Below are 241,834 nucleotides of genomic sequence, written 5' to 3'. Positions count from 1 at the left end.
ATGCGAGTATTTGATGCCTAGCAGCAAGCAATTCGTTTTATAATTAAAAAAAAAAGGAAGCAAAATCGGACATACGTTTATTAGATAAGAAATGTTCTTTGCATCATCCTCTTCATCATATCTTACTTGATGAACACAACAGTCCACTGGAAATTCAGTTTCTGACAATTGGGTTCTCAAAGATTGCGTTTCTAATGCCTTTTGTTTCCTTTAAATGCACTTTTTTCAGACTGAACAAACCGAAAACGCTCGGAAAAGATACAAATGCGTGAAACCTGAATTTATTAACCTGGAATCCCTCATCAGACACGTACCAATCGTTCGATTCGAGTCACAATTAATAATTATGTATACGTAGCATAATATGTAGGTATAGGTATATATAACAACAGTCAATCATACAAAATTGCGGCAGTGTGCTTTCATGTATAATTATAATTAATGGTACGCGTATTTCTGGGCGCGTGATTTCATCGTTATTACTAAAAATTAGGAACGTCGAGGAACGCCGGCCGCCGAGAATATTCTGACAAGCTTTACATACTAAAAGTAAGGTTATCCTGGTTAATCTATAGACGGGCGATAATTCTTTTAAACATGGATGATTCAACTTTTATATGAGCCTAATTATACAGAATCTTCTTGAGAGATTGTATATATAGCAATATTTTTATAAGGTCCTTTTTCAATTTCTATACAATTTTATGTTTTTGAATAGACGAATATAACCAAAAAAGTAGAATATAAGTAGGCTCGGTTCACCGTCTAAATAACGAGTGCTTTACCTAACATAAATTCAGAAATTGAAGAATCTCTAGTCAATTGATAAAACAGTATTACAATGTTTAAGAATTACGAACGTCAGTTTTATTATTGGATATTGGCTTTTAAAAAGTAATTCTTATATACATTTTATAAAAAATAAGCAAATATCTTCGCGATAAAAATTTCTTCATGCAGCCCTGATCAAAGTTTCGGCTTATGTTTCTACAAATTCTTTACCTTGACAACTCAAATACATTTACTTTGCCTGATTTTACGCTCTCGCCATATTGTAGCTTATTATAATTTTAGGTTAGGAACACTAAGTAGACATCGCTACATATTCTTACAAAATGATGACAACGAGAGATCATACAGTACTTACACGATATAGCACTATTATATATAAATGGCACTAACATGGAACTAAAGAATGGAATTTTAAAATATACGGAGTGAAAAGGAGGAATATAAAAAAGAAGGGACCGGCGTTCCGTGGCGCTTGCACATCGAACGATAGTGAAACAGTCGGGGGCTCGATAAGATCGGAGATATGGCTACGCGAATTATGGTACACAGACAATGAGCTATACAATGACCCTCGAATCTCGGCTACTCAAAACAAACACCGCCCCTGGTGACATCCTCTAACGATATGCCACCAATTAAACTAACACTGTGCGGAAAAAAGAGAGCGCACTGGCGTATGCGATAGCATACGTGTAAATATATTATATGCATAGATATATTCTTGTATCGTAACAGCATTTTTCAAAAAGTCAACAGTGATATATACTTATGACTCCGCATTGGTTTGTATCTCGAGCTTAACATAACCTAGTAAGTCAAAGTTTCTTTATTATGAGACTCGAGAATATCCCTGGGATAAAATTTGTATATATCTGTTATGATACAATTACAATGCAGGCCCCTGACCTATTGGAATTTATGTGTGCATTAGTGTACTATTTGATCAAAAAGTAAAGTTCCATCTTCAGGAATAATTAAGATCAAAAAGCGGCGTCAGAGAGATTTATAGGATACCTTAAACTATAGCTTCAACTATTGCCAAATTGTAATATGGGTATTATAATTGTAATATCATCTTGATCTTGTACTTTCCTTTAGATGACTTTTGTTCATGTAACTTCAGCGAGCTCAAAAAATCACTTTTCCTTCCTTTTTCCCCTTTTTTCTCTTAAATTTCGGGTCATTGAATAGCAACAGAATTAAAAAGAAGAGAATTAAAGGAAATATTGTATCATTATTTTGATGTATCATCTAATAGTATGAACTTCCAAGAACTTGAATGTTTTGTTGAAGAACGCTGATACGATAAGTATATCGTATGCCATTTATACAGATTGCATTCACTCACGAGGACACGAGCTGAGAAAGCAATTTCGTAGCAGTCAACCCCTTCAAGTACTAAATATTTTTGAACAGGGTGCTTTCATCAACATTGTCTTTGATACAGGATTGTTCTTAACTATAGAAAATGATATTTTTGCCTTTTCTGACTAGATTAATAGTTTAAAATAAAATTTTGTTCACATAACCTCTCCAAAGAGCTAGTGAACATTCATACTAATGTTACCATTATTTATACACGATGTATTATTTATACATTATTTATATAGGGTTCAATAATAGCTTTATTCAATCGAAGGAAACACCTGTACTTAGTCTTCAACAGTATGAAAAAGTGGTGTTTATTAAAAACTACTGCTTGTAATGGAAATAGCTTCCTTGCAATTCTCTTGTAACTTCGAACAACTTATGTTTAAATTTACAAAAAGCTATTTCCATTATGTGACTGGACATTAAGTACTGTATTAAACGTTTGATCACCACTTTTCTATACCACCCGAAATGGTAAGAATATTTAAATTGAATAAAGTTACTATCTCGTGCTGAATGAGTCGCTGGAAATTGTCATGTGAAATAACTTTTTACTAATTTAAAAAAAAAATGTTTCCAACCGCTCAATCGCTGAAATTTTTATTATTGAAACATTGAAACATTGAAACATATTATTACTGAAACATTTTATTATTTAATTGAAATTCGCGTTTAAGTTAATAAGAATTAAATTATTCTCTTCCTAAATCGATCAACAGGAAAGTTAATTTAAATGACAACGTTTGAGGACTCATTCTGCATATACATATATACATATAAACGTTTATTTATACATATTGTTACGAACATACGGTAGATTTTTGTGAATTTAGTCCTGTTTGAGAAGATATCGTCAAATAACTGTATGGCGCTGAGCATTGCCAGTAGCGATACTAGCGCCACGGGTACTATAACTAGTTCAGTAAGGAAGTGCAACAGGATTCTAATGAACAAAGTTATAAATACAGAAATATAGATGCATAGTTTGCGCGAGAATAAATGAAAATAAAGATTAGAAGTTTGCAGTTCTATTTAATAATAAAAATTATAGCTATGGTGCTTATTGGGATAGATTGTGTGCTGAGTTTGTAGTGCAGAATACAGGAATTGGGAGTGTTTTGGGATGCGATGGAAGACATATAATAGTTATGATGCCATTTAACTAATTGGAATTTGTCGCAATAACCATACTAAAGTGAACATTGGGTTCATTAATTTGAGGGCTCAGAATACTTCATTGACATATAACAGCTTTAGTAATGCACTTCTTACTCGTTCCAGGTGAGGATAAAATAAGTGAAATCTCAAGGTAGATTAAGAACTTGTTTTCCATATTAAGAGCCAGATCAAAAGAATAATAAGCTTTAAATGGGACTAGTCATTAATTACCATGAAGTCTATTTAAATCTACTGTCTGTACGTAACAATATTATACTAACTAACCATAATGACAGTAACAATAGTCAAATAACGACTCGTGTCCCCGTTGACGAGATCGTAGAACAAACGAACCCCGGGGAATACCCTGACCGAAGGGTGGTCTCTCTCCCGGCTCGTCCTCTTCAAATGCTTACTTCTTCACGTACACAATTATAATACTGGCTATGTTTTTTTAATCGTTTAGAAGTTTACAATTAACCGTTTAATTATTATCGTTTCTCGGTGAGTTTCTATTCCTCTACCACTGGCTCTCCGCTTTTATTCTGATCCAATCTCTCCTTTATCTTTCTTCTCCGTTCGTCGGTTTGCTATTGTCAACATGTACAAGAAGTCATGGAGTCGGTTCCTCGACTCCTGTCGCGCTGAACATTATATATATTATGTATAACTTTATCGTCTGCGTGCACCTATACTTTGCATCCTGTCTCTCATCCTTTTTTCAATTATTTTTTTTTCAATTATTTTTTTTTCTCCTTTTACATATATGCATGTATATGTGCGACGCAGCTGTCGTGTACATCAGCAGTTCCTTTGTGTTTTGTATACGAGGGCTAGCTAACCTCTAAGTAATAGTTTTTTTATCAAAAGCACATGTATATCGTGACTAGCCTATGTGTGTATATATAATATGTATATATATAGTATATTGTATATAAATCGACCGTTGTGTCTGTGTGATTCATCATCTTCATATTTCCTTATATGTCTCTACGTGTGTGTATGTCTCTTATTCAACTTTTCCTTTTGTGTGTGTATGTTTTCTCTTTGGTTATTTATTTCTGTTTCATCTCCTGTCCTCCCTGTATATCGCTCTTTCTTTTCTTCTTCCATCGCCAGTCAGCGTGATCAGTTCTTGTCGCCTTTCTTCTTCTGCAGCTAGCTTCGCCGGTGAAGAAACTCTTCTGGAACTTTTTCGCGTGAGATCTCAGTCTCGACCGGCCGGGAAACACCATGAATTTTATTGAAAAATCGACTGGAGAAACGGTGGAGTCTCTCCTTCAGTTGAGGATGTGCGCGGTGAATCGCGAGATTTCCTTTTTGTATTCCATTCGTACCCCTTTCTTTGCTGTTCCAATGCATTGGACATTATCTTCTCAGTCGGTAAAATAGATTTGTGCATAATTTAGGACGCAGGGGATGTTTAGAGATGTTCACTGTCGTACAACTATTCACTCGTTGCCTCCTTTCCTCTATTAGTTTCTTGTCTACTGGCTCCATTTTTGCTTGATCAACCGTTGGGTTTTTGAAAGAAGCTTTGACTGATCTCAAGATAGAATAGAAAAAAAGTTCAACTGTTGATAATTTTTCTGGCATTTGTGCTCGAAGAAAAGTTCAAAAACTTTACAATATTGACTCTTCAGCTGCGGAAGAGAGAATTATTTCCTCTTGCATATGGCGACTTATTTTATTGGTTGAACGAGACCAAAATTATCTAGGAGTCAAATTTTGTGCAAGAAGTTTCAAACTAGGAACCTGTTACAGTCTTTGGTCATTGTGAAATCATAATATATATCGCAGCTAAAGAGTAAAATCTTCTTCTAAATATTAGCATAACTTTCGATTAGTTCTTTTTCTTTGGTTTAGGTTTTGTTTAGTCGTATTATAAAACTTGCAGAAGGCTTTCAGTCAGTCGTCAGATCGTCAATTTCAGCGCTGAATCTCGTTTTTTCGCGAAGATATTTTCTTTAACGAATATTCGCAGTGGTCCCATTATGCGCGTCATTTCGTCTCGGAAACAATGATCGCTTATATTGTGCGTCTGGCGACAAATATTCAGCCTCGTTCATTGTATAAATTATATGTTCTTCGAACATAATATTCTCAGAGGGATATATGTGCGATTTGACGCGCTGACTGCCGCAGAAAACATCTATAAATATTTCAAAACACAACGTTACACAACGAAGAGAACCATCTTCCTAACACAGCCAACAATAATAACATTCAAGGAGAAATTATTTCACTAGGTAATACAGCATCGATTAAGACTCAAGTCTTTGGTTTTCGCTTCTTTGCTGCTCTACGAGCAGCTGTGGTACCTATTAAAGATTGAAAAATCGTTTCACGATACAAGTGTTGTAGTTAGATTCTTAAATCAAAGCAGTCAACGCGTTAAATATCTTTGAGAAATCAGAAGTAGAAAGTATATCTTCTTTTTTTTCAGCTTTCATCAACACATCATGAGAATCTTTGATTAAAATGAAACAGAAACTCTTAACATGTTTGTTTATCATTTCATACAATTCTGAATGATAAGCTGTATTTTAAGAATATAACCTCTCTCTCTTTTTTTTAAACAATTTCAAACAAACACACTTGTGAGCAACAAAACCCTTTCAATCTTGTTCCAACAGACTTCAAAATCCATTATATTTCTATTACAAGTTTCATTGTCAGTCTCTTAATACGCATGCATCAGTATTGGGCAAGATTCAAAGCTAGCCAAACTTTCTTCAAATAATAAATAAATTTAGAGAAACTGTAGGCAGACTTTGAGCCTGTTTACAGTCTATTTCAACAATTAACAACTGACAACTAGATAATCCAGGTGATTTCCTAGTTGAACAAATTTTAATTTTCCAATGTATTCATTATTCCATGCCCAACACTGTTCCTTAGTAATCTCATCTTCTTAAAAAAAAAAAAAAAAAAAAAAGAAACGCAAGATTCTCCAAACTATCGGTAAAACGAAGACGTCGAAGCTATCCAGGGCGCACATCCCCGATTAAATCCTCATATTTCACGAGACTCTAATGCGTATTGGGTACGTGCTAATGTCGATCGTCATCGCTGGCCTCTGCATCACCCTCGACGCCCTTCTCACCCTCTTCAGGATGTGGTGTATTTCCTTCCTCGGTGTCGACACTGCTGGTCGGCGTAATCTGTTCTGTTCCAGGACCAGTCGAGTTCGCTGTAGCCCCTTCGTTGTTCTTTTCAAGTCCCAGGCCGCCCAGGAGGCTTTTGTTAATCGGTTCCGGCGAGGCTTCCGACTCCTCACTGCTAGGTGAACCGGGAGACGAGACTATCACCTATATGAACAAAGACGCCGTATCACCAGCGTCGTTTTCCATTAATCACGCAATCCTTGGACTCCTTTTGCGTGCTTGTGTTTGATAAATATTAACCCTTCGCACTCTATATATGGTGACTTTCTGAGGTTTCAGGTCTGATTTTCTAGGTTTGAATTTTGAATTGAATAGACATGTGTTTGTTCAAATTGTTGCACAAAGGGTTAAAGAATTTGTGGTGTGGCTGTGTGCAAAATGAATTCTGTATTTCTATTGTGAAGGTTCTGCTGAAGGATTGTTAAAGCATAAGTCACTCTCATAATAGAGGTGACTTCTAGTGACTTGTTTTTGATGAGTGAGATATGGTCCTGGGATGTATGGAAATAAATGTGTTCACCTATGTAGAATGAGACATCTATGATTTGAGTTGTGTGTGTAATATGTATAAAAAAATTGAAAGTATTGAAACCTAGATGCCTCATCTTGGTTACTATATTCTATGTATCTGATGTATACTTCACAATTGAAAGGATGTCCATTGGATAAGAATTTTTGGGAATTGAAAGGATATTTTGTTCCTGATTCTAGTTTGAAATATTTTAAATTAGAAAAGAGGTATTGAATTTAATCAAGTTTATGATTTACAATGTAATGTCAAACCAGATTCAAGAAGCAACACTCAAGGTGCAATTGATGCATGCTTGGAGCACTAATGATCCCTCAAACTATCACTTGCTAAATAGTTGTCAGAGATTGAGTGGTTGCTTAATTAAAATGATTCCCAAGAGGGATCATTTTTCCTATACTATTTCTCCACTTTGTCTCTTAATTAAGCATAAATATACATCATGAGAGATGGTACTATGTTGAAAGAGTACTAGACACTTTGTGAATGAACATTTTTACATTGATCAAAAACAGACGCACTGTCAAAGTGTTCTTTACATTAAGATCTTGATCAAGAATAGTCACTTCATAAACTGTATAAACATTTTGAATGTAATAGTTTTTAAGGGAGAACAATTCTATCTTTTATAAATATTCATATCAAATAGCTTTTGATTTGCCATGAGTTTTCAGACATTAGATATATTCCTGATGTTTGCAATCAACTAAAAGTATTTATATATTTTCATGTACATCAGAGTCTTTGATATACACACTGTAGTCATAGCTGTTGTTTGAAACGACTCTGTGAAACTGATGAAAGCTAATGGATGACAGATTACTTGGTTCTTTAATATATATATATATATATTTTTTTTTTTTTGATAATCTGGCCATGCATGTGATAGAACGATAACTAAAGGCTGATGTAAAAAACGCGAATGAAAACGATAATAACGATAATACCTGTGCAAGAAGCGGCGTCTCTGTGCTGTCAGCGGTTTGGTAGAGCCGGCAATTTGCGTTTGCTCTGAAGAATACGTGCCCAAACGAAAAAAGATAAAGAAGACAACGTAAATCGTCACTATAATGGAAAGACGTCGAGAGACTGGCGCAAAGAGAAACGGAAAAATCATAACCGACCCGCTCGACCAGTAGAACACCCAAGTAAATGTACAGAAGTGACATCGAGACATGCACGGAGGCGTTTTTGGTAATTGTGGTATCATATTTACACGGACGCATCGCGACGTGATTGTTTTGCAAACTGTTTGCCACCCATTATAACCTCTTTTCTTTATATTTTTTCGTCTATACACCTTCGTTTTGATCATGCTAAGAAAACATAGCCTTCAGGGCGAACAATTTGCAATGGCCGACGATCCTCGAGAGTTAACCTGAAACCGACACGATGTAAATGAATGAAAGAACGTATATGAATGAAAATATGTGAATAAATGAATGGAACGAACTTGTTTCATTGAGTAGCGAATACATGATTCGTGATCATAAAAGCGCGACAGGGCTTGTTTCTGCGAAGCGAAAATAAAGGGAGAGAACAGAGTCTTTACTTTGCCTACCATGCTGTTCACAACACGCTTCAGATAATGCACATATGTGGGACACGGATAGAAAAGCAGAGAGCGAGACGAGACTCTTGTTCAATTCTTTTCTTTTCTTTTTCCTTGAAGCGTTTCGTTCAACTTTCCTGGTCTTTCTTCCACTTTACGTGGTCACGATATTTTTAATTAATATGTATATAAGGAAATGGCGAAGAATCTTGGACCAGGAAAGCTCTGATTTATTATTTCTTTAACCTTCTTCCGTCCATCCTCTGTACTTTTACTTTGTTAATTACAAATTAAACGAAAATAAACACATTACAGTACTTACAGTAGTCTTCATCTAAAGTGATCACATTTGAAGAATATAAGGTGAAGCAGATGATAAGACATATTTCTTATCTTTTACACGAAAGTAATTAAAAAATTTAAGATACTGTCAATCAATCCCATTTAAACAAAATTCTCATTTTATTTGATCTTGGAATTAAATATAAGTTTCTCTCACCCCCTGAATATTTTAAAAATTCCAATTGTCATAACATTACTTAGGCTCTTGGTGTTTCACAACACTTCGTGGATTCATCACTTACTTTTATAAGACTTATAACTTTAATTTAGAAGATTGTTCCCTTTTTCAACTATCATATTAAAGAATCACTTCCATAAGTGATCCATAGCTGATCACTTATCTGGAGAATAACTTAATTGTAACATTCTCCAGATAATGCAATTTATTACAGTTTATTATAACAATGCATTAATTTATGCGACACAAAAATTTCAAACTGTTACTTAAGAAGTGGACCAAGAGGGTCTGTACTTTTAAGGTGCTTTCTGAGATATTTAGACATCGATAGCAGTGGAGCAAGTGCACAGACAGAGGAAGCGACGGTAAGAGAGGCAAAAGATTGCAATGAACATTGTTGAGATAAATCGAGAGCTCTAAATAGAACACTGACCTGGCGAGGCTTGACCGGTGGTGGAGGACGAGTGGAGGGCGCGAGGGCTGCGGGTGCTGCCGTAGTTGGGGGCTGTTGATGAAGTGAGTGTTGAGGCTGCCAGGGCAGCCCTGTGCGTCCCAATGTTCCCTGCAGTTGTTGTTGCACCTGTTGCTGAGCCTGCTGCTGGTGCTGCAGTTGCTGTTGACTGCTGTTGTGCTCGACTGTTGGCGTAACTCGAGGAAGCGCCGAAGCGACTGAAGAAATCTTCCGAACTGTCTGTGAAATGAGCGACTGATTATTCGGCTCTTATTTTTTCGGTTCAGTTAAATTAAACTACGGCTCTAATTTTCGTACGTGAATTCGATGATAAAGCTTTGGAAATGCCTAATAAGCTGCAGATATTATATAGACTGCAGATGGCTATAATGAACATAATGAACATTATTTTTATATTTGTAGTAGCTTTATAGTTTTTCAGTTATATTTTTGAGATTTCGTATTTTAAATTTCTCATAAATATATAAACATCTGCAGTCTAATTCTAATATTACAAGCTACTTTGAATCATATATTAATAGCGAATTGGGGTTACGAAAGTCAATTGTTAGGAATGACGACATTACCTGACTTAACAGGCCAAATTTCAAGAAGATACTTGAGAACTGCTATTGGTTGTTGGAAATCCAAAGGCGGTCCATTCTCTTCAGAATGTAGCATTAAAACTGGGCCGAAACAGACTGCCAAACTTGCTGGCGACATCTTATTACACTGTGATACTACCATTGCCAGATGGTCCAGCAAGTAGATTAACGTACACTGTTGAAGGAACAATTAATTATTATTTTCTCTAGGTATATGAATGGAAAGTTTGAGATTAGATACTTACTCTGTTCACCTTTGGTAAACAGTCAAGTATACTAAACATGAGTTTTGCGTTGCCTTGTGGATCATCCGGTAAACAGACGGCCAATGCATCGACCATCATCTGATAGAGGCACCTTGTGAAGAGTGGTTCTGGAAGTTCTCGCAAGTAGTCCTTCAGTACACCTAAACAATAATTATAAATCATCATTACAATTAAAGTGTATCTCCTATATTATTATTATTAATATTAGAAATAATTATTAAGGGAAACTTACCAGTAATCACGTTGATATCTGGTACATTGTCAGGCGACAGGTTCACTGAACGAGCATTCCTTTCAAAAGCCTCCCTAAGTATCCTTTTTTTCGTAGCTGATCCACAGAGCCTGTATAGACCTAATTCCCCAAGTTTTCATTGACAAACTGTCCAAACTCAGCAGTATAGAAATTGAACTTTATAAATGGTAAAACCATATCTCACCAATGATGTCAAGACCTCTTCTTTCAACTTCTTCGACACAACGCCATACAATTATGGGCACATTTGGAACACCCATGGCTAGGGCGGTAGAAACACCTCCAGGAACTCCACCAGTCTTGCTCTCTCGACTCACCTAATCCAAATCATCATCATTTTTCAAATTTATATATCGTAACTTCAAAATATTGAACTTACCACTGTGTCAAGGTCAACTCCAAAAAGTGGCGCCACTCTGGTAGCCAGAGATATGACTGGGAGTCCTCTCCTTCGGAATGTCTGCTGAGCATCCGTATATCTCAGTCTTAGATAAATTGTGCCACGTGGTTCGACTTTGACAGCTAGCTGGTGAACTGGTGATTCTTTCAAAAGGGTCGCCAGGTGCACAGATCCTTTGTAACAAAGCTTGTGCCTGTACTGTGGATCCCAGGAATAGACCAGCAAGTCTAACTGCCGGTTGCCAACGAGATCCAGCTCGAAGGTTTCGTCCCAGTCGAACATTAAATCGCCAGTTCGCATCACTGTCCTTGCCTTGTGCACCCTATCGCACTCCAGCACGCAGTAAAGGTCTCTCAAGCCGCAACTAGCTATTATGTTATCCAAACAATAAAGATATTTCGCCATTTTTCAAATTTATATATGGTAACTTTAACCCTCAAGCTTTGATCCTTAAAGGTTTCTGTAAAAGGAATAGCTCGAGACTTAAAGACAGTATATAGTACTATCGAACACTTTCTAACATTCGAGAGTGTCAGGTAGTAGGAATCACTACAGACTTAAATTAAAAATAATTGAATCTTAAATAAAGAAAATAGAATAAAATAAAAATAATTTAATTTTGTTAGATATTATGTTAATGCAAATAGTGATTGTGCAGTGGAGAAATAGTCTAGGGGATGTGCAGACTCCCGAACGTACCTAAATTAGGCTGACCTGATGGTGTGGAAGGAGTAGTGGCCGCTGAGGAGGATGTTGTTGAACGGAGGCCACGACCTGCCAGAAGATGCACCCAAAGTAGTCCACTAACACCACCCGCCAGGTCACCGCTGCTGGTTTCCCCGAGCGAGCTCAAAAGAGAGCTAGTCGAGCTCGGAGTTCCCACAGTCGGAGGTTTTTCTATCTTATACTTAAGGAACTCTGTACAAAAGACATTATAACCTTAATTAAACTTTTTACGATCAACATTGATTTTAATACTCACCTGCAGGATTAATATCTAGCAGTCTTTGATCCTGAGTTCTGGTAGGTGTGGGGGTAGGTATGCTTCGGGTGGACTCCAGGTCCAGCAGGTTCCTGATTCTTCTGACCGACGTTGCCCTCTGGGTGGTGGAGCTGCTCAGTGACGGTTTCTGACTCGTCAAGGACGTACGAGCACTAGATGCAACCGAGGCCGGTCTTGGGTTCGCTGTTCCACGATGACACGTCGAGCTGATCGCTGTCGATGCTCTTAAGTTGGCAAGATTCACTTGCTGAGCAGAGGCTGATCTTGTTGACAAACGATCCAGCGTGCTGGACAATGGTCTGTACGTCCCATAGCTTCCATATTCACCCTGAATTTTAAACAAATTAGTCAAAATTTAGAAACTGATCTATAAAGTTTATCAAAAAATGTAATTTTTAATGTATGTTATTTACTTGATTTACAGCTGCGTGGATGTTCTCTGCGCTGTAAGTGTAACGTGGTGGTCTAGTCGTAGTGGCTCTAATCTGCTCGTACAATGCACTGGTACTCGGCGTTCGACTCAGCCATGCTCGGTACTCATCTGATGTGAACACACTGGGTGATGACGGTATTCTTCCTGACATTCCAATCAATAGAATTCTCAATTTTATGTTCAAAATACTAGAATCGACTCGCTACTTGAATTTTAAACTAACCTCTATCGCGTCTAATGGAAGGTAGTTCGGGCGCTGATAGTGCTCCGTCACTATCTTCCTGATCTATTAGTCCAGATGCTACTGTGCTAAGTCCAGACCTGAGACCTGGTTGCTGGGGCAACGTTCTGCCACTACGAGGCAACGAATTCGATCTCAAGCCTAGAGAAAGCATAACTTCAATTTTAAAGTCTGTTCACGATCACACATGAGGAACTAACTTTGTTAAGATGCAGAAAAAATAACTAACCTGAGGAACTCTGACCAATTTGTGATCTCGATAGGGTGGCAAGATGCGAGACAGCGCTACTCTGAGGCGGATTGTTCATATTGTGCCTGTAGTAATAATACGCCGACTTGGGCGAACTCGAACAGGTTGCTTCAGTGTCTGAAGCATAATCCAACGACGGTCGGTGCCTCCTGGTTAGAGTACCAAATTGACCTTGTCTTTGAGTAGTCGATGTACTGTCTCCCTGAGTGCCATATCTGGTGTTGTATCTCAACGCAGATGTTCCTGTTAAAGAAACGTCACAAAATATGAGTCTAAAGTTAGGAAAACAGTTGTGTAAATGATTTTAGTGGAAAGTGGCGGACCTGACTTCAAGCTGGATCTAAGAAGAGTATGTCGAGCTGGAGTGGTGATACTAGTGTAATCAACGCGAGGTAAATGTTGATCTGAACCGCTTCTAGGCATAATTCTTCCACTTCCAGAATGTTGGCCATAACCATAATGCGATGGCTGAGTCTGACTAGACAATCTACTACCAACTGATTGCATCCCTGCGCCCGTGGACATTCGACGACCACCATTTGAGGGGATGACTGGCCCCGTGTAGAAGGAGTGTACCTAAATTCAATCGAATTAATTAATTTATGTTCCTTCTTTTGCAATTTTCTTTTATTTTCCTTTCATATCACAATCGATTACTCGTATCACACTTGATCTGTATTTTTTAATAGAAGATATTTACGTTATCTACACGGATAGATTAGGAAGTCGATTGTGATTAAAGGAAAATATAATTAGATATTGCCATCATGATTGATAGATCTCTCTATATAGATTATAATACACTTTACATAGAAATCCACATATCACTATGATGGACTATGACGACCACGGATCGCCACGAGAAGAGACAATACTCAGAAAGAAAGAAAAAGAAAGAACGAACATACAGAGCAAAGCTTACAAGGCAACAAAAAGTGGAATTACGTTATAAGTAGCGATAGTTGTTTTGTTCCACCTGGACATTGAAAAGCATTTATTGTTTTCGTTTAATTTTCTATTATTAAACCTTTTACATTACTTCTTCTTCCTAATATTATGGATATATAGAGTATAAATACTTATCCATTGTCCAGGTGATGCACGGTGCAGGGAATTGCTGCATACACAAGTCTAGATATCAAGAAAGAGTTAGTGGTTTCTTTACCTTTGTGAAATCCTGGTTAATATCAACGTAGCATTCATTCATAGAACCGATTAGTCATGTGAAACACGTGGTCGAAACACGAGCGAGCTGCGAACCGTCTACTCTCTAAGTCAATTTCATCTTTCAAGCAATTTAATAAAAGAAATTCGTGATATTTTGTTTTATTAGAAGGGTTTGAAATCGAGACGGTGCACAGCATTACTGATCACTATCAGGAGTGTCTCGAGTCATTGCCACGAATTCACCACTTTCTTATTCGAATCGCTATCGCAATTGAAGACAGAGAAGGGCAAACAAGTGTCAACTTGGTGCAGACAGGTATATGAAAGGGTGCTCGATCCACATCGTCTAGAACATCTATGTGATCTATATCCAAACGCAGGTGGAGATTTAATAACAAAACGCCAAATTGTAGATCAAGATCTTGCATTCTTCTCCAATATCGTAACTTTTACGGTGGTTAAACTCCCTTTCCTATATCTTCCTTGCAAAGTTTATTAATATCAATTTCTCTTGTTTTCTCAATCGTAATTCTTGCTTGAACTTTATGTAATCGAATGTTTTTCATTTAATAAAACCTCGACCTGCGTCAAAGTCCCGAAGAGCAAGTAAAACATTACACAGGCTTACTTTTTCAGCTAAACTCTCCAAAGTTTTTGGGTATCCACGCTCATAAGGCTGGAAGTGTTGCGTTGTAGAGGGTTTTGGCTGATGTGTGATAACAGGAGGTGGTGGTGGTTGATACGACCAGTGTCCCTCCGGTCTGGAGTTGTAGTATAGATCACCGTTGCTCGAACCTAGGTCTTGACTGGAGCCTAGACCCGACAGACCTAATCTAGACCGGGAAGGTAGCATCTCACGACCGTCGCCACGCCTACGATTGCCATCCCTGGAATCAAAATACAAAAACTGTATCAACTTATGATTACAATCAACAAGTGGAGTTTTAATTAGATTCTAATGGAACTTACAATAGATCAGTCCAAGCAATATGGGTAATAATTAAAGTTTTCAGGATGTGAATAGCAAAAGTTTGATAAGTATCTAAATAAGTCCTCCATTGTAAACTTTCTTTACATTTAATTATTTGAGAAATGACAAACTTGTAATTATCTTGAAAATCAAAGAAATATTATTGTTACTTTAAAAACTATAAGAACATGGCGAGATTAATATTGGGACTAAGAAAACATCTTCTCTGGGTAGTCATATTTAGTTCCTATCTAGAATTGTTTATTTTTTACAATTAGTATAGCATAAATGTACATGTATATGAAATTTCACAGAAGATGTACTTGTAAGTACCAGTAGAATTCTAAGTATATTTGATACTATAAAATATTTTTGAGATATAATTACCTGACGTGGTTACTCGTTGCATGGTCGCTCTCATCTTCATTTAGCTCCCGCTTGATCACCACAACCGGAGGCGCTTTGTGCTCGGTCTGACGACTATGTGAGACTGGCTGGTGCTGGCCATGCCTAGTCGCCAGGACGAGCCTCCTGGGTATCGACATAATGATCACGACATCGTCCAGGCTCATGTGCGTCACATCGACCAGATTCACTGCTAGGATTTCATCCCCAACCTAAATAAAGCATATTTTTATATAAATTATTTACATAAAATATTACTAAATTTAGAAATAATTATGATTAAAAAATAAGAATCTTTTCTTTGTACATAGAATATAAAATAAGAGGAACATGCTGAAAGAAAAGGATTCATAGATTTATGTTAAATATAAGCTATCAAATAGTAAATTAATTTTTCTGTCTACGAAATCAATTTATTCTATTCATTGTCTTGTGAATCTTCTTTTCATATAGCTGCTCATATATATTTTGGAGAAGAAATCAGTGAGTCTCATGATTTTCATTCCCACAAGAATGACTGCAGTAAGTGGCAAGCTCAAATTGGCTATACTAGAACTGCAATTAAGGATTCAAGGAAAAGGATGCTTTCTAACCTTCAGGCAGCCGCTGTTGTAGACTGCAGTCTCCAGGGCTATCCTCGAGATAAAGACACCGTCGTTTCTGTCGACGCCATTGCCCTCCCGTATGTACAACCCCAGCGTCTGGCCTGGCCTTTTGATTATCTCGACAAAGTGGATGGGGTGCTTTGGATCCTAGAACACCATAGAAATAATAAAATATTTCTTATAAATAGTACTTCAAGAGCATTATGGGAAAAAACGGGAAAATTTGTTGGTTAAATTTATTGCTTCATTATATGGTGGCAACTAAGTTATGAAGTAATAAATTACTGTCTTAATATTGGATTTTTTTTGTGTTCAGAAGGAGGTACGTAGGACGAAGGTCGATATTGTGCTTTTTTTAGATGACGAAATGGCGATAAGAAGAATATATGAAATAAAAATTCTCTTCCGGCTTCTTAGAAGATCATTTTTTAAGCCTGAACTTTTTTACAAAGATCTTTTATATTATTATAGCCTTTATGGAATATTTTTCAACTTTGAAGCTTTTTTCATTGTCATGTTATTAGTTAAGAAATTGAGGTTTCGTCTTCATAGATGAAGAAATAGGTTTAATATTTCTTATCCAATTGGGAATTTGGTATGATGTCGCACCTGCATAGCAATGAACTTCTTCGCCGCCTCGGACGCCTGTCTGCCCATCTGTCGTGGCTCGATGACTCGGACGACCATCTCACCCCTTCGTTCGACAGCTTCGAGGGCCGCTGCTGTCGAGGCGTCATGATCGTTCTCGACGGTCTCGATCTGTTTGAAGATCTCTGTGCTGATTCCACTCACCTGCAACGACAGGTCCTTCCACTTCAACCAGCATGTCATGAACAGGCACTCCAATAAAAAATATTCCATGAAACTGTTCCAATAAGCATTTCTAAAAAAATATTCTCCAATTCATGTTGTACTTCTACAATTTTTCATATTAATATTATAAATTTTAATATTCCAAGGAAAATATTTCTCAATTCCAATAATTATTCTTTTAAAATATTCGTCAACTAATGTATTTTTCATAAAATTGTAATTTCAACATATCTATAGACTAAGTATTTCTTAAATTCTCTCTGTTCCTTTTTATAATGGCTATAGATTGTTATATATATTGTTGTTAGAGTTATTGCTGAACAGCTTCATGAAAAAGGTAAATTGGCCTGATAGTTTCCTCTAATCTGATTCCCTGTTACTGTTGCTTTCCTCTGTCTACTCTCATTTTTGAAGTAATTGGGTTTATCAATTGCCTCCTTGGAGACCTAATCATCCCCTTGGATCAGGATATGTTTGGTCTGGAAAACAGCAGGATATCTAGCTTTTCCTATGGGACATTGTAAGGAACCAGGATTTTAATCTCTTTCACTGCCAAGAAGGTAGGATAACCAGGAGAAAAAAGATAAGATAGATTGCTGGAGAGCAAAAATGTCATGGAAGTCAGTACCTTTCTGAAATCTCCCTGAATCACCATGGGGGGTGGTTCCTTGGGGCGCAACTGGTTGGCAGGTGCTTGCCTCCCAGGACTTGCACTGATGTCTGTCACTTCCCCCCGGCCCTCCTGCATCAAAATTAATGTATAATTAGTTTCACTTTCGTAATCTATTTTGTATTAGTAATTGCTTGGGCAAGCTAATAGGTATTCATAAAATTTTATAAATTGGCAAAATAAAATTTGGTATTATAATCAGTATTACTTCTTTGCAATACTTTTCACCATGTATCTGTACTATTAATTTGGAATATAATGTAAGAGTAGCGCTATTGTAAGGATTTTTCATCATACAGGATTCCTGACTTCATTATGGAGACGCTGCAAAGGTATTCAAAGTATCTTAAATGAAAAACATAGAAAAGTACAAAGAAATTTATTGGAATAAACAGAAAGGAAATCTCTAATTCATGTCATAAACCTAGGATCATGCGTCTCCTTAATTGATCCTCAATAATATCACAAATAATCTTGGAAAGAAATCAAAGGAAGTTTCGAAATACTAAGAGAAAAATTACAGGGGGGCGCAAATAACAAATTGAATTTTTAAAGATAAACATAATAATGGAAAATGAAAATGTTTGGTGCACGAAAGGTATCAGGGGGATTTCCCTATCAGCTTAAAAGCTACAGCAAATCGGGCAAAATGGGAGGGGAATTTTCTTCGCGGCGGTTGCATGCGAGATTCAATCAGTGTGCTGATTAGAGGCTCGTAAAAATTGCAAGCGTTCTCTCTCCCAGCCGGCTTTTACCTGTGAAATTACGGACAATCAGAGATGCACGCGCTTCAGAGGATCCGCCGAAAATAGAAACCGCTTTGTCGGTCACCGATGCAAAGGCGCCTACTCACCACTACTCACTGCTGCCAACCCAGGGCCGGGAGAGATAATAATCAACCCCGTGCAAACATCGGTCTACCATCCTCAATTTTCCCTTTTCTCCTCGTTCAGACGAAATTAGACGGCTTATTATTAATTCGGTTTGCAGAACCACGGATTTAATTGGTTGCTAAATTTTGCATGACTAATTTGAAAATTCTATAGCAATTTGTAATGAGATTGTAAATTGATTCAGATTGGCCCCCTTCGCCCTATATTTTACAACATTATTGGTAAAAGTAGAGATTCTACAGTGGACTTCATACTTTTCTACTATAGCTAGTAATTAAGTCCTTGGTTATGATATTTTAGGAATTAAACACAGTTTTGATATATGAATATGTAGATTGTCTCTAGAGTTTCTATCCTATCTAGTCATTTCTAGGGGTAAAAACCTGCTTGTGTATCCAGTTGATAATTAGGAAACCCCATAGATTTGGTCATTCCACAAATGCACTTTCTATTTGGAAACTGGACCAATTTGGAAATCAAATTGAGCTAAGTATAAAAATCACTTAACCGGTGCTTAAATATTCCCCTAGTTGATCGTTTCTTCATTGGGAGATACTTCACAGTGTATAGTGAATTGTCTCAATTGTACACATCTTGAAACCAATAAACTACCTTGAGCTGATCAGGGTATGCAGAGGTTCCGTTTAATGCTAAGAAACTGTATGCACAAGTACCCTGATAGAACTCATTAAGAGTAATAAACAATGCTGGGGAATCAACCGCTTGTTACAAAAGCTGCTTCAATTAGAATTAGCCAGAAATGGCAACGTCTCCCTCTTGTTCTTTCATAGGACTTAAATCTCCATAAAGATCTCTATTCTGCTACTTTGTCATTAAGGAATAATCTAGCTGAGGATGTGATTATACGATCAATATGTCATGTATCTAACTTCTAACAAATTCATAGACAAATTTATACAATGATTTTTAGTTAATTGCTAAGTTTTGTTAATTCAATATTAAGAGCATTAATTCACGAACTTTGAACGACATTGTTAAAGAAGGAAAATTATTTTCTCAATGTTACTTCTAGGCCAAAAGTATATTGTATGATATACAGTATCCCATAGAGCATTCCATATAGGAATTCAGATGAGAATCTCAGAGAGTAATAAAGATACTAATCACAAGCTTTAAAATTTTCTCTTCCCATGAATGCTGTCATCCACCGATCAGAACCAAGTTAATCTCTTCTTCTTGTACCTCAGTTTCACCGTTGGTCGCTCTACATACCCATACTCCTATAAACCCCTAACACCATCACTACTACACCCGTATTCTCGCTTCACGCGTATCACATTTACTATCCTCTTTATAAGCATCCTACATCTAGTCTATATCCAGCACGCGAGTAGCCGGCACACGTTCCACATCGTAAGATCTTCTCTCTCTCTCTCTCTCCCTTCGTTCAAAGCAGATCACGCGATCCGGAAACGCACCCCGTGGAGGCATGTGAAGAGCACTAGCCACGCGGCGGAGCCGCACATCCGATCACAGAGGGACAATAAAGACATCCACACTTGCGCGGCCGATTTGCAGCCCCTTTTGTTAGACGTGTCCTCAGGAAGGCCGGCGGCAGCGGCTAGGAGCTCTTCAGCCTTGGTCGTGCAGCCCTCAGCACCCCTCTCCCTGGTCTCAACCGGTGTCCAGGCCCTCTGCTGCTCCTCTTTCCTCCTTCTCGAGGTGTCGAGGTCCGTCGTTCTTGGGATAGTACGTTTATCCATGCGTGCTACACGAACACAGTGGGGTCTACTACAGTGGGGTCGTTACAGACCTCCGACACAACTGGGCTACCGGTCCACCCTAGCACACTATCCGGCCAGTCCACACAGGGAGACCCAAATTAGGTTTCTCTCGTTCGATGATGGAAACCGCACACGACACCAGGGGGTCCGGACACGCGACGCAGGTACGCGAATTACCTTACGGGAGAAGAAACAGCCCGTATCACCCCTCGAGAACATCCTCGCCTACCCCATGCTGGCTAATATGGCGGGAAGGAGCGCTCAGGAGCGTACGAGGCCGCGCCTGCGCCCCCATGGTCACTACGACACCGGGAAATGGAGTGTGGGTGAGTATCGACCCGATGTGACGTCACCGTAGCCCACCACCATCCTCGACCAAACCTCCCACCCCTGTCTTAACTTACTCTGTCTCTCGCGGTGATTCTCGGTTACGCTGCCGCCCCTCGTTTGTTCCACTCGTTTTATCTCTGTCTATACGTTATAGTCGTCTCGCTCCACCGGCTGCCGGGTTTCTCTGGCTACGTCTACGCGTTCTGCCAGCTCTGTGCACCTCTCTGTGCCGTTTGATTTCTGCTATGCTCTCTCTCTCTCTCTCCTTCTGTGCAGGTTTTTCTTTGAATCGGGATGTGCTTCTTCTTACCGCGACTTTTTTGTTGTCGCTGATTGTTGAGTTTCTTCGATGTGGTGTATCTGGTTTTTAGGTTAGGTTCCACCTGGCGTCTTTGAGATTTTGTTAGGTTCGTTTGCTTTTTGATTCATTACAAGGCCATTGATAAGTGCATTGAAGAATTTGTGAAATCGAACAGGGATTAAGGAAGATTAAGATTTAATGTAATATATTAAGGGCTGATAATGTTTTTTGCAGAGCAAAGTGGGAACAATTATCGAACAGTCATCGAGGGATATCAAGAAACACATATTGGGATCGTTGAGAGACCCTAATCATCTTCGACTGCTGAGAACACGTATCTATTGTGACCAAAGACTAATTTTTTTTCATAATATTACGAAAGAATTCCTTGTACTATGTGATGCAAAATTGAACAGAGTCTTGGAGAATCTTGTGCAGAGCAGATTTCCTGCTAATCTGAGAACCTGTTTCTCACCAGTATCTCCTTTCGTCTTGCAGCTCGCCTGATCCAACCTAGACTCTATCAGCTCTTCTTCATCATCCAGAACTATCAATACTCCTTTGTGCTTGGTCCTTTCTCCTCCTCTTCATTTCTCACGATTTACAACCATGTTCCTTCTTCCATCTTTCATACTCGCCTCAGAGAACAGATCCTCGTCATCGATCTTCCCATTATTTTTACTTCGACCCATTTTACCCTGCTTCGAGGATATTCATTTATCCGGCTTTTATTTCGCGATGCAGCCCGTTCTTCTCTAATTGCATCCAACTCGCCGCGTCTCTTGACATCTTTCTACCATTCCCAACAATTCGTTTTATCCACCAGACACGCACACAGAACGGTTGTACGGTTCCCGATCCCCTGTGTGCTTCTTCCTTTATGTAAGCCATAAACGCTTTTCTCTGTCTGCATTGCTATTCTTTCCAACTTTCCCCACCGCAAATCCTGCCTCTTCTCTGGCTGTAAGTTGCTTATTCCTTCAACTGCTGATTAGTTGCAGCGCTGTTTGACTTTACACAGAAATGGTCCAATCCTAGTTTCTCTGTCTGCCAACTTAACGACACACAAACGTTATTATTTGAATGTTGCCGTGGATCCTTTGTCTCTGGTGTTATTTGTAATCTGCTTGTTTAATTAGGGGAATTTATAATGTCACAAGTTAGGCAGGTCGTTATTTTAGGATCTTAGTCCAAAGCCGAAAAATTTTATTATAGTGATATAATGGTTTTGATATAGTAATCTTTGCTATGGTAATCTGTAAAATGGAACACAATTAAGGTAATCCTGGTATCTTTATAGTTTTTAAAAATTTGGTTGATAAATTTGTAAGTCAGGTCCTTTCTTCATTTAATTTCTGTAACAGTTGGGAATAAAAGATGATTTATAAAAAACATATTGTCATATGTTCATTCATACCCTTTACTACAACTTCTTTTCGTTTCATCATCTTATCATGTGCAGAATCTTGGCTCTTTCTACCTTGGTTCCGCTCATAATTTTCCATCTCCTTCGTCCAGCCAGCTCTAATCTTCGATTTCTCCACCTAACCAACCCTAATTCTCACTGTCTTCATCCTGTTTCTCCACGTATTTATCTCTCACGTGGCTTCTTGTCCCTCTACCTGGCTTCTCTTTCGTTCTTTCTCCATCGAGCAACTCCTACAGGGTTCGACAACCCCCTCCACTATAAAATCTCGTCGTCTCTTGCCTCTGGCGAGGAGGTGCAATGGCTCGTACGCGTCTGCACGTAGTAATGTTAGCCGTGACGGAGGTGCTGATGGTGGTAACGGTGGTGTTAATGGTGGCTGCGCTTCCAAGCTGCAGGAAGAATGCCTGTAATGGCGCTAGCGGACCTCACGTTAATGTTTCGCTTCTCTGATTGCAACCGAGTCCCTTCCACGAATTCTGCATTCATTGGTAGGGTCCAGGTTAATCGTCTAAGGTCCCAGGTTCTTGCTTCTTGTGACAGATCTATTTTGTTTTCTGTGGAATTATTTTGGAGTGGAATTTGGAGGTTAGGTTTAGGAAATTCGAGAATACATTTATTTATGGTATTGATGATGTGTGCAGAAGCAAAGCCCTGTTGGAAGATTTTTCTTCTAGTAGTAAATTATTTTGAAAGCGCGACTACTGATGCATACTAAAATATAACCATTTGTTATCAGAGTATACAGTAGAAAATACTCGTTTATCGTTAGATATACAAGAGAATATACTCATAACGCTTACGTATGGGTCCATAGATGTACGGTGGAATATACTCGTACATCTTTAGAGCCATAGTGGAAAGTACTCGTTTGTTATCAGACACACAGTTGGATATATTCGTAAAGTATAAGCGTGAGCCTTGAAACACACAGTAGAAGACACTATACGTCGTCAGACGCACAGTGGAACATACGCGTGACGCATATGCGTGCGTCACTGGGTACAAACGTATTAATAAAGGGTATTACAACCTCGAACTTTGCTCTTTTTTTAATCAGTGAATATTAAACTATGAAGTTAAGAATAGAATGTTAATGAGGGAATTTTAAAAAATTCCTCTTCCATAGATTGCGAGTAGATACTAGTGAGTTTCAGGATAATTATTTGTATGGAAATATGAATATTCACATATTTCAACAAAGTGTTTTCGAAATCACGCGGAACTGGATTTTGGGTCAGATACAAATCGAGGTCGAGCGAACACTCTGGAAAGCAATTCTCTTCCATATACAAACTCTGGGAACCAATTATTTTCTCATTATCCTTGCTCCTGGCAGCCCGTGACGCAGCCAGAACAAAAATGTTGTCGTTTCCTAAAATAAAACGATGAAAATAAAACTTCTATTATACTTCATTCAGAAATTACTATATCTTCTCTTATATTTATGGGATCAGAGTCACCGAAGTTTATTTAGGAATTTGTGTCATTAAATTCGTAAAACAGAATCAATAAATACCAAAATTCATTTAGAAATCATTGTACCAAAAGTTTCATTCAGAAATCACTATATCTTCCATGAGATCGCGTTCAACAACCTGGTGAATTGTCTTAGAGGCAGCCATTAATTTTTTTTCAGTTTGTGCCGAACAAGCACCGTGTTTGGAAAATAAAATTTCCCCTTGTTTTCCAGCCGTCATAAAAACCAACGTCTTTTTTTTCTTTAAGAACGAAAATACAGGTCATCAAGATCTTTTATTCTCTCCGTATTAGGCAAATTATTTCACGAGGAATTAATTTGAATGGGAGGTGGAGAAGGGAGGTTGGGCACTTTTTCTTCGGCGTGGCTGGTATTAGAGCGTGGTGTTTCATTGAGTTTCGAACGAAATTGTTGGCGCAGGCGTGACGACCTTTGCACAGGAACGGCCGGATTTTACGTGTCCTGAGCTGTGTGTCCACGCCTCCGCCTCGTGGATCCTCGTTTTACCGTTGTTTCAGCGTTTTAACGCGATTAACCACGGTCCCGCTATCGAGAACCCTGTTGGATCGCTTCGCTGATCGCGACTGATTTTTTAATCTTTCATCGTCTCTTCATTCTATGTAACAAATCATGAAGCAACTAAGCTTAATACTGCTTTTCGACCTAACTTACACTGATTTCTCTTCATTTGGATTAGGTTAGGTTAGGTTAGGTTTCGCAAGGGGACTCGCTATAGAAGAAAATTTGAAACTAGTATCATATATTACTGACAAAAGTCGATGTGAGAGTTTAACAGACTCTTCATTTACTTTACGTCTGAGTTAGGTTAAGTTTCGGTTACATTTATCAAGGGGATTCACCTTAAAGAACAATTGAAAATAGTGCCATGGAAGAATAGTTTAATAGATGTTTCACTTACTTCAGATTTGGGATAGATCAAGTTCCGTAAAAGAAAATCTTTCAACACAGTGTCACTGTAATATTACTTACAAAATCATGCTTAAGAGTAGTCTACATCTCACTCTCTTTAAGTTAGGTTAGGTTTCGTCTAGAAAGAGGATCCTTTAATATTGTATCATATATCATTAGTAAAAGCATATTAAAATATTCAAAAATAATATGAAAAATTCTTCACCAAATATAATCAAAACATTAATAAATTTAATATGATCGAGAAAAGTAAAAGAGAGAAAGCTGAAAGAGAAGATTTATAAATCATTTCGGTTTCGCTAATCGTTTACAGGGCCAGCGCAGTTTTAACGCAGCGTGAAGCGTTAAATGAATTACTTTCAAAGCTTCAAGTGGCTATTTCGTGGCTGACGGAGTGTGGAGAAGTGGGCAGCTCTGGGGTAGAGAGAGAAAGAGATTCGATGAAGGGTCGAAAAACGTGGAAGGAGGGCAGGGGGTTAGTCTAACGTCGAAACGTGTCCCGCTGGGCTGGATTCAAGGCGGCCGATTTACCGCGGTTCTGTTTCAATTTGGCACTGCTCCATTGGCTCTCTCTCGTTCAAATCAACCCCAATGGAGAATAAAATGAAACCAGAACATCGATACCAAAAATTACTTGAAAACTCCTTGATATGAACGTAAGTACCTGTTCTGACTAATGCTATTGTTATCAATGCGAGGCTCAGCCCAATACAAAATTATCAATCTCGAATCTAAATTTGATATAAGCAAATTTTCTAATTATCGTTGATAGAACTGATATAGTGAAATTTTAAATCAAGATATCATGATAATTTTACCATCAGGTATCACAAATCATTTCTAAATTGATATTTTATTCTCTGTATGTAAGAACCAATCTTCAGTATTCCCTAAATCTAACCTCAAATATTAAGTACGGTTTTGTAACACAGGACAGCAGTGACGGTCAACTCTCTAACCTAAAAATGAAGAAACTCTAAAAATTTCACAAACCAAACCTCAAACGCTAAACAAACCTCAGTAATATCCAATTTCTAACCTAAAAAACGTACTCACATAAGCCTTCAAAAACCAAAATCAAAGAAATCGGGCCTTTTTGCTCGATTAGATCAAACGATGAAAAACGATGGTGCAGTATGAAGATAGGTTGACCACGACAAAATATAGAAAAAGTGGAAGGATGGTCGAAGGGTGCAGCGAGTAAGGGGAGGGAGGTAGCGTAAAGGTGGAACAGCGTAAAGCTACGCTGCTGCGCGTAGTAGCCCGGAAGTATCAGTAGTAAAACGTAGTAGTAAGTAGTAACGGCGGGTACGCAGGCGTACGCACGTTCGGCATCGTTCGGGGTCGAAAAAATGTACGGCAGTGGGAGAGATTCGAGGACGAAAGGGAACGAGAAGGAGGATCGTTTGTGGTCCACTGGAAGGAGATGCAGTGATAGTGGTGGGGATAGGTTGGAGTTATGGTGGGGAGAATGGTGCCTGGGTGGTGGGAGAAAGGGGAAGTAGGACGGACAAGGACACCGGAGGAGAGGAATGGGAAGGTTGTGGTGGGATGGCCAGTTGATGAGAAAAGATGTGTAAAAGAAGAAAAAGAGCTCGAAGCGTGCATGGAAGAAGAAAAGATGAAAGACGAGGGAGAAAACTGAGTAAGGATAAATGAAGTATGCTTTGCAAGAGAGCAAACTGTGGAAGCTTAACCCATTAAGGACTTGTGGAATAATGTGTAAATGCTACGTTATTGGAAAAAGGAGATAAAATATATATGTGTTTTATAGAATACTAGATAAATTGGAGGTATGAAAGATGTTTCCATGATTTGAGAATCTAGGTGATTACCGTGGTATAAATATCTTGACTTTTGTATATGGAATTATAGGATATAGATAGACGAAAATATAGCGAAGAAAGATATTACAAATATTTTTGAAATCATCTTCCATAATCTCAATGATGAAACAAAAGAATTCAATGAAACAATTTGTCTAATGAAAAAATAAGGATAAAATTTTGTATTAACGCGATCTGTATTCTTAATGGGTTAAAGAATGGCATATAAGGAGGAGTGGCAGGCGAGAGCATTCTTGGGAAAGAAGAATACCGAATGTTAGGCCAGACTGGGCAAGAACAACTGAAGTATACTCAAAAAGGGACGCGAAGTATATAGAGAAAGGGCGGATGGTACAAAAATTATTGATGTGTACTTTGAAGAAAGACAAAAGAGATAAAAGAGGATAGGCAAACACGGCAGGGACAAAGAATTGGAAACGGAAAAATGGAATCCAGATAAAACAATGAAGAAATAAGAAGAAACAAAGTCGGGGTTCAAAGAAGAAACAAGGAACAATCCTACATGTAGGGAAAGGTTTACATGCGCTCAATGTGATGTGCAGAACAATCAGAAGAACGTACGCTGGATGCCATCTAAAGAAAGACACATGGGTGGCTAAACTTTAGTTTGGAGTAGATTAGCATTAGGTTCACATTTTGCTCTTTCTTGGTAGTGAACAAAAGAATCTTAGAAATATATAAGGATACAATATTTGATCACCTACGTATCATTTAACATCCTATATAGACAAAAAAAGACTACAGAAAAAATTAGATAGTCCAACAACAGGGGATAAGAAAAAGGGATCCAATTTCACGAATATCCAACATAACGATACTATTTCTATACCTTCCGGAATAGAATCTTCCTAATCTATAACTATCTACAAAACCTTCTTCTGCTATTACAAATGTGCTCGAAATACCTACAAAAGTGTTTGACCCTATATCAAAATTTAGTCAGCTACATATTTTCGTAACACCTTATATATAGGAAAAGAAGTTAAAGAAGAAACTAGACAATCGAAAGACGGGGAAGGAGGGTAAGAAGAAGAAGAGACAGACAGAGCCACAGGAAAAATTCAGAAACAAAGGGCAGTCTGTACGAGGAGAGGGATGGATCCTGCAATACGATGCTCGGTCAACGCGCCTGCGTCTCACGATCCTGAAGTAGCTCGAACTGAACTGAATTCATCTACTGTGCACTCTCTCTCTCTCTCTCTCTGCCTCTACACATACGCGCGCACATAAACGCGCACGCGCCTGAACGAAGGTGTGTGGGTGGAGCCACACTCTTCTTTTTCACTCGGTCTCGAACCCTCTCTGTCCGGGTGTTTGACCACATTTCTACACTGGGTCTCTGTGTGCGCGCGCTATCCCCCTCTGGAGGTCGATGCACGCCAGTGTGCACTCACTATATGTCTACCCGGTCTATGTACATACGGGAGTACGGTGAGAAGTACGTACGCAGCTAAGTACAGGGGGGCGCCTGTAGCCCGTATGTACGCAGCCAAGTACGTACAATACGTGACATATATTGCACCAATGTACTAGCTTTTTACCAAGTTAATACGGCTTCTAAGCGAGCCGTTGATTGCAACAAAGCTGCGTGTCCAATTTTTTCCCTTTAACGGATTCATCGCGATTCTTCCACCTTTTTTAAGCTACTGGATAACTTGGTACTATTTACTGCCGGATAATTTGTGCTTAGAGTGGTTACAGACTCTTATTAGGTCCTAGTTTTTTTTTAGTCTTATTTAAAATTTTAATATTAGATGCTGGTTTTTGGAGATTCTAACGATAATATTAATAACCCCGATAGTAAATTATTCAGTTTCTTCGTTAAAAGATTTTTCTTTTAGTAGTACATTTCTTCAAAGCAAATAGACGTCGCATATATTTACGTTTCTAGATATGTTGAATCATGGTGTATAGGTTAGGATCTTACCGGTCTTTAGAACCTACAGTCTACGTGATTCTTAAAAATAGGAATCCCAATTGTAAAGGTAATGCGAGCTGGGATGTGGGAAATGGGCAGAGGAGTCACCATAATTCTTTACAACCAATCAAATTTATGAAATAAAAGAAGCGTTTGAGGTTTGTATTACTTAATGGTCCTCAGATTTTAATAAACTGGGAGATTGCTTTCTTTGAAGAGGTTATGTTTCAATGAAGCTTTATAAAACTTCTATATACGGTTACCGGTTTAAGTGGAATCTTTCAGCGAAGGACGAATGCAATAAAATTTTCGGCAACTCCTCTTCCACCATTACAATATACACATACACACACACACATACCATTCTATTTATCTTGTTCCACTTTCACCAAGCATCGTACAGTTCCTCTTCAACTAGGTCACTTTTATTGAATTCATAAAATGCTTTTGGGAATTTAATATCGATTCTAACCACTCTTACACGATGTCAGGGATGCAACACCAGAATTAATCCCTTGAACATGCCTGTTCCAATTGATATTCCTTCGATATAGATCAAATGCTTCTACAATACGAAAATCACAGGAATTCATTGTCTGGGAATTGCATTATTTCAGCAGCAAAACATGTGACTAGACGTCAATTTTTGCTAAGAGAAAAATGCAATATCTTAATTAATTTATTTTGCACTATTTCTACTAAATTTTGAAAGTTCATAATGATTTGCCCCAAATTGATCGTTCAATACTTTTAAATCTGGCGTTGCGACATATTTGACATAGCATTTTTATTATGAAAAGTGACTTATTTCCGTGCAAAATGTCAGGAAACATTAAAAATAGCATAAATGATCGAGAAAAATATTGTGTATTCACCGATCATCGTTCCAGACATGAAACTCTAAACGAATACGGTCTCCCTAATGACGCAGCATGTGCGTCATGCTTCTTTTCCAAAAAGAAAGAAATTTGGCTAACAAACTTTTTTACATTCGCATACAATGAAAAGTCATTTGCACGATTTCTGAGCTGCAGTATGTCTGACCTCGAAGAAAAAGAAGTATTATACGAGGCATGCGTTACCAGAGTGCGTAGAGAGTAGGCGACATTAATAACCAGGGTACAAGCCACGGAGCCGTCAAACTTTCGCAATTAACAACGTAAATTGCTGGTAACCTTCTCGAACTGGCGAAAGAGGAGCATTTCCATAAATTAATAACGTCAGTCTGACATCATCCTCGGCGATTGTAACCTTCGACTTCAGCAGTGAATCGCTGACCAAACTTTTCAGAATTTGTCTACCACTTCGAGGATGCGTTCTTCCTGCAAGTCGACTGGCAACTTTCGAGAAATTCTTTGGAACCAGCTAACTAATTATTACTAGCATAAACGAGCGATTTTGAAATTGAGTAGTAGATGAACTTCTCGCTGAAGATTCCTTAGGTGGAAACTATTAATTATTAGTTTCATAAATCATAATAGCCATAGTGGTGTTGCGGGATTTGAAGTTGAAGGCTCGAGTGACGGGACATTGACCGATCTAAATATCTTTCATCTACAAGGATATGGCAAGAACAGCAATTTATCGTTTCATATGTTTCCGTTACAGTTTCCACACGCAAAATTGTAAGAATATGCAGAAGTACTGTAATAGATAAGAGTAAGTTTAGCGAAGTAAATTGTAAAAATTTAATATTAAAAAAGACATAATATCAATTTAAAACAAGAGGCTATGTACTCAAACCTGTTTGCCGCTGTTTTACCATCAACCTAAAACATGGAATGCACAGATAGGAAGAGAACACCAAGTCATTCGAGATTTCTCAGTTCTTGTCATCTTCTTATTAGGATGAAGCAAAAGGTTATGATCTTTTGAATAGGAATCGAAAACAGAGACCAAACTGAACATGATAATTGGAATAACAAATGAAGGGAAAGCGAGTGAAAAATTTGTTATGAAATTTTCCAAGATCCAACGCGTATCGGAACAATATTTCTAAAGAAATACGATAATCACCTTCGTTCTATTTCCAACAATTCGCAAAAAAGGCTCTTCCTCGAAAGGAGAACTAGCGTTGTCCAATCCATATACCAAAGATGTCTCTAACACTCAAAAAGAGTCTCCTAGAATGCGATTCCGATAAAAGGAACATTCTGAAGTGGGCTTTGGACAAGCCTGAAGAGAACTTTCGACTCCGTAGCGGAGTCGGTCACTCGGAAGATATCGGCCCCGGAATCGGCCATGGGAAAAGAAAGAGCCGCTTATTGGGTAATCCTGCTCGTCCGTGCACAAGCTACGCCTATAATCCTATCGAAGAAAAATACAGGAATATCTCCGTCTCTCCTCGATTTGCTACGCTCGAGAAAATCTTGCCAGTTTCCAGGTTTCATGTAGCCACACATACCCATTATTTATATCCTATTCGTGATTCCATTGTTGGTATCACTGCAAGAAGAAGAACCACACGCAAGTTAACGCGTGTTTCGTATCCACTATTGTTTCTTAACACTTTACCGACAGATAGCCGATTAATCGGTTTTTTGTCGCCGACAATCTTTCTCATTATTTGAGCAGTAATTTGTTATTTAGTACCAAGGTACCTTGCTCAGTTGCGTCAGTTGCGTTGCTTTGTAAGCTGCCACAGTTTTATACCAATGAACGAAAAGAATAGTATTGGAGAGTCTGAGCTAGCGGTCGGTAAAGTGTTAATCTCAGATTACATCGCATCATAGTTGTCCTCCTGTACAATTTTCCTGTACTTTTCCAGCGTTGGTAATTTTTATTATTTTTTTTATTTTGAAGCGACAACTCATAGTCGTTTAAGCAGACAGATTTTCTCTTTCTCCGGTGTTCTTATGCAGAAGGATTTTTCTACTGTTAAACAGAGACCACGTATAGCATCGTCACGTAGTAGAGATTTAACAAACCTGTCTACGAAGTTGTTTACAGTTATCCGTAGAGATTAGGTGAGAATTGATTTACGTGGACGCGGAAGCCAAAAGTTGTGCAGGTCGTTTGCCCGTTGTTACGCGTGCTCTACGCGCGAGTGTCGCTTTCGGCAACTACGAGTGCACTCGTTCGTTTGTTCCGCGGCTGTTTCCGAAAATCGCCGCCTCGCAAATTGTCCAACTTCCGTCGGCGAGACAGACACTTCGAAAATTAATTGTCCGGCGAGAGTGCGCTCTCTCGACACTTCGCACCATATTTTTTTCTTTTTCATTTGATTTCGTCGAATAATTGGAGAATCCAGGTCCGAAGTGTATTCCAAATGGCCCTTAACTGACGATGTCCTTATCGATGTTACTGATATATCTTCTACCTCCCAGTTATCGTAATTTCCCTTTGGCTCTGTCCCGTCAGATTATAAAAGTATCTTTCGTCCTTCGATCTTTTACAAATTTCACTGGAATAATCCGATCGTCAGAATAGAGTAACATTAATAACCGTATCTTCAATAAAGAAACTAACAAACGAACAAGCTGCTCATCCAATATAAAAGTTTGTAAAATATAATGGCAAGGATGACGAGGTGGGAGAGACGTGCAAACATTCCAGCGAATTCACAGCGGCATAATGATATTTCCAGGGCTTTTCGTTCACAAAGGTTGTTGCACCGTCCCGCATAAAAATGCGCACAGTGTCCGCCCTCCAATAGGAACCCCCGTGCTCCAACTTTTCCAATAACTTGCGTGAAAGGACTGGCTAGGCAGGTGTACGTGTGTACCTGTGTGTACGTAGGAGAAAACTAGCGTCGTTCTAGGGGTCGACCGAGGATTAAGCATGGAATTTTCTGCGGCAATTAGGTGCTCTATCGGTTCCCCGTGTCTCTTCGACGCCATTTCAAATGGTTTTTCAATTTAATCCTCTACGTGTAACTGTCTTATCTGGGATTTGTCGCCTTCCTTAAGATCCGTTTGACGATCGTGCTTCCACTTGCACCCATTTGTCTGCCATAAATAACCAGATAAGAAGGTGTATGGTAAATATAAATGCTAAGTGTATTTTCTAGTTAAACGGATGATTTTCAATTATTATGAAATTTTTATTTCTATCGTAAACGTAAGAAGAACAAGGTACTTTGAAAGCCATTATAATTATTAATTTAAATTTGTTTAAAACTTCATAATGAATTTATTCAAAAGCTCGAGCTTACTTAATGTTTCACAAATGTATTGTATTTTATAGCAGGTGACAGTTGTGTTTGATAAAGTTACCATTCTCTTCACTATCACAAGTACCATTATTTATTTCTTGTAATGGATATATATATATAAATTAATGATTCACGAAAGGTAAGAGTTTAGATGGAAGTCTCATTAAACTTTGGAATGCTTTCCAATATTCTTCCGCTTTGCAGCCAGATTATACACGGTGGAATTTTTTAATAAGCACATTTTCCAATGGAATTCACCAATAAAATTTCACCTTGGGTAAGATTGCCTCTCAGATTTATTACAGTGATTTCACACGAATCGTGATATGGTATTTCCACGTACAGTCTAATACCGTGGAAAATAAAATATTTTCCAATATTTAAAATTTCATCGTGCAACCTTTAACTATAACTTCCCGTGTCTTCTGAACGTGTTGCACAGTTTTAGCCAAAATATGGCCAAATTTCGTCGATGTGAGAACCGAAAGCTGAAAAAATTAACAATCCTCCCACGATCCCTCGAATCTTCTTTCGTTTTAACTAAATTTATTGCAAAGATTCAGTCGAAATATCCATTCAATGAGAGCATTTTAACGAAAATTTCAGCATCGTGAACGACTAGAAGATAAGAAATAAGAAATTCTTCGATAATCCTCTTTAAATCTTCCTCTTCAAGAAACATCTTCTCTCGTTTTCCAAATTTGTTACAAACATTTATACACAACATGCTCTCGATTTTGCGCATTTTCACAGAAATTCTACCAACATAAAACGGTAATTAATGTTGATATTAATAAAAGAACTGACAGACAGTGAAAATAAAAAATAGTAATAATCGCAGCGACGTTTATACGAAATATTCTCAAGGAATCGCCTGACTCTAGCCTTTAGGTCAAACATCCTGATTGATCAGATAGGAGGAATAATGGAGATACGTAGCAAGTTCATGAAATTGGGTGTAATTGGACGAACGTGAGTAATTCAATCCGTCGAAGCATCTCGGTCAAAGGTTATAGAATGATGTCGAGGATCGATCGCCGGTTTCTAAAGTAGATAACCGAGTGCCTCCGCTAAATGTCAAACGTGTGGCAAACCCTTTGAAAAGTTCAAGATCAAAAACGGGTAACGTTCATCCCGTTGATCTTATTGTCTTCGCTACGGATCGTGCATTACTCCTTTCTCTCTGAAAGATCAAACTAAAAATCGAGGGGAGCCAATTTTTGGCTATAAAATTGCAGAACGAAGAACGGAAACTAAAATCTGTTGAAATTTATTTGTGATTAGATTTTTCGAGGTAATGGAACATTTTCAGAATAATTGGAGCTTCCTTATGGTTTTCCAAATTGTTACAATTAATACGTTTGATAGGGATTCATGGTTTTGTGAAATTTCATTTGGTCCTAGTCCTGGAAGCGATATAAAATTTAGTATTTTGTCAAAATTTGTTGATTGTTATAAGAATGTGTGATTTTGCGAAATCAAGTTTAAACCTAATTTTGTAAAACCCAGGAAATTCCTTAATGTGAAAAGTTGTTACTTTTTAAGAGATATGGAATGTAATTTGTTAGTCAGAGTAATTTTAAGATAATTTTTCGGTGACACTGTGGTTGCAAAATCTGTCATAGACCGTGGCCTAAATTATTGGACATTATCGTTCGCAACCGCAGCGCATATGTTCAATTCGACGCTGCACATTGGAGATAATTTGAACGTTCGCCGACGTCTCCCGTAATTACATTATCTTCCCGAATCAACCGGAATAAATTTAGTCGTATGCACATTGACGTGGTTTATTCCCGGGCAATCACTCTAATTGTCTTGATTTTCACCATATTCTTGAGAACACTCGCCAATTAACTCCTTGAGTTTGCAACTATGCAATTATAAACATAAACCAAGTTACTTACAATAAACAATGTATGAAAGAATTTTGTTACTTTTAAAATTACATGTAAATCAGATTCTGTCATTAATTGTACATATAAATCCATACTAACTGTAGCTAAGTTTACATTACACTTTATCATCAATTTTACAGGACCACAAACTTAAACTAAGCTAACAGGTACAGTAATTAGACAAGAGAGCGTCACAAAATATTTTATTATTCCTAAATTAGATTTAAATCAGAATTTGTCATTGATTATTATATTCATTTTTTACATTTTATTTGATTATAGTGTAGATTGCACTTCACCACCAATTTTATAGAACCACAGAATTAAACTAAATTAGTGTATACATATATTAGAAGATTTTGATAAGTGTATTCTATTTCTGAGAATTTTCTATTTCTTCCATAATTGGGTTTGAACAAACAGCATTTTATAAAGAAACAAATATACTTATGTATCAAGAGATTATATTTCACAAATTACCAATACGAAGATCAGACATTGGAAACATATTTTAAGAAGAAAAATTCAAAGTTGCTAAACCTTTCTTGACAAAAATTAATGATTGAAATCCTCCAAAGAAGCATAACATAAACAAATGTAGCTAATCGTCATACAGTATCAATTGAGGATCAAGGAATTACAGAGTGACTCAATAACAAGCAAGAAAATGTAACATTTAGTAAGAATGAAAGGAAAAGAGAAAAAGAATCCACGATAGAGTTCACGTCTGTTAAACTCTGTGTCTGCTGTATCAAAGCTAAAAATCCTCCGGATTTCGCAGATACCTTTTTCACTTATTTCTTCATTTAACATGCACATCGCACGATTGACCCATAGCATTTTTTTCGCGATGCATATCAAAGATATCGGACACACAGCATTCCAGCGGAATCAACAGCCAACACATGTATGGAGAAGCCGAGAGAGAGAGAGAGAGAGAGAGAGAGAGAGAGAGAGAGAGAGAGAGAGAGAGAGAGGAGACCAACGAGCCTGAAATGAAACGGAGTTCTCTTCAAAGCCGAATATACGCGGCCCATTTACAATAAGCAGAGAAATCCATGTGGCTCTGTGTCCATTCGTGCCCCAGTCAGGATTATTTTCCCTACTTCATGCTCGTTTCTTCGTTTTCACTTTGTACTCTCTGATGGAGGGATAATCAATATATCAGTTAGCTTTGAAATCCTTCTATTTTTAGGCAACTAGTTCCTCCTTTTTTTTATATATATATATATAGAGAGAGAGAAATGAGCAAAAATTGTACTAATTATAAATTGCAGCTTTATTTAGTAAATATTAGCATGAACAATTTTCCATCACAATAATCTTTCACTTATATTATGTACTCGTTTTTAAGAAGAAAGGTCACAATTTATGGATGTTATTTTTGGGAATTCTTCACTATTAGTTTACATTAAATTTCTCTTTTGTCCACTACAGGTTCTACCATCCATAAGATTCTATTTTTATTTTTTAAACAAACAAAATGGCTATGAATTCCACAAGTTGCTATATCTCTAATTTTAAATCTAATGTTTCCTCATTAATTGATTTATTTTCTTGAATATTTCATCGAATAAAATCCTAATTCATATTTAGCAAATATTATAGCAGATATAGGTGTGTGCTTGACCGAGTGTGCCAAGCAATGGAGTGTTTCAGAAAGAGGACCATAGAAATTAATCACACGGTTCCGAGTCTCTTTTCATAGACAACCAACAGGATTTATAGGCGAGAGTTAACATGGAATTGAGAGGGACACCCGGGACTCATCTTTCTCGCATGGATTGTTTCAGTGATCGCTGTCACCGATATTTTTCCGTCCGCCGCGTGGAGTGCGTCCTTTCCTTTCCGTTCGATTTTGTGGAAAAATTTTTATTCAAAAACAATAATCCTCACAGTCGCCTGTGCCAAATCCGTCTCGTGGAATCGCAATTCCTTTTATGGACAGATATGCGAAACGTTTCAAGCATTTTCTATTCGACAATATACGATTTCAATATCTGGCTTGGTATTTTTAAATGCATTCTTCGGGATGCGGACATCACAACATATGAGATGCAGTGGTGAGTATATGGGCTGAAATGGGTTGCTACAGGAGTGTTATATCTCCAAGTGCAATATTAACACGAAATAATCGGGAAGAACCGTGGAGAGTCGGGGAGAGCTAAGGAGAGATAGGGAGATTCGATTATGTGTTAATCCATTCATTAAGTCTTAGTGGTCTATGTATTGCTTTCTTAAGTTGAATTATTGACTTTAAGTACAAAATTAAAGCGAAATAATCGAGGAGAGCCGCGGAGAGCCAGGGAGAGACAGGGAGAGACAGGGAGAGACAGGGAGCTCTAAATGTGGATTAAGTTACTAATTTTATCTTAGTAACATGTGTTTCGCTTTTTTAACTGGAATTATTCACTCTAAGTGCAAAATTAAGGCTACATAATCAGGGTGAGCCAGGGAGACCAAAATATGTATCAAATATCTGAAACGAGGTTACGTATGCGTCGATTCTAATATTCAGCCAAAGAATTCAAAATAATCTGATGGTTTTACAAGAAACGAAATTACTCAAGAAGAAAATAATCCGGAAGAATTATGAATAAAAGCAGGAAGATTCAACTGCAGATTTCATGTCTCATACGCAGCAAATTTCGATCGTCAATCGATAAAATCACGTCTCTCAAATCCAATAGAAACTCAAACTGCAAATACCAAAAACTAATTTCGTCTAGAAAATTACTACGGTCTAAAACCCAAGTAAAAAACACTGACAATAAAGGCGGCTAGTGTCGAGGAACGGGCAATGGGAACGGAGGGGTAAAAAATGGGGCGAAAACGTCGGAGGGTGGAAATGTCGGACGAAACGGAAGTCCCTTTGATTTTCAGGCGAGCCGCAATTATCCCTCTCGCACGTTCCACATACCGGAACTGGAGCAGTCGGATCGTTACGATCCCTTCTCTCTCTTTTTTTCAGTCCCTCATTCTCCTACCCTTTCTTTCGTGCCACCCCCAGCGAGCCCTCGTGGCCGTGGCTCACCGCGAAAACGCATGAAAAGATTCACGGAAAAGACTCTTGGGGAAGGATGCAGCCAGCCTGAGGGCACAAGAACTTAAAGAGGGCGTTGCAAGGAGAATGGAGATAGGCAGGGAGGGTGAAAAGGGGATAGATCGGTGGTAGCAATCGTGGAGACAATACCAGCCGGTTGAATGAGAGTTTCTTGTTTGTCGACGTCGACACGGACGTTCGACCTCATTAAAAATCACTCGTTTTCAGAGCTGATTCGGAAGGCCACGGTTAATCACCCGGGGGGAGGCGGGGGAGGCGGGGGGCACTCGAAACGCCTTTTATCGGTCCACGTAACCCCCTTTGTCTTCGCACTCTGATCGCCTCTTCCGCGTTCCACGTTTTATCTTCAAACGAATCAGACCGGTTTTATTTGAGTAACGTGGAATTTTCGAGGTTTGGTGAGTTTCTTTTGAGAATTTCTGGTACTGCAAGTGGCTTTTGGATTATTGGCGTTTGCGTGTTCAGTGTTTGCAGGTTTAGGCATATTGGCAGTTTGAAAGATTGGAATTTGAAAAAATGTTATTTGATATCTTGAGATATGCTGGATGTTTTGAGAATTTAGACTTCTCAGTTTTGAGATACCTGGATGTTTGTATTCTAAGAAGTTTAGATTTTAAGAAGATATTGCCATTCGAAGCGTTTTATTTTATATTTAGGTCTTTCATTGCGATTGTATCAGTTTACAACTTGAAGAATTTTAATTTGTGTTTGCATCTGTGAATTTCAGGATTTGATTTCATTTTGGATCTCTGAAATTTGGTATCAAAAGTACCCATCTAAAAGTAACATCGCTTCGACATTTATCTTTGATATCGAATAATATTTCTCCTGATACACAATGGCTATTTAATATTCGCTAGTAGGATACGATAAAAATGAAGGCAGTTTAACGATAACATGATTGATTTTGCATATAGAATCGTGTGTAATAATGGCTAAAGGCCAGATAGTTTCGAGCTACCGGTTAGAAAACGGATAGTCCCCTATCGATAGCGACGACCCTTCATCGGTTTAGCATCGACACGAAAAGTACATGCACACGAAGCATTCGATCGGGTACACACAACCCCACACATATTCGAGAGGATAGTAACCGGGTGGTTGATCGTGTGCGAGGCGTCCTTTAGCGGCCTTCCGCCACCCTTCTTTTCCGGGTCACCCGTTACCCTGACGAGGGAGGTTTCATAATTGAGGACCAATTGTCGCGTCGCGGCTATGCTGTCGTTCAAACCGAATGAGAGGAGCGAAGTAAAGAGGCTGGAAAAAGAGGAGAGCCACGGAGGAACAAGGAAAGTGAGAAAGATTTAACTACGGCTGAAGTTGATCAAGCTTTGACGAATTGTGATTTACTTCTTTATATCGAACTCTAAGCAAAATGTAAAACAAAAACTTACCTATTAACTAAATTTCTATGACTTGTGATTTGCTTCCTTAAGTTAAATTCCTCATTCTAAGTACCAAATTAATGCGAAATGACCAGGGAGAGCCAGGGAGAGCCAGGGAGAGCCAGGGAGAGTCAGGGAGAGCTAGGAAGAGACAGGGAGATGCAAATATGGATTTACCTATTAATTGAGTTCCAGAGGCTTGTGATTTGCTTCCCTAAATTAAATTCTCCACTTTGAGTTAGTGTTTGAATATTGAATATCTTGTTGCAATAATTTTATTAACACCCTTCATTAATTTCAATGAATATTTGTTTGCCGCTTTGTTCATCTCTTGAAGTCATTTTGTTCAAAGTTAGTCGCGTCTGTTTGGTTAGCAGTAATGATTCCGGATAATTTTTAGCTCGGTAAGGGACATCAATTGTTGGGAACAACGGCGAGAGAACGGAAAGGGCAGAAAGGGCCACGGAGACCAGCGAAAGATAATTAGATATTGATTTCGCATTAGAGCCGCGTTAAGTTGGACGGCTATTCATTAACCTGTTATAACGGAGGGGTCCTCGTTCATTGGCCGATCTATTAAAATCAAAGGATGGTCGAGACCTTCTGCATATTACTCGCTCGTCCAACCTTCTTTCTCTTCACAACGTCTCCCTATTCTTTTACCATTCCCTTTGAAAAAGACTCTTCCCATTGTCTTGGAATGCGACTGCCTAACCACCAGGTCTTCTTGTCCCTGGTGATGAACTTTACTCGGAAATATACGCGTTCAGAGTTACAATTTTCTTTTTGGAAACTTTTGAAATTACGTATCAGGCATGGAAATTAATTGGACGCGTTCTTTTTAAATTTTAGCATTTTTCCATCCTTTAAGGATTTTACGGTATCTATTAATCTTAATGTTTGGAAAATACAGTATGTGACATAACCTCAAAGAGTATTGATAGACAAGATGGCGCCTGATAAGATTCATATTAGACATTGTATACTTTTCGCTTTCTTTCGAAATTAGAAATTTTGGAAAGCATATATTAGTGAAATGAATAAATAAGCAATGAATTTATCTGAAATATAACTTCGAATTAATTTCTCTATTTGATAGAAATTTTCTTCTTTCTTTGAATTTCTTCTGTTCATATATTTTATCTACACACGAAGAATTTTTTAGCGTTATGAAATAAAATATTTATCCAATATTCTATGGTATTTCAGGTCGAGTAAATTCCGTGGAAGTGGGACTAGAACGAAATAAGAATTCTCGACGAGAAAAAGCTTCATTGTAGCGAAGAAAATCGCCGGATTGCAATGTAAAGCAGTGGTACTTCTTTCCCGGAATGGCAATCTAATATTTAAATCTTCCTGGAAGTAAGGTAGCTCGAATCGAACGCCCCGGGTGTTTCACGAGAAGATTCGTGCGAAGTACATTGTCGTGAAGGCTAAACCACAATTCTACGTACGATATTTTTAACAGTTCCACGTTCTTCGCTTCACCGTTTCTTCCGTTAAGTAACCTAAGACGAAAAAAGGGAAAATACCATTTTTTGAAGCTTCTTTTAACATTTTTAAAACCTTTCTAAAAACAAATTTAAATTTCACACACTTTCTAAGCATCCATTAACGTGAAATTAATCATATCAAATTATGTGCCCACCTCAAAATCATTCAAATTTTATCACAGCTATGTTTCACTAAAAATGTTATTTTATTTTCATTATATATAAAATAATTGAAATGGATTTAGTATATTTTTCACCCTGTATATATGTGTCAGTATCTTTTTAAGGCTTAAAGAAAAATATAGGAATCAATTGTACCGTATTCATCAAAAGGAACAGGTCAAAAGCTTTTAAAATATTCAATGGGCCAATTATCCCCGAATATCGACCAATTAACGCAAGCAACTATTAAAAAACCATTATGCGCTGAAAGGACGACGTGTTCATTAAACACGAGCTACGTAGAAATTTGTTACTCATCGCGTGTCCCTGATCGATAGCGGCGCTATTGATGTCGATAGTAGATGAACGAGCCATAATAAGCCAGCGTTCTGGATAGGCGAAAAGTGGTAATTGTTTTTGACACGTATTCAATGATGTTTTTCAAATTTCTACCACCATGGAACTTAAAAATACTATTCTTCGCTATTTCTTCATATATCTCTAAATATTTCTGATATAAAAGAAGATAGACGTATTAATTAAAAACCAAAATAAAGTTCATAAAAAACTGAAGAGAAAATGTAGAATAAAATTTTTTCGTGGGACAAATTGTTTTTGAGAAAATTGAATTAAGAAAAACTGGGCGTATGCCAAACAGTTTACCCTCGAATCTTTTCAATGAAAAAATTCTTGCTACATTTTTTATATAGCTTTTGGCGTAAAACTGATTATTTAATTTAAACTAGATGCACGATATATCGTATTGCTTGAAATCTTTTTTTCTGCAATACGAATTCTTGTATTATAACGGGTTCCAAAAAGAAATTCGGGTCGTGACTGAATGATTTAGTCAAGAAGCAGTCGGATCAATCTAAATTTGTAGCACATCGGTTGTACAACCGATTTTGCAATGGGAATGCAATCCAAATATACGATTTGTCAATGAAGGTTTCTGTTACAGACGAAAATATACGTCGTGCTCTATATTCTTATTTCTAAGTCATTTTACACGTCATCGACGTTATTAAATTCTTAATAAATGTACTGACTAGTTTCTTTTATATAAGTTTTTTTTATAAAAAAATTTTACTGCAGATTACAGCATTTTTTTACAGATTACAACAAAATTTCAAATTAGAAAAGTTTTAAAAATGATAAGGTTTCGTATTATAAAAATTTAGAAATATATAAGAATAATAATAAACATCGTAAACGCTAAGATCGTGATTTCTTTCGAGACACCGGCTACGCCACGGCCATCCTTACGAAATATCCGTATCGCGTGCTCGATCACACGTAATGCACTCCAACTGCAACGACTACAACGTCGAGTTTTCGCGGAAGCATGCAAAATATTCGAGGCTGTCGACACGCGTGATACGCGGAAGGAACGTAAAGCCGGCTTCCGGAAATCTACACGCCGGCTTATGGAAATACATCAAGCCGGAACTGGCTTTTACAATGTCAGTTATCTACTTCTTGTCATCAAAACCAAATTTGTCCCTAGAATAATCCTAGGGATCCCTAGAAAGTTATAATAAAATTCTAACCAATTCTTAACTTTATTGCGTCATTCTCCTTTCAAATTTCAACAATTGAAAAGTCTGCCATATTTTACAAGTAAAATTGATTTAATAAAATTTATGCCAAAAGACTTTGTGTCCAAATTTTTAAAAATTACCGTGCCAACAAAATAATATTGGACTTAATATTTCACATCATGAAATTTGATAATTTGAAACTTTTTAATTTCTGGCTTTTATTACTTCTTTTTCATCGAGAAAGTAAAATCGAATTTTGACGAAAGTTTTCGACAGAAAATGGCGTCTATACAGGGAGAGAAAGTTTTCCTACGGAGTTTCTGATCGTGGAAGAGCAGAAGCGCCTAAATGACATCGTTTATTATTTTAATGACGTCATTAGTGGAATTTAAATAAACTTGTTCGCGAGCCACTTCGTCCCGTGACAGTTTTATTCGTCGTTGCCACGACATTTGGCTATTCTCGCTACATTCGCACCGCCATTAGTGTCTTATTTTTCCTCTAGCATCCTCCCACAACTATTTTATCGCATTCACACTCAGTCACAAAAGTCCACGTACAACCATCAATCTTTCTCTATCTGATTTATCAAACGAACCTGAAAAAGCATTTTATCACTAAATTGTATATATAATATTTTATATCGGGGATTGCTTAATTTAAAAGCGATGTGTTCAAATTTTGAATTTTCATAATTAGAAATTTTTTTTATTCCAAATTTTTATAATCCAAAATTCTCCAATTGTAAATTTTTGTAATCCAAAAATTTGTTTAACTTGTTCCTCTTAATAACTGTAATACATCGTGTGAAATTAATTGAAAATAATCCCTTCGTTGTAATTTTCTAAGTTTAATGAATATACACATATGCAAACTTTTGGTCCAGGTTGTACAAATGGCGAGGATAAGAAGAGAGAAAAAAAGTGCTGACTTAATATTATGGATTAATAAGTTGATCAGAATATTCGCCAACAATAGAGGAAGCACGGGAAAATTCCGGCGGAAGCGTTGAAATTGAACGCTTTGAGCTTTAGGTTGGCAACAGAGGGGGATCCCCCTTCACACTGTCGCGATGCTTTTGATACCTGCTGAAGGGAGTATCCCCCTTTGTGCCAGTGTAGCACTTTTAACACTCTCTCCCTCTGGGAAGGGCCTCCACACAGCCACTATGAGCACGCCGTTTCACGCTAGCATGGTGAAAAGTTTCCGAGCTCACCATGGAACGTGGCCCCGGAAACATGCTCGATATTCGCTGGATGCCATGGTTCACGCTTAACCCTTGGCATATTTACCAAGATCAGGTCAAACAATATACCTATATAACCCTACAGTGCTTATCTAACATTGTTTGATATATAGCACCAGCAATCTTACAATGAATTTTATTCCTGATTTCTAAATTTCTATTTTTGCTAAATAGACATAGAAGAAAATAAAAGATCAATTAAAACCTATTAGAAATTGATTTTGCTACCATCGACCAATGAATTAACCAAATTGCCTAACAAAAGATCCTATCAGGGTTCTAGAAACCCTTCATTCAATATATCAGTATTATAGATTTTTAGCATTTCCTACACCTCTTTTCTAATACATAAGTCACCCTATACGAAGATTAACCAGTAATAAAGCAATAACGAAGATGATGGCTTAAAACTCTACAAATTTTAAACTCTAAAAAATAAAATAAACTCCAATGCAAATAAAGCTTCCACAACGTTTATGATAAATTGGCCGAAATTTCTCAGCAGAGGAGTATTCGTCGTGGAAACCAGCGAGGAACACAGTTGGCCCTACCCTAATCTAAAACGAGGATAATCATACTTGATAAAACTTAATCAGCAACGCGGTGGGTTTAATAAAGCGTAAACGCGGTAGATAATAAACGTGAAATAATAGATGATGAAATCTGCAGGCTAGATGAAACGTTTCCAGGCCGTGGGCAGACTGTGGGGTTGTTTTCGAGTGGAACAATATAAAAATGACGCGGCATAGCTGTGCCACGTATTCTGTGCCAGGAGGGGCGTCGTCTTTTCTTTTCCACCCTGTCCATCCTATTGTCTTCGCTTCCCAGTGAACTTGTGCACATGACTCGTTTTCAAAAGACCATCTCCACGCTCGTCATAGACACGTCAGCAAGCGAAGAAAAGTCGAAGGACAGGGACATATTTTCATGGTGAATTATCCTGGAATTATATCGTTCTTTAGACTATTGTAGTTTTGCTAGGTTCGTGCGTTCCATATGGAATTTTACTTTTACCAAGTTTAAATTTCCCGGGCCAATGTTAACCATGATAGCTTTTAAAGGTAAACCTATAACCGAGTCTAAGCTTTTGACCTATATTTTCACAAATCCTTGAAACGATGTCAATCAAATTTTGATAGAGTGCTCTATTAATAGCGCTAAATGAATTGAATACCCGGGCTTTTCCATAAAGCTCGCAGAACAAAAGATCGTATCCAATATGTATAGAAAGTTCGTACGATTCTCTATGAAAAAGATTGATTAAACTTATTTTCTAATCCATTTATCTATTCTATTCATTTATCCACGTGGAACTGGAATTAGTGTGTTGTATAAGCTAAAAATTTGAACAGAAGCTAGTTCAATAGAGATGGAATATCTTCTAATTTAGAATTAGTGTAAGAATTGATATAACTATAATTGAAAAATTGATTCCAAATTCTTGGCTAATGTAAAATGTTCGAATACGCTTTATTTTCATATGGTATTTAATCACTAAGTACAGTAACGAATTTAGTATGGAAACTTATGAGACACATTGCGGCTCTATATTCTGATTTTCAGAGGCATCGGCAGAAACGTGAGGTAAATAATAATCATCGACAGTTGGTGCGATGATTTGGACGAGAAATCAATCGCGGAGTTGCACACGTTTATTTGGTTGGTCCCGCATCATCGGGTGGAATAGAAAATAATGGCAAGCTGCCGGATATTTGTGGGCGGGAGCGTGACAAATATATATGATAAAAGCCGAGCTGTTCCGCTCCGTATCTCGATATTGATTTATAACGGGCTGATATTCGCCAACCGTATATCGGAACTGTGTTTTCGATTTCCATGTAACGCATTCACCGAAAATTTGATATTTCACTTCGAATATCAATAAGTATATTGAAGCCAAAAATGTACAAGCCTGTGTCGTCGTTGTGTCTACGAATAAATTCTACACAAGAAACTGAAAATATTTTGGAATTTTTTCCCTAACAGAAATAGGTTTCTCATTTAGGACTTCTCCTGTTTCAGGTTTTTCCGATTTGGGCTTTTTGTCCTAGATCTTTCACTTTTGGATTTCTCTTATCTCGGATGTGCCCAGTTTGGACTTTCCTATTTTAGATCTTGCCGATTTGTAGTTTTCTTGTTATATTTTTATCTCCTATCTGAAATATTTTACGTAACGCTTCCTAAAAGAAAATTTAAAAAAATTTTGAAAAAGATTTCAAGAAAAAAAAGTTTATGGCTAAACCTAAACTTAAACTTAAATTTAGAGAATTTTGAAAAAAGTTTCAAGAAAAAAAAGTTTATGGCTAAACTTAAACTAGGATAGAAGTATCTACATTTCCTCACAGCAAAATCCTTAACAGTGGCGCTATTTTATAACAAAATATTCCTAGAATGGTTCTCCACGGTTCAGACTTGGGGAAACATCGTTCAACTTTCTCATTACCTGGCAAACACGCTAAAATTACACCTAAAATGAAACAAGAACCGTTTCCAAGGAAACGGGATGGTCTAATCATCCTATGGATCTAAATAAACATTGACGATGAGGCCACGTGGTGGTAGGATTGTGTAACTGGACCATGCTCGTGGGAGCACGTGACATTAACCCGATTAATCTGATTTCACAGATGCAATCGTGTCCAGGTGGTTCGATGGACGCAGCCAGTGTAAATTGAATCCAGTAATCGAAGACACGCGGAAGTACACCAATCTACCATTCTCTTGCTTGCTCTCCTATTGTGATACTATCACGAGTCTTGGATTCTTACTGTTATTTATATACCATTCTTATATTCTAGATATTTAGGATTTTCTGTTCTGAATTTTGCCAAATTTGGAGTTTTCAATTTTACGGCTTTCTATTTAGGATTTTTCCCAATATGGAAACTTTCAATATGTACCTTTCTCCTGCAACTTTCCTGCTTTAAATGTATCCAATTAGGACTTTACTATTTTCGACTGTCCACTTTTGGATTTTTCTACATTTTGATTCCCCAGTTTACAATTTCCCCGACTCTAGGTTTCCTTAATTTTGGATCTTCTCAATTCATAGATCTCATTGTATGTTACTAAAATTATACGCAAGCGTAGGCAATTAGGAGGTTCGAGTGGTAATCGACTGAAACGGCTTCACTTCGAAGCTATTAACTCCGGACTTGATCTCAGCTCCATCAGCCGAGGATGGGACCCTACAGTTCCATGCAAAGCGGGTTTCCTTGGCTGAAGTACCAAGGGTGTTGCAGTTGCAACGAGCATGCAATCCTGAAGGGTTGAACGATGCTTTTTACTCACTTTTCTGCGGCCGCAGCAGAGCATGGCTGCTGCGCTGCAGCTGCGGCGAGCCGTCGACGAGAGTTGAGGCTGATGACAGACGTAGCTGAGTCGTGCGCCCCCTTCCCGCTGCAGCTGCACCACGCGCACCTGCAGCTGCACCTGCTCCCGCTCCCGCTGCCCTTGACCGACACCGACTCGACCACCGTACTTGATGCGCACGTGTTTTCGCCACTGCATGAGTTCGGTGCGTCATGCCCTCTTCCTGAAATTCAATCATCGGTTAGTAAAAAGGTTAATGATTTGAGGAAGATCAGTTGGGGACTAATCTTGAACAAGGAAAGTGGGACGTGACAGAATTACCTTTGATTAAAGGGATCTTAGGAAGTGGTCATCTGGCAAATCGGTAAGTTTGGAATTTCCAAGTTTCAAAGTTGCCAAATTTTGGAATGTCCAAATTTGGAAATTTTCTGATATGGGAGTTCTCAAAGCTCTAATCTTCCAAATTTCCAATCTATCTGTCTTTGGAGATTTTGGAAACTTTAACGTTCTGAAACTTTTGACGTTTGGTTGCCAAGATCCTGAAATTTGCAAATCTTCGAATGAAATCTTTGAACATCCAAAAACTGCAGAATTCTCAAATTTCAGAATCTATACGTTTTAGGTTTGGATCTTCGCGTATTTGAAGCCTAGAGTTTCTAAGTTCTCCGATACTCAAATTGCCCAATATCCAAGAGTTACAATTTTCCATACATCTCTGTGATATTTATTTAATATTTAATTTCCTATAAAAAGTCCCCAATCGTCCTGTTGTTTTTTTCTTCAGCATTTAAACAACACCTTGCAGCTAGGGTCGTGCTACGGCTAAATCAGTTTCTTCGAGAAGCCGGGAGCCTGACCGCAAGAATTAATTAATGAACCACGAAGGCTAAAGGGTGGGTGGGAATTTCGGAATCTTCATGTGCTCTCGGCACGACACACAAGGCTATCAAAAGCAATCACCGTTACGTAACACGTCGTTGCTAAAAGGCTTCCATAGGGTGTTGCCGTACGGCTAATGCACTTTGTTAGCAGAGCAGCCTCGTAGTCGCAAATTTTTGCTGAAGCTAAGGATGCCAGGAGTCGCCACCCATTCCTTACCCCTTGGAAAAGCAGGACAGATCGATCGATACGTACCGGGTGGGGGGAAAGAGAGGAACGCACAGGTTGCATACTCCTACTAAACATTAAACGTCTCTATAATCTTCACCATACATTCTGGGCATCCTGACACCATGAGCAACCATATACCTTCGCTACTTGAAAACTTTTAACATGACACTGTCAGTTCTATCCTTCTTCATTTATGAGGCTATATGTTTTCAAGAATTATACTCTCTTCAATCAACTATACTTTTAACGAACATACTTCTTTAACGAACGTAATTCATAGTTAACTGCGAGATTAAAGAGACTTTCGATGGAAAATTATTTTCCCGTGCAAACTGATTATTGATCTAAGCCAAGAGCCACGTTTAATCGATCTGTTGATCTAATCTTAACCCAGGTACGTGTAATCCATTAACAGGCAATATATGTTTTATTAGATACACGTATATTCGTTTCTATTTCGAAACTTTCGATTTCTCAAATATAAGAACCAATTCTGAATTTTCAAACTTTTCTAATTCCCAGATTGCTTGATTTCTAATTATATTTCCTATAAGTTTCAATCTCTTTGCAATGGAAATTTTCAAGAACAATTCCTATACTAAAACGAGAGAACCCAATAAATAGATAAACTGGATAAGTTGAGCAAACATCATAGTAATAAAACCACGAAATTGAACGCTGAAACACATTAGGCTTAGATAGGTTACGAAACCAATTTGAGGATCGTAACACGAAGGTTTCGACGTCTACGACAGCTGATAGGTGACTGGCCGGAATCACTAGACTTTTTACTATCACTCCCTTGAATCAGGCACGTTCAAGGTTGCCCTCCTAAAATCCCTATTTTCTGTTCCCATTTGATCACTAACAACTGTTATTTATCGGCGAACCTTATTTGCTATTGATATCCTCCACGCGAGTACACTTGATTGGAGAGAAGTTTTTCCCTTTCATTCTACTATTTAGAGTTCTCTTTAACTAGCGATTCTGCCTATCCTTGGGAATTTTCCAGGTTAGGATGACGACAAAAATGTTAGAATGTGGTTAGTAAAGTGAATAAAACAAAAGCAAAGCGAAATTATTAGAGAAAGAATTTTTCTGACGATTGAAATTTTGTGAATTTTCTCAGAATTTTTATTTAGTACAAAATTTTTAATCTACAGATTTTGAGAATAAAGTTTGGCAGCTAGTATACCTGAGATTACATGAAAAATATTCCTCACCACAAAAGAAATTAATTAACTAATTTTTTTATGAAAACTATTATTCGATATTATTCTATTAAATATAAAATTTATCCATATTAACTAATCATTAAATAAGAATAAAAGAACCAACGGATAAAATTCCCTAGGTGACTAGGGAGTCAGTTGGAAGTGGAGACTTCTCGTTTGCGCGTTGAACAACGCCATTACACACGCGGAAATCGTGATTCAGCGTTAATTAATGAGCCTTGATTTAATCAGGGCTGCAGCCGCGTTATTAAAAATTCATCTCGACGTGGTTCGAAAGGTGGAAAGCGAACGAGGAAGCGTCGAAGGGCGTCGGTAATCGATGGATCCGTGGACAATCTTTATTTTCGGATGGAACAAATGTAGACGAACGAAAGATACCATCAGGAGGAAATGTAGAACGAGGCCATCGTATCGCGTGCCAAATTAAAATCATTCGATCATTTGGGAACCGATGGATGGATCCTGGCCATTAATAAATTAACACGCCCTGGTATCGACTGGCTGCTAGATAAAGTTATTAGGCCACTGTCTGCGTGTCTGATACTCCCCTGGCATATTTCTTCTAATATCATCATCTCATTGGAATCCACTACAAATTACAAAACATTAATCTCGATAAATATTCTAGTAAAGTTCTAGTTGACACCAGATTAGGTAGCAAACTTAGCTTCCATTAAGAATTCATCGCGAACTTTGACCTAACCTTCAAGAAGATTTTTCTCAAAATAGTATCGGAAAACTATCGTTAAAAGGCTATTAGCATAACAAATCAAATATTGAACTAAAATTTCACTAACCTTCGCAAACGATTAATTCTCTAACCTATTCATCATGCAACCTATCCTAACCTCGATAGATTTTCCTTAAAAAATTACCAGAATTGTTCAAACAATTATAAGTCGTCGACTATTGAGAACTGAAATTCTGTTATAAGCAAAGGATCAATCCTAATCTAGTAGACACGAACCCTAACCTAACCTCTAAGAAGATTCCGCTTGAAAGAGTATCAGAAAGGGATTGGAACGATGTGTAGCAGGCAGAAGGATAGTGTATTTAAATCACTAGGTGAATAAGGGCCGAAACAAAACGCTTCCAGCCCCCTTTATGGTAACCGAATAATCGATCGCACGTGGCTGTGCGCAATCACAGTTGACCTAGGGCCACGGAGAATTATGCCAGGAATCTCATAAGCGACGTCCATCACCGACCGAATGTCTCGGTCTTCAATTCAATTGGTGGTACTATTCATACGACACATTCTGTGTCAAGCTCGCGTTGGCTCATTAAGAATCAATGAAATCCTCAACCGCGTGCGGCTGTCGTGGCATAACCTTGACCTTACCCTCCCTTTCACGGATTCTCCCTAAAAAGGGGGTTAGCTCCTAGTGTATGGGGATAATTTATTGAATAATCTCGTCTGAACCATACCGACTTCATTCGAGCAATCAGTGACACAGTTGCCTGGAATCTTTGAGTGGTTAGGAAACTTATGGTAATAAGTAAGAGGAAACAAATTGCTAATAACTGGTGAAAAATTGAGGAAGAAGAGAGTAAAGTTGAAGAGCTAGGGAAAAAGATACTTTTGTAGTGACATTGGTTCCTTATAGTTTTCATATCTCTCGATGATCTAACTTCTAATTTATTCACTAAAATTCGAACTCCAGGAAAAAGACACATTTATTATGGTACCACAATGAGTAGAGATGTTTTGACTCCTTCTGATGTACTGAATCTTCCCACTTTTGGATACAATTATTAAATAAGGAAAAAAAGAAAGGAGGAAATTATAATCTTGAATGGGACCTTAATGCCCTAGGAATTTTTGAGTTTAATGTAGGTAGGAAGTTCCTCTCTCTTGTTAGTTTACTACATCTCTGTGGCCCTAAGTAGCTTGATGAGGGCTCATAAATAACGGTGCTACGCTGCTCCAGTAAACGACCAATCGGTCCCTGGCGATACTTCTGGCAACAAACCTGTTCCAGGGAAATACTCGCACGGGGGAAAAACGTGCAGCGTAATGATACTGATGCACGTGTAAGAGTAAACTGTCGTGCTCCCCATGGACGCTCTTCTGCTACCGTGAATCCCCAAAAGTTCCACCGTTCATGCAATCTTTTTGAAACAGAAATCACTTCTGTCTCAAGATTCGAGATTAAAATCCGTTCCTAAACACAATTCTAACTTTGTATATACAAGTAGGATATATATCCTAATTATAAAAAATACGAAACATTTCCGTAAAAAGAGAAGAAATTGTAAGACACCCAGTTATAGTACACACTACACACATTTCAAATAAATTAATTCGATAGCTACAGAGACATTAAACAGATTGTAAGAGTCTAATTACATAGGTCTGAGTAATTCAGTAAATAAAAATTTTCATCAATCACACATAATTTGAATAATTGAACGAACCATATTTAGTTCTTCTTGATACTTGCTATCACGTATAACTAATGCAAAAGAAGCGAATGTTTAATGGCCATTCGAAGTACAAGCGGCGTGCTTGACACAGAGGGCACCTGTACGCTCGTCTCGGATAGAAATATCGCGTTGAGTTGCAAAGAAGAAAACGTGTGTTGGTGGCATGCCATGCAGGTTTACTCGTATTTCCAGAGTAATTTCCAATCGATGCAATTCTCTGGGCACACTTGGAGAAGAGTTCTCGCAGTTTGGAAAGAAGTTAGAAGAACAGGAAGTGATAGAAGAGATATAGGTGGCGTGCTTGATCGATACCTTCTAAAAATCATTTCTCGCGCGAAGGGCCGACGGGTCCCTGCTCGAGCAGACCTGGGTCTCTTCTCTCATTCTGGTCCACCGATCACCTTCTCGCGCTCTCCTGAAACAAAATAAGAATAGTTACGTTAGTACGTAGGTATTTAATGAGACTTTTAGTTATTTAATTAATTGATATAATAAATATTTATATTTATAGAATAAATAATGTAGACATTTCATAAGGCGGATTAAGTAAAGTGTTGAACACTTTGGAATTTGAAAACTTCAATCTGACTTCCTTATTTTACTTATTACAGTTTACTGTAGCTTTTGCTGTGTTATTACAAATCAACAATGACAGTATTGTATTGTTATTATTTAAAATATAATTCTGCTGAATAAACAGAAAGTGATGGTAAGATGAAAAATAAGTATTTTTCTAGAGTATACTCCATGTGACTTTGCTTTTTAGTAACGAAGCTTTAAAGATGCAAGTGTTGGGCGTCAGCTGAAGAGCAATCCCCCATACACCGAAACCCCACGGAAACAAGGAGCGTATGACGGGTTGCTCGTCGACAAGCGCTCCATCGAAACCTTTATATAAAGAATAAGATTATTATATCATCTCATTCTTTACTCTACAAATTCTATAACCTAGTAAACTGCTGAAACTAAACTCTCTGAAACTGTATTTTATTTCAGGTTGTATTATAAGTAGATTGCTGATTTCCATGCATTTATGGGAAATTTAAAGGTGAAAGAATACGTAAAGGATCAAAAGTAAAGTACCCTTTATGATATTTACTGCGTGAAGCAAATATCTACTTAGATTCACTTCTTCTAGATATTAACCTAGACTATTTCCTTCTTTGTAACAAAGAGGGAGGGAGAGAGAAAGAGAGGAATTTCAAAGCAAATTCCTGGAAGTTATCGATAAGTTTTAAAGCTCCTATGTGAAAATTCAAAAACTTGTATAGAAGTTCGGCTTCGACAGGCGGGAGTAATAAAGCTTCCCGGACTGTCGACTTTGCAGACAACTCCATGGGAAAACGTCAGCGTTAAGCAAAGGAGTCCTCAATATGACATAAAGCTGGAGGAGCACTGTGCTTTTGATCACTCGTCGTTCTTTTCACTTTTCTTTCCAATAAAACAATTACAAATTGCTCGTATAATTTATCTCGAAATAACCACATGCGAGATATATTTTTGTTTTCAATATTTTGATCAATTACATATAATATTGAAATTTTTAAACATTAAATATTTCATTTTTCAAAAATGCTGAGCACACGATCATTTAATTAATTTACACAAGCTTTTCCTTCCTCAATGAATGAAAATTATAAAGAACCAAATATCCAAAATATTCAGCACATGATCCTCTAATTACTTTATACACGTTTCTTCCTACAGGACTACGTATATTTGAATATTATATTCTTTTGAATATTTCGACCAATTCCATACATCAAATTCAATAGTTTTATCAATTCCATTGCAATTAAAAGTTTTATCATCATATTCCTCGCAACATCAAATATCCAATTATCTAAATTTTCAACACTTGAACTCCTAATAAATGAGTTCAGTTTCAACGACATAGATAAAGGTAATTGAAATCTTGGAAGTATCAACTACTTTACCAAACAATTCGACAACTGATTGGAGCTGGCGATTCCCTGATCACAAACACTATCTACAAAGCGCCCAAACGATTCACACTAGTATCTCACACAGAATCGGCGAAATTTTTCCGGCGAGACACAACAGCTCGTTAGAAAGAAAGGCAAAAAAATGAACTGAAAAAAGCTGTCCACGAGGAGGCACGCGAGATTAACTACACCGGCTCACGCCAAGCGTATCTTAACAACGTCGTACACGCCACTTAACGCCCAACATCGCGGCACACGATTTTCCTTCTCTTCGCGAGGACAAGGAAGGCGACGACTTCCACGGGGGGACGAGCGCGGTCTCAAACTGCGCGACGACGTGTGTGTGCCGTCGTTAAATAAAAGGGGGGGCCTACTACTGCGCAAAATCTTTGTCGTAAGGGCGGTTCGATCGCCGTTTGGTCCATGTGATATCAGTCATCCTCCGGATGATAACTCAATCGTCTTCTTTTTCCCCGCTTTCCGCTTAAACCTTTTCCTCAGAATTATTTAATCTAAAGATTTTAGTAACATAATTAATATATATGTCAATAATGAAATGTGATAATTTAATAAATTACCTTAAGATATTTACTTTGAGATATTTAATGAAAACTGTACCTGAGGTTTGCCTATTCTATGGATTTCGTTATTTAATAGTAGAATTGATATTTGCCTAAAATATATATATGAAAGTTATTTTAAAAGTTTGTTAAATTGATTACTATAGGTGCTATTTAAATAATCGTGAAAGTGTAGAATGTAATATAGTATATGAAAGTGATTTTAAATATTTAAAAATTGATTAGTTAGCGGCATATGTGGCAAAAATTTTACATGCTTTGTACAAAATGATCTTGAGACAATCTTCTACTCAAAGTTTAATATCATTTAAGAGTTGCGTGGGATGATATTTGGAACTTCTTCGCATACAGTTCCCCCTTTACCGTTACTTGCTTCATTCATTATTTATTTTGAGCCAGAGTGCAGCGACATGAATAAACAAAGGCACGATGCGGAACTCTCCTTCAGAATGAATACACGTTTACGGTCATTCCACATAAACGTAGTTTCTTTCATTAAACAAGTAAAAACTGTGAAAAGAAGAAAGCTCTCTCAGAAAAAGAAAATATATATCATCAAATATGAATATATTTCTTAATGACTATAAAATTCTCAAGAAATTCTTCATATAAGAAAACATTGTTTTGAGTGCTGCTACGCACCAGAGTTGTTACAAACTACAGTCGATACTATTATACTCGAGGAAAGAATCAGCGACATTCAACTGGTTCTCCTGAACTTCATTCCTCGATTCCGCTTTCCGTTTCATGTTCTATCGATACAGAAGAGACAAGGAGAGCCTCCAGTGGCAATGAAGAAGCATAAAACTAGCAAATAAAAATATAGAAACAGACAGACCAAGTCTGACTGGCCTACTAAGACAAACCACTTGAGGGAAGATACTACAATTGTGCACCATCTTGGAATTTCTTCTTTTCTTCAACAAGAAGAAGAAAGAAAGAAGGCGAAGAATACTGTGAAAGTTCGGTTCTGCATCCAGCACAGGTAGCGTTGGAATTTTTATATTCTTCTTAGAGCGGAGATAGGTGTACCGGTTTAACGATCCCATTATCTTCAAAGAAAGTTATAGAAGGAGGATAGTAAAGCTATTTATACGCTCCCCCGCGTCTCGCCCTAAGGGTGTCGTTATTCTAATTATGGATTTTCCTCGTGTAATAGCCGGTTAGAAGTCACGATATAAAAAGTAGCCTCCAAAAACAATATCGCTCTCTTCTCTTCTTTAAAATGTCGCGATAATCTTCCAACGCATTCTATATGCAGATTTCGGCTGAAAACAGGCGATAGTCCAATTAATTGAAACAATATGTGTAGTTAAAGTAGTTAAAGACGAAGAATATTAAGAAGTGGTACGGTGAAGAGCAAAACGAAGCGATTCCGACTGTGAAAAATAGATGCCAGTAGGGTCGATAAGGTGGCAATGGACGCAGAAGAAGCTCGTGGAGCGCAATTTCGGATCGTACGGCAATGTAGCCGGGCCTGGATCGATAAGGGATACGTTTAAGGGCAAGAGTAACAAGAGGATCGCAGCAGCCAGGATCTTGTTCACTGTGTTCCTTGCATCAATCAAGTAACATCTGCCACTGTCCTTTGAATAATGACAGCAACCAACTACGTACCCTTCATCTAAAGTCATAAAAGAGGAAGCAAAATAATAAAACATACACTCGCTAACCTCAAAAAGAGATAAAACAAAAAATATATACTGAACGAGCAAGAACAGGTATAAAAGAAGAGTATAAAGAATAAATAAGAAAAGTAGGTAATAGAGATACCGTACAGTAGTATAGAACGAGTGGAAAGAACATAGAAACACCCCGAAGAAAGGGTGAAGAAAGGGAAGAAGGGTCGAGTGAAGCACGATTTCGTGGTGGCGTGCCAGAGCCAATGGTCCCGGACCAGCGGATCGATATACCCTTTTTCGAGAGTGCCTTCAACCGACCCTCCCTCGACTCGTACTAACATACACCCACACGTACACATAAACACTGACTACCCTCTTTCCTCTCTCTCTCCTCAAGGAAGACGCGCGTGTTGCCGACTCTCTCTCTTAAACAGCTCTCTACTGAATGAATCAAAGTGACCAGCCAGAGTCCGTCCGGTTTGTCCATTGGTGCAACGTACCTTTCTAGTAACCGAAGGACGAGCAGTTTCAGAGCCAGGAACCCAATGTGGTTGGCCCAGTCCGCCTTTCCTTCGACTTTTTCAGCGAGCAAGAAGGAAGCGGGCACAAGTCTTCCGGTTGCAGCTTTCTCACCTCACCGTATAAACGCCACGCGGGAATCAATACGCGCGCCTGCCTCAAGCTTCTCCCTCTCTTGCCCGCTTGTGTTTCACCTCCAGTAAGCCTCTGTCTCTCCCTGTCTCTCCCTGGCTCTCCCGCGATTCTCCACTCTCGAGCAGCACTCTGACTGTCCGTGTCGCGGCTCCAGCCTCCCCGCAGCTGCTCGGAACCTCGTGCACTACCTCTGGTGAACTCGTACCAGAGCCAGCCACAATCACCAGGAGGCGACGACTCAGCGATCCTGGCCCTTTAGCCGGTCATCGAAGGGACACGCGTGTCTCGCGGACGTACGCAGCACGGAAAACCGAGGATTCGCCTGACGACGGTGTGCAACGCACCGCGCCGCATAACCACGACTACCTAGAGTACCCGGGCGGACATGTTGGTCGAGGGAACTGCGCACACGCGCCCCCGGCTCTTCTTCTCGCGTATTCGCCGTGGCCCTCCAGACTACGCTGAATCAATTTTTCCGCCGGACCGAAGTCGGTTTTTGAGTTTCTTTTCAGTTCTCCTTATTCATTTCGTTTTCTTTTATTCTACTTTGGTTTGTTTGGGAACTTCTCTGTTGAAGATTAGGAGTCAATGAAGATAGACTTGTGGATGGAAAAGTGTCATTTTGATTAGAAGGCTTTTGTTAGTAGACGATTAATCGAGATTAGTCACCTTTTTCCTTTTATCCTTTCTTTTTTATTTCATTCAAATGAAATTTTTCGTTTTTAGAGATTAGTAGTCAATGTAGACAGGCTTAAGATATAGGATTTTTATTAAATATTGGAAAGAGGATGTTTCCTAGGAAATTAGTAGTCTACTCTTTCAATTAGTTTCGTTTACCCTTTTCTCTTTTGCAAGATGGAAATTAATAAAAATGAATCTGTATGCAGAAATTTTCTAAGGCTTTCCGTGGAAAAATAATCTCATTTTATTTATTTATTTCTTTTATTTTGCTTAGAATTTTATTTTCTAGAAAATGGAAGTCAATAAAAATGGCCACTTATTCGCAACTACTTCTCATTTCTTCATTATCTCTTCAAATTTTATTTTCCTTGAACTTTTTATTTCTGAAGAATGAAAGTCAATGGCCATGGATTTGTAAATTAACAAATTACATTTTAGTTAGACAATGAAAAGAAATCGTTCCACAATTGATTAATCGCAATTAGTTTTCTTTCCTTCCCATTATTTCAACCCGCTTGAAATTTCCTTCTTTGAAAGATGGAAGAAACGAAGGTGAACTTAAGACATAGAAAAACAAAGTTTTGGTCAGATACAGAAAAGAAGACATATCTTAGCGTAGATTAGTCGCGTTTGACTATGGGCTATGGTTATTTCGTTGAACTTAATAGGTTTATTGATTCTTCTGGATCTCAGTTGACCGAGCGGCTTTTTGATTTTTTTTCGCCTGACTCGATGCAACAGGTTATTTGAATGCTTTCTGCAGATTCTTTGTTTTTTTTCGAACGATTCAGTTCTGTCTGTTCAAACAAAGGCATACGTAGGTTCTTTCTGCATTGGGATATGATATACGATTTTTGGATTTTTTCTCTAGTAATTAATGAAAATTTGGAATTAAGGTTCTCGATGTTGAACGATTCTTCGAATTATTTCATGGGGTGGCACGGAAACGCATTTAATATCGAATATCAATTAATCTAACTGGATCTTCTCGGCTAACACATTTAAGCCATTGTCTTACATCGAGGTCGGCTTGTGCCGCAAATTATGGTTCAAACGTGAGAGCCACGAGTCGTGTTCATAATACAAATAACGATAGTATATTTTAATAAAATCTATCGAAATATTTCAACAGAATATGCTGAGTTACTGGGTTTGTGCACAGTGACACATAAAAATATTTGAATAACTTATAATAGAATAAATTTTGTTTCACTTATTAAATATAATAACAAATGCCCTATTTTAAATATTTTACAAATTTCTATAGCTTTAAATTTCCCATAAATGCATAAAAATACCCAGTCTACTGATAATTATTTTGATTAAATAATAATTTAATGAACCTACATATCAAATAATTTTACTACGCAATGCTACTATTTACATCTACATTCTTTAACATAACTGATTTGCCAATTCCCAAAATAATTAAATATTTACTTCCCGCCCAAATACCATTTGATAAATACAATATAGTATTCATGAAATTTAACGGGAACGATTGAGAAAATTTTGTTGACAGCAGACAGCAAAGCGTAGTAAGTTGCCGTAAAAACTGAAATATAGATTCGGCTGGTAAATTGATTCTGTGCCACTGTACGACGAGTCCTGGCTTCTTCTGCTAGTTCTCAGGCTGTCGAACCCTCCGCACGCAGACGTTGAAATTCTTCTTCTCTCCTACTCTTCCGGCCACAGAAACGGCGACAGTGACAGAGAAGCATATGCATAGTGCTACATCGGTTTTCCACGACTTCTCCGAGTTTTATTAAATTTCTTGCCTCGCTGTAAATAGTCCCTCATACGAAACGATGCTTATCGAGGCTCCAGGATAAGCAGAGCCCACCCCTAGTCCGCTGCTTTCTATCACCAACGGATGTACTCGGTATTTCCAGGCTCTTCAGGATGCTCCGATCGATGGAATGCCTCTTAAATTTCTTCCTCGCAGTTTCTAAAGCATACGATATTTTTCTATAATGAGTTTTTGTGAGATACTGTTGCACCTGTGGCTCTTTGGTGCGTAAAGTTTGCTATTTGTCTTTTATTTTCAATATCGACATCTGGAGATCTGCAATTTTTCACAGTATAATAAACTAACAAAAGATTTAACATAAGCGATTAATCATCTATCTAGCTTTGAACAAAATTTCCTGCATTTTTTGGCATTCCAAAAGTACACACTTCCAACTTTTTATGGAAAATGATCATTAATAATCATACTATAATTGTAGTACCATATTCGTCTGTCAAGGTTACTAGAATTGGAAATCAGTAGAATGCAAAAAGCTTTCCATTCTTCATCTAAGCACTTTACAAAAATGTCGTTAAAATCTGCAAAAATACACCAATGTAAATTACTAAAGTTTCTATGAATTGATTATTTCCACAAGCAAGACACGTTTTATATGGACCTTTTAGAAAATTCGTCAGTTTCTAAAGGTTGGATAGGTTGGAGAGCCGAATTGCAGCATCGATAAATTGGAAAGGGAGGATCTTCTGAACTGTTCGTTCCGATGGGACGATTTCTCGACGGTCAGGGTCGGCTATTATGGTTTTCCTCGAAATCACGTCGTGTAATCGCCGTATTTTACGAGCTGCCGCGAACTACGGACTATTAGGTCGATACAGCCGCAAAACCTAGGGCCACGCTACTTCACAGACACGTTGATTGCCTCCTCCGTCGCTAATTTTTTCTCCTCTCCCTCCCAACAGGGGTGCAAGATCGCAATCAGCTGCCAATTGTCATACTACTCTCTGACAGAAGTCACTGAAAATATACAGAACCTTAACATGAAGAGGAATCTAGTGGTTAGTGCCAGCCACGACGACTGAGCAGCTCATAACGAAAATTACCTTTGCCTACGTTTTCCCCCTTTCCAAAAAACAGAAGAATAACTTTAATCTCTATTCGATGCACAGTTCAACGTTTTAAACAAAATTTTCATCGTATTACACAAGTCTCTTCTTGATCTATAATTATCTATAAATTTATATAATAATAATTTATAATTAATATTCAATTTCAACAATATATATCTCAATAACAATAATATTTCTCCTAAAATGTGACCTCCAAGAGATGTAACACTTAGTTAAACTTCGTCACAATCTTCTTTCTAGAAAATTAATTTTTTTAACAGAAAGAATGATTCGGATGAAAATTATTCTGACGTTATATTAGTTGAGATGGAAATTGTTCTATCAGATTGCAACATATTTTCTTCCATTTCAGTGAAACAGCTGCTTAATTTCCTTATAGTTTGAGAGTAAAACGCGGCCAGAATGGATACGTTAATAACGGTGAGAATCGTCGCAGAGTTTCTGCCGGACGTTCAATAAAATTCCCCGTGAACAGCTTTCAAATTTATTCGGGTTCGACGCTCGTCGTCGTGACGAGCAATTAAACGCAAAAACGAGAGGGAGATCCTCGCCACTGGGGGATGACGGGATCACCGAACAAGATCGATGAAAGTTACTTGTCTTTCAGCTCAGAGTATATCAGTTTCAACCGTAGACACCAGAAAACCTGAACGTGAAACGGGATCTACCTTCATCCTGCTTCATTGATGCCTCTAACCACACCAATTGTGGTCTAGTGAGTTACTGTCCAAATTGATACTTGAAATCTATTTAAAAATATTAAGTGGAATTAATAAGATTCTCTTTGCTAGAGAGAATTTATCTTCTCTTATTGTTCTTTTAATATTAATTCACAGTAATCTTCAATTATTAAATTAAAATTAAATGAAACACTTTTTCATCGTTAGATTAAATTAGAATTTCTTTACAAAAATTAATTATATTCGAGATTATAGCAGTCCTTTTGGAAATATCAAGGCTAATCGACTTTCGTTCAGTAGATCTGAAGATATTAATAAGATTAAATATTTCAACCTTTAAATTTCTATATTTTTACTTATTTTCATGATTTAAATATTCAGTTCTTTAAGATAACGTTTAAAAAATTCTGTGCAGTTGCAGTATCGCAGAATTGAACAAAAGTATAAGTATCATTTAATTTTTCTCACAGAATCCGTTACATCTCTTCAAAAGAAGAAATTCTTCTTTCGAACTTATACCACGAAAACAATTACGTGAGTACGTATGAAGCCAATATTTTGGTCACATCTTAAGTATGAACAATCCTACTAGTATTCTGACAAATTAAATACACATAACCGTAAATTAATTTACCAAAATTATAATAGCAATTTCTCTTGACGTTCTTCTTTTTTATCTATTTAATAACTTATGAAAGAGATGAAACAGGATGGTTCATGGAAGAAGCTGATGTCTTCTAGATCCCCGTTCGATCAACGTCGACGATTCGTTTCCCTTTCAATTAATTCTTAAGTAGAAGAATCGCCTCTCCTTCGTTGAACGAAAGTAATTCTCGCATGGAAGAATAGGCGGCTGGAAGGAGAGCTAGCTATCTTATCGAGGAAATTCGTTCGAGTGATTCACAGCGAGAGGGCCCCGTCGTGATCCAAAGTTAAGTCGCTCTCTCTTCGTTGTCATTCCCATCGAGCCTAAACGTCCCACTTCCGGTTCGGCTATTCTAGCCTGGATCGATTGGAGAGACCGCCTCGTGTCAAAAACACTCGGCAGAAAGACGTTGCCTCGGCGAGTCGAGCCGGATCCTCTCTATTTGATTCATAAATTTCAGAGCGGCGTCTAACTGAAACTGCAGAATCTAGGAAAGATTATATCTTTATTCTATTTATTCATAGAAGCTTTTATTCCATATAGAAGAGTTATTTTAAGTAAAACTGGTAAAAGTTCAAAGAGATTGATTCAGTGAAAGTTAAATGGTACCTTATTCTTATCTTCTTCGATGTAATAATGTAACTTTGCTATTCAAATATAGCCACATATTTTTGGCTCTGCTTTTTGTTTATATTTTATCAGAAATATCCTTATTTTAACTAATACCTAATTCGACATACTGTCCATTGCTTTATTTACACTTCTAAACCAATTTGTACCATGCAACAAAAATTAAAATGCAATTAACTATACAAAATTGATCCATAGGAAATTAGCAGATCTACTTGATTTCATGCCACGACTTTCTATTCCAGTTTCTGTTTTATTTGATTTGTTGAAATATCGCTCAAATACAATCCTTCTTACTCCAAATTTGCTCATCCTTTTTCCAAACCAATCTTTAAAATAGTCTTCAATTTCTATTTTATAAGGATAGAGCTTCTTTTTAGAACTTTTTAGCCACTTCGTCTGGCTAACAACATACGCAATGCAGCAATAATTAATACAATATTTATCCAGTTTATCTCGCAGACGGTTTTTCTTCTCGGTTTGAGTTAATTTGGCTCGTTAACGCAACAGGGAATCGCGAGGACTTAATAATTCCCGATGCATGCCGGCCCTGCTACTCGACCTGGAGTACGATGCTGTGATTGGACGGCATTTGAATGAATGCCATCCGGCATTCACACCTTTTTTCAGCCCCTTCCTCTCAGCCGCGACCCCGTCCATCGTGAAACCCCCGATGTACTCGAGGGTTACGGTAGTTGACACGCGAGCAGCGTGAGCGTGTGCTCGCGTGTGCTTTCCACGTCACGCACACGAGCTAACAACACCGTATCAATTCTCCTCTTCGCCCTGATTGTACATAAAATTATGCAAATTTTCAATTTGTCTATATATAATATAATATATAGGATCTTTTGAAATTTAAAGTATTTTGCAGCTCTAGCGTGACTTTTGGCTTGATATTGCTAGTATTCAGAATGAAATTGTATTCATTGTGTTGTAGAAATCGATTTTTCTCTCTGAGTATCTTGGTACTTTGAAATAATTTTTGCCTGGAAAGTATTAATTGACTCACTTGAATGTACCGTAGAAAATATCAAAGAAGAAGATATTTTCCTCTAGAATCCCAATATGTTGAAAAGGTGTTTCTCTAATCTGAACCATAGCCACATCAGAGACAATGAATGGTATCGATTATTTATTACAATACAGAGTTTCAGTGCACCTGTGCCATTTTCACGAAAACGCCTTCGCCACATCACTTAGTACAGATTTGCATCGACGAAAATTAATCGTTGTCTGGCTGGAAAAGTGTGTCAAACGTCTCAACCGATCGATTATTACGTTCATCAAGTACGTCCTGCCGATTGGTTCGTATTATCGTCCATTTGGCGACTCGGAGCTCCGCCAATGTCTGATATGGCACTGTTAAATTCATTTCCTAAATGCGACACCTCTAATAAAAGAAAACTACAGGGGAAAGCTGTGATAAGTCATATTTTTTGTTTTTCATATGAGAGCTATTTTAATATCTCATATCTTGTTAACAATTCACATATATTACCAAATTTGTATTTTTATTAAAATTGGTTATGAGTGAGATCATCAAATATATTGATTTCTCAAAAGTATTATGGTAAGTTAATTTTTTCATAAATCTTTATGGACTTGATATATTTAATCAGTTATACCTTTAGACTAATTGGGTTTTTCCTATCTTTAATTATATTATATCAAAGTATATCCTTTTAATCACTGAATAACATCAAGATCAATGAAACTATAGCATTACCATGATACAATGAAGACATGTGTTTTCCCTTGTAATCTTCAAATGTTCTAAAACAAATTATTTCAATTAATCTAATATAAATTAACTAAGAAAGAAATAAAACAATTTCTATAAGTGTTTGTTTAAGACTGACGAAATGGAGCAAAAGTTGTGCTTCCCTCAAGAGCAGAATTAGCTTCGCGAAAATTGCCAGCTCCTTAAATTCATCAAGATTACAGGTTCCTTCAGAAATCTCCAAGACACTCAAGTATAGAAGTTATTTTAAACTTTATACGCGATTAAATTGCCCGTGGATTCGTCAGATTAAGTCCGTCGATATTTTCAGAAACTCTCACTCCATGGTACACCCTAAAACTTCCAAATCCATTAACACCTTATTATCGTCATCTAAAGAAAAGTGAAAAGACATAAATTCTAATATATAAATAGAATTTCATAAGTTTCAATTATTATGAAGCCATCTCTAATTAGTTTATTTTATCTATTAGATGTATTCTTTCCTATCTATTTACTTTGAATTAATTTTGTTATTAACACTAAAACTAACAAGCTCTTTAATATGTTCCAGATAGTTGATTGGAATTAATGTAATATATCCAAAATAAATGTTTCTATCCGAATAAAACTAAAATATCAATAACACCAAAAATATTTATCTATTTCTAATAATTGGAAACTATAGTAGAAACATATTTTTGATAATATGAGATTGATTAACAATATGCTGAATCTTAAAACTGTTCCTCTGTAAAAGACAGAGAATGTAACTTATGTTCCTCCCTTATAGTGTTCTATTGGAAAAACAAAAAACCTGATTCCAGTTATTTTGATAGATAGGTAATTCTAGTGTAATAACATTATTAACCCTCAACTGACACTATTGCATCATGGATGACTGTGATAATTTGTCCTACATTTGATGACTTAACTTTCATTTGCATTAATTAATAAAAATTGGAAAATAGAAATACAATTTTTATACAAATTATTATGCTCACTATTAATCAATAGAAGATTCAAGTAACTTTCTTTTATATCAAAAAAGAAGAAATAAAGTTGTTTTGAAATTAATTTTATAATCACTATACTAGTAGAGGCTTAAAGTAACGAGGTTACACCAAAGTTGAACAGAAAATTGAATATTCCCTTTAGTAATCCTTTTCGAATGGAACACCTGTGTGGATACGGCCCTGATACGCATACGTCGATCCAGGCGAGCGTGCAGCTTACATACGAATAACGACGGCGACGACGACGCCGTCGACGAGGACGAGGACGATCGAGGACGCATTACATCCCCACCATCACGTACTACGAAATACTACGTTCTGTGATGCGGTGCAATTAACCCAACGACCCCTCACCCTTCTACATCCTACGTCCTCTTCGCCCCCTCCAACAGACTTCGGACCTGCAGGGGCGCAAGTCCGTCTCTTCTTTTACCGCCCCTACCGGCGCTCTGACATTTATCCATTCGTTCATTCATCAGAACACACTTCTTTAACCGGCTCTCGCCGTTCGAACCACGTAACCACGTTGATTCTGCCTGGTCAGAGTCTTAGGTTGCTCTGGTATTCAACTTCCTATTTGCTTTCATTCAGCTTCACTGAGACAGGTCTGATAAAACTCCTTAGACCAATTAAATTAGAAATCTTCTATTAGAAATTATACAGGAGATCCCCTATTAGATGTATTTTAATCTACAAAAGAGAATATATTTTTATTTTGTTCTGAATCCTGAGTAATATTCTTTGAAGAATTCAGTCTTAGTTCGTTAGATTTTTATGTACAATCATTTAAAGTCTACAGTCTCATCGGGGAAAGTGTTTCCTTGAAAGTTATTCAATAGCTGGTAAATAGCAGTCTACTTGTGATTACTGGAACATTCTGTATTTTTCTATGAGCATGAGTTAACGAATCAAGATTTCCAGTTCCTTAAGAATATTGTAAAGTACTTGACAGAAAGTAAGACATTGTTTTTTTTTTATATATCAGAGTACCAAATGTTGGGAAATCCACTTTAGGACTTTAATGAGAACAAACAGAAATCTAAATATCTTTGTGAATTATTCCACAGACAAATTGTACAATGCCTACAAAAGGTATTGTTCCAATGAAATGTTTTCTTTTATCAGGTTCTGCACATTTCATTTTCATAGTATCAAATTTTAGTAGTCATATGAAAGTACTACTAAAGAACATGTAATTTAATACACCTAGACTTAATTAATTAGACTGTAAATGCTATAATAAATATGATGGTCTGCCTATACTTTCTGTAGCCAGAGGATACACGATTGATTTGAGATACTAATCTTATGTTTTGATTATTGAACTAAATAGATAGCAAATAAATAGAATGCACTATGTTCTTTGAGCTTCTGGTTTGAGTAGAATGGAATGATGAAGAATAATTAAGATGTGCGATGCTTGCACTGGAGAGAAATACAGTTTGAATTCTAACAGAGTTACTTAGGTTAATGAATCTTTTCTTTTATGTAGAATGTTTAAGATATCCTTATTTTCTTTTTTTACTGCATTTTCTTTTTCATTTTTCATAATAACAAATATCCAATTAAATGTTGGAACATTTGTATGAAATGGTTTTCATACATTAATTATAAAAAACAAAGTATTGATTACTATATTAAAGATTTAAGAAAATTTCTTTAAAAATCTTAAGTCGTATTTATTACAATGTCACATAAATACATGTTTCCTATTTCAATAGTAACTGAGACTTATTTCTATGCCTACTTATTATTTTAATAATTTTAAACAACATATACATTTATTTAAAAATTTTACATAACCTTTTCTGTACAGTATTACATAATATATAAAAATAAAAAATTAAAAAATTCAAATCCATATTTGACAATTAATAACTCAAATGACTTAATAAAGCAATAAATTTCTTATACGTATATCTAAATCTAATTATAGAATTAAATAATTTATTTACACTGAATATGTTTATCAATTTATATTATAATCCATAAATAATTATATAGTTTTGTTCATTCAATTCAAATAAAATTTTCGCGCCTCACAACGCTATGCAATATGAATTGTCTAACCTTAAATTGTATACTTATGTTACCTCAATATTTTTCATAATATGTATGCATTGAAATAATCTTTTATCTTCGGAGTTACATTTGTAAATGATCAACACGAACATTTAATTATAATTAATTATAAAATTGGAAGGTACTTACCATCGTATTCACATGTAAATCTTGACGTATTCACACTGCGCAATGATGTTCTTCATGGCGGCAATTCCATCCAAGCTATGCCTTTTACTTTCTTCAGAGTCCAAGGCTTCTCCATATCGCCAACACTTTTTACAAATCACTCCTTTTCAATCACGTATATTTTTTAACATTTTACGAAAAATCACACAAATTTTATCATACTCAACACGAAACTGTCGCGTGCGCGGTCGTATAACGACTGAAAGCAATTAAATGCTTTGAAGCGATTGGAGGATTGCTTAGTTTGCAATGGCGCAAAAATTTGAATCATCTCAGATATAGGTGGATGCATCAAATTGAGAATTCTGAATTTGTTTCAATTCTTGAAAGAGCTCTCAAGTACCGAATCACTTTGAAAATGATTTAAATGATTTAGTGACTTCGTTTTTGGAAAGATAATAAAACATTTTCTAAATTCTATCTTTACAATTTAATCCACTTAGTGTTCAAAATTTACCAAAAAGATTAGTTATATTTTGGTCATTTTCATAACTTTTATCCAAACATGTTTAAATAAATTTATTGGAACTTAACTTAAATGAATCTGTTTTGGTAAATTTTGAGCATTCGATGAATCAAATGAAATTAAATGGAAATTCGATCCTTTTTCAATAAAATGGTAAAATATTCTTAATTTTCGCTGATCGATTTCTTATATTAGTGATTTAATAAAACTTTTAACTAAAAGAATAAAATTAAATAGTCAAAATTGGAAAAGCTATATACCTAACAAAACTAGGCTAAGCTATATACTTAATTAATTAATCACTAAGCTATATATTTAACAAGATTTGTAATTACTTCCAGATTAAAATTCAAACGTCCATCACAATTCACGATAGAATAACTTTTCTTTCACTTTTTGCGTATCGTTTCCCTCGCAAAATGACATGAACAGAAAGATACATTGAGTGCTAAGTGTATTATATGCTCCGTTTATGATATAACTTTATTTTACAGTATCGACCGGTAGAGAACGCCACGTAACACAGTGAGGTGTTAACACATTTAGGGTTAGGCATTCAAATGTCAGGAATCAATTAGAAGTTATAACATGTGTTTCGGATTTTTAATAACGTGATACAGCAATTTTTACAAAGAGACTTGACAAAGAACATAATCGTAAAGTAAGTATTAGTTGAGTGATTAATTAGAGCGTATCTAATTTTATATTTTCAAATATATTAGGTACTTGTGATCTTTCTTACAAAGTTCGAAATTATATCATTATCAAAGAGCATTTCACTTACTGTTTATTATTGATTAATTTAACATCTAAATTAAATTTTATTATTGTAATAAAATGTTATATTAATTGTCTTTTATAAATCAACGAACATATTTTAAATTACTTTTTCGTTTTATTATAAAGCTGAATAGAAATAATCATAAAGATTATTTAAGTTATAGTTTTACTGTATTCTAAATTCTTCTACGGTCAAGTACCATAAAAGATGAAGAGATGGCAGTGATAGTATGTTTTCCTTTATAAATTTTCTCAATGATGATCTCGGTTGATACATATATCGATTGATTTAGTAACCTACTTTACCAATATCTCTAGCGCACTTTTATCGATTGACGATTATCGGTAATAGTTTCTGTCTTTCCTTACCGACAGTTTGCTAAATGTATATTTGCTCATAAAAGTTACTTTCATTTTTGATAAGCAACACTATATCTCATTTCAAAGTAATATATTTCTTTAGCTTTAAATTGAAAGATAGAAGGTATATTTCATTTTGAGTCCTATTTTAAGTTCACTCCCAACAAAGCACTTCTGTATCCCTCGCTTTCTAAATTATCGAATCAGCTCTTGAATGCAACTCGATCAGAGTTTATCTGTTCCTTCGAACTCGTTTCGCTGACCAAGCTTGCCCCTGGCTAGGAACAGGAAACAAACTTCTGGTAAACAGGTCAAGAAAAATTTATAATCTCTTTAGAAATTATTCCGAGATAAAAACAGCGAAATAATTTTTCCCAGAGCACGTAAGTCAGCAATTAGTTGAAAGCGAATTTTACAATAACCAATGCTGTAGAACCTTAAATTTAAGCGCTTAAAGGTTAAGGGATCGTGTCTTATCTAATAAGAATGTCTACCTTAAAGCCTCGGTTTTACGTTTCATTAAAGAACGTTCCAGCAGCGTGCACCTGTACAGGGTGCTCCATAATTATGGCGCAAACGTTGAGGCGGAAATTCTGCGTGAAACAATAAGTCGATAATATAGAATAAAAATAAATAATTGACAAGAAGTTATTTTACGTATGGAAATAAATCGAAAATGTAGAATAACAGTTTTTCATGGGACGCTCTATTTTCAAGAAAATGAAATTTGAAAATTTGTCAAATATACTTAAACCTAGCCAATTCTGAACTGGAGAAAGCTAAATAATTTCCAGGAGCTTGTTCTACGTAAAGATAAACCGAAAGTTAGAATAAAAGTTTTTCATAGGGCGCTTAGTTTTCAAGCGGATGAAAACGTGGCTTTGGATGAGAAAACTTTATTTTACATTTTAAATTTGTTTTCTCACGTGGAACCGCTGCTTTACCGAATGTACCATGGTTACTGGAACACCCTGTACTTCACACGAGGCAATATCGTTGAAGCGGCCCTTAAAAAATGATTTTCGTCATAATCCACCGGCTCTCCGCAGAATAATTTGCCCCAAGACGATATCCTAAGGAAGCCAGCCTGTGGTTTATAATCCGCCTTGTATTTCCATACAAATTAACGACGCACTTCGGGTCCTGGACACGAAATTTCTGGTATCTTTCGAGACCAACAGAGAGGGAGAGAGAGGTTGGACGCCTTTTTCACGACACAAAGGAAAAGCCGGCTATTTGTCTGCCTCCCCTGGCTGGTCTCTGTTATTAAAGCCCTTCGTGTCTTTATTTCACTGGGCCATTGTCGAGCTTGGGAAAAAGCTTGTGCCGGAGTTTGCCTCTAGTTTGATAGCCCCAAAACAGAAATGGGAATTTCAGACGCCTTGTCTTCCAGAAAATAAGTTTAGCCCGCAGTGTCTTTAATTTGATAGAAGATGGACGCTTTATCGCAACTTTTTATCTGGAGATATAATTTCTAGTATTTTCTAGGGACATTTTTATTTGCTACTGGATAATTATTATAGTGGTATCGCTTTATGACTGTTCTATGAATGAAAATAGTTACATGATGAAATGTTTAACCGTTTCCTTTGACTTTCTCAAATTTAAGTTTTTGTGACAAACAGAGCCCAAATAAAATGACGAAATTGTGTGTGACGAAATTTAGTAAGTACAAAGTTTACGAGTGAGAAATAGATTAGGATGGACTGATGTTGAAGTGTGAAGTTTTAATAGAGTGTGCAGGTACTTTGAAACAGCTTAAAATAACAGTTCAGCAATGTCGTCATTGATCCAGACTGAAAGAAGGAAAATGGAATATTTCATGACGGCCAGAGACCATCGAGTGGATCGTTGGTTGGGCTTTAACAATGCTGCTTGTGACCGAGACAACAACTTATTTTCGTGTAGCTCGTGAAACTTGAATGTAATATCGGTACAAAGAGCTGAGAACTAGGCCAACCACGTAAATGCTCTCAAATGAAGCGCATTCCTGCATTCAGACAGGTTTTTTTCCATACAGTAGTCACTCAAAGAACAACACTTCATGGGCCACATTTACTCCATCTATTTCACTAGTGAATTTATTACAAATGTTCAGTTTTAGTTAAATCAACAAGATTAGAATATTTAAAACATATTTTTCTACGTATCTTATTTGGGATTCGTTTCGATAGAAATGTTACAAAACTGAAGGAAAAGTATGAAAATTCTAAATATCCAAAAATTAGTTAAACGCATAAAATTAAAATATTTCGAACATATTTTGCCCTTTTCTTTTGAGTCCATTTATCATAAAAATCTGAGTTTAAAGATATTAGAGGAACAGTACGAAATTCTAAAAATTCCAATTGTTGATTAAACTCACAAAATTATTTAAAAAATATTTTACATATAAATATTTCTTGTACATTTAGCATGAAAAATATAATTATCGAAGGGTTTTAGAGGTATCTTGAACAGGCAACGAAGAAAATTCGAGGCTGGCAAGAGCTAAGAGACGACCCTTCTCGTTATACAACTTTTAATTACAATCGGTTCGATTTCCTTTTTACCGGAGTTTCCATCTGGGGCTTCGTTAAACACAACCGTGGAGCTGACACTCGTAACGTCCACTTATTTTTCTCTCCGCGGCCTTTTCACAGTACTGAATATCCCCCTGACATCCTTAATTAATGACGGAAATACGTTGTTAGTTCTTCGAGTGGTCGAGCTCCGCGACTGTCGTTTACGTATTAGTTTTCTCCTCCCTTCGAGACTTATCTCAGTCATTGCGAGCCATTCTCACGTTCAAACGAAGTTTAAGCTATCTGCAGCCACTGTTTAAATATATTCGTAAACTTCTCTACATTTCAAGTCTGCCATCTAAATGTGGATTTGAATAGAATAGCACAAAGAAGATAATTTCTTCCACTCTAATTTCTTCCTATTTATTTATTTCTTCTTCAGTGAATTTGAATGGAGTGAGATGAAGATAATTTCTTCCACTCTAATTTCTTGCCATCTATTTTTTCTTCATTTATTACATCTAACTTAGATTTGGATAGTCAGAATACTGTCTATTACTACTTTTACTTGTTGAGTAAATAACATGGAACTGAGACCTATTACTCTTTCAGTGTAGGAAGAATCTCTTCACTTCAAAGTTGCCTTTCTTTGTTACCAAAACATGTGACACATTAATACATTTTGAAGTTTTTGACAGGTATCTTAAATTATGAAAAAGAAAACCCACGAAAATTAAATCACTGTTATCATTGAGGTAAGTATCATTCTTTGAGATTTTATTACAATTGTCTTATATTAAATGTTGTATTTAACAGCATACTTAGTCTATCCATTTAGTAATATGATAAATCTATAATAAATTTATAACAACAGTGAGCCTATCTAGTATATAAATAAAATATGAAGATAATTATCTTTGTCCAATTTCTTTGTAGATGTTATCTTATATTGGAGAGTCCCTGTGGCTAAGCTCAGGCCTTCTAAATAGCATTCTGAAGTTCCTGGAATTAAGGTGATCTTCTAAGCTTCTTAGGAGAAGTGCAAATGAATATTCTATTTCATGCTGATGACCCTTTAACCGCGTTCTCAGCGTCTCACGAATCACGGCGGATAAGAAATTGGCATTGTAGCGTTTATCAGCGCATCAGCTGGTATCTTGTACTCTCATTAATGAGAATTATGTCAAGGAATCGTATCGATTAAAGCTTAGCCTAGATACTCGACGACGAGGCGTCGCTTCATTGATTTACTATCATGCGTTGCCTACAAATTTACCACTCAGATGATGTTACTTCAAAGCGCATTTTTGTCTTCTCGCTGGGAATGAGCGTCACTGAAATAGCTCAAGAAGTTGAATTGATATAACAAGTCTGTGCTTCATCTGGGCACATAATATTTCATAAATAAAATCCTCTTAAGATATGAGGTTCCTCAGTACGGATTTATTGTTCTTAGATCCTCCTGGGCCTACCACCTGTTTAGTTTAAATTTAATGTCTTCTTACCAAGGATCAGATCTACTTGCTATAACAGATTTATGCTTCATTTGTGGAGATGCAATATCTTGTAAATAAAATCTCCCGATTTTGGTTCAACCTTTTGTCTAGTTTAACTTGGAATATTGCTTATGGTCAAAGATCAATACTACTACTTGGTATAATAAATCTGAACACAGTATTTCATAAATGAAATCTTTAGACGCGAACCTCTGGTTTTGTGTCTAGTTAAATTTACAATTTTATTTATTATTACGTATGCTGATATTGGAAGAATGTTGAAGTCTGCGTTAAACTTGGCAGTACATATAAGCAAACGATAAACTGTAGCAACAATAGAGTCATTAAAGTGTAATATAATGAATATAAAAAAATGAAGTGATGAGAGATTATATTTCAAATATAATATAGATGTAGGAGAAGATAGGAAGAATCCATCTCGACGCTCTTAATTAAAATACGTCAGTTACTATCTTTATTCAATAAATATAATATTACATCATAACATAAGGAATATCGTGGTGTGTAATTGTCCTCATCCAGCTGGACAGCTCGCAAGTAGCTATTCTTGCGAGTGGTCCCAGCGATTTGCAAATATATCTCTATATACGTGTACTACACACGTGCGTGCCGTGTGCACACGTACACGTATGTATACATATACCATCTTTAATATAGATCTTTCTTCTCTAGAGACAGCACAAACACGTAGTATATTACAATATCGTTACAAGGACAGTCACGGATCTCCGGCGATCGTTTTTTTTCTTTAATCTAATTCTCCGGTGTTCCAACGCGAATCTCTTGGTGGTGACGTGTTCAACAACCATCTTGATATTTTACTTTCTTCAGTTGGCCCACTTGGAGACAGGTTGTCCCTTAGCCAGTAACTAGTGTTTTCTTCTTCGAAGATTGATACTAGTGCCTTCACATACGAGACTTTTCAGATTATAGGATTTTCTATTACTTGTACTTCAAAAATCTTAAAAATAATTGTACTTCAATTTTTCTTGTTACAAAATATTATACACTAATTTATATTTTCTTAGTGTAAAGCATAGTTAAATCAATAAAAATAACGAATAGAACTAAAGTTAAAAGGAACTAGAGTGTATTTTTTATCTCTGTCCCTATAGTTTCTCCATTACCAGGACATGCTATTAATCACATCACCAACGATTTACTTGTTCATATCATAAAATTCACCGAGTACTTGGATTAGAAAACTAGGAGGTCAACAACCTGAGCTTAATTACAGATGCACACAAATGCATCATCTGCGTTGGAGTCCCCTTGCAAAATATTACTAGAAGAGGAATAAAATTCCCAGCAGTAGAATCGTCAGTGAAATTTTTCCTAGCATATATCTTCTCCAAAACTTACGAATAAAATAATAACTAATTAAAAAATGTAATATATATAAATTGAAAAATTTATTTTGTATATTTTTTCCTGATACTTTATTTAGATATCCCTAATTTCAAGAAAGAGCCATTGATAAAATTTATAAAAATGACAAATATTCAATAGATAAAATTAAAAACACCATAACAATCGTATAACAAATATTTATATAAGCCACTCTAGGCTCAATGAGTTGTTGAAATAAGCTGGTCACGAGAAATTGAAACCTAACCTCTTCTCTGACCAAGAAGCGTACTTCAATGAAGGGTTTGGTTGTAAAAATTCGCGTGGAACCCGTACGACGCTTCCTCTCTTGCTAATTAGTCTAATATTTACACGAGTCTGTCGTACAGCGGACGCCTGATCGAACCTTTTCGTCTCTCCAACCGGATTCGCTTAGCAAAAGTAAAAAATAGGTACTTTCCAGCCTTCAGGCTCAACTAAATCATGTCCCCGCTAGAATTGGAAGAGCGTTGGAAGTCACCAGTGGTCTCTGGCGATTGATTTCATTTTCTTTCATCACTCTGTCTGGAGAAGGAAGAGAGAGTCTTACCGTTTAACGTTTTGCATATGAAAATAGGTGTATACCATTTATATTATATATCTCACGCTATCACAATATACGGTCTAAGGTTAAGTCCAGTTTTGATATGTACAATATAATATATTATTTATAGTATTTCACACGGTGAGTCCATTTAGCTAAAACATTTGACGTGTATTCTACAAATCATCTGATTTATGGGGCAAACTTTATTGTCCTAAGCGAATTAACTTACTAGTTCTTAGAGGAACTTAGAATATTTAGAAGATTTATGAGAATTTATATTAGTTTACTTGTAAACTTTTCCTTACTTTCTATATTTAAAAAAAATTAAAAAGGAGCTTTCCAACAACCATTATATTGTTAAAGAATCAGAATTAACACTTCCCACAAAATTGTTTCAATTCACCATTTTGACATCTGGGTCTTTTTAATCAATTATGAAATTTGATCAATTGTGAAATTGAAGGTATAAGAATCTTTTTTTGATTAATTTCCATCAACAAACTATCCATTCTCAAAAATAATCTCAATCATAAAGTTATTCAAACGCATAAGCTAAGTGGAGCACCCTGTTCACCATAATCCACACTATTCCCATGCGCCTCGCGCGAGCTGAATCTCTACCTTTGTACAGATTACTAGTCTGTAATGCACTTTGATCGTTTGATTGTGTCGTCAGTTTGTTTTGGCATGCTTCTGAAGCCAGGCCTCGCCCGGTAGTCCCTTTAAAGTACCTGGGAGTAAAAATTGACTGGTGTAGAAACGTTTGAATGGTTTTAGCGACGGAGACCGGGCTTCAGAAATGATTTCTGACTCCTACATGTTCCTACAGTCGTGTAAGATGATTTGAGGAGCATAGGAAACCTTGTGAATCTAACGTGAAGTCAGAGGACACAGCGAGCATGTATAATTTCTCTTCTTATGTGGACTCTCTCTTCCTGTCCCTGCCTGCCTAATTAGAAACTCAACTAAAAGGTAGAGAATGGAGCACAGTGTGATGGCCTGGTGTGTGTATGTACACTGATGCTGACACAGTCAACATCACCGTGGCGTCTAAGTATGTACACTGAATTGACCATGGAATACAAGGTAACAAATGGGGCAAGAAGAACACGGTCCCAGCGCCATCTGTAGGGCAATTCCCCTCTCTGATTCCAGTGGATTGCACGAAGACCCGAAGAGGTAGCATCTGCCAGGGCAGTGTCCTGTTGAGAAGGCAGGCAAACGCTTCTGCTGGGCTTACGATCATTGGACGAAATTTACGTTGAATGTTTCCACCTCCATGGGCTGTAGACTCACCCCCTGGAGGCCGTCCTTTAGCCTCTGCTTCGTCTTGGTGCCGGTTAGCGAAGTCTTGGTTACATTAAGATTCGCTAGTTTGAAGAACGAAGTCCCTTGACCAATTTTCTCAGTCAATGGACAGTGTTTCATGGCCACATCCACTCCCACAGAGCAACTATAACCTTGTCTATGGAGCACCATCAGGGCACTATTCACAGGGAAGTGTGGCAGCTTTTGATCGTGATTGGTCCTCAAATTTAACAGATGCAGATCACAGGGGAAACTTTGACTTAGTAGCCTAACCTCTGGTGCCATCGCTATGTCACCTTCTGTACCATCTACTACGAAAATGTTCACAGGATAGTTGAGAGCATTGCTTAGATGATTGGCAAAGAGAGAAGGCTTGGAGTACTTGTCCTTTTCCCCGGTGATGTCTTCTAGCAGTAGCCAGTGCTTGATGACAGTTCTACGATTGTCCAGAAGACCTTCACCCATTCCTCTGGAGTCATCGTATAGCGTTCTCCTGTCTAACATCACTTCTAGCCAGCCTGGCTGATAACTGGCTGCTCCTTGGCAGTGATTCACCAACAGAGTAAGTCTGTGATTGGTGTCTTCTATGTAGGCCATAGTGGTGATGGGAAAGTAGTTACCTTCGATGCCAATTCTCTCTATCTTCGTCCTTTTGATCATCTGGTGACCGTTTAGGTCTGTATAAAACTCTGGAGGGTCACCATTCAGGATATCAGTTTGTAGACGCATGAACATTTCTGTTTCACGGTTCTTTGGCGGAGTTTCAAAGTCCACAATATTTCTCAGATAGATAGCCTCGCCTAGTCCGTCGTCTCTGTGATAAATGGCCACATGGTGGCTCAACAACTTTCCATACTCGACTGTCAGCCTCGAACTCAGGCTTCCACTAACGATGTAGATCTTTTGATGAGGGGTGTACGCTTCAAGAACGTCCTTATCGATGTCTCGAAGATTAGGATCAGGCATGAACAAATAGGCCCCACTGTGGAACTGTGCAGACGGATAGGCAGCGAACTGAATGGCGCATTGCATGATCTTACCAGTCGCCTTTTTGGTCACCCTCTTCAGGAACCCGGTCTGACCATCGAACAGCAGTTTCATCCTTTGGTTTTCCAACTGAACGTCGCCTACTTGCATGGGTTTGATAGGAAATACGTTGTCCTTCCCACATCTGCTGCAATACACTGTGGAAATAGCCTCCATGGGCACTTTATCTACCTGCTGAAGATGATACGTGGCTATGGATAAAGGTTTCAGTTCAACCACAAATAACAAAACATAAACATCGTGAGTAATGCTCGTGGCGTTCATCACAGGAGCTATCTGATACGGAATAGGGTTCTTCTGTGTATCCAGAACCCTAATTTTGTAGGAAGTGACTTTGAGACTGATCACCTCCTGCCTGGGCTGAGCCAGAGGGTTGAATAGGACTATCTTCTTAGTTTCCTGACCATTGATACCAATGGGTATCTTTTTTGGTAGCTTTTCGTAGCTGTCTCTATCCGACTCAGCCAAAACATACACAGAATTAGGCTTGCTGGCGCTTCCAGCTAAGGACTGAATGGCGAAACTCTGGAGACTGGTCGTGTCTGAAATAGATTCGAACAGTTTTAGAGCATAGTCCTTCATGACGAAAGACTTGGAGGTACCAGTGATGGCATCGTGATGTTGGAAGAGACCTAAATTTCTCCTGGCTTTCACCAGTTTCTCGAAGTAAGTCTCATACAGCATGAAGTCTTTGCCAGATTGTTTAGCCACGTTTAGAGCTATGGTGTAGAGGATCTCAGCTGATCGGAGATTAGCTTCCAACTCACGGTCCAAAATTTTCATGTACGGCCTCGTAGTGAAGTAGCCACTCCAATAGGCTGGTCTGCCCTCGCTGAAGATGTCGGAGTATACGAAGAAGTCGCCCTTCAATGTTGGGAACTCCTCGATTCGTTTTCTGATCTCACGGAAGTAGTCTTTAGGCGTACCGAACACAATTTCTGCATTGTACTCTTCTTTTCTACTGTTAATGTAGTCCATTAGGATTTTATAGTTGGTGTACTGTTGGTCCCACTCGATAGCATGGTCGTATCTGAAATAGAGTAGAATATGGAGCTAGTAAATACTTTATGCAGTATAATGTTTCACATTTTCAAGGAAATTGGATTGCAATACGAGTAAACAACTTCAAAAGTGATAATTATCTATTTAATTCTCTAATTATTTCTATCACAAAATTCGAATTAATCCTCACCTAAAATCATCCCCAAGCGGCATCAACACCACATTATGCGTGAACAGTGATCCGGTCCTAGAATACTGTTCCAGAAGTAGCTCAGCCATCTGTTTGACGTTGTTGGGCGTAATCTCCACCGCCCTGACCGAATACTCAGTATACTCTCCACGAATTTTCCTAAAGTCGAAGTTCAGACACACATGAGGATGTGGACCACAGGAATGCTTGATGTTGTAGATATCGAACGGTTGATTGTGAGTCAACATATCAGCCTTGCCGGTTTGATCCCAGGGCTGTATCCAGATGAAGTCACCGTACTGTTCCTTGGCGAACCACTGCTTCCACGCATAGTGTATTCTCTGAATGACTGTACCAGAAGCTCCAGAGGCTTTCAGGAAGTATGGTATAGTACCACCATGACCAAAAGGGTCCACGGACCAACCAGATTCTGGGATCACGTCCAGGTTCGTCTTCAGCCACTGGTGACCTGGAATCAAAAAGACATGAATCGGGACAATTAAAAAACACCAGTCTGCAGGCTGTGAATAGGGAATGAAGAGCTTCAGTTTGCACAATAGTTAGCAACGCCGCGGAATAATCGGCTTTTCTGGTATGCCGAGTACTGGCAAGCCATCCGGCCGTTTAATGTCCTGGGAACGGTTAGGTGAATCTTTTGAGGCTTCTGCAGGTCTCATTAAGACAGACACAGGTCTTGTACAAATCAAAAGGATCGATGCGAACAGCGTCGTTAAATTCGAAGAACGTCTTTTGAGTGCCGTTCGTTCGTACCGCCGATCACGAGACACTTATCGCCGTGTAAATATCTCCGGGGTTCGTTTAAAAGCTCATGCTCCACGGGAGAACAGGAGCTTCTTCTTGAGCGCTTTCAGGCGAAACAAGTAGAATCCGCGCAGTATGATTCGATGCAAGTTCCTTATAAAAGTGGAAATCTAAGATATGTGTCTGTGTGTGTGTTTATGTTTATCGATTATTCTCGAAACGGTTGGGTCCAAAAATTAATCTGTATCCTATCTACTAACGCATTTCCAGGATTTTCCAGTCGATCAAATAAATCATCTATCAGAAGTATGGTTGATTTAGGAAACAGTGTGACTATTTGGGAAAAAGAAGAACGAGATAGGAAAAGATGGTAACAGGTTTGGTTGGCCATTGTACCAGAGGTATTCAATAATTTAGACTCGATTTCTCACGGTGGAGACCCGTTTCGATACGTGGTCGTAGTGGACGGTGTAATCGCAGCCTATTTATCAGTTCTCACCCTCCTAACATTCCTCGCCGGCCAAACAACCCCCTTTGACCCTGTGCAACAGGGGGGAGTTAATCCACATCCGTTGCCACAGGATAGAGACTGCGTTTCGGTTTCTCGATCGACAATTTATGGTGTCATATGGTTCGCAGCGCCTCTAGCGTCGATTACAGTAACTATCCTTAGGTCTACGACTGCTTATCTACGTTTATTAACTCCATAAACTGCGTTTATGGTCGAGCTTCATTCTCGCTGATCGTCTGATAAAAATTAATTAGAAATTGTTTTATGAACGGAGTAGAGTTTCGTGATTAATTTTATAGGTCAGAAATTGTACTATATTTCATGGAGAAACGTGAGTTGGTCGAGGGAAGAAACGATTTAGAAAAATGTGTACATTGCAGATGGAGAGAAGGAACACGGTACGGTATTCGATGTGCAATCGTAGCAAGGTATTTCTTTATTTTATTCCGACGTCGCTTTGGTCTTTGTATTTTCGAAGGGAAAACGAATTCACACGGGCTTCTAGTTCCCCTCGATAAACGATCGTTGATCGAATCCAATGAAATGCTCGCGTACAATGGAATAGAATTCTCTGCGATCTGCACGACTTCTGACGTGGAAAATGAACTACTGGGCAGAGCCGAGCTTTTGGACTGTCGTGATAAACTGTTCTTTTTCTTTTTTTTTATCGTGAAACGATTCTTTGACTTTTTCAAGTTTATGCATGAAAATTACAGAATTCGTTTCACATAAAAAGAAACGAGAAATGCGAAATTTAATAAATTAAATTCGAAATACCGTTCCAAGAACAGTACGTAATTGAGTTAATACGGTTTTAGGAGAAAGAGGCAAACGGAGACAGGTCCAATTATCAGGCTAATGCAATCGTCTGAAGCGTCCCCGAAATTCCTGCGAAACCGAATTCGTATTCAGGATTCTCCTATGCGCATGGCCGAACATCAGAACAGCCCAGCAACAACAACAACAACCAACAGATGCACTTGCTGTGCATGCAACGATGTGCAGCTAAGCGTGCGTGTTAACGCACGCTGTCGTGTGGATGCAGCCTGTTCTCTATGGGCTCTTCCTGGCCTAAGTACAACGCTCTTGCGGATTTAGGTTAGCTCATTAACGACCAACATTGCTCTCCAGCAATATCTCATCTGCGATCTTCCTTCTCAATCAATTTACATTTTCCAGTTCTGCTTTTTGGCACTGCGATTTCGAAACGACTTGAAAGTGGATTGGAAAACGAAGGGGCTCGTTCAGTTCAAATTCTCCAACCATTCGCTCAATATTTTTCCCACGACGATTCTACCAATTCTACGAAACTCAAAGAGGTTTCGAGGTTTCAAAGATCAGCCACTAAGATAATAATAGCCACGTAGATCCAAATGACAAAATGCTGAATTCAAACAGTTTTGTGGGAAGTGTTAATTCTGATTCTTTAACATCATAACGGTTGTTGGAAAGCTTCTGTTTAATAGCCACGTAGAAAGACCATATGCCTGGCCATTAATTTGTACAAAGTTAGAAAGATCATAGACAAAATTAGCATCATCACACGCACGCGTTATAATTTTCCAATAAGAGAAATACATTGCAGGAATAACACCAACCATACGACGACGACGTAACTTGGATTTCTCATAAAAACGCGGAAACAATACTTGCTGGCGTTTTTGCAAAGAAAAAGATTGAAACACCGGATTAATAGGAATAGAGAGAAATGGTAATCGAAAATGGTGGCCGCGGGGCTCGCTCTGCGCTATTCCCCCGGAAACAATAGGCAACCCGAGAGCGTCACGCGTGCAAATCCAAGTGCATTTCGTTGGGCGTGGAACAATTGGAAGACCGCTAATGAAAACGATCGCCGACCGGATCAGATTTAATTTTATTAATAACCAATACCATCTATCAGGGCTAAGCTACCAATGAACGAAGAGCTACGACTCCTGGAGTGATCTTACGCGTTCGATTTACGGCACATAAATTCGTTGAGGCATGCCTTATCGTGTACCCCTTAGGGACTTCCGACTGGCTGACCCAAATGTTCCATCCGGATTGACCCAGTTTCTCCTCCGAACGTCCTCGAGGTATCTGTCTGGTTTATCTGCACGGAAGGCAACCTTCCGTTTCGAAGTTTCAGTTTTATCGTTGGAACGGCGAACATTCCACGAAAATGCGAATTCGGCAAATTTAACTTATTAACCAGGGAACACCAGTTAACTGGAGCAACTAGCGTTTCTAACCACTTGGACATAATTTTTTATTCTAATCCTAAATATTTTAATCCATCGATTTAATTTTGATAACCTGTGCGGATAAATTCCACGACATTTATACTCGTTGCGGTGAAAATCGACATTTTCGAGATTTTGCGACAGAAGAGGAGTAACGTTATATAAAATTAGTAAAAGTTTTCGTTCGTGGTTATTCGTTAACCGTAACAGATTGAACGAATCCCCCCCTCTCGCCAGACTACGCAGCTTGTTTGTTTCAATTATTGAAAGCTATGGATTGAAAGCAAGATATAAACAAAAAAAAAAAAAAAAAGAAAAAAATGATAAAAAAACACAGGTCGCAATTCTAGCACTGTGTTTTATATTTTATGAACGAACGACATTCCAACAGCTTTCATAAACATTAATACTGCGAAGAGAAGCAGTTAGTGTTTATATTTCATCTTGCTCGTGGCCTTCTCTACTTTGATGAAGGGACTTGATACGCCACTAGAAGCGAATTTATGTTGAGAAGAATCTCAACCATTTTCTACCGAATTATTTTCACCAGGAAGCATAAAATAGAGTCAAATTTTCGATAAATTAACAAGACTTATAACCAACCTTTTTCGTTTACACTCTACTGTACTCATCTAGTGTTCTATTTTATATTTCTTGCTGTCAATTGTTTATTGTTCAATATAAAAATACGTCATCGTGAATCTATTAAAATTTCAATGAGAAATTAGCAATTGGTCGGTGCAAGCATTCTAACAATTTCTCAATTAAATAAGTAATAATAAAATAAAACGAGGAAGGCAAATAAATTCGACAGAGTCGTAGCCCGTTTCGTAGGGGGTGGGCAGGCGAGTTAAATGAATAATCGTGACAGTGGTTAAGCGTTCCTGGCTCGAAACTAATTCGAGTTTCCTAATGCCCGATGTCGCGAGGACGCCAGCAATTCCTGGGGCTAGGGCCGGTATTTTCGATTCAGACGCGCGCTACTCGAAATCGTTCGAGCGTGCTTAAACATTAACGTCCACTGGCGGATTGTTACCGGTCCGTTAGTCCGTACGATCCGCATTCACAGAGTCATCGGTGGCCGCCGGTCGTAGCGTCGAAATTGCGTCAATTATTCGAGGAAGCCGGCTTGGCCCGCAAATTGCGCGTTCCTCGCTGCTTCCACAGAGTTTTCAGTTTATTGCAGACGTTTCGAAGGAACGTCCCCGACCACAAATCCACGGAGATCGTAACAGGATTCGAAGAACGACGAGTTTCCCATTCAGCTATTAAAGCATGCAAATAAGAGGAGTCAGAAGATCGATGAAATTAATTAACGCGTTTCTTCAAGAAATTCCTTTTACCTGCGGATGGCATGTATCTCGTTGGAATTTGTTATATGTTAATTTGCTTACGTTTAATTCGCGATTGGACGCGATATTTCAAACCGAATGTAATATCCAGACCATTGTGGTAGAGCTGCGTCTATCTCAACCGCGTTTATTGAAACGAAAATTTAGTTCACGCCTGATTAACCGAGCCTTTGCCGATTAAATTTGCCGAGAACTTTGGATCTTAATAGCCAAAATAATGGTATAGGAATACTAAATCTACACTTGGAATTAATATTACAATAATTATATATTTATTTGATGAGCGATTTCTAAGATATTCATCGATACAGATTTGCACGCGTCTCAGCACTTTCTTCCATATCCGACTGTTAACCGACTGAACAGTTTCCCTTCGTTTGTCTTCGAGACACCGCGCACACATATACTTCTACACACTGATATTCACATACAAGTATCACTACTACGCATTCAATCTAGTGTAGCACATAAAATTATACATATCTCGATAGAATTCATTGAACGTGAGCTTCTATTACGTGAAAACATTATTATTAGATGGCGAAGAAAATTGATGAGCTGCTATTATAGGAACCGCAATTTTATAAACTGTCCCATTACGACCACTTATTTAACTTCATAGTTAGGTATAGTAATTCAATTGTAATCTAGTACTTATGTGGACTAATGTAAATTTATATTCATGTTAAATCATCTTAAATGAAATTTCATATCCAGAAGCGAAGCTATTTAGTACAATAAGTATGGAGGAAACGAGGCAAAAACCGAGACCCTGGCAGACTTGCTGAGGAGCCATTGCAAGGGAAAGTGTGTACAAGGAGGTTTGAAGAGCAGGGGAACGCAGGAGAACTCGAATGAAAGGGTGTGCCGTGGCCTAATGCGAGCGAACAAACCATTAAACTACACTCAGCCGGTACTCCACTGATTATAACCCATTAGACATGACATGTGTGCATTAAACGAGTTATCGCGCGCGTAGACTGTTCCCTGCTACACGATCGGAACCATCCTGTTGACTGGCATGGATGAACCTAACAATTCCAATGGGAGAGACGTTCTATTCGGTGACTTAAATTGGAACAGACTATACTATCGCGCAATAATAAATCTCTGCTTTTTTTTTGACGATGTTTGACGATGTTTGACGATGTTTGAGCACGTAATTCGATCACCATTGGATCTACGAATTTTTATTTTCTATGATTGTTATAGCAGGACATTGTGATGCTGGAAAATTGATTTTTGAACAGCAACAAGCAATGATTTCTGAAAAGCTCTTAATTCCTCTAGTTCCTAAGGTATGAATCATTGTTAAAAATAAATTTACAGAGAAGTTTACAGAAAATAGTTTTGCACAGTATTCAAATTTATAATTTGCCAATTCCTTAGGATTAAATGTCCAATCCTAATCATCAATGTTTGCATTAATTTTGGTAACATCTTTTGCCAATTTTCCTTTTTCTGCCAAGCTTTGGTAAAATTTAATATTCTTTGGTATAACTTTATATTTTGCCTTTAATAAAATTGATTACTTTTATGTACTGATTTTCATATATAAATATTGGCTTGGTCAAAATAAACGAGGATTAAAAAATTGTTAAATCAAGTTTTAGGTTAGCCTGCTTGATTAGAAGGGGAGAATGATGCGAGGAAAAAAGTTTGAGCGTCACGGAAGTTCTGTAAGGACAGGAGGAGGGCGAGTGACCGACGAACGAGTTGGAAAAAGTTAGGGGAATGAACCGAGTGCGCTTTCGGGGATAACGAATCGTCGTTCGAACGTTTCTGGAGCACGCTTGGGCTTTAATTCCAGGGAATTGCCAAGTTCATCCAGGCCAAGTATCGCTAAAGGGCAGGCTCCTCGTCGAAGCTGCTTCTAGGTTTCCAATCGACGCCTTGATTTCCTCCGAAACGATCCGCACGTACGAAAGAAATTATCATAAAAAACTTTGCAATCGAATTAAGTTTCTCTTGAAAAAATTTCAAGATGAGAAGATTTCCAATAAGAAAAGAATTGATCGAGAAGGTATAAAATTTAGTTATGGTTGTATAGCAATATCAATATCTTTTGGTTTGAAATTTGTGAATTTCCTTCTTTTTATTTTTGCAGTATCTGTACTGTAATTTAAGCATAAGTAACAGATTAAGAATTGTTCGAACAATGTTTTTAACCAACCAAATACATAAAAGTGATAAAACATATATTATGATATAGAAAAGGGCAATGAAATATAAGTAAATGTCATTTCAAGCAAAATGAGTCAGAGCTAAATCTATAGATGGTATATTCGATATTACTGACAGGCCATCTAGGTATATTTCATTTTTCAGTGAACCTTTCAGCCGAGTACAATTCGTAAGATTAATGTTCTTTTCAATTTGAATATATTTTGCACGATGGAGAATCGCCCATTGCTGTTTTAATAATTCAGCCTTCACCTCCTACGTTGGCTGACCTTAAAACGTCCAACGTTACTGGCAGCCGTCTGACGCGACACGTTCCGCGACTACTTGTACCGTTCGATAGAACGTCGACCTCTATCACTGACAGACTCGTCTAGTAGCGAGGCGTCGCATTAGTCAGCCAGAAGAGCTGCGAGCAAACGGAAGGATAATAAATACCGCGCGCCACTTGTTGCTCTTATTTCAGCAGAATCAAAGATACCACCAGCTTCTTCAGACTCTAGGAAATGCTATAGGAAGGTATACGTAGTCTTAGAAGAGAAATAAAGTACTTTCCCGTTTATAGGCAGTTTTGCCGAAGAATTTATTTATAGAGATCGACGATGACGATTTTTATATCGAATATAGTACCATTTTAGACATATTAAATCAAATCTATCGTTGTATTTTAGATTCATAACATAACCTAAAAATAATATTTCGATGATATTTCACGATCAAAGTTATGAAATGTAAAAATGATTCCAGATCAGATTTAATTGATAATTGACTCAGGTTTAACATTTAATTCAGATCGAACTTAAGCTTGAACAAACATCTTGATCTCGTTCACGATCTTAGTCAAATCAGATTCGAGCCTAAATCTAACCTAAGCATAGTTCAAACTTAACCTAGATATATATAGTATCCTGGTATGTCTAAGATCATAATCCAAACTCAAATCCAAATCGATCTAAGGCAAACTTAACCTGGACATGGTATCATGCCTATCATCTATCTGAGTCTAATCTAATTTAACCTAGTTTTATCTGGTCATGGTTAAAACCTTGTCCCAAACCTAACCTATAAATAATACCCGGTTTATACTCAGCGGTTGAATGCAGCTAGTCTAATAACGTATTTCTGTTCAACCTAGATTTGTAAAATTATTTCTGAAAATTTGAAACTTTTTGGATAATCTCGGTCTAGGGCAGGAAATTAGCTGGCGCAAGATGCGAATCTTCCGCGATGGAATCGATTACGTAGATAACGGGGCTCGTTAGCTGTTGCTAATTCTCAGGGACCGACCGAAACGAGCTCGGCGTTTCGGGACAGACCGGTAATGGACTCGTCCCGGTGCACTTCCGGTTATTATCGGGCTTCCTGCGTGTTCGACGCCAGGATCGCGGTTATCTCGATTTCTGCAATTGTCGATACCTCTTCTCCATCCCTTATCTCCCATTACTTTAGAGGATTCTGGATTTTAGTGCTCGCTTAATCCACCAACTCAGCTCTTCCATGTCGCTTTAATCTCAGCTGTTAACATCCATCTTAGTACGCTTCGGTTCCTGTTCGAATAATTTTGTGAAATTCCTTTTACTTTTATTCCGTTTTTTCACGGCAGATTGTTTCTTCGAACCAATCTAATACTAACACGTCAATTTCGCGAAAAAATTGATGCTCATCTGTAATTTTAGGTTAACCTAACCTCCGGCTATGTTTGACCATATAAGCCTAAAAATTGTAGAGACATAAATGAAAATCTGGAACACTTCCAATTTCCAGAACAACATTTCATTTCTCCTTCTGCCAAAATATGTTTTCTAACCTCAAAAGCATATCGAGTTTCTTATAATATTTTAATTATTACTAATATTTAATAACCTAACCCTATGCCTGAATCTGAAAGTAATAAATTATAGCTGATTCGAACCTAAAAGTTTCGAAACATTAAACTGTTTAAATCTATTTTTCAAAGTAAAAGCTTTGACCTGATTGGGATAAACTGCCGTCAGGGAATTGGTTATCTGAAACGGATAATTAATTTGCCGCTCAACGACGGCTATAGCTCGCGATTTCCTCTGCTAAACAATGGGGTGGTTTATTATCGTTGGCCGGCGCTATTGTCCCCTTACGTGGGCTTCGATAAATCAATCGTTCTATTGATCGAACAGGTGCGATCGGAATTAGACGCGTTCGTGATCGTAAATTACGCTTATCCGTTTACGATCCGTGACGCTTGGATTTGTCGTTGCGAGATGCATAATTTTGCCTATGTGCGCCACCTACCGTGAAAACCTAACCTCAAACCTGACGTTCTATCTCGATCCTCATTTCCAACAATTTCGTAGTCCTGAAATGACAATTCACATACACCTAACCTACAAACCAACCTGATTCACCACCTAACCTTCCTTTACTTTCATTTAAGACGACCACAATAAACGTTTAAAGATTGGTATAGGAAATAACCTAAAAATCTATCATTTAACGACATTTTCACGGATCCAAACGACACTGCAGCATCGAAAACATTTTCTCGGTCAGCTTAAAGATATTGAGGATTGACTCACAAATGAGAAACTTTCTTCAAGCTGCAAAAAGGACTAAAACAAAGCATTAGTTATTTATTTCTGTCGATCAGTCAAGTTTCAAAGCGACCACGACAAACGTCAGGTTGTTTTTCGAGCAGAAACAGGAGACAAAGGAATGGGCGAATTTCGCCTGGCGTGGCACAAAGGAATCCACGCGACACTTTACTTCTCCCGGAAGAAAAGCTCGACGATTACTCCCGCGAAACGCAATTAAGTGGCGTCCTTGTTTTTTTTCAAATGTAATTCCGCCTCTACCTGGTGCCATTTATGTTCAAAAGTTGCGATTCGAGATGTTCAAAGGGGGCTAGTCGCCTGTTTCTCAGACGATACTTGGAGGGAAAGAGGGGAAACCTAATTACGAGACGCTTGGGGAGGTTTCGAAGCGATTGTAATAAGCCGTTCTCCTTGGTGGATGGTTAGGAAGACACAAGTAATCTGATTAAAAGGGGACCACGGGATCCGTTTGCAAAAGGCATGCTTTAGAAGCTGAGGGTGTATATTTGGATGGAGAAATAATTTAGACGCGCGCACGAGGCTGTAAAAATCAGCAATCACAAAATGCTAAATCACACAGTTGCAAGTAATAACAGTAGTTTGATTTAAAAAATGCAGAACCAGCTTAAAAGGAAGGATCGATATTGAAAGTCTTCAAAATGTTATCACTGATGGTCTACAAGCTTCCTAATTTATGTTCAAACCTAATTCAACCTATACAAACTCAATATGAATTCGAAAAAGGATCCCAACTATGATCCATCACGTGGACCATCAAAAGAACCAATAAAAGAAGATCAGGAAGAAGAACATCCATCAGAACCTTTAAAAACTTACTCTAATCGATCTCACGAACCCCCATTATTCATTCAAACTAAATCCAACCCCTCCAAACTTCGATTCCACATAAAATCAATTAAGAAGAAGATCTTATCGCATAGACCAGCAATGAAAATGAAGGAATCAGAGGCTCTAGACCATAAAAAAATTACTCAGCTACACTCGATGAATTCTTTGCATATCAAACCACATGTAACCTCTTCAAACTTCGATTCTCAACGAAATCGGCACAAAAAGGATCTCAGAAGCGAGTTATCGCTGGAATCATAAAAAATAAAAGAAAAAAAGATCAATGGGAAAGAGAATCCAAAGGAAAGAGGATCGCAGAGAGATGCTCCGCGTATTCTGGTGGACTTAAATTACATCCTTTATACACGGGAGAAGCTTTCGTCGAGGATATTCACCCGACAAGCCCGAAGTGGGTGGATCTCAGCCACGTAATATTGCCGCCAGGACTTCCCTTCGATTGCGCTTCCCTGTATTTCCAACGGTGGATTCCTGTGTTCTCTAGCAGCTAGAGAAGAGCAGAAATTCCGTGCTGCGCGATAGCACGCGGCCATGAACGCTTTTCTCCCGCGATATTTGCACTGGATCCACCGAGAGATACCGAGCTTTCCAAAGATCTCTCGATCCTTTATCGCCCGGCCGATTCTGCCGGTTCTCGACGGCTCATCCCGTGAACAAATGGTTCGAGGATGTTTTCTGTTGGTAACTTCGACGTTGCCTGCGAGATGAAGTCAATTTGAGATCCGACGCTATAATGTCTGTGAAGCTAATACGGAGATACAGAAGGAAACAAAGTGAAATATGTAGCGTTGGTATCAGGTTGTCTGACTACCTCAGGGGAATGAGTAATTTCTTCCTCTACAAACACGATTTTTCCTGCCATCCTGGTTCCCTACTTGTAGAAGAAATGAGAGGAACTCTCGTTAACAGGAAATATGGTAATATAAAATGTTGAAAAATAAATTGAATAAAATAAATAAATATCCAATAAACGAATGTAAAAGAAAAGTATGTGAATATATAAACGATAAAATCTATAAAATTATCTCGGAAATTATTTTCTGACTTCCCCCTTTTTTTCAGAATATTATTTTTCGTAATTCTCTTATTACAGATTAGCAACGAAGCCACATGATTTCCTTCATTCAAGGACATACTGGTTTGCATTCAGGTTTGCAATTTACACGGCAACTTGTGTAGCCGGTCCACACGTTCCATTGAAATAATACCGAGCAGGCTATATTAACTTCCAATTATTAGGCTTCTGAATATGTATGCGGTCGGTTCGCGCTTAGAACGTTAAATATCCAGGCCAGCCGCGGTCAATATGCGTGCTCGCGGGCATTACACGCCGATATATCGGCAAATATTCTGTATGTGAATATGCAACGTCGAAAACGCAACACGTTACCAACAAATCCTCCTATATTGCTATCAGTCGGAACAGACCCGAAGGATTTCCAAACCGACCCGAATCGATCAAGCGCAGAGAATCCCTTGCTGTAGAGAACAGAAATTGCGGTTTAAATATCCCGACAAATTTGGTCCATTCAATTCTAACCAAAAAGCTCTAACTTTTTTCATCCATTTTTGTCTAGATACTTCGAAGCTAGTTTATATCGTAATTTTATTTTAATCTCAAAATAAAGAAGGATGCGAAGGACGAAGATTCCTTACATAGACCTTTTAAAGGCTATTTTCATAATAGAAACTTTGAGACGAATTTAATAATTCATCAAACTCCTTCACCACTTGTCGCCCATAATGATATAAATCCAATTCTGACAGGAAGACAATTATGGTCTGATTTCGTATACAATTTATTGGTCCTTGAAGAAGGATTCCAGAATCATCAGGAAGTTCCTGAGGATTCTCAAACGTCATAGCCTGGATCACGATCGCGCTTAATGACCACGAGACGGCGATAACGCCGGGACGTATTTAAGGGAATGGTAATTATTATGGCGCGGCTAGTATCATGGAGGTCTCAACTGTAATGAGAGGAATTCTAGGGTACGATAAAATTCTGGCATTAAACCAGCCAGATTCCTTTTTCTTCTGCAATCAGAGGGCGTTAAGAACGCTGCAGGCAATTCCTGCGAAGACCCTCGTCATCTTCATCACCTCCAAGAAGTCGAGATTAAGTAAAAATTCTTTCGAATAAAGGAAACGTGGGTTATTGCGTTCCACGTTATATCCAATTTCCATTTCCTCTAATTTTATACCCTTTTATACTGGTCCTGAATATGCTGATCTATTCAGAAGCGATAAAAATTCAAGATGGCCGCACTCACCCTCGATCAGCTGATCCAACATGGCGTAGATGTGCGACGTTGCTTCGTCGGTCATCACCCAGCCCCCTGTGGTCATCTCCAGCCTGCCATCTTTCACTAACCTTTTCACGACCATCTTCTTGGTGGGATGGGCACTGTAAATGAACAAAAAAGCCAAAGATTTTAGCCGAATATGTATTTCTAGCTTCCTAACCTGAAAATTTCCAAACATAGATCGATTACAATTTGTGGATGATATTTATGTTGTTGGTGAGTTGAAATCGATGGTTCAACATCGACTAACGTCAGAATTCATGATCGATCGGGAGAAATATTGCCTACTGGGCTTAATACTCCCGCGAGAGCTCAGCTCCCTCGTTAGAACGTTTATGTCTGCCATAAAACCGCCACAAATCTCGCATTGCTTCTGCAAAATCTTCTGCAGCTTTTCTCTCGTTTTAGGTTAAGGTCATGAAGTCTACACGATGATCAGATCCAACTAAATTTCCTCTATGCTTTTGTTTCACGATCCACCCCATCGTCTACTTTGAAAATTTGCACGTCGAGAACATAGCTGCTTTCCTCCTACCTCCGATGCAGTCAGCATTTTTGCTCTTTAGTACATTTCGAATCTGATAACGTATACGAATCTCTATGCATAGTTTCAAGTTTATCTAGATTTTACAATAGTTTGCGAGCGGTTATCAATCACTTTTTAGGTTATACTGCCAGACGTTAAATTAGCTTCGAATGTTTCTAGGATTGTAGAACTGCAAAGACATTCCTGGAAGTATAATTCACTATCTAAGGAGGTTAAGCATGAATGCCTTACAATGTGCAGCTGATATACAGGTCAAGTAATTGTAAGTTACATCGCAGATAAAGGGGGAGGGGTGTAACGTGTTACGCCGCAACTTGTAATTTCGCACGATACAATCCGTGATACAAATCATATTTATAGCCGAGGCGCATTCCAGTGGGTCTGGGATTTACGTGATCCCACGCAGGCCGCAATGGCCGACTCCTTGCTGTTCACGTCGGTCCGTAAACCACCAACAAATTCCGTTCCACTACCGTTTCCGCTCTTCGATAACCCAAATGCCGAGGAAGTCGTCAATTTGCACCAAGACGTCTTTAGGTTTTCCGGTTAACACCTCGTATACGGATTGATCCTCGGTGAAGCAGAGAATCTAGCAGTACCTTTAAAAGTATCACGAGCCTTCGCTATGTAGAATACTACGAAGCTTTCAGTCAGAGAGACTCACTAGTGGAGAGAAACATGCATTCCAAGTTCAAATCCCATTGGTTGCATTTCCATCTTCTTGAGTACACTGCGTACTTTCAACTTCCATTTTCACATACATTGATCAAATACTTTGACCACTTTTCAGTACTTTTCAGTGGTTGTAAAATTCTTTCACCTGCAGAGTGGGATACAGTAAAAAGGGAAGCAAGTGAAAATAATTTTTCGCCTGGTGAAAATCGATCTCAGTCCGTGAGAATTCGAAACCTGAGTCAGTCCGGAGACAGTCAAACACGCTCTGACCTATCCCAGCCAATTACCTTCGGTGTCTCGCCTTTTCCTCCCTTTTCTCCTACTACTCAGACTTACTAATTATACGAAATCTCCTTCAGAACTTCGCATTAAGCTCAAATTCACGCTGGCTCACGAGGAAACAAGAACTCCTCTGCTGCAACGACCCAACAATTCCTGTTACACGGTATAGTACAAAAGAGGCTCGTTCACAGTCGTGGCGTTGCAGGTTGTTAAGGAAGGAGGTGGTTTTCGATCTGCCGGATATTACCTAAACCCGAAGCACCATGACGCTGCCGTTCCTCGTTCTAATGGGCCATTTTATGACAGCCTCGTTTCAGGAAGAAGCTCACGACACGCGAACACACGGTCGTCGAGCTAAGTCCACGGAAATCTATTCCCCTTTCCACGTGATCCTCTTACGGAACGATAGCCGGGGATCGGTATCGAGGCGATTTCCGTTTTCCTGGATCGCTATCCACACGATTTCCGTTTCCCTGAATCGGAAATGATCCCTTGTCCCAGCCGGTGCTGGACAGAATTCGATCCACCGTCAATTTCATAAAGAAGTCCTTCTATAGCAGTGGTAGGTGGGGATCTCATCTCATTGTCCTTTCGCGATTCCCTTTTATGTTCGCGATACTTCCTCATCTTTATCCCTGGATTCTCTTTCGATCGTTAAAAAAAAAAAAAAAAAAAAAAAGAAGAAAAAAAGAGAAGCACGGGAAGATTCTAGCGGATATTCCATCCATCGTAAGGGATGCTTTAACTGCTCTTTCAAGCTAGGCCATCTCAGCAGCCATCGACCGCCCCTAATGGCGCCCTTTACGACTGTCATCTTCGCGAGCCACGTACAACGCCAGCTCCTAACGTGGGCATAAAAAACGATGTTACCGATGAGCATTGTGGCCAGGGCAATCGAACGACTAGAGACAAGAACGATACTGCAGAAAATAAACCCGTTTCTATTGCATCTACTGACGACAATTTTGGTGCGTTTATACTGTTTCTGATGGATGGCATGTAGATTGTTATTGTGGAATATTTTTGTATACGCGTTTGTACTCGTATTATGGTAAATAAAATATGGTAAATCCTGCTGAGTGGAACATGTGGCGAGAATTGCCAAAGATGTTGTTGAAAAATGACGATCAGAGGAAAAGCTACCCTTCGTCTACAGCATCTCGCTATACTCTCTTATCCCGTGTATGTGATTTTTACCATTTGTATTCATGTATTCTACTCTGTTCCAATCCCCTCTATCACGTGTTCCCATATTACTCACCTTTCCCACCAAAGTGACAAAAAGGACACTTCGCTCCAGATGAAAGTCATGTTGGGCCACTGCTGAAGCTTCGACACCATGTTGTTCAAGATGCTCCTTGTGGAGCTGTGGAAGTACTGCTCGAACGTTTTCAACCATCCTGGATCTGTATGACTGTGAGGCACCAGGATCACCTGAAACCACAAAAAGTACACTCTTACTATCTGTTCGTAAACCTTCATAGGTCAAAAAGAAATTCCCACGGCAATTCTAAATTTCATTTGAACGCGAAACGTCAGAAGGTTTGCAATTTCATGGAGTTTGAATTCGTTTATCCCAGCTGAATCCTGGCTAACAGATCGCATTTACATGTGTAGACCGAAACGATCAGTTTTTAGGTTATGTAGCTACTAGCTTCTCCATTGTCGCAATTAAATGTATCGGTACATTTGCTGAAAATATTGTATATTAAATATGTATATATATATATTCCGATCAAAATGAGTCGGATCGTACTGATCCATGGCAGAACTTAACGAATTTCTAACTGAAATAGCCAGATAGTGGTTCTCAACCAGTCGTGATCGACGAGTTCGAAGCAGAAATTCGTTAATTAGGCCGTTCCAGGCTCGCCACGATAACGACATTATTTCGTAATTGATACACCGCTGGGTCGAGCTTGTAATGCGGCCGCACGCCAGCCAGCATCGCTCGTAAAACAATTTGCAGGACTCATTACGATTTACCATTGGCTCATTCAACCGTAAGCCTGGCTGGCTTGATTGTTGTTCATTGTCGACCACGTGGAACGGGGAAATTTCGAGAAAAATTGCCTTTCCTCCGGTCTACGTACACAGATAACTCAATCTCCCTAGGGGAAGCTACATTCTAGGGGATTGCACGAGCGACACCTAGGTTAACCTAACTTTTTCGTAACTAATACGACGATTAACGCGACGACTTTGTTGGTTGCAGCGTGGAGCATGCAGATTTCAGTGGAGATTCGAAATTGCATTTGAAATTCGTCGAAGTCAATTTGATTTTCGGCCGGGCCGAAAGTTCGCGTTAATGAAAATTCATACCGGTCGGCACCGGCGCTTCAATTTTTCCCGTCATTCTCCTCTACCCATCGGCTTTCACAGCCTCTCTTTTATGAATATTTAACGCGCCGCTTGTTTGATCTTTCACACAGCGACCCGTTTCGCTCGGTCATGATGGGAAAAAGAAGACACTCCGCTCGGCTTCTGATTGAGAACCGCTGCCACAAAGGATTACAATAAACCGATATCCATTCGCTCATAATCAGCGTGGAAACCGCGGCACGTTAAACTGTGCATAGGTCACTGACAAATCCCTGTTATGCGCCCCCGTTTATTACTCGACCGACGGGACCAACCCCCTCCCACCCCCCTCCATTTCAGCTGGATCGATGATTTGAATCGGATTCTATGAGATTCACCAGATCCATTCGTTTTATTTTATTTTATTTTATCCGTATCGAGAAGCTATCGAACGATCCTCTACTGTCAATAAGCAAGAAATAGGTGAGAATAGTGGAACTTCTCTAAATTGATATTCCAGTAGGTTCGTGCCAACTGTCGAATTGTCGTTGCCAAAGACGAGCGTTAATTACAGATCGATCATCCAGAGCGTTTAATAAGCCGGCTACTACCGGAAACCGCCACGGGAGATATCAAGGAAGGCTTATTCGTATGCATGAGACGATCGTGGCCCGGATCAGTGCGCCCCTTTAATACACCCCTGCCCCTTCGCTCTTCATTGATCTCCTCTGCTCAGCTAGTACGATCCGTTCGATCGCTCAGTTTCCCGATAACTTTGCCGGCTACTTCTTCGAATCGACGTCCTCTAAACGCAATGGACAGTTTTAAATACGAAAGCTGTCAGCGATTCACCTTCCCTTTACAGACAATTGCATGGATTTTGATTTATTTTTTCCAATTAGTACTCCAACGCTAACACGTTTTTCGTGCTTTATACCGGTTCCATAGCACCTAATTTTTGTGCTCTTAGCGTTTCACCTTTCTTCCTTCTTTTTTTTTTTTCCTGTTACACTGCTATCCTGTATGCATAAGAAAGCACTGCTATTATGTGAATAAATAACGTTAATAAGCGCGCTGGCTGGCGGTAGTTCACGCCGGAAAGGAAAAGAAGCAACGCGGAGAGAGTTAAAGGGTGGAAGAGGGTAAGCAGAGGACGACAAGCGACTCGTGACCGTTCCATTACATTTCCCCAGTCGCGATAGGCAACCACACCAACATTTTACCAGAGCAGACGTACTTTTTACGAGGACGTCTCTTACGACCTAAACGTATCTCCTATCTCGAATGCTGTTTACCTTCAGCTATCGTGTCTCTCTCCATTGCTACGTGTTTAGCACTCTACGTCAATCATGTCGAACGATGGAATTCCTCAGACATTGGCGTTCTCGTGGGAAATACTCTAATCGTAATTTGATCCAAATTTACCTTACGAAGCTTAATTTTTCTTGAGGAATTGGAAGATTAATTGGACACTGTGTACACAGGTTGTTATCATAAATTAGAGAACTGCAACTGCCGGAAACATGTCCCCGGAGTCACGCACTCTGACGACTTTATATCCAGGTTTCTAAGCCACTCTCAAAGGAGAAGTCGCCGCCAAAAGTGCATCACGAGCTGTGCAGGTTAATTTCCGGCCTGGCAACTTGCAAACTTCGTGCAACTTCTTCCCTAGTCTAATGCGTCCCTTCGTGAGAACCAAAAGCCAGTTCGTTTTCAAGCGATCACCGTCTCCTTCCTGTTTCCACGATTCCGGTGTGTACTTTCGTCAATCGATAGGAAAAGAAAGTTTAAGCAGAAGCTCATTAGCTGGAAAGAACGTTCTCATCCATTCGAAGCTCGAGAATGCGGACAGCTGCTTAGGACAGATCCGCCTTCAATCTTATTTCATCAGAATCACATCGTCAGGAGAATCGATGAAAACAGCTTAACAGCATTCAACTATATTCCTGAGAAATACCTGGTCCAATTTATCCACCGGCATCTTCAAGAAGAATAAACAATCTTTGCCCTGGTCTTAACATCCAATCCAATCTTTCTAACCTAACCCGAATCTAATCTCTTGAGAAGCATCGGAAGACTTGGAGTCGCGACTCAGTATAAATCGACCGCAGACCAAATGATACTATCAAACCCATTCTCCATCGATCCGCAAGCTTCCTAACCGAATAACAATCGACTGAATGTTTCAGAAGTACTCGGTCCAATCTGGCCACTGTTTCCCTTGTGGAGAATTATGGATGCTGGTAGCAGAGGGTCCAACAGCTCAGAAGAAAAACAGGATTAATAATTGTTGGATCGAAAGTACGGAGTTGGAATGACGGAACAAATATTTGGACGGAAGTGGTTCCCGGACGAAAGCGATTTCATCGAGTCCCAGGAGGCACGTACTTGCCGGGGGACTTCGGACGCGGCTTCCCCTCGGCCCTTTCATCGTGCCGGAGTTCGACAAGTTCGACAATACTGGCTCATCAGGCCATTGTCGGCCAGGTACAATGGTGGGCGGTGGCCTTTTCGAAAACGCGCACAACAATGCCGATCTAGTCGTGGAATGCATCCGACGCACCTTCCACTTCCCATTCTGCTTATCCTTCCTTCCGTTCTTCGTCTCTCCTCCGCGATTTCCACGCTTGTTTGCCGATTCCATCGTTCGAATTACTGCACCGCCATTTTAATACCCACCAGTGGCCATTTTGTCGTCATTTCAACTGCTTCCCGTTCAGCTGAATACACCGACTTAATATGGAAATTCTTCTGCGCTGTTTCACCGTTCTGTTTTTTAACCGATGTCCGGATCAGGAAGTTTAGATAGAACAGGTTTTATATCGTAGGATTTTTCAGGAAGAAATTCTCGTGTTCTCTTTCTTGGGTATTTTCGTAGCAAGTAAATGCGTCCAGTACTTGGCAAATTTTCTTTCATAATTTTTATAACGATATTCGGTGCAATTTTAAATACCATACGCATCTATGGATTTTTTTGAAAACCGAAAAGTTGTCTCGCGTAGCACGATGTAAGAATAAGTGTAGGGATATGGTAAGATATGTTCAGTACTCGACGTCGTCCATTCACGGTACCGTAGCGTCATAAACACGCCAATATTCTGCAATCTTGCCTAACAAGGTTATAGTGCTTTCTTTCCGGGCATAGATAACCTACAAGGTAAAACTGAGAGGATAATATCGTGGAGAAAAATTCACCGCAGAGACGACGAGCACCACCGATCGACGTCTTCCATCTGTCGACCTCTTTGATTTGCGATTCCGTACCAGGAGATCGCGGAACTGTGAGCCTGATTGAATTTTCTCCAACCAAATCCAGTTTCGTGCTAGTTGAAACGTTTTTTTCTTTTTTATTCAGAGGCTACCACTCGATTCCATTCCCTTTTCTTCTATTCGACGTACCGAGAAACTAAACGTCTACAGGTTGTTTCAAAGATCATATCCTTGTTACTGCTACTCGACTATAACTCTCTGTGACTGTACGACTCGACTATGACTCTCTATGACTGGACGACTCGACTATGACTCTCTGTGACTGGACGACTCGACTATGACTCTCTGTGACTGGACGACTCGACTATGACTCTCTGTGACTGGACGACTCGACTACGACTCCCTGTGACTGCACGATTTTACTATTACATCCTGAAACTGTATGACTTGACTATTACATTCTGTAACTACACGACTCGATTATGACTCTCTGTAACTGCACGACTTGACTATGCCTCTCTAACTGCACAACTCGATTATGCCTCTCTGTGACTGCACAACTTGACTATGACTCTCTGTAACTGCACAACTTGACTATGACTCTCTGTAACTGCATGACTTGACTATGCCTCTCTGTGACTGCACGACTTGACTATGACTCTCTGAAATTACACGGCTTGACTATGACTTTCTGTGACTGCACGACTTGACTATGCCTCTCTGTGACTGCACGACTTGACTATGACTCTCTGAAATTACACGGCTTGACTATGACTTTCTGTGACTGCACGACTTGACTATGCCTCTCTGTGACTGCACGACTTGACTCTGACTCTCTGAAATTACACGGCTTGACTATGACTCTCTGTGACTGCATGACTTGACTATGCCTCTCTGTGACTGCACGACTTGACTATGACTCTCAGTGACTGCACGACTTGACTATTACATTCTGTAACTGCACGACTTGACTATGACTTTCTGTAACTGCACGACTTGACTATGACTTTCTGTAACTGCACGACTTGACTATGACTTTCTGTAATTGCACCTGGACAAATGATACGTAAGCATAGAATTTTTATCGAAAATCCGAAACGAAAGCTCTAGATTGTGAATTCGGAAGCGCACAAGAGCATCTAACTCGAATATTCTATAGAAACGATGGATGGATCTTGTTTGCCGCGATGAAAAAAATCGCCGGATTTTTGCTCTTTTTCAGCGAACATTGAAATTCATCATGGCACGGGGATATGTTTCATCCTAACGAGCAGACGTGACGGCGTATCGGCGGTGCATCGAACCGATCGAGCAGCAACTTCGTACGGGGAGATTCACCTTTCACTTCCGGTCGCGCCTGGCAACGGCAGCCCGGCATTCACGTTCGCGAGCTAATTAAGCCGATGCATCCGAGGCATTTCGCAGATTCGTTAACGAAGTTGCTCGCCGCGCGGATCCGCCTTGAGGCTCCGTTGCTGAGCACGTACTATCCCTGTGCCGAGCTTGGCCCAGGCCTGCGTTGTAAACGCACCTTTCCATCCACCGCGTTGCTTTCCTACCGCTTCATTACACAGATCAGATTATCGTCGTATCGTGTTCATTCTTCTCCGTTGCGTTCAACCCTTCCAACCCTCTAATCTGTGTTTCGCCTCTGGCTGATCGGATACGCATTCTGTGATTTCGCCATAGCAAACTGACTCTTTTTTAAGGTCCACGATCGTCAGAATTTACGCGAAACGGGTTACTCGTGTCGGAGTACAGGAGCTGAAAACGACGTCATAAATTTTCTTTCGTTACAATCATACGACTTTTCTCGATCGTTGGCATTTAGATGAATAATTTTTGCGCGGCTTTTCCACGTTAGAAAAACTGCAATCGAAGAGAGAAGGAAGCTTCTTGCAGATTACAAGCGTCCGGCCAAATCCGCTTCGTGCATTCACCGCGGTATTCAACAAGCTTGACGATCCACAGTTTTCAGCGAACATCGCGAAAGGCGCAACTTATCGACCGAGCCGGGGATTCATTATCGAGTACTCGAGCCGCTCCGGTGAAAAAACCAGGGAGTTTTATCCGGTCGAATAAATAAACGAGCTATGAGGCTAAATATTGAAAATTCTCGGACGAGCAAGCGCCTAGAGTTTTCTCTCCCGACCACGTGAGTTTTAATGAAACATTCCCATTAGCGTCAAGGGCCAAGGGAACCGCTGGTCAAGGGAATCGTTGCACAAAGGTTTGCTGGAAAACCGCGACATGGGCAGAGCTGCACACACCTAAAGCACATCCACGCTTCTCCTATATATTACATTGGTACAATCAGAGGATTTTTAACGGCAGAAAAATTCGCGTGATCCTTCGGAAGGCTGTTTTTTCGCGCTTTTTGACAACCACCATGTGTTTTCCATCGTAGAAGAATTATTTTTTCGCACTCTTCATTTGGGCGACAATTTTTCCACTGTCTGGCGACTATTATCGAATACTTTGATACGAATATAGGGCAAGTGCATGTCATATGAAACTTGTACAGCTATGCCACGCAGAACAAGGTATTCTTAGAACACGGATTCGGTGTAAGACGATTTGGCAATTGAGAAAGTACAGGTACTAGGTTGTCCGAAAAGTTTCTTACGTTTTATGAGGAAATAATAGACGCACAATGTTTTTTGTGTTGTATTATTTTCTCGAATTACGTACGGTCCATTTTGTTCTGTCGAGATAAACACCGCGACATTTCGCAGACTTGTTTTCACGTTTGTACGAAGGTGCACTGTTGTAAAAGACACGTTTGCGAAAGAAAGACACTTTTCGGACACGTTTATAACACGATTTCGCTGTGGCAGAGTTCGAGAACCGGAGGAAAGGAACGCGATGAAAATTTTCGTAGATTTGAATATTTTTCACAATTGTAAAAAGTATCGTTTCTTATATCATTTGTCACATGGATGCCTTTCTAAGTGCAGAATACTATGGTGCAATTGTTCACAGACCTGTATTTACCTGTATTTGGTTCCTGCACCAAGGCATTTAATTTCTTCCACCAGAGCACATCAAATAGCACAGCCATTCTGTGCTATGTATATTTCCCTTAACACTAGAACTACCGATAATTAACACGAAGCTATTTCTACCAAAACCAGAGAAAATGACTGGTCTTTAAAAAATACATAATAATGGAATATTTGTATATTTATTGATGTATTACTTTCTTACAGAAGCAATTCCATGTTATGTAGTACATTTTTGATATTATTAATCCATCTGGGATCGCTGAACGAGGGTTGACACATTTATAAAATCGTAGAACCAGTCATTTTCACTGCTGTGGTATTTCCAACGTTAGCATCTAGCCGATCCAGCGATCGATCCGGAATTTTCCTGATAACTGATATCGTCATATCGAATGATACGCGGTAAAAATTTGAAAAACGCGTGGCAAGTTGTAGAAAACGAGGAAACTGGTTAATTGAGGTTCGATAAACAGATCGCAGCACCCTTTTACACTTCGACAAGTACCAGTCATTTTCACTGTTATTGGTATAATAGCTTGGATACAAAATTATTTTCAGTTTGAATACATAAAAAGCAAAATAAAATTCGTCATATTATTCTTTCAGTTATCGTTGCGAAAGTCATTACATCATCGCGGAAGAAAATATAACACGAAGTAGGAATTTGAAAATAAAATTGTAAAAACAGTCAATTTGACTGGTGTGATAGTTCCAGCGTTAAACGCTACTTTCTCATGCTTCCTGGTGTTCTTTTCTCCTCTTTCCTTTCCTCCCACCGCTCATTAAGAATTCGTGTTTCCATGCTCGTTGGTATTCTCAGTCGCAGAAAGTGCAGAATCTCCGCGCGTAAAATAGAATCGACCAGTGACGATAGCGCGCGCGCAAACGGTTGACAAGCGATAACGTTAACGATGCCATAATTACCTTCAACGGCGGCCTCGTCGGATCTTTCCTGAGCACCACGTAACGAGTCTCGAAGCTGTCGTCCCAGTATTCCCGGCTGCGCATCCACGACGGCTGTAACAGAAACACAGAGACAAATCAGTTACGTACATGGAACTATCGTGCTGTTCGATAAGAACAGACGAGGAACCGCGGTAATATGCAAATGTGCCAACCACCTCGTCGAACCGCCAATGAAAATCAACCGGACGCACGATTTTTATGCTGCTGTCACGCGTTACCTGGCGCTTTTTAATTAATAATTAATCATCGGTTGGCCGATAAGCAGTAACGAGGGAGTAACATTCGGCCGAACGACTTTTCACCACGATACCACCGACTGGCATCGATTTCAACGAGTCATAGAATTTACGACGAACGATAAGAATGTGCGAGCTCCGGTTATTAACGACGCTGAAACACGTGGTTAATGACAGAACGGTTATTGCCACTCGTCTACTAATTCGCTGCTTGCTGTAATGGGTTCCTTAACAATCACGCACACATACACACACACATGTGCACATATATAGCGGCACTCGACACAAACCTTCCAATGGTTTCTGTCCCATGGATTGCTACACAAAGATTCTATCCTTCGGACAAGGTGACCGTCAGATGTCGAAACACTTTCATAGCATATTTTCAACTAGTCTAAGGAGCTACCATAAATCTTGCGATCTCTCTAGCTAAAGTCCCTCGAACGAACAAACATCTTTCAGTCTAGTTTAGTTTCAGACGGCCACCATTTTGTGAAAAAAATGTTTTTTGACTTTCCCAAGGTTCATGCTATAGCGGCATCTATACTAATTAAGAATCCATTCGGCTTTTTTGTTTCGGATGACCAGAAGGGTTGAAACCATGCACGCCAGGATATCCTTTTCTTTTTGGACCCCCCCACTTTGCTAGCTAACTTTGTGAATTTTGAGTTTTCTCTTTCGGTTAATTTTTTATGTAATCTTAAAATATCAATAAACAAATGATAGAAAAATGAATAGTAAAAATATTTTTTTTTCGTTTGTACAGAGCTTCAAAAACCGCCGGAAAATTCATGCCTCTGGACTAGAATACCCCCTTAACGAATCCGATGATCTCGTATAGTTCTCCTTCGCAGCATCATCGTGACAGAAAGAGAGTAACCTCGACGTATCTTGAGCAGTTAGCATCTTATAACTTATACCGCGCTCTCTGCTCAATCGCTGGCTTAACTCATCGTCTATCAGTCGAGTTGCAACCACCAAGTGCGTGTCACGTAACTTGAGGGTTGGATAAAATAAGATAGCTGAGTCGTAACACAACTATTAATTTTAGTTAAACTTCATTGCGAATTCAGCAATCACAACGGAATACATACTCAGTTGCAATGATATGTACGCGACTGTATAAGAGTAGAGACCGGTAAGGATAAGTTGACTATTCCAAGAGCACAGAATAAGTGCCTCTTACTGACGATACTGTGTCAGAGGAAAGCTAGGGGTGGGTGTGTCTAAGGACACGGGACTATCGGATTTGTTGATGGTAATTTTGGTTAAGTAAGTGAGGGCAGTAGACGCCGTCTCCGATTGGATAATAAGACGGTTGGTGGACCAGGAAGGGTTTTAGCTGCCCTCGGGAGAAAGTTGCTAATGGAATATACCAGATGTGAGGAAGGCCAACTTTCAGTATTATTAGTAAGTAAATGATAGTAAACGATAGTAAACGAAACGTAGTAAACGATAATCGTAAAAGTAATTTAAAAGATACTCGCTTGGTGTGAAGGACCTTAACCACAAAAATTCCAAGACCCATGGTGGGTACTTAAGATTATTGAGGGTACGCGCCAAGGATTTGCAGACATCCGGGTACCATCCTGCCCGCGGTATGTGGCCTGGTCTCTGATGTAAATTAACGTTACATGCGAATCGTCAATTGTAATCGCGAGCTCTATGTAATGTGTAGAAAGCGAGAAGTACCAATAAATATACTGTTCAAAAGTCATCGAGTGTTTCTTTTGCACCTACCACGTCCTATACACCTCGCATACATGCACACACTGAAAGGTATACAATTACGGTGTAGGGAAGCCAACAAGTTGTAAGTCATCCGTTGTGATCGCGAGCAACGCGGCGATATTGTAGAATAGTTTTTTGGTGTTGGAAAAAATTAATTTTGCAGCTCTGACAGACCTTCCTGGCGAAATTTGTATAGTTTCTGATTTTTAGAAAAAGTACGCTATCGAATGGAAAGATGGAGATTTGATAGAAGCGATCTTGAGGTTGGACAAGGCAGAAGATCCGGACGTACAAAGGCGAATATTTGTCGAGAATCGATGATCATTTTGGTTCACGCGGTTGTTGGCTGTGTGCTGTTCGCGCGTTCCATTAAACGACGGCTTTATCGTCGTAATTGCCTCGACGTGATACCTTGGTCGATAACGAAAACGCGACCAGGTACGAGCGAAGAAGGCTTCGCGCCTTTGAAATTCTCTCGCTGTCGTGTTCCGGGCAACGTTATCGCTTTGCTCTTGGTGATCACTCGTTGAAAAGTCAGATCAAGTGAAATTGACAATCACATTTCTCAAAATTGATTAAAATACCGACGCTTCCTGAAAAGATGAGCGCGAAGCTTCTGCGCGTTGAATTTTCGTTCGTCGAATCTGTTTTCTTCGAAAATTTTGACGAAACTTGGAAGACGTTGGCTTGGTCCCTCTGAGGTTCGAGTTAGCGAGGTTCCGCTGTAATTGATCTAGGAAACACAGGTTAAAGACTGATTTAAGCGCGAAGCTTCTGAGCAGGCGTTGAGTGGATAAAAGCTGGTGAGAAACCGAAGCCCAACGGCTTCGGAAAATATTGGCCAAGTGGCCATTGGCTGGAAGTTGACTTATCCGACTACTCGAGGGCTTCGGCCAGGTGTCGAGCGGATAAAAGCCTTGGAAGGCAAGCGTGGCTGATTACTGCGAAAAACCGTCAGCCAAGTGCTCATTGACTACTAAACTGATTTAGAGGAAGAAGAAGCCCGATGCTACTTGCTACCGTTCGAATAAATTGGCCAAGTGGTTATCGAGGCTCGAGCACCTCAAACTGTTCTAAAAAATCTTAGCCGAGTGGCTACTGATCTGCCAAAGTCTGGTCGTCGATTAATTGCCACAGGACCCTTCAGACAATTTACTCATTAGAATGTTACCAAAATATCCCCATTTCCAAACTAATTTGCAATAGAAAATATTTTAAAAATTCTGCATTTTAAATATCGAGCATCTCAAACTGTTGTGAAAAATCTTAGCCGAGTGGCTATTGATCTCTCAAAGTCTGGTGGTCGATTAATTGCCACAGGACCCTTCAGACAATTACTCATTAGGATTTTACCAAAATATCCCCATTTCTAAACTAATTTGCAATAGAAAATATTTTTAAAATTCTGCATTTTAAATATCGAGCATCTGAAACTGCTGTGAAAAATCTTAGTCGCGTGGCTATTGATCTCTCAAAGTCTGGTGGTCGATTAATTGCCACAGGACCCTTCAGACAATTACTCATTAGGATGTTACCAAAATATTCCCATTTCCAAACTAATTTGCAATAAAAATATTGAAAAAATTCTCCTTTTTAAATTCATCGAACCCCTGTGGTCTAATTTTTCTCTAGCGGAAAGCTACTCGAATATTGCGAATGATCGAATATTCCATCCTAAAAATCCCATTAAAGATTGTTTAATAAATTAATCCAAATAAAAGATCTGGATTCGCTGTTGTTACACCGGAGCTCTAAAAGCTCGGATTCTAGACGTGAAAAAGAACTGATTCCCTTCCGGTCGATCTGAAATCCTCGAGAACAGTCGAAAGCAATTCGATCACCATTAGTTGGAGGAGGCACAAGGACGCTTTGGTATCCTTCGGAAAAGAGGGATGATCGTGGAACGGTAAATGGGTTGACGAAAGGGAAAGGATCGGTCTTAGTCCAGCGAGATCGCATGTTCGGTGAGGCGATGTGTGGGGTCCGAGTAGAAGAGCAACTGGAATAAAAACAATTAGGGGGAGGAAAAAGAAGCAGGACGAGTGGCGAGATGGAAGTGGCACACACGAACTTTCCCAACGATTTATGGTCTTTGAAGCCACTCAGAGAATACGATTCAGCTTTTCGTATTAGGACACTTTGCTACCGATATTCTTGCCTCTTCTTGTCTCCGTATTATGGGACAATGATATTATCGTATTAGACCACGAACGAGCAAGTTTCCAAGATAAAATCTACTTGCATGTAAAAACGTGTGAATCGTTGGAACATTTCTGAGAAATCGCAGTAGCAAGACTCGAGTATACGGTGAGCTGAGATTGCTGCTGACAAAAGTACGTTTCAGATGATAAATATTTTATAATTAGAGGAGGCGCGATGTACTTAGAATACCAAATACCAATACCAAAGCATATAGTTTGTTCGAGAGGAAGAAGAAATTGCAGCAGAGGATGAGAGGAAGGAATAAAGCTGCGTAATATCATAGGCAAACTAATAAACTTTTATACTTCAGACTCTCAGCAATGGCGGAAAGCGCAATGTATCTGTGACTTTGGTGTAATTAAAAAATGGAAATAAAGCAAGGATTTCGTTACGCAGCAGCGATATTCCGATTTATCTTCGCTGTATAAAATTAAAAAGCGAGTAGATGATAAAACGATTTTCTCTAGTGATCTGATGGGACAAAAGTCGCAGCACGAACACAGTCGTCCCAGGTATAAATGTCGATCCTATGATTCTTAAAACTAACTCGCAGCAGTCGCAGCAGCTTTCGCGTCGTAACCAACGCGTTCGCAATGTACCCAACATCTCGCACGGATGAAACACTGCACCTCTTTTGCCTTCACCGTAATTCGCATTCAGAACCCATCTCTCAGCAGGTTTTTCCTTGATATTTCGAATTAGCAAGGTGGCGTTAAAACCTAAAGCACCGTGTCGCAATTCGTATTCGCTGAGTGTTCGCGAATTGGCACGAGACCATAGAATTAACGCGCAAACGAGTAGATCAAGCGGTTTACTGCGAAGTTTGAACATATTTTAGCTACGATCGAATATTTGCTGAGACACTTTTGCGAATTGACGTTTCTTGCTCGCTGGGAAATATCAAAATTACGATTCATTAAATGAAGAATGTGAAAAAATAGAACAAAGACCTAACATAAGAAGATGGTAACTACCAAGAAAACGATCTGATGCTCGACCAAAGCGGACCTAATTCTTGAATCAGTACACGATAATTCCTGTGTTCTGTTCTTTGGCGCGCCGCAATACGTTTGGCGCGTTAGAGCAATTGGCGTTGTAAGAACTCGCAGTCTTAGACGACAGTCCACTGTAATAATAGTCAACGTTCTTAACCTGCATCGTCGCAGAAGAACCCACGTGAGAAGAAATCTGTGTTACTCGACCAAGGCCATGGCTCGTAAGTGTGGCAAGTGTGGCTGCGTGTCATCAGAAGGCTGAACCCTAATGGAGTACAAGTTTTAGAGTAACGGCAGCTCGACCTTGAGCCTCGGTAACACTAGAAATAATCCGTAGCGGTGCGTATACGTCATGGAAGACCCTAAATCTGACTTTTGTTCGGAGTTTCGGGGAGCGAGACTCCGCCAGGGTGGCTTTCGACAATCCCTGGCTGCAGATTTCATATTTTCGACTATGTTACTGTAGGAAATTGAATTTCCAGGCAACCAATCCGATGACAGGGAACGAAAAGAGAAAGAGAGAGGGAGGGAGGGAGAAAGGGATGGTCCTCGAGGCGGAAAGGCCGGCTCGATTATCCGTTGATCATCCGAGCTTCCCTGTAACAGAGTTAATCCCGGGGACGTTAATTAAACAGCGAAAAGCTCGGCTCCCGTCCCATCTAATCCATCGAGGCGGTCTTTTAACGGCGGATTATTCGCCGGCAGGCTCTTTCTTTTCGTCCCCCCGATCGATCTTACGCCTCGCCTTCACGCGCCTTTAACGAAATTAGAGCCGAGACTAGCGACAGCCTCCTACTATCCACGGTAAATGTCTGCGCTTCTGCGGCTATCTATCTTTTCGTTTATCCGTCTGCCGGGATTCTGAACTTTGGTATCGCTCGAATGGTTCATTTTTAGGGGACTGCAGACCTTCCTTTCAACGGATGTGTCATTTAGAGGAATTCGAGCGATGAAATGGCTTTTCTCGCGGCACCTGCATTTTCCATTTGACACGACAGTGACGCAGGATATCCATAAGAATTGCAAATATCTCGTTCATTACATTTATATAGGTTAGGTTTGTATCGATCAGATTAGTTCGCGTTAGATTTGACGTTAGGTTTGACTCGCGATGGAAATAACAGAAATACAGGTATCCGCTCGTGTAGCACGGCAGACATAGGTTCTGGAAGAACGTTACGCGAAAAATGGAGACACGTGATTAAGCAGTTAGGTGTTTTACGACGAGTATACTCGTCACGGAGAAATAGCAATATACTGTGTTACGACGAGTATACTCTTCACGAAGTAGTGGCAATATTTTGTGCTACAACGAGTATACTCGTCACGAAGAAGTGGCAATATTTTGTCTAATGACGAATATACTCGTCACGAAGAAATGGCAATATACCGTCCTACGACGAGTATACTTGTCATACAGAAATGACAATATCCTGTGTTACGACGAGTATACTCGTCATGCGTAACACGTAGTTACAACTGCAATTTAGTAACTGCAGTAAGTTGCAGTAATAAAATTGAGAAATGAAACAGTCATCTCGTTACAAGTTAATTCTACATTATAACAGCCACAGATAATCTGTGTTTGACGAATATACTCGTCATCGTTTGCGTTTTAGGTACACACTTATCGAACGGCTAACTGGTTAACACTGGTTTCTCCCAATTATTCGCCAAAGATTTTCTATGATATTCAAACATGGGGAACAAGCTGGCCGGATCAAAAATCTCGATATTTTTGATATTGTGGCCACCGTTTCGCCTGTTTCGACGCTCGAACCGCAGCGTTATCCTGTCGATAAAACAGATCTTCCGCGAATAGTATCAATACCATTTCCACCTACACGTTCATTTTCCAATCTTCTCATCAAAATACCATCGCACATAAACTCGTCATTAGAACGGACCAATTATTAGATTTTACCAAAAATTACAGCGGTTTTACGGAAATTGTCGAGCACTGTAAGAACACCGTGCGCCGCGAATCTTAATTAAAACACAGATCTTAATTACAACAGAAACGCTAATTATTTCTGCAAACAGTGTTCGGTCTAACGAACAGCTAGGAAAATTCCTACCGCCAAAATTCCCACGACCGACAATCTTTCCAAATCTGCTATGTATATCCGACTGAAACAAGTTGGTCCACTGATTGTTAGATTATTCAAGACTATGCAAACGACAATACCAGCGCTCCGCGCAGAGCAGAGACAGTTTCTTTTAATTAAATTCCGGCTCATTCGCATGATACGTCGAAACAAGCTGGCCGACGGTCAGCCGTGTTTTTAATTAAAGGATCGCAGTTGCATTTTTTTTAAATTGCCAAAGAGTGAGTGGGTGGAGGGGGGCGGGCGGGAGGAATATTTCCCGCTGGTCGTTTGGCGGTCAGCCAAAGGAAAAGCGGGGGAAATTCAATTCACCGTAGCTCGTGGGACAGGAATACGCGCGATAATTATTTGCGCTCGCTCCTGCAAATATTAATTTCAAGAAACCCTTTCCTCCCTCTTGCTCCACCTCCATACGCGAATGGAAGAGGAATTTTTTCCGCCGGCGGAAGAGGAGTAAAAAAAATATTCGCGCGCCATTCTCTCTGTCTCTGTTTCTCGCGTCGTTGCATTAAATTTCGCGTTGCCGGCCGGCTAGCTTGCAAATTACACTTGTATTTCATTCTTTTCTGCTTAGTTTTTAAATCGACCCGCTCGTTTCGCTCTCTCGAACCGGCTGGCCTCGATACCAATATTACCGTAATCGAAAAATACTACCGACGACATCTTCGCTGAAACTATTGCCTCACGCGCTCGTGTTTTCTCTCTTTTCTCTTTCTTTTTTTTTTTTTGCTTCGTATCGGTACGCGGATGCGCGTGCCTCAAGTCAGTGCCAGAATTATATCGGCGAATGAAATTTTTCGTCTAAAGCACGTGAAACTTTTCTAATTTTCATTTCCTGTATCGTGTGTCTACGAATGATAGGGATATAATTGCTAAATTTCCACTCGTTATGAATGTCCTGGTGAATTTTTCGAATATTAGTTCGAAAGGTAACAGAGAGTAGCAGAAAAATTGTTGATATTATAAATTTAGTATTCGGAGCAGGTTACGTTAACGTTGAGACGGTTTTATTCTCCGGGAAATTTGACGCTGGTGATTTCTCATTAGAAGATGAACCAAGTGGAAAAGGTCGGTAATTACTGGCGACGATAATATTTTAAGCGATATTACTGAAAATAATACACGACAAACAGCGAGAGGAATTGCGTTTGAAATGGAAAGCAGTGGTTCTACGATTATTCGTGAGTTAGTTGGCGCAGAAAAACCAAAGGAAATGGGAAATTTCGTGGTGGAAGTAGGTGGAAAAACGAGAAATAATTTACATCTGCTCAAAGATTCATTTGATGCTGGATTATTACACTGAAATATCCTATTCCTCGTTTATTACTTTGCCACATATTTTTATTTACATGTTCTCCATGCAAAGGATAATTACAGCGCACGTAGTATTAACAAAATTATGCTCTACAAACATTTAAGCTCTGCTTTTACACATTTCAAGATTGCAATACCTGAAAGTTTCCAAATAAACGTTGTTAAGTTTCGCAGTGGCTAACCAAATATAATACAAGGTGAGTAGTTAGATAATTGAAATTTCCAGTTTTACTCTTCAACGAAACTTAAAGAAGACGAGAAGTAGAAGCATTTCCCTCCTAAAACCTTCAAACTCCAAAGATTACCGGGCCCATAATAATTGGCTCGTTGTTCAATAAATTTAAACGAGGAAAGTTCTACGCGATTTTGACGAAAAATCACGCACTTAAAATTGTTCAGAAGAACGAGTGGATTAATTTGTAATAGAAAAATATATAAAATAAATAAAGATATATTGCATTAATAATAACGATAAAAGTTTTTAAGAAAACAATTTTGTTGCATTATGGAACCTAAAGAGACTCTTGAACGTGTTCAGCTTGACTGATGGAGGAACGAGTGGATCAATTTGTAATAGAAAATATATTGAAATATGTATAGGTATAAGTATAACCTGTATAGATGTTAGCCTTGGACTGGGTCTTTGATTAAGGGATTTGAATATACAGATTCCACGAAGTTTCATTATTAGAAATACTATCTGACTGTTAACTATTATATGTATTATTATACCAACAATTAGATACATTCTTTCCTTTCTTATGTATTGCTGAGGTTGACTGATAGAGAAACGAGTGGATGAATTTGTAATAGAAAAATATATTTAAATAAGTATAGCGTATAGTGTATGCTGATCCAGATCCTCACTCTTACAGTGTTACGATACAATAGAAGAAGCTGTGATAGTGAGCAGGTTTATATATTTGTAGCAAAGGACATTACCAAAAAGTTAACCTTGCAGCTCTAGCTGAAGGCTACAAGAAACAGCAATAGAAATCTACTTATAGCTCTTTTCTTTCCAGACCCCGTAACCCAAAACATAATTTATATTCAAAGGCACGATAATATGGACCTCTGCTTATTTAGAATATTTTTTTGTTTCACTAAATTCTCTTCTCTTCGTAACATCGGTGTGCAGGTCACGGATATACAAAAGTAAAGATGTAGAGTTTTTCTTCAAGTAATTACTTCAACAAGAATGCTCAATAAAATTGTAATTTCGTTCTACTACGCTGCATTGCACTGCGCTTGCATCATGGAATTATTTCGATAAAGATAGAACGACAGAAATTCCTGCAAATTTCTAGATGTACAGTAGCATCTCTTTAAATGCTGGCCTTTTTGTTTCCCGTAATTGACCGTTCATTTCCACTGTTATTAGGACTTTCCCTTAATTAGTTAACCGCGTTCGACGTATATACACGTCATTTGGATTCATTTCGACGCAGTTGACGTATATACTCGTCGTGTGAAATAAAAATGACCATTTACTATAAGAAGTGAAAATTTTGGTAAAAAGCGTTATAAACGTCATTTAGTGGCATGATTCCTTTATACTTTCAGTAGACCTATCGTGTATTTTATAGAAAAAAAGTTTGATTATTTGATTATTCTCTTTGCCGCGTACATCTGCCATTCCCCGAATTTGTTTGTCTTTTATATCAGCTTATGCGACTTTATAGCAGCTACACCGTCAAAAGCAAATCCCCTTCGAAGTTGTGTCGTCTGTTGAAAAAGTGGAATCCGTAAGGACTCGCGTTACGAAGTGCCACTTTGTGTGGTACGTTGCCTCGAAAAGCAGCACACGAAAATCAACCGAATTTCTGACATTTCTTTTATTATTTTCTGGCAACGTTCAAGTTATTAATAACAACACCTTTTTCAACGATAAATCGTTAATTTTACATCGAATAAAAATGCAATCTCTGCTTCTAGTTTTGCTTTACTTTTCTCGTCAAATTTATAACAGTAGCGTTTGCTCTGGTTCGACGCATATACTCGTCGCTTGATTTTACTTGCGCGGCTCGAAAGGAATTTTTGAAACTAAATTCCAAAATTAACAAATTAAGGCTAACCAGGTGGAAGCATCGCTAATGAGCCAGCGATGTCGATGCGACGCAAAGGCGAAATAAAAGAAGCAGAAGTATAACAAGAATTCTCCAGGTTGTTGCACAGAGATCGATCGATCTCTGTACAAATCCGTAGCCTTTGAATTTTTATCTTACAACCGCGACTCTTCCACGTTTCTCTTGACAAATTTCCAAGATTCCGGTCCTCTACGAGATCATTCGTCGCCGAGGAGACGCGATTTTCGATCGAATCGAACACAGACGATAACGTAACACATAATTTTTCAATGGCACTGCGTTACAGTAGATTAGGAGACTGACGTCCGAGTCTCAACAGACTCAGATACGTCAAACATAGGAACATCATCATCCTACGAAGTAGAACGTGCTCATCTGTTCCAAGCAGCTGGCTCAATCGTGTAGATGATCCATCGCGCTCTGCTGCAGGATAATCTTGGCACTAGAGTGACTGCAAATCATCAACTATTCCGCGTCAATCACGCGTCAAGAACAAAGGAATACTTAGCGCAGTGCATGCAACCATTTGCCTCGTGCTCCTACACGTTCCCCTTGCTTTTACGTGTTTCCTTTGTGCGAATGCGCCATTACTATTAACCAAAGCACATTGGGAGCGAGATAAATCCTGTAGATCGTATCAATCAATCCTGACCAAGGGATCCTGATATTTTCAACCCTATTTGTTCTTTTTATCGGTAGAATCATCTTTATGGCACTCTGAATAGCTTTTTTATCCTTGGAATTTCCTCTTTTCTTTCCCTTTTTTTTTTTTTTTTGGCAGCCTTATGTTGCTTATTTATCAGCGGAACTCTTCTTTCAGGGGGATTCGACTTCTATTATCTTTGGATTTATTCTTTTATTAATGGAAGACCAAATTTGTTCTCCTTTGGTGAGCACGTATCGCTTATTTAGCACCGCAGTTCTCTTCTACTGACTTGGCAACTAAGTGATTGCGGATTTTGTCGATACCAGCTAATGACAAGATCCGCAATCACATAGTTGCCAACCCAATAGAAGAGAACTGCCGTGCTATATACGGTGCCTGTACCGGAATTTCGATTTTCAGATTGGCAACTAAGTGATTGCGGATCTTGTCATTAGCTGGTATCGACAAAATCCGCAATCACTTAGTTGCCAACGCAATAATTCCCAAAATCGGAATTCCGCTACAGACTCGTATACAACGCAGCGCGAATTACGACTCGTTACTTCGCGTCGATTAATTATATGGAAAATTCAGGATTCGTGAGGGATTCGGCTGGAACCGGCCGGATTATGGGTAATCGGGTATCGGCAGCCGCGTAATGCTCGCTGATGGGCCCCGGTGTGAATTACTTTATCCGAAAATACGTAGGAAATTGCGGCGACGCATTATCGCGCGATGCGTCATCGCGAGCGCAACCGGCCGCGATCAGACATCGACCTGGGCAAAATGAAATTTACGACGCGGCACCGCGTATAATGCGTGCGTCCCAGGCACCGAGGGCTGGTCGTTCGCGGACCTCGAAACAGAGGGACGAGAGGGATAAATCGCGTTTGCGCCAGACGTCCGCCGCTGCCGCCGTACCGTCGCCGCCGTAATTACTCGTCCCGTGGCGCCTGGAAATTTACCGGAAGGATCGACTGCGCTTCCAGCGATCCTTATCACCGGCAAACGTAGTTTTTCAACCGCTGGTACAGCCAATCCTTGGGAAATTGCGAAAGAGACGGGGCGGTTCTAACGCATTTCGTTCGAGTCTCAAGTTTCCCCATATTTGTAAAAATACAGCGCTGTGAATAATTATGGAATAATCATGATACGATTGAACACAGATTTTCGGTATTGTCCTTTCGATATTTCCAGTGAGAAACAGTTGATCAGGTTTGGATGAGTCAGGTGAAATTGCCTTCGTGAGACGCACGGTGTACGCTACAAAATAGGACGTCATGTTACACGCTGAATTATTGTGTTTCGTAACCGAGACAGCAGACGAAAAGAATTTTCCAAGAGGACGATGCTCTGTCATTCGTACACCCGCCACTACGTAAACGGTTTCAAGATTTCCGAATGGAATTATTAGCGTGGTCGCAGCTGACCTGAAAACGATCCACACCTTCTGGCAATTTGTTGCAGGACAAGTTTACCATCAGCAGAAGCGACACGTAGAAAACAAATGGAAAATACAAAATAGACTTAAAAATGGAATTAAACGAATGATACGATATGATAATGAAGCGAAAAACTTCAAATAAACTGATGGATAATGTACCTAAGAGATTAATAAAAGTAATCTCAGAGATAATAGAAAAACCACTATTGGGGAATATTTGGGGATTTCAAGAAAGTGCAGGAATTCTGTAATATTTCGATGAAAAATCGTAGGAAAAATCGAGCACTTGACGATATTTTATCGGAACACCAAGCAAAAGCAGAAATCCCATGATATTTCGGCGAAATTTTATGAAACGGACGCAAGCCTCGAATATTTCCACAAAATCTACAAATAAAAAGTTTTACGACATCTCGTCGAAGTCGTTTCGGGCTGAATTTCCTGTTCCGTGAAAATTTCGTCATAATTTCGTGAAAAATGCAGGATTTCAACTAGTTCGACCGGTGTCGTAGGAAGATCGTTCTACAGCCTCGCGACAACCAGTGAATTGTACAAGGTCGTAAGGAATCGATGCTGCGTTTGGACATTAACGGTCGTGGGAGGAAATGTGTCGTTTCCTGGCCGGACCGATGCCGCAATGGAGAGGAAACGTCCGATAACCGACGACACGGTATTCGCCTACGCTCTTGGTTACAAACTTGCAGGCATCTGGAACGTTCGAAAGCCAGGGAAGACAGTGGCGGCTGGAGATTCGGTCAAGGTTTGCGGGTCAAGTAGCGGCTCTGAACAGCTTGCACGCGTTCCCTTTTCCTACTGTCAACGTCGGGATTACTCGCAACCATATCCCAGCCAGTTGTCGAATCGATAGCATAATCGAAGCCGTACGATTTCAGCTTCCCCTTGGCACATTCGACCCAGAAACCTAAAAAATTGTTACCAGAAACCCTGTGTGATAATTGTTGAGGTTGAGATTGACCACTTGGAGTACCAATGGATGAATTTGTAATAGAAAAGTATACTGAAATAATTAAAGGTATAAGTATAATGTATAAGTTTTCTTTTCTTCAAAGAACAGAAAAATATGTTCGCGTGTTTGGTTTTCACAGCGAGCTCCTCTCAAAGAATTTATCAAGCGAAATTTAAGAAAACGTGGATATAGGCGTACGTAGCTCGCAGCAAGTCGAGTGTCTTTATCGAGGACGAAGGAAAATACGGCAAGATGATGGCGATAGTTGGACGATATTGTCGTAAAACGCGTTATCGTTTTTTTACTACTCCTTTACCTGCTTGCAAAGTCAATTTTTATTACACAATCTTGGAACAATGTTTTATGTTTTCTTATTTACAACGGTGGAAAAACTGGCGTGCCCTGGATGTTAATCAATTTTCTGGTGACAATATCTATCACTTAGAATAGAAGCGAAGATTGAAGCCAAGAATGAAGATTGAAGCGCACATCGAAACGAAAATGGATGCTGGCAAAAATACAACTCGATATCGATCGATTTTTAACCGAAGAATACCACGAAAAGTAACAAATTAACGTGACAATTTACAACGAAGTCAAAACTACAAATTCTTCATGTTAATTAATTTTCCATCTGCCGCATCGTGTGGCAAAAAGTAAGCTACGACGAGTATACTCGTCGAACAAGAAGTACATGTACCTGTTACAATATAAAATTAAATCGCAATGAAACGACTGTTTTATTTCTCCAATCTATTACTCACAATACTCGTCATTTCTTCATGACGAGTATACTCGTCAATAACGTCAAACAGCTCGAGCAACCTTCGATTCACCTATACTGCGTCAGCTTTAAAATCAAATTACAAGAACGTAGATCGCGAGAGGAAAGAGCAATTTTCAAATCGACGATAAAGAAAGCTATTATCTTCACTTACAATGTTCTCGCGTGAACCAACTTTCACCTTATTATCACTGTAGCCGGCGTTCAAAGTGCAGAATTCCCGTTCCAAGCGTAATATTTCTTTTTCCTTTATTTTCCTGTCCTCTTTTTCCTCTTTTTTTCTTTTTTTTTTCATTCGACTATGCAAATATGCAATGCACACAGCGAGGACAGGGAATAGGATCCTGATCAGGGAGACTAGCTTTCATCGTAACCGGAACGTGTTCGACGACAGCGGAGGGACCACACGACGACGATGTCGAGGCGAAAGAAGACGAACGAGATGGGAAAAGGGGTGTGGGCCTTTTCCTTCCGTTGAATTCTAAGGTATCGACTTTTCAATTGGGTCACGTACACTGTACCCAATGCGCCTGTACGTGTGCACTGTGCACAGATGTTAGGAGGCGGCAGCAGCGCTCTACGTTGGGAATACAGCCCTAATGGAAATCGAAAATACGGATCGCGAGTGAAAATCACGGTTCCCAGAAGCCTGCGATTCGATTTCCAAAAAAAGAAGACTCTGCTCAGAACGAAACCGAGTAAATTCTTTTCCCATCGTTGCAACTTCCATAGAGGTTTGGTGGCACAGTAGAGGGCGTGAAACACAGCGGAAACGTTTCCACCAAAGTAAATCGCGCGCTGTTCCACGGAACAGGCCAGAGAGATGCCGCGAAAAAGATATGAAACTGTTATGACCCTGTCCAGCCTCCATCCATAAATGTTTTACGACCGCGATATCGTTGTCTTCTACGCGAGAATTTCGTGTTCACGACGGTGCAATCCACCTCCTACGAGCCCGTTATCCTTCAGGATACAGCTGCTTCCAAGGCCCCTCTTAAACGACTCTATAATGAACCCGTTTTAGAATTCATGTTACGGAGCATGCGATGTCGAGATAGTTTATTTTGTTGTGCAGCAAGCGGTGAAACAGAGCTACGCCGAGATAGACCAAGTCCTGAAGATGACATTGATCAACAGCGAATTAATTGCCTTGGCACGCGGTCTTCTCGCGATTTGGAAATTTTGTTGTTAACCAATGAAGCTAAAAATGTATTGAATTTAGCGAACGTTTGATCGTAGGCATCTTGATCCTCAGATCGAAGTTGAAAATGTTGATAGAAATTTTGTAATTTCTCCTGAGCTGGCCTCTGCGAGACAGTCATACGAAATTAAAATATTCAATTTCAGGAGAACTACCGCAGTGCTGAAATTGAGCAATTCCTTAGGAGAAGGTCGTACGCGCTAGCGACCAAAATTAATTCTGCCTCATTTTCACCAGATACTAGCACTGTTATTTGAATAAACACGCGAATATAACAATCCTGTGCAACATATTTCTCAGTCATATTGTTTATCCCATTATTTTCGCTAGTTTGACACTTTAAACGTACACGTTGATATTCCTAATGTTAGCCAGGTAGCTATCGCGACCTGTTGGAAAACTTGGAAAAGCGTGTGCCTAAAACGTCTTCTTTTTTTATTTGCTAGACTTTTTACAATCGATTCTCATTGAGAATTATAAGTAAATTACTTTGGTGTTGTACTGTAACTTGGATTACAAGAGTTTATAGTATGTTTGAATCTAATGTTTCAATCTAAAGAGCATTGTCTTTTTAGTCTGCGGATCTGATCCGTCGTGTCAAGTAATTGGCTAACAAATAGGTTTTGGTGGTTGTTAATTCTTATGTTAGGTCATCCCATAAGTTCGTTCCGTTTTTCGAGCGGTTATATACGTTAAGATTGTTTACATACCTTTCAGTTTCATGAAAAAATGTAATCCCCCTCTCGTTGTACAACTTCTTCACATTTTTCAAGTGCATTGGTCCCTTATCGCCGTATGTTTATAAATCGAAATATACATGAAATGTATACACAAAAGTCGGCACGAACTTATGAGATGACCTAATATTATATCTGTTACTGAATTTCGATATTTCTTCTTTAACTGTGGGTATCTTCAGGTCGCCATGTACGATTGGAATCGTTGAAGAATTTCTATGTTGGAATTACTCGCGTGCCTAAAACGTGTCGCAGAAAGTAAGCGACGACGAGTATACTCGTCGAACACAGAATACGTATGGCTATTATAACGTACAACTGTACAACTCACATCTAACCAAAGGATATAACGAAAGAACTTAGCGCGGTCGGTACTGCAGGACACTGCCCTGCATTCTAACAAAATTGCAGACCCTACGATATCACGTGAAACGATCGCTGTCCAAACTAATCGGAACACAATCCTCCGCAACATGATACTCTACAAACCAAACGTCCATTATTTTTAACGTTTATTTTTCCCACGCCTCGCTATGGATGAATCATCCGCCATGCACACGCAAAGTGTAAAGTCTAAATTCGTCGCTGCTAGGAAACCATCCTTTCTCATTCCCTTTCCCTTTGCCTTCGTCGTCCTCCCTTTCATCCCTTCCAGCGCAGCGTCAGAGAAGCTCACACAAGAAGCCTGGTGGACAACGTTGGAGGAAATTTTCGCTGGTCAACTGGACTCCGCGTGTGTGTGTGTGTGTGTGTGCGTGACAGAGAGAGAGAGAAAGAGAGAGCAGAAAGAGGAGAGTGGCTGACTGAGACCGGTTAAGGGTCGGGTCTGTGCGTTGACCGCATTATTCATTCGAGCAGCGAACCGAGGGTTGGTGCGACACAGTCGAAGAGAAAGGGAGAGTCGAGGAGAGTGTTTCAGTACGTCGGCGAGTAATGCGAGCGGTAACGGAAAGCTATTTAACTTGCGGCTACGACGGACTTCCGACTCGGTTACTCCCCAGCAATACGCCTGGCCTATCCCATGTGTTCGTGTCTAACCTGCACTTACACCTTGCACCAGGCAAACGCATCCGTACAACTTACACAATTACGGGTAAGCTGACAACCATGGTTTCGCCTGAGACCCATCGTTACATGAGCTTATGAGTTACACTTGAATACAAGTTGATGCGTTTTTATGGCTCGTTTAGGTTTCACGTTACTAGCGAGTTGTAAGTAGCAGAACGTTGGCTAATCGTTAGGTGGATCGTTGTCGTGCGGAGAAAGAGATATCTTTATTGCTAATTTGAAGCATTTATGTTACTTAATTGCCCAATATAGTTCTCCAGCTAGTTTTCACTATTACCAGTGTCGACTAATTTATGGATTAGAGAATTTGTGCAGGAACAGAGTTCAAAATAGCTTGAAACGATTTGTGTCTGATTTGCCTGTGACATTTTACAGTTACATTTTTTATAATATAAAAATATATTGGAAATATATAATGTAATATATACAGGGTGTGGCCGACCATATGAGGTGGTTCCTTATGAAAAGTGGGAAAATAGGAACAAAATATGGAATACTGTTTGTTCATTTAAGGTTTAGTTGCTGACAAAATTGAGTTTGAAAATTTATTAATACATATAATGTATGAAATATTTGGCAAGTATCTTTCTTTTGACAGATACATGATAACCATAGCGTGACGTAGGTCTGGACTATAACTCTCATAATACCCATTGAAATCTAAGCTGCAGAATTTGCTCTTGAGAATGGTACAACGACGCTCAGACTTGGACATTTGCTATAGCGAAAACATACTATTTATATTGAGTTGGCAATCAAGTGATGATGATCACAATCAAATGATCAAGATCATTAGGTGGTAATAAGAAAATCCGCAATCACTTAGTTGCCAATCCAATATAATCATGCAGTAGCAACTGCTCAATTATTGTGGAACAAAAGTTAGAGGAACAAAACTCAGTTACAATCTAATCTGTGTAGCAACATAATGCTAAATACAGGAAAGTTAGACTTGGGAAAATTCCACATTGCAGGAGATGGCAAGACCTAGAAAGCCAAACCTATCTTTGTAAAAGTGCTAGGTATAAGAAGAATCCTCGTCGATTTTTGCGACGAGACCTAGTTATCATGTACAAAAAAAAAAAAGAAAAAACGACCGATTGTCATGATTTTCTTAGCGTTTCCATATAATTGTCGCACAAGCTGTTTGATCAGCAGGACAGGGCACGGTGTACCGTGAGCACGTACTGTCACACATATGGGGCAATGTAAACAGAAAGTTTGTCAGTCACTAACCGCCACACCCTCTGTTTCCTTAGCAATAATTTAATACGTCGCGGAGGTGGATTGGCCGGCGTGTGTTTATCGAGCGTATGCAGGCGCCACTAGCGTGTTGCGAATTTAGAATTACCGCTGTTATCGGTGCCGGACCGCTGCTTATCGTGCGGCAGCCTGATTAATTAACGGGCCGATTTCCTGCGAGCCTCGTCATCTAACTCGTTCGAACTCTGTATTCGAAAACAGAAGCAGAATATCGTTATCATCAGCTGCAACAGGAATGTTGTACCAGTGCAATGGTTTCGTGGAGCAGCGTAAATTTTCATTTATATTTCGAAGCTTTCTAATCTGTAGCTAATTCCAAATATCCACAATAGCGTACAAACTGATTAATTCGCTACTTTTCTCATAGAATTGTAAATCTAGCATTGCAGAGCATGGATTTGCCTCAAAGATAACTCAAACTTATTTTCAATTCTGTACCTAACTCTAGAGCCACGATATTGTGGTTAATTAAAAAATTAGTTCGTCATTTTTCTCACGGGAATGTAAATAAAGCACTGCAGAGCATGAACTTGTCTCAAAGATAGCTCAAACTTGTTTTCAATTCTGTATCCAATTCTAGAACCACGATAGCGTGTTTATTTGAAAAGTTAATTCATTACTTTTCTCATAAGATTGTAAATTTAGCATTGCAGAGCATGGGCTTGTCTCAAAGATAACTCAAACTTATTTTCAATTCTGTACCTAACTCTAGAGCCACGATATTGTGGTTAATTAAAAAATTAGTTCGTCATTTTTCTCACGGGAATGTAAATAAAGCACTGCAGAGCATGAACTTGTCTCAAAGATAGCTCAAACTTGTTTTCAATTCTGTATCCAATTCTAGAACCACGATAGCGTGTTTATTTGAAAAGTTAATTCATTACTTTTCTCATAAGATTGTAAATTTAGCATTGCAGAGCATGGGCTTGTCTCAAAGATAGCTCAAACTTATTTTCAATTCTGCACCTAACTCTAGAGCCACAATATTGTGGTTAATTAAAAAATTAGTTCGTTATTTTTCTCATAGGAGTGTAAATAAAGCACTGCAGAGCATGAATTTGCCTCAAAGATAGCTCACACTTATTTTCAATTCTGTACCTAACTCTACAGCCACAATATTGTGGTTAATTAAAAAATTAGTTCGTTATTTTTCTCATAGAAGTGTAAATCTACCATTGCAGAGCATGAATTTGCCTCAAAGATAGCTCAAACTTATTTTCAATTCTGTACCTAACTCTACAGCCACAATATTGTGGTTAATTAAAAAATTAGTTCGTTATTTTTCTCATAGAAGTGTAAATCTACCATTGCAGAGCATGGATTTGCCTCAAAGATAGCTCAAACTTATTTTCAATTCTGTACTCAATTCCAGAACCACGATAGCGTGTTTAATTGAAAAGTTAATTCATTACTTTTCTCATAGGATTGTAAATAAAGCACTGCAGAGCATGGAACTGTCTCAAAGAAGACTGAAACTTATTTTTTGAATATCGAGCTGAATATTTTCCAAACGCAAGATATTTTTCACGTGGGCTTTCTTCAAATTTAATTATCTACAGGATGGTCTAAAGATCAGTCTCACGATGCTCGGTGTCCAAGAGAAGTTTATCAGCTTTCGATCAACTACAAATTACAATATTACGAATTGTAAAAGATCAAACGTCAATTCTATTTCTCTTTCTCTACCATTTATTTGTCTGTATTTTCACAAAATGATAATTAAGGTATTTGGGTGGAAAAATGATCAGTTTAAAGGATACTTTAACTTCAACGTTTTAAAACTTATCGTTATAGAAGAGCAGAAAAATACTACGCTATGTTTCCTTGTCTTTCGTACGATGAATTATACAACATCGAAGCCAAAATATCTTCTAAACTGATCATTTTCCGACCAAAGCACATCGATACATTTTTCAAATTAAAAAATACATCGGATGGCGTGTATATAAAAATACAGTCCCCTTAAAAAAAGAAAAAAGAAATAAAGCTGACCGTCACTTCTCGTCTAAGTAAACATTTTTCCAACTTCTCAACGCTGCAATTCGTAGTCGATCGAAAGCTGATTAACTTTTGATCGAAACATTTCTTCCGTCCCATTGTCGAAAGTGAAAAATCTCGGTGACTAATTTTCAGACCTGTCCATCTGAATTTTCCTAATCCAAATTTTACACGCAACACATTCTACCGCAAAATTCTTCTAAACGAAAGCCAAACCCGAATTTCTGTAATCTCGTTCCTTAAAAAGAACAAGACAAACAACAAATTTCGGGGGTGAAACGTCGAACGAAGATAAAAATTGGAAAATGCTACGGCGGTGATAAAACAAAAATACCACTCTCGTGTGTTTACGGCGATAATCGTAAAACACAACGTTTCAGGGAAATATCAACACGAAAAACCTGAAGATAGAAACACGGAGACCGAACGTAGGAATCAACAAATACCTGGCTACATTCCTATCATGGGTTCTACTTAGAGGGACGCGAGGAAGAAGAAGAATCCCTGGCGGACGTCTAGTTCGCGTCGATACTTGGATAGCTTCCTGCAGAAGTTTCCAAAGGGTAATAGAAAAAGTTTCACGGCTCGATCGTATTATCGTTGCCAGACGAGCATCGTCCGTGACGATGTTCTGCTTCTTCGTAGCCGTGCAATCTTTTGTTTCGTCCAGCCAGAGGATACAATATCTCTTTTCACGATACTGAAACATCTTAAATTAGACCATCAACTGGCCACATCGACTTACTGTCACGCGCCGCAAGCGTCTGCATAATTTTCTCACGCGAAATTATTCACCCAATAACACCATCCTCCACCTCGTTCAATTATATTTGCAAAAAAAAAAAAAATCATTGAAGATTTACAAATTTCGTATTTGGTTGTCCGAAAAGTTTCTTTCGTTTCGTAAGATGAGCAACAATTTCTGTTTCATATTATTTTATCGAATTAGGTATGATGCGTTTCCTTCTATTTCTATTATTATGTTGCCGCATAATTCAATAAATTAATATAAAACAAAGAACGTCGTGCGTCTATTATTTCCTTACAAAACGAAAGAAACTTTTCGGACAAGCTAATAATTTCAACGACGCGTTCAAACCGCGTCTTTTCCTACAAACGGCGATAAAACTGCATTTCAGTAAAAGAAATACTTTTCCACTTATCAAGGTAAAATGGCCGGAAAAATGATTCGAACGTTGCATCGAAACGGGCTGCGTTCGTTTCCCATGGCGATAAAAGGGAGCGCGCAAGTAGCAAAGTGGAGTGGGATTGTCTGCGAGTCGCAGCAGTCGACACTTTGGCACGTTTAACACGCGGAATTGCACTTGGCTGGTAAAGAAGATCGGGACAAGGTGGGTGCGCCGTACGCTCAAGTCAAAGCCAGACATTTTTGTAGTTTGCTGGGTGCGGCGCGGCAACGTTCCTCGAAAACGCGCCTTCCGGCTCGTAGAAAGACCGATGGCGATGGGTAGAGTAAAAGGCCGGGCGTACACCAACAGGCTAAGGGGGTGGTGGCTGGCTTTTAACGCAGGGCGGTTAGATTATCCAACTTTTGCCCCTCGCGTTCCGCGCACAATGCGCTTCAATGTAAACGCGTCTGCCGCGATTACGGTTTAATAAAGTTTCGCAGTTGTTATTTTCCTCTTCGATTAGCCGCTTGCTGGCCAACTTGCACTCCGATGAACTTTGTCCCTGTTAGATTCGATTCGTTTTCACGTTCAATTAACACCTTTTTTTTCACCCCTTGCTCAGCTATTCGACACGTTCGTTGCGCGTGTAAGAATAGCAGAGACGAAAATAATTATTTGTATAATTAACGCTTTCCGCACGACAGGCTGACGAGTATCGACAAGTATAAATAGGGAAACGGTTAGCCGGTTAAATTCGCTTCGGCGTGTCGTGCAGATTTCTGTATGACGTGCCGCTTAAAAATATATTTGATGCACTGTCAGGCGCAATTTGCATTTCGGTGCGCAACTCTGAACAAACAACTTTCAGCCGAATTTAGACAGAATTCGAAGATACGTTTTTGCTCCACCACACCAATCGATTCTATTAGGTTGGCAACTAAGTGGTTGCGGATTTTGTCGTTAGGTGGTATTGACAAAAGCCGCAATCACTTAGTTGCCGGCCCATAATAAGTTATTGCGTTAGAACTTGGAACATTTCAGAAGAATCTTCCTCTCTGCGGAAGCATAAGAAAGTAGGCTTCTTAAAGCAGAATAACTTTCGCAAATTTCTTTTTTGCAATCTAGTTTTGATTCTTCTTTCGACCAGTTAGAAGAGTCGGTTTATTGAATGACGCGGAGGAAAATTTGGAGGAAGTTGCAATTGATCGAAATCGTGGAAGAGAGGCAAAGATCGATTTCTATAGTATTTTTGACAGAGCCTGTAACGAGAATTGGAATAATACGTTTGAAGATTTACATGCTGAAAGTTTTGTCGAAATTTGATCGAAAAACTGTTTAGGTTTCAGGTCGAAAATCGTGAAAACCGTGTTTCTTCGTCCGTAAAAACGTTAACCGATTTCGATGAAATTGTCTACAGAGCTGGCAGAAATCTTGTAAACGCGTTGCTTAAATTTTGACTACAGGCCCAGGTAAGAAAGTTACCAGAAAGCACGTTTACTTTCTCTTCGCAATTCCGGCCAACTTGCAATTGCAACTTCCTCGAAATCTTGTTACACGTCATCCGGTAAACTAGTTCTTCCAAGTTCTCAAAGGTCAAGTGGTTCGGTTGAATTTTTCAAAAGTTATTCTGCTTTAAAAAGTGCAGGACTACTGTACACCCACCGTATAATGCGGAAGTGGTGCTAATTTATTTAGATCGCATGATTGAATATAAATCGATAGATTCAGCTGTCGCTAATCGTAAGTCGTGTTATTGGAAATTCACAATGGCTATAATCTTCGATCTAAAAACTCGCATAGAAAAAGCGCGCTTTCACGGGAAAACATACAAAAAGCATAAAAACTGAAAAGCACGGTTAATCTGTTAAGTCTGTGCAATGAATATAAAGCGGCAGGCTCATCTGTCTCGCGCACAAGCGCAAAGAAAAATTATTCCATTTCGCAAATAGTTTCATATAGAGGCGTACAAAAGGCAGAAAAACTCGAAAAGCGCTGCTAATCTATTAGATCTCTGGCCGAGTGCAGAGCAGCAGGTTCAGCTGGCGGAACACGAAATAGAATTGCGCGTCCATTAAGCTGGCACGAGAGCGTAACGCGTTCGGATTAGCGAGGCCATTTTCACCGGCAAAAGAATCAGAATGTAGAGGGTGGCAAAGGTTTCAGAAAAGGTAGAGTAGGCTTGATTAAAAGCAGATAACGACATCTCTAACGCGTACCTGACTATCCGATTCTTTGATTCGACTTCACGGCGGAACCGTCGGTTTCTTTTTTTCCCTCTTTCTGCGCGTCCATCATTCAGCCTGTAGCTCCAAAGCTTTGTACAAGCCATTTAGGAAGCAGCGTACGAATGCAGCCGACATACTCTACGCGCTAACAACCTCAACATTCAGAAATAGTTTTTTCCCTAATCCATGTTATAAACCACGTTATAAACCCTGACTTTAAAAAATCACCTCCTCCCAAGTCCATTTTATAAACTAAATCAAGAAGTCTAACTTGAAAATGTAGATGCCTTCCAAGTTCACGTGACAGGCTATGCTAGAAATCCTAAAAGCTTTGAGCTAAACGATCTTCTATCATCTTCATGCTACGAGCCGTTCTATGAACAAATTAGATAGTCAAATGGTTCTTCTAAGATTTCTAGTTTCATAATGTGAAATAAAATAAAATAAAATAAAATAAATGCAATCGCGCAACTATGAAACGGTTAACCATCGATCGTTGTTGCCTTGTACCAGCGGAAGCCTACGTAATCGTTCGGTAAGGTGTACGGACGAGAGCAGAATTTCCATTCTTCTTCAGGCAGGCCGCGTTTTCGCGCGATTAACCGCCATTCACCGCGGTTTATTTCGTCAGTCGCCCGTAAAGCTAATCGACGTACACGTGTCTTGCAGCGTTTGCTACCTGCAACCTTCCTACCCTACCCCTTCGGTACCCTACGGCCTTCTATTCAAAATTACCGATAGCCTGCAGAAAATCGCAATTCCTGCATTGAATTTCGCTTTCGGCCAGGTTCATGATCTAGAATTATTTTCGTTTCTTTACAACGAAAATGTTTGTTTTCGGAGAAGTACACGAAGAACGATATAGCTACTCCCATGAGAATTTACACCGTTTGTATTATAATACGAGATGTGTTCAGAAAAGACGGATGCGCAGGTACCCGACCCTCGGGTCAGTTCGGGATGAGCCCAAACCCCGACATTTTTTAACGTTCGAGTACCCGCAATTACAGGTACCTGAAATCGTAGCCGGGTTGGATCGAGGGTCCGAAACATTGCAACGTTTGGGTATTTATGACTTCAGGTATGCGAAATTATAACCGGGTTGTGTAGAGATTTTGAAAGTTTGCAACATTCGGGTACCCGCGACTCCAGGTACTCGAAATTATAACTAGGTTGGGTCGAGGCTCCGGAACTTCATAACCTACTGGTACCTGCGACTTCAGGTACGCGAAATTATAATCCGATTGTGTCGGGATTCCGAAAATTTGCAACATTCGAGTACCCGCGACTCCAGGTACCCGAAATTATAAATAGGTTGGGTCGAGGCTCCGGAACTTTATAACCTTCTGGTACCTGCGACTTCAGGTATGCGAAATTATAATCCGATCGCGTTGGGATTTCGAAAGTTTGTAACATTCAAGTACCCGCGACTTCAGGCATGCGGAATTATAATCCGATTGCGTTGGGATTCCGAAAGTTTGTAACATTCAAGTACCCGCGACTCCAGGTACCCGAAATTGTAGTCGACTCGGGTCGAGATCCAGAAAGTTGTAAGTACGACGCTTTTTCTTCATTTTGTGACCCGATTCAAACCCGAAATATCAAGAGAGCAGAGACAAAGGCTCGGATTGTTCGGTCACTGTGAAATTCTAGGTGCCCGTGGAATTTACTTTAAAAATTGATCGTGTATTCGTATGTTAAACCGTACGGTGAATACATATTCAACAAAACGTTGATTTCATCGGAAAACACATCCACGGTAATGATAACCTAAGAATCTTCAGTGGTGGTCGTAATGTGATCGTAAACCATTCTAGCCAGTCTGAAGATTGGTACGCTCTTACGATAATACCACGTTCAGTCCATGAAATTGAACAGCTAGGTGCGCGTATTCGTGCGATTTTTCTACCATTTCGATTCGTGAGTACACAGGAGTCAGGCCTCTAATCAGGAGCTATTGTGCGGCGCTTCCTGTGCTGAAAGATAGCGTCGGTCACGTGATGATGGAACAGCTGGGAATTTCACGGAAATATCGAGAACGGTGGGTAGCACCAGTAAGGAAAGTTCGACTGTCGGATCGGTCGAGTTAATCCCTTTGGATACCGCGAGTCCGTGGACGAAACGTGGGAGTGGCTATTGTAGAAGCTAACGAACGCGAATTCTCGTTGATTACGGTTGTCAGAATGTTACTGGTTCCACTAATCGGGCGAACTAGGTTGGTTTCGTCCGTACGGGTTTCGTAGAATCGAGGATCCGTGTGTCAGGTTCCGCAGTGAACAGAATTTTTAACTTCTCATGAATTTCTGGCGTAATATCGATTGGCGGAGTCGCGAGGTCCAACGAGCAGCTCCGCCGTTCTATAAATCGTAAAGCAGTTTATCGATCACGTGTCGTGGTAACCCCGTTATTATCGATAGTGCAGTTCGTTGCTGTCGGTCGTAAAATTCGCGACCTCCTGCGATCGTCGAAAGGAAGATAGTTGGGAATACCGCGGCACGATACGTTCGTTCGATCGGCGGTATTAAGTACTTCGCTATGTTCAACTGGAATTCGAAGAGGATGAGTTATTTGCGATCAAATACCGGTACTCGAGGGCCAAATACACCAGTTATCAATGCTGAAATACGAAACAAATATGACTCAAGTATGGAATACTAATACCAAATTCCACATTAACCTTTCAATCGCTGAATACTACCGATCGAATATCGAATACCGGTACTCGAGGACCAAATACACCAGTTATCAATGCTGAAATACGAAAAAAACAGAATTCAAGTATGGAATACTAATACCAAATTCAAAATTAACCTTCCAATCGCTGAATACTACCGATCGAATAGCGAATACCGGTACTCGCGGACCAAATACACCAGTTATCAATGCTGGAATACGAAACAAATAGAATTCAAGTATAGAATATTAATACCAAATTCAAAATTAACCTTTCAATCGCTGAATACTACCGATCGAATATGGAATAACGGTATTCGTCTAACAAACTGTCAGATCATTGTGAATATTGACTACCTAATATGGAATAGCAGCAAACGAGTGGAATGGACGGCGATTACTCGAATATCTGCCTCACTCTAAGTACAAAGGTAAGAGAGAACTTGACATTTGCCAAGGCGTCGCTAGGAGTAGCTCACGGACGCGAGAGTAGTTCGTGCCGCGTTGAAAAATGGCAGGCTTAATTTCAATTTGCTCCGTCGCACGCGCGTTGAAAGCTCGCGTGATTCTGGCACGTTCACCGACACCGATAGCAGTCCACGGTGTTTATCGCGATGCCGGCTATCGATTGGGCGGGATACCCGGGGCCGAGTTCCTTGGTCGCTGTTGAAACTCGCGAGAAAAACCAGTCTTCCGACTATTTCTCTCCCACGCCCTGCCCCTGTCGAGTCACGTGACCCGCTGTGTCGTCGTACTGTCGTACGCGCCTTTGGTAAACTGAAGCTTTAAAAGAGGACTGGACGAGCGAAAGCGTGACCGGCAATTGAAGTCCTCCGTGGAAAAAGAAAAAAAGAGAAGGAGAAAATAGCGGGAGATAAAATACGAAATACACAGGTGTACACACATAGAGACACGCGTATATACCAGAAGCGTTCTTTGGCAGAGACACAGCAGCCTTTCGGGATGCAATAAAAAGGAAGTGTACCGTCAGCGAGAGGCATTTCGGAGGTCCACTCGAGGAAGAATAGCAGATTAGAATGGCGGCCATTGTGAGCCGTAATATCCGGCCGGCGAGGCCATGAAAGGGGCGGATTACAGAAATTCATTTGCCTCTGAATAACCGGGCTACGTGTGTCGTTTCTGCAGAATAAACAGCGGCAATTTAAGCTCCACGAGTCTCGCTAATCCGCGCGTCGAATCGCGGATCATAAAGGCGCACTTTCACCAACCGCGTCTCAGCCTCTAATAACAGGATCATAACGCGGCTACAAAAATTTCATTCAACGCGGCCAGCAAACACGAAATTCAATCGACTGTTCGTGGAAATTTGCTTGCCATTGAATCAAGTTCAAGATGTCGGAGATGTTTAACGCGGAGATGCCAAGTGTCCAAAGTTGGGTTACGCTCTCAGCGAGAACACGTGGTCAGCCAAGATTTTGGATGCACGTGACGTTGATGTCGAGTGCTACTGACGAGCAAACATATCCCACTTCCGCCCATTGATCTCGATGAAATTGGTATCAATTGGCTGAGAATAACCTGGCTGGAATTATATTTTACGGAATATTTTCCTCTAAAAACGTCTATTGCTCAATTTCCGGATTTAGGAAATTCAGGTATCACGTTGCTGAATTCTTTGTCGACTTACGATATATTTTCCTGCACAGCTTTCACCACTTGCAAAAAAAAAAAAAAAAGAAGTGAAACAACATAGCTGTGACGTGGAAGTAGCGATGGAGCTTTACTCTGCTAGTTGACGAAACTTTCCAACGAATCTGCGATATCAATTAATTAAGTTGGTATTGACGTGGACACAACATAGGGGCATTGTTGGAGACGCGTGGTAAAACGTGACGCGACAGCGATCAGGGCTGCGAGATGTGCGCGCACAGGGTCAGGTTCGACGCCGATGTCACGAGACCTGCTCGTGCCGCTAATAATCGGTTTATCTACAACGAAACGATGACGAGGTTACAGGCTTATTAAGGTTAATTTGGTCGGGCCGCGCGGTGTCACGAACAGACCGGCCTCACGTATATTCTATTAAGAGGATATTCCCATTTCCAAGCGTCGTTTCTACAGGACTTCAAACTTCAAAAATGCTAACACAAATATACACCGAGGACTGGGAATTTGTCATGCGTGTATGGCAGTGTTACACGTATAGGTGTGCCGCGTACTGTACATTATGAATAACTGCCGCGACTCCCAAGAGCCATTGCGAGGGTAGAAAATTTCCTCTAAATTTCACTCGACGAATCCTGATATCCTGAAAATTTATCAAGACGAAACTTCACCGACAGAGCTGTTTTCGAAAGAAACTCTCTCTCTCTCCCTCTCTCACTTGGTAGATGTCTCATTAATTATGTAATCATGCTTCGTTAGCCCGCTGGCTGCTTTCGTTTCGTCGGGGCAAACACACGCCCAGAACCTCCCTTTGTCCGCCTGTTTGTTTGCAGCGCGTGCATCGCGCTCGCCTCCACTCGATTATCGATCACTCCAGCTCGATTTAAAACGGCTAAATAGTCGAATATAACCGGCGCGATTATCACGCGCTACGCGTACTCGATTTAGGGATTTTCAATGCGCCAGGCACATGAAAGCCGATCTGGTTACGTGTGAATCAACCCACGGGGAAATAGGAACCGGCGTTCAAGCCGGGACAGGCATACGATTTGAAAAGGAAACGAAGGGGGACCATACAGCGTTTGTCATACCTGCGTGTTTTATTCTCTGTCGTTGGACGCAATCAGACAGAAAATAGTTGAACTGACGGATCATTGAATACAGAATACGGGTATCGATTATGGTATATATTAATACATATTGGATCAGTGTGAAACGTCGAATATTATTACAGGAATACTGAATATTAAACGAGTATTCGAGTATTAAGTATGGGATAGCGAATACCGGTATTTGAGTTCCAAGCACTGTGCACACTAAACATCAACGCTCAAATATCAAATACCAGTACTCCAATACCGAATAATGGGTATTGGGAATACCGGTACTACGCTTCAAAATAGCCAGATTACTGCAGTATAATAATTATATTATATTATATAATTATAACAATAATCAAGTATCAAATATCGGATAACAAATACTTATTTTGTCAAATACTAAATACTGGTATTCGGATTTCAAACATCCCTACCGAATACCAACATCCAAATATTAATACTCAGTAAGCGAATACCGGTACTTGAACATCGAGTACCAAATGCTCGCAACAACGAGTACGTAATCTCAAACTAACATCGAAGTAAATACCATGTAGCAAATGTTCTCAAGTACGGAACATCGGTACACCAAATAACAGAGTCTTGAGTACCAATAATCAAGCATGGAATATTAATGAATAAGTAGCAGAAATACTCAAAGTAGCCAGTATTTAAGCAACAAGTGAGGAAAAAGGTGGTCGATGAACGATAATTAAATGGTTGCGCGAGTCTTGATTTTGGCAGAGCAGACGTGTTAGCGTGAACAATCGGCTTCGCGCGCACAACGACGAGGTTAATCGTTAAGCGGCGCTGCGTTGTAATTCGTGTCATCGGACTCAGCCGGAACAAAGCGTCGGTTGTTAACGCGGCTCAACGAAACGTCGCTTCGTCCAACTGCGAATTAATCGCCAGCACACAAAGAGCCATTTCACCGGATTGAAGGTGATCCAAGCGCGTCACTTGCACGCCGGCTAGCCAGTAGTTTCTCGCGATTAACAACGGTAGAACAATGCCTGGGCGAGGAAAAACCCCGACCCTAAATTCATTTCCGGGCCGTGCTGCTATCGTATAACCAACGGCGGACATTGTGCTGGAACGCCGATCGACGACGAAGAAAATTTGAACCTGCGATCGAAGAAGAGGGAAGGAGAGTAGGACGGAATTAATTAAAAGCGAATATCGCGAGGGCTCTCGCTGGCTTTGTCGCGTTCGAAGAGGAATCAACCGACGACAAAGCGGAACCAGACAAACGGGAAGAAGCGTCGTTGCGGATGAATCGCGTGCACAAAGGCCGACCCGACGATATCCATTACCGCGACAGACCGGACCTCTGTGTTCACCTCGAGGCTTTCCAGGCGATATCGAAACCTTCCTTCCGTGCATGTGAACTGTGTAACCCTCTTCCATCGTTTCAAAACTGCCATAGTCCAGAATATTTTTCACCTGCCTATCGCAATGTTCTTGCATTATTATTTCACGTCCGAATCAAGGAGAGGGGGTTACCGTATAACATTCTTGTTTTAACAGGTTAGCAAATTAAAACATGAGGAAGAAATTCTTGTAAAATCTAATATATGTGATCATTTTTTTTAGAGGGACCACGTTTATAGATATCACCGTCTGTTATAGATATTCTCTCATGAGAACATGTGTCTGTTTGTCGATTTGTTCAGGTTCGAGAGTAAGTCGAAGCTGTCACTTACTTGGAGCCAGACTCAACGACAGGGCCCGGGCTTTTATTTCAGCCTCCATTAAACCGACTACATCGTCCTGACCCGTAGTTTACGTATAACTTTGCGTTGGAGAGATGGCGGTGGTCGCGTTTGCTTTGAATTCCAGTTCTTTTTCTTTCTTTCTTTTTTTTTGCTCCGCGTCCGAAACTGCGAATCGAAATACGGTGGGATGAACGAGGCCGGCTCCTGGTGTCCTGCGATTCGATTTGTTTTGCCTCCGATACGACCAACGATTAACGCGATCGAACAAGCTACGTACGATATCGATTTCGTTAATGTAACTTACACCTAACCTATCCAACTTTCCCAAGCTGCAATTCTCCTCAGCAGCTGCTTTGGTTAACCTAACCTGAACCTAACCTAGCAAACTTTCCTTCAGCGATACTGTACCAAAGTAAATAAAAATATTCCCGGATGAAAACAGACGATAGCTTCGAGGACTCGTTAATTGAACGTCCTAACCTAACTTTTAAACTGGCTTCGCATTTCTAACGGTACGAGATATCTCGTTCCCAGAGGCCAATGTAACATTAATCCCCCGCTCTCCGGGGCTCCAGCGATCGTCGAGTACCGACAGACTGTCGGTGCATCCGTTCCACGACTTTTACGATCCTCTCTGGCAAGAAAGTAGATACTTAGATTTTCGCCAGCAGATAAAGCACTTTTCTCCTTTAAGCTACTTATCTTCTTAATAAATTAATTATCGTATATTCATTCTGCAAATTCTTGAAATTCAGTTCACTTCAAAATTTTCGATATGATTGAGGTTAGGTTGACACCGAGGGCTAACCTATTATTGTTAATTTGTCATATATCTTCCAGTTAACAGTTAACAGTTTCAACTGTTTATTCGCTAGTTCATACTAGGTGGCAATTTTAATACAACAAATACAACATTTTGATTGATCGATCGATCGTTTCATAATCAGTGATCACATGTTGTATGCGATCAATGGGCGTCCTAATTGTGAATGACAACGCAGTTATAGGCCGAGTTAGAATCGAAGCTGGAAAGGTTCGCGAAGAACGAAATAAATTCCCTGTCCCTGGAATTCGTTTTATCGACTTCCGGCTTCGATGATACGCGAGGACGACGAGGGGAGCAGCGCGATAGAAAAGTCAATTACTACCTCGCGAAGGGACAAATCTTTCGAGAGAAATGGAATTTGTCTGCGTTATGGATCCCGATATCTCTCTTTGTGTTCGTTGAGTTCGATCAACGATATAGCGAGTTCGTGAAGTTAGCCAACAGTCAAAGTAAACATATTTCGCCTGTCAAAAGTAGGGAATTGATAGAAATACGACGACTCAATGGAAAAATGAAACCTCTGTCAGGTCCATACGAACAGCTGTTTTAAAAAATACAGAGTTTGAATTTATATAGTAAATTACTTTGTCTATAGTAACGAGAATGATATGGATGTTTTAATTTGAAAAAATTAATCACAGGTTAATCAAAAGGTACAAGGAAGAAAAGATGAGGTTAGGGGGAAAGTATTATGGATGCTCAGTGAGCCACGTGACAATATGGCAGCACGTGAAGCAGAGACAATAAAAAGACATTGTCTCGACCAGGGAGAGGGAAAATTCAATTTCGTTGCCGCGAGCAGCGTAAACTGGCGGTCAAGCGTATTTCATCTCATTATCACAGCAATTTACTAAAATTCATTACGGATTATCGTGCGAGCCGCGTGATTCCATTACCGGGCGGGGATAATTAAAGGCGCACCCTTATCGACGAATCACGTCGAGCCAAGTCGCCCAGGAATATTCCTAATAATATAGCATATCACTTCTTTCTTTCTCCCATCTTTATCTTCAGATTTTCGAGTTTAGTATCGCAAGCTCATCAATGTGGCTTTCTTAGAAAATCCTGGAGTTCATTATCGAACAGAATTTTAGAATATTTTTAGTAAATAGATCGCGAAGAAGATTTCAGGATAGGGAAGAGCAGATTACTTTTATATCAATGAACTGACTTCTCTTAACATTCAAACAACTGCAAAATGTAAGAAAAATAAACGAGCAATACGTTAAAGAAGCGAAACTTTGTTGCCAAGTTTAGAAGAAATGAAACATAACCTCAATCTTAATAAATATTAGACTAATGCAAAGACATACAGTAAAGAAAGAACTACGAAAGCCCTGAAACTTTAAGCCATACTTTCACAAAACTGAAAATTACGCTAACAAGAAAACTTCATCGATAAGTTTATAGATATAAGTTTATAGATATCAAACATAACCTCAATCTAGACCAAATATTGCGCTCTTCCAGGGGCAAATATAATTCAAAGAGACTGCCAAGTTCCCAGAAATTTAAACGATATACTCACAAAAGCTAAAACCACGATAACAAAATGGAACATTATCACTGAGATTGGTAGAATCGAACATAACCTTGATCTAGATAAATATTATAAAATTGGATGCAGTTTTCCAAGATGAAATATATTCGAAAAATGGCTTCCGAGTCCCTGTAAATTCAAGCCATAGAAAATACTGGAAACATACGCAGCGAACAACCGAAGGAAGAGGAGAAGGAGGGTGATATCAAGCTAGGTGGAATTTCAACGACGAGCGCGAGAGGCGGCCAGGAACTATGCGGAAGAGAAATTCCACAGGGGTGGCGGAGGAAGCAGAAATATGCTGAGGCCGTGGCGACAGGAGAAAATGGCTGGTCGTCTTCGACGTGACTCTTATTGGAAAATTCATGGTGCACGCACACACGCGCACTCGGATAGCACTACGATACGGGGAGTTGGGGGATCAGTTCCTAGTTCCGTTTAATAGCCCGACTTTGGCCTGGCTCAATACTGTCAACTCGAATCGTGAAAATTACGCATTCCGAATTTTCCTCAAGTTTCTCATTGCTGAGGAAGAGTTTAGACTTGACTTACAATTAGATCATCTTTAAGAAACGTGCAAAACATTATGTAAATATTACAGGAAAATGGAGATGTAAATTCTTGAACAAATAAAAGTTTCAATCGTTAATTTGAGGATTAGGTTTAATCGAAATGATGTTAAGTTGTTAGGTTAGGTTCAGATCGAATGACAATTCTGATCAGATCGATGTTCACTTGGGTCAAGTTTGCGCCAAGTTAATATTGAGTTGGGTTAGGTTTGTGTTAAATTACGGTTAAGTCAGGTAAATCTGGGCCAGGTTATGAACATAGACGTGACATGAAGTGTAGGTTAGGTCAATATTATGGTTGGAATAGATTTACCAGGTATGCTGTTACACTGGTATCGAGATTAGTCTTCGATCAGATTAAGTTAATACATAATCTGTATTCGGTACATCGAGCTGCGAGCTTAACACACAGGAAAACATGTGGGCACATTCATTTCATGCAATTTGCACCTGTTAGAATCGAGCAAAGGGCTTGGTGAACCGTGGATTATATGAACAGAAGTTCAATTTTGGACTAGGCATTTACCTAACCTATATTTCGTACATCTATCAGAAGACTCACTGAATGATTTATTTTGAAGTTAAACGACCCAACGAATGATTCAGTCTAGACCAGATCAGATTTTTGCCTAATCATCACTCGACAATTCCATCAGCGAACTCCATGATGGAGTAAATTTAATTTGCGTCAAGTTGTTGCCTAACATATCTGTAGATCCAATTTTAGGTTAGGATTCATAGATCGATGAATATAGGTTAGGTTGAGCAGATGCCTAAATTCCAGCCGGTAGATCGAGCGGCAGACTCGATAAAGGGAAAAATGGACGAACAGAGGTACGGTTTCGCAATCGGTGCCAAGGTGGGTGCTTTTTCACGCGATGAACTTCTGACGTGGAATGGTAAAACGAAGCCAGGCAACCGGGAGAAAGAAAGGACGCGAGAAAAGGGAGAAACGCAAGGGTGAGAAGGGTGCAGACATGACGCAGGCCGGGGGGGGAAAGAGAGGGGAAAAGAAAAAAGTGTTCGCAGAAGTGGTCCTCGATGAATCAAAGCCTCCCTCGGTCTTTTCAGCACGGTCTGTACTTATCGCGCGTTTTATACGGGCTACGACTGAAAAACCGTTCCTGGACCACGTCCCAGCCTTTCTTCTCCTTTCACCCTTGCCCTTCGTGCCCTCCCTCTATTATTAATTGCTTTGTTCAATCGTTGTTCCGACAGTCTTTGAGAAGCTTGGAATATGCCAGCAAAGAGAAGCGGGAAAATTCTATTCGATGCCTGAGCCAAATTGAAATTGAGTTAGGTTAGGTCTAGGTTAGGTTAGGATTCAATCACGATCATCACATTCAATTCCTGTTCGGTTTGGTTAGAGTTGCAGTAAATTACTGTTGAACTGACAACGGATAAAATTAAGTGAGATAAACCTGGGTTAGAGGGGAAAAAAGTCAATCGCAGGTGTGACGAGGTTAGGTTGGATTTTAATCAGATTCGAATCAAACCGACTGTCGTTTCAATTACATTTAGATGAAATTATCGTCGAACTGGGTCACATCTGGATGAAACCTAGGTTAATTTCTTCAATTCGAGGATTTATGCGCCATTAAAAACGCAAATCCCTGCGTGCTACTGTTCAATCCCTTTCTATCAGAACCTATAATATCGATATGGCCATTCATAGTAATCTATGACCCAGATATTATCTGATAACGTATGCGATACTAACGCTATCTATTGATTCCATTTGTGATTACACCTTGTTAAATGCAGGCTGCATATTCTACAGGTTACGCACTAGAAAATTATCAAATATATTACACCAATTATAATTTCAACAATTGGCTTCGTGTCCCAAAATCCCAAACTAATAAAGGGAGGCACAACTGAACATTTAGGCCACAGAAATCTCGCGTTAGGGACAATATTGGACATCGTAAAACCTTATCAAAAATATGCAAGGATTAAGAATTAAGTGAACCATTAGATCCGATAATTCCTATTTACAGCATAGAATACAAACGTAATAGGTGGAAAGCAAAGTTCTTTTTAGGTTCGAAGCAAAAATCAGCCTGTGGATCAAACGAAGGATGACGTCAGTAGACGTTTGCCTTCGAAACAGCGAGACGCTGCGGAGAACGGAAGTGGCGAATCGATGCTCGAGCAGACACAGTGGAAGGAGTAGCGAGACAGGCTGACGCAAAGAAGAACTCGATAAATAATCAGGCAACGGAGCGAAAGGGACGAGGTGGTTCTCGGATTGCCCGGGATCTGGAATATCCGCTAATTTATTTGGGGTCGCAGTCGTTGGTCGGCGGATCGTATCGCGTTTCACTTTCGCCATGAAGGCTTCTGGAATAACGTTCGACAAATGCTCGCCGCTGAAATAAATCTACCACCCCTTTTCCCCTTTCCGCCCTTTATGTCTCGCACGCTGAAACCTCCATCGCGTGTAAATATTCCGGGCATCGATCACGCGTTTCGTTCGAATGCAGATTATCCCCCCTTCGATGGGAAGAATTCGAGGATAATGGCTTTGCGTTTGGTGGAAGGAAACTTTGCCCATCACTTTTGCGCTTGGAATTTCGAATTTGTTTCAACTTTGGTGCTGCTAGGTGTTAAGTGGTTGGAATACGATACGCAACGACGAATCTGGCATTCTGGAAAGTTGGTGGCAAACTTCAGGGTACAGCACTCGTGGAAAGAAGGCAAAAAGCGAGCGGTTAGAAGACGTTTTTAACAACGAGCCTGTAAAAAGCTCGTAAAAAGCGCGTGACCCGTTTACATCGAACCAGTGTAACGCGTTGGACGTGCGCCATATATCAAAGGCCAGAAGATTCTGAAATACCGGAAGATGACGTTCAAGCCTGTGCAGGATAGAAATCGGTTGGTGTTTTCAACTTAGAAGAAAGAGTTTCGTAAGAAGTTGACGAGAACTCCAACACAAGCTGTCCAAGTTTGCCAGCAACTTTCTGCATCTCGCTATTGTAGCACTATGATTCTGTCGAAGATACACCGTAGGCTGATGGATTGTCAGATTTCTGTAATTTAATTTGTCAGCTTCGTTTCAATCCTCTACCATCTGTGCACGAAATATCCCACGTCCCAATGAATTAGATTAGAATTAGATTAAACGCAACAGGCAAATTCTACTTTACCGAGCTTCTGACAAGGATCGCAGAGACTACGTTTCTATTCCTTGCGTCTACGGACGACTCTGCGATACAGCAAAAGCGTTACGGTGACGTTGCGAGTATTTTGGAATTTTTCATAAAAGGAAATCTTAGCCAAACGATATCGTTTCGAGGGAAAATGCGGACTTACGAAAATTGAATAACTCGGCAAGTCAGTTTCCGATCGAACAGACGAGAGTAGCAACGCGGCACTGGCGTATCCCGAGAAAAGCTGTTCGTGGCAAAATTACGAATCTTTTTTCGCGCGTTCTTTCCTCCGCCTGTACGAGACGTAATTTTCGACGCGCCAACAGAGTCGGTTGATCGTCAAAGGTGACTATTCACGCGGACCTGGATGAATTTGGCAAATTTAAGGACGCAGGGATAGAATTACATTCTGAGCGTGATAAAGCTCGGCGACTGGGCTCTTTTCCAGCAGTTTCCACGACAAAAGCCGACTAGGGGACAAGTTGCGAGCTACACAATCTCCGGCATCCTCGTCGCTTGGCTGAGCAATAAGGCTGGCCCCGGTATCTTCGGACAACGCGGTCCAACTTTTTACGAGCGGAACAAGTCTCGTCCGTCCTCTGATTCGTTTGATCCACACACTCCACGGTTCCATTTCTCTGTTGTAACTTCGTTGTCCTAACCAAAGCTATTATTACCTTTTTTTATCCCTTTTCCACGTCTATGTCTTCTTCTATCGAGTATTTATTTTTTTTAAGCAATTAAAACCGTATCTTCAACGATCGAAAACACCAAAGATCTTTTGGTGATCATTTTTTTTAAAACATAGGCTTTCCAAAAACACCTTGCGAAAATAATAGCTGGAGAATAATGCTGGTTATTATCTCAGCACGCTTATCTCCCTTTGCAAGCTGCGGATAATTATATCCGATAAGGAAAGCTATAATTTTTGCGAATTTATTAATACGCGAAAACCAGCTGGTTCTCTTAACTGGTCAGCACTCGAACATTTTAGAAACATCGTCGATTTCGTATCCACCGATGCAAGATTTTTGTCTACGATGTTATAGGATTTTTTATTTATCTTATATGATAAATTTATTGATCAATAGATCTATTTACGATGGTTACTTAACGTGAACTAAATACAGTAATGTACTATAATTAAATAGTTAATTCACAACTCGTAATTAATAGTTTACAACTCATAACAACTCGGTGACTCAACTCTCCACTCCTCACAACTCGACTTCTCATCACTCGACTCTCAACTCATGACTACTCAAGTCAGGACTACTCAACTCACGACTACTCAACTCAGAACTATTTAACTCACTACTCAACTAACGACTACTCAACTCACGACTACTCAACTCACAACTACTCAACTCACCACTCTCGCCACTCAACTTCCCGCTAAAACTGCCTAAAACTGCTAAACTGATTCAACTGGCAACCACGAGTCTCGAAACGATGGAAATATCTTAACAAATCTGTGAATTATTCCTTCCAAGGACGTTGATACATATTTATATATCTTCCTTTATCTTCTTTTTATTCTTTTTTTTTTTCAAGCATCTTATAGTTTCTTAGTTCACGAAGCTCGTGACAGAGCCTGGAGCAGAGAGCAGCACCTCTAATTAGCCCGATTAATATTCGAGTTTAACCAAAGGAATGCGACCTGTCGCCGCATTGCTCGTCCACGGTTATCCACGTATTGTAACCCTGCCAGCTCCGTGAAGAGGCTCCGTTGTACGAACATTCCTGCGGAGTTCAATTAGAGGGTTCGGCTCGTTATACGCGGGTCGAGGCGAAAGCCAATATTCTGCTTCCTTGGACCGTCTGAATTAGGACGTCGCTGTCTAATTACATGGCGTATATCGTCGACGAAACTTGGCCACACCTCGCACGATGGATTCACCCGTGAGATATTACGTCCACCCTGAACCATTTCGCCTGCAACGATTATTCTCTGACCATTCGTCCTTTGCATCTTTTTGTCCCCTTTTTACACAGAAGCGCAAGATTTCCAGGTTTTTCTCTTCTTTTTTCTTACAGCGAAGAGAGACAAATCTGAGATTCGTGAGATGTCTGATCAACTACCGACCGATACTACTTGAACTTGTATTGGCTTGGCAAATAAGTGATTGCGGATTTTGTCATTAATTGGTATTGACAAAATCCGCAATCACTTAGTTGCCAAACCAATAATCGTGTGTGTGTTTGGGAGCAGGTTAATCGAGTTTAATCGTGAAATTTGACTTTCTCTGAGCTTCTCATAGAGAATATACAGGGATTGGACAGGAAATAATATCAGTTTCGAAACGACGACGATACAAATGCATTTTAAAAAGATTTCTTCATTGTAACTTTAGTACTAAGCTGTATTTTTATAGCTTTTGTATATTTCAGTTCATACGACCATCGTCTTACGCAATCCTACGGATCATCGTTTCTTACGAAGGATTATCAACGAAACGAGTTTTCAAGTTTTCTAAAAAACTGCAGCGAATTACAAATACTAGGTTGTCCGAAAAGTTTCTTTCGCTTTATAAGGAAATAATAGACGCACGATGTTTCTTGTTTTATATTAGTTTATTGAATTATGCAGGAACATAATAATAGAAATATAACGAAATGAATCATACCTAATTTAATAAAATAATCGCCTTATGAAACGAAGGAAACTTTTCGGACAACCTAATAATTCACCCATAACTCTACTATCGTTAACTGCCGTAATTCGGTAGCGAATTCCTTTCGCAAGAATTTTTCCAGCATTCGAGAAGCTTAAAGCGTCAGCGGAATTCTAAACGTGCGATACCACGACAATATAAAATATTTAAAGAGAAAATTTGCTATGTCTTCAATACGCGAATACACGAATGAAGTTAGGCGACCTTCTCTAAGTACATTCCATCGTTTTACATGGCTTTCGTATCTAAGTGCAGAAAGCACTAGCCTCGTACATGTCAGAATTTCGCACGGAATACACATCGTCACTGATCTAGCAACAAATATGAAAAGAAACTTGTTTCTACCACTTTATATTTATCGACTGAAACGGTGCAGTTTGTCTGAAACGTCTACGTGGGAAAAAGTTGTGCCAATTAACTGGCAGACCCAGCTGAGAGTCAGAAGTTGGCGGGGAACTTCTACCTTTCAGCTACGATTTTTCCATTTTGCTGAAAAACTGGTCGGTACAAAGGAGTGAAACGATCATGCAAACTGACAGCAGACGCTTACGTTCGTTAATTGTATCGCCAGTGGCGGTCGCGATGAAATTACTGGCAGCAAGATTTTCGCTTTGCCAGGTTAAAACAGCTCTAACGGCATTAGCCGTGTTTTCCTCTTGCTTTTATCCGTCAGCGGAAAAACAACCAGTCACCTGCAGCACGTTTACGCGCAGGGCTGGAAAAATTCCCGAAACTATCAGTCGCCGTTGCAATTGCAAAAGCTTGTGACCCGAATCTATCGGCTTGCGCGAAAGAGATTCCCCAAGGGATCCGTTAATCCCCGTCCACGGCGTGTAACGAAGAACCTAAACTCGTGAGTCTAAGTAATCCTGACCCGGATAAAGGTAGAATTTTTGTTCGTTGGAATTTTACCTTTCCACGTTTCCAATTATTCTTTTTTCTTTTCCCTCTCTCTCTCTCTCTCTCTCTCTCTCTCTCTCTCTTCCTTTCTTTTTTTCTTTCTTTCTTCTTGCAGATGACGTTCGTTTAAAAATCGCTCGATCGAGAAGGACGCGACGACGAGGATCTGCTGGGAATCTGACGGTGAAGCAAGAGTCGGAGAGGAATAAGAGAGAAAAAGCTGCGGAAAGTAATCCCGGAAATGCCTTTGCAAATCAGAGTGAGAGCGTGCCTCTTATTTCTGTCAGCTCGAACAACCGTCCGCTTTTTCCTTTCGTTGTCTCTGTTCCCCTCACTGACGTTCTATAACCGGCTCGCTCGAGGACCAGGAGGAAGCACGAAGGAAGCGGCAGATAAGATGGAAAGAAAAAGAAAGCTGAAGCACGGCGGGTCCTTTGAGAAACGTGCTGCGTTCCCCGCGGTCCTCTACAGCCACGATACCCTTTATGCCAGCGTATATAAAATACATAAGGGTCCTCGAAGCTGAAGCTGCGCGAACAGAGAAGGTTTACCCCGCAATTGAAGCAGTTCGAAGCGACACGGCCGGCAACTTTTTGTCCTCGTGGTAGCTGGAAAATAAGATTCCCACAGATTCTTCGACGATCACATCTGTTTCTTAATCTTCGGGTTCAGAGCTATCCAGCCGTGGTTACTTGGCCAGCCCACCGATTGACGCGTTGCGGTTGCCTAATTGTCCTGTCGTTATTTAGTTAGTGAATTATCACGATCTTTATGGTGCTGTAAATATCACGGACCGAAAGTGTCAGCTTTGACAATGTCACATGAATCTAAAAGAGTTACGTAACAAGTTACGCGGACAAGTTTGGGCTACATTTCTGTTGAGTTTTGATTATACAAATATATATATGTCGGATTAAAGTCAGGATTATGGGGATGGGCGTTTAATGAATTTTCGTTGGAATTAGCCATTGCCGTGATACAATGGAGAGTTTATTAGCACGGGCTTATTAACAAGATTACGCACTAGTGATGATGACCTTAGGTTCGAAACGAATCCGCGGTCACGGGATGGTAAACGTATGTTCTCGCACAGTTCAAGTCTAACTCTTTATTAACTAGATGTGATGTATTCGCTGGTTGTAAGGTGGCACTGTCATTCGTCGATGAGATCGTACGAAAGAATGAATCTCCGTCTCGACGATGTCGTCGAGGAAAACTATATTGGGTGGGTCTAAGGATATGAGATCCTCGGATTCGTCAAAGAAAGCTTTCTTTCCAAAGGAGAGGGAAATTAGCGCTGTTGCTAATTGGTCGATCTCCATATCGGCGTTTTGAAAGAGATGCTGGCCGCCCTTGAGGGGAGGTTGTTGACGGGGGGCAACGCTCGTGGAGGATAGGTTTCTCCTATCTTCCCGTAGTTGCAACAAAGTCTATTTGACGGACTTCGCTTGACTAAATCTTAAGATCTATAGCGGGTCCTTACGTTAGCTAAACATACGCCACAAAGGCATGCCGACACCCGGCGATCATCTTACCCGAAGGACAAAATCTGCGTGTGGCGGGCCGCGGGATAGAAACTATTGAAGTATTTACTGCCACGTATCGCTACGACTATTTCTTTTAAGGAGAGGTATAGAGTTACTCTGTGCCTTTGTTAGATAAAACGTTCATCCCTTTGACCGCGGCTACGTTCGGCGACTGATTGTCGCCTCGAGCCCAAGCTCATGATCATAAATCTCGAACAATCGGAGCGGCATTCGTTTAATCCAAGTTACAGAGTTGCGGTATTCCCGCGAATCCAAGGAGGAGCTCCGGCGTTCTTTCATCTCCGACATATATATAATAGGTTTGATTAAGTTTGATTAAGTTTGATTAAGTTTGATTAGGTTTGGATTACGTTCGCACTGGTTTGATTAGATTTGATTCAATTCAATCAGTTTTCGATTATATTTGATTACGTTTGATTAGGTTTGATTAGGTTTGAATTAGATTGTTAGTTAGATTTGGTTGGTGCTCTATCACGATCTTTACACTACTGTAAATATCATGGGCCGAAAGTGTCAGTTTTGACAACGCCAGATGAATCTAAAAGAGTTACGTAACCGCGAACGAGTTTAGGCTACATTTCCGTTGAGTTTTGATTATACAAATATATATATAATAGGTTTGATTAAGTTTGATTAAGTTTGATTAAGTTTGGTCAGGTTTGATTAGGTTTGATTAGGTTTCAGTTAACTTTGGATTGTTAATCAACGGACGAAGGAAGAGGAGAAGAAGAAGAAGAAGAGGAAGAGGTTAGCGATTTTTCTTGAGACGGACAGAGCAGAGTCCTCGTGGAGACGCAATCCTCGGAGCGGAACGATTTCATCGAGCGTGAAGAATAAGTAAACCCGTGCGCGATTGGCGGCCCTTAAGCTCTCTTCTTCTCTGCGGGCCGCATAAAAGGCAGTCGACCGTTTCTGCCTGTAATCCCCGTGGGCAAAGGACCTCGTTATCGGATTTGCTGGCGATGTAATCGACCGCCACGACCCGCAAAAATCTGATTCATAGCGACGAGACGCGGTCGTGTCGCCGCATAATTGCCTTTAGACGAAGGATCAACATATTTCTTCGATCAAATCTCGGTTAACTCCGCGATAGGACCCCTTCGTCAGTGATGCGAGAGATCATTAAACGGCAGAGATTTCGTTTGGGTTAAAGTTTGGATTGGGTGGAAGTTCCATGGATTTGCTCCTGCAGATAAACTAATTACTCTCAGCGGAACTGAGACTGTAAGACAATAAGAGGTAGAACTTCGTGAACTCCGAACCACATGATGCAAAAATCATTGACGAATTTCTTTCGATTTAACATCGAATGAATTTTGGATTTCTATTCTTTCATTATTAAACGCGCACTGTACGCGGTTAATTAAAATTAAATCGATAAATTACTATAGACATTACGTGGCAGCCGGTATCAGTTTCAGTTTTTTGATCAGATTAGATCTCGGTTACGAGATCTAGTTAAGTCCAGGTCTAACGCCTCGTTGGGTCTATATTAAGCCTACTTAGATGCAGATTAGGCCTGGTTAGGCTTTGATGTAGATCGAGCCTGATTATGTCTATATTAGGCCTGATTAAGCTCAGATTATGCCGATGTCAGTTTATGTTGGTTTACGTAGCATCGAGTCTGCTAAAGTTTCAAATGAATTCGGTTAAGTTCAGATTACATGGCTGATTAAATTTACATCACGTGCCTGCGCGAATTAATATTAAACCCGATTAACTCTATACCCCGACCAATTAAGCGTAGATCAGGCCAAGTTGATTTTATATTGAACCATATCCAGCGTACATTTCACGTAGTCGCATGTACATTGCGCAGGATTAAGCTTACATCATGCCGTTTAAGTTCACATTAGGCCTGGTTAAGTCCAGATTGAACCCGGTTAAGCCCGGATTAAGCTTGGTTAAGTGCGAATTATCCTGGTTATCCTCGCTGAGAGTCTGCAGATCCATATCCACGGCTGGAAAGCAGGTCATCGATCTCGAGCGAGAACTCGTCGTCGAATAACGAAACAAGAGAAGCCGAGAGGAAAGACGAGGAGGACGTCTAGTCGATCTGAGGAAATTCGATCCTCGCGGCGATAACGGACAGGGTATTATTTATATTTCAGAGAGAACCGGTCACGCGCACCGCTTCAATTTCATCAGCATAAGGAGCCGGATGGACAGTGGGTTTCTGCCATTGGAAATTCCCAGGCGAAGCTGTGTCACGGACATTTCGCATGGGGTACAAACGTACGTCCCTGTCGAGAGTCGGCCGAACGATCGGATTAGAAATTCGATTGGGATTCGAATCGCGGGAAAATCGAATCCGCAATCGTGAGATGCTGGCGGCGTGTCGTTGCCATCGATGCAGTCGATGCGCTGTGTCGAGAGCCAGGCCGTTTCAAAGCGTCACGTCTTTCAGAGGATACCCGCACTGCTACGTGTCTATCTTTACGTAGACGAGCATACCGTGTTCCTCTTTGTGGCTGGATGCAGGGATACGGAATTATGGCTGGAAATTCGACGAGTTTACGGAACATGCCAAGTGCAGGCTCAAAGGTTCCCGAAATTAATTGCTTCATGGGGTTTATGGGTCAGTCGTTCGTCACAGAGGATCTTGTTATGGTTCAAGCTACTAAGGGCTTGGATGCTACGCTCGCCAATCTTTCAGGTTAAGACCGTAATGCTACAACCATTTGTCAGTCGTGTTTTAAAACTTGATGTGATCCAGTTTTGGTAAAACTTGAAGTCAACCGAAATCGAAGAATTTGATCGAAGTAGTCAGTTGCCACAGCAAACCAACAACTGCTCAACTTCCAGAAACTAAAGTTATCCAAAAGCTAATCCAAAGTCAACTCAAGTTGAAGAATCCCAGGAGTTGCGAGAAAATGTGAGAGGAAGCTGACGTAGTCTTCGTCTCTCGTCCACTAGGTAGACCATAACCTTCTGAGAAGCCTGAGGAGCCAGGCGACCTTGGAAAGTTTCATCAGAAGCCACGCGATAGAAAAGGGGAATCCAAACGAGAGATTAAAAAGCGGCTTCAGCTTGGAAAATCCAAAAGTAATTGGCCCTGGGGTGTATAAGCTGGACAGGTAGCGAGGATGGCGAGATTTCTGGCCGGTCGGAGGGTGCAAGACACGAATATTCGGCTCAAGTATCACGGAGGGCGGTGCAGCAGAGGTTCAAGGGTGCCTCGAAGAAGACGACCGACGACGGATATGAATTTCTGGAAAGGTTTGCTTAAGCAAATTGCGAGATGTAGTCTGTCGGTGTACGACAGACACAGAGAAGGGTATGAGAAGAGGAGGGAGGGGGTTGAAGCCTAAATCGCAAGAGCCTGCATCTTCGTTTCCATCTTCTGTTGGATGACGCGCTACCCTCGGCGACGCGCCACGCTCGGAAAACAAATTTTCCACTGTTGTATAACGTCGTCGCGTCTCGTCCGGCGATTTCGTTCCCGCCATTCTACAGGGTCGATCAAAAGTACGATTCCGTCTGAAAGTCTCAAGACACACGTTGTGCTCGCTGCACAATTGGAAAAAGATTAAACGGACAACGAGGGTGAACAAATATTTTCAACAATTTCAAATTTTCAATCTACAGCAAACAGCAAAGTTTCATCAAAAATAGAAAACACGCTAAGAGCATCAAACGTGATTCCACGCTGAAGCTGCACGTGTTGCTGCACTTAACCTCAAATTAAACTTTAACAGTCGTAAGCGCGCCAAACAAAGAAGGTCGTAATGCAGATAATTCGCCATACTTATTTCTCCTCTCGTCCTATCATTTACTTGCAATCGCAATGGCTTCCATATTGGATTGTAATCGCAAATTCCTAACCTCAAATAAAAACAGCTGAATGTCCAGTAAATACTTCTGACGATTGCATTGTGATCGTATAACACAAATGCAAATAAAAATGTGAAATTTTCGTCAAACTTCTCGATTTTAGGGAATAAAGTATGGAAACTAGCGGAACTCGTGATTAACGCAACTACGCGTGTCGAGTGCTCGTAATCAACACCATTGCGATTGTTGGCCGCTCAATCTCGCGTAAAGTGCACTCTACTTGGAGCGCGCGCGCGCAAGCTGGCGCTCGTCGAAATCGTTTCATCCGGTGATTATTATCGAGGAACGAACATATTAATTAAAGCCGCTCGATTTGATCACCGTCCGGCATAAACTTTCTACGAACGATAATTCAATTTACCGAATGTTCATAGCCGGTGCGTTTATATTACGTCCGCTGAATTTGCCGATTATACAGGGCGTTTCAGAAACTACGTTCGGTCAAATGTAACAGACAAATTTTCGCTCTTAACTGTACAAATTGATCGTATTTCGCGGATTCTAAAGACATGGTCGTGTGAAGTGTCCACTTTCGACCCACTGTTTCTATTCTTCTATTAGCTTTATCGTATTCTAAGTTAACAAAATACACCCTGTGCACTGTGCAACGAACCTTCGAAGGTGATTTGTCCGGAGACGAAGTCTCGAAGAGGAATATTTTCTTTTAAATTACCTTTCTCACTGATCTTATTCCGTAAAACCTCGAAGATTATGCAGGTACACTCTGTATATATGTTGTATATGTTTTTGCACGGTAATCGAAACAATTTGAAAGTCCAAAGCAATTGAACGGTTTAACTCGTTTACCTTCGCGACGAGCATCATTTCGTCACCGAATTGCCTTTCACAATTGGACGCAATTGTACGTCAACTAAGACTTCCGGTTTCCGATCGCAATTAATTCGAATCATCCGTTTAAACTTGAACTTGCAAGTACGAATCGGTGGATTGGTAGAATCGATGATTCCATGGAATTCAATTGATTGAAACTCTGACGCAGGCTTTGAAAAATATGCGAGCGATTTTGAAAAAAGAGTAGAAGGTAAATATTAAGCTGGAAAAATCGTGACGCGCGCCATTGGAATTTTTTTCAAGAATTGATCAACTATCAAAATTCTATCAGCAACGAGATGAATAACCTTATAAATTGTCGGTGGGACGTGCGTGGGTTGCAATCGATGTTCATCGATGGAAGAACGGGTGAAAAATAGAATGCAGGCTGTCGTCCCAGTTTAATCTACATACGCAATTATCTGGCGAACTACTTGTTTAGAAAAATATTTTCGATACGAAATGGCAGAAAATTGAAACATCCTGTTAGAACGATCGGTAATTGGATTCTAATTATTCCGCGATCGTTAATTGGATTCTCATAGTTTACAGCGTTTCGATTATCCCATTTCGAAAACCAGACTATTTGTATTTTAATAAAAGCATCGACCATCGTACAGCATGATCGAAGTATCAGAATAATTACGAACGAGATACAACAAGGGCTGCGTCAAACGTCCTAAGGACTTTTCGATATTTCGATTTATTTAATATCTAAAACCCCATTCGATACCCTAAAGTCGAATATTTGGACATTTAATAGCCCATAGTTGGATATTAGGATAATCGACACGCTATACTTGGACATTTGATACCCTGCGAGCCCGACGTTCCGATATTCGATACCCTATGTTTGAATTCTTCGCTACTTGGATATTTGATACATCAATAGTTACATATTTGAATATTGGAATCCATTTAACGCCTATGATTTTACCTAGCAACCAACGTTTGGATATTCGAATCCACTCGGAACCAATCGCAACCAACACGAACGTTGGCATTCCTGGAGCAATCTTAAGCCAAGTGCAATTTCAAAACCATCCGCGACCGAACCCACAGAGACAAAACAACGCGTGCAAGCTGATGCGCAAGGGAATATACGGCAGAAATTCGAGCATCTCGTGCGTTTTCACTTTCCCCTGGCCAATTTCCCGAGGATATTAAATTATCCGAGACGCGAGCTATTCTCGTTCGAATGCAGAGGCCGGAAGAAGTTGGCGAATTCGCGGAGACTTACGAACTTTCCGGCCAGGGAGTTTAGAAGCTCGAGACAAACTGCTAAATTATTTTCGATTCAATGGCTCGGCAAGAAAAGAAGAAAAGCAGGGGAAGCAGGGAAGAAAAAAGAGGAAAAATTCCTTGTTACAGGGGTCGTCCATTAAATCGGCAAAGTCCGCAGACTCCCCGGAGGGTTACGAAGAAAGGAAAGTTTCACGGCTAATGACGCGGTACTTTTAAAACGACCGGACTTACGCGCTGTCCCTGAATCATTCTAACCACGGGAACATAAATATTCGGCTGCATAGCGCGGGAATTAATTGAAAGACCGCGTTTTCCTGCTAATTGCTCTTTCCGAATCCTTCAAGGCGACAAGTTGTTCCTCCTTCCAGTTTCTCCTCCTTTCAAAGCAAACAGAATTTTCGCTAAAGTATAAAGGAAGCTAACAGAGGGACTCTTTATTGAACTTTTCTTTATGTTACGCTATCTGAAACATTTTAAGTTGCGTTATATTCTCTGGGATCGTTGAGTCGCGAAACGAACAGTTCCAACCGCAAATTCTGGCATATTAGTCCAATACGTTTCACCAGGGAAAATCATCTAATCCTCAAAGGACTTGATCAAAGATCCATCAAATTTTAATCGAGAATGAATCAAGGTTAGGTCATTGCAAACCTATAAACGCTAATTATTGTACTAATATTCATCGGGAGTCAACGAACCTCAAAGAGCCAGGCCAAAGGCCCGTCAAACTCTAATAGCTTTCTAATCGAGATCAGCAGATTGGTCGAATGTAACACGAAGAACGTCGAAACGACTATTTCAGAAGCGAATAAATCCTATTGGCTCACTAATGAACCAAATTTTAGTCACTCGAATCTCCTAGATCCTAAGGAACACATCAGCAATCCACTTGCAAGAGAATATCGTCGTTGGATTTCCATTTTACCTAGAAATTCGCCGTCAGCCGTGTGAAACAAGCTCACTCACCTGAAAGTCGAACTTCCTGAACTCCTGTTGCGTGTCGATGTTCACGTTTCTGGGCACGATGACTGGACAGGTGTCCAGCGAGACCTTCGCATCTGGAGATTCAACGTAGTCCGGCGTGATGGAGGTCAGACCTCGATCGTATCTCAGCTCCTCGTTTAGGATGCCGGCAGATGGACCTGTGGACGGCGCCTGTGCCTGGTTCACGTAGTACAGACACAAGAGCAGAGTCAAGAGAACCACGCAGGCGACGAACACGCGGCTGGAGCCGCGTCGGAGGATCTTGTACATGGCGCAAAGGCGGGATTTACTTGTGGGCGAGCGTTGCTCGACTTCGATTCACCTGGTGCCGCGATAGACGTCCGATCCCGTGTCGGTGATGCTCGAAGATCGCGCCCCGACTTTGCTGCCGTCGTCTATCGACTTCATGGGACACGTCCGCGCTGACACGATCTGCAAAGGACAAATTTTACATCTGTTTAGAGCCACTGGATGCTTGCGATATCTAACGATATGTACTGTATGAATCTCAATTTCTCGTCCATTTTACATTCACCGGTTGAATAAATGTCAGGGTTCAGTTTGGATTTGGCGCGGGACAGATTCAAAGTACACTGGCTGTATGTTGCAACTAGGTTAGGATTTTCACCTGGCTAAAAAGGCTTGCGAGCGTTTACGTATACATAACGACGACACATTTTGCGTTTCTGGGTCAGTTGCTGAATTGTTATGACGACTGCATTAGATTCGGGTTAGGTAGAAGCGTGGATGTAAAAGCAGGCTCTTGCTAAGTCTGACAGATGGGGAAGCTTGTAGACTGGCGGAAAAGTGTATCCAACGGTGGAATAAAGAATTTCTTTCTTACGAAAAAGTATCTCTGCAGACGTCACCTTTCACCGAACCTGATAAAATCCTTCGGCAAAGTATCGCGGAATTTATGGTTGCTGCGCGACATCGCTTTTAATCGTCGTAAACGTATTTGTCATGAGCGGTCAATAAAATCTTTGCACGGACAGATGAAACTTGCAGACGAATGAAAACTATCTCTGAACTGGAATGGAATAAAATAATAAAAAAAAAAGAAATAAAAAAATGTCAAAATTCCCATTCCAAGTCGCAGTATCGGAACGAAGGCTGACGATTTATCGGGCACGTTCGCGCGTCGCTGTATATTATTGCCGGGAATATCGAGAGTCCAGGAGCGAGATCGAATAGTATCGGAAGAAGAGGAGGAAGGGAAAAGTAAATAGCTTCGGCTATGAATTACGAGGGCATATACAGAGAGAAAGAGGGGGCCACGAGGTTGATTAAACGTCCGCGAAAATTATGACTGACTGTTTCGACTGTCCGCGAAATTGGCCGGCTCCAGCGATCGATACGCGTTCTCGCATCGATGACGAACGCGAGCCGAATTCTCCGCACGAACTGTTTCGATCTCTCCGACGAAACGGCCACCGATTTTCCTTCAGTTCATCGGATAAATTCCATACACTGTTTTACAGAAATTTCAAGTCCTCTATGCTTATGTACATTAATCCGATGCTGTTTTACATTTTATTTACATCCCTTTTTGCTTTTCCGCCTTTATCTTTTTTTTTCTTTTCGATCTTCGTTTCTGCTGTTTCGTCGATCGTCGGAATTCGTGACACCGCAAACGAAAGCGACAGAAACGAAATTCAAAACGTACGATGTCGTGATCTTTGCAGTCGCATAATGGCAAAGAAGGCGAACAATTTCGATAACTGTAATATTTGAAGAGTTGTTGGAGCCAAGAAGTTTCTAGTCTGATCACAGAGCTGGTAAAAATTTGAGGAGCGCGCGTGACCGCGGATTGAAATCACGAAGAAAGGAGGAACGAGGCGAAGGAAGGGGCGATCCAATTCCAGCGAGAACAATAAATACGACCTGGTGAACCAGAGACACGGTTTCCCAGAAACCTTCTGTCTCCCGACGTAAGGTCGTTTCGCACGCGATAATCGATCCAACCTGTCACCGCGACTTCGCCTGGAGAACCAGTCGCGACTTATACGTTGAAAACCCGAATATCCACTCTGTTTCAACTCTGGCCGAACTTGCCACGAAACACAAGTATCTACTTTCGTAGCAGCGTATCGTTTCGTTTCATCTACTTTTCGTAAGATGAACGATAGTTGCCTGGGAAAGAGGCCAACGATTGCTTCTATTTCTCGTTTATTTCGAATCTGATCTATTGACTTGGCAACTAAGTGGTTGCGCATTTTGTCAATACCATCTAATCACAAAATCCGCAATCACTTAGTTGCCAAGCCAATAAATCTAGCTTACCTCAAGGGAACTAAATGACCGTGATTTTTAATACAACTTAAGTGCGGTTTATAGGCAACTGCATCAACAAACCTAATAAGTTACGATGTTTAGCGTAACTTGAACGCGACTTGAAGCTCAAGCGTAGATTACACTGTTGAAAAGAGTTCTATTAATTCTTTATTTCTAGCTATAGGAGTTGCACGTGCATTTCTGGGTCTCTATATTTCCTGTAGGCGCATGAAAATCCGCAGTCTAATTATCATCGTGGTTCAGCCAGCAGCACGTAAAGTTCAATTTGAAAGAATTAGCCCTATGCACGAAGCGACGATTACCACGAACGGCTTACCTTGCCTTGAAAAATCCCCTCGCTCTCCAATCGCGGATCAACGAACGCTCGACCTTCGATTTCGAGTCTGCTCGTTGGAGAGGGGCGCGGACGAGCGAGATGGTCAGACGGCAGAGGGGCGGAAAAATAGGGGTTGGCGCGACGAGTGGCCAGCCGGATTCAAGCTGCCGTCCCTTTTGTTCGACAAGCAGACGTGTCGAGGGTGCTCTATCGCGATTCACTCGATGCGCTCGACGAAACCGTGGCGAGGACGCGGCCTCCTCGCAACGTGTGCAGTCTGACGCCAACAGGAATGCGCCGTTTCCTTAATTCGATTTACCTCGCCGTTTTCTCCGCTTTCCCTACTTTCCTTCGGATTTCGTCCCGACTGTTTTTCTTCCTCGAGCTGTGCAGGCTGTTTTCGGCGCCTGGATCTTCCACCTGCCGTCTGAAGGTTCAAAGAGGACAGTTTACGTTAGCTTTGTGGGTCGTTTGTGGGTACACGCGCTGATCGATCTGTGGCCGAGATGTCTCCCAACACGCGTTCGCGGGAATAACTTTGCGGCTCGTCTTGGATTCGTATTTTTGTGGGTCATTTGTGGGTACAACTTTGTGGGTCATTTGCGGGTTCACATTTTGTGGGCCACTTGTGGGTATAATTTTGTGGGCCGTTTGTGGGTACAACTTTGTGGGCCATCTGTGGGTTCACAATTTGTCGTGAAATTAGCGCAGCACTAAATATGAGACACGTTTTATCGGTAGGCCTTCGCGTGTACGTTTCGCGAGGTACGTTTGTGGGTCAAAGTCGATTCGCGTTTTACGGGGCACACGTACTTGGCGTTCGATTTTTATCAATCGTTGCACGTGTCCAACGACTGAAACGACTGAAGCCATTACGAAACCAGGAAACGCCATTAACAGCAGAAAATGGACATTTATTAAAAAAAAAAAAAAAAAAAAAAGATAGAGCGACGGCGATAGGAAAGAGCTACGAGCTCGCTGGCAATTATCGTATGCTAATAAACGTCGAAAAGGATCGACTTATCGGCAGCGAAGAAAATCGTTTAGAAGCGAAACGACCGCAACGTAACGCCAACAATCGATGCCCGTAACGGGATTTTTTGCACGCGGAAAATCTCCGTATTGCTATTCGATTTATCGCGAAACCGGCGGTTTTATCGAACAATACCAATTACTCGTATGTTAATAACGACCGGCGTATATCGAATCCTGCCGGCCCCTCCCCGCTCCAGGCTTCCATTCTCCGCGACGATTCCATAAACAACAGCGGCGTGTGCGCATTTGAATTTTAAAAATAGGCTGATCGCGAGCTCGGACGCGAATCGATTCATTGGCCTCGAATATTTCGGTTCGACTGTTTGTTTACGATGAACAGGATTGCATCCGTCCCAAGTGGAAATTCGAATTAAAAGATGAGGAGTATTCCCTTTCTCTCTCTCTCTTTTTTTTTTTTTTTTTTTATTCGCAATATACTTTTTGGTTGAAACAGAGAAGAAAGAGAAATACGGAGAGAGATGGATGATTCCTGTGGCGGATCTCACGGTGATTTAATTTGAAGATTTTATCTTGATATTTCCCTTTTAATCTCGGACTGCGACTCTTTTAATTTCTGATTCGTATCGGCCTGCTGCGTTTACCTTATTTCCGACAGGATGTAATCTAACTAGGAAATGTACGATTAACGATTTGATTTGCCACTGTGTTATCGCAGTTGCGTACGGCGGAATATTATGACACGATAAAATTGATTTTTAGACGGCGATGCGGAATTACGAGATCGACATCTGTTAATGTCAAACTGTCATAACGCGGCTTTGTTACGTGAAAATCATGATAGCCAGTTTGTGCGGTTTCCAAGTCGCGGACCAAGTAAAGCAAATAGCCCTGTGCATCGAACACAGCAAACAGAGAAATTTGAATTTTGATGAAATCACGTTTAAATTTCTCAACGAAGGATACCGACTTATTGTTAACATTTTTCTATTTTAAGACTGTACATTTGATTGTAAATTCTTTTCAACACTGAACATTCTAATCGACAATTTGTCGTCGATTTCGTACGTTCGATAAAAATCCACAAATCCGTAGAATCTTTCGCAATTTCGATTTGCATACAACTTCTTGAAATTTGTATCTGAAATTGGATGTTTGCCATTATTTGACGAGCGACGGTACGCAAATATCGCGCGTTTGATCTTCGAGGAAAAAGAGTTTTAAAACGCGGAACGAACCGCAAAGCAAAGGAGTTAAATCGAGGAGAACAGCTGATTCGCTGTTTTCAGTGGAATCGTTCGGTCGCGTAGCTCATCCGACTCGCGTCGCGCGCGTTACGCAACACAAGTTTCCTAGAAACGAGAGTTTCCTCAACGGAGATACCCAACGATCGGTGGACCGCAACCGGCCATCGAAATCTGCGATAACTTGCTGATATACCGTTGGGACAGCTCTTTCTGTCCGCGCCTTACGTTTTCCACATCTTCAACGTTCTAACGCCAACGCGAAATTTTACTATTCTACGATTACAAACAATTTTTTAACAGACTTCTACAATTACCCGTATAATTGTAAATTCCGCTGTAGCTTTTATCCATTTTACAAAATATATATCATTTGCTAATTTCTGAAATTATTTCCCAATTATGAATATTCGCAATTATTGGACTGGCAACTAAATCATTACGGATTTTGTAATTGCCACCTAATGATAAAATCCGCAATCACTTAGTTGCCAACCTAATATAAAACAAAACAACTGTGCATTTATTGTTTCATTATAAAATGAAAGAAACTTTTGGAACAACTTATTATATACACATAACTGTAACATATCCTAATTTTATAAGAAAATAACAGATGCAACAATGTTTCTTCTATTGGAACAGAATGTACATAATCCAATGAAATAATATAAAACAAAAGATACTGTGCTTCTACTGTTTCCTTATAAAATGAAAGAAACTTTTAGAACAACTTAACATATACACATAACTGTAACATATCCTAATTTTATAAGAAAATAATAGATGCACAACAATGTTTCTTCTATTGGAACAGAATGTACATAATCCAATGAAATAATGTTAGATTGGCAACTAAGTGATTGCGGATTTTGTAATTGCCACCTAATGATAAAATCCGCAATCACTTAGTTGCCAACCTAATATAAAACAAAACAACTGTGCATTTATTGTTTCATTATAAAATGAAAGAAACTTTTAGAACAACTTAATATATACACATAACTGTAACATATCTTAATTTTATAAGAAAATAACAGATGCAACAATGTTTCTTCTATTGGAACAGAATGTACATAATCCAATGAAATAATATAAAACAAAACAACTGTGCATTTATTGTTTCCTTATAAAACAAAAGAAACTTTTAAGACAACCTGATATATACACATAGCTATAACATACCCTAATTTTATAAGAAAATAAGAGATGCACAACAATGTTTCTTCTATTGAAACAGAATGTACATAACCCAATGAAATGATATTGGCTTGGCAACTAAGCGATTGCGGATTTTATCATTAGGTGGCAATTACAAAGTCCGCAATCGCTTAGTTGCCAAGCCGATATTACTCTTATTATTATTAGCAGTTTGAGCAATTGAAATTGTTACAAGTTAGGAGGAATGATAAATTGTGTCGCCTGTAAGGAAACGTTTTATATTACGTGAAAGTGTATAAATATGAAATTGTAAAACTACGAGAAAAAGGAGCAAGAGGCAGCTCGTTATTTGTCAGTTACTCGATATGTGGTTAGGCGAGAGTATTTTACTTTCGTTTACGATACCATTTTCTTGCGCTGCTTGGTATCTCTCAAACCAGCGCAATTTCGCGTCAGCGGCTACGAATACATTACCACGTTGCCGCAGAAACCGCCAAGAATCTATCATCCGTTGCACGAAGAATATCCAGCACCTCGAACCAACGAAACCGCCGACAATCCTCGCTAAACTCACAAACAATATTCTATTAGTCGTTTGAAAAACACGCTTATTTCACGCTTCAAACCTTAAACCTTCTCCAACTTGCTCGTTCAAACTTCACGCGACCGCCACGCCAACTAAATCGAACCAATTCAAAGGACAAAATGACAATTTCCACGCGACAAATAGTTGCGCTATCTCATCATCCCATCAAATCTCCTCAAACCTTGTAAAACCTTGTCAAACCTCAACGATGCAAACGTATAGACGTAAACGAACGAGTAGAAGAGCCGGAAGAACGCGACGCTACAGTTATGCAATTACAGAGACGTGCTTACCGCTTGGAAAATTACTCGTCTAGCTAAGAGGCCATCAAACGTAGTGCAACTTGGTTGTCCAAACTGCATAGAAGCGTTTCAACGCTGCGAGCACGAAAACTCCAAGAAACCGGGCAACTCGAACAACAACCGCGAGAACGCAACAGAAGCGAACGAGTGTTGGGAAAAACAACGACACGCGATAACGTTGCGACGTTTCTGTTCGCGCCAACTGACCAGCCGGCCCCGAAGAACGGGTACCGGAAGCGACGCGTTTACTCGCGAGCACGCGGCAGCAGGAAGCTCGGACGCGTGCACAAGGGACGGAAGGGAACGTTCGCGAGCGAGTACCACGCCGTACTGAACGTTCGCCACGGGTGGAATAGTTTTGACACGCCGGCGGCTACGTCCGCTTCTCCGGCGACGCGACACCGTTCACCGCGCATGTGCCGATATAATCCACGCTTCTACGCGCTGCATACGCGCGACCCACACGTGCAAACGTCCGAGTGAACGTACGGAGTAGCGAAGGGGTTGGTCTCGCTTGGCCCGAGGGTGTTTTGACTCGCGAGCGCCGCTCGTCCGCTCGACCCCGCTTCCTTTTACGGATCTAAGGGGATGACGGTACACGCACAGGGTGTCTGCAGTGATCCGTGCGGTGATCGATGAACAAGTGGCGAGGAAAGGGTGCGGGATTCTTCGGCGGAAGCTTCGTTGTCTCGCAAGTTCCAGCTATCCGTGGAATGCAGCGTATACAGAGTTTGGATGTTTTTGTACGATGCGAGGGAGAAAGGCGAAGATTTGTAAGTGCAGGGGTAGTGGGTTGCCTGATGGATCGAAGCGGACTCGGCTAATGAAAGGCTGATGCTTTTTTGGTGTAGTACTAGGGGCGAAAAAAGAGTGGAAAGTCTAGGATTCTTGGAGGCGAGTGATGCTTGCAGCGTTGCCGTTTGGTATCTCTGGAATGGATCGTTCAGAGTTACGCTGCTTTCATAAGGTACGAGCAGCAAAATAGAAGATTCGGAAAAATGAAAGTTAGAAGGAGCATACCGTGAATCGAGTTGGTCTCGTCAGTGAAAGGCTGACGTAGTCTCCTTAGTGTACAAGTGACGAGAAAAGACATCCAGGTATCCATGGAATGTACATTGACCGTTTTTGAATAAAAATAAAGATAATTAAAGTGAGTAGATTATGAATTCTATTAGACTCAAGGAAAATGATATAATTGTTTTGACGTACCATTAATGGGAAAAGAATGAAGAGTTTAGAATTTTTGGATAGCATGGTTGTCTGAAGAGATCCAATATGGTATCCATGGAATGTAAGTTGATCGCTTTTCAATAAAAATAAAGATAATTAAAGTGAGTAGATTATGCATTCTATTAGACTCAAGGAAAATGATATAGTTGCTTTAAGGTATGAGTAGTGGAAAAAGAATGAAGAGTTTAGAATTCTTGGATGGCGTAGTTGTCTGAAGAAATCCAATATGGTATCCATGGAATGTAAGTTGATCGCTTTTCAATAAAAATAAAGATAATTAAAGTGAGTAGATTATGCATTCTATTAGACTCAAGGAAAATGATATAGTTGCTTTAAGGTATGAGTAGTGGAAAAAGAATGAAGAGTTTAGAATTCTTGGATGGCGTAGTTGTCTGAAGAAATCCAATATGGTATCCATGGAATGTAAGTTGATCGCTTCTCAATAAAAATAAGTATAATTAAACTGACTATTTTATGAATCTAACTGGACTCATCGATGAAAGGCTGACGTAGTTAAATTAACGTACAAATGACAAGAAAAGAAGAAGAAGCTTGAAATTTTTGGATAGAACAGTCGTCTGAAGAGATGTGATATGGCATCCATGGAACGTACATTGATTGTCGAGGGACTTATTTTTGTATACCGTAAGGGAAGATAAAGAACAGGAGTGGCTAAAGTATGCTTGATACAAAGACTCTCTGTGGAATTGAAAGGCTGACAAAAACTGATTCGACAGTTCGAGGCTGGAGTATCAAAGTTGGAATCAATCGGAGCGGGAAGAGTGTACTCCTTTCGCTAGGGCGACGTTTCGCTACTCATCTTCTCAACTCTGGGCGGTACTCTCCGTCTCGATGAACATCGAAGTAAAATATCGACGATAAGGAATCCCAGCAACTTGCTTCAAAGGTTCTCGAACGAGAGACGGTTGTTGAAGCGAATCAACAAGTTATTCGTAACGCAGTTTTGTTCGCTTGGTGCAGAACTTTAGTCGTTCTCACGACCGATCGATCGGAATTTATCATCGCACTGAGAAAGAGAGGTTTGCCCGGAACAGCTAGTGTTAACTAATACAAGTTGGCGATAGCGTTCTCGGTCTGCAAGTTCTAACGCTCGCGTTAACCTTTCAATCAACGTAATTGCCATTCGATGAAGTTTCAGCACCAGCTAACGGTATCCACGCCTTTGCTATATGAATTTCTTCGAAAATCGAAACGCTGGAAAATGGAAATGCGAATATCTGGTGACAGACACGGCAGGCGACACTGCAACGGCGGAATGATATCGAATAGGAGAATGTTACATCGATAGAATGAAAGAGAGTACTATAATGGTAGCGTATACATATGGTAGAATATAGAGGATAGAAATGCTAGAATAATAGTACAATAGAGAACAGTAGAATAGAATGTCATAGGGTGGGGCGCAATAGACGATACGTGAATACAATTGTGCCGCTGTAATTCGACCAAGCAAAGAGAAAACGATGGAAAAGATCTACCTGGTAGTACATCCATCCACGAAGCTATCCGTGCTAGCCTTCGATCGTATCTCTTAACAGCTGGAACGCTCGTAGACCAGGTCAGACCACGCACATTTTGCAACGAAATTAAGGAATCGTTGGTCCATCTCTGAATTGCCGTAGCTTTGCCGAGAAAGAGATCATACGATAGCCTGTGCGAGACCGTTTTATACGGCCAAGCCTCTACTGTCTTCTCGCTGCTGAATCAAATTTCCTCCAGGAAGCTTTTATACTGCGAAGTGCGGCGATAGGGTGTGCATGACTTTTGTCCTAGAAATTTTTCACAAATTCCAACGACTCTTCATACGCTCTTTTTTGTCTTCTATCTCGCGACCAATTCAAAAGCAGACATCTTGTGAGGAAGAATATTTAAGATCAAACAAACGTGGACAGTTTCGGCGGCTAACGAAAATTCCTGTGCCTCGTGTTATCGTCTGTGCGACAGGAGTGCGATCCTGTGATACTCAGCAACCGGTCGAATCTTCGTTTTCGATCGCGACTGGCAATTGTCCCGAAGGCCGTGCACGTTCCACGTGTCGCTTCATTTTTGACAGCCGCGTGGTTTCCTTGAAATGCGACGCCAGACGCGAGGAAAAAAAGAAGAATGAAGCGAGACAGCTTGGGCGGGAAATTGCATTACCGCGTAATTGCATGCTGGATGTTTATGCGAGGAATTACATCGGCGTGGAATCCGCTGCTTCGCGACGTTATTACTCGATTTACGTCGATATTGCTCTCAGCGAGCCGCGATGGAACTGTCGCCAGCCATTACCGAACGATACCCCCTCCCCTCCGCAAACTTGTCATTATTTCGCAGGATAATGGAACGCCAGCTGCTTGGATTAATCTGACCGCATCGCCGGTTTAGCCTCGTCGCGAGACCACGTTCCTTTCCCGCTCTTTTATCTCCCAGACCGATTAGAGGCGCGGCCGTGGCCCCAGCATTCTCAGCTTCCTGCGACTCGGTGACCTAATGGCGAGGTCTGAGAGCCGGCGTTAAGGTCTCAGAACTGTTCGCGGGATCGTCTGCTAGTAAAAGTGAGAATCCGTAGGTGAAGTTTTCTTCTTTTTCCGAAATCTTTGATATTATTGGGAGGACACTCACGAGGCGGTCGACTCACGATGCTGGGAAATTACGTTCCACAGTTATACGAAAGCCGTTAGGTTGGAACAAGTTTGATCCTTTTTATTCTTCTTTTTTTGGAGAAGAGGGTTCGTCAGCTACGCGTACGATCGAAACACATTCGACGGATATTCGGAACTTTGTGGTTCGGGTGCAGCTGAACTTCGATGATCTCTCGGCCATCCGCAAGAACGCAAGGCTTTCAGACAGCGTGCAGACGCGTGGGTTATATGGCAGCGCGTCGGAACTGGAATTTCAGTTGCAACGCAAATTTCAATTTTCAGCTTCTTTTTTCAATTTTCGTTCGAACGTTTCACGTTCACTGGCCGATTAACCGATCGTCAAACGTAACAGGATTCGGCCAATTTCAGATATCCAGAAGCCTCACTCTCAGCAGTAGATGGCGGTGAGTAGAATCCTGGCTAACTTTACCAACACCTTTTCCTCGCGCAACTCTTCCGAGACCATCGAGCATCGGGCGTAAACAAAGCCACAGAAGGGCCACATCGATGTTTAATTCAATGGACTTTAGACGTACTTGACCACGTCGGTTAACTTTAATGGAATTCTCCTTGGACTTGCTGAAAACCCAGTCCTGGGCGGCCCACGGACTATCGATTGCTCGTCGTTATTCATTAAAACGCGACGAGAATAGCGACGGTTCGTGCCGCAAGGTCAACAATCAATGCAGCGATCCAGTCGTTTAAAAGCCAATCCGCAATCTTCTGCGTTAGGCTAACTTCGAGCGATTTGCGAAACTCGACGAGTCCGCACGCTCCTCGTTTTCGTGCCAATTTTCGACGTGATTTTCTGCTTGCGGCGCGGCACATTCGGCTGATTCTGCGTAAAACGACGAGAGAAAAATTTGCTACAACATGTTTTCAACTGGGAAAAGGAAAATCGACTTGGACGAGTATTCTCGAAAATTTGAAATTTGGCTAATCGCCGACTGAACGGCAGTTAAATTATCGACACGGTGTTTATGCTACGTTTAAAAACAAGCGAACAATATAGAATGCAATTTTCTCATAAGATGGTTCGTTTTCCAGCAAAGAATAATCTTGGAAATGCATCGGGCGTATGTTTGGGACGCGTAATTAAACGCGTTAAAAATTTATTTCCTTGTAAACGCGGCCTTAAATCGGAGAAATTTCATTTCGCCTCTTTTTCGCTTATTCTCACGCGCACAATAATCTCCTGTTGATTGTTTGCACGTAGCTGGCCGGCGCTTGGCCGAGTTAGAGCACATAGCCGACGAATTTTCAAACTCGATTTTCTCAGAAACCAAGCGTCCAACGAACAAATTTTATTCTAGGTTTTCCACTCATTTCTTGACGTACTTTCGACGTATGTCGCTTTGTGCCCGGTTCTACGACTACCACCCCCACCCTGTACGATCCGATATCGTCAAATACGAACAAATTAGAAGCAGAATATAAATAAACGTCACATCTTGCGCACAGTTGTAACGTAACACGGTGACGCTTCTGACACAATGATTTTACGTGACGTTGGCAAATATCGCAGCGAGCCATCATAACCTTGGGTCAAGGTCTACCCGTCACGGTCGTACCAGAGTTAAGGCATTCTTTAACCTTTTGCATTCTGAATTTTATTTCAATTTTGTTAGCAGTAGCTCCCAACGCTTTTAAGCGTTTTGTTGGAAACTTACTTTAACTAAAAATAAGACAATTTAAATAAATAAAGGAGGAAAGAAATTCACTTAAATACCAGTTTTATTCGCACTATTGTCGTATTTTCTAATTTCCAAGTGTATGATATATCTCGAAACAATTTCCAGGATGCAATCCTCGTTTTCTTTCGCACGTTTCACGAAAAAAGGTGGACATGAAAGAATGTCGAGTGGAACTCGATAAAGGAGCTTCTGAGATAAAAACTGACGTCCAGCCACGCTCGACATACGAGTGCAAAGGGTTAAAGTTTCTTCTGAGTTCGCCTTGGACCGAGGTCAGTGGGGCACAGTTGACTTTAACGTTAAATCGCAGCTAAGAAAAGGATATTTCAGAGGAGCGCAGGCAGCCGAATTCAATTACGTGCACGATGAAACTGTGTTTTTCATGTCTGGGGTTCCGGGCGCGGAACCACGTCACGTCCACTTCGTTTAGGCGAGAAAAAGAGGGTTGGCGAAATTCGCGTTTCAACAAAGGAGAGAAGGGCAGGAAGGTGGCGAGTGGATGCGAGGATTTTTCACGTCGGACGCCGGATATTAGCTACGTAGACGACGCCGTGAATGCAGAGGAACCCAGCGTGGATGTTGGTGCCAGCGTGGAAAAAATGTTCCATCGCAAACACCGCGGCCGACTTCAAACGGTTCGCGCTGCTCCGGAACGTTCGACTGGTCGCGCGACTGAAAAGCAAATCAGCCGCGGCCCCTTCCACGCTCTGCACATGTACCGGGTGTGCTTTGCGTCGATTTCACGAAACTGCGGCTTAACACTAGAACCGCCGACAGTTAACACGAAGCTATTTCTACCAAAACCAGTGAAAATGACTGGTGTAAAAAATACGTAATAATAGAATATTTGTATATTTATCGATTTATTACTTTCTTACAGAAGCAATTCCATGTTATGTAGTACATTTTTGCAATTATTAATCCATCTGGGATCCCTGAACGAGGGTTGACACATTTATAAAATCGTAGAACCAGTCGTTTTCACTGCTGTGGTGTTTCTAGCGTTAGCATCCAGCGATCCAGCGATCGATCCGGAATTTTCCTGATAACTGATATCGTCATATCGAATGATACGCGGTAGAAATTTGAAAAACGCGCGGCGAGTTGTAGAAAACGAGGAAACTGGTTAATCGAAGTTCGATAAACAGATCGCAGCACCCTTTTACACTTCGACAAGTACCAGTCATTTTCACTGCTATTGGTATAAGTAGCCTAGATACAAAATTATTCTCAGTTTGAATACATAAAAAACAAAATAAAATTCATTATATTATTCTTTCAGTTATCGTCGCGAAAGTCATTACATCATTGCAGAAAAAAATATAGCACGAAGTGGGAATTTTAAAATAAAATTGTAAAACCAGTCAATTTCACTGGTGTGGTAGTGTTACTGTTAATCGAGACGGAAGCAAACGATCGTGCAATTAAAATTTGATTTGCGCGTCCCTGTAGAAACATCGGTAATTTTCGTGCTAACATTCGCCAAGTGCAACGATTCTCGTCCTCGTACGACTTCTTTCTAAAGCGAATTCTTTCACAAACAACATTGTCCACTTCCAAAGAACAGGATCGCGCTACGTTCTTCGTAAATATTGCGTTGGCAACTAAGTGATTGTGATTACCACCCAATGACAAAATCCGCAAACACTTAGTTGCCAATCCAAAACGCGAATAGTCGAGTCCCGTTGATTGTGTGCGAGCGAAAGGTGGAAGGTGAGGCGAAAGGTAGAAAAGCTTTGCGATGGTGGCGAGCTAGGAAAATAGAAAAGGAACGAGCGCGCGATTAAAACTGCGCGCGTCGTGAATAATAAATAGACACGGTGTATGCAGCAGCGTCGACAGACGTCTCAAAGAGACCGTCAGCAGCAGACCTCCGCGCGTCGCCTAATAAATTCATTCTGAATTTCGTGCATCGGCGTATTGCCACTTACTCCGTTCGTTGCGGGGCCACGATGCTTTTAGAATCCCCCGGTTCCGCCTCCACCCCTTTCGCACAGCCTCTCGTCGTGAATCAAATTAGCCAGCCGATTCTAATTACGAGTTTACGGACTTTACCTCGCGCGGCTGAATTTCAAAGTCGCTCTTACCACTGTGCACCCTTTTCGTTGCATTTCTCGGCTGTTCCCAGCACCAACAATCCATCGTTTCGCCTGCGATTCGTTCGCTCATGAAACCAGAAACATCGTAGAAATTTGCAACTCTGCAAGTCTGCGAGCCGCCATCCTGATATTCAGACTGACGATACTTACTACACGCAAGACGAAGACGCACGAAAATTATGTAAAATATCGAAGACACCGTGTCCGTGATGTGTATTATGTCGAGAAGCCTCGTCTAAACAGCCGGCAGGCAGCCTCGGCTTTAAGAAACAATCTACGATGTCGGAAATCTTCCAGGGACTTGAATCTCGGCTTAAGCTAAGCTGGATAACGCTCGATAGAGATGGCTACGAAGATGATAGAACGAAAAGAAGTATGAAAAAGAAGGCACGAGAAGTCTGTGGAAATTCTAGCCTCAAGATAACATTCAACGTAGCCAATTTGAAGTCCGTTTAACGAAATGCGAAAGCCATAACCGAGAAATCAACAGCTTCCACTTTGCCGGAGAAATCGTGTCCCGGACCTGGCTTCGTCTTTGTGCAAACTGTCGATTAGAGCTGCCACGTGGAGCAAAAGAAATTGGATGTTGCGTCCATCAATTATCAAAGATCGATAAAGACAACTGCGAAAATGGAAAATTCGAAAAGCGACGAGCCTAAATGGCTTGATGTCAAAACAGTCGATTATGAAAATAGTGCAACGAAATTGCAGACAATCGTATCATCGATCCACGTGGAGACTACCGCGAAAGTCGCAGCAGTCGATGTAAAATCGCTGTGAATGGGCAGTTTAACTCCCAGCGCGCAACGTCGCAGCCGATTCTGGGAAACTAATGGCTGGCTGAGCCATACGGCGTGCCGGTCCAAGACGCCAGCCGCTATCGTTCGAATAATCCCGATAGCGTGCGAGGGAAGGCAGCCATCAAACTTGCCCATGGAGTTTGCCGGATGCAAGACCAAGGCCCGTGAACGAGACACTTGAGAGTTCGGCAACAGACATTCCGTGAGCGTATGGTGCTTTACGAGGATCCTGGTTAGGGCACGGACAAAGGAGAACACGGTACGAGCGGCTGGCAAGAGGAGCTCGCTTGGATCTTCGCATAATTCGCTGGCGAGAAACGAACGAGGATGGCTCGGTGACGCCGGATGGACACGACCGCAGGAAACTTCGCATAAATCTGCGACTCGACCGTGTTTCTACCTAAACTCCTGCGAGTCGGACCTGTGGTTTATGTCTCTCGAGGGTTACACTGATTTTTAAAGGCTACTTTCGACCAGGGGTTGAGCTTCTCACTTGGCGAAAACTTTGGCCAAAGAGTTTTCCATTTGCAGGTATCTACAGTTATGGTGCGAGTGAGTGAAACAGCTGGGCGTTAAATTTTCAACAACGTCGACGAAGATGGGATAAGTCGACCGACAAGGCAAACCTTAGGACACCTGCTTTTTCTTCACGAACTGGATCTTCGCGAACTCGCGAATTTTCGTCAGATTTTAATTCTTCCAACGCGACGATTCGCCGGAGTAAAGAGGTCGAAAGTGGCCAGTTTCTTGTGACAATTTGTTACACTCAGCGATGTATCGTCGTACTGTTTAAACGTAGCCAATTTGGTGCTCGATCAATTTGTTCGAAGCTGGCCGAGCTTTGAACAAATGACCTTGAAACGACGAGAATTCTCGGATTCCATATAATATACAACGTAATCGAGCGACGGGCCTTTAAATGTTCACTGTCTTCCGTTCTACAGCGATAATTTTACGTTCGACAACTGTGCAAAAATCGAGACTCGAGCTTTCCACCGATGCGGATATAAAAACGACTCTGTTCCTGGAAATTGAAATCTGAGACGCGTCGAACGTAAGGAGGGAGAACGCGAGTGACAGAGAAAGAGGACTGAGAGTGGAAGAGTTCGGCAAAGTTTAAAGGTTCGCGATAAGCTGGGACCTTTAACTCGAAAACCAAGACACTTTATCTTTGCTTTGCGATCAATGAAACTTTCGCCAACGTGTTTGTTACGTTCCTCTGATTAAAACAACACCAAACACGATATAATTTCCAGCATGTTCGCTCACTCGATAAACGATAATTAAATAAATAGGAAAAGTTAAATATCATCCAAATTACATCGTGTTTGGCCTCATTCCAATCAGCGAGGCGTCGCAAAAAAGACGTTGCTAGAAGCAAGAAAATTCTAACAAACGTTAGAAATAACAAAGTTTCGCTTCTGAATTGGTAACTCGATACCACGTCTCAGCGATATCTGACATCGGATCGTGTTACGTTATTCGATCGCGGTGGGCCGTCGAGTTTCGTGTTGTATCAGGCGAACTTGCCCACGGCAACGGGAACGACGACCGTGCAATTATCCAGAGGATCTTTTCGTGCGATTATCGAATGTTTCCTGTGTCGAAATATTTCTCCTACAACGCTGTAGCACGCCGGGAACATGCCATGGATCGACGCGAGGTTCGAAAAACAGGAATCGAGTTACATAAATGTTTGTGACACCCGGTATACAGACCAAGTGGCAGACTACCGACAGCGTATACTTCGTAAGCATGCAGGAAGTCCTTGTTGTCTTCGTTACACAGTGATTGCGGCCTGCCCCTCTTCTCCCTCCGGAGTTCTTCGCGTTTCTCTGTCTGTGGCCGAGCCATAATTTCTTTATGATCGAGGAACACTGGCCCTCCGCTTGCGTTTCACGCTTCGCATCGCAAGTATTTTCCACGTAATTAACACTTACATCCAGCCATGCTAAACACCTTGTTGTCCAAAGATCACGATCACCAGAAAGGGATAAAAAACGCCCACTTTTCTTCAACGTATATTTATATCCAAACGATAGGCAAAGATATTATTTTCACATCGACGTTTCGACGATAGAAGAATCTTGGTTGCAAAATATCGTGGTAATTTCTTGGAAAGAAGTTGGCAGGGTCGATGGGTACATGTTGCGTCCGCAGATTGAGTTTTAATCGATAAAAAAGATTCCGTCTACATAAAAATCTACCAGATTTCCATCCTTCGATCGGTCGATATTGTCGTTTCCACGTTTCCTTTGTTCGGTAAAGGCCGAGAGGGTTGAGAAGGGAAAATTAGCCGAAAAAAAGTCTCGTTGAGAGACACAGTAGCGTAGAAATATTTGTTGCATAGATGGCGCGAGAAAAGAGGACAGCACGTGCGTCTGGTGAAAGGGTAAAACAACGGTAGGATAGCAATTAACGAGAAACGAGACTTCGACGAGGCTTTCTTGCGGCGAGAATCGAATCGTTAGCGAATGAAAATTACTGGCGACAAAAGAGCGACGGAATAGCTGCAACGACAATCCGGAAACATCGATTAAAATTCTCGACGCCGCAACGCGATCGACGCTCCCATTGTACTCTCCTCTCTCTCTCTCTCTCTTTCTCTTTCATTCTCTCTTCACCCGTTTCCTCTATCCAGTTGCATTTTTCCCCCTCTTTTTCCGTGGTAATGTTAACGTCGAACCGTTCTAGTCACGGTTTTTCTCGGTGTCCATTAACGTTTCAATTACCAACGTCGCGCACACCTGTTTTTACTCTTTACAGTTCCCTCGATCGTCGACTTATTTCTTCCTCTTCGCAGTTTCCCCGCTTCGTCACGCTTCTCTTCCAGTAATTCCGTTAAATGTTATCGATTCCCGCGAGTTCCGCCACTTGTTTGTTTTCGGCTTCTCCATAGATTTGCTTCTTTCTCTCTCGCTGGCAACGATCCGTGGTCCAACACAACGCCCGCTGTCTTATCTGCCTTTCGACGTGATTTTTTGCAGCGCAGCAAAAACTTACAACACTCGCGTTAGAACAACATCGTGTGACTAACGGAACCGATTGTGGGTAATACGTGGACGAAAGTTCGTCCTCGAACAGGCCACCGAAACGATCTACCAGTTTCTGGTATTTAATAAAATTTCGAAATTGGACGATCGCGTTGCCGTGAATGTGCCGAGACGAACTGTAACTTCGTTTCGCAGGTACACGATCTCGATTTACGTTATCGTCAGCTGCGAAACGCGAGGCTGGAAAAATGGAAATCGCGAGTGGAAATATGGAAACGGATGGATAAAAATGGCACCGAATCGAGTTCTATAAGACGATAAACAGGCAGAAGCTTCAACAGGCCGAGCAACGAGCAGACAGCCGACGTAGCGCGAGGCAGAAATCGGTTTACGATAAAAATTCGCTATCGAAAATACGACGGCCGGCAAAACGCATTTTTATCAAGCGAAACGCGCACGGCGAAGGGAAAAAAAAGGAAAGAGAGGGGAATCGGTCGAGGGAGTAATACGGCGACGGAACGAATGTATATTTTTTGGCGAGATTACTGTCGTTTTTCAGCAGCTGTCCGGACCATTCTTGCGAGTCGACAAATGGCGTGCCTGATCACCCATTGCCGCTAAAACTGTGCGTTTCGCGTCCGTTACGAGCGAAACGCAGTCACGCGGACTAATGCGCGCGGCAAAATTATTTTCTACGAAATTAACACTTTGACTGTCACGTTGGTCATATATGACCCGCCACGGTTTCTCCCGTGAGTGGTCATTGATGACCGGAGCGCTTCAACTTCTTACAATCGTAAAAATTGAATGAAAATTCACAGTTAGGGCATTTTCAATATAACCGATAAATAGAAGATACTTTGAGATAAAAAGTGCCCCATTGAACGATTAAACATTTTTATTAGAACATCGATAAAAAAAATGAGAAGAAATGTTGCATCTAACGGTGCACTGTGTTAAGACACTTTGAACATAAACGTGGCTCATCGATACAATGTGGACGATAGGTGGTCACCTTTTTGGTCCGATCCTTGGCAATTTTTCATCCTAATTGTTTAACATTTTTTATAGCACTCTCCGCAGAATTTTCGTGCCAGCTACGCTTGCCCTTCTTTCCTCTGTATTTCGTGTCGCGATCTTCGTCGAATAATATATTTCACGGCTCTGATGAATGGCACTGTGTAAGGTGCATTGCGAGTGTCATTCTAAAATCTGATACCTTGATTTTTGTTTTTGTTGCTTGCTTATAGAGCATCATCGCGTTTGAAATTGATGTATTTAACAGTAACTCTGAAGCTAATTTTGTATACCACTTGAGGGTTCTTCTGTGTGTTGTAGAATATGTTATCATTTGACTTGATAAATCTACAGCACATTTTCCTCTGTTGTGATCTACCACTACCATTGGTTTATCAGAAACATAATTCTTTTTATCTCTACCATTTCAGCCGAATGTTTCGTCGAAATCATAAAAATAATCCTAATACTGTTTACTAATATCTTCCACACGTTTCAACGATATATTCTGCACGGTTTTGCCTACGACGAAATAACGAATGCGAATGGTTTGTTGAAATAAACGAAGCCTTGTTCTAATACGTCGCTATCGACTGTTAGCAAGGCGCCACAGTGGTCCCCGTGACTACCAATAAGATAAACGGTCCATTGGGAAGGACGTTGTCTTACATCATCAACTTATTATTATTTTGCCATTATATGCTTTGAATAATAAAAATACTCCCGTGGTGTCCTGAGCGAATTATGTGATTTCGACGTGGCAGTCAAAGTGTTAATGGTGCGAAACCGTTCCGGCGGAAAAGCGTGCACCATCGTAAGGATGTAATATGAGGTCCGGTGAAATGGCTACGAACCTGATCCGTAATTAATGGAACGTAAGCGTGCGATTTAACGTAAGTCGAGCTAACTCAAGCGTCGCCTAATCCGCACCGATAATATCTTGGTTCAGTCTAAGCAAAGTTGCTAGAACTTGCTGCTAGATGAATAGGAATCGAACGGGGATCTGAACGAATCTCTGGCTGCAACTTGCAAGCAGAAGTATTGGCTTGGCAACTAAGTGATTGCGGATTTTATCATTAGATGGTATTAACAAAATCCGCGATCACTTATTTGCCAAGCCAATAACTTCATCCAAATATAACGCGAGTTAAACCGCGGTTTTAATCGAAGTAATTCGAATTTAACAAAACTTAAGGAAAATTAGTTGCAGCTTAACTGGAGCTTCGCGTGGGTTATCAAACAAAAGCAAATGCGCTGCCTACCGACATGGAGCGTAACTCGATTTTGAATTTCAATTTGCAATTTTTGCCTTCGTGCGAAATAAATTTTCACCAGCCAGAGAACTTTGTTGACTCGCGTCAATTTTAGCGATGTTCGCGAAAACGTTGCTCGTTAGATCCACCTTAGAATTTAGTCGTATTTCGTCTGTTGCTTTAAGAAAAAAATCAACTCTTTTGCCCGAGACGACTCTTCCACGCAAGTGCTGCAAATAGTAAACGACAAAAGGTACCAAAAAATGGTTGAAACAGGTACCGTGGCTGTGGTAGGTTTACAAATCCGTGCGACAAATCACTTTCTTACGAAAATTACATTTAAAAATGATTTCCTTTCGAACACTTTTCGCACAGATTTATAGATCGTAAAAGAAATAGGGCACAAGTTTTAGTTCAACGATTTTTTGATATCTCTGGTCGTTTACTTTTTATAGATTTATGAGCGCTTACATTGAACAAGCTGGTTCGGATAGAAACAAGTTGCGCCAAGATCGGCGAGTATCGGTCACCGCAGTGTCTTCGTAAGATTCGTCGCTTTCATCGACGAAGTATTAGGTTGTCCGAAAAGTTTCTTTCGTTTTATAAGGAAATGACAGACGCACAATATTTTTTCTTTTATATTAGTTTATTAATTACGCACGAACATAATAATAGAAATAGAACGAAATGGATCATAATTAATTCAGTAAAATAATATAAAACAGAAATTGCTCTTCGTCTTACGAAACGAAAGAAACTTTTCGGACAACCTAATACAATTTTTCACGTTCGCGGGAAAAATAACACGCACAGGGAAACGACAGCGAGTTACTTGATGCGGACCGTGCGTGGACTCTACTTTGCGAAATGTGCCTGGAACGCAAGAAGATGACTGCGCCGAGAGAATCGTAAAAGGGAAGGTTGGTGAGATTTTCAGAGGAGACTCGGACGATAATGCAATCGTAAACCGGCCGAAGAGACGAAGGAAAGAATGGCAACCGGTTGAAGAGACGGCAGAGCGTCGATTACTCGTCGTCAGCGCGACGACTCCAGCGTCCGCGAGGATACGCATCGTGAAAAGCTCGTTCTGGGTATCCAGATGCCGCGTTTCTCGTTTCAGAGACAGAGGAACACTCGACAGTCCGCCGTTCTACCAACGTTTCCCCATGGCTTTTTCAACCGATTCGCTCGATGCTCGTGCAACAGTCAAATTCAGAAGGTAAAAGGAAGAAGCGTAGCCTGTGCAAAAGTCTGTGTCCGTTTGCTCGGGGGAATAGAAATCGTAATTCGCTGAAACAGTTCGCTGTAATTCGCGATAGACGAGAATTGAAAAGAAAATTGAAAAAGTAGGAAATGAGCGTGTAACTTGTAAATCACTGTCTCGCGGCGATTTCCAGATCCGATCACACCGACAAGTAGGAGACGAGGATGGAAAACTGCGTCGAGTCCGCAGCAACGGAAAAGAATCGCCGCTGTTCGAAATACTCGACGCTGTAGCGAAACTTACGATGGGAAAGGTACTGGAGGGTGGGAAAAATATGGAGAAATCGATGGAAGAAGAAGAGGAGAGCGTAGATGTAGCAGGTTGCATGCAAGTGTACCTTGAAGAAGGACGAGACGCAGCCACAGATCGGAAGAACGAGACTGGAAGATGGGCTTGACACTACAGGCACACGGGCGACGAACGAGACGCAGCTCGCGAGCGAAACTGCACTCGGGTCGAAAGGCCATCGGCCAGACAACCTACCTACGAATCTGGCCAACTAACACCGAGCTACGACACCGACATGCACAGCCAGACTGCGTTTAGTTTGTGCGTAATCGCGTCTTCTCGCCCCGTCTGTGCCGCTTGTAGCTGGCAAGCGTTCGGCTCAGCGACGCGACTACGCACACCGACAGCACGCTTAATCGAACGCTTCTTCCGACCGATGAAATATACACTCCGCATCAAATATACACTGCGTGCCGCGGAGACCCTGCCGACGCCATGCCACTGCACCAACCATCGAGGGGAGAGAGTTTATTAGCGAATCGTTGGAAATGAGAATAACTGTTGGAGTAATAGGTTTCTCGATCGTTCGGGTACACTGAAATCCCAGTCTAATTCGTCTAATTCTAAGCTGAATCTGCGACCAGCTTCTTTGAAGCTTTGGCTTCTGGTCAATAAATTTTGGGAAACCGAATGGTTAGGGGAACAGAGATTTTTCTTGCTGGCTGGCTTGAAATTTCAGTCGCGATCTATGATGGATCGATGTGAATAAGATGATGACTGCTAAAAGATAAATATCGAGGAAATACGAGTTTTGATAATATGAATGATAGTTGGATGGGTAGAATAGTGTGCCTAATTCGAGGCAGAACTTGGCATCTGGTTTAATAAGCTCTGAGAAAGGGAATGGTTAGGGGAATACAGTTTCTTGGATGGCGTGAAATTTGAGCCGCACTCTAAGATGATTCAGTGTGGATAAGACGATGGTTTGAAATTTGAGCCGCACTCTAAGATGATTCAATGTTGACAAGGCGATGGCTTGAAATTTGAGCCGCACTCTAAGACGAATCAATGTGGATAAGGCGATGGCTTGAAATTTGAGCCGCACTCTAAGACGAATCAATGTGGATAAGGCGATGGCTTGAAATTTGAGCCGCACTTTAAGACGATACAATGTGGATAAGGCGATGGCTTGAAATTTGAGCCGCGCTCTAAGACGAATCAATGTGGATAAGGCGATGACTGTTGAATTTTATAAAAGGAAATAAATATCAAGAAAATACGAGTTTTGATAAACGAATAATAGTTGACGGAATAAAACGTGTGCCTAATTCAAAGCAGAACTTGGCATCTGGTTTAATAAGCTTAGGGAAAGGGAATGGTTAAGGGAATAAAGTTGAGTCACGTTTTAAGACGAATCAATGGACAAGATTCCGATTGGTGAATTTTGAGAAAGAACATTGCTATTGAAGAGATTGGTGTTTTGATCCTCGAATGGATTGAAATCTGTTCGTTCTAAACTGGATCTGTAAGCCAGTTTGGAACCTGGTCAGTAAATTTTAAGAACAAACAAGGGATAAGGATAGAGATTTGATATTTTGGTGGATTTACATAATTCTAAGGTAGAATTCTAGATCTAGTCAGAATATTTAATCTCAATGTTTATTTATAATTTAGACTCGTTCTAAGGTATAATTTAAATCTCAGTAATAACATTCCATCACAGTGTTTAATTCTGGGTCTGAACGATGGTTCTTAGCAGTGGCAATTTTCGCTTAGAAACGATTTGAGTTGTATCTCAAGATTCAATCTACAATACAATAACTGAACCTAATTCTACAGATACCTAATTCTAGATCTAATCTGCAACCATGCCATATAATCAACTCTAATGATTGATTGAGTTTCGGATTAGCTTCGGTTCTACAATTTAACCCTGGTTCTAGTAAACGATAATCTGTTCTGGGTTATAGACTATACGATGTTCGACACATAGTCATCGTTGATATCTAATCTCCATCAATTCCGAAATATAATGGGTGAATTTGGTGCGAAATTTGGTCCTGGTGTCTAATGCTGACCATAATGCCATACTCTGCCTAGCATCTAATTTTTGCCAGATTCAATTAGGTTGAATTGCAATAATTCTGGTCCAAACGTGAAACTTCAATCATCTCTAGGGTATAATTTCAATTCTGCTCACTAATTGTAAACTAACTATCTGATCATTGATTCTGCCTCTCGTCGTGATATTTGATTTAGGTACGTGATTTCAATATCTAACCTGAAATTCAACAAAGTGATATTCGTACGAGTATACTCGTCACGAATAAACGACAATATTCTGCGTTAAGGCGAGTCCTGCGAGTAATCGAATGAGAAAATAAAACAATCATTTCCATACAACTCAATTTTATATTATAACAGTCACATGTATTCTACATTGCTCGACGAGTATACTCGTCGTCGCTTGTTTCTCGCGACGCGTTTCAGGTACACACTTTTCGTGTGTTTTCAGAGGTCGCAACAGCTAACCGGTTTACAGACGATCGTTATTTGAAAAGGCGAAATGAAAATAGGGATGCTGTTTGGTGTTCGAGTAGAACCGACTCGACCTAATTCCACGAGGGAATAAATAGCCGTGTTTCGTAGACTCGATTAGGTGCTACCCCAACGGAAATAGCGTTGCCGGTGACAAAAATAACGCAGGCAGTCGACGCCTAGTCGCGTCGCGACGCTCGTTTACGCACGTTGCATGAATGACTGACTGACTGGCCAGGTGATCATCTCGCTGACGACCAGACGCTTGCGTAACTTGGACGCTTCGTTTCGTGTCAACGATCCTTCTCTGCCAGTATTTCATACAATTAAACGCTAGCTTCTACCTTCTACCGAATTTCTAAGCAACAACGATTAACTATCTCCGCGGTTCGCTGCAGATTAACCAATTTAATTATTAATTTATATAGTTAATATAATTTATATTAATTTACTTATAAAGTAATTATCCTATTTCGAACTTCGTCGCGAGCTACGCGAATTTAGCGTTTCGAGAAAAACACCGATCTCGATCAAAGATCTTGCTACTCTTTTTATTTCAAGCAAGCAATTTATCTTACTTCTCTTAAAAAGAAGAAAAGCAAAAAGGATTAGCGAATATTATTAACCAGTCGGCAGCGGATGAGCAGCCGATTTTCTAGGACAAATTATCGCGCTCGCGTATCGGAAATGCGCTATGATTCAGTTGCCTGTAGTTCTCGAGGTTTCTTCGCGGTGTATCAACAGAGCAGGTTCGCGTCACGGTAAACGACGGACCAGTCGCTTGTCAACGACACGTTATATACGTGTTTTGCTTTAACGACCGAAATAACGTGAGCAAACCCTCACGTTTACGTCTCCGCCGTGTAAATTAACGTCCCACGAGCCGACAGCGTGAATGACTGACCAGCTGGTCGACTTTTCGCCGTTTGCGTGTAATATACAGGGTGTTCTGTAACAGGTGGTATACTGTGGTCGACGAAGTGAGATTTCGCGACGAAATATCGGTGGAAAATGCGGATACGAGCCTCTCTGCGTGCCTTGACCAAACTGTTATGACGATATTCGTATCATCGGTATGCGCGCTCGGTTTTCACTGTACAGCGAATGTCGGTAACTCGGCAACCTCGAGGGACGCGGCAAGATCTTCGATCGTTATAGGTGTCTCGATTTATCGGAATATTCGAGCGAAAGGAAAAGCCTCGTACGATCAGGTGCGATCAAGTTCATCTTTTCGGGAAGCGTTGGTACTTTAACCATGTTAAAATGTAGCTAAAATGTACCTGAAAGGTCTGGAATGTACCTAACCCGTGTACCTAAAATGTGTCGCAAATAGTAACCGAAGACGAGTATACTCGTCGTAGTACAAAATACTGTAATTTCTTGTAACGAAAGGACTGTTTTATTTTTTTTATCTTGTCACTGCAGTTTATTGCAATTGCAAAATCGCAATTTAAACAATAAATTGTAACTACTTTTCACGCACGACGAATATACTCGTCGTAACACAAAATACTGTAATTTCTTGTAACGAAACGAATGTTTTACTTCTTCACCTTATCACAGCAAATATTATTACAATTACTAAATCGCAATTTAAACAGCAAATTGTAACTACATTTTACGCACGACGAGTATACTCGTCGTAACACAGAATACTGTAATTTCTTGTAACGAAACGAATGTTTTACTTCTTCACCTTATCACAGCAAATATTATTACAATTACTAAATCGCAATTTAAACAGCAAATTGTAACTACATTTTACGCACGACGAGTATACTCGTCGTAACACAAAATACTGTAATTTCTTGTAACGAAACGACTGTTTTATTTCTTCACCTTATTACTGCAATTTGTAACTACATTAAATTGTAACTACTTTTTACGCACGACGAGTATACTCGTCGTAACATAAAATACTGTAATTTCTTCGTGACGAGTATACTCGTGGAAAACAGTTAACTGCTTAAGCTTCCTCTCAGACCCCGTTTTATTCGACGTACATAAACGCACACGGCGGACGATGGCAGTCATGCGTTCGACCGAGGAAAAACGATCAGCTTCCGCGGATATGCGACGTGTAGTCGCCGTGGTCGTCTTGCGTTTATTCAGATATGTGTTATTTTGTGTGCCACACTACATTAGCCGCGTACTAATGTTACACATATATGAGTATGAGTGTATTGGAGTATGTGCGCGCGCAACGTCTCGAAAAACAGAAAAATGCAACTGTTCCGTACGCATTGTGATAAAAAGGATGATGAGACGCGTGCAACGTGTATCTACGAACATCTTGTACACCCCATATTAAATAAGTATGAAACCATTTTAATATCATTTCTACGTGTAATGTCAATGTTCCTATACATTTATTTCCGCGAGAAAATCCTAACAGTCGGACTATCGAATATCGTACGATTGCTTTCTCGCATCTTCTGACACACAGCGTAGCTACAGGCGCGCTTCGATGAACTTCGACCCATAGCGAAGTCTGGTTATTCTAAATTCCAGTTAAAACAGAGGCGCAAAGAACGCGCGTGGACAGGCGATGGCAAATAATTCCAATTAAATTCGAAATAATTCGAAGATAAATTTTATTTCGACTTGCAGACGCTTCTATAGCCAGAGCGCAAGGAAATAGAGAAAATTGTAATCTTATTGAGATATTCCAGTTATACAGAGGTTCGAGTTATACAGGTTCTGAGTTATCGAGGTTCGACTGTATGTACCCGATCGTACAGTTCGATGATCGGCTTCAGACAGGACAGGATTTTCCACTTCGCATGATTCAAGGCTAGGTCTCAAGGGTGCCTCGAGTATCGCGTCTCGCATTTATTACTGTCGTCTCAGCAGCATGCACACAGCATCGAAACAATGAAACGATATTTTAATATCTTCAATACGAGAACGAAATTTCAATCGATGTAGCGGTAGCTCTATAGGTTCGAAAAAAAAGAAGAGATGTTTTTCGAGATACAGTTCTTCGAAGTATCCATCACCTTCTCGAACATCTTCCCGCGTCACCTTCTTCGTGTTTAAAACACTTCAAGGTGGAATCGTTGCACAGGTTGAGTCTCCTAACACGACGATTTAAATTAAGTCGGAAATTGTTCGTTGTACGAAACGATGTCTCGAAGAAAAGTTGCACGGTATCTAAGTGGACACACAGTGCTGTAATCTGCTTGTTATCATCTTAGCTTTTTAACGAGACATTACACTCACTTCCAGTCAAAATTTCAGCTTTTGTTAACGTTTCAGAAAAAATATTAGACTTTCGTTTAAAGAACCAAAAGTGATCCTAATATCTCGCTAAAAGAAGTAAGATAATAGAAACAGATTTGAGCACTGTATTGAATAATTCACGAGTTACTTTAACAGTAGAACTACCGATAGTTAGCACGAAGCTATTTCTACCAAAACCAGTGAAAAAGACTGGTTTATGAAATCCCATGTTATATAGTACATTTTTGCTATTATTAATCCATCTGGGATCCCTGAACGAGGGTTGACACATTTATAAAATCGTAGAACCAGTCATTTTCACTGCTGTGGTATTTCTAGCGTTAGCATCTAGCCGATCCAGCGAACGATCCGGAATTTTCCTGATAACTGATATCGTCATATCGAATGACACGCGGTAAAAATTTGAAAAACGCGTGGCAAGTTGTAGAAAACGAGGAAACTGGTTAATTGGGGTTCGATGAACAGATCGCAGCACCCTTTTACACTTCGACAAGTACCAGTCATTTTCACTGCTATTGGTATAAGTAGCCTGGATACAAAATTATTCTCAGTTTGAATACATAAAAAGCAAAATAAAATTCATTATATTATTCTTTTAATTATCATTGCGAAGATCATTACATCATCGCGGAAGAAAATATAACACGAAGTAGGAATTTTAAAATAAAATTGTAAAACCAGTCAATTTCACTAGTGTGGTAGTTCCAGTGTTAAGTTCCAGTGGAAGAGTCACGCTCTATATCAGTGTGTAAGTTGATGAAATTTCAACGTGTGCGAAACCATATCGTTAGCGCTGCAGCACGAAACTAGGAATCTACTAAAATGAGAGAAAAATAGAGGAGACTGAGTATTGCCGGAGCAACTCTCTCGTAGGTCCTTTAGCGGCCTTTCGACGAAATTCTCCGCTGCTGATGGAGAAGCATCGATGGAGGGCCGGTATCAATCGCGAGCAAATAATTGCACGGTGACCGGGCAGTTGGGTCCACGTCGAAAACACGACTGCGAGACGCAGTAATTGCTCGTTTACGTTGCTTCAAAATTTAATTACGCCAGCGTGGCACGCGAAATCCTGCAAGCAAGTTAAATTAACTCCCCGCTGCTGGCTCAGGCACTGACAAATTCGCCAAGCAACTTCCCGGCCGAACACGCGCAGCCAACGCTCTTTTCTCGATAATTGATCCGCACGTGCGAAACATTTGACATAAAATTTTCCCAAATTCCTGTTTCGTCCAACGGTATCGATAATACTCTGACTAAATTACCGTGAAAAAAGTATTGTTTAACGTGAAAGCTGAACAGGAAGGCTCGTTGCTGGGACACGAACAGCAGCAACGTGAAACGAATTTCGAAGATTAATTTTTCTACGAGAAATTTGAAAATATTTCCACGCGTTGGCGCAAGTGATTCCATTTTGACACGGCCTTGAACCGCCAGCATCGAGATAGGAACGTCGCGAAACAGCAACGAATGAGTCGAGTCAAAAGTTTATCGGCCAGATGGTTTGTCGGATCGTCGGTGGACGATAAATTCTGCTACTTGCAAGTGCCTCGTATCGTATTAAACAACTGCGCAATTATGGAACAAGTGCAAGACGAACGCAGGTGGTAGCCAGAATCGATAGAACGCCATTAGTGAGATTTGGGTCAAGGGCGGGCAGAATGGAAAAAGTTGTAGCAAGTTAGGGAAGTTTCAGGTGCCAACTGTTGGTGGATCGCGACGTGTAATTGAATCGTTCGGGAAGCACATTGATCGACTGCATAAATTGAGAAGAGGCACAGAGAAGCCACGACGTTACGACAGTTTATACCTTTTTCTTCCATTTCTTTTCAATTTCTCTCGGTGTTCTTCACCGGTTATGTCATCTTTCGTACAAGCAAATCGTTCGTTTCTTCAAACACGAATGTTAATCGCGTGCATTGAAACGATGAAAACGCGTGGTTAATTAGCCCCGTTTACGAAAGGCTGAATTATCGCGTACAGAGGAATACCTGGCTGAATAAATTCATCTTTCAGACAAATTCGTTGCACGTATGCGAGATACGGAGGACACGCGATGATACAGTGGAAGCGAGCCATCCAGCAGCGATAATGTTGCGGTTGAAAGGTGCCGCAAGCTCGAGCCAGGCCACGGAAACGGTGGAAGCGGTGGAAACCGGGGCGAGGATGAAGACAAACAATGTACAAGACAGTTAGACCGCAATTTATTCGCGTAATTTAGCGGCGATCCATCGTGAACGCCGTTCCATGGGTGGGCGCGAAGAAACAAAAGGTCTGAGAAGCGACGACAGTGCCTTGGTAGCGTAAAGAGGATAAAGAGAAAGCAGTTTGCGCGATATATCTCGTCAAGGCAGTAAGTTGATCGAAGCTGCGCGATTATCATAAAACACGGGACCACGTGTTTACGGAGTAAAAGAGAAGAAATCGGAGAAGATTTCAATTTTCCAGAAAAATTTACACGTCGTTCAATTGCTTTACTAGCTTACTTGTTATAGTTTCAGCTGATAGATAATATCGATAAAATAAAATAAATAATTGTGCACTTACTTTCAGATCGGAGACGCGTACAGTTTCGCGTGTAGAGCCAAGATCCAAGAAACCTGAAACGATAGTTTCAACAAGTTAGATTGGCAGAATAACTTTCGTAAATTAGTTTTAATGGTTTAATGTAGTACTTTGGTCTTAGCGTTTTAATTTCATCGATTTAACCAGTTGCTTGTTTTGGACAAGTATACTCGTCATGAAGCAATGGCGATATTTCGTGCTACGACGAGCCCCGTCTGTTAGGGATTTTCGGTGGCCGTACATTTCTGACTCGGACAGCATCTCTTCCTTCTTTGGAAAATTCCGAATGACTGTAAATCTGATAACTCAGAGGTTAGGGAAAAACCCCAGGGAAAACCCCTGGCCGGGAAGACACGATGGACTGACGAGATTCAACGGTTGGTGGGGAGTATCAGCAACATACTAAGACAGTCATCAACAGAGCTTCGTACCGTGTGGGTGAAAGACTGCTGTCTCAGCAAGATCTTACAATCGTCGTGTTCAGAACATCAACTTTGCTTGTATATAGCAAGTGGAAATAATGTGGCAAATTACACTAACAGTCGATATATTAAACCTCCTCCATCTTGAGTGTTATGAATTTATTTAAAGTCCACGTATCGACCGATCGGTTGGACCTGACCGGTTAGTTGATAATTCGCAACACCGTCGGTAATAAAATTAAAAAACAAAACAGTCGTTTCATTACAACTTCATTCTCTATCGTAACAGCCGTGCATATTCTGTGTTCGACGAGTATACTCGCGACATGTTCTAGGTACGCGCTTTTCAAAGAGATCGCACCAGCTAACTGATCAAAAGGGATGTTCAGATAACGATAATAAAAGCGAGTGCTTTTTACGAATTATTTCTTCTTCTTTGGAAGATTAAGCAATTAGCTTCACCCGTCACCAACGGTCGCAAAATGGAAGACGCTAATTAGCGCCTGACGTCGTCAACGCGTCAAAACTGCAACGTAGGCAAAGGAGTCCTATCTGAGCTGATATAGAACATTAATCGTCCAGCCCAATACTAAGATCGCAACGAATTGCATTTTAATAACAGCCCACCTAGCGATACTAATACTGGAACGTCCAACGACCTAACCAATAGCTCAGACGCAAGACTGTAGGCTGAGACCTGACACCTCAACTAGGATTGAGCGCGGACCTAAAGCTTCGCGGGGATCTGACGCTGCATCCCGCGCAGCAGACGCGATATAACGTTAAAACTGTAACGTACAATCCATTGTAACGTCATAATCAATCGTAGGCTACAACTGGGAGCCAGGATCCTATTCTAAAATTAACACCGCGTCCTAATCGATGACTAGCCAGAAACGTCAAAGCCAACGCTCCTGACAGTCTAACGCCAACTTGGCCTCATCTCAACAGGACGATCGTATCGACGAATTTGCCATGAAAAAACCACCAGAATCAAAAGCAAGGAAGGAAAAATTCCTTCTCGCAAGGATGATCACAGGGCAGACGATGAAGCAGCGTCGGGACGAGCAATATAATACGTGAACGGAACAGGATTTCCGGGCACGTGCGGTGATTTAGAATAAACGCAATAAAGCAACCCCCTTTCTGCCAGCAAGGGACGAGAGAGGGCAAATTCATGCGAGACATACGTATTATAATATCACGCATAAAGTTTCTTTACCCCGTTGCAACTTTATGACTTCATAGGAGCCACGGGGCTGGAATACCGGCGACACTATAGCGGGACACGCGATAAAGGAAACAGGATTGCCCGATCGATAACCAATATCCATGGAAACTGGATCCACCTCGTGACCGGGCTGCTCGTCTCACTCCTTTTACCAGCCACACATCCTTTCGCGATCGTTGCGATTCGTGCCACGGCGTATGCTATTATTACGCGTGTACAGGTTCGAGTTGGCTGAGATTTACCCCTGCGGGATCTCCAGCGAACTCGATCGATCGCCAGGCAAGATCTTGCAAACCGCTCTAATTGGTATCTCGTGATTTTACGTTCCGTTGGATCGCGATAAGAGAAAAATTCGATCGTGATTTATGATGATGCCTGGAGGGACTTTTGCACGTTGAACGTGCAGCGCGTTTGTGGTTAAAGTTGACAGGAACCTGCTATTGTCATTTACAGTTGTAAAATGGTCAACAGTCCGATGGTAGATAAATACATGTAAATATATTGTAATACTAATAACGATAAAAGTTTTTAAGAAAACGATTTTGTTGCATTATGGAACCTAAAGAGACTCTTGAACATGTTCAGGTTGACTGATGGAGGAACGAGTGGATCAATTTGTAATAGAAAATATATTGAAATAAGTATAGGTATAAGTATAACCTGTATACATGTTAGCCTTGGACTGGGTCTTTGATTAAGGGATTTGAATATACAGATTCCACAAAGTTTCATTATTAGAAATACTATCTAACTGTTAACTATCATATGTATTATTATACCAACTATTAGATACATTCTTTCCTTTCTTATGTATTGCTGAGGTTGACTGATAGAGAAACGCGTGGATGAATTTGTAATAGAAAAATATATTTAAATAAGTATAGCGTATAGTGTATGCTGATCCAGATCCTCACTCTTACAGTGTTACGATACAATAGAAGAAGCTATGATAGTGAGCAGGTTTATATATTTGTAGCAAAGGACATTATCAAAAAGTTAGCCTTGCAGCTCTAGCTGAAGGCTACAAGAAACAGCCATAGAAATCTACTTATAGCTCTTTTCTTTCCAGATCCTGTAACCCAAAACATAATTTATACTCAAAGGCACGATAATATGGACCTCTGCTTATTTAGAATATTTTTTTGTTTCACTAAATTCCATTCTCTTCGTAACAGCCTAAATCCACTATTGCCATTTATAGCCATAAATATATAGTCTACAGCCAGACTGAACTTGCTCAGAGGAAAGATGAAAATTTGTCAGGTTTGGGATGGCAGATTCGAAAGAGTTAGCGTGTCTTGAAAATTGAAAATCCGAGGGATACGAGCAGTGCCATGAGTTGGACCTTATCCGGGTAATTATCAGTAGAGGTTTAATTCCAGAGAATGTACAGTACCCTTCTTCTTCGTTAAATGCCAGCAAGATAAAGCTTATCCGACACATTCGTTTGTTTTACTACGTGAACTGAGAAGAGCTGACGCTCGAACAGTCTCAGAGGCAAGGAAAGTACTTTACGCGACGCTATCTAATGTTATTGTTCGGAATGTGAAACTGTGCGGAGAAGGAGCTTCTAGCAGAAAGTTCTTCGCAAATCTTATCCGTTCGATTTCGCATAGTCGCATGAGAAACGAAAGAAACTACCAAATGCACGATACGTCGAATCATCGTCCAAAGATGAAAGGAAAATGCTCGATAGAATTATTGGCATTTTGCTAAACGCTGACTATATGACTACGCGGAACAAGGATTTCAATGCTGGCGAGATTTCGTGGAAATCGTGATTGAAGAAGGCAACTACAACCGACCATGTTCTACTTGGAAATTCAGCCATAGATCGTGACAAGACGAGAGACTACGATGGTAGTTTCTGGCAGAACTGCCAAAGCTCGTTACGTCCTGTAACCCGTTGGATCATGCGATGTCTATGGTAGAACTCGGCCGTGATTCCCATTATCCTACTTCAAGAGCTATACAACTTCCACCTGAGAGGTAGATGCTGTCCTATTAGGTTTCCCGCTTGATGGATAGTCAGTTTCACTTTAGCTTTGCCAAACTTATCAAAGCTACTAAGCAACGAATATCGTCGATCTTTTTCCATTTCTTTCTCTCTTTTAAAATTAACATTATTTCCCTCGTTCCGTGGTTCGCAAAACGATGCACAAAATATCGTATTAACTTCCTGAAAAATAATGAAAAATGAGGCGAATGAATAGATCGTGGTGTTGTTAAATTCCAAAGAAACTCGCTGCCAAGAAAATCGTAGGCCATAAAATCCATAGCGTGAAGATCGTAATATCGGTAGATGAAACTGCACGGTAGAAAAACGGCAAGTAAATTGACTTTATTAAATTAAACGTGCGTTATATTCAATAAAGTTTGTATCGGGACTTTTTGCTGTCTCGCGTCAAATGAAATTACGGCCGCGAAAGAATTAAAGCGACGGAGATAACGTGGAATGGAAAAGAAAAGGAAGATGGAATTTCGCGATAATGAAAGGAAGTATTGGAAAAAGAATGAGTAAAGGGAGGAGAGAAATTGAAAGAGCAGCAATAATTATAATTGGGTGCAAATAATCGGTCGGCGAACAATCGATATGTCGGACACGGTCTCCGCTTCCTTTTGCCCTTTATCCGGTTTCCTTGCTGCTTCTCTCAGCCTGTGAATTCACCTCGTGGCTAGTGCAGAAAATTTCCGACAGCCAGCTCGATAACATCGGGTCCCGCGGGAACCAACTTCCTCTTAAGGATAATGTAATGCGTTTGCTTTTTAACGAAAGCTAAAACGAACATAGAATCCTTACACATCGAGCATCCACCGAATTATCGCACATTCGCTCGCCGCTTTCTCTGCCAACGATAATATTTGCTCTGTCTTAAGCGGTTCTTGATACTATCGTCTAAATAACACGGCCTATCGGTTAATTTTTTACTCCTGATGGGGCTACAGTTTACGAGTTGGAGCAGCGGGAGGCAAGAAAAGACGATGCTCGCCCTTTGTTTAACCTAATTTTTATTGTTACAATCTGCGTTATCGTCACCGAGACATAATTTAACGATAGAAAAACCAAGGTGGTCTAACGAATTACTGACATGTGTGTAATTTTGTGCGCCACACGGGATCAATGTCCAGCTGGAAAAATTGTAAAGTGCAAATTAAATAAAGAAAAAAACACTAGATTAGAATAGTAGTGGCACACATATATGAGTATGAGTGTGTGGGAGTATGTGCGTGCACAGCTCCCATGGTAATCTGGTAAAGAAGATGGCGAGACAAAGAGAGTGCTGAGACGCGTGCAAATATGTATCCACGAATATCGTGTCAATCACATATTAAATAAATCTGAAATTATTTTCATATCAATTCTAAACGTGACTTTAGTGTTTCTTTACTTTTATTTCGGCAATTAAGATCCACGATTCTCAACACGAACATTAATTAGTACTTTACAATTTGTCCAACTGGACATTTGGTAAATTTCTCTAACTTAATTGCAAAATAACACGTGCAGTTTCGCTATTTTATTTCTTATTCACGTGCGATGATCAGTCGACCGTAGGTTAATTATACCTGCTACGTTTACCTTAATTACGTCAGCTGATTACCTAGGCTTAATTCAGCGGAAACGTAAACGCTCGTGCGTATGGTAAGACGACGATGGCTAATATTCGCTGGCTCGTTTGACCTCGGTTTAATAATTCCTAACGCTATTACTAAGTCAAACAAGTTGACTACCAGCTAGTCAATTTCTATGCATAATTTATAGCTGAAGTAAAGCCAATAGGTTAAGCGTCCTATGCGAGTACAAGAGTTAATATTCGCTACTTTTTGTTTAACCCAACTTGGCTAGTTGCAAACTCGTTAATTAATTTCCCCTTAGAGTGGAAAGTGAAGCTCGACGATGATGTAAAAGACGAGGAGATCAGCGAGGCAGACTGCGAAAGAGCCGAGCCATCTGCGAAACACCAAGTCCACCGCGGAATAATCGACAATCGTCTAATTGTTCTAACCGACCGAGCAACCTTCATCGAGCAAGTTAAACGAATGGAGGCAAGCGCAGCCGGTCGGCGAGGATTTCGTGCGAAACTTGCTTTCGAGAGGAGGGACTGGTCTCCCCAAAGGCCAACATCCCAGCGAAATCTAATTTCTACATGTCAATGGGATTAGCCCTGTGACTAATGGCATTAACGAAGTCACGATGCCGTTCATTAGCGTGACGAGGCGTCGAAGGAAGCAGTTTCCGGAAGCTGGGACGCCGGCAGCTGCAATGGAAACAGCAGGACAATGGAGTTTCGCGATTCCACGGCCAACCAGCTTCCAAAGGGACTGTTTAAGTCTCGTCATTAAGCTCGTAAGCCCCGTCGTCGTCTCTCGTGCCGCGATACACAGACCACCAGCTGCGAAAGCGCATCCCAGTCACGCTCCGAACAAAATTCCACCGACGATCCAACCAACATCCTTTTGCTTCCCAAGATCGGCTTTGTCGCTGTTTTAGCTGCTTCGTGCCTGGCTCGTCACGGCAAAATTCAAACTCTCGTCTAATAGTGTTACGTTAACCACATAGATAGGTGAGAAATTAGGCGCTCGTAGATGGACATCAGATACAGACACTGCAAGATAGAGAACCTAATCCAGACGCGGCAAAATCCAGATCCTCGCTCTTACAATGTGTGTTACAATACAATAGAAGATTGATTGGCAGCAGGTTCATGTATTTATAGCAAAGGACATTACCAAAAAGCTAATATTGTAGCTCTAGCTCTAGCTGAAGGCTACAAGAAACAGCAACAGAAATCTACTTACAGCTCCTTTGTTCCTAGACCTTATAACCCAAAACATAATTTATATTCAAAGGTACAATGATATGGACCTCTGCGTATTTAGAATATCTTTTCGTTTCACTAAATTCTATTGTCTTTATAACAGCGGTCTGCAGGTCACGGATATACAAAAGTAAAGATGCAGAGTCATTCTTGAAGTTGGCAACTAAGTGGTTGCGGATTTTGTCATTAGGTGATGATCCAATGCCAAGCCAATAATTCGTTATCGAGATTCTGCTTTAATTCTGTTGGATTCGAATACTCCTGTACGTCAGATTTCTAAAAGTTTATGTGAAGTCTATGGGGTAGCGGAGATCGGACAAACTGAATCGGATTTAACTTCACGAAGTAACGTGGTCGTAATAATATTCGTAAGAAGATGATGAGCGAGGCTGGGTAGAATCACGGGCAGATTCCAGGTCAAGGATATTCATTTTCTCGGAAACAAGGTTGATTGGACGAGCCTACAAACTCGGTGTACAAGATCTCACCACGGTCAATATTCCATCACGGAGAGCCGGCAATTTAGAGGTCTCGTGCAAACGAACTGGCAAATAAAAGCGGCGCCCGGCAGCTTCCGCGCCGTTGTAAATATTTAAATAGGTCCGCGCGCACGCACAAGACCGCGAAGAGAAAAGGCCATGTACGACGATAGACCGTGCATTCGTTGCTGGCACGCGTACGCTTCCCAGTGTTCGCTTCGCAATGTTAAAAGATGCAACGAGAACGTTTGCCTCGTATTCCTTGGATATCTGCTTCCATCTCCACTTACCCTTCTCTTTATCATCCGACTATGGAAATTCCTTCCGTTCCAGAGGATCCTTTTATCTAGGAATATCTACGAGGAATATCTAGAAAAATAGGGTTGCTCGGAATATCAGCCAGAGATATCGACAGGAAAATTCGAAGAAACGATGGATAACAAAGTTATTCAGGGTTCCGCTATTTACGAACAGCCTCGCCAGAATTTTTATCTTCTTGCTAATTCAGCTTGGTGATACGTCTTCTGTACGAGATGCTCGACTAGCCTATTTATCGCGATACTTTCTATCAATGGAGTAGAGCCAACTTGGGCAGACCGTGTGATCAAAGTCTGGGAAGGATGAAGATGATCCCTAGGTAAGCCATAGGAAATAGAAAAATCGGACATATTTGTAAGTATCGAATGAAAATGTTTACGAATCGACGAGAAGCAAGCTAAAGATTAATTGGCTAATGCGTGGCAATAGCACAGAATGGCATTCCTAATATTCGATAATTGACCGGACCTGCCACACGATGGATAGAACCGTTAGATATATCACGCTAACCTTAATCTACCTTAATTGAATCAATTCAATCAACTACATAAGTTATAATACATAAGTAACAATATACATATGGAAAAGCATAGAGGCAGCCGTTGCCTGAGAGTGGCTGATTCAAGGAAAATGTGTCGAGAGATTATTATTTTAAAAAGTAACCTTTTATTTTATAACATTTGGTAGTCACCAATCTCAGCCCCTGTTCATTCCCCACAGCTTGATCACGCGGTTCACCTCCGGTTGTCTTAACTCAACACCTTACGGTGGTACCCTGTTGTAGGTTCCATTAGTCCAGTAGTACTGCAGTGGTGCAAAAGTCTCTAGAGTGGCACCGAGCAAATCATTGGAAGGAAGAACTTGCAACGGAGATTCGTGGACGCAGCGAGGTGTGGGAGTGTGATTTACAGCGACAGGGCGCGAAAATGAAAGAAAAATCGTCGCAGATAACGCCTTATTTACGACAGCCGCGTGGCTACCTAAAGGAAGACGCTCACGCCACACTATCGCGCGGACCCAATGCCGTGACTGCCGGCTGTAAATCGGTACACACGCCCTCTCCCGGGGTAACAAACGTCGCAGCAACCCCTGGCATGGGCCGTGTCGCAGGGTCCGTGGATACGAACAACCTGTACCACCAGCGTACAACCGAGCGCTACCCTCGTCAGCACCAACGCCCTCCTTCCTTTCGCATTCCCCTTTGTGCACCGTTTCAGCTGAACGTTTGCACTCTCTGTCAGGTGCAAGGATGACGGCTGATCGAAAAAGGGTGGATTCAACGAGGGGTGCATGGACGATTAGGCTACTCGAGGGCTAACGACGGACGGTCGCACGCTGTTTCACTTTCTTTGTGGAATTTTAGTAACCGGTTAATATACAGATAGCTGGGAATTTTATCAGATTCAAACACGTGGTTCTGCGATCGAGGCAAGCATCGAGCACGAAGCTCGGAAGGGCGGACTTTTTAATTCAACAATTGTTCAAGATAATACGTTATATATATATTGAGATATGTGTAAGTTTGTGTGCTACACTAGATTAATGTTCAACTGGCCAAATTGTAAAGTACAAAATAAAAAAAAAGAAAACACTAGATTAGCTGCGCGGTAGTGGCACACATATATGAGTATGAATGTGTGGGAGTATGTGCGTGCACAGCGTCTCGTAAAACAGAAGAATACAACTGTTCCGTTGGTAATGTGGTAAAGAAGGTGAGACAAAGAGTATCCACGAATATCTTGTCAATCACATATTAGATAAATCTGAAACTATTTTGATATCAATTCTAAGTGTACTTTAAGTGTTCCTATACATTTATTTCGCCGATTAGGATCCACAATTCTTAACAATATATATACCAAAGAGAAATGCAACGATCGCTTCGACAGTGAAATGACAATAGCAGAAACGAGAATAAAACTTCCGAGGACCGTGGTTCTCGAAGATGACGAAGATTCTGACGAGATAAGAAACTAAAATAGCGGTCGTAACGTCTATCTCTTTCTTCCTTGACGACGATCAAGTATTGGGTTGGCAACTAACGTGGCAATACCACGTAATGACAAAATCCGCAATCATTTAGTTGGCAACCGAATAAAACAGCGACACAGAGAACGACGCGCGAGATCATTTACCCTGACCGCGGTAGATTAGTATCGTGCAAGAAAAAAGAACTGTGTCAACGGTGTTCAGACGATTGAGAAGGAAAGTCTGCGCGATGAAGAAAGAAGCGATCGCGAAGTGTAGCGGAAAGAGGGAGAAACGGTGACCCAGCGAGCAGCAGTCGGTTATTTTTCTTCGTTCTACGTGCAGCGTATTACGGCGTTACGCTCCACTGTAATTTCCGCGCCGCTTTTATTTACGACCTAGTCGCCAACGAAGACCCGTTCCGCACGCAGCGAATCGCCGTGGCCGATAAAGACGTTGCCCTCGCTCGTGCGTCCAGCTACTGCTTATTTACATATCATTATGTTTCCTATGCGACTGTTGTTCAAAACTCTCGTGACTCGCCTACGTTCGTTGCGAGTTATTTTCAGATTTTATGGCAGCGTGGCGAGTGAAATTCGTGCGGTTGACGAGAGATTGGAAGCAAAGGGAATATTTATGCCGGGCCAGCGATAAAGAGAGTGGCGACCGAGCACACTTCGCATGAACGTCGTTGCTGCCATTTGGCAGTCGGCCGGTGACGAAGACTCCGAGTAAATTCGTGCTTCGATATTCCTTTCGCCACTTATGAAGAAAGAAATTGTCGAGAAGACCACGCAACGGCAAATCCTGCTGCACGTTGTGTGCACGTTGCATGGATTTTGGGGATGCACATTAAAATTGTATGGACAAATAAACGAGTCTGCAGATTTTTTTATTATTTAATTTGTACTTTGCAATTTATCCAGCTGGACATTTGGTAAATTTTCCTAACTTAATTGCTAAATAACATGTGGATGGTTGCCCCCAGCGGAATGCCATCTTCGAGCGTGCAGATAGCACTGTGTCACAGAGCCAAAAATTAGCAATAGAAAAATCAAGAGGGTCTAACGAACATCCCGTAGACCATCGAAACAACAACATAGAGAGTGTTCCAGTATGAGAAAACGGTAACAGCATGGCCATCTCTAAATTGGATCCCGGTGACACCCCTCCATAGGAACCAAACCCATAGTACATAAAACTTGCTAAAATCAGGAAAGAATGGTAACACATCCAAACCAGCTGACTGCTGAAAGGAGCAAAACTCCCATAGAAAGAAGACTAAAGAGAAAACACCTCATTGACCTCACTAAAGAAATAGAATAGTCAAACTGGAAGATGGTATCCCTTTGGGGTTAGCCATCCACGTGTTATTTAGCAATTAAGTTAGAGAAATTTACCAAATGTCCAGCTGGACAAATTAAATAATAAAAAAGAAAAGAAAAAAGATAATTACAGGGCTAAAAAGAAAGCACTCCACTGACCTCATGAAAGAAATAAAATAATGAAACTGGAAGATGGTATCCCTCTGGGGTTAACCATCCACGTGTCATTTAGCAATTGAGTTAGAAAAATTTACCAAATGTCCAGCTGGACAAATTGCAAAGTACAAATTAAATAATAAAAAAAGAAACATTCTCTGTTCTAACACCCTAAACCTTCGCTCTGTTGAATTCGTACAATAAATTTTATTTTATTTTATTTTTTGTACCGCTATATTTAAAGTTCAATTCTTTACCTTATTTGTGAAACATTCGAACTGCGACGCGAGGAGACCACCGATCAATTTCTTGTGTCTCCTACGTGACAATTGCACGTTATATTCTAATTATTACTATATTTATAATTTTAATATTTATTATATTTATAATTATATTATATTCTAGTTATATGTATAATATTCTCCATGTGTGTGTGTTCTTTTCAACAGCGCGATACGAAAGACAATAGGAAGAACGGCGAGGGTATGGTAAAAGAGGGTTGAAAACGAGAGTCAGAAACCGGAAAGACAGAATTCGAGGTGGAAATAAAAGTAGCGGTAAGAAGCAATGCTCGCGAAGAGCGCATGATGAATGGAAAATTTAAGCGACAGGTAGCAACTTAGTTGTTGGATTTTTCTAGCTGCCATACACCGTGGCGCATCGTATTCGTCGCGAGATTGCCACTGAAAGAGCCGCTGGTGTGGTCGAAACTCAAGCGGAGCAACGGACACGGATAAATGAAGACTAAGAGAGTCGATAAATCGGTAAACAAACTCGCGGCGATCGACTAGCAAACTCCTGAGCGGAAAATCCTGGTTGCCAAGTTTAAATTAAAAAACAGATGCACCGCGAAAGCAACTTTCCCTGCGATATTGGCTATCCCTTTACGGGGGAAAAAACAAACGAGCAAAGTTTGCCAAACTTCGTTTAACAATTAAACTATTATCAGCGATAAAGCGAGCCAGTTTAAAGTCCGAAACACGCCGCCTCCTCTCGTATTATTATTATTCGAAGCTGTTCCAATACTTGGAACGTTGCAACTCGATTGGATTTTGCCTGGCGAGAAACGTACATCTACTATCTGCAGCCTCTCAACCCTTTGGGCGATATGAACGCATATATACGTTCTCGCATAACCATTCGATTTAGGCTAAAATAAAAAAGACGTAAGGATATTATCCACCTGATATTCTGATGATTTCGTTGAAATAAAAAGAATTAATTATCAAACTGGCAAACCAAAGCGAAAACCAAAGTGCGTAGCGGACTACAATGCCTTTCGTGAAAAATAAGCAGCCCACGGTGAGCTCGTTCGTAAAGAGTGGGCCATCCATGGCGCACGCCTAACGTTGGACAAGGGTTAAACAGCGTGCCGGCCGATATTTTCAGTTTGACTTTTTCCATTTCCCAAGTAACATCCTGGCGCGCAAATTCGCACGGCCAATCGATAGCGAACGGTGGACGCGGCGCGGCCGATGACGTACAATTCGCACGTGCAAACAGCAACGATTGGCCGAGTTTCGACTAGCGAATCGCGGTTAATTCGGCCGGTAGCCCACGTTACACTCGCAGAATTATTACTCCAACGAATGAAAATTATCGGAGCGACGCGGTCGAGCATCCGCCTCTCCGCGCAAAACGCGATCGAATCGTTAACAACCGTTTGTTTTCTAGTCAGCTGCGGCAATTTCGCGACGATTCAACGCGACGACGACGCCGGCACGCGACTCCACGTTGCGATTCGATTTTCCATTCTGCCAACTTACTTAGTCGCGCAACCGACGACAATCGACGTATTATTACGTTGGCACGCGGCGCGCACCGATAATCGCGTTCTAATCGATGAAACATCGGCCCTGATTTTCCACGGTTCGATTCGATTCGATTGCCGTTATCGCGCTGCTGTTCGCGTTTATTCATTCTGCTCTGTACGACGAACAGCGGCCATTAATTGTTTATAAATAAAAAATAATACTCGTCGGTGAGTTACAAGCGATCGGTAAAGACAGTCAGATCCGAACCTGTTTTATTGTAAAACCACCTATTTTAATTATGTCGAGAAGAAAAATGAATTATCCTTGTGAGGAAAATATGGATAGCAACGGTGAGAATTTTAACTTTCGCGTCTATAAGCATGTAACTGTTGACTTGGAAAGCAGTTATAGTGACAGCAGTGATATGAATTGATGCGGTAAAAGAACAGTTTTCTACTGTGAGACCTGTGAACAGCCTCCCAATAAATGTTTGAAAAAATTAGAATTAATGTTGTTCACATTATTCGATTATAATTAACATAAATATTGTAGTCAAAATTATATTAGTTTTGAGATGAATAAAGATCGTTGTGAATGATTTTAATATTATTCGGTTGGCAACTAAGTGATTGCGGATTTTGTCATTAGGTGGTAATAGTAAATGCCGCAATCACTTAGTTGCTAAGCCAATATTTTTGAAATACTGCCCTGTTTTATAAAATATAGAAAATGAAAGTTGACTTAATCAATGATCGTTCCAAGCATATTCCTCTGGATTATGCGCGTTATACGAGAAAAATTCTCGTACAGTACGATTTCCTATAACGCGAATTCGTCTAGCGCGTAACGTACGAACCGCGTTATACGCTAGTCTATTGTATTAACATAAACATGCAGATAATTAGCAATCAATTAAAGTTAGCTAAACGTAGATCGAATCGAACATTGATCGCTGATAGTGGCAAGGATACGTAAAGATCGATGACTTGCCAATCAAATTCTCCTCATGATCAATCAAGGTAACATAATGGTCGATGAAGTTAGTCTAATGACCGATAAAGGTCTCCTAATGGTCGATAAAGAGTAAGCAAGATATAACAGCGAAACAAGATTATTTTCAAAGGCTGTGTAAAGCCGATAAGATAGGTGTCGATTAAACATCGTTCAAAGGATAATTGAGGCGATCTTAAGGACCAGATTAATAGCATTTCGAAAGTCCATTAAGACCACTCACTGATAACGACGATTATCGCTAATCGCGATTAACCAATTAGCTGTTACGCCCTCTTGGGTAAGCGTGTGCCTAAAACGTGCGGCAAAAAGTAAGCGATGACGAGTATATTCGTCAAACACAGATTCCATATTATAACAACCACAGGCAAAGTTGTGACGAAACGACTGTTTCATTTTTCAATGTTATGCGATTTAAGCGGCAAAAATTGTAGCTACTCATACCGCACGACGAGTATACTCGTCGTAACGCGGAACATCGGTGCTTGTTCGTGACGAGTACACTCGTGGAGAACATCCGACTGATTAAACGAGAGATTATTCAGACACGTTCGTAACGTCTTCCGGAGATCGTTCGTAACCGAGTGCAAGTAGGTAGAAACGACCTTTTAGAAGATTACGAACGATAAGACGATGAGTTGAAAGGTGTATCGGCTGAAGAAATGGCGGCGCGATGGGAAAGATCAACGGCAAGAAAGTTGCGCGTAAAACGAACGAGCTCGAATTGCCAGAGACACCGGAATACCTGGCAAGCGTGCACCAGGTCTAATTATCTGCAAGGTGATAAGTTCAGCAGCACTGGCGCTAATTAACGTATCAGAAGTTGCCGTAACGAAGCGTGGCAACTCCTTAATTCGATTTCAATTCCGATATAACGGATCCAACGCGATATCCTGTCTCTCGATATCGTTCTCCCTCCCCCGCCCCCCGGAAACTCTCGTAAATAATCGATCGCTGTCCGCCGCTGGAATCACTTGCCAACCCCCTTAATCTTCATCTCTACACCGGTTTAAACTCCTAACTCGATAAGGAACTCGCAGCTCCGACGAACGAGGCCCCCAAGAACGCCCATCCTCCCTCCTCCCTCCCTCTCACCCTTTCTCGTCTTTCAACGATACCATTCTAACAGAGAAATACACTTTTCTACGTTCTGTCCCTCTGCACTGCACACAAAGCGTGTTGCGATAACGCGCAACACGTATCTGCTACAATCGAGCGAACAGAATAGCTCTCCAAAAACATTCGTTGGCATGCAAACCGGGTTTCAGTTCTCAGGTCTCGCAGTACTCACTGAGGAGTATTATTTTTTATTTGCAAACAATTACCGGTAACGAGCCAAAAATACATTTGGAGTAGCGCACCGCACATCGGTGGTGCTTGAAAGACACATTTGGAACGCTAACCCTTTCGCTTCGAGTGCCGCTTATAGGCGGTACTCGCGAGATGACCTGTGGGTACGAGTGCCGCTTATAGACGGCATCCAGGAGATGACCCGTCGGTACGAGAGCCGCATATAGACGGCGACCACGCGACGACTCCTGAATCCGGCACCCCATATATCCGGCATCCAAATGATGAATATGTGGCGGCACTCGACAGCAAACTTTTCAACGGTCTCTGTCCCGTGGCTTGCTGCGCAGAGATCCTATCCTCGACCGGACCACGACAGAGCTGTGGTTACCACAGTTAGGAACGTTCAAGACCAGGTTCGAATCCCGGCACTCACAGTCTGGTTGTTTACACAATTCCTAACTGAGAAGAAGGCAACCCGGATGAAGACAAAAATTGTATGCACCAGCAGCACCTGTCACGACTTATCTACACCTCACATATACAATTTTTATCGACATTTCAACATTTTCTGTTGATTTTATTGACATATTGGATTAATCACTTCTGAAAGTTACTCATTGTTGAAACAACATCAAAACGTTTCACGCAATATATTTCAAACATCCAAACGATCGTATACTGGCTCATGCTAAAAAATCTATTAAATCCATTGACAGTGAAACGACATTTCGTATACGATTCTTACAAGAATTATTGTTATTTAAGACTTAGGAAAACGTATATACAGCAACCACGCACATTGTGCGTATTTCTGGCGCGCGTTTCCGTTAAGTGACGGACTGAAGAAGCGAAAGGGTTAAGGGTTAAGTTGGACTCATGCACCATCCTACTTTGCAAGTCGCTAAGCATCAACGACTGTCGTGAAAAACTAAATGGAAAACGTAGAATACAGTCCAAATACAAAATTGGTTAATACTGGGGAAAGATGGTTCCGCTTTACATTTCGATTTGATATACGTTCGTTGAACGATACAGGTGGCATTTTGTTCCACGATCTATCTCCATGTTTCAGGCAACTTGAATATTCCAGCCTTCTGCAACCTCTCAGGTTTTTCGGCCAGAAACTTTTCAATACGATGTTTCGCGAGAACCAGATTCCTCGAGAATCGGAACGAAGTTTCCGAGCGACCAAATAGTTCAGAGAAAGAATACACGATACAAGTTGAAATATAGAAATATTTGAAATTATTGAGATTTGTGTAACTTTGTGTGCTACGCTAAATTAGCCGCGTATAGTGACACACATATATGAGTATGAGTGTGTGGAAGTATGATATGTGCGTGCACAGCTCCAATGGTAATCTGGTAAGGAAGATAGCGAGACAAAGACAGCACTGAGATGCGGGCAAATGTGTATCCACGAATATCTTGTCAATCACACATTAAATAAATCTAAAGCTATTTTCATATCAATTCTAAGTGTACTCTAAGTGTCCCTATACATTTATTTCGCCGATTAACATCCACAATTCTCAAGGGAAATAATTTCTTAACAGGTGTATTCTCCGCTATTACCAACTTTGGTATTTCCCTAATCTGTTTGTAATTAACACATTGTTGACCGGTCAGGGGTTAGCTCGTGTTTTCACGGTCAAACGAGTAAACTCGTGATGCGCTTCCTTTTCGCATCAGCGTAATTTTCTCAGTGCGCTGTTGGAGATGATACAGTGCAATTGTTGGTCAGCATAGCTCAAGCTGTGTCTCCCGCTTACAGGACCCGTCAGGTTACGTCCTTTGTTGTCAACAGAATTTCAACGATGACGGAACGTACCAATGAATTATATACAGATTTTTTATGTGATTATCCGAGTAATTGTGAATGAAATTGCGGTGACTTGGAAAATGATATTGTATCAGAAGATAGTGAATCCGATATCAGATAAATATCATTAAAACCTACGTGCATATAGCAATACAATAAACATGTGAAAGGGGTAGATCGTGCAGATCAATATTTAACGAATAGCGGTATTTTATTTCTTATTAATTTTAACAAAAAATTAGCATTTTTTCTGACAAACTGCACCTTGTTCAATGCATATTCAAAGTTGAATAATAAATAAAATTTATTCAAGTTTATTTATATTGTTTCACTATCACACGCAATTACGAAATAATAGGCGGTGACATGAGATAAATTCTCAGTAAAATTGCCGGTCAACAATGTGTTAAATCGTGCGACAGATGCTGTGCAGTAACGTAATCCACTCTACAGCGGCCGTAGTGATTCTCGTTAATCAGATTTCTCGGTATTCGTAGAGGCCTGAGAAGGAACGCAACGCGCTGGGGTTGGAATTATTTTCATCGAAGCCTAGGATTTTAGGAGCACGACACGGCTACTTTTAGCCCTTTCCACTTCTGCTCGTGCTCGCTTCGCGTAATTAGCTGAGGCGCAAAATCTGTCGCGGGGATTAATCAAGCCCGCTTCTTCTCGCAGCTCCCAGTTAGACGGCGGGCCGCGTCTGTACAAAGTAAAAACTACAAAGACGAGCGCCACGGCGATAAAAAATATGATTCACGTTCGTAGCAATTTTCTCATAACTGTCGCGTTCCGGTCTAGCCCAAGTACATATACAGGGTGACCCAGTCTTTTTTTTCGCTCAGACTTCTCTCGTCAGTATGTACTATATCTGTGGACGAGGATGGCAATCGTTAATACAACAAATGTTATAAAATTTAATTAAATAATTGTACATTCGTCGTTGTTTCTTTCTGACTATATGTAAATTCTTATGTCGTCGGATCAGTCAGTTTTTCGATTTTTGTTAATGCGAGAATTTACGACAACGACGACTGTACAATTTTGAATGTAATTTTGAAAGCTCGTTTATAGAACTTATATTATGGTATTTTATGTCGTACGCTTTTGCAACATTGTTCGAAAAAAAGAAGAATATGCCGATTTATTGCCCGAGTATTGGAACATAAATCGACGAGAAATGAATTTAACATTTGCCGGAATACTCCAATATATTACAAATTTAAATTATCAAATTAATACAACGAGCTTTTTACGGAAGTATGGCGATTCCTATGGGACGAAATGGACCGTAGAATTACTAAAAAAAAAAAAAAAAAAAAAAAAAAACAATAAAAGCTGAATAATAAATTCATCTAATAGAGGAATAAAATACGACATGAATTATCAATAAAAACTAATCTTCAACATTTTAAACTGTTCAAAATATTTCATTAAAAAATAGTGCATCGGACAAAATATGCAACTTCTTTAGGAAACTATCACTTTAGAATTTTAATTATAAATCGTGTGAATATTTCTCACACGCAGATCAAATAAATTGAACCCCGGAATAACAAAAGAGAATCATTTTTCTAGCAGAAATCTTCAAGCGTACGGCAAATGAGACACCGCAAGCAACAACTCAACTTGGTTGAAACGCTGCGCACGGCAACGTAACCGTCTGCCCCAACGACAGAGGAAAATTCGTCTAGCCTGGACGAATTTTTTGGCTGGTGGCCAAGGAGAAGCCGGAACACGCAACAGGCTCGCGGACAGTCGGTGCACGCGATCCGCGTGTCCTGCCGCGAGACGATGAATGGCGGCGACGTAACCGGTCGTTAAAACATACGTTTGCCGAGTTCAGTTTGGTCAAACGCACGCCGGTACATCTACGACTCAGCGAACAAAAGTAATGCTCGTCTGGCGTCACGAATTTAGTTGGAGGAAATTAATTGGCAAATTGTGATCGCTACGCGTGCGTTTCAGACGAGGTGGTTCGCGAGGACAGAGACGAGGGGACACAGTCGCTGACAGAGAGACGTACCGTGCTAACGGTTTGCTAAGGACCGTGACCGATTGCTGGTTTCCGACCGCTGCGAGCATTTTCGTTGTTCCGTCGCCACCGGAGCAAACAGCTACGGACAAAGACCTGATCTGTTCCAGCTGAAAGAAACTTCAATCGATTTCGTACAACGAAAAGGAAGATAGCTTAGACCAGTGTGCGTTGTACTTGCAACTTTCAAGGTTGAGTATAGGCACAACATGCAGCAGGTAATTGAAAGTTTCTCTAGGCTAGACAGGTGTAGTGGAGCTTAAACTGGGTCAAATATGGATTCAAATGAAGTTAGGAGAAAGGTGGGTCTACAAATTCAGCGAGATTTAACCGAGTGTATAGATTGAGTGAGGTTCGACCAAGTGTGAGTTAGGTAAAGGTAGAAAAAGGAAAAGTAAGTCTAGATTCGATTAGGTCAAGATAGATCTTGATATTCTTATGGAAGATGAACCTAGATTAGGACAAAAGTACAGCTGCATCAAGTTAGGTTGAGTCGTGGAACAGGAATCTAGTTTGGAATATTCTATGGGTGTATGTGTATGAACGTGTGAAAAAGTTAAATTATTGCAAAAGGCAAAGGAAAAGCCGTGTCAAGTTACGTTATGTCAGGCGATACGAAAACTAGTAGAGGCTAATTTACGCTTGGTTAGCTCGAGTCAGTCGTAAGTGGAATGTGGGTTAAGTGTTTGGGATATCATCGATTAAATCGTCTCGATAAGTAACCGGCTGCTAGACACGCCCACACTTCTTCTCTCAGTCATTGACCTCGCGGGATACCGCCAACCTTGCGCACGTTTCACGGTCTTTCAGACTCTGCCTAGAACGCAAACAGACGATCCAAGTGCAGGATCGCGCTACGTTCTTACCTTTTACCTTCTCTCGCTAAGGAATAAACGTCGGGCTCGTTCTTAGCGAGGCCTTCGACGAAGCACGATCGCGCAAATCTTCGACCCACGGACGAATGAAACGCTCTTCTACTCTGGTAATCGTTCAAAGTATCTGCTTGTATTCCATATCGAACGCGAATCTGTGAAATGGCAACCCAACTACTCGCTCCTGCAAGACGTATCTCGACAACGTTTTAAGAAAGATGAAGATAAACGAGGTGAGCTATGGATGCAGCGTGACATTAAGATCCCAGTGAAAGAGATCAAACCTTCCTGCCGGATTACTTGTCTATCGATTCTCATAACGTACACGGGGATTGGTTGCATAATGACACGTAGAAATTCGACTGAATTTCCTGCAGGATAGGATCAACAATCAAATACGAAATTATACTCGCGGTACTCTTAACCAGTTAGCTATTTTTGACGAGTATACTCGTCACGAAGAAATGGCGATATTCCGTGTTACGACGAGTATACACTCGTCATGTACTACTAAAAAGTAGTTACAATTTGCTGTTTAAATTGTAATAAGTCGCAGTAGTGAAATGAAAAAGTAAACCAGTCATTGCTGTTGGACGAGTATACTCGTCATGTACTACTGAAAAGTACTAATAATTTGCTGTTTAAATAGCAATTCTAAATTGCAATAAGTTGCAGCAAATGAAAAACCGAAGCAGTGATTTCTGTTTGACGAGTATACTCGTCATGAACTACTAAAAAGTAGTTACAATTTGCTGTTCAGATTGCAATTTAGAATTGCAATAAGTTGCACCAGTGAAATGAAAAAGTAAAGCAGTCATTTCTGTTTGACGAGTATACTCGTCATGCGTAAAGAGTAGCTACAACTTGCTGTTTAGATTGCAATTTAGAATTGCAAGAAATTCCAGTAGTGAAATGAAAAAGTAAAGCAGTCATTTCTGTTTGACGAGTATACTCGTCATCGCTTTAGGTTTTAGGTACACGCTTTTAGCAAAGGCGTCGCAACAGCTAACTGATAAAGACCCTACACAGGCCAAAGTCTTCACAAACGTGAACGGGACAGGGCCATCCTGGATGCCTGTTATCCCTTTGCTGAAGCATTTGATCGCAGCAATCGTCAGATATTTCCAAGGTTTCTATTCTATCGTCTAACGTCTGCACAACCACTGTCGTATGCTTTTCCATCAAGCGTGTCTCGTATATAAAAAAATGCATCGCTTATCTCTGCCACGCGATACATCTTTATCCATCGATAATCCTAGTCGATTTGCAGGGACGATGATAAATGCGTTCGTCTGGAAACTTTCTCTCCCTCGTCCCTCCTTTGACGTCTCTAATTTAATTTCCCTATACTTGTCGCCTACAGTCAACTACACTTACGTAATCAAAGCCGGACACCCGGTATGCGTAACGACAGGTCGATAATCATTGGCAACCAAAGAGAGAGAAAAAAAAAAGAAAGAACGAAACAAGACAGAGTTTGCTTCTGCGGAGCATTCGCTGGAAACTGCGGCAAACGCGTGTCGTTTCAGCGAATGTTTTCAGCTCTCGAAAGCGGTTAATGCGTGAACGACGTCGCCTCTTACTGCTGCGCCATCGCCGAACCTCTTTGCCCCGTTTCCTACTCTCCAGCCACGTAAATTATATTAAAAGCGTCACGCCCTATCGCGAGTATACGACGCCCGCTTGCGGTCTGATTACGAAACTTTTCAAGTAAATTAATCGCTTCGAGCGTGTTTGTTGCGTTGTAGAACGAGAAACGTGCGAACCAGGTCACGAAACCGTGGAAATCCTCTCGTAACCGGGTCGAAATTAAACCAGGCGATGATTAAAAAAGCCTTTACCAGCTGGAATTTCCTTCTCCGATTAGTCGCTTCTACCTCCCTTACACGCAAAAATACCAGACGACGTGTTGGGGAAAAATCGTAGGATTCTGTTTGTTCGTCTTCGCTAACGAGAAGCTTCCCTTCCTTTTCTTTCTGCCATTACGTAGAATCGTACGGCCGAACGACACGTACAAGGCGATTGCTTGCGAAAAAACAAGAAGAAAATGTGCAATAACGTTTTATCGTTTGAGGTTCGGTTCTCGAGAAAATCGAGTTTGAAGATTCATCAAGTACACCGGGACGTGGTTGATCAGCGACTGAACGTGAGTACACAATCGATAGTATGTTATCGTAGAAGCGAAAGTAAGTGAAAAATATCAAACGCAATTTGTCCGTTACGTACAGTTACGACAAACGCTTGCATTTCGTAGAATCCATCATTTTCCCGATATATCGCACACGTTGGAGCGTTTCGAAAGTGGCGAGAAGAGGAACAACTGTTCCCTCTCTTCCTATCTACTTAGGTTCCGTAATCATAACGAATGTGCGGATTTTACTAGGATTAACGATTTCACGCTACGCGGTATTTTGTCGGGGAAATGGCAACGTTTCGAGAATTTTTCATTCCATGAAATTTCAGCATCTCCGGCAAACTTTCTTTCGTTCTATGAAACTTGCCGAGTTTCAACCTTTTAAAGCTGCTTTCCTCTTTTCTTATCAAATTACACCGCCGGTAATTACGAATACCGGCACGACTTAACAAGATTTCTTGCGTCGTAACGCAAGATTTCGCAAGTTTCGCTTCTCAAAAATCTCCTTCTTCCTCGGCGTAATCTGCAACTCGCAAACCCGCCTCTTTCCCTTCTTTCGTATTTAAATTACACGCCGTAATTACACCGAAGGCTGTGGCTCGCGATGGCCGAAAGTTTCCGGTCGAGGCGAGCGTTTTCACAGTTGCGCCGTTCTCCGGAAAATTTGCTAATCCGCGACCATCGCGACGTTCGTAACGTGGCGTTTCTCCACTTGCAACTCGCAACGATCGACAAAGGGACGAAAGTTGGTGAAGCCGCGTGCGGACCCCCGCGTTCCTCGCCATTAGCAAGCGCGCGACACGCTGAAAAACACGGATCGAAGGTAAAAATCTGAAAATTCTTGGCTTCTTAATTAACGAGCGGCGACGAGGTAAAAGCGGAACGCAGGGAACACGAGGGGCGAGCATTGTCCGGGCCCGTAATTGCGTCTCGACCAGCCATACGAACGATACAGCCCTGTCATTGTTGGCCTGTCGAGTTTCTCGCTAAGCGCTGGCCGGATATCGTGATTAAATTGCACGCTTTAAAACGACGCTGACCTTAATTGAACCGTGAATCGTGGCTTGCTGCATTGTACCTGTTCAATTCGTCGAGCGTATCCACTCGCGGCGGATTTATTGGATCGGCATTGCAGAAAATTTAAACGCACAAAGTTAGAGTTTCTATGAAACAATCTATCACAGCATCGCGTTTGCTTTGTGCCAGCTTCTCCTTGTTCGTTGCGTACATTTTCCTGGCCAGTTGTTGTCCTTTCTTCGCTCCGCGATAAATCGTTGCCTGCGGCCTCCAAAGTGTTCCGTCTTTTTCTCATCGGAAAGAGATTTCCTTCTTTTTCTGAAGATCGCGGAAAGGGAATAACGCATTCGGTAAACGAGTCAGAGCTTCGTTGTTTCGCGCAACTTCCTGATCAACCATCATCCATCCTGCAATCTTGGCAACGCTGCACACTTTCTCCAACGAGAAACACAATGTTTCTGCTTTCGTTTTTACCGAGCTGAATTTCTTCGAGTCGAGTCGAGTTCAATGACGATTAGCGCCAGGGGACCAGCACACCGGTCCGAACGACTGCTTTTGCAATTTTGCTGTTGAGGTTATTAGATGTACGAAGAGAGGAACGAGCGGATAAATTGTAAAGGAGAAAATATATTTTAATACACAAGTGTAAGTACAAATAGGAATATAATTTCAGCTGGTCCAGATCCGCACGCTAGCAGTGTTACCCTACAATTGAAAATCCCGAAGCCATTGTAACATCAATCCACATCAGAGACCAGGCCACACCACAAAATGGCACCGGATGTCTGCACATCCTTGGCGCGCATCCTCAATAGTCTTAAAGACTCAGCATGGGTCTTGGCATTTTCATAATTAACAGGTTGACTGCCACGACAGCCGTATTCGGGTGTCAGCAAAGTTTCTGGTCGAGCCACGTAACCCATACTCGGGTGTCGCTTATTTGACTACTTGCGAAGGATCGTCGTAAGTATTTGAAGAGATATTCCATAATAATAAAACTGTTGAATTGTAATAAAAGTAATGCGAAAATGGTTTATTAAAAGAATTATTTAGAATGTAAAACTTTAAAGCATTCTATACATAGCTGAGGTTGGTCGGCACAATTTGGACGATAAGTTGTTGTTTTCTTTAAATTCTTTTGTGCCTTTGTTCGGTCCATTCGACGTCTTTTATTCGCATAACATGGTTTGCATGCGCGTCTAATGCTTCTTCCGAAATCATTTTTCCGAACGGCGACATTATGCTGACTCCGTGGAAGACAAGGATTTTTTGTATCTTCAAACAATCCTAATAATTTTGCAACTAATGATTGTCTAAATATTCTAATATCTATATCCTTCCTCGTCGCAATTTCGTAAACCGTCAGAGCGTTTGCAACAGAAATTCCCAGAAGGAGTTGAGTGCCAAGTTTTCTGTACCATTTGATTTTCTAATTATGGTGGCATAAGAAACCATTTGGTCGGAATAATCTATACCACACTTTCCTTCAGTATATTCCACAACAGCTAGTGACGGAGATTTCTTTGAAAACACGCGTGGCAGTCAACGTGTCAAGGTCCTTCGGACCAAACAAGTATCTTTTGTTTCAGGTTTACATTCATTGTTTGCTACGGGTTGACACGGCAAAGTTAGTTTTCCTCGCGTTTGGTATCTTCCGTTAGCAAGTTTCTCTGGAGGGCGGCTAAAACCCTTCCTGGTCCAGCAACCTTCTTATTATCCAATCGGAAGCGGTGTCTACTGCCCTCACTTTCCTAACCAAAATTCTCATCAACAAATCCGATGGTCCCGTGTCTTTGGACACACCCACCTCTAGCTTTCCTCAGACACAGTATCGTCAATAAAACTCCGCTTATTCCGTATCCTTAGAATAGTCAACATATCTTTACCGGTTTCTACCCTTAGACCAGTCGCGTACTTAACGTATCAGTGTAACTAGGTTTTACATAAAATTGTTGCAGTGAATTGTGATTTATGTGTGTCGATTCAGTGTGTATTCCATTGTGATTGCTGAATTCATAATAAAGTTTAATAAAAGCAAAATTGATAGTTGTATTAGGACCCAGCTATTTTATTTTATCATTCAACCCTCAAGTTTACGTGACACTATCGTCGCCTGTCAACTGTCTATGGTCTGCCTTCGCCCCAGTCTATTGTCTATACGCTGTCGATGGCTTCAGTGCTTGAGAAAACTAAAAAGACCAGATGTGGAGTTTTCTCAGAAGCTGTGACCACTTCAACATTTACAAATGCGCCAATCCTCGTCTAGCCAATTATGCCACCAGATGGAATTTCACTTGTAAGAGAGTAATAAATCAATAGAATACAAATATTCTATCGTCAGGTGTTCTTTAAAGACCAGTTTGTTAAAGACATTTTCATTGATTTTGATGGTTCGTCGATGGCTCCAGCATCAGGTACGTTGAATCTATTGGCTTGGCAACTAAGTGATTGCGGATTTTGTCATTAGGTGGTATTGACAAAATCCGCAATCACTTAGTTACCAACCCATACAGTAGATTCGATCGTGCTAACTCTCAATTAGCCTCGTGTTACAGCTACGTTCGAGTTAGGATCTACGGAGCTGCTTGAGATTCTTAGTAGATTAGGATTTATCGTGTTGCTGTTCGAGAGAACAAGATTGAGACGTAGCGGTGCTTTAGATTAGACTTTATTCCACGTTAAAACACTAGTCGAATTGACCTTACAGGAAGTTGTGCAAACTAGCTACGCTGGTTCTAGATACGAGCTTCTTCAAAACTGTGCAAAGTGTGTACGTAAAACGTGTGGTATGAAGTAAGCGACGACGAGTGTACTCGTCAAACACAGTTAACTGATTTAAAGGGGATTAGATATTTTGTGAATTTTTTTTAGGCTAATTGCTGGCTAATTTTTAGACGCGTATAGCTAGTCTTCAAGTACAAATGTAGTATTTTTGTTTCGCTTTTTGTCGTTTGTTATGTATTATACGAGTGTTGTGACGGTCTTTGACAACGTGAACACGTGTCACAGCTATCAGAAGGCATAGGTTGAGAAACTTAAAGTTAGATAATTTATGCCAGGATTGAAGCTATTTTCAAAAGACAAGTATGAAAAATTGGAAGGTTCTGGCGTTTGGAAGGAGAATTTAATTCTTTCGGTAGATAAATTGAATTTATATCGTTTAAAAAAAATATTACGAATAAATAATCAAATAGAAAATCAAGCTGAATCCCTGGAGAAATTTACGGTGCACGAGCTTCGTCCGAAATTGATCGATCAATTAATTTTTCAGTTATCGAGCTCGCCAGTTGAAAAGTTGATTAAACGTTGCTGTTGAGAAAGTTAATAAACTGTTAAAAAGTAATCGAAACAAGAATATTACATTTCTAAAAAGGTCCAGTTTCGCGTAACTGGCAGTTAGCCTAAGAGAAATTCGGAAAAATCACATGCTTTTATTATTGTTGCACGAGAATCCCTCCTTAAGTACACAGACTTAAGCCTCAGATTTGAATTAGAAATAATTTGGACCACGACCAAATTCAGCTAAATCAGATTAAAATTAGGCTTTGTTTAGCTTGAGACGCTGGTAAGACACTGGCCAACAAAATTCAGCGCAAAGTTTTGCCAGTTTTTCCACAATAGACAGCACTAAGTAGAATCCGAGTTGGTTGAAAACGACAGCAATTATCGACTTAGGATCTATGTCAACAGCAGAATTGCACTTAATTAGCCTTGGCAAAACGTCAACCAACAAATTCCAATGGAAAGTTTTACCGCAGTTTGTTAGAATAGGCTGCGCACTATGTCTACAGTTTATGTGGGTTGGAAATGATAGCGATTATTGACTTAGGATCTATGCCAACACCAAAATTGCACTTAATTAGCCTTGGCAAAACACTGGCCAACAAAATCCAGCGCAAAGTTTTGCTACAGTTTGCTGCAATAGGCTGCACTAGGTCTACAGCCTAAGTGGCTTGAAAACGACAACAATTATTGACTTAGGATCTATGTCAACACCAGAATTGGACCTAATTAGTCTTAGAAAAACACCGGTCAATAGAATCAAGCACAAAGTTTTGCTAGTTTTACTACAATAGACATCACTATGTGTAGAATCTGAGTAAGTAGAAAACGACAACAATTATCGACTTAGGATCTATGTCAGCACGAAAATTAGACTTGGTTAGCTCTGAAATGGATCTTCATTGTGCTTAGATGCTACTTGGAAAAGTCTGACCAAAGAATCCAAAGTGCAGAATGTGAGTTGCGTTTAAATTGAACTTAAAGTCAAGACAGGTCTCGGTTAGATTTATTCTAGATCACCACAGACTGCATCAAGCGCAGACTGCCAGCTGTTCCGGATCAGAGTTCGATTTGGATTAGAATCGATTCCACGCAGCTGAAAATCATACCCAACTAGTTTGGATTAAATCTTGCTCGGGCTTACACGCCATTCGAACAAGATTCCCAATGCCAAACGGTTAGATCGGAGAATCTCGGCGCGTGCCCTGAATCCGATTACGCTCGCGTTAAACGCAAATCGATCTTCCCCATACTCGATATCGCGGCTGTACTCTTAACCCCGTTTCACGCGATATTGCAGCCAACCGTGCGCACTGCGTTTCCACAAAACCAGAAGAGTCTCAAAGGACTGGCGAGTAATTAGCCGAGGCTGGCTGATCGGTGTCTTTCGAAACAGAAGCGGACAAAAGTTAACCCGAGGAATGTGCTGACCGTGAGATACGTTCAACTGGAATCCAGGGCTTTTCTTCCTCCAACGAACCCAATTAGCGAAACCTCTCGCCTCTGTCCTTTTTAAAGTTTCAAGCGACGCGCGGCCGGCCGGCCAGGTCGGCCTCGAACCGGCACCTTCGCGGCTAATTTCTTCTCTTTCGCCCCAGCGTCCCGCTTTTTCCCCTCCGCCGTTTTTCCTTTCTTTTCTTTTCCCCTTTACCGCGTATTTACTTGGAAAATAATGAGCGGTAGCTCCAAGAGCCTCTCGTTATTTCTTTCCGAGCTACTCGTTTCTACGGACGTACACGCGTGCTGTAGGGCCAACGATACTCGGCCGAAACACGCGAATAGGAGACACTGGCAGAAATATCTAAGAGATTTCCGTGTCCGCCTCGCTGCCTCTTCCCTTTTTCCTATTGGGAAATCGAGCCACGTACTTCCACTACGTTTCAGCCGCGCTCCTTACGCTACGCACCGTTTCTACGGCTGCATCTCTTACGATCCATACGACAACTTTTCTAACCTATGTACGTCGAACGTATCTGCCTGTATCGCTGGATAATACGGTAATCTGTGTGTGTGTGTGATCTTGGATGACGTGGAATTCGAAAGTTTGGGATCGCCATGGAATTTCATGACGTCGCTACAGCGTTCTATAGAAGCTGGCAGTTTGTAAAAATGTCAAATTACGGGAAGATGCTAATTTACAAAGGTACGATGAAGTATGATGAAACTTGGACCTGCGGCATTCAACTGCGGAGAATGGCAGCCAAATCGCACGTACAAGAGATGGAAAGTCAACAAGCTAAAATATTACGTGACATGATAGATGCAGCCTGGTCAGGTGAGGAACGACGACAAACAGTTGCGCCAGCGCAACTGGAAAATTGAAACGGCGACATCCTATAGACCCGACATGATCTCAAACTCCGTCACACAAACGTCGTAATTGCGACAACAACATGCGCGCGACTTCTTCCGCGGTTCTTGTCGCTTCACGTAGCTGAAGCCAAATGTTACTTGTTCCAAGGATATCAAACGTTGGCAACTAAGTGATCGCGGATCTTGTCAATACCATCTAACGACAAACTCCGCAATCACTTAGTTGCCAACCCAATATTTGTGAGTATCATGTACAGTAGGTAGAAATAAAGAACTGGAAATGAAGAAAGAGAAAAGAGTTACGGAAAGGAGGGAGGAGAAGATGGAAAGAAAATAGGCAAAGATGAATATCCCTGGCACGTCTTTAGAAGATTGTAGTGTACTCGTTCAGAACGAAACAGTTACGTCAACGACGTTTAGACAATTGCATGGACGTAAAGCAAATAATCCTACTGCTTGTAGGTTTTCCATAGAATTATACGTTCGTCAGAGAATTTCTCAAGCTTCAGAAAAGTAAGAAACAGCGACTCGTCTGTTGGATTTTATGCAACGGATCTTCTCAAGGAAGCAAGCAGCCTTACGGGCCTAGGAAGACAGGAATTATATTTTTTTGCCTGTGAGTATTTGGTAAAGGACCAAGATTTTTATGGGCAACCTTACGCGACATGTTGCCTCCGTGTTCATATTTTTTTTACCGAATAAAGTTGCAAACTGAGGCAGCGAGACAACGTTATCTGACTGCGTATGCGGCCAGCTCGTAGCCAGCGGCGAACGTGACTGGATCGTAGAAAGCGAAACATTTTTCTGCCAACTTATACAAAGGTGGATTATCTTCGATGCAGCGTACGATTTTTCTGTGACTTTGAACAATAAGAGAACGACGGCTTGTTAAGAGCGGAATTTTACTTCTCGCTGAAGCGAAATCAACTTGGACTATTTATAAAAATTCAACGGATCAGGACATGGAAGAAACTGTAGGCTACGTTGTAAATAATGTTACTCAGAGTAACGTGTAAAAATTCCAAGTTAATCGGATAAAGAGTTTCGGAAATGTGACTGGATGGGGAACATAGTTTCGAGAGAAACAGCGTTTAAAGCCTTCGGTTAATCTTCCTGTGAAATAAAATAACACGCTCGTACTCGCTGACTCGAGTATTTTTTAGCATTTCAAAATACCATTTTACCTACCTGCTGCACATACCAAAATTTGAAAAAAACAGAAAATTTCGATTCCTCGAAGCTCGCATATCTCTCTGATTCCTTCGAAATCTTCGGTTAAAACGAAAGCCAAGATTCAAGAAGAAAAACCCTGCATTTTCTTCCTAACCTTCTTCTTTGCCAAAGAATTTGTCGATCATCCCATCAGCCTGTTGTGTTAAGAGTTCAAGAAACGACTCGTTCTTCCTACTTTCTCGTCTCTTCTTTTTCTACATCACGCTATCACGATATACAGCGATAATAAAACAAGTTGCAGCTCTTCACGCTCGTGATTGCTCCAAGAAGAGCGCATGATGGCCGACAGGGGACTCGATTGATCGATGTTCGATGTAGGAAGAATAAAAGAAAAAAGTAAAAAATAAAAAGGGAAGAATGGAAGGCGAGGCTGAAGCAAGAGGCTGAAATACGTCCACGTTTAAACGGAACGAATTGACGAACGATCGACGGATGCCGATAACCTGTCCGGGTACAATGGCCGTGCATCCGGTTCCGGGCTGTATTAAGCCTGTTATCGCGCTCAGCCAGCTCGATCCACTGAAATTCGCTCGTCACTGGGAACGGTTCAAAGGAACAGGGACTTCTTAGGGTTCTCTGGTTGGTCGAGAGGGTAGATCGGACGAGCTAAGTGCCGATTAAGCCTCGATTGATTGTTGTATCCAGGAAATTATGCTGTCAAGAATTACGATTAACCGTTTCGTCCTCCTGAAACTGTTTTTTTTTTTTTTTCTTCCTTTTCTCATGTTGTTACCAGGCGAATTTTTACGTTTGATATGTCGCGAAGCTCAACTATCGTTGTGCGATAGCTGGTCGATGATTCTTTGCTTCGTCAGCGGATCATAGCATGTACGTTAAGTCCTTTTGGATTTACGCGTCGTGTTCTTTTACCGACTGCTGCCTCCGCAGTTTTCCCATTCGCTCGAGGTCCGCGGTCATTTCCTTTTCCATCCAATTGGCTGACTCGCACGCTGGCTCAGCCACGTTGGTGTTTGTTTATCGTCTTCGATCTAGCGTTGCCTATTTTCTGCTTCCTTAGCGCGCTTCTTCAACACGCCACTTGACGGGGGAATTTGTCTACGTTCGTTTGATGACGTCGCGGCACTTCCTCTCGGGTCGGAAACGTTTGACGCGGTTTGCCTTCGTATTTCATCGTATCGTATCTGATCTGCTTGTCTCGGAGCTTCGAGATGGCTAGGAAAGGGACCCTTGGAAAGGGACTGGTAACAAACTCGAAGGGAGAAACGCAGAGGAAACTAACGCAAGCTACAGATAGGAAACAGCTCTGCCGAAAGTAGCTTAGCTGGCGAGCGTCATAAATCATCCCGGTCGTTGGAATACAAAAAAAGGGTTTTCACTTGTGCGTGCCGTCGGCCACCACGCAATAAACTCTGGCCTGATCTCTAGCGTCCACTTTATCCACCGGAAGCCTATTAATAGTGTTTCCGATGGCTGCGCTTACCAACTGCTAGGCTTCGTATTTTACATCCGCTTGCTGTTAACTGTACGATAAATTCCCCATATTCTTTGGAATATTAGCAAAATTTTCATCGTTTAAGGTGGAACAAGGTAGCAATTTCGTTTGGATAATTTGTCAGATCGTAGCACTTATTTGGAAGGATTACGCAAACATTAGTTTGTAACGTTGTTGTGTTAGGTGGGAAAAATATAACGACACTGTGGAAGTTACAGATGACGAGGAAATTAACTGGCGCTTTGGGACAGAAGAGAGCAGAACGACGCAACGAGTAATTTTAAGTCATTTTAAAGTCATGTAGCTTTAGGAATATGTTTCATCGGGAAAAAGCCAAATGAATGAACCGAGTGGGTATTGGCGACTAATCTGCGTGCGATTCAATTGGTCATTAGCAAGTGGCAAACTCGAGTTGTCGTGAGCAGTAGGTGAAATGTTAAATGAACCTAAACTTTGTTGTAGAGTTACTCCCTTTGAGACTTTTCTTTCAACAATAAACGTGACAATAGAAAAGGACTATGTACGAGGTGTTGCAAACAGATGAGGTCGATCTTCCAGGATTATGCCACATTTCTTGCATCAGTTCTTTCCTTTTTAATACAGTTGCATTTAATTTCTTGTTATAGATCACGTTGCATGGTCCTCTTTATTCTTTTAACAGTTGTGCACGTGTCAAGATTTTTCAGTTGTCTTAGCTTAATACCATGTTTTACCACGTTATGATTTGAAGAAGAGGAAGAAGAAGAAGAAGATACTGTCAATTCTTCCTTATTTCAGTAAAGTGGGATCTAGTTTCTTGTTATAGATCACGTTGCATGGCCCATTATGCACTTCTAACAGTGTGCATGTTTAATATTTTTGAGTTGTCTTATCTTAATACCATGTTTTACTACATTCTGATTTGAAGAAGAAGAAGAAGAGATTATCAGTTCTTCTTTTTTTAATAGAGTTGCATTTAGTTTCTTGTTATAGATCATCTTGCATGGTCCTCTTTATACTTTTAACAGTTGTACACATGTTAAAATTTTCCAGTTGTCTCAGCTTAATGCCATGTTTTGATATGTTACGATTTGAAGAAGAAGAGGAAGATGCAAAGAAGATACTGTAAATTCTTCCCTGTTTCAGTATAGTTGTGTACGTGTTAAGATTTTTCAGTTGTCCTAACTTAACGCCATGTTTTAACGCGTTCACCTTGTTTTGAAATGATTTGATAAAGAAGAAGAAGATGCGAAGAAGATACTGTCAGCTCTTCCTTTTTTTAATAGAGTTGCATTTAGTTTCTTATTGCAGATCATGTTGCATGGTCCAGTTTAAACTTCTAACAGTTGTGCACATGTTAAGATTTTCCAGTTGTCCTAACTTAATGCCATGTCTTGATATGTTTAGCTTGTTACGATTTGGAGAAGAAGAAGAAGAAGATACTGTCAATTCTTTCTTTTTTCAATAAAGTTAAATCTACTTTCTTGTTACAGATCACGTTGCATGGTCCAGTTTAAACTCCTAACAGTTGTACACGTGTCAAGATTTTTCAGTTGTCCTAGCTTAATGCCATGTTTGGACATGTTTAGTTTGTTACGATTTAAAGAAGAAGAAAGTAAATAAATAAGAAGAAGGTGCGAAGAATATTGTCGATTCTTTGTTCTTTGAACAGAGTTGCATTTAGTTTCTTATAAATCGTATTGTATGGTTCGCTCTGTACTTCGAACAGTGTGCATGTATTAATTTCTTCGAGTTGTCCCAGCTTAACTTCTACCACGTTACCATTATTTCAAGAAGAAGGAAATAAATAAATAAGAAAGAAAAAATTCACAGAGCAGTTGAAGACAACGAGGTAGAGGGATTAAGAAAGACAGCAGGGATTAACGAGCTCGCCGTGGAGCATCGAGATAACAAGACCGGAAGCTTCCGTGGCGCCGTTTCCGCGGACCAGACAACGCCGGCCATTATTATCGCGCTGTTTTCTTCCCGACTGCTTACGACAGTTTTTAAGCAAACGACGCTCGCCTTTCTTTCTCCAATTTTCTCCGAGATACGATAATCTTGTTTCAACCCCGGTAATCCTTCAGCGGAAACTTCGTCCTCCTATTTTTATTGCTCCTGCCACAATCCAGAGAGACGCTTGCTCGACTAACACGATTAACCAAAGCAAACCTTCCGATGAAATATCGTCTCGTTCCCTTTTTTATATGTAAGAAAAATGTCTTCGTCCTTAGATTCTGATTACGATAAAAACCCTAACGTCGGGATTTCTTTAAAAGAAATGTGTGCCTAAAACGTGTGGTAAAAAATAAACGACGACGAGTATATTCGTCGAAGACTGTTCTAACATGGAATTAAATTGTAACGAAACAACTGTTTTATCTTTTCGTTTTATTAGTTTATTGAAATTAGTAAATTGTTATTTAAACAGCAAACTGCAACTACTTTTTACTCGTGACGAGTATACTCGTCGAAAACAGACGACTGGTTCAGAATTATTAGTCGAGCAAAATCTTCGTCCCTGGATTTGCACTCGGTGACCTTTTTCCTATCGCCTCTATAAGAAACTGCTCCAACACTACGCTTCTTACGAAACAGTGAAAAGCGAAATTATATTCACTCCTCTTTTTTTTCTTTTTTCTAAGTCGATATCTCTACTTTCGCTTTCTTTCGCGTCGATAGTTGTACGTCTAAATCAATTCATCTTCGCCTCTGTTTGTACCGAAACTCTCACTTCTGTCTTTTCGTCTCGTTGTTATGTTACGAGGTAAATAAAGAAATAAGAAAGTCGTATCCGACGCGTCTCGTGCGTTTCTTCAACACGGTCTGCCTTCGTCTTTGCATATATTCTTCTCATAATGCTACGCTAATCAGCTTATGCATCCTTCCAGATAACGAAATATCACGTTACGTTGTATGATACAAACGCTATGCTCGATTTCTAAAAAGAGAACCACGCTTTGTCGCTATCTCCTGTTACAAAGAGGTGCCGATACCACTATCAACATTTATTTACCAACTAACATTCTCTTACGGCGTATCTGAACATCTTTCTCATTTCTTTATTGGTTCATTCTCTTTTCTTTTTTATTTTCATAGAACTTAGATAGAAGGTGAAACTTGGAGAAACCTTTCTTCCATCGCAGGTGTTCCACGCTCGTATTTTCTTACGACTGTTCGATCGTTAACGCTAACCTTACGAGACCCGGTCAAATGTCCGATTTCGAAATTCAATTCGAAATTGCACGTTCGTCTAACTTTATGTAAATTCTTATATTAACAAAAATTGAGGAATTGATTAATCGGATAATATAAGAATATATACATAGAGTTGGAATCTTAAATTGCTAAGGTTAACGTTGAACTACCGAATAATTGATCGAAGCTAATATTACGACAAAATAAGATTGCTTCGCTGTTGTGCGACGCTAGTGCGGAATAAAAAAGGCAAATTTAATTCGAAATTTTGTCACGCTATCTACGCAGGATTCTTTGGCCAAGGCGTACGAGCGAAGGACTTTTATCAGACTCGTAGAATCGTCGACTGACTGAGCAACGTACAGTCAGCGAAATAATCCAACGGGGATCAAGCAAACGTCATCTTCCTTGGGATTGGTAGGACGAACCGTGTTGGCTGCGAGAATCAAAAGTCACAAGAGCTGTGGGGAAGTAAAGATAACTGCGAATCGAGGGTTTCTCAGGACCAACCCTCGATTCTTCCCTCGGGAACGACATCGCCGGAAACGATTATCCAGAACATGGCTAGCCTGGCTTAGGGTTCCACAGGGCCCGTCTTCGTCTCCAGTCAATTGTCATTTCCAAGATTTCGTGTCCTCTTACTAATCTAACCAAACCTACGATTCTCTTCTGTATCTTTTCACGTAGACCGATATCTGAAATTACCAGCCTTCTTCCAAATAGAACCGGGCAAACTTTGAATCTTGGGCAGAAATTAAAAAGAAGAAAAGAGGGGAATGAGACGATCGACGAATATCGAACACACTATAGACAATGATAGTTCTCAATGCCTCCGATTGGAAAGTATCCAATGTTGAGAACGACGAAAGTTTCACGACTGTTACTTCGAACGTAATTTCCAAGTGGCGCACAGTTGTGGTTAAAAGGAAATATTTAAAATAGAAAAATAATTCAGAGATTATCAGTCTGAATATTCCGCGAAAAGATAAAATGATTTAAACATTTAAAACAATCCAGGGACTGGATATGAGTAAAGAACCGATAGGATGTTATCTTAGAAGCGAAAGTAAGTAAAAAATATAATAATAACATACGATTTTTCCGTTTAAGGCTTCGTTTTCAAGGAAACAGAGTTCTTCAACAATTGTAACTACTTTTTACGCACGACGAGTATACTCGTCACAACGCAAAATATTGCGACGAGTATACTCGTCATAACGCAAACCATTGTCGTTACTTCGCGACGAGTATACTCGTCATAACGCAAACCATTGTCGTTCCTTCGCAACGAATATACTCGTCATAACGCAAACCATTGTCGTCTCTTCGGGACGAGTATACTCGTCATAATGCAAAACTGTCGTCCCTTCGCGACGAGTATACTCGTCATAACGCAAAATATTATCGTTCCTTCGCTACGAATATACTGGTCGACAATGTTTTGCGTTATGACGAGTATACTCGTCGAAAACAGCCAACTGTTCGATCGGTTAGTAGGCTAGCTTAGCTGGCTCAAAAATGTCACTCGAAAGTCGTACGCCAGGTGAAGAAATCCCTGCAGCCCGATTTTTGTCAATAGCAGCTGCTAAATTTGTAAGTTTCCGCGATGCAACGTCACAGAGAGGACGATCGCGACGAGAGTTGGTCGGCGATCGATGTCTCGTGAAAGGTATTTGGCTTCGGCAGTTGGAGGGAAATCCGGCGATTGTAGAGGAAAAGGCGATGCTCTGGAATGGTAGGTAGGAGAAACCGAGAGAAAGATAGGTCGTAGGTTGGCATTAAAATTCAAATATCACGGCCGAGGAAGAGCCGTCTCCGCTTTGAGGTCCGTGGAGCACGCCGGGCCAATATGAATACATTACAACGTGTTTGCATCCAACCCCAGGCCCGGTAATGCCTTCTATTAGAATCATGCTGGCGCATTTTAATACCACAACCATGGCCCTCTACCTTCGTGTTGCAAATTGCCAGTCTGTTCCCTTCCAAATATCGACCACGTCACATACCAAACGGAATCCGAACGACGACGAACCAGATCCAGATGGAATGGACAGTTTGCGCGACCCAGACGAAAATGTTTCACGGGCTTCGCCACCGTTTGCATCGGTTTACGTACGGGCCACACACGGTGGTTAGTTTAGCGAGAATTCGGCGCCGATATTCTCTCAACCTGAGAGAAAAATTTCGTGATTCGTACGATCTTACTGTGGCCTTGCTCTCGAACGTGGAACAGGAAGCCGTATAACGCGGTAATCGGATGTTGAAAATAATAGCCGCGTTATACGAAGCGGAGAATTAACGCGAGAATGATAGTTAGGTTGCTACAGTCGACAGAAGTATTTACAAATACTATTTCTTGGAGATTAAGAGAGAATCGTTTATTAAAACGGTCGATATTTAATTTAAGTGTAATTTATTGCATTGGATAAATTAATTGAAATAATTAATTAAGCCGAACGAAAATTAATTTACGATATTAATATCATTCGCGTTGACCAGTCGACCGCGGAATTTAGCTTTGGGAATCTTCCATGACGTTAGGTCGTGGAGTGTGTAAATAAATACAGGCGACGAGTATACTCGTCAAACGCAGTTAACTTGTTATTTTAGGTGTAAAAGGTGGCATAGGTTTTATATAAGGAAAACTTGCGAACGAGCTTTCCAATGTAAAGAGTCTACTACTCGACGAAAATAAATAAAAAATTTCAATATCAAAAAATTCCTTACGCTGATACGAAGACGACGCATCGCGGTTGCTCGACTAAGCAACATCGAACGACGGTGCTTTTTAAAAACTCTCGTTACGTCCCTTCTTGCAATTGTCAAAAATGACGAACAATAGAAGATTATATTATTTATTAAAAAGTAGAAAAAGTTTTCCAAGGACGTTACACGGGTGAGATTTTGTAAAATACTCGAGAAGCTTTGGTCGATATCTGTTTATTCGCTGGGAATTCTCAAAAAATCCATCTCATTCGTTGAATGAGAATTGCGTGAAAATGGATTAAAAATGGGAATTTTAATAAAGTAGAGAACGCTTGAAATTTAATTTTCTCCGCAATTAGAAAATAGCAACGTATATTTTCGAGACATCTATCGAAAGAATTTTCTCAAAATCCAATATTTCCGAAACGGAGGAAAAAGCGGACGATCGAAAGGATCCTTTAAAACTGCGAGAAGCTATTTTCGACGTAATAGCGCGATCTACGGGAAGCGTGCGAATCGCTAGAAAAATACACGTAACAGGGAATTGATGCACAGCAAGGAGAATTGCAGGCTAGAAGCGGCAATCAGCCACGGGCGAGTGACTCGACGCAAGGACATAATTGGCATCCGCGTTATCATTAGCCAGGGAGCCTGCTACACGCATAAATATTCATGAATGGAATTAGCCCGGACGGGAAATTGCACCGTGTCGATCACATTGATTCGCCAACTCTGTTTACACTTTTAATCGACCGAAAAATCCTCCCTTCTCGTCCAACCTGTTCAAACTTCATCAAAATTCCCTGGCAACAAACAAAACAGCGAAAGAAGAACACAGAGATGAAACGACGCAAGGGTAAACTATAAACAAAATATAGTCGCAGAACAGCGGAATCATTTGCAAGTAAAATATCCTAAAACACAGATCCAACGAGACTCCTACCTTTTCCTCTCTTCCGACTCTATCAAACCTCTTCCTTAAAAAAGATAAAAATAGAAGAAAAGAGCGTAGCAGGAAGAAGCACAGTGACAACCGTGGCAGATATAATTTCAAAGCGTAAAAGAGACGCGACAAGTCCGCACTCGGGATCGCGAGGAACAAGATAAAGTCCAGTTACAAAAAGCAACGTTGGAGAAACAGTGGCCAAATTCGTCGCTAATGACCTAACGGTACACGGCCAGGTAAAAACCGGCTAGTAAAGCCAATTAAAGGCAAATAACGACGATGATTAAAAAAAAAAAAGGAAGAAAGAGCGCGATGTGCTTGTTAAAATGGAATAAAAAAAAAAAGAAAAAAAAAATAGGAAATATTGTCCGAGAGGAAGAAGACGCGATCGCGATACAGAGAAAGGGACGATACTCGCGACTAACGTTTCGTGTTCATTTTCACGGTACGATACGCGCGGCCTTTTAAAAATTCCTCGCTCGACCCATTATTCCCCGTAACGCGTTACTTTAACGTTCAAGCGACCCGTTCATTATATTAATTACGCTGGAAACGTGGTCCGGGCTCGCTCGTTAACCCTGCAGCTCATTTCATAATACGAAATCGTGATACTGTATGCCAACAAGGGCGCAGGAATCAAAAGAGGCGGAAGAGAAAAGACAAGAGGACGAAGGATTCGGTGCGAAGGTATTGGCTTGGCAACTAAGTGAATGCGGGTGTTGCCGTTAGTTGGTAGTGCCAAAATCCGCAATCACTTAGTTGCCAGTACAATAGAAGGCCCTCGGCCCTTGTGCAACGCACGGCTGACTATTATTTTGCCAAGTGACGATGTGAAAGGAAAAGGGTGAGGCGAGCGAGGAGGAAATTAATTTGACCGGTTTTGATCGAAGTCGGAGAATTAAAATGTGCTATGGAAATGGAGGCTGAGCGTAGAATTTGCCGCGTTTTTTCGCATTGTCAGATTCGGTCGGGAAAATTGCGAGTTTCGTAGGCGAACGAGAGGAAGATACATATTTTTGCAACTGGTAAAACCTTGTCGAAGGAACCTGGGAAGGAACGATGGGATATGGAAAACGTATGGATAGAGGAAAAAGTTGGATAAATGGAAAAACTGATACGTGTAAATGTACAAAGGAAGATCAGCGATCGGTTGATTTGGAAAATAAGCAGACGAGGAGTGAAAGTACGCTAGCGATCGGCTTTTCCAGAGTTTCGAATCTGCTATTGGAATCTGGGCTAAGCCACGAATTTTCCCGACTGAGGGAATATCCACGCGATTTTCCACCGTGGCAGATTCTATTCGTCGAGCGAAAGGCGGATCAGAACGGGGAAGCTGGAAAAATGGAAAAATTTTGCTGTATAGATTTAGCGGCTTGACCAGAGTGACGCACCTAATTGATGCACTTTGAATATAACGTGTTTCAGCAAGGACAGTAGCAGCAGCACGTAGATCGGTCGACGATACATGGAAAATATCAGCTGTAGCTGCTCGATAATTTTAATGATATGCACAATTAAAATTACATTATGTGTCTATACTTAACATTTTACATCCATCATCATCCATCATACTACAGTTCTGCGAAGCACATTATACTTTAACTCGCCTAATTGGAGTCCTCCCACTACGCGTTTTTACCAAGTATCGCATTTCTTTTCTTGTTTCTTTTTTCTTTTTTTTTTTAAGTCTTTGACAAGGTCTGACGAAATGACAAATTATAACACGGTCGTATCTCCGACGAGAGACGTAGAAAAAAGTATTTAACGTCTTCCTGATAATTACGTTATATGCGACGAACGATGAATTTAGAAATTCGGCTAAACTGCAGTGTCGCAAATTTCCGTAAAACCGCAATATTCTTTTGGGCAAAATTTCATAATTATCTGGTTCTAATGACAAATTTACGTTCGATTGCATTTTGACGAAACTATTTAGAAAAGAAAAGCATGTTTCCGACAACCATAGAAATAACATTTATTGTCGAAAATTTTACCTAAAGCAAAAATTTCTATAAATCCACGAGCTTCTCAGATAGATAAAATCAACGTTAACGATCATTTCTTCGCTGTTTGCTTATTAACAGTTCGTATAGTTGGCATTCTTTCCACCTGAGAAACGTGATTCCACGGCCAGATACTTGTCCGGATACTAGCTAAACGTATTATATATAGTGGGAAACCTATTTTCACATTTTTGGATTCACCTTGGCACGCGAGTATCATCGTGTTTAAAATTGATACAGTTGAACAATAACTCCAAAGTGAATTTTGTATACCACTTGAGGGTTCTTCTATGTGGTGTAGAATATGCTATCATTTGATCTGGTAAATCTACAGCATATTTTCCTCTGTTGTGATCTACCACTACCATTGGTTCATCACAAACATAATTTTCTTTGCAGGGACGCGTGCAAATGTATATCGACGAAGATCCTGGAAATCGTTTATTGAATAACTCTAAAACTATTTTAATACGAATTCTAAGTGTGACCTTGGTGCTCCTTTGCTTTTACTTCGCCAATTAAGATGCACAATTTTCAACAAACATCATACACGAACACGTAACTAGAATGGAGAAAGCAAAATTCCTCAACTTCGTTAGAAGCAATTCGGTTCGGTTCTGCAGAAACGTACGATTGAATTCTTCAAGATGCAAAGTAAACGTCCGAATAAATTGAAAAACGTAAAAGATAACGTCTGGTACATCGCGTTGCTTCCTACTTGCTTCTTATTTATCAACGCAATTAGCGTAGTCGCTGAGCGACTCGGTTTTAAAACGATACTCGTAGAAAGGTTGTAGAGGCGAGCGACGGTTCTACGCGTTTGCAACAAATAAAAATGGCCTCTTTATAAAGCGAGCAGCCTCTCACGGATGGCTGTACGCAGGCTGCAACGATCGACAAAAATTGCCAAGCCCTAACATCGTCCTTTCCCTTTTCCGCGCCGGATCGTTTTCCTTTCGCCGGCGTACGAAGGCCACGCTCGCCGATCGTCCACCGACAATTCCGATTCTTTTTCCAACCATCGCTTCCACGTACACGTCGAGGTGTTCCGCGCAGTTTGAACAGAGCCAACGACCTACACTTGTCTCCATATACGGTTTTCTCGCGAGAGAACGCGTCGTTCTTCCTCGACTGTGTACCTCTTATTAGGAGATCTTGTCGCTGTTGGTTGAAACTGCGTGAAAAAAGAAAAAAGAAAAAGAAAGGCAGCTGTTCGACATTGACGGTTGGCGGGGAAATTCGTTTCCCTCGGAAAGAAACCGTGTACTGTTTACAGGGGACAAAAGATTTATAAGTTGCTCGCGTAATTCTCATTGAAATTCTGATTTATCTGTTTGTAAGTAGAAACGGGAGGGGAAACGTGCGAAAAATCGCGGATAGGTTCGCAGGAATTACGTTGGCTTTGTGTTACGGGACGCAAAGGTGCGGCAAGAAGCGGCGGAAATCGGTTTACCTGACGTGCTGACGACGAAATCTTATTTCGCGGCGGCGCGCGCACATTGCAAACAGGCGATCTACGCTTCGCGGAAATACAAAAATGTGAAACGCGTGTATCATTGGAGATACATACGATGGTGCGCACCAGCGAATAAATTGCGTTGTCAGGTTGCTCTACCGTGATAAAATGACTTGACGTAGAGTGACGATCAATTATTCAAACGTGATCCGCCAGAATCCAGTAGAATAGAAGCAAGTGGATCTCGCCTGCAAGCGAATAGTCTGTGTAAATATACAACGGAATAACCTGCGTCGCGTAAATGCAATTGAGTATATATGTGTGGTCGTTAAATTAAACCGAATGACCTTACGGCAATTTTATTTATCGAGATTTATCGATGCTTTCGAGAGTCTTAAGTACGTAGAATCCTAAATTTTGTCCGAAGATTCGAGCGATCATCCAACAATAGAAATATCAGCAGAAATGGGAAATAGACGTTGAATGGGACGAATAGGTTTGAGTAATGTAGAGTAGTACTGAGTAGAAACGAGTAGATATTATGTACAACCGAGTAATCTGAGTGGAAGTGAATAGACATCGAGTAGAATCAAGTAGACTTCGAATAGAACTGAGTAGACACTGAGTAGAATTAAATGATTCAAATTGAATGAACCAAGTTAAACCGAATGACCTTAGAGGAATTTTATTTATCGAAATTTATCGATATTTTCGAGAATCTTAAGTACGTAGAATTTTAAATTTTATTCGAAAATTTGAGTATTTACAATTTCCTAAAAATTGAAATTCAAACACCAACCGCTGCTACCATCGTTCAACAACAGAAGTATTGGTAAAAGCGAGAAATAGACGTTGAATGGAACGAATAGGTTTGAGTAATACAGAGTAGTACTGAGTAGAACCGAGTAGATATTATGCACAACCGAGTAATCTGAGTGGAAGTGAATAGACATCGAGTAGAATTGAGTAGACTTCGAATAGAACCGAGTAGACACCGAGTAGAATTAAATGATGTAAATAGAACTAAGTAAACGTTGAAGAAACATCGAATAGATAAATCGAGCAGTGTTAGGTATCTGAAACAGGCTTTGAGTAGACGTAAAAACAATCAACGATATTAGATCCACGTCACGTAAGTACAATCGAGTGGACGTCGCGTAGAATTAACGAAACCTTGAACAAAATCTAGTGAAACCGACGAGGACAAATTTCAACGCGATAAACAGATATTTGTCCCGGTTGGGAGAATAAAATTCTTGGAGAATAAAGAGGAAGAAGGGACGAGCCAGGCCCAAGTGTCTCGCGACGTTGGCGAGCGAGCCAGACTTTAATTAAATTTCGCTCGGACGAGTGATAAATATTCAGCGATGTAAGGAATTCCTGTCGGTCTTAAACGTCGTGGAAAACGGCCTCGATAAAACGAGTAATTTCCCTCATGATTCCGAAATAATGGCTTATCGCGACATCACCGCAATTTAAAATATCGACTGTCGCTTTTACGAACCAGGTGTCCGATAATCGCGATAAACAGGACCTCTGGAAACGCATTTAACGGCGATTTCTGCACAGGCTTCGGCGTGTCCTACGCTCGCGATTAACCCGTCAAGTATATTGCCAAGCAAAACCTCCCGTTTTCTCGCCCTATGAGGCATTAGACAGCTCGGAATCACACACTACGCAATCTTTCAAGATCGTGATATCTTTCGGGAATTTCGTGACTTATCAAATTTTTCAAAGTTAAGATCTACCATGACTCAAGCTTTATCTATCAAGGTTTATCGGATCTTTCGAAAGTTTCTTCGTGATTTTAGAAATCATGCTCGAGGTGACTTCAAGTGCCTCGCGGCACGCTACTACTCATTTACCGTGTTACTTATGTATTTTGTATCTGTGTTATAATGTATTAGGTGGTCCGAAAAGTTTCTTTCGTTCTATAAGGAAACAATGTTTTATATTATTTTATCGAACTACGTACGATCCATTTTGTTCCATCAAAATAAAGATCACAACGTTCGACGGATTAGCTTTCATGTTTGTATAAAGAAGCGTCGTTGTAAAATACGCGTCTGTAAGGGAAAGACACTTTCCGGACAACCTAATGTTAACGTGTAAATGTATCGTCGACGTATCCTCAACACTTTGGGCAAACACATCCGAAGATACGTTGGAAATCGTTCAGACTTTGCAGTCCCAGTCGAGATTTCAAAAGAAACGTACTACAAAATCGGTACAAAATCTCCTAACAATTGAGATTGCAACACCAATCGCCATTTCCATCATCCAACGACAGAGCCGTGGGCAAAAATGGGAAAAGCTGGAGCGATTGCGCTGCGGGCACCTGAGATTAGCGATCGCGCGAAAACCAATTCCCCGCACGACGTAAAACGTTAACAAACAGCGGCTGCAAGATACGAATGATCAATAAACGTGAACTCGTCTTATTTTCCAACGGCCATTCCTCCCTACGACATTTCTGTCCGAGATGGAAACTATTGCTCCAAAGCTTGCTACATATCGCGATGATACAGAAGAGGAGACGTATCGCGAACAGGAATTTACACACGACCATAACTTCGTTTCCTAGATGTTTTATTTTCGTTGAAGGAGACACACATCGTTCCCTTTTCTCTTCGAAAAATAGACGAATGAAGAGAGGGGATTGGGAATCGATGTAATCTGGAAACGGAAACCGCAACGAAACAAGCGGAAAACGCAAGAGTCGGATAAGAATCGAGGACAACGAGAAGGGAAACGCATTCTTGCGCCTTTCGAAGAATAAATGTACGAGCTGGTCGATGGCGTTCGCTGGCCGCGCCAGCTGTTTATTTTCCAGATTGCGGCCATTCGTCTGGCCCCCAAACAGCACGGTAAATTCCCCGGGCGCAAATGGCCCTTCGTAAAATGCGTTCGACGCCAGATATATTTTGTCAATTATAAAATCGTGTGCCCGGTAAAATACCGAATTCAGCAAGGGATTTCCTCTCAATCGACCGCGTCTCTATTACTTGGCATTTTTCTAGCGATTTTTAGAAAAATCCCACGGTCCATCCGAGTTACAACCTTCTGTAGAAACGTTCGTAGCCAAATGCTTTCCAGATTTCATGATTTAGGTTAAACGTTTGTCAGATCACGCTCGGTCGTTTCTAGATCCTCTTTGCTTTTCGATTAATCTTTTAACTATAGATAAAACTTTGGATAACGGGTGTCTATCGGAGTAATTGTTTCTCTTTAGAGACGTTTCGATAGAAAGGAAATGGAGAGGATTTACGTTTCTACTAGGTCGTTGTTGAATTTCCTCTCGTTTCGCGTGAAGATACAAATCTATCCAAGCTACTACCCTTTAAGTATAATGTTAGTTAGATTGAAATAATTAAATATAATTAACACTGGAACTACCACACCAGTGAAATTAATTGGTTTTATAATCTTATTTTAAAATTCTTACTTCGTGTTATTTTTTTCGTAATGATGTAATTATTTTCGCAACGATAACTAAAAGAATAATATAATGATTTTTATTTTTTTTTTTGAGTATTCGAACTGAAAATAATTTTGTATCGAGGCTACTTATACCAATAGCAGTGAAAATGACTGGTACTTTTCGAAGTGTAAAAGGGTGCTGCGATCTGTTCATCGAACTTCAATTAACCAGTTTCCTCGTTTTCTACAACTTGCCACGCGTTTTTCAAATTTTTACCGCGTATCATTCGATATGACGATATCAGTTATCAGGAAAATTCCGGATCGATCGTTGGATCGCTAGATGCTAACGCTAGAAATACCACAGCAATGAAAATGACTGGTTCTACGATTTTATAAATGTGTCAACCCTCGTTCAGGGGTCCCAGATGGATTAATAATGGCAAAAATGTACTACATAACATGGAATTGCTTCTGTAAGAAAGTAATAAACCAATAAATATACAAATATTCTATCATTACGTATTTTTATAAACCAGTCTTCTTCACTGGTTTTGGTAGAAATAGCTTCGTGTTAACTATCGGTAGTTCCAGTGTTAATTAGCCGCTAAATATAATTTCAATTACAGCGTCGTGCAAACAACGCGCCTTCCTTAGCGCGATGAAGGCTTCCTAAAGGCCAGTTTTCTTTTTTATTTTCAACGAAACATGGAATTAAGTATACGATTAACGGAATAAGTGTACGATCGTGGTTTTAAAAAATCCGCAGCAAAATCCGTAGGAAAAATCCGTGCAAAATCTTCCGAAACATATACAGCGGAACTAACGCAGTCCCCAAGTTGCAAAGTATTGGCTTGGCAACTAAGTGACTGCGGATTTTCTCATTAGGTGATACTGACAAAATCCGCAATCACTTAGTTGCCAAACCAATACGTACACTCTTTCCAACAACGATCGCTCGACATTACGTTTTCCCGCAACTGTCGTGAGACTGGTCTGTCGTGAGACTGGTCTGTCGTAGGCGATCTGTTGCACGAGAAAAGCCGAGTAATTTGAACCGAGAAAACAGGGTGAGTGGCGGGAAGATAAAAAGAGCTAAACCGAAGAAGGGAATTTTCGAGTGGCGCCACGGATGACTTTTCGCGCCTACGCGATCAAACGCGCCAATTTGCATGCGTGCACGCACACGTACGCCTGTGTAATGCGCGCACGCGTGCATCAGAATAAATGTATTTACCCAAGGGTAGAGGATGTACATGGACCCAGCAGAGTGTACGGTGAGAGGCTGAGGGAGTGATCGACAACGGGGGACAGAGAAACAGAGAGAAAGAGAGAGAGAAAGAGAGAGAGAGACAGACTAAATGATAGAGCAAGCATAGGCCGAGGAGTGCCATCGAATATATTGCGTTACAGGCCCGACTATCGATTCGCTACCAGCTATCAGCTTTCGTTGCTAGGCGATATCTCGATGATATCCGCCGGCAACGACTCCTCCAGAGTCGAAGCCGCAACAACCAAGCTTCAGTCACGAGATCGTAAATCCTCGGTTCTAAAAATCGAGCCTCGGGGTTGCCTGGTATAGTCGTCAGATTACCAATCCCTCGACTCTGAAAGCTAAGATTCGGGTGGCTGCCAGGTCTTAAACTCGATTGAGAGATTTCACGTGGACGACTTGTTGTGAGCGTGGAAATAAATTTTTTATTACTTAATTTGTACTTTACAATTTGTCCAGCTGGACACGTGGTAAATTTTTTTAACTCAATTGTTAAATAACACGTGGATGGCTAACCCCAGCGGAATATCATCTTCGAGTTTGACTATTTTGTTTCTTTAATGAGGTCAGTGGGGTGTTTTCTTTTTGGTCTTTTTTTTATGAGAGTTTTACTCGCTTCAGCAGCCAGCTGGTTTGGGTGTGTTGCCGTTCTTTCCTTGTACTTTTTTGCGTACCTGCCGATTTCTTCTTTCACCGTTGGTATTTTTAAGTCTTTGTGTACATCCTCGTTTCTGACATACCATGGGATGTTCACTATTGTTCTCGGTATCTTCGATTCTAGCGACTCTAATTTATTTATGTGGCAAATGAAAAAATATTTCTCCTTTTATCGTATAACGTAGACTACACGCAAATGGCACTATCGTAACGTACAGTCCAAGAGCAATTTCCATTTCCATATTTTCCAATAATTCTAACATAGTAATTATAAACATAAATAATTGCTATTATTGTGAGATGTGTATAATTTTGTGTGCTAGACTAGATTGGCCGCGTAGTAGTAATACACGTATGTGAATATGAGTGTGCGGAAGTATTTGTGTGTACAGCGTCTCGTAAAACAGAAGAATGCAACTGTTCCGTTGACTGTGTGGTATGGAAGATGGTGAGACAAAGAGAGTGCTGAGACGCGTGCAAATATGTATCCAGGAAAATCCTGGAAATCATTCATTAAATAAATCTAAAACTATTTTAATATGAATTCTAAGTGTAACCAGAGTATTCCTTTACTTTTATTTCGGCAATTAAGGTCCACAATTCTCAACAGCTATGTTAGCGTTAAGAGGCGACGCCAGCTTGGTAAATCGCCTCTGTATAAAACGATGCGAGTGTCATTAACCGATAGACGCTGAAATATCAGCAATTTTATAGCGATTCTTTTATAATTTTATAGCAACGTTATAAAATATATTTGTGTAACAAAGATAGAAAACACGTCTTGAGAAAATATACCCTTTGCCTTTATACGAGTTTTATCCGATCAATCAATTTCTCAATTTTCGTTAATATGAGAATTTACATAAAGTTTTATTACCTGCAATTTTAAATGAAATTTTGAAACCAGTCGTTTCACCTCATCGAGCCTGGTAAAATTAGTGCTAAGGAAAAAACACGTTTTCCGCCTACGGCGCTTGAAGATTTAAATGAATGACAGACTCGGTTCTCTCTACGACTAAGACACACACACGTTTTTCTACGAATAAAATTCCTTTCCTGATGAATTTTCACCACATTAGTGGAAGAAATCGAACGTTTTCTCATACAGAATGATGTCACTTCGATTATTCTACGAAGTATCCTCATCCTTTTCCTCCTTTTCTTTTTGTACACATACATCTCCTACTCCTTTCTACTTCCTTTCTTCTTCTTCTGTCCTCTGTGTTTACTCAAAAAGTTTACCCTAAATAAATAAATAAATAAATAAATAAATATTTTTCAGAACGCACACAGCAGTGAAAAGCGAGGAAGCCTATAACTCAACCCAACATAATAGCGCGAGATTGAAGCTTCGCGTGCTTATCTTCTCGTAGCTTTTGACAATTTACCGGTCCATGTGGCTGGCGCGCAAACTCTAGAATTTTAGCAACGCTGCGAGATAGCTACATCGTAGACACAGACATTTCCCTGTAGGGACGTTTATTCGACCCGGTTCAAGGATCAAGGAATCAGGAAGAAAGCTAATTTTCGACCCACCCGGAAATGGAAGACCAGGCTCCCTTTCGGTAGCGAGAACGAGCCGGCTGGAATGGTCCAGCGGACAAGGACGACCAGGTCTAATCGACCTTCGGCATCGGATCGTTGGCCGGAGGAATTTTAAACACCGACGTCGAGAATGTGCTCTGTTGCCTCTCTCGCGATAATCGCCATCCTTGGACCTCCCCGTTGAAACTACAGTCTGCTGTCCGACTATCGTTACGCTTTCAGCGTAGCAAGGGACGTTCTTTGAAATTTCACCGGGTGAAAATAAAAAGGCGACGAGGGGAATGTAAATGGAATGTAAATAACTGGGAGAGAAACAGGGCAGAACTGGAAATACCAAGGGGAATCAGTTTATCTATCATCTTGAACATCCCCACAGGCGAAGAACGAAATCGCTTTCACCTGCGATCGATTGCCTAATTATGCCAGCGAGGTACTCCGCGTGCCTCGAACCAGGTTGCTGAATTTGTGCGCGTGATAAATTTCAGAAAAATTCAAACGCAACCAGCGTTTTCGCAGTAGGGTCAGCGTATAATTAACTAATTTTAATTTGAATTTTCAAATATAATTTTCATTTTATCGTGCGTGAACATGGCGTACTCGTTCTTCGATTAATTTTCAATTGGATGTTTTCATCTTTCCCGAGCGTAAAACGTCCATATATTTTTATTTCCATTTGTCCGAGCGTTTTTCCAGCGTTGCATATGGTTACGACCATGTGAAATAGGATAATATCGAGAAAAGTCGCAAAAGAAGAAGCAAGAAGAGATTTAGGGAAGAAATAGGCAGCGATCACGAAGCCAGCCAAAGTTATTTATTAATATGAATTAATTAACAAAATCCTAAGGTTCGTAACTCGACGATCTTACCCGGTGAAACGTCGATGGACCTGTTTCGATCTCGAAAAATATTTATACTTCGTGAGCCACAAAAAGCTTGGAAAATTCGGTCGCAAATTTAGCAAAAAAAAAGCAACCACTTAACGAGGAAATACGAGGGAAAATTAAAGGGTAAAATATTTATCTGAATTCTGAAGAGTTAATATCGCCAACTTTCAGCTGATCGACGAACGTACTCGAATCTCGAGTAACCAAGAAGGCGAACTCCGCTCCGAAAACAGTTTTCAACAGTCTCTTAAATCCACTTTAACTTCTATCAATTTTTGCGAAGCGTAATTCTGTTTGTAATTTTGCAGGGGCGAAACGAAGCGAAACGAAGGAGAAGAGTGGCTGGAGGAGGAAGCGTAACGCACAACTACGCGGTAGCAGCCAGCAGCCTCTCGTTAGACGGGACAATTAAAGATCTCGTTATTTTCAGCCGCGAGAACCGGATCGTTTTAACGGCGGGCCGGGGAAATTAAACGTTTCGAGATTACACGACGCCACTTCCATCTCGAAATTATTGTCCCCACGATCCGATTTAGTTGGCACGATCTTCAACATCTAATAGTTCTTCGTCATCTCCTGTTTAAAACAATTAGCCGGGCCAGGAAAATCGCGACCAGCCACAGGAATTTCGAAAGCCGGATGCGATCGAGTTCTGCTTGCTTCTGGACTAAAGGCTGTCGCACAGTTAACAGCAACATCAGGAAACCAACGTTCAATAGTTCAGATAACGATACTGTTTGCATTGTAACCTAAATCTGGTACAGGTAGGAAGCTTATAAAAAAATATCCAAGATATAGTACCAGCTGGTAATTTCTGTCTAGTTGCTGTTTGTTTAGGTGTATTTAGAAAAATAGGAATGTGCATGAACATCCACCAACATTGAATTGCAGTGTACTTTAAGCTTAGTGTAGATACCTGAAGAAATTGATATGGTAGAAGCTACCAATCTCTGCTTAGTTTCTACTGCTTCAGGTTTGTTTACAAATATATGAATTTTCATAAATATAAATTAAATTTGAATTGTCCGTGTATGGGTACTGTTTGCAATGTAAAGCTAATGCTAAAGCTTAAATCTAATGTAGATATTTGAAGAAATTTGTCAGAATATCCAAGATATGGTAGAAGCTACCAATCTCTGCCTAGTTCCTACTGCTTTAAGTGTGTTTACACAAATAACAATTTGCATAAATATCCACCAACATTGAATTGTCTACGTATGGATACTGTTTGCAGTGTACCTTAAGGCTAAGGTAGATGCCTGAAGAAATTTGTCAGAATATCTAAGATAGGGTAGAAGCTACCAATCTCTGCCTAGTTCCTACTGCTTTAAGTGTGTTTACGCAAATAACAATTTGCATAAATATCCACCAACATTAAATTGTCCACCTATGGATACTGTTTTCAACGTAGATAAGACAATTTAGAAGCTACCACTCTCTGCCTAGTTCCTACTGCTTTAGGTGTGTTTACACAAATAACAATTTGCATAAATATCAACCAACATTGAATTGTCCACGTATGAATACTGTTTGCAATGTACCTTAAAGCTAATGTAGATACCTGAAGAAATTTGTCAGAATATCCAAGATATGATAGGAGCCACCAATCTCTGCCTAGTTCCTACTGCTTTAGGTGTGTTTACACAAATAACAATTTGCATAAATATCCACCAACATTGAATTGTCTACGTATGGATACTGTTTACAGTGTATCTTAAAGCTAGGATAGATGCCTGAAGAAATTTGTCAGAATATCCAAGATAGGGTAGAAGCCATCAATCTCTGCCTAGGTCCTACTGCTTTAGGTGTATTTACACAAATAAGAATTTGCATAAATATGCGAATATTCACATTGAATTGTCCATACAATTATTTGCATTATGCCTTCAGCCTGTTACAGGTAATCTGAAAAAATGTTCAGAAATATCCAAAATACACTACCAGTTGCTATATTGAGTAAGCAAAACTGATCTCTTCGTAGCTCCTACTCTTTGACTGCTGCTCACACAAATATACAAATTTGCATAAATATTCATAGTCTATCAATAACCAAATTACACCACGAACAGTTAGTTTTATATTTACGTTTCCTACCTACATACGTAATAGCGTGAACATACCGATGTTGACCTGACGTCATTGTTAATTAGGCGATGCCCTCGACTCTATACTTAGGGATTGCTCTTTAAATGTAACTTGTCCACGTGTAAAATGGCAAGAAACGAGGATCTCGCGGATGTTATTCCAGCTGGGTCGGCGATATGTGACTTGGCAACGACACTCGATGACCGTCTGCAGTCGTTAAAAGAGGATGGAAAAACCGGCTAAAGCGAAATAAGATGAATTAACGCCAGAGGATACGTGCTCGTGCATGAATCCAATTTAATGAAGCAGCACTGTGTGCGTGTGATTATCTATTCACGCTCTGGCTAGACCCAGACGCTCCTGTAAATTGCCTAATGACTGTCTGCGACAAGAAAAAAATAAAAGGGTTTGCTCGTCCAACGTTTCTTTCACCAATCGATTGCCTCTTTGAAGAATTTCGCTCTACCGTGAACATCTTATTAAGAAGCTTCTAAGAAAAAGAATCCTCCGATGAACCACGTGCGTGCATATGTCATTAAAAATAACACGGACATATGTTTTATGATTTTCTGATAACATAGAGCGCCTTATAATCCTTTTGCATCGTAGCTCGAGAAGGATTCGACCAATTGATTAAACACCCTATTACGATATAAATGTTACGTTTCAAATGTTGTCGAGCATAATGCAATTGCTAATACTAATTTCTTACAAAAAGATAAAAGCACATATTTTTTCTATCAAATTGTTAATTCTGAATTCCTTGGCATTTTATCAGATTGTGAAAGAGTTGATGATAATTGTTTCAACGAGGTAGAGATTTTAGTACGATCGTTTTTCAAATGGTGTTTCCAGCAACTGATAAAATGAGTTCGCAACGAGTACACGATCGATTAACAAATTTTCCAAGAGTTTACGTGGAAAGGCTGCGTTTTGAACCAGGCCATGTTCTGTGCTTTCTCGTCCAAATCGCAGAATATGAAACGTGTAATGGTCGATAGACGCGATCTTACAACGCTATTTTCTCATCCCACAGCATCATCTCATCGACCGATGGCAGAATAATTTTAAAAGCAAAACAAGTATCTTTGGAAAAAACCATTTCATTGGAAAGTGACGAGACTCTCGAAGGTTCAGGGTAAATTAGAAATTAAAGAGCTAAATAGTCAAAAAGAATGCGTAGCACGTATGGTGACTTTCAGATCATAGAGCAACGTCAACATCGATTAACACTAGAACGACCACAGTGAAATTGACTGGTTTCACAATTTTATTTTAAAATTCCTACTTCGTGTTATATTTTTTTCCTGCAACGATGTAATTACTTTCGCAACGATAACTAAAAGAATAATATAATGATTTTTATTTTGTTTTTTATGTATTCAAACTGAAAATAATTTTGTATCCAGGCTACTTATACCAATAGCAGTGAAAATGATTGGTATTTGTCGAAGTGTAAAAGGGTGCTGCAATCTGTTCATCGAACCTCAATTAACCAGTTTCCTCGTTTTCTACAACTTGCTACACGCGTATTTCAAAATTTCTACCGCGTATCATCATATGATATGACGATATTAGTTATCAGGAAAATTCCGGATCGATCGTTGGATCGCTAGATGCTAACGCTAGAAATACCACAGCAGTGAAAATGACTGGTTCTACAATTTTATAAATGTGTCAACCCTCGTTCAGGGGTCCCAGATGGATTAATAATGGCAAAACTGTACTACATAACATGGAATTGCTTCTGTAAGAAAGTAACAAACCAATAAATATACAAATATTCTATCATTACGTATTTTTATAAACCAGTCTTTTTCACTGGTTTTGGTAGAAATAGCTTCGTGTTAACTATCGGTAGTTCCAGTGTTAATTAGCCGTTAAATATAATTTCAATTACAGCGTCGTGCAAATAACGCGCCTTCCTTAGCGCGATGAAAGCTTCCTAAAGGCCAGTTTTCTTTTTTATTTTCAACGAAACGTGGAATTAAGTATACGATTAACGGAATAAGTATACGATCGTGGTTTAAAAAAATCCGCAGCAAAATCCGTAGGAAAAATCCGTGCAAAATCTTCCGAAACATATACAGCGGAATTAACGCAATCCCCAAGTTGCAAAGTATTGGCTTGGCAACTAAGTGACTGCGGATTTTCTCATTAGGTGATATTGACAAAATCCGCAATCACTTAGTTGCCAAACCAATACGTACACTCTTTCCAACAACGATCGCTCGACATTACGTTTTCCTGCAACTGTCGTTAGACTCGTCTGCCAATATAAAAATATTCTCTTTTTTAAACACCAGTCATTTTCACTGGTTTTGGTAGAAATAGCTTCGTGTTAACTATCGGTAGTTCTACTGTTAAAGAATGTAACAAGAACGATGACTCGATGGTTTGAAAGATAAAAAGAAAAAATAAGAAAAGCAGCCTTACCTGTCTTTTTTAAATCCTAATTCATCCAACCGAAAAATACAATAATCTTTCTGTCTCCTCTGGAACGATAGCTGGGATCGCTGAACCGCTACAAAAATATCTGTGGCCTGTTCGTTGAACGTGGCCTCAAACTTCTGATCAATACTATATTCCCACGCAGCGAGATTCTTTCTTCGTTTCGCCAACGCCAGCTCTCGCTCTCATCAATGAGCAGCTCGTCCCGTTCTCTCCGACACAGCCACGCCGCACCTCTTTCTCCGTTGCACGCGCGAGAATCCAGTTTCTAAGCGCGAGAGCGTAAGCAGCCGGACCACGTGCACGCGCGTTTCAAAACAAACGCCGCGTGTTAACATTGGCGGGACGATATTACATTTTATTTTACCCTGCGCTCTGCTTGTACACGTTCGCCCAACGGAAAGTTCCACGAGCAAACCGACCGACTGCTGTAGCAGCTGCTGTGCCTCGACGAATCCCACGTCCCGCAGGAAGTGGTCTCTCGAGTGTTTCAAGATGATATACAACCTTATTAACAAGTCATAGAACAGTTATCACGATTTCTACTTTATGATTCGAAGAGAATGGCATTTTCAGTTCGACTGTTCGTTTCATTACTTCCCTCTGCGTGTTCCTACATTTATTTTCGTTAATTAACAATTCTACTCGTGACAATAAATGTGGTAATTTAATTCGGATATTAGATCAAATTATTAGATCAAATATACAGGATACGGTCGAATAATATGCAGAAGTGCACAGGTCACGATTCCTTGTAGGAGAACAAGAAGGGAATGAATAGAAATTTTCATTCTCGGGTTAGTTCACAAAATCGAGTTTGAGGATTTATCAATTATGCTTGATAAACGTGGCTAATTGACGAGTGGATATGAGTAATTAAATGACAAAATTTTGTTACACATTTTGTTCGTATTTTTTCATACACTCTGTATATTCATTTATTAATGAATTTATTCGTTGGATGAAAAATAAGTCCGGTTTAATCGACGTTCTTAGAATTAAAAATAGTTCAACCTTTAGGTAATTAACCGCAAGTAATTAACATACGAGAAAGAGATGACAGTGTTTAACGCGTATTAAAATTTCATTCGCCTTCGAATTTCTATTTTCGTTGGAAAAAGCTTGGAACGTTTGGCTCAATGAACTGGTCACGTCATCGACGTTGCCACAGTTTCGTTTAAAATGATATAACATGTAATAATTTAATGATACAGTTTAATCGCCAGAACTGATAGTGGCGATAATATGAATGGAATGTACGAGGAGAAAATTTCCGATTACCATGTTATCATTACAATGTTATGTAAGCTGAATATTCATGATATACAAAACTATCTCTGACTCTGGGGAAACGTGAATTAGCCGTATAACAGTAACAGATGATCCAAAACCTACTCATCCGAGTATTTAAAAGGAACCTCTCCCACCTTCCTCCTTACCTCAAATTTTTATAAACCAAACTATTAACTAAACCCAAAACTCGTGATCCATTTGCTGGATTTGTAATATTAGAAACATTCCACAACTATTTATTTCCACATCCTACCAACAAAGTTTTATAATATAATTATAAATATGAACATTATGTAATACATATAAACAAACGTTAACTGAACCCAAAATTCGTGATCCACTTGCTGAATTTCTAATGTTACAGAAACATTCGACAAATATTTATTTCCATATTCTACCAGCAAATTTTTATAATATAATTATATATGTATGAACATTATGTAACATATATAAACAAACGTTAACTGAACCCAAAATTCGTGATCCATTTGCTGGATTTCTAACGTTACAGAAACATTCGACAGCTATTTATTTCCATATTGTACCAACAAATTTTTATAATATAATTATAAATATGAACATTATGTAATACATATAAACAAACGTTAACTGAACCCAAAATTCGTGATCCACTTGCTGAATTTCTAATGTTACAGAAACATTCGACAAATATTTATTTCCATATTCTACCAGCAAATTTTTATAATATAATTATATATGTATGAACATTATGTAACATATATAAACAAACGTTAACTGAACCCAAAATTCGTGATCCATTTGCTGGATTTCTAATGTTACAGAAACATTCGACAGCTATTTATTTCCATATTGTACCAACAAATTTTTAGAATTTAATTATATATATATTAACATTATGTAACACATATAAACAAACGTTAACTAAACCCAAAATTCGTGATCCATTTGCTGAATTTCTAATATTACATTCGGCAGCTATTTATTTCCACATTCTACCAACAAATTTCTATAATATAATTATATGTATATAATTTTTATAATAATTTTTCAGAAACAAAGACAGTTAATCTACTTCCATTCTAACCAAATACAAAGAGAGATAAAAGACAGAAAGAAATAATATCTCCTTGCTGTTCCCGATTTACCAAGAACCCATTCACCTACAAATATAAATTCATAAATAAATAACGAAGAAGTGGCGGAAATAAAAGGTAGAAATACATGTTCACGAAGGAGGATGGCGACTCGTCGGGGCTTAAAATATTCCTCAAATGCAGAACCTGAGTTAAGAGCAGCGAATGCTATACTTTGCAGCCAAGGGGTAGGCGTTTCAGCTGCGGAGGAATCAATCAGGCGCGAGAACTGCTAAGTTAGGACAGGTGCAGAAGGACGCAGGAAGACGAAAACGCAGGCGAGACACCGCGTGCAGAACGTATGCACCGAAACAGGTATCGAGATGGGCGCAGGTGGTCACAGCCAGCGGGGAACTTTCGACAAAAGAAGCGACTGCAACAATTCCCTGGCGCACAAAGACGACCGGGAGCAGGCTCCACGACGACCATATGCACGCGTAGTCGTTCTTCCTCGTAAGCTGCTTAACCACAGATTAGACAGGCTCTTTCATCCCTTGCTGAACCTTAGCGCGCTAAAAAAATGACAAAATTGTTGAATTTCCTCGAGAGAAGAAGTAAAACACCAAGTAGACAAATTCCAAGGAGTCGGCGTTTCGTTCGTTCACGCCAGAACGGTATCGCAAGGTTCTCGTGGAATTGTAAATTTGTGTACAGCCAAGAAGAATCAAGAATAGGCTCTGTCGTATGTTTCCTGCATACGAGTTTGAAAAACCAAGCGATAATTTAATAAAATTGGTCAATTAGTTAGAACACTGGAGTTTTCATTTAAATGCATGCATCGTTTTCCTAATTTGTATCATAGTTTGAAATTATTATTATGCAATGATAATTTCATGTATATTCTATTAACCTTTCTGGGACTAATGAGACTGTGAGAACGATTGCCGAGAACGAATCCCCATATTTAAGTTTCAAACTGGAGCGCGCTATAAGCCTCCTTATTTCATTATTGCGTTAATTACTAAAAGGAAGATCCCGCGGGCGTTGATTCGGTAAACGTTACAGTTGGCCGTGAATCTACGCCGTTAGTTTAAATTGAAAACACACTGGTATCGTTCCACTCGTTAAATACGAGTAGCTATCGCATGATTACAGGTGTATCGTAAAATTCTCGACACGCATGGTAGTGGGCGTGGGTTGTTCTAACGCTGGCTGCGATTCTTCGCTATCGCCGTTTCCCAACGAAGCTTTATAAACAAGATAATTAACGCGTACACCTAGGCACGCGATGGCCGTCTTAATTACACGCCACGGTTCGACGATTTAGGCGGGGCGAAAGTGAGAGACGAATAGAAAAAAAGAAGAAAACACGACGACGTTATGGAACGAAGTAATACCGTGGCGTCTTTGATCTCGTCGCGCTAATAACTTGTCAGAAAAGTTAATTAATAGCAAAGCCTCGAGGAGACCGGGCCAAGCGAGCAAGCAAAGATGATTGACTTCGTTACACATCCCTCTGTTAGACCGGAGATGAACTTCCGCTTTTCCTCGCCATCGTCTCCACGGCAATCCTCTGCCTCTGCTTATCGTCCTCTCTAATTCACCTGGCAATTCACACCCTGTTCTCGCGACGACAAGAAGGCCACGTCTTTTCCAATCTTCTGCTCGAATATTATTGAGAAACGTAATACGCTAAATGCGTTTAAGCTGCGTGAACAAACACGAATGGAATTTCAATCAAGTCTTTGTAACTGGGCTGCGTCAATTACTGTTATTGTACTTCTGCATCTTACCACTATGCAGCCACCAAATCGTTCGTTTATGGTAATCTCTATGTTTTTCGTGTTTTAGATTAAAGAAAAAGATTTGTACAGAATGATGGATCTTTATAATGGAAATAAAATTTGGTTAAAATAAATGAAACTTATTATATACATTAGAGAGATATTTTATGTAATCGGATTTGTTGGATCGCAGTATGTGAAATGTTATTTCTATGGAGTTTCGATTTAATGGGCTCGCACTACTCGTTTTGTTGTAGATAAAAAAAGAAATTTACTGTATTGTACGTGCAACGAATGCACTATGCGTGCAGTGGGTATAGAAATATAGAAATATTAAATACGAAAAATGACCATGTCAAAAATTCAAAGATTAAAACATTTAATCCTTCCATTCGTTGATTTCAATTTTTTCAAACATTTTTCATGTAATTTTCATCTAATAAATAAGTAAACCGAAAGAGCAATTTTTAATTCTAACGCGATTTCGTTTATAAATCTGAAAACGGTAGAATTAATTAATGTTATTCGGAGACGTTATATACATACGTTCATTTAGAAATTAGTTTAACCAAACGTCGTGTCAAGGAAAACACAATTTACAAGATTAAAGTTGATACTTTATACGAGTCAACACAATGTAACTTGGTACTGTTCGAATCGGATTGGAATCAAAATATCTCGCGATAGAATAAAAACATAGAAACATCGATACACTAACACGTTGATCGTCACGGTCGTCGCTGGTGACCCATATTGTTACATTTTATAGGACAATTAAGATAAGAGAACAGATTTTTACAAATGCCAATTACTTCGATAGCGTTACCAGAAAAAGGCGTACAAATAGAATAGAATATTCTACAAAAATTAAACGTTATAGCGTGCTATGTTTCGATCTATTGCAACTTTTAGAACAAAGTATGTAAATTCGCGTGGCAGTCAACGTGTTAATAACATGCACGCAAAAAAATCTTTCGAAACGATCACCCCGCGTCTGGAGGAGGGAAACACTGATGAGAGAGAAAGAGAAAGAGCGTCGAATACGCAGCGTCTAGGCACGCGAGCATTGGACGCCACGAGGAGCGTCCTTAACAAAATTAAGCTTTAAGTATTCACTTACCGAAATGCAGAAAGACTCCAGGCGTGGTAGCGTCATTCGTGAATCGCCTCCTTCGAGACCAAACGTGTCCCTCAAAGTCACAAACTTCTCTGACGAGCACTCGCGAACAATATACGACGACAAACACTACGTAAAACGATGATGTGACACTGTATCTCGCGACAGACTCACTAAAGAAAAGTACGGTCGCACGAAGCGGCACGCGGATGTGACAGGAGTGAACATAACCTTACAACCGGTGTCACGAAGTACGTACGTCGGAAGTACGGAAAGGAAGAGAACGCGAGAACGAACTACGAGTAGCATCAAGGAGACGGCGACCGTGAAACGATTCTCCAGTCCTCCAAAAGGTTCGAGGTCCCGACGAAAAGACACGAGTTGGTTTATCGCTATGGAAAAACTGGATGCCACTCGCCTTCCACTCTGTGCGTCGCAGGAACACGGGTATAGCAAGGACACCGTACCACGAGGCTTCCCGACACAATATCCGCAATCCGCGGAAGGACTGTCGTCCGACCGCGTTCACCCGCGCCCCTCCATCGACCACCGACCGGGAGAGGGAAGCCAGGTAGGACCACAGAGAGGGAGAAACGACGAGGCTTTCAGTGTTGGAGACTGCGCGGGAACGAGGAAGAAGGACGAATGCACGGCGCCATTCGATTCAGGGTAGGAGAAAGTGAGAAGAATGCCATCAGACAGGAACGTACGTACCGAAGGGCGTGGGGTTCCTGGAAGTAAGAAAGAAATTGATTTTTTATCATTAGACTAGAGATGTTTATGGAAATTCATATTTTTATAAATATGACTAAGGAAATGGAACCTAGATAGAAAATTGCTCTATCTATTAAATAGATTTTACACGGTATAGAGATTTTATTTTAGAGAGAATTATTAGATTTTACTATACAGGATACTATACGTTGTACATATATATTTATGTAAATTATGAACGTTCTGTGCATTTTTGCATTCTGAAATTTCCTATAAATTCATAGTCTATTATTTTTGTTGGTAATTGTCGTTGTAAAGTCTTTCGAATTATTTTTGTTTGGTTTATTTAACTTTACTGTATAATTGTTTGTTATATATTCATTGTATTGACTGTAGATAGGATACTGTAATTTTTAAATTTTAAAATGTGAAATTTAGTCAGTTTAATCATTTTATTGGAATAATTGTTCAAGTTCGATATACTTCCAGTACCTATTTTTTTGTATTTTTCTAATTACAGATTTACAGGTTATAATGTCGTAAAACTTCGTTTAAAACGTAATAATACGAAATTGACCAAGACTGGTTATATCTCAGAAATATAAAAGCACCGATAATTATATCTTTTAAAATAGAACATTTTTAACCAAACTAAGAATCGTTCGAGTTGATACATTTCTCTTTTGTTGTTGCATAACTTTATTAATTTCAATTTTGTAGAGAAATAATATTCTTACTATTTCAAGGCTACTTGAGCATTAGTTATATTCATAAAATACATAATACGTTTTAAAAGAAGTAAAATATGTCTCTTTAAGAATATCACTAAACCA

General features: G+C 40.3%; 3 protein-coding genes and 3 long non-coding RNA genes across 24 annotated transcripts; 4 read left to right on the top strand and 2 right to left on the bottom strand.

Annotated features, from left to right (window-relative positions):
• Positions 1 to 2,926: 2,926 nt before the first annotated feature.
• Positions 2,927 to 67,221, bottom strand: LOC126925677 (rho GTPase-activating protein 100F). Of its 10 annotated transcripts, XM_050741474.1 has the most exons (26): positions 66,785 to 67,219; positions 59,852 to 65,263; positions 59,410 to 59,765; positions 59,233 to 59,329; positions 56,167 to 58,949; positions 51,830 to 51,932; positions 46,725 to 46,968; positions 17,580 to 17,693; positions 16,748 to 16,930; positions 16,127 to 16,285; positions 15,516 to 15,745; positions 14,787 to 15,045; positions 14,157 to 14,168; positions 13,315 to 13,567; positions 12,971 to 13,234; positions 12,724 to 12,882; positions 12,481 to 12,644; positions 12,047 to 12,395; positions 11,764 to 11,982; positions 11,044 to 11,432; positions 10,849 to 10,981; positions 10,644 to 10,763; positions 10,391 to 10,551; positions 10,128 to 10,320; positions 9,523 to 9,776; positions 2,927 to 6,632 (listed from the first exon to the last, which is right to left on the bottom strand). In XM_050741474.1, the coding sequence occupies exons 7-26, from the start codon at positions 46,941 to 46,943 to the stop codon at positions 6,375 to 6,377; spliced, it is 4,092 nt and encodes a 1,363-aa protein (XP_050597431.1). In that variant the 5' UTR covers positions 46,944 to 46,968; positions 51,830 to 51,932; positions 56,167 to 58,949; positions 59,233 to 59,329; positions 59,410 to 59,765; positions 59,852 to 65,263; positions 66,785 to 67,219; the 3' UTR covers positions 2,927 to 6,374. The 10 variants fall into 10 exon arrangements, with proteins under 10 accessions (XP_050597431.1, XP_050597432.1, XP_050597430.1 ...); XM_050741475.1 differs by lacking the exon at positions 14,157 to 14,168 and having other exon boundaries at positions 66,785 to 67,218; XM_050741473.1 differs by lacking the exons at positions 59,233 to 59,329; positions 59,410 to 59,765; positions 59,852 to 65,263 and having other exon boundaries at positions 16,748 to 16,951; positions 66,785 to 67,221.
• On the top strand, positions 20,376 to 25,138 carry LOC126925704 (uncharacterized). Of its 2 annotated transcripts, none has more exons than XM_050741540.1 (2): positions 20,376 to 20,585; positions 21,125 to 22,340. In XM_050741540.1, exons 1-2 carry the CDS (start codon positions 20,376 to 20,378, stop codon positions 21,395 to 21,397), a joined length of 483 nt encoding a protein of 160 aa, XP_050597497.1. In that variant the 3' UTR covers positions 21,398 to 22,340. The 2 variants fall into 2 exon arrangements, 1 of the variants encoding a protein (XP_050597497.1); XR_007714073.1 differs by lacking the exon at positions 21,125 to 22,340 and adding an exon at positions 25,040 to 25,138 and having other exon boundaries at positions 20,485 to 20,585.
• A 2,724-nt stretch (positions 67,222 to 69,945) lies between the features above and the next one.
• On the top strand, positions 69,946 to 73,230 carry LOC126925706 (uncharacterized). Of its 2 annotated transcripts, XR_007714075.1 has the most exons (4): positions 69,946 to 70,094; positions 70,205 to 71,688; positions 71,870 to 71,946; positions 72,025 to 73,230. It is a non-coding gene; the product is annotated as an uncharacterized LOC126925706 (long non-coding RNA). The 2 variants fall into 2 exon arrangements; XR_007714074.1 differs by having other exon boundaries at positions 71,870 to 73,230.
• On the bottom strand, positions 72,882 to 240,812 carry LOC126925679 (alpha-mannosidase 2). Of its 7 annotated transcripts, none has more exons than XM_050741478.1 (8): positions 240,291 to 240,812; positions 181,483 to 181,535; positions 151,020 to 151,469; positions 101,643 to 101,735; positions 93,464 to 93,636; positions 90,666 to 90,799; positions 77,931 to 78,399; positions 72,882 to 77,768 (listed from the first exon to the last, which is right to left on the bottom strand). In XM_050741478.1, the coding sequence occupies exons 3-8, from the start codon at positions 151,305 to 151,307 to the stop codon at positions 75,626 to 75,628; spliced, it is 3,300 nt and encodes a 1,099-aa protein (XP_050597435.1). In that variant the 5' UTR covers positions 151,308 to 151,469; positions 181,483 to 181,535; positions 240,291 to 240,812; the 3' UTR covers positions 72,882 to 75,625. The 7 variants fall into 7 exon arrangements, with proteins under 7 accessions (XP_050597435.1, XP_050597437.1, XP_050597441.1 ...); XM_050741480.1 differs by lacking the exon at positions 240,291 to 240,812 and adding an exon at positions 235,024 to 235,336; XM_050741484.1 differs by lacking the exons at positions 181,483 to 181,535; positions 240,291 to 240,812 and adding an exon at positions 173,413 to 173,554.
• On the top strand, positions 79,478 to 80,745 carry LOC126925713 (uncharacterized). Its single transcript, XR_007714083.1, has 3 exons — positions 79,478 to 79,601; positions 80,022 to 80,301; positions 80,383 to 80,745. It is a non-coding gene; the product is annotated as an uncharacterized LOC126925713 (long non-coding RNA).
• Positions 83,081 to 85,031, top strand: LOC126925710 (uncharacterized). Of its 2 annotated transcripts, XR_007714080.1 has the most exons (5): positions 83,081 to 83,403; positions 83,495 to 83,690; positions 83,990 to 84,075; positions 84,385 to 84,800; positions 84,885 to 85,031. It is a non-coding gene; the product is annotated as an uncharacterized LOC126925710 (long non-coding RNA). The 2 variants fall into 2 exon arrangements; XR_007714079.1 differs by having other exon boundaries at positions 83,081 to 83,690.
• Positions 240,813 to 241,834: the final 1,022 nt, after the last annotated feature.

This window comes from Bombus affinis, chromosome 16, assembly GCF_024516045.1.
Source record: "Bombus affinis isolate iyBomAffi1 chromosome 16, iyBomAffi1.2, whole genome shotgun sequence".
In the NCBI taxonomy this organism is placed as follows: Eukaryota; Metazoa; Arthropoda; class Insecta; order Hymenoptera; family Apidae; genus Bombus; species Bombus affinis.
This window is presented reverse-complemented; position numbering and strand designations above follow the sequence as displayed.

What these genes read in the sequence shown, in the direction of transcription:
- LOC126925704 (XM_050741540.1), top strand. Translation starts at nt 20,376, where the DNA reads ATGATGGAAACCGCACACGACACCAGGGGGTCCGGACACGCGACGCAG. An exon ending in CACCGGGAAATGGAGTGTGG is followed by an intron (nt 20,586 to 21,124) that starts GTGAGTATCGAC and finishes TGTTTTTTGCAG; the next exon opens with AGCAAAGTGGGAACAATTAT.
- LOC126925679 (XM_050741478.1), bottom strand. Translation starts at nt 151,307, where the DNA reads ATGTACAAGATCCTCCGACGCGGCTCCAGCCGCGTGTTCGTCGCCTGC. An exon ending in CGACGAGGCCGCCGTTGAAG is followed by an intron (nt 93,637 to 101,642) that starts GTAATTATGGCA and finishes TTGTGGTTTCAG; the next exon opens with GTGATCCTGGTGCCTCACAG. An exon ending in TTGTCACTTTGGTGGGAAAG is followed by an intron (nt 90,800 to 93,463) that starts GTGAGTAATATG and finishes GTTCATTTACAG; the next exon opens with TGCCCATCCCACCAAGAAGA.
- LOC126925677 (XM_050741468.1), bottom strand. Translation starts at nt 20,238, where the DNA reads ATGGATAAACGTACTATCCCAAGAACGACGGACCTCGACACCTCGAGA. An exon ending in TAGATCCAGCTTGAAGTCAG is followed by an intron (nt 13,235 to 13,314) that starts GTCCGCCACTTT and finishes TTTCTTTAACAG; the next exon opens with GAACATCTGCGTTGAGATAC. An exon ending in GTTTACCAAAGGTGAACAGA is followed by an intron (nt 10,321 to 10,390) that starts GTAAGTATCTAA and finishes TTCCTTCAACAG; the next exon opens with TGTACGTTAATCTACTTGCT.